This window comes from Motacilla alba, chromosome 1, assembly GCF_015832195.1.
Source record: "Motacilla alba alba isolate MOTALB_02 chromosome 1, Motacilla_alba_V1.0_pri, whole genome shotgun sequence".
In the NCBI taxonomy this organism is placed as follows: domain Eukaryota; kingdom Metazoa; phylum Chordata; class Aves; order Passeriformes; family Motacillidae; genus Motacilla; species Motacilla alba.
The window spans coordinates 75,998,202-76,273,642 of NC_052016.1; the positions used below are offsets into that span (position 1 = coordinate 75,998,202).

General features: G+C 38.3%; 3 protein-coding genes across 7 annotated transcripts; 2 read left to right on the top strand and 1 right to left on the bottom strand.

The window, feature by feature from the left end:
- Nucleotides 1-694: 694 nt before the first annotated feature.
- Nucleotides 695-71,252, top strand: SCEL (sciellin). 4 transcript variants are annotated; one of them, XM_038148667.1, is made up of 20 exons: nucleotides 695-933; nucleotides 15,803-15,943; nucleotides 22,507-22,811; nucleotides 28,870-28,948; nucleotides 32,144-32,261; nucleotides 32,889-32,951; nucleotides 33,262-33,333; nucleotides 37,505-37,573; nucleotides 39,310-39,375; nucleotides 40,575-40,640; nucleotides 42,618-42,650; nucleotides 43,823-43,894; nucleotides 55,107-55,166; nucleotides 58,151-58,207; nucleotides 59,211-59,270; nucleotides 60,738-60,827; nucleotides 64,182-64,256; nucleotides 65,513-65,621; nucleotides 67,672-67,774; nucleotides 68,814-71,252. In XM_038148667.1, exons 4-20 carry the CDS (start codon nucleotides 28,906-28,908, stop codon nucleotides 68,828-68,830), a joined length of 1,173 nt encoding a protein of 390 aa, XP_038004595.1. In that variant the 5' UTR covers nucleotides 695-933; nucleotides 15,803-15,943; nucleotides 22,507-22,811; nucleotides 28,870-28,905; the 3' UTR covers nucleotides 68,831-71,252. The 4 variants fall into 4 exon arrangements, with proteins under 4 accessions (XP_038004595.1, XP_038004585.1, XP_038004575.1 ...); XM_038148657.1 differs by lacking the exon at nucleotides 15,803-15,943 and having other exon boundaries at nucleotides 22,507-22,621; nucleotides 22,699-22,811; XM_038148647.1 differs by lacking the exon at nucleotides 15,803-15,943.
- Nucleotides 71,253-80,886: 9,634 nt separating this feature from the next.
- Nucleotides 80,887-130,392, top strand: SLAIN1 (SLAIN motif family member 1). 2 transcript variants are annotated; one of them, XM_038144519.1, is made up of 8 exons: nucleotides 80,887-81,417; nucleotides 84,540-84,679; nucleotides 108,748-108,897; nucleotides 110,775-110,924; nucleotides 112,988-113,326; nucleotides 122,913-123,077; nucleotides 125,021-125,312; nucleotides 129,283-130,392. In XM_038144519.1, the coding sequence occupies exons 1-8, from the start codon at nucleotides 80,969-80,971 to the stop codon at nucleotides 129,356-129,358; spliced, it is 1,761 nt and encodes a 586-aa protein (XP_038000447.1). In that variant the 5' UTR covers nucleotides 80,887-80,968; the 3' UTR covers nucleotides 129,359-130,392. The 2 variants fall into 2 exon arrangements, with proteins under 2 accessions (XP_038000447.1, XP_038000456.1); XM_038144528.1 differs by lacking the exon at nucleotides 112,988-113,326.
- Nucleotides 130,393-187,308: 56,916 nt separating this feature from the next.
- EDNRB (endothelin receptor type B) lies at nucleotides 187,309-205,309 on the bottom strand. The gene is made up of 8 exons (XM_038146666.1): nucleotides 205,028-205,309; nucleotides 204,344-204,832; nucleotides 194,758-194,870; nucleotides 194,385-194,589; nucleotides 193,912-194,061; nucleotides 192,861-192,994; nucleotides 192,186-192,294; nucleotides 187,309-190,669 (listed from the first exon to the last, which is right to left on the bottom strand). The coding sequence occupies exons 1-8, from the start codon at nucleotides 205,301-205,303 to the stop codon at nucleotides 190,538-190,540; spliced, it is 1,608 nt and encodes a 535-aa protein (XP_038002594.1). The 5' UTR covers nucleotides 205,304-205,309; the 3' UTR covers nucleotides 187,309-190,537.
- Nucleotides 205,310-275,441: the final 70,132 nt, after the last annotated feature.

The window sequence follows — 275,441 nt, forward strand, 5'->3', positions numbered from 1 at the left end:
GCTTTCCTCCTGATGTGTAGCATAAAGACATACTCTAAAGAACTCAGCTGAATGACTCTTGCTTTAACACAGCTACTCACCTAGGAAAAAAAAAATAGTGTGTAAATATTCCAGATAACAGTATTAGCTGGAATTTCACTTGATCAAAACAAACAAGAATACAAAAGCAGCCTGTTTGAGGAAACAGGACAGGAGAATTTGTCATGAGGGGTTTTCTGGTAGAAGATACTGGCTCCAGACAGAGAAGATTTAAAAAAGTGGTCAGAACAGTACAATGGAGAGGAAAAAAATGGGTTCTGTGGGAAGTCTCCTCCAAAGTGATCTGCAGTGTCTTGAGGCAATGCCATTATTCTATTGAGATCGATGGGATTTTTCTCTTGGCTTTACAGCAGCCAGGATCTCACTTTTGATGCTTATCATTCATGCTTGACCTTGCAGGCAAGGAAGTCATTGCAATTTTGAGTGCCTCAAAAAAGAACCTGTGCCACATGACTGTTGGGCTGAGTATGAAGCCAGTCTTTATGTGTCAGAATGGCAGAGAAACACTTAATGCATCTCAAGTGCTTTAAAGTCAGATTTCTGTATCAGATCACTGTGTTTACAGAGCAGGAGGAAAGCTGGGCATGTCTGGATTTATCCCACATGTTGACTCACAGCTCTCCTATTCAGAGCCAAAACCACTCCTAGTAACACTTCCAGTCACCCACAGCAACTGCCAGCCAGCAAAAGCAGATAACAGCAGAGGTAAACTTCCAGTCTGCTTTAGACTGAAAACTTGAATCTTGATGGAAAAGGGATTTTAGCTGTTGGAAGTAACTGGAAGCACATCAGGCACCTTCTATTCAGTGGTCAAGTCTTCAAAGGCTTTGTGAGCAGTGGAAGTTTTTGCATCTGGAAAGCTCTCCTGAGCTACAGTCTTCAGTGCCAAAATTGGTAAGTCCATGTTGTAGCAATAAGCTTACCTGAGGAACTTAAAATGGGAATTAATTTGAAATAAACAACATCTGTGCTTGACTTGCAGTGTTTTCCATATGATCTCTGTTTAATTTACAAGTAGAATTTCCCCTGTACTCCTGCCATCCTGTAATGTGGGTTCTGGCTGTCCTGAAAAGTACCTTTTTTCGTCTTATTTCAGGACCAATATGTGAATTCTTTAAGTTGCCATCATGAAACTGTTCAGTCGTGTAGCTAGACTACTAAAAAGTCCCATTGATACAAAATCCAGTCTCTAAATACTTAGCAGATTTGGGAAAATAGGACAAATTGAATGCATGCCAGTATCTTCTGACACAATTTCAAGCAGAGGTGTTAGTGAATGTACACAAGAACCTCTCAAAGATGTGTTTAACAATTCCTGTACTTTATTTAGGAATTCCTTACCTTTCAGTTGTAAGTGAAGGATGAGTGACACTGTTTTATTATATTGCAAGGAGATTTTCTTGCAATTTAATGTGTGTCTTCTCTAAAAGATAACCATAATTATGAGAATTGGGATGACCACCTCATGAGAGACAAAGAACTAAAGCTAGACAATATTTGTCCTATGGAATTTATCTATTTTTTTAAACTATTTTCAAAAATCTCTAAGGAAATATACAGTATCCCACTGGCCGGTTTAATTTAACAGCAACTGGCACTGAGTTCCTTAAAACCTTTTCACAACCTAAGGTTTTGCTTTATAATTGCACTTATATCTTGACCTATCTAACTTTCATTGTACACATCATGCGCAAACTTCCTTCAGGATTGTGGACAGTAGGTTTATACAGCTATCTGATATTAGCTCTTTGAGTTTGCTCCTACAGAGTTCAGAAAATGTGTTTGAAATCATTTAATCTAACTCACTGAATATATTTACCAGGTAGGTAGAAAATGATATTTTCTTGGATTTGGAACGAGTCTTAGTTACCCCCAAGCTTCAACAGGTTTCAAGTTCGGTTCAGATTTTGACTTGAATTCCATCAGTATGAGTACTTGCTCTGGCATCTGAGTGATTGACTAAGCCACCTCAGGCAGTTGAAATCTGCTCCAATTCGTAAAATTGGCTTGAGATATGAGTTGTCTGGCCTCTTCTTGGTTTACAGGTGGGCATAGATGCGGAACTTAGGCAAACATGCACGATGAAATTGAGCAGCTTATTGGTAATCACCAAAGTTTAGCTAAAGAAAAAAATAGAAGAATTTGGAAGAAGTGAAAATTGAACAGGGTAGCAGTCACAAATGAAAAAGCATGTCATGAACTCTGAATAAAACTGGAGATGTCCCTTGCCGTTGTACCAGCTTCTTAACCCAGACCTTTCAGGCTGTGCAGACAGAGCTGAAAGGGTGAAGGATGACTAGGTCAGGCTCTTTTGAAGCTGCATAAATCATGACTATATCCTTTCAAATGGATGGTCTTACACCATTGATCTTGGAAGTAACATGAGAAGGCCTGGATGTCCCATCCTGACCATGAATGCTTGGACCAGAACTGCTGTGGTGTGTCTCACTTCTGCTTTGTGGTTTCCAGTGTAATGCCACATCATTCCTCCTCATTTCTGTGGGCTTTTGCTGCAGTTGCATATGGACTTTTCTGTAGCCAAGTTTTCCACAGGCAACATAATATATATAATATGGCTGCCATCCAAAGCTAAATATTGTTCCAGTTCTCTTTCCTGAAATGAAAAGAAAACCCCAAAAAACATTGTGATAGAGTCTCCTAGAACAGTCTGATAAAAGGAACAAAATTATGGTAACTTTTCTGGCTCTGATTTTCTTGTTGCATAAGCAAGTGAAAGGAAATAATTACATTTCTATTTTCACTATTTTGTTTGTTCAGAATCTATAGCAAGGAAATGGGAGAAGAAAAAAGTAGCAGTATATGTTCAACATAAAATTTTGCAAAACTGCAATAGCAATAGAGGAAAGATTGCTATGTGTCTAATTTCCATGGAAATATTTGAATAGCCAATAGAAATGCATCTGAGCACTCTGAATAAAGATATCCCAAAATTTAAAGCAAGAAAATTAAAAACCAATTTTAAGAAGTCTAAGGATAATATTTTCTTTTATTCTTGTGTGAAAGAAGAGAGAATGACAGAAGCCCCCCAACAAAACGAAGTGGATTTTAGCTGCCATTCCTCCTTTCTGGGAACGGTCATGTTGAGAAAAGCTCTTCCATTTGTGGTGCTGAAGGGTTGATAATGGGTCCTATTTTCATTGCTCTGTTTCCACCTAGTGCTCAAAGTGCACATTGCACCAAGCTGTACGTACGTTCTAGAACCCAATTCGGCAATTCGGTGTCGCTCTCTGTTTTCAGGGTATCTGCAGTACAAATGAGCAAGTGTAAGATTAAATATCACTTTTATAAAAAGCACCTGTTCCCGGAATAGAGTCTGTCAAGTGTCTATATGGTCTTCGCTGCATGATCTGTGCAGAAACAGGAGTGTGAGTTATTTGGTTTAACTCTTAGAATCCCTCTTGTGGATGCATTTTTTGGTGGTAGTTCTCTTGTTAACTGAAGACAAACGAATGCATGAGAATAAAAAGGACCACAATAACTGAGAGGCATTCATTATGCTCACAGGCAAAAGTGCTGCTCAGGATGCAGACTAGAAAGACTAAGACACCTGGAAGCTCTGAGCTGGACTCATCTGGATAGTCTTTCCCCATTTGGTTCAGGGTACAAAGAACCTTCCACAATTTATAACAATCATAACTTCTTAGTAACACAACTGGAGGATTCAAAAACTTGATGGTGTTGCAGGATGAAAAAAGGAGAGATTTTGTGATGGACTATGAAATCTGTGGTTTTTTTCAGGAGGTTGAAAAGAGCTAAAGACACAACTCGTGGATTTACATTGTCAAATGTAGCAGGGGGCTTATGGACAGATGCAAGCATACACAAACAGGACAAGTGATGTTTTATATCATTTTCAGGTTCTAAGACAAAAGTTTTATGGTATATATGGTTATAAAAAGCAAAATAGCTAAATAACTCTTAGCTGTACCATCTGAAAAACACAGGATGGTTATTTCTCCTGCTGTCTGACATGTGGGAAGATGGAACCTCCGGTTCCACAATTTGTAGTTTGAACATTTTCTTTAGGAAAACGCCTTGAGCTCCTGCTTTCTCTTTCAGCGTGTGCAAAATATGGCCATGTTAATGCCTAGACTAAGAAAGTGCAATGTCCTTGGTTTAGGAGAGCATAGTAACCTCTGGTTTCACAGATAGGAGGCAGCACAGCTGTGGCCACCTTTTCTTGGGTAAAAGCAAGGTACCAATCACAAATGAAACAACGTCATAAACTCTGAATTAAACAAGGGAGGCCCCTTCATACTGCATCAGCTGTGATAACATTTGTTTTATAATAAAGCTTCTGCATCTCCTCTGGTGTATTATGTGCCCAGCACTGACTGCTGCATTAAGCCACCCTGAAAACCTGTAGTGCACTAAACTCATTTTAGGTTATCTGGATGAAGTTTAGATGTGAGGCAGACACCAAGCTATTTGCTTCAAGCCATGTATGTCAGTAGGGAACTCCAAATACAGTGATCTTCCTACAGAATTTACATTTTTCTGGGGAGAGGCAACAGGCGGGCTGAGGTTTTTTTATAGTTCCAGTTTTAGATTTAAATTTCATTTTACAGAACAACTTGTTTAATCTTTCAAAAGACTAAGTGCATAGGACTGTATAGGTCAGCATTTTTCTAGCAGAACCTACTTGTTAAAATACTGTATCTTTTTTACCACTGTGAACATTGTTATGTACTCTGAGCTACAGAATCATTCAAGTTTACACCAGTTGCTGTTATGCAACCTTCTTGCTTGAATAGCAAAATTTACTTACAGTCAAATTATCCTTATTTGTGAAGTAATATTAATTAAATAGTGCTTTTAATGGAGAATTCATGGGGAGGTGTAAGTGAACAGTACTAATGTATTATACTGTTGCTACCTGAGCTCTGCATTCCTGAAAGAAAGTTTCCTGCATTGAAGCATAAGTTTGCTTTGGTTTGAGTCCTTAAAGGATCTGGCAGGGAATGTAAACTAGGGAAGGGATTGCTGGGGATGTAACTGCAATATAGAAGGCAGCCCTTGAGGAGGGCAGGGTCTGTGTGTGGGGTCTGTGAGAAAGTCCCACCCCTCTGGAAGCAGCTGTTCTTGTCTTGGATCATAGTAAGGTGAGGGGCTGTTTTATTCTCCACAGTTGCCCAGTCAGGTGAAGACTATCTGAGTCTTGCATTATTTCAGAGAAAGCGTGTCTTTCCAAGGGGATGGAACATACGACTTTGTTACAGGAGAAAAACCTACTGCTTGTGTCATAAAGCAACTATCAACTGGTGTAAGCAGAATAAATTAATTTTTGAAAGAATGGGAAGCCTCAGTATCATCCAATATAATTAAAATTAGTACTTTTACTTCTAAATCATCTTTTGTAATAATATGTTTAGATTTTCTTGCCATATCATCCTTCAAGGAACTGCTCTTGGCAAAATAAAAGCTTATTTCCTTAGAGGACTGTATTTATGTAAATACTTAATAGATGATTAAATTAAATTAGCACTATGTCTCTTCTTCAGACTTGTCTATATAGTCCTGTCCTGTGATCTTTGCTCTAATGAGTATTTGGATGAAAATATGTTTTCTTTTTTTTTTTTTTTTGAGAGAGAGAGTGTAGAAAATTATATCAATTAAATAAATTATCACACTTAAAAATGAGGGGTAACCCTGCTTCAATATTTGTAACATTTCAATGGCAATATCTTGGTTTGAATCGCTCTTTTCTGTTGCAAAGGGTGGCAGGATGAAGCACACTTCTGCTTTTAATGTTTTCCTTTAGAGAGGCATAGACGCAGTAGATTAGACCTACTCACCATCCAGGACAGCAATTTGTTTCTGACGGAGCCTGGAGGGAGATGCTTCAGAGGAAGGTGCAAGGACTTGCAGTCAGAAGTAAGAGCACTGCTGTTCTTCTAATATTAAGGTCATACATCTGTCCATACAACTTGAGCAGCCTCCTGAAAATTCACCTTTTGGTGCCAGAAATAATGAATAAACCCTTCACAGATTTTTCTGTCTATTGCACTGAGTGATTCTGAGCTACGGCAGAAGCTCTCAAGTCTGATCCTTCTTTGAAGCTTCAGTGCAACAAAATGGAATGGCTGCTGTGACTTGAAGGCACTGCATGGGGCTGGGAGGCTGGGGAAACAATAGCTGGGGCACAGCTATTGTCCCAGCTTGGTCCCAGTCCAAGACCTGTAACAATTCACACCTGGACATGCCTAGGTATGTTTACTGAAAATCACTATCCACCGAGAGAGGTGAGCAGATATTTCCTCGTGTCTGTTACAAGGGAGTAATCTGATCCCTTGTGTTTGGTGCTGCTTTGTGACGATTTCAGAACTTGCACTTTTCTTGGCCTTAATCTCAACTTTCTCCCTGAATTTATGGGTAGAACTTTCAAAGGTCTCAACAATAAAATTAAAGAAGTTCGAGGGAGGTCAGACATAACCAGAGGATATGTGACCTCACCACACCAGTGACTTGTCTGCCACTTTACACTCAAACCTGAGTCAGGCCATCTCTGCCTGCCTTAAACAATGCATGGAGCCAGAGAGCCCTGATTATGAAGCCACCTGAAATTCCCTTTTCCTTTGTGCAGTCACCTAGGAGTGGTCAGTGCAGAACTGCTGAGAGCAGAGAATGCCTTACATCTGGCTTGCAGGAGCCTTATTCTGAACTCTACCCATCTGGAACTGGAGACAGGTGGGTGTTCACCACCATTTCCTCAAGGTATTGACTTAGGACCACTCCATTAACTACAAATTGATGAGAAAATAATACAAGGGACATGTGGCCACCTTGGGATCAGAGACTGCATGAACGGCCCAGGGGCCAGAATTGAGACTCCTCCCAATTGCACGGTGGCACACTTTTCAGGACAGCTGTAGAGAAAGCTTGTCATGTGGAACTTTAATTTTGTACATGACCATATTTAAGCTCAGTAAACTAATATTTATATTATACATACATTAAATTTACTGTGGAATTAAAACACAAAGTAGTGCTTTAAGTTTCATTCATCTGCATACTATCTGTGAGGTCTGCTTCTAGTGTGTGGTCATATATTTACCTGAATGCATATTCTGTACCTTGTTGATAAATCAAAGCAGTTGCTTATTTTACCTTCCATAGTACCACTGCTAATGAGATACAGTACATGTGTACTCAGATTAACTTGGATGTTCATCATGGAACAACTTCTCTAGTACTTACACAAAACTGCAAGTGATTAAATACCTCAGTGGAAATACTGCAATAAAACATGCCTATTTATTATGTTCATCTCCTTTACTTCTAATACAAATTTATGCTTACATTTAAACATCTTCCTGTGTGTGAAATTTGGATTTTGGGCTTTTAATATTCTTTCTTTTTGCAAACTTTTTAATAGGAATTTCTGTCACAACAGAAGAATGAAAATAAATCAGTACGTTTTAGTAATTACAAGAAATTATTAGAAGGCAGTAGTGAAGATGGTTTACATTTCATTGACTTTATAATTATAGAGTTGCCAATGTATGGGTGATTACCTCCTTCCTTCTTGTTTGTTATTAAATGAAGGGTTCAACCAAGCCCTGCATGGTTGTCAGAGATGGGATGTGGCAAGAATGGGACAAAATGAGGAAGGAAGCAGGGTTAATGTTGTCACATGAAAAGAAGATCTATATAATTAAAGAGAGAAAGCATGGGCTTCTTTTCAAAGTTAATAATCCTGGCTTGGTCTTCCCTCTAGGGTAGTAGCAATTTATGTGGTGTACATGCTGCTTAGGGAGAAGAGAAATTGGCTTTCATCAGAAGAAGCAGCATGGTCTGTGCTTTAGATGATTGAATCTAATCTGGTAAAGCCACTAGTGCTGTATGCCAGGGCTTAGTGCTGGGGCTGATACTGTTCTCCATATTTATGAGTGATCAGGACAAAGGAGCCCAGTGCATCTTCAGCAAATTCACAGCTGGTACAAACTGGGCAGACTGGCTGGTGTGCCAGTGGTTGTGCTGCCATTCAGAGGGACTGTGACAAGCTGGAGGACAGGGCAGAGAGGAATCTCAGCTTCAGCAATGGTAAAGGCAAGGCCTTATATCTGTGAAGGAATACCCCCAAGCACCAGTACATGCTGGGGACACACTGGCTGGAAAGTTGCTTTGCTTAAAAGGTCGTTGGAGTGAAAGTTTTCAGAAATTGGAAAACCAGATGACCATGAGCATGAAGGGTGCCAACACACCCTTCATGCAAAAAGGGCAGCAGCTTCCTGGCCTACATTAGTAAGAGCACTGCCAGCAGGATGAGGAAGAGGATCCTTTTTCTCTTCAACATTGGTGAGGCCCTATCTGGAATACTGTGTTCAGTTCTGGATTACTCAGTACAAAAATGATATGGAGTGAGTCCAGTGATTTTTGTACTGATTACTCAGTACAAAAATGATATGGAGTGAGTCCAGTGCAGTGATGATTAAATACTGGAGCACTTTTGACTACTTTGGAGGCCCGACAGCTTCTTTTAAACCTCAAGTGATAATAGTTCCTGTCATTCAAATCCCATCCTCAAATTTTACCCTTCCCAGAAGTGCCTGAAAGAAATCAAAGACCACCAATGAAAAAAAGTGTTGATATAAGACAAAGTTACTCTATATGAAAAAGGACATGAAATGGTAATAATGGGTAAACTACCCATATATACCAAATTATGTTTTTACTAGCCTTTCCCATATGTATGCATGTAAAGATCTGAACAAAGTGTGATTTGTAGATGAGAGTAGATGAGAGTACTGCTAATGCAGTCCTTCAAGAAACTTTGGACACCCTCAGAAAGGCCATAGATGGTTCCTTCTAAATGTTAGAAAATCCTTTCAATTGAAATCTTGTGGGACACCTCTTGTATTAAAAACACTGTAGCTGTTAGGGCAGGGAAATTACTAATAACAATCACTTATAACAATAAGACTGAATTTAGACAGAGGTTAAAATATTGGTTTTGAGGGGGTTTTTTTTGTTCCAATAGTTACTACATTAAGGTGCTAACTTGAAAGAGCTGGTTTCCTGACTGATGTAAACCACCCAAACACACTCTGGCAATTGAATGGACTTGTCCTACGTAGAATATTTTTTTCTCCACATGCTTTGCTTCAGTTCTTTTGATTATGAGATTTGCAGTGATTTAAATCTTGATGTTTGTTGATCTGACCGAGGCAATCTAAGGGACTAGTTGGAGAGCACAGGCAAAGGCAGGACAGGCCAGGCACAACTGTTACTTTCGGTGGGAATGTGGTACTAGATCAGTTTAAACTGATAAAGAAACCACACCCTTGCTGTTCACTGCAAAACCTATTGTCAACACCCATTTACTGGATCACTGCACTGTACAGTTAGATAAATGATAGAGATACTGGTTCATGTCAATCTTTGTGGTGTTTCCTGAACATGCAGTCCCTGCAGTGATACCTTTGGCTGTTTAGGAGGCTGACCTTGCAAAACCCTGAGAAAAAATTGTATTGAGAGGCTATAAATGCCCTTGCCCTCATGGCCAAACTTCTGTGTATTGCATGTTTGTGGCATTGTCTTCAAATCACTTGGTTCCCTTGTTTGCAACTCATCAACCCTCTTCCCTCATCCTCTGTGTTTGCCTTTATTTGCTCCTTCTGCAGTATAATTCAGATATTAATCTGTCCCAAACACGAGCCATGTGGATGGAATAGCTGACATACCGTGCATTGTTCATGATATAATTCTCATGCAACACCACTGCTCATTCTGTCTCTCTTCATTTGTTTGCAGTTTTCCTAAAGTGTACAATTTCCGGGCAAAGAATTTTCTATTTTTTACACAAACATCTCTACCATTGCTTGAAACAGAAGGATACATTAATCTTCCTTTACAAGGATACTGTTCTTGAAACCCTTCATGAACACTGCCATGGAGGATTTGCATTGTCAGTACATGAAATCAGACTGATCTTTGACCTTTGAGATCCCTTTTGCTTACTTCCATTTTTCCTTTGACATATTTTTCCTTCATTCTTATTTCAAATTCTCTTCAGTTACTTTGATACCTGCTTCCAAATTTCAATCTCCCTCTGCTCCGTGTCTTCCAAACAGTGGCACTTGCAAGTCACAGCTCCACTCTCCCCTTTTCATGGACAAAGTGTTGTTCTGGCAAACAGTGATTTGTGAGCATGTCATGGTGCTCCCTTATTACCTTTGGAAGGGGGAATTTAAAAGATGTATTTACTTGAGTAACTAAATACTGAACAGGTTTCCCGGGAAGAGGTCATGACACAAAGCCTGTCAGAGTTCAAGAGGTGTTTGGACAATGATCTCAGTCATGGGGTGTGGTTCTTGAGGATGTCCCATGCAGGGCCAGGAGTTGGACTCAATAACCCTGTGCATCCCTTCCAACTCAGGACATTCTATGATTCTCCTGGACCTTTTGGCATTGAATGTTTTTATTTTTATACAATTTTGAATAGCACTGTAAGTAATATAGCATAATGCCACAGGAGAGAGAAATGAAATAAAGAGATTTACCAGCTTTGGGAAGAAAAAGTGGTTTCAAAATGTTGCCTAGAGAATAGCATTGAATCCTTCCAAACAAAGACTTCAGTGTTGTTTGCAATAATGGCAAATGGTTTTTTGTAGGTACAGAATTTTGTGTATACACTCTGCTCAGCTTACTCTATTCTCCTACACTAAACAAGCTATTGAAATGGATATTCCAGTCATCTCTTGTGAAATCTGTTTAAGAAAATTTACTCTTATTTTCAATTGGAGTTATCCTTCCATCCAGTAGGATATCCAGAAGAAGGATATATCCACTAGGTCTCCAAGGCTCAAAATCAGTGCTATATGTATAAAAGATTTAAAATTATGTCCATTCTTCATGCAAAACTTCTGAGAAACAAAAAAGATTTAGGTTCAAAATCATGTGACTTTTCCAAGGTTCCTGGGAACTCGCAGCCCAGACTTTATACTGGGGAGTTTCAGACCTTGAAGTGGTGGCCCCAGCAACACTATCAAATAACTATTGTACAACTCTTAGCAGAGAAATTGTTTGATCCAGAAGCTGATTGTCCTCACCACAGCTATTTTTGCAGAAAACCACAAGATTTTACTGGCTGAACTCAATGGCATGTGTATTGAGCTCTCCAAGGAGTGCATAGAACAGCAATTCTGGCAGTTTCATTTCCCCACTGATGGCAAAAATAAAGAAAAAAAAAGGAGAGCAGCAGTGTGACACAAAACTGCTACACTGGATTTTGTGGTATTGCTTAAACAGAGAGTCAGTGTGCAGCTCAACTGTTTGTAACCACAGAAACAGAAAATGCTATTTGGAAGGAGGGAGGATGTACACCAAATCTACTATGTTTCAAACTTGACAGTGTTTCTTTAAAATGTTCTTAAACTTGTTTAACACACCCCTACTTTTCACCACTCCCTGGAAACATGCACCACTTATAGCAACTTGTAAATCAAGAAAAACCAAACCCAGCAATTTATTCTCCAGTGCGCACTGGATATTTTCACACACCCAGCTTGGCCATATAATTAAGTTACAACAAAGCTCACTAGCTTGGAGCTTTCTGCTTCAACCTAAAATGAGTTCTGCACTATGAGTTTAGAAGTATCAAATATTCTGGAGCAGAATTGTTTATTTCAAAATTATATTAAGAAAACTAAGAAAAAAAATTAGAATTCAAAGATTGTGGTTATGTACAGTGTTATGAGGTTCTATTTACAAATTCATAGAAAATGCCAAAACTCATTTATACTGTAGATCAGGGATCTGAACACAGTGACAGTAGACACCTACAAGAAAAGAAGTTGAACCCCAAAATTCAAGTCTTGCTGTTGCTGTAGCTAGAGGAGTCAAATGCAGAAAAATATGACATATTAAGAATAAAAATAATATTTCCTTAGTACACGTGAGTGAAAGGGAGGAAACTGTCAGGAAAGCACTTTTTTGTTTGTTTGTTTTTCTCTCTTCTCTATTCTCTCATCTTACAATTTCTTTGTGTATCAGACTCCTACATGGCCAGATTATAGTTTTCTAGGCACACTTTTTGTGACAAGGGCTACAGTGCAGTAGGGGAGCACATTTTTATCGATGCAGTACTGTTGAGGCTGCAGAATAAGCTTGAATTTTGTCCAGAGAGAGAGAAAAAAAAAAACCCCTGCATCCTTGTTTCCTTTTCCTTTTAATTTGACAAGAAGCCATTGATTTCTGCAAGAGAAAAAAAATGTATTTGAAATTCTGCCATTACATGGAATTCATCTGACATGTATAGGTATCTGCAGTGTAGGTGCCTAAATCTTACTTGTCATTTTTAGGCTTCCTTTCAAAACAGTGGAGAGAAATAGTAACTTTCACAGCCCAATCCTCTGACCTACTTTAATCTGCATTTGTGTGAGATTACATTAGGGGTGTCTTGAGTGATAAATTTAGAGATAGGAGCCTAGCTTTTGATGTAGCCTAGCTTTTTTTGCTAAACAGGGCCTGTGATGGAAAGTCTTGCCCAGCTCTGAGGAAACAAGTGTTTGAAAATCGCTGTCACTGGTCTGGCGTCTCCTTCATAGAGTAGAATTCTAATTCTTTACTTACATATTAATTGGCATTTAGCTCTCTCAGGCTAATAGCCTGAGAGATCCAGAGAAGATGAGCTAATGGAGAGAGAGATCCAGAGAAGCCTACACCTGAAATTACTGGGTTCTTCACATTATGCTCTTGCTGCACTGTGGCAGGATCTGGAACCTGGGGAACTTACCTGGGCCTCTGTGATTACATCCAGATAATTATAATGGTTCTGTTTTCATTCTTTCCCTTGTAATATCACCCAAATTATTTAAAAATCATCCTATTCCAAAGCCCAGCCTTGTTTTAATTTCATTTAACTACAGCAAGAAAAACAAAGTAAAAAAGCCTTCAATTCTTTTTCATGTCCTGAACATTAAAACTCATGTAAAAGTTCCTTTTTCTGCCACCATTCTTTCCAAAGTATTCACAATTTGGAAAACAGCTTTTAGAAGAACATAATTTACTCAAAACAAAAAGGAAGGAGAAGTTGATATTTAAAATGTACTGACTTTGATTCCAGTCTATTGGCCAGTTTATATCAAAGGACAAGTATTTTGAAAAGGCAGGAAGAAAGCTTCCAAGCTCATAAGGCCTTGTTTGCAGGTGTGTTGATTAAGAAAATGTATTTTCCTTTCCTTCACATAATTTGTGATTGACATCTGCACCTGAAGTTTATTCCTGGGAAGATGCTTGGAAATGCTACTAAATCTTCTAATTCTGTGGATAAGGGAGAACAACAAGCCAGCTGAATTCTTTTCCAGGGAAGGGGATTGTGGAGGGCTGATGCCACTTCTGTGATACTGTTTTCAGTTTTACTCCTGCAGATGAACTACATAAATCTGCTTTGCTATTTTTTCTGTTGTTTGAACAGGTGAAAAGTTTTACTGGATTGCAAAGGTATTTATTGGTAAGGAAAGGGTCTTAAACATGTACGAACAAAGTAAAATTCTCTCCATGTTTTCATATTTGCATACTTTCCACATTTGTCATCTAAACAGTGAAGAAGTCTGAAGAAATAAATTGACAATGCTCTATGACTCTCAGTTGAGGGGCTGAATGACAAGCCCTTCACTAAGATTTAATACCTGACAAATCAACATTCCACAGAAAAATGGTATCACTTTGATTGTACTGCTAATTGTTTGTATTATCATCAAAGAATTAGGAAAGAATTTTAATGCAATTTTAGTTATGTGCATTATACAAATTTTGATCATAGGGGCATAACATGACAGTGGCACTCCTTGGTCAGCCCCGTATTCTGTCTCCAACAGCTGCCAAAGCAAAATTCAGGAGTTCAGGAAAGAGTGGAAGAACAGGGAGAGCATTTAAGTTACTTTCCTTAAGTGTCCTTAGAGTCTCTATCAATTTGCTTCTCAGGCTCCTCTTTAGCCCAATGGAATTTCTGTTTATTTAGTAACCATCACTGTTTTCTCTTCCTCAAGCTTGTGTCTCAGTCAGCTGTTTAACATATGGGTACACACATATGCCTATATAAGTACATACCTGGATGCACACACACACATGCACAAGTACAGGCAGGCATGAGTATAAATGAACTTGCATTTCGTAAACTATTGGAGATACATCTTCCTGCAGCAAGGAGAGCTTACATCCTACATACAGAAAGAAACACCTATCTTTTTTTCCTTTTTCTCTTCTCTTCTCTTCTCTTCTCTTCTCTTCTCTTCTCTTCTCTTCTCTTCTCTTCTCTTCTCTTCTCTTCTCTTCTCTTCTCTCTTCTCTTCTCTTCTCTTCTCTTCTCTTCTCTTCTCTTCTCTTCTCTTCTCTTCTCTTCTCTTCTCTTCTCTTCTCTTCTCTCTTTCTCTTCTCTGTTGATGCCAAATAGCTCTTGTACTGGGGGAGAATTGAAATACACCCTTCTCATATTGTTTGTGGTCTTTTTACACTTACACCTCCTTTCACCACGCTAAGACAGTCTTAGCTGATGCATTTGTTCAGTGTGGGGAGAAGTAATTATGCATCATCAATCATCTTTTTTTCTTCTCTGAACCTTTTTAAGTTCAACTCCATCCTTTCTGATTCACATTTTTGGTCTGTGTCTTATTTTTGCAGTTATTGATTTTAGAACACATTTTCTAACAAGTCTTCTACAATCAGCTGTTCTGTGCTAACTATACCACAGCCAGCATCTTCAGGAACAGGGAAAACCCTTCCTTTCTTCCATGTCTATATTCAGCTTTCATGTGGATAGAGAACAGGATCACAGCCTGTAACATTTGGCTATCATGCACAGCAGTTAATTGAGCTGATAGCACCAGTATGGAATGTATCATCAAAGGAAGATTTCATTAAATAGGTGGGATATTGGTTCATTGGGTTGTTGTGATTGGTATGGAATTTCCATGTAGGCTCTCAAATGACAATCAAGTTCTCAGTCAACTAATTTGATCCAAATAATAAAAGAAGGAATTACAAGAGAAGGCTGCTTAGCCCTAGCAGAAAGTCAGAACACAATACCAGGGCAAGGAGAGGAGAACCAATCTGTCAGACAAGCGTAATGTGCACTTCCTCACATGGATATCATTCATTGGGGCAGATACATCTCCTTATCTGCACCACAAAAAAAAAGAAAAGCCTTTGGGGGTTGTCTCCTACATATTTACAGTGCCCATGACCAATTAAATGCTATAAGAAAATTTCAGAGAAGAAGCAGGAAAAAACTTTTCTACTTTTAACTGTGCCTCTTCTAACATATTTTAGAGATGGCTTTTCCTGAGATCAGCACTGTTTGTTCTTTCCCAGAGCTCTCTCAGTGGGGATTTGATAGAAATATTACAAAGTCACTTTTTAATTAAAAATACCATCTAATCCTAATTCTCACACTCCCTCTACTACTCTAGGTCACAATCTGATTCTTTAGCCACCTATGTGAATATTCTTTGTTAATTCAGAAACTGGTAACAAATTAACAAATAAGTTATTTATCAATGACATAAGCCACAAAACTGGTTACACCCATTCATCTGGTACCACACAGATGTCATTTGATTTAGCCAGATTTTCAGCACAATTTTCCTCAAATAACTGATCTTATCAGTAACTGATAAAACTAGGAACTACGTTCTTTAGCTAAGGCAGTAATGGCAGTGGTGCAAGATCAAAATACTCAAGTTTAGCATGCTATGGACCAGAACTTTTGGGGACTTCTGAAATATATTTTACTTATTTGCAGAGTCAGGAACTATTCAAATTGTGGGAAAATCAGGCCAAATAACATTGAAGACTATGTACCTCCATGAAATATATTGGCACCTGCTATGAACAGAAGACGCTGCTCAGACATTTTCCGGGACAACTAGAAGATGTGAAAAGTGTGAGACATTTTGCATAATATTTATGACATTTTTTCTTCCTCCTTTAGTTTATGAACTTTGCCACGCCCTTTGGGAGAACAATGGGCTGCAAATACCTTTGTGTTGTGACTAAGGTTTTCTTAGCATTCAAAAAATGCATATGAAAAAGGTCTGACAGTGCTCCTTCCTGTATTCAGAAAGGTGTGGTTAAAAAAAGATTGCATGCCTTAATTTAACCAGTTGAAAGGTCTTCCCCAGGAACAGCAACCTACAATAACTAAAGGAAATGACTTGGCTGGCAAAAGTTAATCCATAAAACGCAACATTATCTCTGGTGCATTATGGTATTTCATGCCAGACTTTGTCTGTAAATGTTGTTCTCACTTTGACAGTAACTTAATCTAGTGAAAGTGTTTATAAGTTCTTCTGCCTCTGCACAACAGCTGTTGCTACACCATATTAAAAAATAACTCTTATGCCTGCCTATTTTAATCATTCAAGTGATAAAGTGCTGAGAAATTACAACATAAAAAGAAAAATGAGAATTCAATACATATTATCTAAATATTCATTTTGACAGTAGTGAGGCCGATATTCGTATACCATAGTAAAAGAGCTGTAGCATTTTTCTTTCTCCAATGAATACTTAAAATTTCAGGAGGTAAAAAAACCACAGGTAATTGTGTTTCCTTACAGAAAAAATTATAACTCCGTGGTTAAGGTAGTCTGCTGGTAAAAATAAGCTGTTATCAAAAGGAGGAATGATTTGAACTTGGGTTTAGCCATATGCTAAGTGATCCTTCCAATTGGTGAGCTACTGCTTTCTTGTCCTTTTCTTTGAGAGAGTTAAGTGTGTGTCAAAGAGTTAAAGAGTACAGTTGCCTGTCTCACACACTGTTAAGCCACAGAAGGAACTTGCCATATAATAAGCCACCCCAGTGGTCAGAGAAGGGAGGAATCTGAGACAGGAAGGGCCTAATTCCAGGCCAGGTAAAGGCAAGATCTGGTCAGCACATTCTGTTTAATGGATCTGGACAAAAATTTTCACCCTGGCAAACTTTGTGAGAAGAAACAATGGCTCGTACGCATATCACTGGTCAAACAATTATCACCTGAATTATGGGACAGGTGGCATCTGCCGCCACCAATGGCCACCAAGGCCCCCCAAATATGTCTCCTTGGATACCTGGAACTTGGGGTGTATAAAGGTGGTACTGTTGTCAGTTTGTTGTAGGATAAATTACCTGTCTGTTGAACTTGCTAAAGTTTAGGGCTTGACACGCTTCAGTAATCTCAGGCCTAGGGGGAAGTTAGTAAAGCTTGGGAAGAAAAATGTATCACTGATTGTGGACAAAGAATGCAGAGTTTACAGGCTACAAGGACATTTGGCAGAACTCCCAAGATAAGAAAAAACTAATAAACACAATTCACAGGGGGAGATCATGACCATCAACTCATAACCCACTGACCCATGAAACCCACCAACTCAAAAGAAAAGAGAGATTGAGCATGCAGACTAATTAGCTTTAGAGTTGAGGGAATTGTTTAACCAATAGGGAAAGAATGCTAATTAATGAGATGTATAAATGGTGAAAAGTTTTGAACAAGCCTGAGACCCCCATCTGTCTCTCTCGTTCTTTCTCTTTTTTCCCCCCCATCCCTCTTGTCCCCCTCACCTCTTTTCTATTTATTTCTATCTCTCTTCCTCACACTCACTGTTCCAATAAATCTGTGTTATTGATTTGGGCATATGGTCTCATCTGCACCTAAACCTGGACAGAGGCATGTTTTAGTCATTGGATTGTCATAGCATGAGCCTTGCATGTTAATTAGGCAGCAGAATTCTAATTTTTGAGCATAAAGGAAAGAACAAAGTTGTGACAAAGTACTGCAGGTACTTGGCGCTGCCAGTAGTTGCCCTTCGCAAGGCAGACCAGGACATTTCTTATCTACCTGTAAAACCTATATCCTAGTAGGAGCAAGGATGCCCATGAAGAAAAGGGCTTTCCATCTCACATTAGATCATTAGTATATTTTATTTTAAGATGTCTATCAAGGGGCACAAGGACCATAATCTTCAGGGGAAATCTGTAATGTTAGAAAACCTGCCCACGGAAAAAAGTCATACTTATTTCTCCCTCTCCCCTGTGCTGCAGCCATGAATGCTGCCAGGATTCATAGAGCCATTCATAATCTGGTTCTGAGTCACACATACCTCTTGGTAAGGGTGTACCCATAGGCAATATATTCCCTTGATTAATTATTTTGACCAGGGTGAAAAGTAACTCTGTATAAAGACGTAGCACTAGTCCCAACCATCTGCTTATTTTATGTAGGGCTGGACTGGGAATTTAGGGAGGAGCAGGCCTTGTGTTTGTCACCTTCAAGAGGAAGGTGTCACGCTATGCATGAGCATCGCTTCCTTTTCTATTTGCTGCACTGCATTTTTTGCATAGGTGACCCCTTCCCTTTCGACTTGACCTGTTGGAACTGCTGTCTACATACATAGGTGAGCTTACACTAAGCTTAAACAAGAAAATGTGCAGATGGCACAGATGTGCAACCCACGTCCCTGATAAAGATTACATTAACCAGCTGTGTCAGTCTGCTAAATGCTGCCTTGCAGCTGGGCACCATCCCCTGCCTACATCTATCTATATGTTTCAGAGTGTTTAGTTTTAGTCATCTTAAATTTGGAGAAATCAGGGCAAATTAATAGGACCATACTAGTTAACTTAATAGGAATGGGATCTGGACCTGAGCAATTTCCTCTGTTTGTCCATGCTATTATCACACACAGTCCTTGACACAGTATTGTTCATGACAATTATCTGTCTCTGAGAAAAGACTTAGGCATGGACAGATCTCCCTGTTACAAGCTCTGGACTGCTTTCAGTAGGAGTGTGGATGAGGCCACAGAGCTCTTTTTGAAAAGCAACTTTAGTGATACAGGTACATAACATGCTGTGCTCCTTGTCCTCAGGCCAGATAATGGACATTGGTATGTTTCATTTAATAGCTTAAATGTAGCTGCTTTTCCCTGTCTTGAAACTAAAAAATTTGAACATTATTTGCTAGGCTGTCTTCAAATCTTTTGGAGATACCAGTTATAGAATCTTATAACTCACATTTAAGCTATCCTACTTGGAAAATCTGAAATATTGCAGGACTTCTCTTCTAGAGGACTGAGTATATGAAAAATACATTCAGTAAAGTATTCTTCCCTTTTTGGGAGGAGTCACAGCACCATATTTGTCTAAAATTTTTCTTCTGAGTCACTGCACATTCCCAACTCTGAGTTGTGAATCTACATAAAAGCTCAATGGAGCTAGGCTACACTCTGCTATTTTCATTATGCTATCTTATAAACCTTAACAAAGATGTGGAGGTAGCACAATATTTTGCAGTAGGTTTTATACTGAAAACTGGAAAACCAACAAAAATTGTCAAGAAAACCATGTAGAGAAAAACGCATTTTACTAGCCATCAAGGGACAAAGAATTTTTAGAAAAGTGAAACTAAGCTGAAACTAAGAACACTGAACACAATCATCTTGTCCAGAAAACTGTGAGAGCTGGGAAGTATGGTAATGTATTGCCACTGTAGGGTGCTATAAACATTTGACTTTAATGACACTGAATAAGCCATTCAAAACCAAATTATGGCACTTGTGAAGTACTTCTGTTCAGTTTTCTGCCAGTGCTACTCTGTTTTAAAAGTCAACATCCCCTACTGGCAGTTTCTTAGCAGGCATTGTGAGAATTCCTTGGATGGCAAATAAGCCTCCATTGTAGATGAGGTATTTAAAATGAGCCTGCTTAAAATGTCCTCCAAACTGTGTCAAAAATCTAAGCTGCAAGAGACAGTGGCCTCTCATCACTGATCACTAATGTGTCTCAATTGCTGGTTATTAATAAAGAATAAAGAGGATTTATTGTAGGGAGGAATTCTAAGATATTTCTTGGTTTCTATTATAAATTATGACAGACCACACACTCTGCTAAATCAAACTATCAGAATGATTTTGATGGGGCTATATAAGCGTAGGAGGTTGCCAGTTATGTTTATATCTATTTTTCAGAGAACTTCCTCTTTTCTTCTTGAGAGAATGACAAGCAAAAGCAGAGTATTTAATTAAGTTCCAGCTAGTAGATTATTGATAGATAGATATGAAACAAGTTACTGTTTGCACCAAAGCACCTCACTGGTTGAACTAAAAAGAAAAATGAAAAAATCCTCGAAATGTGAAATCAGTTGTAGTACATGCCCAGTGCAATGGTTAGGTAAATTACATACTCAGTTGACTGTCATCAGCTGTCAATACAAACTTGTTTGTATTTTTTGCATTACTCTTTTCTGACACTATGGAAAAATCTGTGGCTAGAATACTGTCTGTCTGTGTTTCAACTTGGATGTTTTCTTAAGAGTGAGAAAGGTAGTAAGGGAGATGTAATTCAAGTTCTGATAAAGTCTGAGAAATTACATTTTGCTGTATTTCAATTCTATCCTTCCTTCAATTTAATATGGACCTTATACTAGAGAATTAAAAGAAAAATGAAACCTGACTGCAGAACAGTTCTCACACTCTGGGCATGGCTGGATTTGTAAGTGTTGCATGATCCAAAGGCAAAGTTTGAGTTCCTCTGAATTTCTGAAAGTTGAATTTCTTCAGAGTATGGGAAGTTTTTTCATGGAAAATAGTTATGTGTCATTTTCACTGGTGAAACTGTTCAATTCCTGATATACAGCACTGCATCATATATTCTTTATTCACTAGGAACAATGCTTGCATGTGGTTACAACACAGAAAATGAGACAGACTGTTTATACCTAAGTCAGATTTACTTTAGTCTAAAAAAAGGTTGAATTACTATTTACAGCTTTGAAATACTAAGTAATTAGCATAACTAACACCAAAAATTCACCATCCAATGAATATACTGGTTGTCACTAAAAGACAGCTTGCCTGCTTCATTCCTAGGCTGAGGTCAGTACCATTGTTGGAAGTTCATATGTATGCATCTTCCTATAGACTGTCTACTCTGTCACACCAGACACCAAAGACTTAGCAAAGACTGCCTTAGAATAAGCCTTGGGCTTATTTGGGGTAGCAGAACTGGCCTGCTGTGCCCCAAAGTTTCTTCTCTGTGTTCAAAGGCCACACATACAGGAAAATATAAATTTAACTTCTCCAGACGGTATTGTTTGCATCTCTATTTGTGTTTCTCAAACACTTTGGCTAAAGAAGGTAGTGCTGTGAGACAGGTTAAGCATATCTCTGATTTACAAGTGGGGCTTGTCTGGTTGAATGGAAACTGATAACAAATTCATATCACGTAGCACCTGAATTTTGAAAGAAAAATGTTTCAAAAAAGAAGATATTCCCTGTCTCAGGTGTTACTATAAATAAAAGCTAGATGTCAATTTCAAATTAAAGTATATGTTGATTTTTTTAAAGCTAATTCCCATTTAATGCTAATTCCTCATTTCTTACAGGGAAAGACATCTGTTTCATATGGGATGCAACTAAATTCTCAATGTGTCTGTAAAGAGATGTATTCACAAAAGTTTCTTCTTGACTGTAAAAAGATAAACACGTAGTCCTTGAAAATTCCAGGACTGCTGTAAGAATTTTTGATTTTAAGAGACCCAGAACTTGAGATGTACAAAATTTAGAAATGTGTGCATGCTTGTAATCATTAATTCTGAGATTTGTGGTAGTTAATAGTTTATACTATTTGTAGAATATGTGGTATTTTCTTGTCTGCTGGTCTACTTCATCAGCTGTCTTTTATCAAATAGAACCAATGTTTGGAGAACAGCTTCATACAACTAAGTATCAAGCCTATGAAAAGGTAACCATGAACAAAAATACAGGCTATTACTAAGTTAATTCATGTCAGTTTGCTTTTTTGTGTTCAAAGAAATTCTTAATTTTCATAAAAGATAATAGGACTAAAGGTTGGCCAGCATCTTGCTTAATGACCTCTCACATATTTCATTACAAAAGTTGCTGAAATATAAAATAACGTGGGCTTGTATAAGATACATTAAAGCCAGCCTCTGCATCTTAAAGAGAAGCATGGAGTTGTACACATTATTCCTATAAGAATAGTACTGATTTCATACTGCAGTATTTACTAACAGTAAGGCAGTTCTTAGACTACAAACCTATTTGCAGCCATTTTAAAGAAAGAAAAAAACAAAGTGAACACAAGTTATTCCCTCCTTTGTTTATTGCTGGCAGTACTGAAGGAGAAATGCAAATGTGCAGAGATAAGAGAGACTTGCAACAAGATCTCATGTGGGAGGGATTTCCCCCCAGATCTTTTGCCTCTGCCCACATACCCAAACAGTGCAAATACTTAATGCAGATCAGATCCCAGCGTGTGATCCCCACGTAACACTTCTGCAGAACTTCTCTTTGGTGAAATACACTGTTACTTCATGTTCATCCCTGTAAATACCTGCAGCTCTGGCTGAGAGGCAGCCCTGTAGCTCTGCAACACGTATTTCTGTGGAAAATCCAAATTACTCTAGCATATTTTTCCAAATGGTAATTGCTTGGTTTTCTGTTTCCAAGGTCTGTGAAGGCAGTTCATTTTGTGAAACCCAACCCTACTGCACTTGAAAAGAACAGCAAGCACAGAAGGACAACAACTCACCCGTACTCTTAATTGATCTGGTATTTCTACAAGGTGCCACCCTTTTCCACACCTCCTACCTCCTCCTTAAGTGACTCAGCCTCTGAAGGAGAAATCTCTTGACTTTTCAGACAGCTGGATGGGGAAGAACAGTTCAGCTCTCAGTCTGCTTTGATTGTGCCCTCCTTCCAGGCTGACTAACCACACTGAGCCACGCTAGGACACTAACTTCTACCGCACCTAGGTAAGGATGTTAAATGTTCTGCTTTTGTACTGTTCCCTACCATGTAGGGAAATTCCTACATTTTCAGATGTTCTGTGATTGTGATTTCTTAATGTCCAGTTTAGGATGCCCTTGCAAAGGATCTGATTTTCAAGAAGTATGGAGAACTTGACCATGAAAATGCAGCTCCGAAAGTTATACAGTTTTGGTGTTCAGATTCCTGGGACCTTTCTGACTTCTTCTGTCCATACCATTTAAATTATTTCATTATTTATATTATATTGCTAATTGTATTTTATTCTAGTGATAATTCTCTGATAAATTCAAAGTTCAGACCACTTTTCATGAATGGCTGTTTTAATGTATTTTTTGCTCTTTGGTTCATTTTATTGGTGTTTTTTTTTCTTTATTTGGATTTTTTTGTCTAAAATAATGAGTATTTACTATTTTATAATTTTCTTGAATTATCTTTATTATTTTGGGGAAAAAAACCAAACAAACCAAAACAAACCCAAAACAACAGTTCCCTTTAATTTTCACCTTTGCAAAAATACCTATTCTACTTTAATGCAAGGACTTATCTGTACAATGACCAGAACACATGTATAAACAGGAAGGGTTCTTCATCAAATATCTAATGAATTGAATGCCAGAGCCGAATAAAGAAAATTAAAATTATCACCCCCTTTTCTACACTCTTAAAAAAAACAACTACATTTAAAACTGAATGAGTATTTCTAATTTGAAAATACATACAAATTTGAATTGTGATTTAGTTGATTTTACATTAGTGACAGTTCCACAGCTTCTTTCAAAACAGCATCTCCTCCGCCCACATCTTGAAAAACCAGTTTTGAGAGCTCTTTCAGCTACAAATACGTGAATGATTGCTGTCATACATTCACGTGGTCTCTAGTCCTATCTTGCCTGTTTTCTTTCTTACACAAATACACGTTATTTCTGTTTTCTGTGCAAACTCTTTTCTGTGTAATTAGTTCTGTGGACAAGGCGGTAGAGTAAAATATTTATTTAAACACAATGTGTTATTTTCAGAAGTTCACAAACGTATTATATGGCTATTGCTCTGATGTGTAACTCCTGAAAAAAAATCTGTTTAGGAACACATTTTTGTAATTGTTTAATGTCTGTAAAATAAATGTAGCAATTTTTAAATGTAGTTTTCAGCAAAAGGACAAAAAGACTAGTTAACTGCCAAACAAACAGAATCATGTTACTGCTGGCAATTGTGTGGGAAGAAATTAGAGCATCAGTTATACATAGAGATCTGCACCTGACAGAAGGGGCCTTTAAGGCTATTTGAAGAGATCATATTCTTGTGTGTAATAACAAGTTTGGATTTATGAAGGATTGTACAGCCTTGAATGGTTCTGGCTGTGATAGTGGTTTGCAAAATAGCCTTTATCTGCAATCAGGAAATTCTTATTTGAGTGTAAGTGTAGCTAGGCAGATCTGACAGCCCAGTCACAGCACTGTTATCTGGGGGGAGAAAGGATGGATATGGACAACAGCAAAACTGCTATTGACTTCCAGACCAGAAAGATTTCACCTCACACACTTACAGGTACCTGTCTAGAAGAAGAGCTGCAATTATGTGTATCCCCAATGTCTTAGCAGGGCTTGGAAATCTTTATCCTGTATCAAGTCATGATTACTTAATTCAATTGCTTGCTCACACTATATTCAAGAGAAATGATGGAGGAAATAATGAAGTTTGCTGACTTGAAAGTTGTTAACTGAAAGTAAGGAAACTCTGTTGTGTCTTTCATAACTGTGATTCAGAGCAAATGTGCTTTTCTTTAAACCATCATACTCTCTACATTCAGCTCACATAAATGAAAGATAAACCACATACTGTAGAATTAAGATTAAGAGTTACAAGGGAAAACAAAGGAAACCAAAAGGTAGAACTGAAGTAAGTCTTCAGTTCTAATGGAATGATTCTAAAAGTTTGAGCTCTGGTTGCTCACAGGATACTGAATGTTCTGCTTCGTATTTGGGATAAAGAAAGAAGGCAGTATAGGCCAATTTTCATTTTCACATGGCAAATATTAGATGCTTTCAAAAAGCTGGAACTTGAAGATCATGTAGCAAACAGCAGCCAGCAAGCTGTGGTTGTGTAGAGCCATACATGGAACCCGTTTATTCCAGCTGGTGTTTTATGTGGACGTGCCAATTTCAGCAACTTCTCTACAACTGAGGCTGGTTTAGCAATACAGCATGAGAAGTTGGATGACAGGCAAATTCTGAAATAATCTTTTTTTAAGTCATTTGTTCGGCTACCACTTTTTGTATCACCCAGTTCATTAATAATAGTGGGAAATTTGACATTTTAGTCATTTGAATTCGGCAATGCTTTAAATGAAAAACCTCAGTATAAAAACAAATATTTTGACTTTTAAAAGAAGAAGGTGTACCTCTCTTGACACTCCTTCAACATTTACTATGGTGAATTCCTTATTATACAGTGTGATGATAATGTAGAGGCCTCTTGCCTCCAAGCTGTGGAAACTAATAATGCTTTATTAGAAACAAAATACATATCAACTGACTTCTTATGAATAAGGTCTTAATGACTGTCATAGCTAGAAGCCAAAGAGCAAAGATTTTTTTGTTGGAACTAGTTCAGTCTGATGTAGAAAACATCTTACAGGAAATGCTTCTATTATTATGTATTTTTTAAAATACGGCAATGCATATGTGTGGAGCCTAATCACATAAAGAGCTACAGCCAAGAGCAGAAGGAAGGCAAAAGGATTCTGTGGTGGAGGAATGGGTGTGGTCAGATGATCTGAAAACTAGAAGGTCTGGCTTTCAGAATTTAAGGCAGGCCTGAGGTATTCTGCTGATCAGTCACTGCAGGAGATGAAAAGGAGATGTACAAGTGTAAATATAGGTATTTGTGATAAAAATAGTGTTAGAGACTTGTGCTGTTTTTGGAGGAATTTCTTGCCAGGACTTTGGATGGACTAGTTTCTTGCCAGGTTAGATGGACTTTCACTATCCCTGAAGGCACGTCTGAAGTTTTTCTGAATTTCTTTGGAATTATGTTTGGATTTCCCACCAAATGTTTGAGGGTCTAAATCTAGGACTGGCATGTCTTAAAACCATTTAGGAGCCGCTTACTGGACTGGCCAGGGCGGCTTTAATTTTCATTTAGAGTTTCCTGACGCTGTTTTTAAATTCAAATTACACTGGAGTTGCATTCCTGTTTGTTTTTGTTTTGCATTCCAGCTGAGTTGTTTTGCTTCGGTGGTTGAGATCTCATTAAAAATGTCTGAGCATAATTTACTAGTACAGCATAGTACAGAAAGCTGTAACTCTGCTTTCTCACAATCTCATTGACAAAGCTAAAAACTTTTTGTTTATCTCCCTATGGTCTGAAGATGAGCTGTTCACTGACCTGTGAATAATGTGACAGTTCCAGATCTTTATGAGCTGATATTTTTAAACTAATGGGACCCTCATAATCTCTAGTCCACTCACCTTTTCAAATACACAGATACGAACACACAGAGTTCAAAATAGTGAAGGCCAAGGAAAAATGCTTTGATGAGCTCTAGTCTGCCTCTTTAGGCAAGATTCTTTTCATTTCCAATCCCTAACATTTAAATCTTACCCTGATGATTCTTGATTGTCTGTGCTACAGATTAAAATAAGATTTTTTTTTAATTTGCATTTTAAATTTTAATGACTTAATCTTTGATATAGAACTTGAAAGCTCAGAGGCAAGAGGAAAGCCTTAAGGACAAAATGGCAGTATTTTGTAGGACTAAAATGCTTGGGTTTAAAATTTCAGACTACCTGGCACATTTTTAGTGCTGACTGTAAAAGGGAGTGTACCTGTTTCTTAGATTCATTTATGCATACTGCTTTTGGGTTGGGACACTATGCAGCAGCTTATTCTGGATGCTGTGCACATGTGAAACAGAAATATTGTTTTGCCCTAAAAAATATTAAAAAATTAATATAGGATGAGAAAAAAACCCAGTATTAATTAAATGTTTGAGGATGAAAGAAACACACTGGACTCTCATGGATACAAGAGGAGTTACAAACCTCTTTATAGTTGCTTTTCATTTGGTTTAATTTTCACAAAAGTAGTCTCCTTTTTCAAAGTCTTATGATTAATTTCCCTTAGCAAATGGCTTTAAAAGTACTTAATAGAAAATAAATCCAAAATCCTTCTATGCAAACTACTACTTCTTGAGATGAAGAAGTTCCAGTTCTCATTGCTTGAAAATATGCTGAAATATCAAACTTTCTGTCATACTGGGACTGACTACATCAGATGTCCAGCTATACCTAAGCTGTAAAAGTGGATCAGAGACCTCTCTACCATCTTGGGACAGTGCAGATAAAATTATAGTGAAAGTGGTAGCTATCTAAAAAAACTGATTGCTTGATAACCTACCTGAACAGTTTCTAGAAAATTCAGTTCACATATGCTTAAAACCTTACATAAATATTTTAAAAAGGTATTTTATAGCCTATTGCAAGATAAATAAGCCTCACCATAGCCCTGAGCATATTTTTATTGTGTGGGAACCAGATGCAGCAGTCACATGTTTTCTACACACACTGTGCCAATGCTTGCTTGACACCAACAACTAAGGTTAAAAAAAAATGGAATGCAGGTAGGAGCCTTTCAAAATGCCAGAATTTTAAACTCTAAGAAATATTTGGAATTTCACAACTGGTTAAGATACATGCAGACTTTGGACTCTAGTATTAGTTTTGTGTTTATATCTTTACTTTCTAGAAAGATCTCTAGTTGTTTAATGCTTCTTTTTGTTTGTTTGCTTGTTTGTTTATGCTGGGATATTTTTGGGAGTTTTTTTTTTTTTTTTTTTTGGGAGGTGGTTGCGATTCTTTTTGTGGCTTTTTTTTTTAACCATAAGCTTTTTTTTAGTAATTGTTGGGCAGCAAAAGCATAGAAAAGAAAAATCTGGTCTAAGTGCAATCCTTTGTGGCATCCACAATGTTTTATTGTCAGTGTAAGCATTATTTTTAAGCTTTTGCCAGAATCCGAAATCTTCACCTTCCATCAGTAAAGAAAGAGCCACAGGTCTCAGTGTCTCCCCTCTGTTTAGATTTGTGAGCAACACACTTTACTTCTGCAAAAATAAGAAAAGGATAGCTCTGTCACCCAGAGAACCAGGAGTGTTTCTGATTTTTAGGGAGTGCTTCTGTCAGTTTTCTGGTGCTTCTGTAAATTTTAGCAGCCTGACAGTGGAGCTGGTTGTGAGCTTTCCAGCACAAGACTGTTTTCTTGGAAAATGCTGCTTTACAAAAATTAATCCATTTGCTAGAGAGAGTCAGTTTTGCCCGAACTCCAAAGTCAATGTTAGCGTTTGGGGCTTTTTTAACTTAAGGGAGAATTTTCTGTCATCAAAATGTCATTATGTTCTGCTTGATGCTTTCTCTAGGAAACTTGGTATTCACAGACCACTCTCAAAGCAAAACATGAAATCTTTTGAGTGGCTCAACTCCCAAATGATTTTTTTTTTTTTTAATATCATGAGTCTTGGAGGCTTTTAACCTGATTTGACGTAAGGGAAGAAGTCAGTGACTGGAAAACTGTTGCAGAGCAGCAGAACTGCTTTCTGCCCTTGCCCTCTGCATCAGCTGCTGGCCACTGAGTCTGAAAACATCAGCAGGGCTGGATGGGCTCACCTGTGCTCCAGGTGCTGTGCCAGGGACTGATACCATCTTCCCCTTAAGCTCACCACCTCAACCCATTCTGCAGCACTCCTCTTGCCCCTGCAGGCTCTCAGCACACCAAGTGTTCCCAGGGCAGGAGCTCCCAACAGGGAAGGGGCAGGGTGACAGGCAGAGCGGCAGGGCAGGGATGCACATGGCTGTCACCAGGCAGGGAAAAGCCACCATATTCGCTGTGAGCAGGGCTGTGGCCAGCCCTCAGCCATTCCAGCCTGTCAGACTAAACTTGTGCAAGGAGAATGACCGAATTGGACAGCAAACCTGACCTGTCTTCGGGGCATTTGGATTCCTAATCTCGCTGACAACGCTCACTTCCTTTTTTTGTCACGTTTTCTTTTAGATTCCCGCAGAAGGACAAAACAATCCCACGGGACAAATGTCAGCTTTCAACATACGAAAACAGTCTCCTAATCAAGGCGGTAATACTGAGTCTCCTCCATTTCCTGCTCCAGGGGCCCTTGCAGGCCGAGGCGCAGCCTTGCTCCTGTCCAGGCCTCTCCATGCCCCTGGCGCAGCTCCCTCACGGGGCAGTGGCCGGAGGGCGATCAGGGCCGTCGTGACCCGCTTCAAGTGCCAAACTCTGGGTGTTGTGCATAAGCTGTGGCTGGCAGGGATTGAGGCCAGGACATCCCACTGGGCAGCGGAGTGCAGTGGAGCCGGATGGTGCAGGGCAAGGGGGTGTGGTTGTCATGGAAAACCCACAGGAGCAAAGTGGCTGCAAGGAGAGTGGGAAGATCCATAGGTCTCCCCACCATATCTTTGACTCGTACAGGGAAAAAGAGAAGAAATTGAGGGAAAATAGAATGGGGAAAGGGGAGAAAAAGGACATTTAATCATTGTCTGATGGGATTATTTATTCCTCTGGAGGAATAAAACTCAAGGAGGGCTGGAACTTGCTTTCTATGCAGAGAAATAACCAGATGCAAACTAGAAACATGATGAAATTTTCCATTTCCCTGAACCTCCAAAATATTTCTATAGATTGAAAGGTTTTGAGATGCACGAGCACCTGGTTCAGGTGCGATGTGCCAAGCTCAAGTGCACCAAAATTCACGTAGCCACAGCAGGGAGCTCCTTGGCTCTACTGTATTGAGGACATAAATTTTTATAGTCAAATAGAGACAGGGATGAGCTGCATCTGCCTGTGCTCATGTGACCTAATCTGTAGTATCAGATCGATGTTTGATTTTTTTGCTGAAGCTCGGGAGAAAATTCATTAGGCCAGAAAAGAGTACTGTTCTGCTAGCCCAGGATCTCAGGCATTAGCAGATTGGTTGCTAATCTGCTAAACACTTGTCAAGTGTTTCTTGACAAGAAAACAATATATATTCCTGGGCTACCAGCTTTACACAAGGTTTCATGAAACATTCATTGCATGTAGCTATTTAAAAAGCCACGATTTCTGAGAAATCCAAAGGATTTTTGACAACCTACTGGAGGTATTCAGGCAAGCCTGGGATGCCACCATTTTTTTGAATTCTTTCAAGTCAGATTTTAATAAATATTTTTAAGATAAAAACTAGCTCAATAGGCAGTGAACAGGCTGATGCAGAATTCATGCGGTGAGGATAGACTAGTTTTTGTTAATCTACCATGATTTTCAGCTCATTCTTACAAACAGCATTTTTCCTGTCCCTGGTCATTTGTCAGTTGGCTGGATCAATGTTGCTTAAAAAGGAGAAAGCCAAACCTGGGTATCAAGGCCAAGAGAGGGAAGCACACATCTGTGCTATCACAGCCATGGCTCCTAAAACACTGCCACTTCTCTAGCACCTCAGTCTTGGAGAGAGCAAGTCCAACACAGAACCAGTGAACATTCACAACTAGGCAACATCAGTGATGAGTCCAAACCTTTCATTCCTTCTCCTTCACTAGGCAGTATGGACATATCTATAGGGAATTGAAACAGGCACAGTTTGAATTACAGACATATATACATTTTCAGACTGAATTTTATCTTTTACAGATCTCTTTTTATTCTTTTTACAGAATTTTATCTCTTTTTTCATCTACTTTTAGAAAAAAAAGTATTTAAAAAAAAAGTAGAAAAATACTTTTTCTACTTTAGAAAATAGTAGAATAGAAAATAGTAGAATAGTAGAAAAAAAAGTATTTAGAAAAAAAAGTATTTAAAAATTCACTATTAGCCATTGTCACTAAAGATAAATGTTTTGGTGCTTTATTATACTTCAGTCTTCCACTCACCGTAGCTATTTGTCATTTTTTAATGTTATCATTACAGGTGTATTGAATGCAAGGAGTACATTTTCTTATAAATCAGAGCAGAATGCCAAAACACAGCTCTGATAAATTACATATTACTGACTGCATGTGTTCTCTCTGAAGCATGTTCTTTCTGCATACAATATTTACAGTCTAATTACTGAACACTAGATAGTGATGTCTCCTGAAATTTGAAAATCCTTTTGCATGAATGCTCAGAGTGAGGAATGAATGGAGAAAACCATGAGGGTCTTTAGAGGAAAACACAAGACACTCTGTACTTTTCATCTATTTTTTTTAATTAATTGGCTGTATTCACAAAAAAATTTGCATATTTAATATTTTATCCTCTCTTCTCTGGAAAAAATTTGGGGCAAATATAGCAATTAAAAAGATGGACTTTCTGTTTGATCTGAACTTCTATATTTTCATTTTAATAGGCCATGTTAAAATATCACAACAATATTTCCTCTTACCTCAAACAGGCTGATGATATGAAACTTAGGTGGACTGACAATACTAAACAATAGTCATTGCATATTTTTGCTTGCCAAAAGGGCCAAAACCCTCATGGAAAAACCAAAGGAGATAAACATCAGTTTTGTACTACAGGGAAGAATCCATATTCTCCCAAATCAAGTGAATATCATACTGTTACTTTCCCAATACACTAAATATCAGCCTTGTTGGACAAAGATATTTTAAGTTGTTTTCAAAAGTAAGTAAGGCTTCTATGTTTGTTCAGCATGTCAGTCTGTGTCTTCCAATAACCTTTGAAACCATACATCAATTTTAGTTAAATTTGATGTAAAGGTATTGCTTTGAATTAAATTCAGATTAAGATTAAGTAACTGACTAGTAAAGAAACTCTGTTCATTCAGCCTTTGAGGAAAAAGCTTCAGAGGGAGTCTGACTGTTTGAGAAACATGAAAATCCACATATTTTGAGCTGGGTGTAGTTGGAGTGCCACGTGGTCACCTCAAGTTTAGCTGTCATTCAAAGGTTGTATCCTGTCACACATCTGCAAATACAAAACCCACAGACAACACCCCAGGAAACAGGATTCATTAGTTTGACTTTCCTGGGATTACTGTGGTATGCAAATTTCATAATTCCTTTATCAGATCTGTGAAATGTATTTACATCAGAAACAGGCAAAGCAGTTTCATATTAAGGATGAAACTGAATTTAGTTTGCTAAGCTGAGCTTCTGCAGACCTTTCAAGGTGAAGCTACAAACTTTTCAAAAAGCAATCTGGGTGAAACAGGTGTGATAACTGAAAATTCAATCTGTACTAAACTTTCACCTATTTCAACCTATGTAATAGTACTGTAGGTTGACAAAGTTTTTCTGCATGTCCATTTTCAAGACATGTTTCTCTGCATTTGCAGATAAGAAGAGCCCCTCTGTTGCAATTAAAAGCAGACAACAAGCTACTCATGATATTAATAAACGACGGACCCTTTTGCAAGATAACAGCTGGATAAAGAAGAGGCCTGAGGAGGAAAGGTAAGAAAAATACAAAATGCATTTCTTCCAGATTTAGTTCAGTATGCCATATACCTTTGCATGCAGCATCTACTTTTGCATGGATGGTATCAACCAGAATTAGGGGAATTCAATCAAATAGCTCTTATTTATTTTTCTTGATGATGTACTGATTGCCTTTTGGAAGTATTAGTTTGCTGAATATTCACTGACTGTTTTTCATTGGGACTTTCGAGTGCTGAGTATTTAATGAACTTCTGCCCTGCAAGTAAAATCACACATTTCATATGTCTAGGTTGCAAGACTATGATCTTTTTCTTTTTGTAAGGAAGAGGATTATAAATCTCAGCAAGTTCTTTTAAGAAGCCTAAGTTAGAATCAGTTTAAATTTCCTCTAGTGTAAACTAGGACTTAAATTACAGCAGAAACAATGCCTTGGGACCATGTTATCATTATCTGGTCTGTGAACAGGTTGTAGGATGAGATCATTCTCACTCCAAAATGTATGGAGTTTTTTACTGCAGAGTTCTGCAGCTGGTGCGATTACAGTGGTAGTGGACAGCTGTGAAATCTGATTGAAGACAGAATACCTTTTGCCAACCAAAAGTTATCTATTTTTAATATTTATTGTTTTTCTTTTGCTTGAAGTGCTGATGAAAACTATGGAAGGGCGGTGCTTAACCAATACAAATCCCAAGAGAGCCTACACAGGTATGGTGGAGTATCTGAACATGTTTCTAATTATATTACCAAACAAAACTGAGTATCCTTTTACTATATCATGAACAGAGCAAAGAACTTGCTTTGTTCAGTTTTAGTCTATACATCTTTTCACTGTAAATCTGACTCCAGTGTCAATAATTGATCACTGCTGTGGATCTGGGGTTTGATCTGTTGAAACCTGGATGGTCTAAAACCCTGTATGATACTTTAATCTGAGACAAAGATACCCTTTCATTAATGATGAGTTGTTTAATAAAATCAGTGACCAAAGTGTCATTTCTAAATTTTTTTATTACAGCAGTAGCACAAATGAAAAGGAAGATCAGAAAGCTGTTCTTGGACGATACAGATCTGATACCACCTTGGACAGGTAGGGCTCTTTTTCTGGATGTATTGTATTTTGTGAATGTTATACCTGTGAGAGGTCTTAAAAAGGAAAGCATGAATGAAGTCAGTGCTTTTTTAAAGTTTTCTTATTTATTAAGCATCTAAGCAAAAGACTTTGAATGATTTTTGCACAAATTTTCAATGAGACAAATGAAAATGTGATTTTAGAAAAGGTTCTTTTGATATCTTCTTTTTATTTTGTACCTGTTTCTGTGTATTCTTTCCTCACAAATGTAAGTATCTTTCCACAGCTGATAACCACTCCTCCCCAATTTCCTCCTTTTCAAACTGAAAACCCAAGTCATATCTCCAATAGCTAAGCACAAGATGGCTAAACCCACAATTGTTTGCAAATACTCTGATCAGTACCAGTATGAGTCATGCCTGTCATATAGGTGCTTAATTTGAACGTTCAGTTCTGCCTTGACCTCTGCTGGGTGAAGACATGACCATGCTTGTGTTTGCAGATTCTTTCTGTGTTGCATCTTCAAAATCCAGCCACCTTTAACATCTGGTATACAGAACACGCTGAGGCTATGAGAACCAACACTTAAATGCACACTGTGAGGAAAGCACACTTTATTTAGTTGAGTTTTAGCACAGTGTTATTTTATTTCATGATCCTTGCTTCTCTTGTAAGAAACAATGCAAAATTGTTACATAAAATTTACCTTCTCCACAGGAATTTGAAAAAGAATAGGCTAGAGACCTGTGCAGTATCATCACCCTGCCTATTCTGGTTCTGAATCCTGGTTCACTGTATTGTTTCATTCATCATGAGGAAGCCATTCTATAACTTCAATTTATCTATTGCTCTTCTTTGTATCTTTTCTATTTCCATATTAGTTCTTTTGATTGGGGAATCCAAATCTCCATGTAGGTATTTAAGATTTGTGCACACCTGTTACGTACACAGAGGAGTAATAACAATGATTTCTATTTCATTTGTAATTCCTCCTGTTGTACTTCATAACACCGAGTTTGCTTTTTTGAGTGCTAGTAAGGATTGAGTTTTAATTTTGACAAGATTATCTATGTAATTCCAAGATTTCTTTTCTGAGTGATAATTGCTGGTTCAGAGATCAGTTGTTTCTCTTGGCAGGCATTACTTTGCATCCAAGCAAAGTGAATGTCATCTGCCATTTTAGAAATCTGACATGTTAGCAGATGACTTCTGAAAAGCTTTGCCAGTCACCATTTGTTTTGACTACCAGGAAGTAATGACATTGGCAAGCAACAGCATCCCACTCTCCTTTTTTTCCAGATAATTCATGAATGTATGGAAGAACACAGGTTTTTGTACAGATCTCTTCTTCCACTCTGGAAACTTTCCATTTTTTTCAAACCTTTGTTTCTAACATTTGAAGCAGTTTTTTCTCTATTACCCACGGGAACTTAGTTGACTTAAGAACACTTAAAACAGACTTCTATGAAGTTTTTTTGGAAATTCAAGTAGCATATATCACCTATGTCACATGTATCCACATGGCCACTCACTTCAAAACAATTTTTAAAGCTTGATTTTCATGCCTCAAACCCTTATTGCTAATTTAGAAGTCATAGGACAAATCCAGTTTCTACAGGGTCACTGAGGAGCACTGTGTTTTTATACTCTATATCTTTCTGGTTTATGCTGAGATATTAAAGTATCTGAATTATTTCAGGTTGTAAGCTGACTTAAGCTTACAACCTGACCTAAGCTGAATCTTTGTCTTTTCATACATACAAATATCCAACATAAAGTGTTCTTAATATGCAACTGATGACAAAGTATACCAAAAAAGTATTTTAGGTGTAAATAAGAATTGTACCAAGTGGAGAACATCCTTCCCAGAGGAAGCAGAAGTATTATTAGGAACTAACTATTTGACAAAAGATTAAACCTTAAAAGTCAGGTAGGGATGAAAATTACCACGCTATTTTTCCATGTACTTAGTGATCCTAAGTCCAGAATAGCTTCCAGCAACACTAAATCCCAACTGCATCTATAGCAATTAGATCTGGATAAATGAGACAGAAGCAAATGACATACTTTCATTGCTTGCTTTATTAATAATCTAATACTTTGGAATGATACAAGTTAGTAGTAAAAGATCAGAGAGCAAACCAGAGACCATTGCAGTGTGTGGTATGAACCTGCTCTCCACATCTTGATCACTGTGCGAAGCATTTCACTGATGTGAAGAAACTACAATAGAGCCAGGGAAAAAAATAAAGAGGAAAGTGAGAAAGGATGGAATAGCTCTCATAAGAAAAATGCCTGACAAGACAAAAAGTCCTGAGCTTGGAAAAGAATTATATAGGGAAACTGAGTAATGAAAGAATTTTTTTCTGTTTGTTGTACTGTAAGAATGGGGAGATACTCGGTAAATGTTTGGGTAATGAATTAAGAAACAAAAAAATGAAACATAAAGAAAGAAAGAGAGAAAGAAAGAGAGAGAGAAAGAGAGAAAGAGAGAAAGAAAGAGAGAAAGAAAGAAAGAAAGAAAGAAAGAAAGAAAGAAAGAAAGAAAGAAAGAAAGAAAGAAAGAAAGAAAGAAAGAAAGAAAGAAAGAAAGAAAGAAAGAAACGGAAAGAAAACAAAACAAAAAGAACATTTATTTTTCCTGTAATGCATATATGAATTGTAGGAGTCACCATCACAGGATACTGTGGAGGCCAGAAATTTAACTTGATTCAGATAAACATTACACGTGTAAATGGACCATTGATCCAGGGGTGTCTGTTGGAAACAGCGTCGTGGGGGAGAACAGAGGATATTCTTTGATTCCTTATCAGAAGCTCAAAAGTTATACAAGAAGTTAAAATAAGGCTTACCTTTCTTTCACTTTTTTTTTTTTTTAAGTAAAAAAAGTGCTGGATTTAAAGTGAGAAAATACGAAACTATGTAAAGCGTTGTGCTGGAATTTTGAAAATACGCGATGAAACGTGAAAGAAATGCTGGTTCGCTGGCGAATGGGGAATGAGAGGGAACGCTCGGGTTCGCATCCGCAGCAGAGCCAGCAGGGTTAGTGAGACCTCTAGTGACCTTGCCAGCAACTGTAGCTGCTGTCGCATCACATGCTGCCCTGACAGGAGAGGGTTCTTTGCAAAATTGGGTTTAAGATTTGCAAAAGACACAGAGCACACACTGGTGCAGATTGTGTCCCAGAACTCCCTGGAAGGCTTTTCATTACGTACAACGGTATGTAATGCGCTGCTTGAAGGCAGGATACAAAATATTTGATATGTAACATCAGATTATACATCTAGGATTAATTATTTTTCATCTATGGCTTCAGTTTATAGATGAGAATAAATAAGTTTTAAAAAAATATATAAGTTGTAGGTCAAGATGTGTTTCAGCTGATTTAATCGAATATTTAAGATCACACTGTCAACTTAGTATTTGTCCTTTATTTCAAAGTACATCACTTTAGCTTTTCAGAGTCCCTCAGTTCTTACTAAAAATATTCCATATATAGGAAGTAAGCTAGAATAAAATAAGAAGTTAATCCGCTTCAGCTATGATAGCTACATGGTGTTTTCTGTGAAAATTTTGAAGTGTTTTAGGCAGCAACTGTAGAATCCATAAAGGGCTTGAAAAATCAGGTGGTTGTGTCTTCATGTAAATTTCATGGCTTAATGAAATCAGTTCAAGCAGAAAGAATCCAACTGTGATAGAAGTTACTCCTGTAGGTCAATACCATGCTTTGCCAGGGATTTTGCACTAAATTATATTCACATCACATTGATCTATTAAATCTGTAAATAAAACAAGACTGTTGCATCTCTCTGGGAATGGTGAGGCAGAGAAAAAGGTAATAGTTCTGTGTGTACTGCTTGAATTAACATTGCTTTCTTTCTGGTATTTTGACCTAATTCAAAGGAGTTGTAATAAATTGTTAGCAACAGTGACGTTTAATACAGTATTATTGTTTGAACATCATCTTGGAAAACTTTTTCAGTGAGCTACTCAGAGTCTTCAGATAATAATGCATTAAATTTATATAATTTCAGCTTCTGTTCTCTACCTTTAGTGATACTTGGATATTTGTGATACTGGGATATCAGTACACAAGGCAAAATGATACTCCATCTTTTAATTTAATTGAAAATGGATTTTAAAAAAAAATTAGAGTGTGTATTATAAATAATTCCTCTGTTTCTGACAGAATTCCAGCTGGAAGTGATACTGATAAAATAAATCAGTCCCCAACTCTGAACCATAAGCAAAACAACAGGTATGAATTTCAGAAACATTATCATCTAAATATTATGCATTATAATTTATCATGTATCATTTATCATGCATTATCATCTAAGTGTTATATATTACCTTAACTTTAGAATTCATGTACACACCAAGATTATACAGAAAAATTATTTGTGTGGCTTATGGCCTGGTTTAGGCTACATTTGACCACCTGACCTCTGGAATGTAGGCATCTATATCTAAATGATCATAGACACTTTTTCTAGTTGTTGAGAAGAAAAAAAAAAAATCATTAAAACCAGAAGAATTTTCCTTAAAGAATCCTATTTCTCCACACAGTTTAAAAGGGACACCACCTCAGATTACACATTTACTCAGCATAATGATTATTTAATAATGATGGGGTTTTAAATTAAAAAAAAAAACAAAAAAGAATAAGAGAATTAGGAAAAATGTGAGTATGTTTTGGAACTCTAGAATTCTCTGCATAAAATCTACCAAAAAATACATAATTCTGAGGAAGAATAAAGAAAACATCTATTTAATGCTTTGTGTGGAAAATGCTGTTGTACACTCACAGTGGAAAACTTGAGAACCAAAACATAAAAAGCAGTTTTTTGATAACCTAGCTGATTTTTGCAAGAGAAACATTTTCTTTGGTCAGAAGGCCAGTCTTTTGATTAAAACAGTTTTAATTTAAAAGAATTTAATTTAAAAGAAGTCAGCACAACATTGTTGATATATTATTTTAAAAGTTGCTATGATTCAGAGGTGGCCACTCTATATATGTCATATAATTCCACAACACTGAAAATTTATTTTCTAAAAACTTCCACCTAGTACCTGATTGAAATTTTCATTTTAATTTAACAAAGTCAGAAGAGCTCAGCCACCATACTTGTAAATGCATCACTTTGTGTCTTCATCAATGTCAGCAGCGTTGTGTCAGTAATAAATTACACAGAACATAGTTGCTAGAGAGCACAGCAATTAAAAGTCATCTTGTGGAGAATTGAGATATTACTCTGAAAAGCAAATCAGTATCTCTGGCATTTAAAGGTCAACTGAGGTCACTCTTTCAAATTATAATTTTGCATGATTATGTTGTAAATCATGCTGATGATGACACATGAAGCATCACATAAATTGAATTTTATGGGGGTGTTTTTTGGAGAGGGTTTTTTGCAGAGCAACAATTAATTCTGAAGTGGGACTTAAGAGCGACTTAAATTGTATGTATTTTTTTTTCCTGCCAGAGAGCAAAATGATTTGTAAAGCACTATTCTTCAATTACTGTTATTATGAATTGCCAATTACTATCATTAAGAGTTGCAGAGGATAAGACAATAACTTTTAGATAAATGTTATGAGAAATCACTGGCTTGGATTTTATATAGGTTAGTTTTACAAACATATCATAACATAAAGCATTCTATGTGAACAAGAAACAATATTTAAAGAAAGAAAATGAAAGATAATATTATTATAGTGTTTAGAGACTAAAGTGTAGGTACAGAAGTCAAGATTTTAAGAAATCAGAAATCACTTTGGATATCAAGTAAAAATCCATTTGTGTAAACATCAGAATCCCTTAAGGTCTCCCACATCTTGTGTCCTTTGAGGTCTATAACCATAGTTATAGCATTTACCATACCTATTTGTATAATTCTGATAGCAGAAATATGATTTCTTTTTTTTTTCTTTTAATAATTTAAAAGGCTACTCTTTCTGAAGATTAACTCAGTATATATATTTCCTTAACAGACAATCTTGGACTCCTAATGCAGCATCCACAGCCACTGCAGTCACTTCTCCAATCAAGAAAAAGAGGTATTCATTACCACCACTGCTTGGTTGTCAGAGTGTCTATAGCACTGCGTTAAGCCTCAGTAATGTAACACAATTACATTAAAAAATTACCTACTTCCTCCTTCAGCTCACTCAAACTCCTCAGCAAGCTTCAAGAATTAAACTTTTACATCCTCTGTCTTTTTTCATGGGGTTTACAACTTTTTTCTCTGTAGAGCCGGTTTTGTGAGCCTGCTGGACATGGCACAATGAGTGCTAACTCTTGGCTGCAGCCCCTAACTCAGCTGGTGTACTTTATTTTCAGTGTCCAGTTTTAAAGCATTGTAGCTCACTGTAACTGTGAAATCTCGATGCCAAGCTTCACCCTATGCTGTTGCAGTGCATATGAATCACACAGTTTTCTTAATGATACACAGCTACCTTTAAAAATCTGGATTTCAGATAGCATTATCTAGGCAAGAATAAAAACAGGGTGTACAACTAAACACATTTTTAATTTAAAATGTACTGCTGGTGATAGCCATAATTTTCTGCATTCTTCCCAGCTGCAAATTCCGTTCATTCATGATTTTCTATTTAATGCATAAAAATGTGATCAGTAGACTGATGAATGTAGAAGTGAAAATGTCATTGTATTTATATTAACAGACCTGTTTAGTGGAAGTTTATGCTGTTTTCAGTCCAGTAGCTCTCTTCAGGTTCTTGGAAGATATGGAAGGCAATCAATGAATTGCACTGCTTCTGGTGTAATTGTTTTTTACCTCAAAAACAATTGCTGGATTGATAGTTACAAGGGTAAAAAAAAAACAAAAAACAAAAAAAACAAACAAAAAAGGAACTGAAAGTGCTTGTGCTATTTATGTGACCTCTAATAGCCTGATTGTGTTTCTTGTGTTGATACTCAACACTCTTTGTGCATTTTATCTGGTTGTCCTTTCCATGAATGATCCATTTATTTGTACCACTCAGATTGCAGAAAAGACCACCTAGAGTCACAGAACATTTTCCACAATAAATAAAATTACTGTACTATGTCCTATTCCTTTCAGTTTTCTGTAAATATGGTCTAAAAAGTATCAACATGCAGTCTTTGAAAATACTGATAATTTAAGAAAAGTTCCAGGTGTTTTTACATCACTTCTACTGTAAAATTCACAGTATGCTGTTCAGGCCCAGAGCATTAAACTAATACTGAAACAATTATTTATTAAAATTTACAGGCAATCTTGGATGCCTCCCCCAGTTTCGAGTAGTAAGACTCTGACAGAAAAAGCGGAAAGCAAACGGTGCGTATCAGTGATCGCTGCTTGTTTCCTAACTCTTGGCTAGAGCTCATTTTGGGAGCAAGAAAGCAGGGCAGTCCTTTGGTGGACTGAGCTTGATGCAGAAGATGCCATGCAAAGAGAAAGCATCCCATGCCTAAGTATTTGGGCTCTTGGCAGCCTGATGCCCAGCATTGACTGGGGCCTGAGCATATGAAGTGCCAGCAACCTGAGGTTACGTGAGTGATCCCAAAATTTTTCTGTCATCCTTGCAATTCTTTCTTCATGGTTTCACTTTGGACTATTCCAATTAATTATCCTCAAGGCAAACGTGTTGTAGAGAGAGCGGCCAGAAGGGCAGGTATCTGTTGGTGCCATTTGGATGCACAGTCAGAGGCTCACCCTTGGCCCTTTTGTGAACAAAACCTCAAAATCTACTAATCTACTGTCATCAAAGTATCCAAGAACAATCAGACTAAAGTTACTTACAGAAAAATGTTTGCTGTTTATTTCTGAAGTTGTGGTTGTCTTCTGACATAATAGAAAGAGAACAGGGAATGTTTCTTGTGCTTTTATCTAAAAGCGGAATTTGGATGGTTTAAATTATTAATAAAGAAACCTTCATTTTTTTTCTTGAGCCCACTATTTTCTGCAGCATGGCCTTCTGCTTCCCTAGTTTTAACCTGGGAAATTTCCAACATGAGTCTCATGTGCGGCAATGATGAAAATGAAATGAAACAAAAATGAATGGATGCACTGTGATGTTAGATATAAGCCTTGGTAGACTATTGCCCTGGGAGTTTATGGAATGTCTGGCACTGGAAGACTTAAAACCAAGTTTAGCAATTATTTTAAATCTTATGCTCTGTTTACTGCCCTCTATCTTTTTGGCCAAGATTCAGTCACTCTCCACCCGGAAGAAATATGGCTCAAAGATGTAAAAGTTTATTTTCTTTGAAGTCAGTCCTTACTAGATGTTCTCAATGTGCCAACTGAGAAGAATTTATCTGGCTTCATTTCAATATCTTGCTAACATCATGGTAATTTTGAAAGCATAGGATAATGTTCTATATGGCATCTACCCAGCTTCCAATAGCAAGCTGGAATTCCTGTGTTCTTCTCAACACTAATTATCCAGTTACTCCTCCAGTCACACAGTTCAGAAAAGACTGAAAACAGGCAAATTCTTTCTGAAGCTTTCATGACCCTTCCTAGATCCTCTAACAATGCTGCTATCACAAACAGCTGGTAAAAAAAAGTGATAGGCATTTAATGATTACTTGGTTTAGCTTTTAAAAATGCTTTGAAAATGTGAAAGCTATTTCAAGTTGTGAATATTATAATAACTAAAAATAGTTATCAAAGGAAAGCCTTTTACTTGCCTGTGAGTTTCAGGAAATAAAGTGCCATGCATAGATGCTAATAAGCAGAGTTTCTAAAGGTCACTATCAGTCTTAAAGACAGTCTTCACATTTGGGAATGGCTGACAGCTTCTGCTGTCCTCAGGAAGGGAGTCCAGCAATCATGGATATGTGGGTTTTCTTGGTCAGGGTTATTTATGTACTTTTGTGATTCTGAGATGTTCTAGACTTTTATAGTTAAATATGATATATAAACTTCCAGAGTTCTTTGCCTCAGTTCCAACTGATTAAACACACTTCACAGAACACTTGAAAGAAATTGCAGCTAGAGCTAAGACCATAAGCAGCTCGCTGTATTTGAGTTTTATGGTTGTGGATTGTGTGCTGAAAACAAACCACTGTCAAAGGGAATAACTGGAGAATGTTAATTGATGAATGATTGTTTTAGTGATATAAGGAATATGGCTTGAATTTAGCATTATGCTACTTGAGTTAAACATATATTCTACATTTTAAAAAATTATCATGGAAGGAAGGGAAAGTAAAAGTAATTGCTTGATTGATCTAAATCTTGCAAAGTGCTTCAATACTAGCATTTTGCTACTTGGTTTCTGAAATGCTTCCTCTTTTCTTTCTCTAGAACCACTTCAGAAAACTCAGAGGCTCCAACCACGTATGTCTTACTTTGCTTCTTAGTAGATTAAGAAATTTAACATGCTCCTTTGCATAAACCTCAATTATTATTTTACATTTATTTATAATACAAACACTGTATAATTTACCTGGGAGGGTTCCTCTGTAGCTGATGTTGCAGAAGTGCATGACGAAAACTTCCTTCCCTGCAGAAATGCAATTATTTGCATATAGCTTAAAATATTTCACTGGATATTTACTCAAATTGAAAAAAAAACCCATTAAAATGCATAAAACATTAAAACCTGCTTTGCAGTTTTAGTTCCACAGTCATATATGTTGCTAATGCAAATACATTTATATGCAACTGCTGCTCTAAAGTCAGTGAAAGAGAGTGTGAGCTATGCAAAGAAACTGTTAAAGAGCATGTAAGCAATGTGAATAAAAAGCAAGTTAAATCAAGAAGCTCTGCACATGCAAAGGCTTGTAATAGAAGGCATTAAGATGAATTGATGCAAAGTACTCTAAACTTGAGTGTCTTCAAAGATTGCTCTAATTTTAGAAAATAAATTTATTAAATTAATTCATTAATTAAACGTCCATTTCACATCATCTAAATCAAGAAAAGATTACTTAATCAGCCTGCAATTTCATGACTTATAATTAAGACAGCTATGCAACTTGTCATGGTTTAGTTTCCATACTAATAGAAAAAATACTCTAAAGAAGCAGGTAATCCTCATCAACTCTATCTGACACCTTCTCCTTTTCTTATAATTACTTATAATTTTAGGATCCCTGTGACCACTTTGATTGTTCACATAAAGAAAAATAGGAAAGTGTAAATGTTTATTTATTTAGCTTTTTTAAAATCGGTACTTTTCTAGTTAAATAAAAGTTTTGTCTTTACTAAATAAGATATATTAGGTAGGAGAAAAGGTTTTTCAAGTTTTTTTTCACTACTAAAATAACTTTTGAACAGTAAAGAAACTCCACTTTATTACTGTATCCATACTAGCCAAATAACTAGTCTAGGGATATTCGATTTTCAAAAGGCTTAGTGGATGTGGTACTCTAGTGAACTAAAGCAAATGCGAACTCATTGTAGTTACGCCTGAAAGAAGGTGTAGTATCTACAATGATAAACCATTTAAGTGATGCTTTCAAATATCTTCTTGTGCCTTAAGTATGTTTTCACCATTCCTGTTGCAGGGCTGCCCCTTCATCAGAACAGGTGACTCCTCAAAAATCAGAGACTGATGTGGATGATCAAGCTACAGCAAGGTAACATAAACAGTATAATCAAACCAATGTTTTCATAAGTATTGATTATTGGGATATTAAGTACTCAGTTTGCTTTATTTGTATAGTTGATAGCTTGTTTGGACATGGTGTGTGATTAATGCAGCATTTAAACAGTCCTAACCATTGGCCTAGAATTCCAAACTCTCAGTTCCCTCTCATTGACTTGCTAGGTTATCTCAGCTGTTTCATTTTTTCATCTTTCAGTTTGTCCAGCCTGCATCCTAAAAGCATCACTTGTTTTTTAAGTTGCTGCAAATGCTAGGAAACAGAAAAACCGGGGTAGTATGGATTATACATTGTATTTTCTTTGCACTTCAGACATTATGGGAGACATAGTAACTACATTTTACTATGCATATAAAAACACCCCAACTTGTGCACTGTGGTGTAAGCATTTTGAATAGTGAAAACCCAGCATATACCCTTTGGTGACAAAATTAGCATGTCTCAACAGATGGACTTGTTTCTGAGGCATGAGTTAGATGGATCAACTTATCTTTGAAAGTCTGCAGAATACCATAAAAATTGTTGGGTGAAAAGACACTGACTTTTTTTTAAAAAACATTTTAAAACTAAAATTTCAGCAAATTATAAGGTTCTGTACTGAAAGAGATGTTGTATTTTTCAAAGCAATCAGCAATAACTGCCCCATCTCTGGAAGTGTTACAGGCCAGATTGGATGGGGCTCTAAGCAACCTGGTCTAGTGGAAGATGCCCCTGTCCAAGGAAGGGGATTGGAATGGGATGATTTTTAAGGTTCCTTCCCTCAAGGACATTCTGTAATTCTATAAACATGTAAAAAAATTTTCTCTGTGACCTTGACCAGAGTAAAATGCCTGAATATGCAATTATAAAATGAATTAAATTAGAAAGAGATATCTAGATATGCACTGAGAATTACAGTAGCTCATTTGCAATTTTTATGTGGAAATATTAAACGGTGCAAACATTAAAATTAATTTAAATTAGTTAATTTTATTTAATTTGATTCATAAAGTTCAGTTTTATGAGATCTGAAGCTACGGTCTATACTATTTTGAATCCTGCTCTCCTCCCCCAGTACAAAATGACTAAGGAAGCATCCCAAAGATGTCTGACAGTGTAATCCCCAGGAAAAAAAAAAAAAAAAAGCAATGTTTCAGTGAAACATTTCCCTGTCAACAAACATGGGAGATCTTAGAGAATTAAATACGCCTAGTATTAACTAGGGAAGTCACAGCCATTCTTCACTGCTAAGGGCTTGTTAAGGTCTGACTTAATCCTCACCCTCAATCAGTTCACATTAATCATCCCCTGGTTGCTCTCATTACCATACCAAGCTCTGTATTCCTGTCCCTTCATTGGTGAAGAGCTGGAGGAATATTTTACTGGTCTACAAGTTTCTATGGCAACACTGCACTGCTATTTGTGTCAGTATATAAACTGTAAGTAGTCTGTAATCTTAGTGGGCAAAATTCAGCCCTCTCTACTGCTGCTATAATTCCTTTACATTTGGCTGGTGCTTCAGATGTCATCCATCTGCTGTTGATGGGTTAGCTTCACAAAACTACAGATTTTTGTTACATTTTTGCTAGACAAAAATTGCATTAATCAGCTGCCAGCAAAAGTTCCCATTTTTTAAAGATGTCACATAAATACTACATTTTTGGCAAAAATGGTTGTGTCACACAGGGCAAGTAAACAGTTACATGAAGAGTAGATATAGTAATATCAATTTGTATTAGAATATTGTTTTAATTTACATCCTTTAGGTACCTATATTTTTACTTAGAATAGAAAGATTTTTAGGTCATGCTTTTAACATCAGACTAAATCGATTAATTATCTGTCATTCAGGATTCTTATAGGGAATATTAAATGAATAAGGAATTAATTTCAAGATAAAATAAGTAGAAAATGGCAATTAGCTTTCGAACAAACTGTTCAGTGATACAAGGAAAATCTTTCAGAAGGCATTTACCTGAAAAGGATGTCAGATACTCTCTTCTGGCTAAAACTGTAAAAAAGAAAAAAGCAATTAATGCATTGTTTTTAAGGACAACAGTTAGACCTGGCATCCATCTTAAAACACAGAGAGAGTGTGTGTGTGTTTATGTACATATATATATATATATATATATATATATATATATATATTTATGGATCTTCACCTGTTGAATATGATTAAGAGAATCGGCATCTCATGATTAGCTAGGGCATCTATAGATACTCTAGGCAGCATAAGTAGGCTAGGACACAGAAGAAGAGAAGATTACTGCCAAAAAATTGTGCATATTTCAGAGCATAATAGGTCAAATCAGGTCTCTTGGTATCTCACAAATGCAGCAGATGAGCACTACACTGGATATGTACAGAGACATTTTTTTGATTTCCTCAATGGGCCTGTTATTCGTGGCTTATCAAGTCCTTTTTGTGTTTTTTCCACATCAGTGAAGATGCAAGGTTCTCACTCTGCCTTTTTCTGTTCCATAATTGTAGTAACCATTAAATGCAGTTGTTTAAAAACTGGCATTTTTTAAAGAACAATGTTCTGTAGGAAGTCATGTTAAACCACTTCAAATATTCTGAGGGTCTTTAACACAGCTTTAGTCAGTCCTTCAATAATGATTACTGCTAGGATACAAAAAAATCTGTGTTTCTATAAAAAGGCTTTTATAATGGGGTTCATATGTATTGAACTACACATAGTTACAGAAAGTAATAGTGTTTGGCACAGTGAACCACATTTACCAGGGCATACAAAATTACTACCACCCAAGAATGCAGAATAATCAAAAGGTTGTATTTCTATAAGTTCATAAACTGTAGAACTAATTGATTTATCTTTTATTTTTCATAGATATATCAGAATTAATTCATGTTGGACATACCTTAGGAAAAGCTTTGAGGTGACAGTAACAGGGGCTATACAAGAGATTAGAGAGAGATCTTGCTCAGCTCTTAAAGCACCTGTAGTGAGATTGTCTGCTAGCAGGAACAGACTGTTAGCCTGTGGGGGCAAAGGGCATATTGCATAAACTCTTACATAAAGATGTCTTTTTTGTATGGCAGCTACAGAAGTTGTGTTGAAGAAAATAGTTCAGCTGTTTATTTGTAAGTATGTAGGTGAGAGAGGCAATTTCGAGGGAACAGAAACAAGGGACTAGAATAAATTTTTCTGGCATAATTAAGAGAATCCTATATTCTTGCTCCTGCACAAGTTTTTTCCCTAGTGTACAGGATAACTCACTATTATTGCTCCTCTTAGGTAGTAGAAAATTCAGACAATGCTGTAAATCTGTGTGTCCTATGCTCCTTTTTAATAATATTCCTGTTTGACCCAAGATGTGTTCCCAGTCCTCACTGCAATAGATTGTGAAAGAAGAACACATTAATTACCTGTGCTTAAACTAACTCTTCTAATGACTCACATTGCTGTGGGAACTTTTAAAAGTAGAAAAAAAAAAGCTAAGTTACAGAGGTTCTATTAAAAAAAATAAATTAGGGACTTGTTATTGACTTGGAATTTTCCAAACCAATGGAATGAAAGCCATGATGTCAGGTCTCCTAAACAAACATTTATTGACAAAACCTTTCTTGTTCTAGAGCTGCGTAAAGCACAAAATTGAAAGAACATGTAGGTGCATTTTGAGACATTGGCTAATTATGTGTTCTCATTAGATTGCCATCCCTGGAAGTGTTCAAAGCCAGGTTGGATGGAGCACTGAGCAACCTGGTCTAGGGAAATGTGTCCCTGCCCATGGCATGGGGATTGGAGCTGGATGGTCTTTTAGGTCCAACCCAAACCATTCTATGAGTGTGTAAGAGATTCAATTCCAAAGAGCCACAAGAAATATTTAAAGGAATTATCTTAGGTTGGACTAAAGGTTAGATGGCCATAATTTAAAGGCATGGCTCCTACATGAGTAATTCCTGTATGACTTTTCCTTTGGGATGTCTTTTATTTGCTTTGACTTTTTAGCTAGACCATCTAGAAATCTCTAACATGTTCTAGAGGACACCTGTGTCCCTCAGAAGTTGTTGGAAGCAAGGATACTGAAACAGAACTCACATAAGCACACCCATAATTCACTAACTTGCTTTTGCTACAATGAAAGTTTTTTCTTTATGGCTAAGTGAAGTTGCTTTACACTTTCTAAATTGTTTTTGATAATACAAATCAATACAGTAAATTCACTTTTTTTTTTTTTTTTTTTTGTGCATTTCAGCAGAAGCCCCTTCCAAGTGACAAGCTCCTTGTCTCTCAATTCTGATAGATTTGGCATTCACAGTAGCACTGGTTTGCAGCTTTTCTGCATGTTGATACAAATGATTCACTGTTGCACAGCTTCTGTGAAGAGATCCAAGCCCCTTATTCCAAAATGAAATTTTAATACCGTGTTTACAGGGTGATACATAACCTTCCAGAAAAATGGAATAAGTTGTCTTCTTCCAGTGGTCTCTCCCAGTCTATCTCCTATAAAACATTCTGATCAACAGCTTCTTCCTCTGTATTTAACTCCAAAATCCTCTGGGCTAAGCATTACACTTGTTTTGGCACATTATAAATTGGTTTTCACAGTTGACTGCAGTCGTCTTCTGTGCCCTAACTCTCAGCTGTTATTGATGAAAGGTCTGAGTGAGGGCTCCTGGCACTGATTAGTGAGCATAGCAATGTGGAAGGAAATGCACCCTGCTCCAGGATAAATGCCAATCTTCTCTCAAAAAGTTCCTTTATTCATCCTCAGCTATACTGGACAAAAGCTGATGGACTGGGATTTACAGTGACAGTAAAGCAGCCGTAACAGAGGAGCAAAATTCAGCTGGGCCCATGATGCTAAACTTTTCCCAGTAATATGGCTGACTTCTTTAATATACTCTAGACCAACTCTTTTATTTCAGCATTGGAAGGCCCACTTGGCAATTGGTTGTTGTTTTTTTTTCTTCTCCTTTGCTGATATGACTAATTCAAAAATACCCTTATGGTTTTAGCCAGACTTTCTTATTGCATTCTTTTCATTATCCATCATGTCAGAAGAAGAAGCTGTTGACCAGAATGCTTTGTAGGTCAACAGGGAGAGATCACTGAAGAAGGGACATCAGATGCAACTTGTTTGGTATCACATTTAAGCATATTATATATATATTATTATATCACATATTAGTAATAGGGATTCATCTCAGTAGTTTTTATAATTCTGTTCAGGCCTTTTAATCAGAAAACAGATGCAGATCTATTAAAAATAGTGTGTATGATTCCTTTAATACAGCTGCCTCTGGATTGCCCATGATTATGTCAATGATGACAGAGTGACTAAATTCAAAACCTCACTGAGTATCCCTGGATTTCACATCAAGTGCCCCCGTCATTTCCAACAAGTCTGAATGGTCCTTTAGTTATCTAGTCCATAAAATAACAAAGTATTGGAGCTATTGGTGCTTGGGTATTATGTCAACTGTTGGTGTAGCAGCAAAGATGGATGATAAAATTCTAGGCAATAAGGCAAGAATGCCTTCAAGAAATAGAGAACATTTGGAACTAGATAGAGGTGCAGGACTTTTACAGGTTAGGTAAGTATTCACTAAATAATGAGAGAGTCGTGGGCTCATACTCTGCTTCCTGGTCCTTGAGGTTCAAGAGCTTAGCTGGGGTCTGTAGAAAATTTTGTTTTTCACTCCCACGTGTCTAGGATCAACTTCAATTTCACCTCAGCATTAGGGACAGTCTATTTGCATTGATGCTTTCTTCATTGCCTTCAGAATTTTCAAATACAAATATTAGAATTATTTTCATTGCTTTCACTAAAGAATAACATCACTCCATCTTTTTTGTAGGTGTGATTCATGTTTCCTGATTGAAACTTTATCTGCATGTTTTCAAGGTTAAAAAAACCCCAAGAAATCAGAAAGAACTAGGAGATGTTCTTGAATGTCTGGATCAGATTAATTTGTGGTTTTATTTTTGATGGTAATCTGACTTGTCACCAGATACACCAGAATTTCAGAACTACTATCTGAAATAAGTGAGATTCGCAAGCACAGATCACAGAGCAGAAGGACTGAAAAGTATTATATTATTGCTCTACCTCAAGTGAACTGAGTTAGAAATCAAATGCAGACTGAAAAGCATAACAAAATGTAGACAATTCAATTTCTGTAACTTTTTGATACAGAGCATAAAAGGGAAAAAAAAATCATTCTTTGTGATTACATATTACAATAATATTTCTACTTTTAAAGATTGCTTACAGAAGATGTACAAAGATCTTTCATACATTTAATCAAGGAAGGCATGAGATAGCTAACATTAATACAATCAGGTAATGCAAACCATGCTTGTTCAATAAAGAAGGAACATTTGCTGATATTGATATAAGATCAGAGATATTAAGCTTTTGGAATTTAGCTGATTTCTGTAGAGTTTGTCACACAAGCCTTATATAATTTCCTTTTCTGCTTGTGTCTGAGAGGCATAGGGATCCAAGATATGGCAGAACAGGAGTCCCTGGCTAAACTGAGCAATACATTTTGCATGTAGCCTGCCTTGACAGCTTTTTTTAAACCTACTTATACTTTTTGCTACTCTTTTATTCTGCTGGACTGTCTTCATTAGTTGTCAGATTTCTAATCCTATTTTACACAAGCAGCTAGAGGCAAAACAGCAGAGAGCAGCAGCAAATTTCACTGCTAACAAGTCTATAGCATGAGGCCCACAGCAGCCCAGCTGCACATGAGTTTTTCTATCCTTCAGGGTGGGGCTTTCTTTGGATTCACAGTGCTATTTGGTGCATTTATCTGCAAAGATGTTGTTCAAGACAGAATAGGCTTTTTTTTTTCCTTTTTTTTCAGGAGGTGGTCACTTACAAGCAGAAAAGTAAATTAATCAAGAGAATTGTCTTCCATACTTTAACAATAATGACAAGCATACCTAGGTCTTAATCCAAATTTTAATGTGTCTATTTTATAATACATTAATTTGTTTTCTTCAGTACTTGAGAGTATTTTGTACAATATGCAATACAAAATCTTCTGTACTGCCATTCCAAGTATTTTTATGTAGAATACAGAAAGGCATATTAGTTATCCTGAATTAGTTGCTCCTAAAAAACTTCCAGCCATGTCCTGAGTCTTTATTAAAATATTTCATCCTATTAAATTTGTGAGCAAACTATATATTCTCCTCCTGGCAGGCTGTCTGACCTACCTCATTCTGATCCATTTCAAAAATGCTCACCCCAGGCAAAATGTTCACAGGGATTTAATGGCTGTCTCAGAAAATACTATACTTTGAGGTGGCATCCTTTGGAATGACCTATGAAAAATGTCAACATCTATTACAAGCCACCTACCATATTTGAAATATATTCCCCCTAGTTTGTCTAAACTGCTTTGTATAGAAGTTTTATGCTGCTGCTTTCCATCATCATCTATGTTTTAAAAAGTTGTTGACAAATGTAAGAAGTATGAATTCAGCCAGCCTTGGACGCAAAAATAGTTTATTTTTTTCAAATGCAAATTTTACTTGCAACTGGAAATCCTTCTCCACAGAAGCCTTTCACTGCATCTGATACTCTGATATTCAAGGAGCTTTTTTAATGTATGAGTATAGTTTAGTCTTTTTCTACTTTAATACTTGTCCTCTCTTTTAGAAGTATTAAAAAAGATGTAAGTCATAGTGCTGATTTTTAACACAGTGACAACTCTCAGATGAAGCCTTACCTGAAATTCTGTTTAGGTTCTGTAATGGAGATCTACTCTAATTTTTAATGTGGGGCTGGATTATGTTCTAATATCAACAGTGGTTGATAGCGCTGTGTGCTAATGCTAAAGTAAATGTAGCTTTGAGAACAAAGAGATTTAAAAAGTCAGCAGAAGTATGTCCTGAGCACAATCAGATAAAATCTGAGTTATGCCCCATGTCCTGCAGCTTGTTCTACCTTACATTTTGTCCTTTTTATGAATAACAGCTCTTTAGTTTCAGTTCCTAATAACCTAAACTCTGCTTGAACCAGTAGCTCACAGTTTTGTATCCTGTGACCTCTGCTTTGCACTAAGCCAGCCATCTCAAGGCAAAGAACTTGCAGGACATCAGTCCTGGTTACTTGCTGCAGTCATGCCAAGATGTTTCCTGGGGCTGAAAGTTTGAGAAGTGTACAATAAATTAATATCTTCCAAGGTTCTCTTTTACAGAACTTCTCTTTCATAGAAGCCATAATAATGTGTAGCTGAACAGGTCAGTCTGCTTGTATTTTTGTGCTGCAATCTGCAGCAGCAACTGTTTCTGTTCATTTATTAGGATCCTTCAGGGTATGAATCAGGCTGTAGATGACAAGGAGTGCACATGTAGCCTCATCTAGACAGCAACTAAAATCTTTCTTGCAAGCCAGTCAGTACACCAAGATACCCAAAGCGCTGACAAGAACAGAATAATGTGAGAGGAAGTAACAAAATGCTGTTGGCTACAAAGTCATGATGATTTAAAGATTACAGAAGGGAACTAACTCATCTATCCTTTGAGTTGCAACAAGGATTAATGTGGGCTAGTGCATGCATTTCTGAAGGAATAAGTCTTAAATTATTGGAAATTTCTTTCCCCCCTTACTTCCAAACAGGCAGTAGGCCAAGTTTGAACTATTTTAGATATGTCATTCTTTTTTTGAAAATTCTGTGCAAAGTGAACAGAGCAATTTAAGGTAAAGAAATGTGAAATTATGTGGGAAGCGTATTAAAATACATGTGAAAACTTAAAAAGAACATGTCTTAGAGCCAGAATCTTTCCTGCTCATCTCAAAGGAATTTCTTGCACCCCTTTTGTCAGAAAGCTTCTACCTAGAAGAACAAATATATAGGTGATACAACTTCCCAGTGTTCTAAAATACATTTCTATAGCATTATTCATGCAGTTATGTAGTATTTGATACAATAATACTGAGATATTTTAACATTTCTTACAAAAATTAACACAGAAAGTTCTAGTATTTGGGCCTTGTTGTGGGAGCATATTTTATCTGCATTGTATTGGAATATTTTTATAGGAAGTCTTCTTCAGTTAAGGTATCTAATTCTTAAAGAAGAGAGCACAGGATTATTAAAACTATTAAACTGAAAATCATAAAAAAGTGAATAGAATATTTTATATCTACACCATGAGTAACAATTTCAAACATATCTGTATTACTAAGCTAAATCTCATTGGAAGCACATAGGGATTTGGTTCTGCAAATGCTTACAGGCCTTTGACAATCAGACACAGGAGGATGCAGACACAGTGGCCTGCAGGGCACAGCTTTGCTACTGTCACAGTTTTTCCATTGCTCCACGCTGGGAAAGGCAGCAGAAGTCAGCAGAAAGGTTACTGATAACTGTGCTGAGTAAACTACACATAATCCTGTGATTGCAAGCAGAATAAACAGGAGCCTCAAATCTGCTTGCTATGTTTTGGGTGAATGTACAATACTGAGGCTGGCTTATATGTGCAGGTTGCACAGCACATAAAGATCATAATTGAGATTGCTGCAACTTCAAACCTTCAGTGGACTTTAGAGAAGACTTGAAGTGAATATTTAAAATACCTCTAAGAACAGAAAGACATGGAGGATGCAAGAGATAAGAATAACAATACATATTTACTCAAGCCAGATATATGCACAGCTGGGTTTGGCTGGTTTTTTTTTAATAAAAGTTGCAAAAATATAAGTTAAGTAACTACCTGAGCTCTTATTTACACTTACTACAATTTTAGTGTTGCTACCTTCACATAGTGAGGAAGCAATTTGCCATCCAGTTCACCAAGAAAAGGATATTTTTGGATAATTGCAAGGCTTCAATTTCTGAAGGAATACTCTGAAAAGTGTCAAGTCTGTGATAATATAAAGAGATTTTCCACAAGTATATGTTTATTAATGACTGCTATAGAATTCTAGCTAAATGGCAGTTGACTCTCCTTGCACTGAACTGTTTAATTCCTTAAAAATATGGAGATCTTGATAATCTTATCAAAGAGAGCCCCAAATTTGATAAATATGAGCAAGAAGAAACCTGAAGGGCTACCTTTATGTTCCATGGAGATGTTGTTTCATGACAGAATCGGTAAGAATGAAAAGTCATTAAACAAACATGGAACATTGTGGACTGCCAGGTTATATAAAAGGTCCTAAAGGAGTTCATATCAAAAGCATCATTCTTTCTCTATTGCTTTCTTTTGAGGATTAAAATTATAATTTTTTTTTGTAGTGAGTTAATGTTACTAGATGGTAGCTTTTTAAGTAAAGCTGCTGGAAAATTTTCAAATAGAGGAGTTTGCCTTTTGAAAATGCATTTTCACAGAAATGAAGTATTTTAAAGAAATGTTAATACCAGTGCAATACTTTGAAGGAAAATAAAGATACTCAAAGCAACACTCTATGTTTTGCCATGATACTTCTAAAAATTTCATTCGAAAACTATAAAATACATTAATTTAGATTTCTGTTTTTAATAGTCTTGTTACATTAATATATGTTTAATATTAGTATATTGAAAAAGGGAAAATGATTAACCAACAGGATGTAATTCAAGGAAGATTTTTTTTTTCTTTATATCAGATAGAAATGATAAATGACATTCTACCCCTGTGTGGAAGGGAAAGTATCAGTGGGTGTAACCAGATCTCAGCAGCCCTCAGTTCAAATATGACATTTCTTCTGAGAAGTGAGAGCTTACTTGGGAAGGAGCTGGTCTAGATAGCCTACCAAATAGACAAAAGGACTTTGGGTTTTTTTATTTAGACAGAAAGACTTACTCCATAATCACTTTTTAGGTAAGATATGATTCACACACATATCAGGAGTACTTGGTTGATTGTGCTACTTGGTAAAGATTTTTTCTTGTATCATAGCATGTTTGAGGTCAGACACTCTTTGAAGTTGTCCACAATGCATGTTTAGCAGGAAATATCCTTTTTGACAATAGCACTAGATAAAACTTTTTGTTTCCAAAACATAATTTGGTCTTTTTATTGCAGGAAGAGTATGTGCTTAATGTGCATATGGTGGGCATATTGCTGTATCTTTGAATACGTTTGAATTACTAAAATTATTGTCATCAGTTAAATTTTTTCTTTCATAAAAAATGTGTCAATTATAACATTTTTTTAAATGAGTATTTAATTTGACTAATTGACAGCTGGCTATATTAGTTGTGATTTGGTCTGGATTTTGTTCTGTCTCTGAAGGAACCAAGACCTCAATAACCTCAGCAAAGCGATTCCAAGTTCTCTCACAAGTGACAAAGAGTAAGTGTTCGAAGTTCCTTAGGTCCTACTTTTCTAAGGCAGTGAGTAGTTTGCACCTGTGAGAATGTCAGGAAAGGTAATGTTGCTAACCTGTAAAACGTTAATAGATTAATAAGTAGCATTCCTGATACAGAAAGATGAATATAGAAATACAGATTAATTCACTGGCATGTGCACTGTCAGCTGAACCAGTACTACCTATGGCAAGCTTTCACACATGCCTCACATGTTTCCACAATTAAACTATCACTTAAATACTTTGATATAGTTAGAGAAGGGGCAGTAAGAAAAATATTGTAGAACTCAGGGATTATGTGTTGCCCAGCAAGGTACAAAGCATTTCAATCAGCAAGGAAAGTCATCCATAAAGAAAGAAAGCTTGAATTTTCTTTTTTGTACAGTGTGTCAGTTCAATGAGTTTCAAGCCAAGTTTCTGAAGGTCTGCAAGCAGCCCTTCAGCACAGAAAAAGGGAGGAACTAGTGGGGTACTGTGCTAGTGAGAGCTGTGTAATATTTGTCACATTGAGCACTGATACACCACAGATAAATTTCTAGAACCATGTCCTAAACGCTAACAGCAGATAAGTGTTGCCAACCTGTGATCATCTAATTTACAGTAGACCACCTTACATATATGCACACATAGGCATACATACAGATATACATTTAGCACTAAACTCCAAGTTGGTAATCTTTTTTTTTAATGTTAATTTACAGAGAATTTATTAGGATAGAGTCCAAGGCTTTGAGGCACTACTGAATTTGAGTAGTATCCAAAGTTTTATGCCTATCATGAATTGAAAAGACCAAATTAAGAGTTTCATAGAGCTAACTTGGCCTTCTGTTTTGCTCTCTACTTCTACCCAAAGCGAACAACGGGGTTTTTCTTACAGTATTTTCATAAGTCATTCCATTCTTGAATTCATTAAATCATTTTAAAATAGTAAAGAAAATAGAAGAAAATCTAGCCTCTAGTTCAACTGTATTTAGAAATCAAAGAAAAAAGTTTCCTTATGTGTAAAATATGTGAGTATTCAGATACTAAGATTTTCAATATAAATACAGACATGATCAGTGCTTTAATTGTTAACCATGATGACACAAAGAGGTAATTTCTTATCATTCCAGAAATGAAATTTTGGACATTTGGCCATATATTTGTTAGGTGTTATCTTCAGAAGCTGAAGTTTCTTAGTTTAAATAAAAATTCATTTTTGTGAATAAATGATGCAAACATGGATTAAGCTGCTTGGGATCTAGAAAATAATCCTAAATTCTTTGAAAGTTCATGTTTCATCTTCACTGTCTTGATGGGCAAAGAGCAATCTTAAACTATGGAATTAATACAGTTTAAAGAAGCATTTTTATTTTCTTCGATGTACTAGATAATATTTATAAATAAATATTACAGAACTTTCCCTTGCTAGGGGAAAATTACAAACGTATTTTCTTCCAGAACATTAGTTTTTGCAAATTTTGAATATAAATTAATTAAAAGTTTGTGCACAGATATATTTCTTTTTTTTTATGACAATGTCGTGGTTTGAGAGGAAATGAGTTTTTGGGAGGTGGTGGTGGTCAAACCAATAGGTGCTCAGATGTGGATATTGACACCTGGTTTGACCATTGAGGATATGGATACGCCTCTGAGAACACAGGGGTTAAAAGCGAAGAACTCCCAGGAGAACTTTCTTCTTGGTTCCGGTGGATGGAGGAGTCAGACCTCCCCTGCCCAGCTTTGGGCTGGGCGGGGGAGGGGAAAGCCATGCGGCCGAGGGAGGTGGGCCGGAGCCTTGGGCAGAGGACGGGAGGCGATGGTTTGGACAAGAGTGAGTTCCCCACAGAGATGGAAGGGTGGAAGAACTCAGAGAGACAGCGGGCAGCCCCCCTTCCTCAGGAGAGAGAGAGAAGGAGAGAGGTGCCAGTGCTATCTTAAACTTGATAAGCACCGGCCTGGCCGAGGAAGAGAAGGGGGGGGCGACAAGGGAAGAGTGCAGAGCGGTGTGGGAGTTCGAAATGAGCAGAGACTGTGATTTTAACCCTTCTGTGGGACGGTGGAAACCTGGCAAATGCTGATCCTCTGGGAGTCGAAGGAGGAGAGAGACGGATGAGAGGAAATATGGAAGTGTGATGGAAGCTGTGCAAGTGAAGAACGACTGAGAGAAGTTGAGGAAAAAAATCCTAGGTGGAGGAGATGATGGAGTGGCTTTTGGCTGGACTTTTCTTGTATAGCCATGGACAGAACCTTTTCCTGTAATACAGAGACTGCATTTTAGGGGGAGGCGGTGCCAAAAGAGCGATGTCAGCGGAGACGACAGGTGATGAGTGATGGTGAGACCCCTTGGCCCCAGGGGGTGAAATATTGGGGGGGACTGGTGTCCCGAAAAGAGGTGAGAGACTGTCGTTCTCTTCTGGAACTGGGCAAGGCATCCTTGAAAGGGGAAACCCTAAAAGCAGCTCTGGTCCATGTGCAGTGGTGAGAGCACTGAACATGGAAGGAAGAAGTCACGAAGGCGATGGCTGAGTGACGGGAAAACACAGCTGGATTCGGCCGTGTGTTTTTCCAGGGGAAACCTGTGGCACAAGGAGGGCTCCTTCTCTCCTTGATGAAATGAGAAGTGATTGTCGGAAGGGTGGAGATGGACTGAGTTGATTATCTGAAGGGTGATGGACTGGGAAGAGATCTAAGGTTTTGTGTCATTTTGTGGAAATTGAGTGGGGGGAGGAGAAATGTTTAAAAGGTTTCCATTCTGCTCTGTTTGTTAATTTTATTGTAGTTATGTGATAATAAAGTTTTTTTTTCTTGTTTACAAGTGGAGGCCTGCTTTGCTCTGTCTCTGATCACATCTCACAGCGGACACCAGGGGAAGATGGGTTTTCATGGGGGCACTGGCATAGGGCCAGCGTCAAACCATGACAGACACTTTATTCCTTCCTAGATAGAGGGAATATCTTAACCATTCTGTATGGTTTCTTTTTTTCAGACGAAAAGACCTTTCAGATTTGACTGAAAAAAATACTGCCGATCAGAAGAATAGGAGGTAAGCCTGACATAATCTGTCTCCTATATACTTGTAAAATATTTATGGTGAAATGGGTATTGGTATTAATAGGTTCTGTTCAGTAAAAACAATTAGATTTTTATTTGTTTTCAAATGAGGACCACAGTGACCTTTTTTCAAACTTAAACTATTTATCAATAGGTAATATTTTTATTATAGAGCATTTAATATCCAATATGAATGTAAAATTATATTTTACATACCTATGTTAATACATGAGATGTATTATATTAAATGAGCTTTTTCACAGCCACTGATTGGTGAGTTACTGGTATAAATGTGACCACATGGACTTAGAGATTGCACACAATCCTAGATAACGGGAGTTGGAAGAGAGATATGATAAAAAAGCAACAAAGCAGGGGACACACTTTGACAGCCATTTCCATAGCTTATGGTACTGATGCCTGAACTGAATGAAAGTCATTCACCAAGTTAAAGTGACAGAGCCATATTCAGTTTGGAAGATGTAGGCAGGACCTTCACCGGTAGGGTGGCACCACGATGTGACACAGTGGCCATGAGCTGAAACGCGAGACATTTGACTGGCTGTCTGGATGGCTGTCCAACACTGGAGCAGCTTGCTTGGAGAGGTTGTGCCATCTCTCTCCTAGCAGGTTTTCAAGACCCAACTAGACAAATACTTGAGAAGCCTGGTTTGGCCTCAGTGCTGCCCCTGCTTTGAGCAGAATGTTGAACCAAAGAGGTCCTGAAGTCCATGAATTCCAACCTGAATTATCCCAAAATACTATAATGGACTTGACATTTCTGAGCCATTTATAATTCTTTTGCAGTGTCACATTGGAATGAAACTGAAAAATATTGAAGCCTGAACAGATAGCTTACTTGTTGTAGTCAGGAGTCTTACCTGGGAAATGCATACAGGTTTTTTTTCTTCTTCAACGTAAATAATTTAGTCCATTTAATATGCTTAGATTAAAGAAAATACTTCTATTAATTCTGAGGTCTTTCTCACTTTCAGAGATGAGGACCTTGGGGATCACACTGAAGTAAAGTCTGCTGATGACCAAAGTAAAAAGCGGTGAGAATCAATGCATAATTCCCTCTAAAGTTTAATGATCAAATATCAAGACTTGTAGCTCTTTAGTGGAACCAGAAAATATGAATTCCTATTACAAGCAAACAGAATTTTCCCAGTGTAAGATATCTGTATTATTTCTAAAACGTGCCTGATAACCAAATATAACAATAAAGCTGCATGTATTTTGATAAGCAATGACTCAAATCTATAATCTCTTGTGGAGAATGAAAATGACTAGTGACAAGATGCTCCTAAGTATTTTTGTGCTTATCTAAGTGTTCTGTGAATTCAGCTGCTGGCATCTCAAACAAATATAAGAAAATGCATTCCCACTATAAAAGCTTTACTGCTACTAGATTTCATTATTTACAAAAGCTAGGATCCATTTTGGACAATTAAAGTGAGGTTAGTAGTATGTTTTTAGGTACCATTTTGATGGTGTCTTTTTTGAGTCTTCCATTTAGTTGTATATCCACATGAAGAGAACGTAGTTATCTGTATATATAGGCAGTTTTGCTGTTTTTGAATAAAAAAAACATTTATCCCAGCAGTTCCACTCACAGTCAGACCAGGGAAGCATATACTGAGCATCTCCAGTGAACGAGTGTCTCTTTCAGTTCTGGCAGGGGCCTGCCCATCAGGAGTCGGGCTCAAAGGAGGTGCTGCTTCCTGCAGCTCCGCTCTGCATATAAAGCACCACAAGCACTGAGTGAGGGTCGTTCAGCAGAGCCTCTGTCCTTGGCAAGCTCATTGAAATAATCAAGCTGCAGCCCACACATCCAGAGTTAAGGCAAATAATGATCACGTTGTTCCAGAATATAACCTCCAGCAGAACCAAACAAGAGCAGCCTTTGTCTGAGCTGCTTTGTAAAATCATCAGAAACATTATTAGCACTTATTCCTGATATCCCATAATTTGTATGACAAGGTCTATTTTTATGTTTGTTTGCCTGTCATGTTTTGTGGCAAGAGGAGGTTTCTCTTGCTTGAATCATAGTCCTGCTTTTTGAAATTAGTCTACGAATCTACATTTATTTGGTCATTTCTAATTAAAACATAACTACAGTATATCCAAAAAAGAAAATTTGGAAGTAAAAGCCTAAGAATACAACATTATGGAATACTGACAAGAAAATGTGGAATGCTATCAACAACTGAGAATTATTGCACAGCTGAAAACCCCAGTGGGCACCTTGAGGAAACTAGAGTTCAATTAAAGTTAGATGGAGTTTCCAATATGAATATATAAGAATATATCAGCATAAAGGAGGACTAAAAATTATAGGTCAGTGACTGTATCATTTTTCACCAGCAACGATTTAACCAAAATAAGCTAAGTTTATTTTACCTGCTTTTTCTAGTCCAAGCTTCTGCATTCATGTCTGTAAGTGTAAATTAAAACTGTGTAGCTGAAAAAGATTTCTAAAAACTGTTATTTTCTTGTTGTGTGGTTTCTTTTTATTTTAGGATAATTGAGAAATCATATGAAAATCCTCCAAGGGCTCCAAATAATCTCCCAGAAATAAACTACTCTCGTGACAGTGAAAGAAAGACCAGGTACTGTGGAAAATAAATTGGGTACTATAACGGCTCAAGTGCCATTTCTTGAAAAAAATTAATAAAAAGCTTTTTTTATGCAAGAAATTTCAGGAATGCTTAGAAAGCTCTCATTGGTCTCTGGAATCATGGCAGCCCCGTTCCAAATCTGCTTCTAGGATCCCAGGCACAGAAGGTCACAAATCCTAACTCTAGTGCACAGCGTGAGAAGAACAAGACACATCTGTGTCGCTCCAGAGAGACAGCTGAAACATAAAATTTAGGAGGGTAGCTAAGCCAGAATTCTTATCTAATCAATAGAGGAAAGGCATTTCCTGAATGCTCTTATTTCTTATGAACTTGTTTTTTTGAGACTGTATGGAAAACAATACTCTTCCCTTAAAGTGCCTTTTTAACTTCCTAAACCTATATGGGATTATGGAATCTGAACCCACATATCATCAATCTAATCACTGACACTGTGGCAGGGGATTCTGACTTTTTGACCAAGAACAAACTATTTTAAAAACCATTTCTCTTGCAGTATTCATGCTCTAGCTGGATTCTGCCTCTACAAACCCACATATTGCAAACCTGAGTGAAAAATGTGAAGCAGGGATTTTTAATAGAACTAGTTGTATACCATGTCTATTGGTATCAGGAAATATTTGAAATAAAAGGAAATGTTATCTTGTTCTTCATGGTCAAAATTATTTTCACCAAATATGACAACAAAAAGTATTATGTATAGTTCTTGAATGAAAGACCTTTATGGATTGAGAAAACCTCTTTTCAGTATCAAGCCACCCATCTATATGGATTAATTATTTATGTAGGAAGGACTGTTTAAAGACATAAGCTTTAGGTTTGTATTGCTGCATATTAGTTGCAAACTGCCTGAGCCGGGGTTAATGACTCAGCAGGGAGAGGAGAAATCTATTGAGCCTTACTGACCGGGAAAGTAAAGGTCACAGACTGATACTTAATAGGAATTATGGTCAATGTCCCCATCCTTAACCTTATGCACACCTGATCCTTGCTGTGGATATGAATGGGCACAGGATCTTTAATCGCTCATATTCTTACAGCTGCAGTTAGAATACAGTTGAAATCTGTGTATTCTGAAAACTCTGCATGACCTTGAAGGACAGACCCATAAACTGGCTGAGAATAAAAGCAAAGTCAAACAGCCTACAATTTAAGATTAAAAATGAATATTCAACAGAAAAATTAATTTCAGAATTTTGTGCACATACAGGCTCTGAGTTGTAATATTCTGATTATCTCTGAAAATTAAAATAGAGAACAGTAGTAGAAGAATGACAGGGCAAAGAATGTGCTGCAATATGCAAGGTTACCTTACACTTGATAGACTTTATACCCTCTACCTGAACCTCTAATCCCATTTTAATTCATGAAAACTTATTAAATGAATAGTCTTTGTATGTATTCTTTCAGGTTTTATGCAATAGGTTCTATAGAGTATTTTTGCTGAGTAGTTTGCTGTATGAACAAGTCACACCATAGCAAGTAAAGGAGTGACTGATATGAACTGAAAGAAGGGACGTGATCAGATGCACAATTCTCAGGCTACGCTGGGACTCAGTTTTCACTTGGTGTCTCGTCAAGCTGTCAGACTATGCATTTATTTAAATGTTCTGAGTTTCTTTACACTTTCAGTTGACAAGGTTAGAAACTGATGCTTTGGAAATATTTTTGCTGTAGCTTCAGTGTTTTTTGTTTTACACACTCCAGTTGTGGTTTTCTACCGAAGCTGTGATTATATATATTTTTGTGTATTTCAACCATAATACAGTTAGTAAAATTCAAGGGCTGCTGTTCTCTACACTAGGACACTTGATTTCCTGTAAGATAATGTTACTTTCAGGCATGCAGCATGTAAATACCCATATTATGTTGAGTGTCCAATGCACAGTACTCACTTTGCCCAAGATTCCACAGTTAAATACAAGTTGAATGGAAGATTTGGGATAAAATAAGCTTAACAACAAAAATAACAAGCACAGGCTCATACTTTACAGGAACAAAGAAATCATATTCCTTTGCTACTTTTCACTGTAGCAAGAAACTTTAGGCAACTGCATTACCCATATACTCCATGCTGTGACATGTGTTGTGCACATTCTTGGTCAAGAGAATTTCTCAGTCAGAGAAACTCTTTCAAAAGGTGATCACTTAAATTTAATTTGCATTCCTACTTAGTAAGCTTACTTTCATCTCACCTGAAATGTAAATGGAGCTCTAGGTGTTCACGTGAGGAGATAATTCCACTGCGGTGAGCAAACCCAGGTTTGTTACATTCTGATTAAATAACAAGCCCATTGTTATTTCTATGTTATGTTCTATGAAATACAAATAAAACATTTATCATTTCAGCTTATCAGTAACTGCAATTTAAATACATTTCTGGTGCTGCACAGAAATCAAATAAGACATATGTACTTTACAAAATACAGGTATGTAGAAAAGAGTATCTGAGCTTCACAACACCTTACACACACATATTATCAATCTGTTGTATTTCCTGGAAAAAAATCAACATTTGGTAAATACACATGATTATAAACAATCGTTCCTAACGTTGCAGAGCATTACTCAAGAGTGATATGAAACGTAATAATTACTACATACCTTAAGAATTTATGGAGAATTGGATAAAAAATAAATTCAAAAAATCTTCAAAACACATATGGCAAGATTACTTCTTCCACTGTTCATCTTCATCCCTTCCATGGAAAAAAAACCCTGATGTTTAAGTAACTTGGAAATGGGACTGTTAAAAATGGAAGATTTAATTTCCCTGATAATTAAATTCAGTATATTCCTTTCTACTCTGATATAAGGAACAATACAGTTACTGTAGAAAACACAAATCAAACACCAAAAAGCCTGTATTACAAAGACTCTTACTCAAATTCTAGGGACATATTGTAATTTTGTTTGGCTGTTTGACAGCTTTTTGAGGACAAGTGAAAGAAGAAGAGGAAAATGAAAAAATGTAGTCTGTCACCATTTTCTGATATGTATCATTTAGGCTGAGATATCAGCACAGGAAACCTAATACTGTTATGTAAATTTTGCTCAATGGGCTCATGGAGTTAATTTTGAAGTGCTGAAGAATCATTCAAAAATAGAACACAGTCTAAGGACACTATATTACAAATTTATTACTATATTACTAATTTAAACTTTTTATTTGATGGTTGTGAAAAAAAACAGAAAAAGAACTCATGACCAAGTATGTTTTTTTACAAGTTTGTTGTCATAGTTTATTTTGCATATTATCATCAGTGTAGTGAAGCCTTTAAAAATGTAGTACTGTTTAGTGATAGCTATGTACTCTTTGCTTCACAGCAAATCATCACTTGGTGCCTATGAAAAAAATATAACTGGAAATACTATCAAAACTGTTTATTCTACTTCTGATCGGTAAGTACACATTAATAACATTGTAGAGTACCAAAGGACACAGACATTTACATAAGCATTCAAGTCTTCAGACAAAAGAGAGCCCTGGAAGTCACCATCATGAGACAGCTTTTCATACAAAGCTCTCTTTCAGTGAGATCTTGCCATCAAATCATTACCACAGTTCAGCAGCCTAATATTATGTTAGGCTTGTCAGAGCTGACACTTGAAAATATCTATAGAAACAAGAGCCAATGCCTCAAGTGACAGAGTTGGCTTTGTGATTCTGTAGGTTTCTACCTCAGGCAGCCATTTACTCTGCAAAATTTCCTTCCTTTGTGAGAATGGTAATGACCAAATTTATGTACAAGCGTGGAGGAATACGTTCACGTGACAGTGCTGTTGAAAACTATAATTTCACACCAGCAAGACATTCCCAAATATAAGCAGGATATTTGCTCAATCTGTAATAACTTACCTCATGGGGAAAAAGAAGTTAAAAGTGCCCACAATTTTCAGTTCAATTTGGACAGCCCTACTACCTGGAAATACCTAATCAGAAAAACTTGTATTCTTTCCAACATAAGGATAAGGAACTCTGGGGATGATTAAATATCAGTACAGCAGTTTGTCACTGACAGGCAAGGAGCAAGAGCCATTGATTTAGTAATGCTAAAACAACACCAACAGTAGTATTTAGACAAAGTACGCATAGGAGTGCAGCAAGAACTGAGAAAATTTTTTAAAATGTTATTGCCACGAATACCTTGTAGGCTGTTCATACATTAATTTGCTATAATTGCCAAGAAAGTATGAGTTCTGCCCGCTGCGCAGAAAGCCAAAAAGGTTTTCAGGCACCTCTGCATCACAGAGAATTCTGTGAACCAGACTGATCAAATTATGGCAGTTTGAATTCAACTACCAGTTTACTTTTGAGATTGAAACATTAAAATCATTCCCCTCCACCCTATCCATGTTTAGTATACATGCTTCCAAACATTCAGCAGCTTAATTCAGTTCACCAGGGAAGACCATTCTATCTACCAAGGTATTTTTGCTACTTGACAATTAAGCTCAGCAATTTGCCCATCACAGGAGCACGTGTGTGACACCTGTCAACTGGAATGGAGAGAATACACAAATGACATTTTCCCATTATGGCCATTGTACAGTATACAAATGTCTTTCCCACGCAGTGTGCTACCCTTATCATTTTTCTCCTTGAGATTTCAATGGCAGCTCTTTTTCTGACAGCTGATGTTGTATTATATACACAGGAGTATAATTGGAAAAGATATATGTACATACTGCAGGAAGCCCTTGGGCATAGATGCCAAAATGATCTTAGATGCCTTGCAAATTCACTGTCATTCGACTTGCTTCAAGGTAAGAAGATTTCACCTGCTACCAAGAAATGAAATTTGATTGTAATACCTGCATTATAGTACACATATAATAAGAGATTATTTAGGCCTTAGGCCTTCTCCACCTGTGAGAATAAGAAGTCTTGAGACTGGAGGAGAAGATTAATGTAGGAAATACTAATCTCTCTGTTTCTTTCTCTTCCCTACATGTCATCTAAAAATTTTTAATTATTTAAAAGTAGGTAAATTTTTCCCTATTTCCATTGAGAATTTTCTCTTTTGTTTGTAATTCCAAACCCTAGGCCTCAGCCTAAAATTCACTCTTAAACTTTTCTCAGGGTATGCCTGGCAGTGCTCAGTCCCATAGTCTGTTTTCTTTCTGCCTCATTTGTCTCATTTCTGCTTGCATCTACACACAGAGTTTGTTGTTCTAACAAACAATACTCAGCAAAGTCACTGCATTAGCATAGCTCATATTTCTGCCCAGTCCTGCACAGATTTTACTTCTGCTTCTGACAACAGTTCTTGTCCCTATTTACTACATTAAAAGTAACACAAATCAGAATACACCAGTAAGCTTGCACTTCCCATGTATGAAGCTTCACGTGCTTTTTGTTTACTGTGGACTTTCTGAGCTCTCTGAGCACCAGAAAGGCATTTTCTTCAATGGGAAATATTATGTAACATGTCCTCAATACTGTTATTGCAAGTAAATATAAGTTCTAGTCTGCTTCCATTCTTTTTAGACGGATCAACCCACATAAAGAATAGGCTTTTCATCAGGAGTATTAGCATGTTGGTAGTGACTGAATTATCTGTTAAATACTTATGTTTATTTTTTAAACTATATTTTTTTTGTTGCCTACTATCAAATGGGGACCTGTCTGGCCAGGAATATTCAGCTTAATTTTTGTATAACTACAGACTTATGAAAGCATTGGCCAAAAAAAAATTAAACAATTGATGTAGGTCTGTGGTTCATGCTTGTAGGTATATATTTAGCTAAGCAGTGCAATTTCTTATAATTAATATTCATTTAGCTCCTAACTATTACCCTGTATCCATTAGAGATTTGCACATAGCTGACAGCAGTACACCATCTTCATTTCCTTGTAAAGGTATATACCAAAAGTACATTAATTAAATAACCCAAATTTTAGATTTTTTCCTCTGTGTAAAAATTCTAGCTAATATTAGTGATCAGAGCTTTGAACACATGGCCACCCTTTTGCTGATTTAAACAAAGAAATATAAAATCAGTGAAGACAGTGGATTGTTTTGGTAGGACCTTAATACTAATGCTGATTTTCACTTACCAGTGGATAAAATATCCAAAGAAACTGGAATTTACTATTCTTTAATCAGATTAAAATAAATAAGTAAAATTATCTGGGTATCAAGATCCTAGTTTCTGTATCCAATTACCATGCTTCTTGATCCACTGTAGGCTTTCCCTGTGTTCTTGGTAAACCAGCCTCTGTATCTGTGCATTTTCATATGTGAAACATGGGCAATGCTTCTCTATCTCAAAAAATTAACTTATTTGAACCATTAGTGAAAGCAGTGTCCAGATACTGCAAGAATGGGAAACATAGTTAACTTTTAAGATAAAGTGTGATATTTCGAAATAAGCAGATCTAGATTCTTTAAGATCTCCTCTGAGTTAGATGATTATGTGTGATCATTCTCCCTTTAGTCAGTGAAGAAGGAAAAGGATCTCAAAATGGTAATTCGTCTTATTGTAGGATAAACCCTAAGCTCCAACAGAGAGAGTTAAAGTATGCTTTGGAAATGTCTGGGGGAAGGACAGGGTTGTTGAGTGTAATGAGTACCTAGGCAACCAGTTGAGACACTGGTATCTGATTTTTAGATATCTAAAAGTGACATAGTCAGATATCTAACTTCTTGTTCTCTAAAACTACTCTTTCAGAGTTCATTTTTTATATTGCAGTATTAATAACTCCTATTCTGGTCTGGGGTTGCTTGTTTCCTAAAGGAAAGCATGCTGAGAAAGAGTATTAGAGAAATGTTTCATTTTAATTTTTCTTCATTCTTTGACCTGTGTGTTGAAGTGTGAAGTATGTAAGAGACCTCTGGAAGATCTAAAAGCAGGAGACAGCATTTGGATTTACCAACAAACTGTGCACTGTGAGCCTTGTTATTCCAAAGTTAAAGGTAAGGCACAAGATGTATAATACTGAAGGCGGGAAAAACCATTTAGTCATTTAGTGAACTTCATTCAAAAGACTTCAATATATGACAACACAGCTGTTGCTTTTGATCATTTGTGGGTACTTAAACCTTTCCAAAGTATCTACTTCAGTAAGTCTGGGCACTCAGGATGATATCCAACCCCAGGTTCTAGACACAATTATTCTGTATCTGTGAGGGAGATCTTGGTCACACTGCAAGTTTGCCTCTTCATGTCTCTCTGTAGAGTTGTACCTGTGCAATCAATAGAGACACCTAGAGGGGGACAATGGCACCTTGCCCTGGAAATGAAAATAAATTGCAAGGCCATCTAAGAATCAGATTGTTCTAATGAAACGAATAAGCCAGGGTGCAGAGGTTTTTTAACCTAGTGGAGTAATTGTGACAAGAGAAGATACAAAATCTATGAAATCATAATGAAGATATTACATGTGACTATGATTCCTTTGTGAGGAGCAAAGTGAGAAAAAAAATGTGCAAGGCAGGGACAAATAAACATTTTGTTTTATTAATTTTTCTAGAAGTTGCTAGATTTTAAGTCTTCTCTCTTCATGGCAATTATTATTTCACAATACTATAAATCAGCACCTCTGTACCAAATTAACACAAACAGACGTGTAGATGAAATACTCCCACAAGCTGGTCTTCAACTATGTAATTCTGAGATAAGATCATGTTAAGTAAAATTATATTAAAAATTTGTTTTCTTAAAATACTTTTGTTATTAATTCATTGCAAAATCTGACGGGAATAGGTAATTTTGCAAATAATCAGATTAGAAAATTAATAAAGCATAGTAAGTAACAATTATATAACTATAGAAAGACATACCAAGGATTAAGCACAATAAATTGGCATGTCCTATTTCATCAAGTTACAAGACAGACAGTTAGACTTCAGTGGACATTCTAAAAAAGAAAAAAAAAACCTGAAGTTTCTTTGTAGGACACTTAGAGCATACTGCTTTGCTTGGCATCTCTGACCAATCTTTTCTCTCTTGCAGAAAAATGGATCTTCTAATTTTGACATACAGAACGTATGATGAAGAAATTACTATTGTTTAGTTAACTGTATTGGCCTGTTAATTCAAAACACTGTGGGAAGTTATTAATTTTTACTGCTAGGAATTCTCTGAATGAAGTCCTACTGCATAGTTATTAAAAGAATTATTTTAATGGGAATTTAGATGCATTTTCATACATACATTGCAGGAAGCAAAACAAGACACTGGTCAGTATATTTATCAGATCTGTGAAACCATTAAATTTTACGTAAAATCAATGATAAGTTATTGAAATTTTCTGAATGCCAGGACATTCCTACATATTTGTTTAGAAGGGGCTGTATTCTCTTTTCCTCCAATATAAAGACCTGTTTGCTTAATATAGAATGAATGGGATTCTCCTCATCAAGATCAGCCATTTAGAAGTCAGTAATTCAGTTTAAATGACTGTTTTTCATGCAGAGGGAAAACAGTCTGCACCTTCAAGGGGAGACATCAAACTCCAGAGAAAGGTTCTTCCCAAATAACTTAAATGATAAGTTTGAGATGGAACAAATTATTTTTGGAAAATGCATCGCTACTACTGCAGAAGGAATCTGGACAAAAATTGCTAGAGGGTTTTAAGAACTACCCCATTCCATGTTTGCAATTCTGGTAACTATTTAACCACCATTTTTTTAAGAAGTGTCCACTTAATAGTTGCCATGAAATAATGAAACACCTACTTTGCATGACAGTATGTTGTTGTATTTATCATTCCTACTTTTATTAAACTGACTATTGAAACACTTTGGATGGATTCATCTTGACTAAATTTATACATCTACAGTGTAGATTTCTGTTTCTGAGTTACTTGATCTATTCTATCCTATATAGAGAAACAGACATTTGTAGGAAGCAATTCAATTGGTCAGATTGCAAACATCTATTTTACTGTGACATTAATCAATGTACATCTTTATTTCCACGGTTTGCAAAGGAACCTGGAATGAACAGCTCAGATTTCTAGACATCTACACTATGTCATTTACACTCCTTCCATTGAGACTACAGTGAAACCTTTTTTTTTCCTTTTGGAGAGAATATAAGTATTGAAACTGGAAGAAGAATTCATGCTTTTTTATAATATGTTGTCTAAAATAATCAATAGTTCAGTAGCTTACTGGACAGACAAAGGTATTGACCACTAGTCTTTATCATTAGATGCTTTAGATTATGGTTTATTCAGAACAAATTTTTCTTCCTTACATCTCAGTTTAAATGGACTTCCTGGACATGACAGAGTTAGTGTTTGAAGGCTGCTGGACCTAGGAAAGAGCTTAAAAGCATTCAAAGTATTAAAGCCATAGTTTAATAATAGACTGGTGAGTGGCTGTCCCAGTCAAACTCTCCCTCCTTGACTGCACATTTCATAGGGCAGGCAAGAGGTATGGATGTCTGAGTGATTTAAACCACTGGGCCTGCAGCTGAGTTAAGTATGTTGTCTGGCTTAAAGGATGTTCAGATTGATTATGCAATGGAGACATGAGACAGCAGATGTTTTGTTTTGTTAATTTTATGAATATCTTATTAATTAATGTCAGTAACTCTAATAAATCTTTAGTTATTGATAATTTTTCTGGTGTGTGTCTCTTGCTGATGACATGTCCTAGTTAAACTATAATTGTTAAAATTCCATGCTTTACCAGTAAACAATGGTACAATGGGGTGAAAAAAGTACTGGCAAAATTTTAATGTCACAAATTTGGTCCTGTTGAGAGACCAACACTTATTGCTAAAGCCCAGCTACAATGAAAGATGTTAGACATTCATTTGAGCCAGCACATTAGAACCTAGGACTTCCTAGTGTTTGAGGGGATGAGAGATTTCAGTTCACTCTCCCAGGGACCAGGAGCTCTGGATGAAAATATCTGCTACTTAAATGCTCACTGTCAGAGAATCAGCAATAAGAAACAACAAATAATAATTCTGTGCTCATTCAGTCATCCTCACTGAACAGCCCTGGTAATTTTGCCATGTGTTTTTTTGTTATTTTTTATTATATGTTGTAAGTTGGCTAAGAAGAAACACCAGGTTTGTGATTTACCGTATCTGGCAGAGCAGTACTCATTAAGAAAAATCATATTAACATCTCAATACCAATGTATCAAAACTTAAATGTTTTTTGTCCTTTTTGCATATCATTAGCCTGTGGTGTTTCATTTCCCTTTGACTAGTCCTTCCATGAAACAATCCAAATGAAGAGTTTGCTGGCAGCTGTTTTAATGAACGTGTTATCTTCAATAATGCATTAAATTAGACTGAAAAACTGTGTTGAGAAATGATGTATTGAATTATGTGGGAGTTTGTGATTCATCAGGCCCATTTTTTCAGTGTGTAATGGATACTTTATTTTACAAAGCTGGGGCATTGCTCTGTGGGGAGGGGAATTAAGCAATCAGAGGAAAGGAGTGAAATAATGCATATAATGCATATTGATACATTTAAATATGTAGATTGCTTCAAAACTACTGATACTTACAAGAACAAGGAATGTCATAAGAACATCTTTGCATGTTAATATATTCTGTTGTATCCTGTGTAGGGTCCCACAGAACGCTCAGTCTGAGCATCCCTTTCTATCAATACTTGACACAGAGTGATAAACATCTGTAACACTGTCCACTCATTCTCTTCCTCTTGAAATAAAGATCCGTGTCAGTTTGACAAGACTCTTTTACTTCCCAGAGTCTCCTTACCTAGGCTTGTAAAAAACATCAAATGGATCTCACATTTATTCCGTAGGTCACTTCTGTTCCTTGCTTCTTCGTATTGGGATGTGTGTACTTTTGAGATAGCTTCAGGTGTTCAGTTTATTTAGTCACAACAATAAGGTCAGAACTATGCTTGCCCTCCTTGATACTTGATGCTTTAACATAATCTCACTGTTTAGAATGAAAAGAACCCACTTTCTTGGTTGGTTTTGCTCTCTGATCATACTTGAATATTGCTCATTGTAGCTGCTCTATTACACCAGGAGGTGATTTCAGCTTTCAGACTAGTTGATGCCAGACTACAAGGGAGAAATGCCTCCTTTTCTTCCTTCTGCTGCACCACACCACCTCATTTTTCTTCACAGCAGCAGAGACAACCATCATTCCATAAAGACAAAGGATAAAGAGACTAAATACATAGGTAGGTTTGATGTGCTGAAGTCTGAAATTGTTGACCAAAATAGCTCTGTTTAGCTGCTTAATTGATGCAGAACTACTCAGTTCTTAAACTGATAAGGTCCTTCTTTGACTTCAAAGGCCTCCTCTTCTGTTTTGTGCTTTGCCTGGTCTGAGCAACTCAACTCTAATATCATCAGCAGAACTAGGACTTACAAACATCCCTTGCATTTCAGAGAGAAGAATCTGCAGGTATTCTCAAATATGTTTGGCACAATCTGCTAAAATGATACCTTCTTGAACACCTCAATAACAACCACCTTTTAAAACCATGGAGATTATGTTCTCTGAACAGAGGAAATGAGCACAGAAAATGGGAGTGGCAGGTTCAATGTCTCCCACAACATACCTAAGCACTGTAACACAGTGGAACAGCTGGGTGTGTGGAATAAACAAGATGTTGCTGGTAGTCTTTTTGCCACATTCCCTGCCCAGAGCAGGCTGGATCCTTATGGCCTATGTTCCACTGGATAGCCACACTGCTTGCACATTCATTACATGCTTATTGATAGATCAGGAATGACTCCTGAACAAAAAATACATAGTCTTGGGACCAAAGACCAAATCCTGGAATTTTCTCATCTCATCTCATCCAAGTGGTCTAATTAAGAATTAAAAGCAATGTCAATGATTAGAGGGGTTGTCTACATTTAGATTTGGCTTGAATAGACAGTGAGAGAATGAAATTTTGGGGCGTTTCATAAGAAAACTATTACAAATACATCTTTATATGATAATCTTTTCTAAGCCTTAGTGTTTTCTTTGCCTTTCCAGCCTCTGAGCCCTTTTGGACAGGAACTCTCTCCAGTTTGTGTAGTGTCCAGCACAGCAGTGGCCTCTGGGTGGTACTGCTGCACCTGTATGAATGACACAAGAAAAATTCAGTTTACCTACCTTTCCAAGAAAGCTGCTTGGAAATGGAATATTTTTTCATGGGGTTTTTATAACAGTGTCAGTTATAAATTGACAGCTACAGCATTGTAGGCTGTGCCAGGACTTAAAAGTGACTGGTTTGGTCCTGTTAGAATCAATATCTGAATATAATCATGCCAAAAGCGCTTGTCTGAATCTTGGCATTGCTGTGCAGTCATCAGACATCTGTTTAGGGAGCTTAGACAGCTATTGTGGTCAAAACAATTGGCAGCCAACATTTTAAAACTACTTACTCAGGAAAAAAAGAAGACACAATCAATTCTGGAAAGAAAGGACAAATTTCTGTCATTCAAGCCATTTTTGCATGTTTAAATACTAAAAGAAGCAGAAAATGGAGAAAACATTATGAAAAAGATGAAAGCATTATGCAAATAAGTCAATTAAGGAGTTTTAACAGTACTAGTGTTGTTGTAAATAATGGTGCCACTGAAATTAATAGTCAAAGTTGACTTTAAGATGAATACTCCAGAAAGCATTGGTCTGTCTTCGTATCTTCTGGTTCCTCCAGGGAGTTTCCACCCACGGAAATTTGAATTATATTATCCCTGTATGTAGTTCAAATCTTGGAATTAAGAATGAGAATACAGCTAACCATAGCTGTAGCACTGTAATTTCAAATAGCCAAATAGTTAAACAATATTTGGGAAATCTACAAAAGTATGTGAATGATAATGTATTTGAACACTGTTTTTAGCTGTTTTCACAACTGATAATGCATTTGAGCATTGACTTTATCCATTTGCCCAAGCAATATATGTGAAAGTAACAGAAAAGCCTTTTGAACAAAACACCAGTTTTCTCACAGCAAAATTCTGTCTGGGAGCAAGCATTCCAGTTCTGACATGACTGACATCTGTGGAAAGCTGAAGGACAAAAGCGGGGAAGGAGCAATGTTTTTTTCTGCCTCTTCCACTCTAGTGAGACACATCCCAAATACCCAGTCAGAGGAGGGCACATGCTTTGAGAACTGTGGTTTCTGAGTTTTACTTTGGAGATCACCAGGACTATTTAAAAATGCCGCTGCCTTCCAATTCAGAATCAGAATCTCCTCAGTAGAAACATCAATGAAACAGGGAGTGAAGATATCAGGGACTTTGCTTCTCATTATGAAATTGGAGCAAACACAAGGAAAAGATCTAGCTAAGAAGAATACACTCCTTTAGTAATACCACAATTCATACACCCTTCATCAGTCCAGTGAATGTACTCAAGAAATACCTTTGCTGTACTGCATTTCTTCTATTTCCAGATTGTCCCAGAAAGGGCTGGTTTTAGACCAGCTCTCCCCCAGCCCTGGAAGTGTGTCCAGCACTGATTGTACATCTCAAGGATGGACAAAAGGGACCCAGAGGGAGTAAGACTGATAAATCCATCACCGCCTGTGATAGACCCATCAATATCCAGACCCAGGAGTTCTGGCATGGCAGGAGGAAAGGCAAGGGGTTTTATGCCAGTCTAGTGATGCTACAGGAAAGAACTCAAGTACTCTGCAAGTTATATAGTTTGTGGAACAGTGGGTCCAGAAAAAAAAAAGTTTGGATGTAAGTTTTCTAACTATACCTAAATTACCCTCTAGGTATCCCTGCCATTGTAGTGTATCTTTTGTGATTCAAGGGGCTATAGATAGTGCAAGGGCAAGTTTTTACACACAAATTTTTACACACTATTTTTACAGGCTTTTTTTTCTATCCCACCTGACAGAAAAAAAAAAAAAAATACATGAGCTTTTCTGGATAGTCAGCAAAGAGTCTTGCTCGACCAAACTGAACCTGGATGAAAGTTCAGGTACTCATTTTTTTAAACCATTCCCTAGCTGAAAAGCTGACATGCCCACTTTGACACAAGAAAAGCCCTTCAAGCAACTGCAAATTTTCCTTTGACATGGTGCCACTCAGATGTTTCTTCTCAAACACAATTACTGCTGGACTGAGGGTTTTTTGTATGATTTAATTTTTATCCTACATACAACACATAACCAATGCTAAGCACATTGCTGTTTATTTTTTTAGGATGATAACTTCTAAACCACTTTGCAGCATCATAAAGTCTTGAGTCTATTGGCTTACACTTAGCTAACATTTTGCAAACTGTAAAAATCACTTATGTATCCACATGATGGACTTGCTAACATGGGTTGTAATTTTTTCCACTTTTTTGCAAAGTTGATGAATTTCTTCAATCTCTTTCCCCAACTATATGCAAACAGACAAAAAGTAAAGATGACAGAAGATGAATAAAAGGGAAAAAAATCATAACCAGGGTTAGATGATTCCACATAATCATGTTATCAGGAAATAAGGCATTTTTTCCTAAATCAACAGCCACCGTTCCCTGAAGGCAAGTCATGCGGAAATCTGGAATCTTGGCAGAAGGTGTGTCATAGATTTTTAGCCTCCTGGAGAGAAGGTGTATTTCTGTCATTGTGATCTTCAGCACTTCACACTCAAACAGTGTTTCAAAAACTTTTAGGTTATCACCTCATTTAACAATAACCTTGAACACAACATCTCCCCCTCAACCTTCTCTTTCTTATTCATCAGTGGTAAACCAAATTATACTCTCCAATATCTTTGTATACTGAAGACAATGTAAATATTCAAACTTCTTTGAAAGTCTAATTAGTCTTTGTTATCGATGAAGATCATTAGAAAGAAACCCATCCTGATTTGCAAGATTCAGCTTGATGCTTTCAGTTTATTATAAACAGAAGGGATGGGAGGGGGGGGAGGGAAGGGAAGGGAGTCTAAAGCATTTGAAAGTCAGAGTGATTTGATAACAATCAAATAACAACCCCTTGAACAAGAGTTGTCATGGATAATTCTGTCTAGATGGATCTACAAACTAGCAGACCCCAAGTTTAATTCACAGACAGTATCTCTGGATACCATAAGCACTGGAGCAATTTGAGCTCACTGAAATGATGCAATTTTGGATTTGTTCTTATAGTAAATCCATTCTAATGGTGATTACAATGTACTTCAATTGAATATTAATTAAATAAGGAAAAAGCCCAAAGGAACCATGGTAGTTCAGAGAAGAGACAGCAAATTAGCATGAAATTAGCAACAGCTAGGAAGTCAAAATGTTTGCAAGACACACTGAGAATGAAGAATCCATGCTGTAACTTCAGGAAAGTGATTAATTGCTCAAATAATGCAGCGTAAACATAAATTTAACAATAACAAACTGCTAGGTCTAGGTAGCATCTGTGCAAAACCTCTATGGCAGCTCAAGTGTGACAGTGCTGAACTTCTCACAAACATTCATCCTACCAATCAAAGCAGGCTTGGTGCCAAACAAATTGGAAGCATTAGCTGGAACATCAGCCTTGAAAAAACCACAAAAACTGCTCTGGGGAGCTACATTTCATTCAGTCTTTTTTTTTTTTTTTTTTATCAAGCCAATTTGTAAAAATTGGAATAAATAACAGAGTACAGAAGATACGGAGATTATGATATATTGGAGGAGAGTCTACACAGATTTTTTAAAGCAGGGCATGCTCATGAATATATGAGTGTTTCTGAAGAAGCCAATATGCTTTTGGTTAAGCTGATTTCTTTAACTGAGAACATTTGGCTTTACAAGAAAACATGAAGTGGGAATAGAAAGAAAACAATGGGTTAGAAAATTCCGGTTTTGTTATGGAGTGAGACAGGAAACAATGGGAGGTTTGGCCTGACTTCTGTGGGGATAAGGCTATATAAATTAGGGCTTGTCAGCTGGGAAGAGAAGTATCTACATTTCATATAGTCATGAATGACAAAGAGAAGCTGAATAGAGAATGATTAATCATTCTGTCTTTCTCAGAAAACCAGAACTAAGGGGCACCCAATCAAATTACTAAGCAGCAGATTTAAAGTAGATAATAAGAAGTAGTTTTTCTAACAATACATTATTAAATTGCAGCTCTAATTGCCACAGGGGGTTGTAGAGCCCTCATGTTTAAAATGGCTTAAAAATGGGACTCAGCAAATGGAATATTATTACACATTGGTTGCTATCAAAATTAAATGATCCAGATGTCCTGATTCAATGACTTCTGAAGAGGAAAATATCCCTCAATATTTTTCTTGTTTCTGAGATTTCTTCCTTACAAAGCTACTATCAGCCCTAGCTAAAGGCAGAATACTGGATAGGATGCACTTCTGCTGGCATGATAGTGGCTCTATTTTTATAAAAGTAATTTTTCAGACTGGAACTGCACTTTAAAATAATCTCACGAGACTTGGAGTTTACTGTTCGTGCTCTGACCTTATTGTTACAAATCTTTTGTATAGCCCAGACTGGATTACAGCAATTAATTCTTTACTGGCTTGCCTGAAAGGCAGATCCAGCCTGCAGCTATTGCAGCATAAAGCAACAAGCTTATTACCAGAAAAGAGCAGATGGGATTTGCGGACTTCCTGCTTCTTTGTTCTCTGCATCGACACCCTATTAGTGATCACACTAATTCAGAAATTCCTACCATAGGACACTGTATAAGTAGAATTCTATAGCAGATTTCTACTGATTTTTAGGACATATGATTTCTCAAGTCCAGGAGTAACAGGTTTCATGGGCACATTAGGATGGTTGGGGTTGGTGTTAGACACATTTTATCAATGCTGTAAAAAATAGAATGGAACCATCAAGCCTTCAGTGAGGTTTGTAAAGTGCTGATGAAGTTCTGGGTTTATCAAACCCATGATCTATTGCTGGCATACTGAATGGAACTCATTAACAATTTATTAGTAACGTAATTGGGAGGAGAGTAATTTATGTTTAAAAACCCAAACAATTAGGTTACCTATCTAAACAACTAAGATGTTCAAATCATCTCTGCAGTATTGAAACCGATCAACCTGAAAACCATGGGACAGTGTATTCATCAACATACATTTCACCTGCTAGCACTTCTGTGTGAAGCTATGTTATTAGTGGAATTATGTGTTAGTGAAATTACAAGTACACTTAAAATAGAGCAACACAGTGAAATGCATTTTTACCCTTTACTAAATCCACTTGTACAGGAAAGGCCTGAAAAAGACAGAGTATCTCACACTGACTGTGCGCATGGTAGCTGAAGTATGCACAACTTCAAGCTGCTTTCTAGCCATACAATGGCTAGACTGGGTACCCATACTGGTAGACTTATGAAGTCCCAGTCAAGGGGGAGCCAATCTCTGGACCATTTTCCTGGTGGTATGATGTCTGTGATCAATGCATCTGTCTGGAAAAGATGCATTTGTACCCATGCTAGGGCATGACACCGAGTCCTAAGCTTTTTCTCTTTGGCAACCGAGTTCTGAAATCAATGCCTGCAAGCAACTTCTGTGTAGGTGATACAAACAGCAGAGGGCATTTGAAAAGTTTCAACTGCTTGTAATCATAACTGAGGACAAGCATTCCCATGGTGACTCTTAAGATCCTCTGCTATGATGCTACATGCTCTACCCTGTTTCCAAATGTGTCTTCTGATGTATCTCCAAACTGGTGTCTGCATCAAGATATTATCTGATGCAATATCCAGATCACACTGTCATATTCCTGTTATGACTACTGAAAACTGCAGATACCCATTTAGTGGTTTTTTTTTTTGCTGGTCCACTAAAAGACTTTACATCTTTGGTTCAAATTAAAAAAAAAAATCCTCCATTTTTTATCTCTTTTGAGTATTTCACAGAATCATCAGGGTTGGAAGACACCTTCAAGAGCATCCATTCAAACCATCAGCCTGGCACCACCATTATCACTCCTAAACCCTATCCCAAACTGCCACATCCAGACATCTCTTGAATGCTTCCAGGGACAGTGGATCCACCACCTAAATGGGCAACTTATTGCAATGCCTAACTACGCTTTCAGTGAAAAAAAAAAAAGTTGGTATATAACTGCACCTCTACTGCCTCGTTGCATCCTCCAGCACTGATATTATAATAAGCTTCTTGGCTTTTTTTTTCATTGTACACTAGTGATGTATAATAAACTCAATATTACATATGCTGCCAATTGATCTTTTTATATCATTTTGCAATCTTACTGGATTAAGAATGCAGTTCCAAGAATTAAGGCTAGTACCATTATTAGTGATAACAAACAGAGAGATATACATTTTGCCTGGGACTAAACATGTCAATTCTCCTTTTACTGGTGGGAATAAAGATTACAGCTATCTGTAGTAGTGAAAACTGGACTCTGTCGCTCATTCTAATAAAACATGGCAGAATTGGGGCCAGATGGTTTTTACACTCAACATTTTCCCCTTCTTTCTTCCAAAGGGACAGAGAAGACACAACCAAAGTTTTGGGTTAAGTGCTATCTAGTTTTAAAGTAGTACACTGGGGGCAACTGGGGGTATTTACTCTCTCTCTCTCTCTTTACTCTGATAGAAGTTATATCATCTGGAAGTCAATGGTTTGTACTCCACTCTAGCTTCCTTTCCAGTCATTCTTATAGGACTGGTTGTTATTATCTATACTGCAAGAGCGTTTCAAAGACTGACAAACAATAGTGCTGTTGTCTTGTGCACATGCAGAAGAAAGTTTCCAGATTATAAACAAAACAGGCTGGATGATTTCAAAGTTGGCTTATGCCCTGAACAGAGAATCACTGTCTGTTCCTCCTTACACCAGAAACCTGAGACAGCAACAAAGTGGGGTGAAGGCAGCAGTGGCTGACTAAAGCTGATGTTCAAGAACTGGGTAGTGACTGACCAATAGCTATATTTAGTGGGTAGCTGAGCAAATTATAACCCTCAGACTCACAGAATCATTTTGGCTGGCAAAGACATCACAGATCACTGAGTCTGCTAACCCAGCACTGCCAACTCCTCGCTAAACCATCCCCAAGTGCCACATCTACACATCTTTCAAATACTTGCAGGATGGTGACTCAACCACTTCCCTGGGCACTCTGTTCTAATGCTTGATGACACTTCTGATGAAGAAATATTTCATAATATCTAATCTAAACCTGCCCTGACTTCATGAGATTTGCTCCTGATTTCATATCAGAGCCGTAGGAGACTTAGGACTGTGACTTAGAAGGCTGTCCCCTAAAGCTGCAACCAGAGGAAATGAACTTGAACGATGGTTGTGTGACGCCTGAGCTGTCTTGGGCAACACTGAATCCCTGCTCACCTTCTAGGTGACACAAGGGACACAAGCAATGGCTTCTTACAGTGCTGGGCAATGAAAGACAACGCAAAACCACTACCGTAAGAGAACACTACTCATACCTCTCTCTCAAAGATTTGCAAGATACAAGCCCACCTATGTATCTGGACTGTGTTAAGAAAGATATTTCGATACGAGGGCATCTTTCACCTCAGGAGCTCTCCTACACACAACCAATACATAGTTACGTAGTTTTCTGCAATGCTCGGTTCAGTGTTTGCTTCAGGAGCAACGCAACTTCAAAAACGCGTCGCTTTCCTCGCTTTGTGCCAAAACTCCCAGAATCAGCATGTTTCAAACCTACAAACGGCGGCTTTGGGCTGAATTAGTTCCTTTCAAGCCCAACAAAGCCTCTATTTGCGATTCCCATTCCCCTCACACTCTCAATCTGCATAATTACAGCCCTGACACCACCAGGCTCTAATTACACGGCTCTCGAGAGGCGCGGCGCCCTGGGCCGGATCCAGCCCGCGGGCGAGGCGGGGCGAGCGGCGGTGGGGTGCAGCGGGGGGAAGGTACTTTTCTTGAAACACCCGGGGCTCCCCTCGGAGGTGGTCCGTGCCGCCCTTCGCCGGGGCTGGATGGCGGGGGCGCCGGGCGGCTCTTTGTTCCTGCCGAGTGCGTGTGCGCGGCGCTCGGGCTGCCGGAGTGGGAGGGGATCCCGCCCGCGCCGCCGTTAACGGGAGGCGCAGGAGCGGCGGCGCGAGGCCGGCCGGCCGGGCGGCGGGCACAGCGGCGTAGGGCCGGACCCCGGCGCTGCGAGCGGCGCTGCCCGGCGCTCCCGCCTCCCCCGGGGGCCGGGCGCTGCCCTCCGGCGGCGCGGCGGAGCAGGTGCCGGCGGCGGCAGCGGGCCGGCAGGATGGAGGCTGCCTTGCTGAAGCCGGCGATGATGGCGGAGGTGAAGGGGAGCGGCGCCGGCTCAGCCGTTAGCGCCGAGCTGGAGGTGAAGAAGCTGCAGGAGCTGGTGCGGAAGCTGGAGAAGCAGAACGAGCAGCTCCGGAGCCGCGCCGCCGCCGCCGCGGTGGCCACCGGCCCGCCCAGCCCGCACCTGCTGCTGGCCCCGCCGCCGGCCCCGGGCGGGCTGCGCCCCGCCAGCCCCCCCGCCGCGGGCCCGCCGTGCATGCCCAGCCCGGTGCCCACCCTGCTGTGCCCGCCGGAGCCCCTCGCCTACTTCAAGCCCTCGCCCGGGCCGCCGGCTGCTGGCGGCGGGCAGGAAGGCGGCGGCGGTGCCGGGGCGGCGGCCACGGTGCTGGACGAGGTGGCGGTGCTGGAGCTGGAGGACGGCTGCGGAGAGGACGAGGATACATGGTACATGCGGCTCGGCCCTGCCCTGCTCCCCGGCCCGGCCCGGCTGTGCCCCTGGCCGGGCCTCCCGCAGCGGTCTCCCTGCTCTGATTAGCATTAGCCCCCAAATCCAGTTGATCTCCCCGCTTAGACTGAAATCTGCTTTTTTCTCTCCTTTTTTTCCCCCCCCTCCATCCCCCCTCCAAACCGTGCCGCCCAAGGGAAGGGCCCCGTGTAGGAGACGCGGCTCAGGTCGGGGCTTCACCGCTCGGCTCGCCCGGGGCGTCGCGCCCTCCGTGGGGAGCAGAGCTCGTTTTCCACCCCGAGGAATATCGCTCAGATCTCAGCCTAGTTTCAGCCCCGTGTTTACATAAGGAATTAAAAATAGCGGAATTTCGTTCTGGGAAAGCCTTGATCTGAGCAGCGCTGCCTGCTCATTCTAAAATCTCTGCCAAATTGACTCCCATCTTCAGGGATTTGGGAGGGCTTTTGTCTTTTAGACGTTGATCTAAATTGTGTATCTTACGCGCCCATGTAGCTTCAAAAGGCACGGCAGGGTGCTAGTAAATGGAATAAATCGGAAATGTATAGCGAATGGATGGAGCAGAAAATGAAGTCGACCTGGACTGGTTAACGTGCGTAACCTGGAATGGTTACACTCGCTTAAAAAGAAACAGAACGGGAGACTGCAAGGTAGAGGTATAAGTAGATCAGTAAAGCTGGGGCCTCAAAACCTGTTTCAGCAGCGTGGGCGAACATCGCAGGGGCAGTGCTGGAATACTGTCTTGGCCGTGTAACCATGTGGAACGTCATTGATCCTCAGTTTGTTTTCAAGTGTCAATAGCAATATATAGATTACCTTTATTTAAATAAGTTTTAGGGTATCTGTCTGAGCTTCCATGTAGCTTTCCTTTTTATGAGGTTAGTTTTTGAATCAAGCTATAAGTTAATGTCAGAGGAGAATAAAATGTAGTATAAAGAAGCTGAGATGTGTTAAAATATCCTTAATTTTGGTCGAAGATAAAATGTTCAAAAATTAATCTAAATATCATAAGTGTTTCTGATTGTTGTATGTGCTTCTTGGCACACAATACCGTGTTTCTGAAAATGGCTTTTGAGAATCATGTACAAATTGTGTGGAAATTTTTGTCAGTGTTGCTTCATTGTGTGTGTGGTTGGTGTGCAGGGCTGGTTTGGGCTTGTCAGTCCAGACTTAAAATTTACATCGGTTCTAACTTCTAGCTTTCATAGCATTAAGGAATATCACATTTGTTTGATAATGTCATGTTAAAATGCTTTCCTTGTTTACATTTTACGGTGGTAGTCAGTCATCCTTGCGTTATATGCCATAGTGAAATTTTCGATTTGATTTCTTCCCTGGGAGCAGTCCTAGATTTGGGTGCCAAAATTTACCTATATGTCACACATGTATGTGTCCACAGGCAGAATTTCATGACAGCGATTTGTTAACAAATTTATTGCACTAGGAGTAGTTGTTTTAGCTGTTGAATGTTTTTATTTCAAGGATAAATCTCCGTCATTGTCCATGAAAGGTCAGGCGTGTGATGCCAGTTGCTTGGGGCTTTTTTGTAATCTCAGTCTTTAAAGCAAACTGCTACCTGGAAAGCCAAAGCCTTCAGTGTATATCCTAGTTCTTGATTAGTAATTTTAGGCCTTAAATACCTTTGGGGTTTTGTTTTTTCCTTGGGTGTTTTTTTTGGTTTTTTTTTTTGACTGCAGTTACAAAAAAACCCAAAACCAACCAACCTTGTTGAACTGCAGACAAGTCAAACTACTACTTTGTAGTGTTTAGCTTTTTACAGGAAGATCATCAGTCAGATGTTTAGCTTTTGAAGCACCTTCTGCAGGTTAGCAGGAAACCTGAAAGCTTTTCATTCCTTTGCTTTTTGGCTTTCTCAGTATCATTTTTTAAATGTGTGGTCAGGCACTGCAGGAAGTCTGGGGAAATGAGTCCTCTCCTCAGAGCAATTCAACAGTTGATCTCTGCTGGGATTGCCAAGAGAGAGAGAGATAGCAATCGCAGTGAGGATATTTGTTCCCTTGTGAGCTGGATAGACAGTGCTGATTGACTTCAAAGGCAAAGAGCTCCATGGAGCAGACACTGGAGAAGGGGTGCTCTGGTGGGACTTTGGTAGCTCTTGAGCCAAAACTGTGATGGTGAAAAGCTGCTGCAACCTGTTAGTGACCCCTTGAGGGGCAAAATCCTGTTTAGTTTTTGGTCTTGCCTTTCTGGCCTTCCCCTTTGTACAGGCCAGATCCCTTTAAGGCATGTAAAGTGTTTTTCTGTGCCTTGAGAATTTGTCTCTGGGTGTCCCTAGCCCTGTGTCTCGGAGGTGATCAGGCCAGGGAGAAGTGAGTCGGAGTTTTGTCCAGCAGACAAGAATAGTTTGCTCCCTGGAAGATTTGCACTCTCCCAGGTGAGTCGGCATCTGCTGTGCCTGCTAATCTGCCAGGGCGACAGCAGCAACCCAGATCTCAGCCTCAAGAATTCTCCCATGAAATCTGCTTTGAAACCTGCTTTCCTGATGTGCAACTGATCAGTTGCCAGCTCTTGTCTGAGAATAATGCACGTACACTCCCTTTTTTTGCATGTGTGCTTTTTTTTTTCTTTTCTGCTGGTGTTGAATGTTGAAAATAGATTTTCAGTGTTTCTCATTGAATGTTTTTTCATCATTACAAATATGACTTGAACAACAGCTGGTTCATTTGTGTGAAGATAATTTCAGCATCTGAATTTATCTAAATCTCCAGTAAATATAAAGTATAGGGAAAAGCAAGAGCACCTTTGGTGTGTGTACAGCACCTAATACATTTGAACTTTGGGCAGTGCTGAAATTTAGACAATGGTAGTGATTAGATAGAAGATTTTATTGTGAAATCTACTTGAACTTTGTTTGGACATGTCAGACCTGTAGAGTTGATATTTTGCCACCTGTATTTCTGAGGAGGGAAGAAAGAAAACAAATGTAAACTCTTCTACTTCAGGATATATTTCTTTTTATTAGATATCCTCTTGCAGGGCTTTGCATGTTATAAATTATTAGCGATCTAATAGGAAAATGAGCATACAAAAGCAGACTGCAGTATTGTGTATCTTGCTGATACTTCTTTGTGTTTTGGTAAAGGTTGTACGTCTTGCCTACCAAGACTCGCGCTCCTCAAGAGAAATCTCTGAGTCCTCTGCAGTGGTGCAGACATGTTCTGGATCATCCAACTCCTGAGATAGAAGCTGCAAAACGTTCCTTATGCTTTAGATTGGAGCAAGGTAATCTTATTGTGTTAATTTCGTTATTAGGAGGTTGTCATTTCTGGTCTGGTGTTTCACTCCTCTTTGGTGTTTTCACAATTTAGCAGGCTTTACACATGGCACATGTGGAGTTTCTTCACATGTATGCAAGTCTTCCTTCATTACATAAATGCTAACAAATTATTGAATTTTTTCGTTTCTGATCATGCAGTTTTAAAAGTATTTGCCTCCTTTGTTATCCATTTTTTCTTCTGCACAACTTGTTGTTCTGACTTGTCAGCTTTCATCCAGGACTTTAAAGGCATATTTGTCAACATATGATGTAGTGTTGGAACTTTGCTAAGTTTAGCACCCACCAAGAAGAGCTGTCACTTGACTGTGGTGCTGTTTTGTTGGACTCTCGGTAATCTCAGGTACTGGAATCTGTCTGATGGCTGAGCAGTGCTGGTGAACTTGTAGAGTTCTTTGTGTGCTCTGACTTTTCTTTTAAATAAATAACCAGACAGCACTTTTCTTATTTTCTTACCATCTGGGGTCTCATTAAGATTGTATTAAGTGTTGTTGAAGAACGCAGTTAAGGGAGGATATTAAGGTTTATAACTCACTAGGAAAGAAGTGGAAAATGAGCAATACATGAACATGACAGAAGAAGGAATAAAGCTAATGACAGCATGAACATATGGCTGTATAAGTTAGCTATAGCCATCCTTAAGAGAGATTGAGCATGTTCCTGTATGCTTTGGAGGATGTGGGTAGCTGGATAAGTCTTATCCAAAATCAAGTATTTAAGTGAATCAGGCTCTGAAGGCATTGGCCTCTTTGCATTGACTATGACAGATGCTACAATGATTATTGATCTGGAAGTATTTAGTGGAGCCTGTTTGCCTCCAGTTACGTGGGCCAAACTGTGGTTCCTATAATGGTATTCATCCCATCTAGTTTTAGGGTGGACTTTGGCTTGTTAATTTGATATCTGAGTTCAGGTGTCTGTAGGGTGAGCTGAGTGTCATATTTGACTATGAATGGAAGATTTGTGTGTAGAGTCAGAGGAATCTGGGGAGCTAGTCAGGTGACAAGATTTAGGTGTTGACTGTAGAATGAATTCAGTAGCTTTCTCGAGTCCACTGACAGTAGTGGGTGCTGGCACTCAACCCCACATGCTTACCTGAAGGTGCATCTGTGTGGGGTTGGGCATCCAACAACGGGGTGCAATCTGGTGTAGAAGCTCTGCTCAGATTGCCCACATAGGTAACTAGTGCCCTTTGAGATGGCCTGTTACCCTGATTTCTGTTCAGAACAGATGCAGACCTTCCAAAAGTCCTGTGCTTTTACTGTCCTTTAATGTCACCTTGGCTTCCTCAAGGGTCTCTCAAGTGGGCAGGCTCCAAGTATGGACATTGAGTCAAGCCTGTAATGTCAGTGTAGAAATTGGCAAGAGGACTTCCTGACCTTTTTTTTTCCCTTAAAAAGATTTATTTAAATTGAATAGGCAATAAAGGTTTCAAATTAAAATCACTCTGGTTATCAGTTCAGTCTCTCTCTCTCTGCAGAAGTCACAGCAAATGGCATATGTCACCAAGTTATGTTGACAGTGAGTTACTCTGATCCATATGTTCTGCTTGTGGAAATTGGCTCATGAATTTCCTGAGCTCTGTAAAAAGTTTCTGAGAAATTATATGCCATAAATAAAACCTAATACGGGAGCAGTATGTTCAAGGAGTGAATAGACTTGTATTTATACTGCAGCAATTCTTTGGTAAAATTGCTTTAATTAATAATTCAGTAAAGACTTGATTACCACTAGTATTTCTAAATATTTTCTTTTAGCATCTGTACCTTTATAACTAATACATAATAAGAAAATGTCATCCTTCTTACTCTTAAATTTTTAGAAGTTGATTTCACCATATTTGTTTATTCCTTAGTTTTTCAACTGGATGTGAGTCTTTTGTAAGAATCTAATAATTTGGTTTTTGAAGTACAGCAAACTTTCTGTAACCCGACTTCCCCATGTTTTGTTTTTCAGGGCATTCAATCAGTATTATACATTTATAAATACGTACACATAATCCATCCTGATTTTATAAGTGACTCACTAAATATGGCATTCTTCTTTCTGGTACTGAAGTTTCAAACTTCGTGCTTGTAAGTTGAATGCTATTTTCCCCTTTTAGCCATATGCCTTGCAAGGGCATTTTCAAGGTGTTTTGAAATCTACTTGTGCCTCTTCTTCTTGGCTCTGAATTAATGGTGAACACTGAAGTACTTGAGAACTATTAAATGAGTAGTCAGAAAACATTTATAGTGTACCAGAGTGTGATTTCTGAAATGGCTTATTGGTAGAATTCGCTTAGTGCATGGTGCATTAGCCAAAAATGAAACCAGTTTAGTTGTTACAGCTCTTTAGACACCAGAGTGCAAATGGAAATAAAAAGCAATGAAAACTGATTTTTGACTGCAAAGTCAGCATATCTGAATAAGTTCATGCAGGGAGAAGAGGTGTGAGCCAAAAAAAAAAATTACCAGTCTTATTTTTGAGTTGTAATTAATTCTGATTTTCTTACTAAGATTTTTAATCCTGGCCTCATTTATTCCTGCTCCTGTGAATTTTTCTTACTGCATTACATCCTGATTTTCATAAAAGTTTTCATTTGTTTTTTGAAATATCCCAATATTGGGATATCTCATAACAAGGCTAAAAGTCTTGTAAGAAACTTCTGCCAGAGCAGTCCAAAGCAGTGAAATAGTCTAACAGTTACTTGGTCTTTCAGGCCGGAAAATCACTCGAATGGTGGTATTTTCTTTTCACTTTGCTGTGCTCACCAGCCTGTTTCTTTTCTAGTGAAAATGACTGTTTTGAATATTTCATGGTGGAAGTTAAGAATTCATTTTGGCATAAATCCTTAAGGTTTATTATAAGCACAGAGGTGGTCTCCAGCAGGTGGTTCTTCTGTGAGCCACTCTGAGAACTTGGACAAGCTTGTCAGCATTCCTCTGGTCTACCACTAAGTAGGTAAAGCTTTTATAATGTTTATAATGAACTAGGCTTATTACAAACCTGTTTCTGTGGATTAAGCATGCTAGCTTTAAGGAGGATGAAAGTTTAATGTAACCTCCTTTGATAGGATCTTTGCTTGGAATTATGCCTGTTTTCCATGAGCAGTTACAGTGTTGAGGTAACATTTGTTTGCTGTTTGTTTCAGTCATTTTATCTCTGTGGGCTGGACTGGGTCGCATCTTTCTTCTCACTCTGCATCAGTTATCTTTTGTTTGAAACCTTTCTGGTTTGTTATGCTTACAGCAGTTCTTTATATATTGTAGGGTCAGTTAGCTTGCTGCTTGGATTTTAGTTTTGCTGTCTTATTTTATTTTTTTAGGTTAATTGAAGTGAACAGGGCCACCTAACAGTCTTAATGGTGTGTAGAGCCTCTTCTGTGTTCTCTTAGCAGTAGTTGAAGATGTTGGGACGTGCATTAATTCAGTGAGCAGAGAGATCTGGCCTGTAAACTTCCTAGCTGATGCAGATGGGTATAAGCCCTCTGAAAGTGATGAGATGGTGATGACTGACACCCTGGCTGAAGATACCCTGCCTAACTTCACTTCTGAAAAAGCTCTGAAGCAGGCGGGTGGGTAAACTGAGGACTTAAGAGGCTTAGCAAGGAGTCAGTCTGTAGGAGCTCAGCTTTTATGCAAGGTCCCAAAGTATAACTCCTCCAATTCAGCCTTCCAGATAGGAAGCTCTTCTTTATTGGGGAATATGAAGTATTGGCTTGATTCAGAATTTGGCTTAGATGAGAAACCCCATTTCAGATGTTTAAGAACAATAGGCAGCTGGAGTCTGTAGGTTTTGCAGTTAGCTGTAATAGTTTATAGTTTAAGGAGGTAAACTCTGTTTTCTTTCTTAAATTATTCTTGTGCTTCAGGATGAACGCTGTTATGTCATCTGTGGATGATGAGATTTGTTGTGAAACAGATCCATTGCAGCTTCTCTCCTTTGCTTGAGATTGCACAAAACAAAGATTCTCATTAGTGGAATTTTATTCATTATTGTGCTGTGTCCCAGTGTTACATACTAGTTAAGGTTGATGTCCAAACATACAGTGTACCCAGAAGATAAACCATGAGGAGACCAAACAAAATTATTTATTTTGACAGTACTGTGTTCTTTTTACCTATTAAAAAAGGAAATCTGGTAGGGCACCAGGCAGAAGGTTTTACCTGGATGTGTAACTTGTGGCTTATTCAGGAAGAGGCAGTGTTCTGTCTCCTTATCCTAACTCTCTTCCACTTTCCACGGGTTCATAGTGAAATAATGAGTCTTCAAGATATGGAATACACTTCAACTGTTAAAAACCACTGTCATAGGGAATTTTTATGCTGTAGTTTATTAACACCAGAAACAAATAGAAAATACTGTGGGGGGAAAAAAAAGTGAACAAAAGTTTTTATCTGGTATGCTTGAGGTGTGTCCAGTGCTGAAACAAGGGCAAGGCGGATTTTGGTTTGTTTTTTTTCCTAAGGTAGATTTTTTAGGTTTACTTTTATTTGCTGTCCATTGATGGATCAGATATGTATGTTGTGATACTTAACTGGATTAATAAAATTTCATGTAGCTTTCTTGATCATATAAAATGCAGGTTAGTTCTATGTAAAATGCTTTTGAGACAGAAAGCAATAATGTGTAGAAGCTTACAGGTGATTGTTGTTTCCATCATAAATAAAGTGTTTAAAGCTCTAGAAAGAATGAAAAAAGTGGCATGAAGTTTTGATTCCTTTCTGTGCACGTTTTTGTTTATAAAAAATGATAAGCAGCCTTAGCTCTTATCCACATCTTAGTACCTTCTGAGGAATATGTCATATTGGAGGTCAGGGTGTTTAGGCATCTTCTGCTGCACTACAGGCTTAGTGTTTGGAGTGCACCTATACATGCACAGCACTTACTTTGTAATAGATTTCATTTATTTGAAGTAATTTCTTGTGAGAGCTGCATAATTCCAAGCACTTCTTAGAGGTTTTGCAAATGCTGATATCTCTGGATCTTGTACAAAACTGCTGAGGAGTTGTGTATTTTGATTGAGAAAAACTCAGGTTTGATACTCGACTTGCATTTCAAACAGAGTATTTCTCTCTGTCACTGTAACACTGCTGCGCTGCAAGTACACTTGAAGATGGAAGTGTTTGGTTTAAAACCCTTGTGGCAACAAATGCGTATAAGACACTTAACCTTTGATGAACTTCAGAGATATTTCTTGCCTTTTTACTACAGCTCTTCAATGAGATTCCTACTTTTTATTAAATTACAATATACATACCATGTAAGGGTTTTATTTCATATTTGGGGATTGATTGTTGTGCAGCTCATAATTACTTTCTTAGAATAGAGTACTGGCTATCATTTTACTTGCAAGGGGAAGCTGGATTCTGAAGTGTCTGTAAGGGTAGAGAGGTGATGTTAGATCATGCCTCAGTTGAGAAGACACCCATCCCATTTTAGAGTGTGTGTTTTTTAATCCATGGTGACTACTGAGCTGGGATTATCATCTCATCATGAGTGGTTAAACAGCTAGAAACACTGTTAAAATTCATGTGAGGATTTCAGTAGGCTTATTCTTATTTAAAATAATTTATACTCACACTGCATTACAGGCTTTGAACTTACATTGTATGTCTAAAAGCAATAAAAGTAGCATCAACACTGCTTTCTGCTAAAAGTACAGGCACATGTAGTGTTACCTAGTGGAGTTAGGAGTTAGCGGAGTACTAATCCCTGGATTGCCTTCTGAAGTGTGCAGCTACTTTCCTGTATAGAAATTAAAAAGAAACCTAGGTGTTAATAATTGACTTGAGGGTATTTGCAAGCCCATCCTCATGGAGATATTTTTTCTGTTGAAATGAGGATCTTTTCAAAACTGGATTGTTCTGGATGCTGTCATTTCATTATTGCTTCTGATAGTCCTATGTGCTCACTTACTGTTTGTCCCCAAATTATTGTTACAGCTTTTGTCTTCCATGTTGTCTTTCTTTCACAGTCTCTTTTTTTTCATTTCTGCAGAAGAGAGCTGGGAGTAACATTACAGAAGGCAGACAAGTGTGGTAGAGGTAGCACTGCTGCTTTACTAAAAGGTTTATTTCTGTATTTTCACTTTGGCTAATTTTTCAACTTAGCCAACCCTGTATGCCCCTCTAATGTAGAGAGGGGCATTGCACTTCTTGCAGTGTGATTTGGAACAAGTCTCCTACTTCTCCTACTATTTGGAAAGAAAGCTTCTTTGTATTCACTTGTCTTTTCGCATTAGGTAGTACCAATTACCACTGTTGATTTTGCTGCCTGCCCTGTATTAATTAATTCAGGGTGAGGAGACTTGTACCTTGAAGTGCAGAATTCTAAAATGGTTACTCAGAGTTCGAGGTGGATAACTTGGAAGATATCCTCATGCAGTCAGATAAATTCCTCTGTAAATGTTGATGAATTGCGTCCTCTGCTGCATAGGAGAGATCAGTTGTTCTTTCTTAGTTTTGTCTGTAGATGATGGAGGACAGATTGTTTCCGAGTTAAGTACAGTAAGGATTTGTAAGAGCTCTTTTTGATACTAAAAAGAGTATCTTGGGAGATACTGTCTGTCCATTAATGCTGAAGAAGCCAAAGGACCATCCACCCAGCTGTTCTTAAGCAGTTGGGTGAACTGAGTCTGGAGATAGTAATTTCTCCCCACTAATTAGAAAAAAAATCTTGGGGTGCTTAGCATCAGAAGGATTTGGATTTTTAACAAGTTTTGAATACCTTCTGCATTTTGCAACAATAGCTCTGGTGCCTTATGCAGAGATAGTTTCTCATGGTCTCCTATTTCTTCATTCATGATATTTCTTGACCTTTTTTGTAATCATTTGTTTAGAAGCTAAGCTCATTCTCCAAAATGAGGCTGGAGGATGCTTGCGGATTTTTTTGTGTTTTCACATACCAGTAGCCATCTGTATCTTTCTATGAAAGGCACAAAAGTTTTGTTCCACATTCCAGTCACTGGTGAAATGGTGTAAATTCTATTGTTTTGTCTGGTGGTCTTAAGTTAGATGCATGGGGTATTGCTTTGTGTTGTATCTGTATCACAGAGCAACATCTGTGTGATTGAATCTTCCTTGGACTTACATTTTGTGTCTCAATTTCCATCTCCAGACATGGAGCTTGTCCTCTTGTGTCTGGCTGTGAGGACCTTGTTGTTGGGTCTCAGGTATTTATGTGAATTCATAGAACATGTAATGGTCCAGGTTTGTTCCACCTAATTTTAGGTTTATGTCTAGTAAATACATAGTTTAAAGTTCAGTCACTTTTGACTGTGATCCATTGATCTTAGTGAGGGTGCCAAGAATAATCTGACGCTCTTTTGCATCCTTGGTGTATCTAGGTGGGCAGATGGTTATGATACAGGATCTGCACCACAGCCTTGCTGAACTAGACCAGCTGGAGCACCAAAATGTCATTACATTCTGGTTTTAGGTAACTGAATCATGCCCTTGCTGTTTATGCTGAAGGATTGGTTCTGCTCCAGATTGTAGGTGTTAAAGTGAGGCTGTCTACAAGTGGGCCCTTCTGTGCGCACGTATGCATTTTATTGTCTTTTGTGTTTAGAATTGCTTTCTACATATAAGAGAACACAATATGCACTTTATATTGATGCTGTCATTTCATAGAAAAATTATCAGCACTCAAGAAAGTAAGTGCAAGATCACTTGTGGTGAAAGTATGCCACTGCAAGTTGACTTTAAGTAGTATTAGCTGCTTGCCACTCCATTTAAAATCACTTGAAAATTATGTAAAGATTTGTGTCAGAATTTAAAGTGGCCTCTTAGGGCTAGAGGCTCTAATTTGTTTTATTCTTTAGGAGTGGTTCATATAATGTAATTCCAATTTCACTGGGCTCAAGGTCCTACTCCAGTGTAGACTTAATGAAAGAATAGGATTGAGTAGTAGGTCTTTAGAATTTGCGTCTCTCTGGAACCGTATATTTTTAAAGTTTTTGGTTTATTTTCGAGTTAGTTGGCACTTGATGTATTTGTGACTTTTGTCTTCAGGCAATTTTTTCTTCATAATATGTTTGGAGTCCTTTCAGGGCAGGGTTTTGTGGCCTACTGTTACCTGGGTGATAGCAACTGAGTCATCTGTTGTGTTGTTGCCTTCAGGTACAGAGGACTTGGCTCAGCATCCTAACATCCTAGTGTCCTTTCTTCCTAAAAGTCTACCATGTCCTTCAAGCAACTCTGTGAAATGCTTACAGACCTTTTCTATGTTCTTTGTTCCTTCTTCCTAAACCACGGAAAAGGCAGGATATAGAGTGATTTGCAGGCCAGCATGAAACAGGGCAGGGTGGAGTGGTAGAATCTTGGCTTCATCATGTTCCTCCATAGTGTCATCAGTTTTCTATTTTGTCATTTCTGCTTCATGTATTGTAGTTGTCTAGCCAGTATTCAGACTGCCTCATGGTTGTTTATTAATGTCTTTTGAAGCACTGGGTATGAAATACTTCACTATAATCACAAATGGATCATTATTTATAATGGAAAAAAATAATCTCAATTTGTAAGTAGGCACATATGTTCCTGTTGTGGTGGACATAGTCCAAAAAATATTTTACCTTTTTCTGGTTTATGTGGATACTGATAGATCTCTAATAATTATTTGGAAGAAATAAAATATTTCATTATAGAGAAGCTTGAAGGAACAGGTCAAATTATATTGTCCAAACCCATTTCTGCTTATTGTGGACATGACAGGTTCTGGTGATGGAAACACTTAAAAGATGCTGCTGGGTACTTTTTATCCTGAACAGTAAGACAGGGGCAGAAGGATGCTGCAGCAGTGTAGAAGTTGTGCTGATGGTGCTTCTGCAATTTGTGTGCTTTTGACTCCTGTCTGTGTGCCATTCTCATGCCTTCCCTGTTGTACCGTGTTCTTGGGTGATGTTACACTCCTCTCTCCTCTGCCAGCTGATACCTGTGTTGCTTGTTAGTGAGGAGCACAGAATGCCTCTTTGTTAAATGTTTGGGCAGTTCTTGGTGCTGTGTACATCTGGAAGGTACTCGCAAGGCAAAGTTTACCTAAGGAGTCTCCCTTGAGATACCTGAAATCACCCCAGGGAACCTTAAATGTAGGAATGTGCTCTGAGTTAGTGTCAGGAGACATTGTTCTTTCTTGAGGGAATCTGAAGAGGCTGGTCTGCTTAGCTTCAAAATTGTTGCAGAAGCCCTAACTCCCATGGCAGTAATGACAATGGTATTTTTGTGTCACTTTACCCATTTTCCTGGTAGCAATTTTTTTGGTTAGTGCTTCTTAATTTGACTCATGGTTGGTGTTGAACCTTAATTCTGTATGAGAATACATATTCTGAATATGTTATCATATTTAACAGTCAGTTAAATCTCTATTAGAACTTTTTTAATCATAAAATCTCACAAATTCCCCCCCCCCCCATGGTGTTTTAGAAGTATGAAAAATCTGTTTCACAGTAGCTTTTATTTTTGAAGTGTTTTGTATATTTTCTGAGCTTTTTGGTAATAGTGTTAACAGTTTCTCATGATAATCACATAACTGTGACACCTGCTATATTTATCCAAAAGCCACAGGGTTCCTGGAGGGTAAGTGCTGCTTTTGACCTCGATCCTCGATTTGAGCCTAAGATTTAGCTTTTTCAGTCTGCCTCATATAGACAGCAGATATACTTGAACAAAGAAGGGAGTGTGGCATCTTGGAACGGTATTGAAGTCAGAAACTGTAAATTGAGCTCTCTGGCAAAAGTCTCCTGCCAGAAATTTAACCTTTGAATACAGATGGCAGGCAGATATGGTTTTAGGGGGAGCTGTAGTGTTTGTATAGGTGTTGCTGGAATGCAGAGGAATTTCAGGACTAAACAGTAATGATAGGAAAAGTGCAATTTAGGTTAATCCTGGACTAATTGGACTATTTTTTTTTCCTGTCTTTTCATCTATCATAAATGATCAAGAGAGTTATATCCCAATAGACACATATATTTGAATTCTACCTGGTACATAACAAAGATCCTATGCTGTTAGGAGAAGAATAGGAAATTATCCTTCTTTGAGTCTGTTTTTAACAGAATGGATTCCTCACCCTTTATTCTTCTCTGTTTTGCTGACGGTATTGCAACAAAGAAAGAATTACTTAAGCTACCAGAAAATTTAAATATAGGAAATGTAATTATATATTTTTAACTGTATTTTTCCTCCAGCAACTTGTTCAGAGGAAAAATACACCTTTGATTAAACTTCTTGCTATTATGTCTGATTAGCAGTATAGCACATGTCCACTTAGGAGAAGTGTTGTGTATCCTATCCTGTGTGGCATGTGGAGATGAAGTTCTCTTTTATTAACTGGAGTTACTGTCTCTGAAGAGTCCACTAAACATAATAGCATTCATAATAGCATTTTTGTACTAGTGCAATGTATAGACTAAATGAATAGTACCTTTTCAGGATGTGAGTACCTTGTGTAGTAGCTGAGCTCTGATCTGCAAGGGAAGTTAACTAATACCTGTTCTTTAAATCACACAGAGAAGCCTTGCTCCTTATCCTAGAGGAACCCTCTAAGCGTGGACTTACAGAGTGAAAGGGCAGAGGCACCCTTCATCTTCGTGCATTTTGTCCGTAGCAGTTGAGCTCTTCTTGAAATATATGCAATGTTATTTAAAAATAAAAATTTTTATACTGTGATTGAATGTTTGTCCTGATTATTACATAGTAGTGATTTGGTCTTAATTTGTTTTTCTGCAATGGTACTGTTACTATTGTCTTCTCCTATCACCTACTCAGCTTTCAAAACCAAAGCTGCAGAAGGGGAATCTGTCCAATAGAGTTCTCTGGGATTGCTGTGATTGCAATGACTCAGCACCAACCAGTACAAAGTATTGAAATTACAAAGCAGCTGTTACTTTCCAAGGACATGAGAACATTTCTGAAAGAGTGGATGAATTGCTGTCAGTGGGGTTTTAAATCTGCTATTGACTGCATATTGTGGGGATGTCTTGTGGGAATGTCTGACATACAGTTTTCAGAGAGTGGGGAGATTTATTTCAGCACCAAAAAAAAGTCTGATTAGGTTAACTGGTCATGAAAACAGGCCTCCTTCTTAGGCTGAAGCTAAGAAAATACTGTAAGACTCATAATTTTTTTGCTATATAGAAAGTATTTTGCTGATGAGATAAAAGCTTCTGATGTTCTTCATAGCCTTGAAGGATACGGAGCATATCCAGGCACACAGAAGACCTCACACCTGATCCTGTCAATGCACACAGCCTGTCTACACCCTGCAGATCATGCCAGGCAGCCTAAGTCCAATATATCTACACAGCTCAGTGCTGCATGGATAATACACATTGGTATAGCTGTCACTGGTATTCAACATGAATGAAGGTCATGATAGCTCCCATATTTTGGCTTTCAGGTTTCTAGTTACCATATCTGCCTCTCTGTATGTTAAACATTGTTAAACATGATGTAAGAGCTTTCAAGATAAGGTTCATACTGCTTTATTTAAGCCATCTTAAACTTCAGGCTTGAAATCAGTTACTAGTTGAAAAAAGCAACATCTTTGGAACATGAGATCTATCTTCCTCCAGTGACAGAGAGTAGCATCATTGGTTAGGTAGGACTGGAGGTCACCTTTGAATATTGTACACTAGTTGAGCTGAATACAGATCACAATTTCTTAAAGACGCAGGATATGCTGCGTTTTGCCAAATATTCTTTTTCTAATTCTCTGTAATTCAGACTGAAATTCTGATTGGTTTACTGTAACTCTCATAAGAATTTTTAATCATCAAGCAAAATTAATTTCCAGCTTTTACTTACCCTGTGGTATACTGGAATTAGATCTGTTGAAAAAAGGCTTTCTACAACTTCAGGACTAACCTGATATAAGAAAAAAGTGTCTCCAGTTTTGTGATACAAAGGAAGGTAACTAAATAAATACCATTTAAAAAATCTTATGTGATTATGTCTCGCGTACTCAAGATAGAAGTAGTAGAAAACTTAAAATAGTAGAAATGTAAGAAAAAGACTGTTTTGATCCAAAGCCTACCGAAGTCACTGGAAGTCTTTAATTTGCCTGGGGTTTGTGCATTATCTTTGTGTTCCTTCAGGTATTTGCCAATGAATTGTATGCTTTTGGGGGTGAGTGTCAAATAACCTTGAAAAGATTATTCTGCTTTATATTTGAGGTTAAAAATGTGATAAGCTGAGATTCCACATGTATTGTTTCCTACATGACTGAAAAAAAAAGTAATTTTATGCTCTAAGTTTGACTGGCAGTGATCAGTACAAATTATTTCAAACTCTGGAGTTTGATGCCCTATATTTAGAGATTTTACTACAGGGGGATTTTGCAAAACTTGCATAGACACCATGGGGTTCTTCTGACTCAAATAACAGAGCTACATGTAGTATTCTTGCCATTTGTACAAGTGTTGGGAAGGTCAGGTCTGTGCTAAAGATGTGAATACTGTATAGTTTTGTTCATCAAGAATATGAAAAGATGCACATCCATGACCTGCTGTGGCCAAAGTCCTTGGTACACACATACTTTGTTCTGGGAAGTTTTTCTTGTATTGATATAACCTGTCTGGTTCATGGCAATGCTTGTAGAGTGTTTTATAAAAAGCAGCTTTGCTCAGTGGTGTAAAAGTCATTTGCAGATGTTATTCTACTGTATTGGCAAAATGCCCCTTCACCAACAGGCTTACTTGGTTCTCATAGTAAGGAATGCAAAACAATTGAGTGGATGTGTGGAGTGGACTGGTTAGGGGAAGCAAGTATCTGCTAGCTGCAAGGCAGATGCCCAAGAAAGCAAGCAGTAGTTCAGTGTGTAATCTGACAGAGAACTATCCAAAAATGAATTTACCAGCTTCTTCTGCAACTGAAAAAATTGTCGCTACGCATATGAGGGTGGATGAAGCCCTCTGACTTGGGGGCATCCTTCCTCTTGGATGGTGAGGCAAACTCCTCATATGAGGATAACCACAAGGGACAGAGCTGACTGGCTGGGGAGGAGGAGGACCTTTAACAAAGGTCACATAATCAGTGTATGTACCAGATCTATTGGGAGCTTGAAAGCCTACTTCTGAGTGATACATAAACATGTCCAAAGAAGCAGCAGGCCAGATTTCTCTCAGTCAACTTCACCACTGGATAAGTTTTAGGATGATGATGGGCTTATTTAAGTGCACAGATTTATGATCATGGGCCTGTATTAGAAGTAACTCCCACTCCAACATACATTATTAATTTTATATGTAATACTAGGTTTCTCTCTTCATTGATCCAGAATCTTAGCTATTGAGAGTTGTGAGTTAGAGGGCTCAGCCTGCCCCAGGGGATTGTGTCCAGGGAGGGTTGTAGAGCTACAGCTCTCCTGTTCCTTTTTGCTAAGTGGTTTGCAGTCTTGCAAAATAACAGCTCTGGTAACTTTTCCATCGCAAAGTGGGAGGAATATGTATTTTTATTTTTTAATTTTTTTAAACTACCTTGATCAAGGCCTGACTTTAAACTTTCTTTGTTTCTTTACACCAGACGTGAAAATCAGTGCCAAACCCTACAAACAACATGATTTCTGATGAGGTTGGCAAAATTGTGCCTCTTTCCTCTGTGAGGGTATGTCATTGATCCAGTCACAGTCAAGGCACCTCTCTGTGAGATGATGACAGTATGGCAGTTTTGAGACACAGAAAACAGGTTTACCTATGTCCTCATAATTCTGGGTAATGGCCATAAGCCACAGAACTGTGGTGGTGATAAATCTGGCACAGTGGCTATCAAACTACTAGTCACCAGTATTTTACCATGTGAGCTGTATCCTGGGCAGGCATCTCTGCTGAAGATGCTGCAAGTTTGGAATAATAGCAGCTGTGGAGGTGATGCCCACAGCCACATACTTCTTGCTGCTGCATATGTGCAGACATTCCCTCGACTGTTCCAGAGCTAGAAAGAATATGTCATACTGGTCTGCAAAGCAAATCTTCACTGGATTTAAAAGGTGTGAACTGTATGGCAGACAAAGTTTGCTTGTGCTCTGCAAGCAAGTAGGCAATGAAGAGATGTCCTGAGACCCAGACATGCTGGGAGATGCTACAGATCCGACCAGCATTTAAAGAAAAAGACAAAATGACTTTTTTTTGTTCAGAACATACCTGTTTTTATTTTTTGTGGAGTAGTGTGGCAAACAGAACAATTAAACCAGTTCTGAGTGATTGCAAAATACTCTTCCCACAGTACTCTGTGGGATTTTGCTGTATCACACTGTCACTGAAATACAAACAAGGCAGTTACCAAAGGTGACAAATTCAAGAGAGAAAACCAGGTTGGGATGAGCTTCACAATGTTTCTGTAAAATGAGTATGAGAGTTTGGATTTTGTCTATGATGTAGTAACGTGTGTGTGTGTAATCAATGAAAGGCCTGTGCTTTATTAAGGAAAATATACACTCTTTCACAAATTGTGCCAGCAGAAATGATTTCCCTTTGGATTAGTAGGCGGTGAGTAAAATCTGATTCATGATGATCACAATGCTCCAACAATGTTGAAGTGGTATATACTATATGACTTCTGACACAGCTCTGCCTAAATCTTAGTGCCACAGACTGCAATAGCAAAGTCTTTGTGAAGGTATCCTTTCCACATAAGAGGAGTAGGGCCACAACTCATAAATGAGTGTGTGTGGAGCTTTTGGCAAAGTTATTTCAACAGAATAATTTCCACTGGGGTGCAGCTGGCTTTGAAGGTATGCTGATTGTGGAAGAGACATTAGTGTCTTGCCACAGTCCCAATTTCCCTGGAGTAATGCACTAGCCTCCTCAGAGCTTCTTCAGAGCTCTTCATTTGTGCTTATAGGGATTGCTGCCCCTTCAGATCTACTAGCAGAGATGATTGGATGATAACTTCCCTTCCCACTTCAGTCAGTACCTGCTGGGTGAACCTAGCCAGAGACCTGGGAATTTACAGCCAGAACCAGCAGAGACAGGAGGTCTATCCAACTGGCCCAGAAAGAGTTGGGGGGGAAGATATTTAGTGGCCTGTGGTGCATTGTCTGCACGTCCTGATGGTAGATCTTTATCCAGTGAGTGACATCATGAGGTGGTTACGATTTTGTTCCCTTTTTTGTTGCAAATTGTTAAAATATGGTGAAAATGCTCTTGCTTTACTCTGCGCTGTGTGGGTGTGTGAATGAGTGGTGTCAGACATGGAGTTCATCTCGCCTGCCCTTACACACACCTTGGAGGCTGTTCTCTGACGCATTTCTTTTGGAGGCAGTGTTACTTCAGCTGTCCCACCTTCCTGCCGCTGTTCTTCACTTCTCCATCTCCCTTAAATGTGATGGTACAAGTGATCTTCATCTTCCTAGTAAAGGGGATTGAGAAACTCTTCCTTGTTTAAAAAAATTAATTAACCCAGAGGTCCCCTTCCAACTGGAACTGCTGCTGAGAAAGTTGTTCAGTGACTTCAGTTGGATACAAGCTGGTTTCAGGAGGATGTATGAAAGTATTGCAGTGCTCTAGTGCTGCAAGAGTTGTCTTTTTCAGTTGCTTAGGAAAAGTGAAAACTGAAGGCAGTCTTTGAACTCTGTTCTTAAGCTTTGTTTATTGTTCTCTGTAATGAATGCAGTCAGAGAGTTTCATCTGAATGTGTGCAGGGATCTGTATTGGAGCCAGTCACACTGGGCTGCCATTGTAGGGGGAGCAGACAAAGGGGTATAGCTCCCTTTGCAAGGGGTGCTATACCCCTTTGTCCTTTGCAAGCAGAGGTGAGATGAATCATGCCCTCTTGGAAATAAATAGTGTCCTGAGGTGACTAGGTCAGCCATCGATGTCTGTACGTAAGAGTATCTTCATTGTGGCTGGGACATGGGATCCAGCGTCCTAAAGCACCATCTATAGATACTGGAAGAGAGAGAATATGGGGAAGTAGAATATATGCCTGCCCTGACAGCATCCTAGCTGTATAGCCAGTTCAGTGACTGACAGAACCAGATGTGAACTCTGAATTAGATGTGATTTATTAACCTTTGGTAGATTCTTCTTTTGTGAGTCTGTGTATCTTCTTCCTGTGTTAATTTTTGCATTCACAGTGCCCTTTGGTAAGAATCCTTACCAAAATCCTGTTTTTGAAGGCTCTTAAGGCCTTACTTGAATACTTCTCAAATTAAGTGGGGTAAACACTCTTCTTAATGAATGAGATACTAATAGTTTGGTGGAAGAATCTGGGGCTGTATATTTTGTTCCAGGTTACCCTGTGTATTGGTACATGAGAATGAGTCTTCTGCTGAGAAAGGTCTGTCTTACTTCAAGCTAGCTGAAATTTGAGCTGGTCATGTATGCTCATGGGTTCTGGTCAATCCACCAAATAGAATGAAAATTTATCAGACTGACTTGTGTAAAAACTGGGAGCTGGGAAGGGAACAGGTATTTGGGCCCTAGGTCATGCCTAAGTCTTAATATTTCAGCATAGTAGTTGGCCAAGTTCTCAAAGGAGGGAAGCTGGGAAGCCAAGTTTGGCTCCTAGTTTTAATCAGAAAATTTGCTTTTGGGTGTGTGAATGCAGGTAGAGCTGTGCACCTAGGAGGAAAATGAATGCTGAGACAGTTGCATTTTTCACAAAGCCCCTGTGCTTGTCTGTTTACATAGCTGTACAGTAAAAGGTTTTCCTTTAAAAAAGAGCCAAGTTAAACACACAAAACAAGAAAAAACCAACATCCCTACCCTCCAAAGTGCGTAGCTAAAATGTAGTGTCCTTTTTTTGGGATTTGTACAAAGTAGCTTATACCTTGCAATTCCGTTTCCTTTCTGGAATTTTGAATCCTTTGAGATCATAAAATAATTTTTTTGACAAATTTGGGTCAGTGAATGGCGATTGGAGTTTCCATGCTCTTCAGTGTGCTGCAGCTGGACGGTGCTGTGGTTGTGTTTTCAGCATTCAGTGTGTACAAAAACAACTTCCAGGTCAGCCTTTCACTGGAATACATCGAACTAGAAGAGTAATTGTACATTTGCCTTTGAAACTTCCCTGCTCACACCGATAGGTAATCATTGGCACAACTAGATTATGTCATGCAAAGTATTAGTCCTGAATCTTAGATTTACATTTTTGTCACCAATAGCAGTATGCCAGACACCACAGCTGATTGCATTCCTTGCTGCCCTAGCTGAAAGTTACAGGGACTGCTGCAATTTAGACAGGCTTTCTGATTCCACGTTTAAAAGAGGTCTGTGCTATTTCATCTACGGCAGCTCTTGAGGTATATGCTGTAGCTCTGAATATCAAGCAGTTTTGTACTGATACATACCAATTGAACTGCTTTCTCATTCTGTGCTAATACTAGATCAGTTCATGTGAATGAGCTGGGAAACAAACTTCTCAGGTACTCCCAGTTTTCTCATATTTTTAAAACTGAAGTTCTCACAATACTCTTCAAGTTGATTTTCAGTTTCCTAGGCTTAGAGGCAAGTGGACCCTCTATTAATTTTCTCAGCTTCTCCTAATTTATCGCTGTTAGTCCATGTGGTGCTTTGCCCCTAGCTAGACACCAGCTGCCCACCAAAACTATGCTGTCATTCCCATCCTCACCTGCACAGGGGAGAGAGAATTTAATGAAAGGATTGTGGATCAAGATGAGAGCAGGGAGAGAGATCAGTCACCAGTTGGTGTCTCAGGCAAACCAGACTTGACTTAGGGAAAAATTAATTTTATTACCAATCAAATCAGAGTACAGTAATGAGAAATAAAACCAAATCTTAAAACATCTTCCCCCCCACCCTTCAATTCTTCTGACTCTTGAAAGGAGTCCCTTTGTGCAGTCTATATTTGGGAAGTTTCCGTTCTCATTGCAGTTGGGGATAAGGGGGTGCTCTCCCTCTTGTGATGGAAAAATCAGCAGACAGAAATGACAAACAAGCCTCAAGCATTTTGTGTTCTCTGTGTGACAGGGCAGGGAAATAGTTCTGGGCAATGACAGTTTCAGTGTGACTGCAAATGTGCATTAAGTATATGAGGTGTGACTGTGCCTGATAGCAAAGTTTCTGCCACTAGCAGGATGGCTGACTGAGCTACAGCTGTGGTTAGGAAATCAAACTGGAATAAGCTGATGGGATGACCAAAGCTGATGACTGTGGAAGGCTGGAACTAGGAGTGTGCTGCTTGAAAAATCAAGAAGTTTGCTGTGTAACATTCAACGAGATGGGAAAATGGACATTCCCCAAACTAACTTCCAGATATACAGGTACAACTCAATGCTCTTTACTCACAGTTATTAGAACTGACAACTGCTGTCTTAAGCCCAGATTTTACAATCTTGTAAATGATAAACCCATAATTTTTTTTTCAAAAAAGTGAATTTTTAGGACTTAAAATAGCAAAGGAAAGCTTTGAAACACTGTGTTTTGAAAAACTGTGGAAGGTATTACAGTCCTTCTGAGCCCAGAAGCTGAATGCCTCACCCTGTGAAACAGACCAAAGGATTGCACGTAGTTCGAAGGTTCATGTGTTCAGGAGCTACTGAGGTACCTGAAATACATATTCTGCTTTTTTGAAAGCTTGGCTCCCTGAAGTTCTCTTATTGGATAGGGGCAACACTGTTGGTTCCTGGTAAGTATCTAGCACCTGTCTCCTACCTTGTATTGCTTCAAGTTCTTACAGGAACTCTGGGTTTTCAAGTGACTCACGTAAATCTCTACAGGCTGCTGAGTAGTGGTAGCCCATGTTCCCTGCTTCTTGAGCCAGTGTCCCAGTAACAGCACTAATCAGTGAGTAGTGGGGAATACCTTCATGTTTTCCTCTGTCAGTCTTTTCAGGCATGTTAGACACATAGCAATTCCCAGAGGTATATCTGACTGCAGGAGTAGTTTTCAAACTCTGGATTGCTTTTTTATAGGGACCTAAAGTGGAGGTTAAATACCTTTCTTGGGAGGGAGATATTAGTTATGCCTCACTGAGGTGATACCTCTTAGTTGGCTTAGGCGTTCTTATCTGTGGTAAAGAGAGGGTTTTGAATTCCCTTCTAGTACTCTGGATTTTCTCCTGTGATCAGCTAAATGCTTCTGTTTTCCATGTAGGTCTCTGTATTTTACTCCCGTGAGAGAGATTTTTCTTTTAAGTGTGGCTGCTGTGCAACCACACATATGCAGAATACACCAGGAAAGTGGTTTGTGTTTTCTGCTATAAAGAAATTGTGTTGGTAGAAAATTATTTGCAGTACTGCGGATTGACAGTATTGTAAATGTTCCTCCAGTGCTGGCTCGAAAGAGGATTTTGTTCAGGCTTTGTAATTAGAGCCCGTATTCAAATATCTGCATGTATGCAATATAATTTGTTTAAGCTTGAGCTTAAAAAGTATTTTTGACTTTGCCTGGAGGCCTATACAAAAGTTAACTAATTGAGTAGATAAACAAGCCAGATGATGCCTCATATAATTTAGCATGTTTAGTCAGCAGTACAACACTGATATATATGATTTTATTGTTTTTTGTTTTATAGCAAAAAATATTATTTGTGTTGCTTAGAGTGAAAGTAAGTTCTTGTTGTGTCAAACTGAGCTCACTGAGTTTCATAATGGAGTTCTGAAAATGGGAAAGTGTTTAAAATGTGCCTGTACTTGGTTTGGTTTCTTGGAAACCCTTATACCCTTAACTAATGTGACAACAGAATCACAGAAGGGCTCGAGCTGGAAGGGACCATAGTGGGTCATCTGGTCCAACCTCCCTGCTCAGGCAGGGTTATCCTATAACACATTGCACAGGGTGGTGTCCATATGGCTTGCAAGTACCTCCGGTGAGGGAGACTCCACAATCTCCCTGGGCAACCTGCTCCAATGCTTGGTCACCCACATGTCCTAGATATGCCATGTATGATGTTCTAGGTGTATCTGATTCCTCAAGTAGAGGACCTGTTGTTGACCTGTCCCTGTTCACACCAGTGTAACCCCTCATAACTAAAACAACATAACGAGGATCTCTACCCGTTATTACCTTGTGTTCCAGCACAGTGAATGTTCCCATTAATTTAAATAGCAAATTTCATCTTCCCTTTCAAAAACATGCTTCTGTATACATTTAGGATTTTTTTACCTTATGTGGCTTAAATGAAGAATTAGTTTTAGGAAGGGAATTGCTTTAAAGATGGTACAGAATCCTGTGGTTTTGCAGAGTGTGTCGTTCCTTTTGAGTGCTGTGATTCTGTGGATGTTCACTTGTTCAGGCTTTCATGTGAAATTTTGCAACAGTTCTGATTAAATACTGATTATTCACAGGAGTCAGTATGGTGAATATTTTTATTTTTTAATTACTTGCTCATATTTTCCTATATGAGTTACTATTTTCATCTGTTTTAGCATTTTTGATACCTCTAGGGATGTTATAAAAATAAGGTTAATTAATTTTTAAACCTTCAGTTCTGTTAGTAAGTATTTAAAAGGTACAAGCAGTCTCACTTGTTGCTGATTTTATTTTTGGAAGGAAAGGTTACTTTCAAAATTGCTTACGTGCATGGTCAGTTTGAAAGTCCTTTTTTTATTAGAGTATGTACTGTGTAACATAGTGCATTTTCAGCAGTCTGGTTATTAAGAATTTATCAAAACCAAGGAAATAATACGCAAAAAGTTGGGCACTTCTAATAGCTGTAGACGTAAGATGGCTAGGACAATTTATGCTTGTTTTATTACAACATTCATTCCACCACCTTAAAGCTTCAAGAAGTGAAATTTAAAGCGTTTATGTCTTCAATGTCAAAAAATGAAATGGATTTTTTGGCTTCTTTTCTTTTGGTTGTTGTTTTAGATGCCCAGGCTTTTCTTTTCATGGCTGAATCTTTTCCTTCCTTCAGCGCATCTTCAGTATAAGTTACTCAGAGCAGAATTATCTATGTTTCTATTCAACTGCAAAGATTAGAAACTTACTTTGTTTTTAAAGGGTACCTGATCATCTTACTTCATCTGCAGGTAACTGTCATTGGGGCTTTAAGAAGAAGCTACAAATAGTGTAAAATTCAGAGCTGAACAGCTGGGATTTTAAAGTTAATATAAAGGTCTTAACAACATAGTCTTATCCATGCATAGCAGAGTGGTGCTTACCATGCTAACCAGGACCGTCTTGCATTCAATTTGGAGCAAAAAAAGTGTTCTAAAATGACTATTCATTGCACAGTTTGGAGATTTTACAAATTTTACATGAATTTACATATTTGCTTACATGTCTATAGCACTCACTTCCTATGTACCTTTTTATGGTTTTGGCATTAGCACAAGACTTCAGTAAGTCTAATTTTGCTGTCTTTGTTAGTACAGTAAAGTGCTCAATATGTATGTTGATATTTGAAACCTAATGAAAGCTGGTTTTTATATTTGATCCTAAACAATGGATTTATTCATATTCCTAAAAAGTATCCATCATTTCCTGATGTTTAAACTAGAAAGTTTTATTTTAGGCACAGTGGCAGAAGTTTCTAGAATTGGGAATATTTTACATTGGTAACCCTAGAGATTTAATATATATAGAGGTTATTGTAGATAGAGGTTCTTGGCCTCATCCATCCATCCATCCATCCATCCATCCATCCATCCATCCATCCGTCCGTCCATCCATCCATCTTTCCCTGGAAAGATCACATGCTGTTTGAAAGAGGAGTTTGAAATCTGGTTGGCCATAAATACTAATTAAATTCTCGGTGTGGATTCTTGCTTTCAGAGTCATGATAACTGTTGCCTTGTGCTCAGTGGGCCAGCTCACAGTGGTTATTGTAGAGGGTAATGAATGATGTTTATTTATGCTGTGTGCTTGACCACATCTGGGGGTGAGAACATGCTGGCAGCTAATTGGCCTGGCAAATGATCAGGCTGCTACAAAGCAGTAGCTTGTGTTGGGCAGGAAAATAAAATCTCAGACAACTGTCATCCCTTGCTTTTATTGATGGTTCCTGGTGGAAATGACAGACAGTAGCTGTGGATGTGATACTAAGATCTGCTCTTATTGTATGGATTTCTTTCAGTGAATGCCTTAGATCAATTTGCTGTTATAACACCTTGTGAATGAATCTCATCCTCAGGGACTCATGTTAATTGCTAATTTGTTATGTTCATCTGTGTTTGCTCTCTTTTTTGTCCTGAGACACTTTCATACTTCACTTTAGAACTGATCATGTTAGTGAATGTTGAGGACAAACAGTCCAGCTGGGTAGTCTGTGTTGTGTCCCTTGGTCGGCATCGAGTATGAAAGTGGTGCTGATGCTGCCTTTAAACATCTCAGAACTTTGGGTTTCTTTGAGCTTGAAGGAACTAGAATCACCAAAAATGAGAGAATTGCAATAATTCTTCAGTGAGGGGACAGCAAAGAACACAGTTTGAATTTTTGTATGTTACTATGTGTACTAAGCTACCTGCCTCAGAGCCTGAGCCCTGCAGGTAATCCCTGTCCCCAGCAGACTGCTTTGTGCCTGTGCTGGAACCTGGCAGTTGTCTTCATTCCAAGCTTAGTAGCACTTGTGGGAGGAGTTGAAGAGGCTTTTACTCCTTAAAAACCCAGGATACATTTAAGTAGGTCTGAGCAAAAGGAATAGGAGGAGAAATGGCACTGTTTGGATTGGTGACAAACTGATTACTCAAAAAGTTGTGAGGATGTGATTGACAGCCCTCCAAGACATCCTTTCCATGGCTACTTGAAGTTGATGTTAGCAAGAAGGAGGAATAAAGTTAGTATGTCCTGATAAATCATCCTGGTGGTAGGGAGGTTTGAAAACAGAAAACTTGAGTATTATTTGAATGGCTGTTAGCATGTAAAATGACCAGATGAACAAGTCCAAGTACACAGCAGATTGTGGTATCAAGTAGCCGTGCAATGGAGAATGGCTTGTGGGGGCTTTTGGACCCTTCTGGTTTTGAAAATCAGTTTGTAGCATCTGACACTGCAAAGAACAACTGCTGAACATTGAGGTAATGCCATTGATTTCAATGCTAGGTGTAAGTATTTTCATGGCTCCCCCTCATGTCTCACTATACATAGCATCTATGAGAAGAAAATGGATTCTATTAAAAAAAAAAAAGCAATCCCATCATATGTTTTTTATCTTTCCATGTATTTGTATGAGTTCTCTGAAATTTATATATTTTAAAATTTTCCTTTGTCTTAAAACAATTTTATTACTAATATTTATTTATTTTTTGGAAGAGCATGTGAATGTTGTTTATTTTACTTTTTCAAGGTATGTAAAATAGGCAAAACAAAGGACAATTAATACTTATATTGGGTGAATACTTTTAATTTTTATTAATTTTAATATTTTAAAATTAATACTTTTACTGGATGAATAAGAAAATGTAAATTAAATAAATGTGAATGAAATAAGCCTTTAGCTTTATTTTTGCTGACTCTGAGTGATTTGTGATATTGCTTAGAAGACCAGATGCCTTGCAAGCTTTTTGTAAACAATGTATCGGAAAAGGGATGCCTTGTTCTGTTGTTCCAGAAACAGTGAGAAAAAAAAAAAATCGTGCTTATGCAATCAGGAATTTGGTGGTGTAAAAAGAGAAGGGAAAATATGGTAGCTTAAAAGCTTGATATGGGATTACAGTTGTTTCTAGCACTTGATGGTTAAGCGTCTTTTACTGCTCTGTCTCTGAACTCCCATAACTGATAATTTAGCTGCTAATTCAATTGAGTGATGATTAATTGTCATGAGCAATTCCTTGAAGAGCACTATAAATTTCATTTTCATTTCTCTGCTAACTGTAGCAGTTTTTACTTCCTCTGTTATTTGTGTGTTGGTCACCCAGTCATGTATGTGATGTATATATTCCAAAAAGGTGTATATGTAAAATATAGTCAACAGGTATATTTGCTAGAAAACCTTTTAGAGCTCACTTTTACATGCAGAAGACTGTGCTGATCCTTTGATTTGCTGCTGAATTTTCACCATTTTTTTTCCTCTTGTAATAAGTAAAAAATGTATGATGAACAGATTAAGATGAGATGATTTTTCTCTCTACAGTACTGTTCTATTAATAACTGTAAATCTTGTTTTTTCCCCCTCCTCCCTCGCATCCATAACAGCTAGCCGATGGCGGAACCTCTTCTCTACACCTGTCTCCTTGGCTTTTCCCTATAGTCCTGTTGCAAGACTCACCCCATATACCAATGGCTGTAATAGTCCCAGCTTGTCTAAAACTTCCAGTAAAGCAATACTAACACCTGAACGGACAGGTAATGCTTATCTTTTTATTGATTTACGGTGCTTACAAAAGTGCTTGATTTTATCTAATCCTGATAAGCATTTAACAACAGTACTCTTTTTGGATGATTGTGTATGAACTCATATCTCAGAGGGAGATTGTAGTTTGGGATTTTTTTTTAATGGCCTAAAATTTGGCTGTTAACTACAAGTGTTATGCAGCATGTTATTGGGAGAGTGATGCTCGTAAATATCTCTAATGATTTACCCAGTAGTACAGTTGTGTCTGTGTCAGCTTAAACAGTCCCCAGCTTTGTTGCTCGTTTCTGCCCCATGGCGCCCCTTCTTGTGTCCACAGAAACATATGTGCAGCTGTGTAATGAAATTGGCAATGAGAATTTATAATAAGAAGAGCTGGCAGAATCAGGCCTGTTTTCAAGCTGGTATTGTTGCTAATTAATGTTCAAGATTTATTTTATGCTTTCCACTATTTTTCAGGGAACACTCAAGTTCTAGGAAAATAGAAAACTTTCTGTGGTCTGTAAATTGCAAGGATTTGCATTTTCCTTCTTCACTACAGATATCAGGAGTCAGTTTGTATCTGTGACTTCTCTTGAACTGCAGTGTCAGCGAAGAAAACAATCTTCTGAGCAAAAGGCATTAACATTTTATTGCTGGCAGGAGCAGGCATGGGCTGAGGGTGGGCTGATGATCAGTGTCATACCTGTCTATGTGCAGTGTTCCTTACAATGCTTGAAATCACTGCAGAAATCCCTATTTTAAGGGATATGGGCACTGTGAGTGAGAAACAGCTCCAGATGGAGTGCCTGCTGTAGCTGTCTGCATGTGAGTGAAACATCTTCCCTATTTAGTGGAATGAAGCCTAGTTCCTAAATGAACTCATGCTGTTTGAGATACCCTCAGGTACCTTGTCTAGCTTCCCTCTGCTGCTCCAAAAGAGCACAGCTGTTACTACCTCTGCAGAACCTGAGGGACTGCTGTAACTTGTACATTTAAGAAAGCAAACACATTTACTCCATACAGTCCTTCCAAAGCAAAGTAATCTCCTGCCTGTCCTTTTCTTTTGGAGATATTGTTAGAAAATATCTGAATTTAGGATGAATTTTAGGTGGCTGCTTTCAGCAGTGCTAGAGGATGCAAACACACCTGTGATACAAGCACAGCTGGTGAGTTGTAGTCACAGCAGTTCTTGCCCTGTCGGCTGTGGGTCTCTGGCAGTACAGAGGACATTAGAAAATTATTTACTGTTTTAGTTGATGGGATTTTTCTTCAAAGTTGGACAACAACTAGCTCATGCCACTAATTGCAGATTAGTTTATATTTTTCTATCACACTCAGGGAAAAATCCACACCCTTTCAAAAAGGTAGCTCTGTGAAGAAAGTAATGCTTTCTCTGTTGCATAATGTTCAACCTTAATTGTTACTGAGATTGATTTATATGATAATTATATATAGCTTGAAAAAAGAATAGTAAAATTTAGCTAAATGGCTCTGATGCAGCATTTGAGTACTGAGCAGAAGTCAGTGACACATATCCACTTGTTTTTCAAAACAGAGTAGGGAGAACCACAGTCCCATAAGAGAGATGCAAATGCAGATGTTATTTAGGCCACAATAATCTGAGCTGTATCAGAACAGTATTGGGTAAATTATTCATTGTCTGGGCTATGCAATGCTATTTTGGGAACAAGCCAAGGAATTCATGATCCATTCCTACACTTACTACTTCTCATGAATATCAAAGCTCTTTGCTAATTGTTAGTGAATTGAACTACACTTCTGAAAGTTTTTATGTGCTATTCAGAAAATGTTTTAAACTACTGTAATGTAAAGAGCAGATGATTCTGAATGAAGGTGGCCAGACATATGTGTTTGTTTTCTTACTTAGGGTACATTTCTAGGAGTTCCCCTTTGAGTCCACAGTCATCGATAGACAGTGAACTGAGCACTTCGGAGCTGGAAGATGATTCCATCTCCATGGGATACAAGCTGCAGGACCTCACTGATGTTCAGATCATGGCTCGTCTACAGGAGGAGAGTAGGTGGCACTTCTTTGATTTTCGTAACAGTCTGAGGAAGACTTCCCATAATAGTTAAAACTGCTCCAGTCTGGACTCAGTGAAGTAAATATGTTTTAAGTGGTATTGCTTCTTGAATGGCAGGTGGAAGTACTCTTCACCTGCATGGAGAAGGTGTGCATGTTGTTGGGTTAATGTTAATCTGAACTGGTACTGGATCTTTCAAAATTTGATGTTTATGTTTTTCTGAATATTAATCGAAATAATTTTATTTCTGGAGAGGGAAGATCATAAAGCATTTTTCTCATGCATGCATTTAATGAGAAAGGTGAAAATAAGCAAGTCTCTTAGCTTCTTTGCCTCCACTTCAATTTTCTTATATTTTCAGATGAGTTTTGAAATGAAATCCCACTTAAATACAGAATTGGGGATTTTAAATTCAATATCTTGGTTTAAAACTAGTGATTATGCACAAATCTGAGCCTAGAGTCTTCTTTGGCATAGATATAGTTTGTCTTAATAGTAATTTTTATAAAATGCCTTTATTAATGAATAAGGGGCATTTGACTTAGAGGTTACTGAGACAATAAGTGGAGTATTTCTCCTGTATCCTGTTAGTGCCAAGTGAGATATCAAGGAGGAAGTGGATGAGATTAAAAGCAAGAGAAATTCACAGATGGGGCCTGAATGAAAATGCCAAGTGATAAGTCATTATATAAAACAAAAATAATAAAATGAGCAGAAAAAATTAGAGCTGTGATCTGGCCAAAGCCACCAGACTGGGCAGGCAGTGTGATCACCTGCTGGCAGGAGAGCTTGCTGAGTATCTAGTGGCATGCATCATGTTCAGCAGAGAAATTAACAAGTGTTCTAATTTTAAAAAGAAAAAAGTTATGGCTGTCAAGGATACAAAGGATTACATTATTTAAATGACAGCTGTGCTCATCTCCTTCAGAGTGAGGTTTAAAAAATACTTCAGGTACTTAGCTCTTTAAGGAATCAGGGCATTGGCAGACTGGAAAGAAAAATGCTGGTTTCTCTTCAAATCTGTGTCGTGTGCAATTGATTGTATCTCATCCTTGTAGTAGCAGCTGGTGGAGAATGTTTGAGCATGTGACAGTTGTTGACCGCTTAATCCCGTGGAAAGTGGCAGTTCTATACGTGCACACAGGCACGCTCTCTTCACAGCCACAAATAGAAACTCCCACTTGAGAAGAGGGAGAGGAAGCATATTAAGAAGTTTCATTATGAAGCAAAGACATCTGTTAAAAATTAGGGCTTCTTGAAGGTCTAGGAAGGTTGTTATCTGCAGCTACTGTCAGAGTTACTTGACTCCTGAAATGCAATGTTTTTTCCTTGGTCGCTGTGCATCTGGAGAAAGGAGGGATGTGCAAGGGATGATGTGAATGTTTTCCTCTCACTTGACCTGGAGCAAACAGGCTCTTACAGGGTAGTGGTTATTGTAAGATGTTTTTCAAAACCTGGCATTCTGAGGAGAAGGTGGTAGGATTGTGTAGCTGTGTAAAATACAGTTGTGTACCGCTAAGCCTTGTCTGTGAGACTGGATGCTATCAGGAACTAATTCTTGTTCAGGGAGGTTGGAGAGCCAGAAGATTTAGATGGTTTGTAGGTGTAAGAAATGTCATTGTAAATATTTTTGTTGCACGAATACAAAAGTTCAGTTGCAGTAGCTTGGAAAACTAATGTGTGTGTAATTCCTCTAATGAAGAGTATTGAGAAGTTAAAAACTTAGTACTCATGTAGTCCTTATTGGCAGAGAAATATGTGCCTCCTGAGAGAATGGTTCCTCTTAAGAAAGGCATCTAAGACATCTTTTGGAGACTACTGTATTCTTTTTTAGTATTTTATTTTAAAAAAGATTTTGAAGGAGCGAATTCAGGCTTAGATGCCTGAAAGGTAGATCAGATGAATCCTACAGCAGATCCTCAGCCTGATTACATTTTAAATTCAATTCTTGATTTAAAATTCTGTCTACTTACCTGTGTAGTTTTCAAGATTGAAGTGCATATGTAGAGTTAATCATTTAGCAGAAGCTGAATCATCCTCCTCTTGGAATTTACAGGCCTTAGGCAAGATTATGCTTCAACTTCAGCATCTGTGTCAAGGCACACTTCCAGTGTTTCTCTGCATGCGGGAAAAAAAGGGACATGCAGTGACCAGGAATATGATCGCTATAGTCTTGAGGATGAGGAAGAGTTTGACCACCTTCCACCTCCGCAGCCACGTCTGACTCGCTGCTCCCCCTTCCAAAGAGGGATTCCTCACTCACAGACTTTCTCCAGTATCCGGGACTGCAGGAGGAGCCCTACTTCCCCTCAATTGCCAACAAATACCTATCAGCAGCCCTTCTACACCCCTCAAGCCCAAATTCCAGAGCAGCAACCAAATAGGATTAATGGAGGTGGGTTGCATGCTTTTCTGAGAAGTGGTCTTTTCTCTGCCAAGTGCAATTTTAAAGATGAATTGTACATAAATTGTGACCAGTAATTTAAGCCTGCGTAAATGATTGAAGGGATGTTATTGCTAATCAGTTTTCTTTCTACGAAATGTAATCTGTGACCTGGTCATGAAAATTATTGCTTTAGTCTGTTTTAAAATGCTGCAAAGATTGACCCCAAGTGAAGAAAGAAACAAAAAGTAGAGCATGTTTTAGCAGGCTAATAGTTGGCTAGAAGAACCTTTGGGGCTTTCAGGCTTGATGTACACATCTCCATTGCGGATGCAGTAAAATACAGATCCCGGTGTTGAGATTTTAATTTCCTTTCTTATTCCTGAGTTTGCTGTTAATGCAGCTGTGTGTAATGAGTGCTTATAGCATTTTGCTTTTGTCCCAGGTCTGATAGGGCTGATTGTTAATGTAGTTGGAGATAATGTCACTCCCAAACTATCCTGAGATATTGCTGCTTTTTTGCACTGCATTTGAGATACATTGCAGAATATTGAAGATTTGTATCTCAGTACTTACTCGCTATTTAAGTTTCCCTCCATTGTTGCTGTTAACTTCTTTTCTTTTTTTATTATGATCACAATTTTTCTTCTTTCGGCTGCATTTTACTTTCCTATACCTTCAATCTTTCCCCCAAGTTAATTCTAAACAATCCATTTCCAGCCAGGGTCTTGTTTGTAACATTGCAGGTTACAGCTCACCCTTGGGCAAGAAAATAAATATGTTGTTCAAAACAACATATAGTTGCTATTTATGGTGCTACAGGTATGCATGTTGCTTTCCTGACAAACAAGACATGACAGGTTGGTGCCCAAACCACTTCTATTCAAAGTAAGCCATGACATGGAAGTATAATTGACAAGTGACAATGTAGAAGGAGAGGTGATGTTAGCAGAGGGTAGAGCAGCGTGGGTGTCTGTTGGTACAGCATTTGTGCCATATTAATTTTAATGTTACTTCTCTTGTAGGGGAGCTACAAGAGTGGGACAGCATTGCTGGGCTTGCAGAAATGTTGGGAGTTCGAAAGGAAGGCTTTGGGGTATTTTTGCTCAGGAATAAGAGAATGATTTGTTGCTGCCGTGTTTTTATGTGGCTCTCAAATATGTTTTGAATGATTTTTTTTTTTTTTTTTTTATGTTCCATGTCAGTGGAACTTAAGTATTTCCTGCATGGAAAGGTGTGGAAACCTTTAAGGTATTAAAAACATTAGACTCCTAGTTTGTTAACTATGAAGTGTATAAATGCAAAAGACCACCAGTTTTATCACCTGGGTGACTTTTTCCTCAAGAACTTTGAGTTGTTGGATAATGTGTTTGGCATAACCCAGAAGCTGGGCATATGACTTCAGTTACGTGTTTGCAGGAATGACAGACAGTGCTGTAATAGTCAGTACCACTGTCTTTAGAAGGGAATGATCTCCTCAGCTTCTACACCTTCAACCTCTAACACATGCAGCTTTGATCCACCTAAGTGGCAAATACTGGTGGTGAGAAACATTTTGCTTTGACTGTGTTCTTTTGGCAGACAAGGAGATAAGGAGTCAAGTGTTCACTGTACTGAGGATGTCTGTGTAGTATTACCACATCTTATTATCAGCACTTACCATCTTGGCAACAATTGCATTGTCTCTCAAGAATTCCTGCACATGGAAATGGAGGTAGACTGCAAAACAAGAATTTGTCTGTACCTCTCTGTGATGGATGGTGTTTTCCATCCACACTGTTAGTTTATGAGGGCAATTGAGAAGAAAGGAAAGATGGAAAGGTGGAAGATGGAAAAACTGAACCTTCAGTTTCTGCCTTTAGTATATGTGGAAAGCATGATCCATAATAAATAATTAAGTCACCCATACCACATGCTGTGCTGCTCTCGGCCATTCCAACAGTCTTCCTAAATCTTTATTCCTTTGTCTTCCCCCAGAGAGATAACTTTGGTTCTTGTATGTGCAGTCAAAGGTACACCTCTAGCTTCATCTGGGCAATCACAGAGCTTTTCATAAAAGAACAAGCAACAAGTAACTGTTGAATTTTGACACTCAGACTGGGGTAAAAACCCCAGTATTTAGCTTTGACACAGTATTTCTGCTAAACTAGTCTACATATTTAGCTTAATTACAGTTTTTTGCCTTTAGGCAAATAGTTTGAGGGATGCTGCCCTACCTGCTTTGGTGATGTTTGTTTGGCATGGTCCTCTAGTTGAGGTACTTAATTACCCGCATGTGAAAAATATGGTGAAGGTGTGATAAACCTGGAAAGCTCTAATAATTCTTTTAGGAGTATAGTATTGTTTGCTTGATGAGAAGCACCTGCATTTAAATGCTGAGATATGAATGCCCACCTGTGTATAAAGGGCCTAATTCAGCTGCCAGGATAGAGCTGCATGAGGTACTTTGATGCACCCTGGCTGGCTTCACCATCACCCTGTGTCAGCACTGTTTAGCTTCCATAAACAACCCAGGATCTATGGGATGGCATGAGGTACCTTCACATAGGCACTGACTTGTGCACTTGTGATCACTGCAGCCAAAGGTCTAGTCTGCTTGTTCTCCATCCATTTGGGGTTGCATTTTAGGTAGCACATAAATAGTTTGCAGTTTCTGGTGCTCTAGTGATCTTCTGCCTTTTCTGGGGCTGAGAATAGTCTCTCAGATGTTTTCCAGCTGTGTCTGAAGCTATACTTTAGTGAGGTCATACACTGTTCTTGCTAATGTGTTGTAGCAAAGTGCTGCCCCTGCTGTAATATTGACACTCTGCCCTGTTTTAAATTGCTGTACATCTATTTGAAGATAAAATTACATACTTCTGGACCGCACCACACCATGTTACCCTTGCTGTCAGGTCCAGGTTCTTTATCTCACCTTATTCCACTCATGTCTGAATGAATGGTGTCAGTCACATTTACTGCCAGTCCCCAACAGCTTGCTGTACTGGAAGGCTCCTGGTAAACATTAACATCAAGTGGCAGGTGTGTGCCAATCTGAATATGTTTAGATGTGAAATCTGTTGCAATGTGTTTAAGGTGTTACAAGGGGCCACTTGTAGCATGAGCTGTAAGTGTACTTGTTGTTAGCTTTTAAACAGCGTTTTCACAGCCATTGTCTGTAGAGTGTGTATGTTATCTTAGCTTTCTAATAGGTTTTATTGCCAGTTCTGGCAAGAATATAGATAAGCTTTGTGTGAAATCTGCCTGGATTTGTTTTCCTTGTTGAATTACACCCTCTTCCTAAATCAGCTGAATTTTCTGTAATGATGAGTTACATCAGAAAAATTACGTTTGTAAACTTTTTAAGGTATCCTGATTTTTGGGGATTTTGTATTTGGTTGGTGGGTCAGAAAATAGATAATTTAAAGAAAATCTGAGAGAGATAGGATGTGAGCAGCTTTTAAAGTATCTGTTTCAAGTAACTGAAGTGAGTTTGTCTAGTTAGTGTATGTTATATGCTTTAATAAAGCTTTTAATATGTTCTCAGTGGAAAGATTTATGCTTATGTCCCTCTCCCCGTAGTCTAATTTGAAGAAGTTACTGGTTAGCAACTTAAAACACTGCTAACTATTAATATCAGAAATACTTTATATGTAATCATTTTCAGAGAAGAAATACCACCAAAATTCATAATTCTGCTTTATGTTGTCCATGAGCATACATTCTTTTTCATACTTTGATGCAAAAGTAACTGCTTTCCCTTCAACATTTTTAAAATATATTTTATTTCAGTTTAGTAATTTTAGTAATTAGCTGATAGTAGTTTTGCCCTTTGTACTTCTGATTTTCTGAAACCAGAAGTAATGGTTAACCATAGTGCTGTGAAGTCATCCAGAGTAATCAAGATCCAGGATAGACAAGATAATGAAAATGGTATTGATTTTCTTGTGTTCAGGCCAATTTTCCATCTCTTGAGATCAGCTTGCTCACGATCTTTTATCCTGGCACCGCTTATTTTATGTGCATTTTAAAGTGTCCATTTTTATAAAATGTGGAAATTGGAAACTTTGTATTTTGGACAAATTATTCCAGGCAAAAAAGGAGTTTATTATAATACAGTAAGAATTAAATACAGTAAGAAGGGATGGATGAAAAATACATGGTTCGTGGAGTTAGCAACGCATTCAATCTAGTTAATCCTAATGTATATTTTCTATTTCCTTTTCATGTTGCTTTTTAAGTTTTTGGCTTGGCATATACCTTCATAAACAAGCCACAGATACCATTCACTTGAAAAAATTTGCTTTTATTTTCCAGAAATTACTCGTTATGAGTAACTTTTTTGCCTACACTTCAAAAATATTATGGACATCAGTTGCCTCATTTTGAAAGCTGCAGTTGTGGTTTCTGTTTGTTGTTTGGGTTTTTTAAGCAAACTCCAGGCAGACATAGAAGAGCAGCAGTAAATTGTGTTTAGATATAAGTTTAGCATAGACTTACGAGGTGTTCTCTGCTCATAACCTCTCTTGTTTGGTAAGAAGGGAAAAATTCTTTCTGGGAAATTGTTGCAGACTTTATTACAGAAAAAAAGTAAAATAATATTACTTTGCTGCCTTTGGATTATATTGAGGACAGTGATCAGTGGAAGGCTAATGGAAAAATCTTTAATTGGCTCTGTCTGTGGCAGGAGACATATGCATGAGGAGCCAGGATGAGATGAAGTAATAATTCTGAATAAAATGTAGGTATTGACATTATTGAGAATGACATCACTCACTTAACTGAAGGACTTGCTTTAATCTGTATTTGTGCTTTTACACACTGATGTCTCTGTTGCATCAACTTGTGGATTCCACAGACCATTAAAAAGACTCTGGTGTATTTGGGATGTTAGAAATGTTATAACTGTGACAAATATAATGCAGAGACTGATCTCAAGTCTTCAGAGATGAAGACAAATTAATACCATAAAGTGAAGTTGTAATAGAGTCTACAAGAGAAGTTGTTATAGAGTCTACAAATTTGTTAGGGATTTCAGAACACACTCTGAATGTCTGTATAATATAGAACATAATATTTAAAATTGAGAAGCATTTGAAAACAAATTGAGTTTGTTTTTTTTCCTTATGGCTTTACTCTGACCTATTTGTACATACAGTGCAGATAAGGCAGAATGGAATTTGCAGGATTTCTGTGAAATACTTAAATATATGTGAGAAACTGCTAAGGTAGCTCAAAGAATGATACAGATTTCTCTGAGACACCAATAATTCTGATTCACTGTATTACATTTCTGTGCTTTTGGTGAGGTTTGAGAGTCCTTTTGTTCAAATAAAACATTGGCAACACTTGCAGAGAATAACTGTGAAGGAGTTTTAAGAGACTTCAATGTAAAGTCATCTTAAGCCCTCCCTGCAAGGAGGCCCTCATTGGATGAGGCATTTTGACAGATAGAAGATGATACTGACCAAGGACTGCTACAGAAGTCCCCATCTGGCAGCCCACCAAGAGTGCACCTCTTCTGGAGCAGCTTTGCTCCGAGGACACGGTCTGTTTGCGTGCTACATGGAATTAATTAATTTTGCCAGTGATAGTATTAGGTCAGGGAAGGGAAAAGAAAAGCAGCAGTGGAATGGGGACAGCCACCAGCGGTGCGAGGATCAGAAGACAGAAAGCAGGTGCTGCCTGTTTTGGTGTCCTGCCAGAAAGAAGCTGGGCCACTGATCCCGAGCTGACTTCAGAGAAGAAATAGCATCAGGGGAAGAACTTCCTGGCAAAAAATCAGAACTGAGACAGCTGGGTGAGAGGCAAACTGTTGTCTTCACTGTAATTTTGTGGAATGTTTGACAAAGAAGGGACACCTTTTCCTGCTTTTTGACCTGTTTATAGTGGTAGTGAATATGATCTGTGCTATGGGGTGGCCTTTCATGTACATTTTCAGTTGAGGGTATAGGATCTGTATTTCACAGTTCCCAGCTTTTCTTGTGCTCGAGAGGCAATGGGCTAATTCAGCATGGATGCCACATGTGGGGAAAAGTATAAATGTGCAGTAGGCAGTTCTATTGCAGACATGTGAAAGGGCAACGTATGGTGCCTAAAGAAAGCCCATGAAATGACAAGCATGTGTGTATATGCAGGAATTGTTCTTAGAAGGTGGTAAGAACCAGGAACTGATTATTAACTCCCCTTGCATGACCTATCCTTGAATTTTCTTCACACATATAAATACCTCAACAATACACTGTCTGTAGGTCATAATATTTTACCTCAAAGAAGGCTGGGAAAGGCTAAGATACACCTGTGATGCTTTATATGGCTGCATTCTACTTAAACATCATATTTTTTTCAGCCTAAGTTATAGCTGAGACTCACTAGTGGGTCACAGTAATAACTACGGATGCTATTGGAGATTATCAACTCCAGTCATTGACTGATAGCCATCTTGCCACCTAGACCATGGCACCAAGTACCACTTCCAGTCATTTCTTGAACAGGTATAGGTCCTTTGAAGTCCCTTATTGGGGTTACTATCCGCATCTTCCTAACAAAACCAACTGGAAGAACCTGATGATTTTTTTAGGTTTGTCACTGAACCAGATTAGTGCAGAAAAGATAGCAGAAACTGTAGCAAATTCCAGTGTTCATCACAAACAGGATGTTTGAGCAAATTAATTCTCAACTGAGAATACATCTCTACTCCTTCTCTCTGTTAATTTTCTCATCAGTCTTAGGACTGCAAAGAGGTCTGAAAAGGAAAGCAGCTTTGAAAAATATTTTTGTTTTCTTCTCATAAATTTTCAGCAAGTTCCTATCTATTCACATCTCAGTGGCCTGAAATAATATTAAAATCACATAATTCGCACCTTCTGCTTCCATATATTAAGCTCACAAGAGCCTTCATTTCATTTACAAACAAAACGTCTGTAAGACTACTTCCACTGTTCTTAAGGGAAGCAGGTGACAGAACAAACTTCAAGAAGGAGATGAAAGAGGATGCATCATCCACGGAGATGAAAGCTGCAAAATGCCATCAAGGCGAAGGATTCTGAGTTTTCTCCAAACACAAAACTGACCCGCTATTTTCATTGCTTTTCAGGGCCATTTATCTCAGCAGATACAAGGACCCATCAAAGAAGTAACACAGCTGCTTGATGGATGAGAATTTGCAGGTGCAGCAGGAATCTGCTGCCTGAGGAATGAATGAATCAGCAGCAGAGCAAACTGCTGGAACAAGAAGGGACTAATGAACAGGAGGCAAAAGACATGGCCACCCAAGACATGGAGGAAATCCAAGCTACTTGTGTACCTGTTTTTCTGCTATTGTAGCTGCATCCACTACACAGTTCAAGGCACAAATGATGCCTGGGGTGTCTGATGCAGTCTCTGAGTGGAAGAGCATGTAGAGTCCAAAGAATTCTGCTATACAACATGATACTTAAAAAGCTGTTTTATGCAGTGCCGTCTTCCCTACCACCATCCTGCTGCTCAAACCTTTCTTTGCCAAGTTCTGTAATGTTGAATTAGGATTTCAGGACCTAGGACTTTGAAAGGGTAGGCAGGGACTCCAGAATTAACTGCAGCTACTGACATCCCATACTCATGATTTTTTTGCCACTCTTGCCCAAGGATTGCATCATCATAGGGTGACAGTTCCCTCTTCAGTTTGCAGAATTCTTGAATATTTTAGAAATAGATACATACAGTAGCTGTCTGGGTGCTATTGTTTGCATCCTCAGGACAGTTTTGGAAGCCTGATGACTGTTCTATCATTGTTACATCATTGATATTAGTACTTACTACCTGGCTGCACCACAGTGGTAATCCCCTTGCTAGTGTTCATTGCTGTACCATTGACAGTTTCAGTCTGCCACTGTCAGTAGTGAGTCACTGGAGCACAATTCTGACTTGTTTGGTGAAAGATTGTCCATACTGTAGTTCTTTATTAGGATTTGACTATACTCTGGATTCCAGGGATTCAAGCCTTTCATTTCCTTTTCCTGCTGGAGATACAGCCTTTCTGTGACACAGGTTGCTGCAGCTGCATAGGCATCACATGTATTGAAGTTACTGTCAGTGACTCCTAATAACTTGTATAGATAGACCTGTACTGTCACGTCTTACTACTTTTCACTTATTAGCAGCTTTAAGGATTAGAGGAGCTAATGATGGTGCTAAATAGTTTGTATATTTACGTGGACTGATCAACAGAGATTCCTAAATAAATCTGCATTTTCTGTGAACTGAACTTGCCCTGTATGAGCCAGGAGATCGACCCTTCCAAGCAGTGTGCAGTGTTGTTCCTGAGTATAAAACCAAAGCATCAGTCTGGAAATGCCCTGCTCACTGTAGGAGAGAACAGTCGTAGCTGCTGTGACACGACAAGCACACCCCTGCTTTCTGTTGCAGTGTAAGAAGTGTAAGTCTTTCTGTCCTCTGCCAGCCTTTGGAACCGATGTGGAACAGGAGCTGGTGACCTCTGTGCTGGCCATGCTGTGATGGGGGACATAGCCACCTTGGCAGAGCACAGCACTTGTGCTTCTGAACCTGGCCAAGAGGCAAATCTCGGTGATGTTGTCAATGGCAATTGAATAAATGCCCATTGTTTTCCCGCAGCGATGCTTTACTGAAGTCTGTCATGTCACAAGACCAGGTCCTTCAGTCTGTGCCTTTCTTCCACTCCCTTCTGATTGCATATAACTGAGTCATCTCCCTTTGGCCTGATGGTAGAAGAGACCAGAAGAGTTTCCTTTAGATTACCTCATGGTGTTGTGGTTGGATTGGAAAGCTGCCTTGAGATGACAGGAAGGTTTTAGTTTCTCTCTTCAAATGAACTGGTGTGAATGGGACTGAAGATGTCTTCTGACCTCTAAGACACATGCCTTAGCTGTTGTACCTGCCCCAGAAACACTGGGGGCATTTGCAGCTTTCTTTTTGTGAAAAGCCCTACAGAAAAAACCTACTCTGAAAATGCCTACCAAATCAAGTACTACAAGTGAGGTAGGAGGGAGAAACACCAGATTTGAAAATTCTTGTATCGACCTAGGGCTCCAAGCAACTGAACAGCACCAAGACTTTGCAGTTTTTGCTTGTGGCTGCCTGCAGAAACTTAGCATGCTAACAAGGTTAGGTTCTGAATGGAGTTATTTAGCATCTTACTGGCACCTGAAAGCAAGACTTCAGTCTCTTAGGATGGATTTCTCACCTGTCTTTCGACATCCACAGAGTACATAGCTGTGTCTGACTGCCAGTGCAGCCTTGCTTTTGTATTCACTGCAAAGAAACAGGCACATTCAGGGCATGGTTCACCTGACCTACTTAACACATCTATGTGAAACTCGTCATTATTTCTTGTTTAAATCCTTGCAGTTCTGCAGTGTACTGCCTATTGGTGTCTTTAAAATTACTTGTGAATAATCATGCTGTTACAATAGCCATAATGGTTCAGTTTGAAGGCTGTCAATAACATACTCATATTCTTCTGGTCGAGCAAACCTCTCTTTTTGTTGAAATAGTTTGTTATAATTCTGATTTCCTGATTTTCTACAGGACTGATGCTGAGGCTGCTTGTGTTTGTTGGAAGTTCTGACCTGACTGTGGATGTTGTCTTCTTTTGCTGCAGACAAACTCCGCAGAAGCATGCCTAACCTCGCCCGGATGCCAAGCACCCCCACCATTAGCAGTACTGCTGGCTTTGCTGGCTCTCCTGTCACTGTGAGGAACAGTCAGAGCTTTGACTCCAATTTGCATGGAGCCAGTAATGGGATTTCAAGGATGCAGTCATGTAGTAAGTACCTGTGTTCTTTGGCTGAGCACACAAGATCGATAAAGTGGTAGAATACACGTCCTGATCACTGGTCCTTTGTTCCATGAAAAATTAAAAGCAAACTGTTCTTTTGCACAAGATTATAATATACCCCAGGATTTTCAAAGTTTCTGTTTTGGAAAGCAAATTCTGCCAGTCTTGTTATTGAAAGTTTCTTCTTTTTTTTTTTTCTTTGCCCATTTATCTTGTGCCAGCATTAAAACTGAAATTGTAATAAATAGTAATATTGTGGAAACACCAAAAATGCAATTAATTTATGTAAGCTCACATTTTTAGTTTTGATACTACAATTGAAAACCTCTTTTCTTGGTAATTTATACAATACTGGTTGTACTGTACCCTGTATAAACACTCTCTTAAAATACATGACCGCTCTCCTACTGAAGTTGTACCTCTTTCTTCTGAGGAAATGCAGTAAAAAGAGGGTTATATTCTCAAGTATAATATACTTGTTGAGTGGGAGAATTAAAATTTCTCTGTATTTGGTTTAATTTAGGTAACTTCTTGATGGGGAGATGAAGGGAGTATTGATCTAGTAGATGAATTATTAATGTAGAATGTGAGCAAGATAGATCAAGATCCAAACTCATCTTTTCTAGCACAGTGGTTGAGGTTCTTGAGTGGAAATGGGAAAAGTGGATTTCACTGGACACAGGCAGAAAGAAGCCTTTGGAAAAAGAGGAAAAAATAAGTAATTTGGGAAGATAAGATTTAACTTATGCTCTCCATTTCCTGTGAGATTTTGGAGGGAGAGATTGGCAAAAACTTCTCCTATGGGTGTTTTCTTTCAAATTTGAGCACAAGTTATAAATGAGTTCAAAACAATTAAATTGTTTCTTCTCTGGAAAATATTGTTGACCGATGAGTTATTTTGTTGTATTTTTTTCCTGCTTGAATATGAAAATGGAAATTGTTCAGGTTCCCACATGGATTTTCATGGTTGTGCACTGGGAGTTTAATTTTGTTTATTATTTTAGAAATACATACGTGTGTGTTCATGTGCTTATGTATGTGTGTGTATAAAATTCCATTTTTCTGAAATACTTTTTTAAAAAACCATTCATAGTAAGTGGCTGTGCCGGGGTATTTTAGGAGCTATGTTGTGATAAGAGTTCCATAACAATATATTGACAGTATAGTTGAATTGAATCACTCCCCTGCAATTTTTCCTGTGACTTTAAATGGTTTAAAGATGTCCTTTTTTCAAAGACTTGAAAAAGGATTGCTCTAAATGCACTATCCTAATTTATTTGCTTCAGGCTGTTGACAGTGGACTCGGAATGTGATGCCTGCTAAATGTACACCAGAGGGCAGGATTGGGTAGAAAACTCAATATATATAAAGCTTCTGGAGCTCATAGCCTTGATTTAAAATGATGGTTTACATAACATCAGCTGTGGACTGTGGTGTTACATTCAAGACCTTCTATAGCCTTTTTACTGTTTTTCTGCATAAAGCTTAAACTTCTGTGATGCTTCATAGTGCTTTAATTCAATGTTGCTTGAACAAGATGTGGTTGTTGCATGCCTCCTCACAGAAATCAAAATCATCTAACAGTGACTAATTTATACCTTCAGCAGTTTCTCCTGTTTAAAGCTCTAAGTGCGTAGGTGGACTTAGTGTGCTTATCATGGCTAATTTAATCTCTTTGAGGGGAGGAAGAAGGATGAATATGGACTGGGATTTTTTTTCAGGATGGGGGTGGAACAGGATATTTTAGTTCAGTGCAGTGTTACTGGATACAGTATTGGATTCAAGAGGTTTTTCAGCAGTTTGTAAGTAGCAAGTAAATTGTATAATGGTGTGTTTATCCTTATTCAGATCTTTCTAGAAATGATCATTACTACCTGGTCTCATTTGTTGCATACTGACCTTGTTGCTTTGTTTTCTGCCACTCTTCACAGTTCCATCACCAGGACAGCTTCAACACCGAGTTCATAGTGTGGGACATTTTCCAGTGTCTGTCAGACAGCCTCTCAAAGCTACTGCCTATGTAAGCCCAACTGTACAAGGGAGTAGTAACAGTAGCAGTATTCCAGTGTCCAGCAACTCACAGCTGTATTCCAACACTGGGATCCCAATGCCAAACAAGACTGCTGGTCAAGGCATCGTAGGGCGCAGTGCTCTTCCAAGACCATCGCTGGCCGTTAATGGGAGTGGCATTCCCAGAAGTAAAATTGCACAGCCAGTTCGAAGGTGAGAGTTAAACAGGCCTCAGTCTCTGTGTGAATGGCTTAGGCTTAGGTTTAGGCTTAAATTATGGAAATTTTTTACCTCCTGAATATGGAACTATAAAACATAAGCTTCTTTCTCCCAGTGCTGAGTCACTGAATGGGTGAGGATTGCTTGCCAGAAGTAGTGAAGGACAACACATGCTGGTAGCTCCTAGTAAACTCTGATAATGGGTAGTGTGTAATCACATGTGAATAGGAATGGATTGCCGCCTGTCAGTTGGAAATCCAAACAAACACAAACCTCATATCATTAACTGATGGGGCTTACCTTCTCCCTGACTTGTGCCTACTGCTATTTCTGTGTCACAGCATGAGCTAATCTTAGAGGGCTCACATAACAAGAGCTGCATCCCTCTTGTTGTAAATGGCAGTAGTCTGTAAAAATGCAAGTTGTACCATTGCAGCATTGTGAAGAAGGAAATACCCTGGATAGTACAGTCATGTGTTGAATCAGCATCTCTTCAATTCCCTCTGGGAGACAATAGACACACAGGGAATCCTGGAATATCACGTGGTTGCAATAAGCTGTACTGTTAAGCAAATGCAAATTTTTGCATGCAAAAAAAAATGAGAGAAATTCATCTTCAAGTTAATTATTTTTAGGTGAAACAATAAAATAGTCTTGATGAAAGATGTGTTTTAATCACCTTATCATAGCTGGGAGTTAAACTCTTAGCTGCATGTTCTGTAATTAATAGAAATTAAATCTTTTCAAGGAGAAACTTCTCTCAACTTGTGTTAACTCCTCCAGCTATTTCTTTGCATTGCACACATCCCTCGTCTTTTGAGGGGCTGCTGTGTGACCACTTCATTTTCTGTTGGATGAACTGTCACTGTTTAGCTCTCATAATTTTTGTACTTTTCACTATATCCAGAATAAGTTCAATTGTTCATATTCTCTCTTTGGTTGAGTTACTTGGGGATTACACTGATGTGACTAACAACAGATTTTGACCAACTGTGGTGAAACTTTGATAAAGAGCTGTCAGGTTTCTTCTTTGATGAAGACTGTACCATGAGATTTCTATTATAACCTCCTTTGCTCTCAGCAGGAAGCTCTCTCAGTTAGACTTCTTTATAGCTGAGGGTTTTCTTTCCTTTTTTCTTTTTCCTTTCCTCTACTTCATGTTCTTCTGCAGAGCTCTTAAATCTTTCATAGCAACATGTGAGGAAGCCTTTCTGGGTCATGAAGACCAGTCCCTTGCTATTTTGTACCTTCTCATACAACAGACAATATTAAAGAAAAACAAAATTAAGAGGTTTCAGTGGGAGACTGAGACACTGTACTCTCAACGCTGTTTTTATTAGAAGCTGATTCAAATCAGTAACAAAGCTATTTATAGTCCAGGAAGTCTGGGCTCCTCTCTGCTTTCCTTCAAATGTGCCTTAGCAGCATCCTGTGTTGCCATAGAGCCAAACCAGTGATCATTGAAGATGGATGGTCTTTGCACTGTGGGAGTATGGAGTTCACGGGACTCGAAACACCCAGGTAGACTGGAAGTCAGCCTGCAGTTCTTCAAAACCCTCATTCAATTATATAGATTCATTTGGAAAAACACGAGTGGTTTCAGTTCATACAGACTTTCCTTGGCAGAAATTCAGTTGTCAGTTTTTTTTCACTGTGGTATTTTCTGATTAATGGCATTTCTGATTATTAGTTTAAGAGTTTTCTTTCGAACTTAAATAGTGTTTGTAGTTATGACTTGATTAAAAATAGAACAGGTCTTTTGTTTTTTTAAATAAATCAGGTGTTTAGGGAGAAATGCACACTCAGAGCAAATCTGTCTTCCTACTTTTGGCCAGACTGTAAAGTAGCCAAGTTACTGGTATTTTAGATACTTAAAATGGGTTCTTAGACACATTATATTGGGTTGCATTGGGGTTGAACTTTAGTATTTACTGCATAGAATAAAACACTGGATGAGGGAGTGCTTTTAATAATTTGTAATAAAAAAATTATAATAGCTGAGATAAATAAGTAAATATTAACTGGTTTTCTCCTTACCATTAGCTATTCAAGGAGTGTAAAGAAATTGTGATAGTGTAATCCATTTCTTCTTAGCCTTAAAAGTCAGCTTTTTTTTTTGCTCCTATTGAGTGGATCCACACAACCCTCATCTCTTTCCACCTCCAGTTGCGGGGCTTCTTGCAGAGCCCACCTTCCAGTTCTCTGTGTTTTAACCTTATGCAGTGTGAAGAGCGGTGGGGGCAGCTGCCCTTAGGGCAGGGTGAACAGGGAGCTGAGTGGGACACTGGGCTGCCCTGCAGTACCCAGCCTGGAGCAGCACTGTTGGTGAGCAGCCAGCACAAGGCCACAGTGATGAAACAGGTTCCAGCTAAAGCCAGAACATCAGTCAGCAGCTCAGGGTCTGGATCATGCCAGATACCAGGCACAAGTGTGGCAGGAATGTAAGTATACCTGCGGAGCCAGGGCTTGCTTATTCCTGCTGCCTTGTACTGGAGCCAGTTGCTGCTATCCAGCTGGTGATGGAAAAGTAGAAATGTGCTATGGCCCCTCCAAAACTCTGTTGTCTCAAACAACGTGATGTCATTCCGACAGCTTGTGCTTGTTTGAAGTGGTTTTCATTGCTGGCATGTTTTTTCTGTCAGTGCCCTGTAGCAGAGATTCACCTCTAGATGCATAGCAGTATTCTTACAATTATTTTTTAGTTAGCTAATAATTCTTTTTTTTTTTTCCCTCTTTGGTTTGGGTTTTTTTTCAAGATTGTTAAACATACTTTCTTTTTTCTCTCGAGACGAAAGCAGCAGTTGCAGAAAACAGCAGAGGCAGATTATGTTCTTAGTCTCAAGTAACTGGATTTACATCAAAGATAAATGATGCTGCACCGAAGTGGAGCTGCACAAAAGCAGCTTGGCTGAATCTAACCAAGTGTTTTTACTTAGGTGCAATGTTTTTGCTAGTAGAAAAGCAGTTGTAGCAGAGAGTTGAAGCTGCTCTGTTGACTGACTTACCAACTGCCTGCTTTACAAGATATATGCCTTTTTACAGCAAAAAGCATTTGGAAGGGAGAGGAGGCATGAGTAACTTTTAACAAAAGCAGAGTAGTGTGAAAACAAGGTTCTTAGGTCTGCTTTTATATGAAATAGTTTCACAAAATTGAAACACATTTTTTTCAGCAAATTAGGGTGTGACAAAATTATAGTTGTGACAAATTACGTACAGAGCCTGCTGTGTTACCACTAGTTAGATCAAGTCAGATGGTTGTTTTTCCTTTTTTTAGTTTTACTTGAAATAGTTGCCTCAGTAGTACCTGGAGGGTTTGGAAGATGGTCAGGAAGTGTTTTAGAAGTCCTCATTGATGAGTGAGAGATGCAGCCCAGGTGTGAGGGTGGGGACCCAGGGGATGATGAGTTCCCATCAGGAGTTGCAGTGCTGGAACTGGTGGCTCTGGAGACACATCATCACATGTCTTGTGACAGATAAAAGAGGGTCTGGAGCAGAAATTGGTGGAGTTCTCCAGCCGATAGAATTCTTTGCTGCTTGCACAGTGTTTCTATAAACTGCTGGTTTTTCATGAGCATGCTGAGCACAATAGCTTTTTGGAAAGTGTTTCTCATTAGCTCTTTGCTGACATAGTGACAAAAATAGTGACAAAAATATGTCTTTACTATCTTTAGCCCTGAAAAACCAAATCTTGCCATTTAGAGGCATCTCATTCATGACTACATTTATTCACTTAATTCCTTTTTACAAATCTTTCATGCTCTTCTCATTGGAAGTGGCCTTAATTTCACCATAGATCTTTATATGTGCGTTAATATGTAGCCAGAAATGCACCAGAGGGATGTCTCTAAGCAAGCCCCAAAGCCATTGTCACTGCAGAAGTAAATGATGTCTTTTACCTTGATCTTTCACAGGAAATATGACCTCCTTTTCCTTTTTTTTCCCCCTTGTCATTTGGTTAATACAGTTTTCTTCAGCCTCCAAAGCCACTGTCATCACTGAGCACGATACGGGATGGGAACTGGAGAGACGGCTGCTATTGATGAAGGATGCCCCTCGACAGTGGAAAACACATAACGTGGATTTCATTACCCAGCTGGCTGGGTAACAATGATTTGGAAAAGGAGGGTCATACAGTATTATTTTCCCCAGGATCTTAATGTGTAACCATCTAAAATGCCATGTCATTTTTAAAAAATGAACATCTTATCAAATATTAAATATTGCACTTAATCAGTTACCTGAACAGCTGCATTGTTATCAGACTAACAATGGCAGTGTTGGCATTTGGAACTGAAGAAAGTATTATATGTGTGCAAAATACAACAACATTTCCTTGGAACAAACTAGGAGATTTTGCTTTTGGGCATCTTTGCCATACTGAAGTTCTGAGATAATTTATTCAGTGTAAAGGCATCACATGTTTTATTTTGAATTTCAGGGTACTTAAGTATGTGCTTGAATTTTTTTCTAGTGTTTTCAGTACATTTTATTTTGTATACCTAAGTTCATTTAAACTTGCCTGAACCTTGAACTACAGAGAGATAATTTAACTTTTTCTGTGCCATAAATAATATTTTTGGGGTAATGTACTTTTTTAGTGCTAGAAACATATCTTACAAAATCTTACCAATTGGCAATACAGAGCAGTATATTTATGTTGCAGAAGCACAAAAAAAAAAAAAAAGGTAGCATTCACTGGAAATTGCCATCCAGCTGGGTCAGCATGGTTTTGTTGGTCTATCACCATTTGTTGAATTGTTAATTTATTGTCATAGTGTTTTGTATTTAAATGGCAGCATAAATCACATTGCACTTACAAAGGTACAGTGATCTCTAAAACTACTGTTGATTTCCAGTACTTTATTACAAAGAATAAAATTGTAATGTTTTATTAACAGTTGCTTATGGAAAATGAGTTTTAATGCAAATAAATCTTTTTGATAGATCTTTTACAAAATCCAGTTGCACTAATCAATGCTTTCTTATAACTGCATATGACTTAATATTTGATTACAACTGTGTATACTGCTGTTTTGGAATGTTTCAGGAAATAAAGAATCTATTTCAGCAATAATGCTCTTCTTCAGTGTGCAGTGTAAACATTGTGAGAATTTAGCTACTCACATCTACTTAGCTCCGTAAGTTTTTACTTAACTTTTATAAGGATTATGCTGGATTTTTGCAAATAGTAACTGAGTTACCTGAAAAATTACTATTTTTAGTTGTGTTAGGAAACCATGGTATGACTAGAAGACAAATATGTGTTATTTTCAAATCAATCTTACTATGATCTTAAGAGATTTTTTTCAATTTAATGTTTAGAGCATGCAAGTATGACTTGCAATGGGAAACAGAGATTGTGTGCCTTTCACTGTGGCTATGAATTTGCTCTCAGTTTTGCTCCACAGTTGCTTGAAGACATGTTTTCCTGAAAAGGGCAAGCTAAAATAAAAAGCAGAGGGGAAATACTTAGTGGTGAGTAAAACTGTCATTACACTGAGAAGTGATGTATACTAGTGCAGTAGGATCTCTGCACAGCACAGCATTGTTTAACAGAAATAAACAGTTAATTTTTCACACTGAAGTTCTTTTAATACAGTTAAAATCGTTTTTTTTTTTCCTTTTCCAAAAGAACAGAACTGTTGAAGAAGGTATCAAGAATAATAAAAAAAAAGAAATTAACCTGGCACAGGTAAGTATTTAAGCAAGAATTTGCCAAACTCACATTGTTTGTTAGATGCTTTAGTTGGAAGAAACTACTTTTAGTTAAAGCAGTCATTTGTGTACTCTCTGTGATTGTAGTGGAGTTCAGAGGCAGCTTGGGGGTGCTTTGCCTTTTGCCTGTGAGGCGTTCTGCAGCTCTCATGGCTTCTGGTGCTAGGGATCCAGCATGATCTTCATAAAAGATGGATGAAGGCCCATGGCAGTGATCAGTTTCTCATTGATAACAGCCCTGGTCTGAACTGTCTCTTCAATTTGTTCCCTAGTGCCAGGATTTTACCACTGTTCCTACATTATCTGGGACATCACAGCACCACATTACTTCTAATTTTTGAAATAGGTTGCAGCTGTTGGGTTTAATACCAAGTTGTACACAGGAGGGCAGTATATACTTTGAAAATATTTTCTTTTTGGTAGCTAAAGCTGATCTGTTTTCCAGGCTCTGAATATTATGAGCTCTTTGAGAAGATCCATTTGATTACCCTGTTCCCTTCTAACACATGATGTCAGTATTTGGTAACTGTGCAGCTTTTCTGTTCCAAGGGTTTTTGTCAAGTATTTGTCACATTGGATGCCATCAAGCTCTAGAAGGAAACCCAAGGTGTGAGCAGCTGAATCTAAGAATCAAGAGAATCATGCTCGTTTCAACCACCTGCTGTGGTACTGCTGCTGTTTGCCTGTAGCTGGTGGAGCTGGCTGCTTCCCCTCAAATTTGCATCAGTGAGCCAGGGTACTACTGCATAGTGTCACAGACTTCACTGTGAGTCTCAGTGGGAGCAAACTGAGCGGAATATGCAGGACAGAGTCACTTCTGTCAGACTCAGTTTTGTGAGAGGCAGAATCTCCTCCAGGGCAATGGAAACTAGTTACCTTTAAAAATAAAGACTTAAACTTACTTTTTGCAAGGAAAAAAAATAATTTCTAAGTGTAAGGGAGCTTTTCTTTCTCTTTGATTCTTCTCTTTTGGTCCATGAATGCAAATCCTGCTCCTGCATGCTTGTTGCTGCATCCCAAAAATGGTGTATCTCCGTCAGTCCAAACTTGGGCTCACCTCTTGAGCTACTGGGTGAGTCATGACCTTTTTCCTAAAGGTCTTTTTCCCTCTCTCTTTAGTCAGCGGGAAGAAAACCCCCATGTTTCCAGTCTTCGAGCCTCATAATCTGGGGCATTGTCTTTGATTTTTCCCCAAGCTAATATTCTGGTTAAGTCTAAGTCCTGCATTGAAGATACGCATTTCTTTTTTTCACCCCTACATATGAAATTCATCCATTACCTCCTCAGCTGAAGTAATCTTTGGCCTTGTAGTGGCTTCAGTATGCAAAATCTGTCCAAAGTAAAACTGCTAAGATAATTTTTCTCTCTTTCTGCTTTGACAGTGTCACTGCTTTGACCATTTCATGTGTATTGCTGATTTTCCCCTCTCTGTTGAAAAGAACTGTTGTGATCTAGTTGTACTCTTCTGCAAAGCCATAGAAACTATCCTATCCCCACTATTAGTTTCTCATTGAGTGTTGAAGCAAATTCCCATGTCAAAGTCCATGATGCCAGCCTGCATTGTGCATGCTGCAAGCAAAGCACCTGCTAGCTCCTTCTTTGTTGTCCCTCACTGTAAGGGATTGCTGGGCATCTTCACTTTTTATTTCAAATCAAATCCTTCTTTAAAGAATTTTTTCTTTGCCATGGTACCACTCAAAGCAGGACAACAGTTAAATTATCAGTGTTGTCATCTTTTGCTTTTAAGCCCATCATTTTAAATTTGACTGGTGATTATAGGTATACCTGAACTACAGATTGTTGGAGACATAGACTGCTGTCTTTTTCCTTTAGGCTTTTAAGGCATGAAGCCCAGTAGGATTTCGGCCCATCATTACAATGCCTGTATACTAATACACATAGTAAAAACTAGCATTTTCATAATGAAAACACTATTTAAATAGCCACTGTGAAAGATGGGTGAGGTTTCATAATTAAAAGGATTTGGGGTAGTAGCACAGTCACTCTAGAAAGCAGATACATGGTGTTTAATTTTCAGACTTACTAATTCACAAATACTGGTTAAAAAAGGAGATGACTAAGCCTGGGTGACTTTCCCTGTCACTGTTGAGGTGAAAAGGGTATGTACGCTTTTCACCTCAACAGTGAATGCTTAGTCTGATTTAATTTTCTTTTTCCTCTTTGACCAGTCCATCTACTCAGCCCATCTTTCCCCCTCATCAATATTTCTACCTCTGGTGCTCCCCAGATTCAAACCTCATGATCTCTCTCAGTGATTACACATGCTCTTGTGGGTTGTGTGGCTGGTGCAGTTCTTGACCATCCACCTGCAGATTCCCACTCTGCTATTCTGCTCCTTACTCTGCAGCCTGGGGAGCAGTGAGTGCTCCGTGTGTCTTCTGTCTCCATGAGTGGGACTTTTAGCTCTTACCTGCCAAGGTAAGCAGTTATGCTTTATCTGAATGGATGTCTGTGAGTAGGGGTCATACCTCTGCACTTGGATGTGACCAAGGGGAATTCAAGGGATTATCTTTGACCTAAAGAGGCCCAAGAGGTGCTGTTTCTACATGTGCAGTTCAACAATAGTTTATATAAAGTATCTCATGGAAGGAAGGGAGTGATTAGATAAGCTTATTCTTGAAACCTCATTCCTCTTTTAAATAAGCCATTTTTTATAAGCCATAATTATTTAGGTGACTTAAGCATTATGAATCCCTTACCTATAAACAAACAAACAAGAATCCTTTGGTACTCAAATGTTGATGATGGCATAATCATGAATGGTTTTGGTTGGAGGGGAGTTCAAAGATAATCTAGTTTCAACACTCTCCACCACAGGCAAGGACATCTTCCACTAGGCCAGGGATCTCTGAACCTTGTCCAACCTGGCCTTAAACAGTTCCAGGGATGGGGCATCCACAACTCTGGGCAAGTGTTCCTGTTCCTTACCACCCTCAGAGTTTCTTCATAACATCTAATCTAAACCTACCCTTTTTCAGTTTGAAGCCATTCCCCCTTGTCCTATCCCTATATGCTCTAGAAAACAGTCTCCAGCTTTCTTTTAGGTTCCCTTCAGTTACTGGAAGGCCACAATTAGGTTACCCTGAAGCCTTATCTTCTGCAACCTGAACAACGGTAATTTTCTCAGCCTTTCCTCATAGGAGAGGTGCTCTAATCCCTCTAATCATCCTGGTGGCCCTCCTCTGGACTCATTCCCACAGGTCCATGTCCTTCCTGGGCTGGGACCCCAGAGCTGGATGCAGCACTGCAGGTGGGGTCAGAACAGAGCAGAGGGGCAGAATCCCCTCCCTGGCCCTGCTGGCCACACTGCTTTGGATGCACCCCAGGATATATGTTGCTTTCTGTTATTTGGCCAAAGGTTGGATTCAATCATCTTGGAGGACTTTTCCAACCTTAATGATTGTATGATTGCATGATTCTTGCTTAATTTTTTAAAGAAGTAAACACACTTCTTAATTTATGCATTACCTTGAGCAGGTATATGATATGTATAAGGGGCTGGTAGTCTTGTTTTTCACTGGTTCATGTGAACAATGGACAGATACATAGATTTGGCTGTCTGAACCATGGTAAGAAGTTTGGACAATGAATGGTGGTTGAACTTAAAACTTTTTGCAGAGAAATACTTCAAAAGTGAACCTATCTTGATTTTTTGGAAGTAGGGTGAAGTTTGGTATCTAACACAGTCAACAGGGGTGCACATTTCCCAGATGCAGATGTCAAAATTGTATGAAACTCTGGCTAGATAGGCAGTAGATAATGTTCACAGACTATTAAGTGACTTTTACTTGAAAAAAAATGTGACAAGTACACAAAAATGAAGGCAACTCTGTTAGGTATTCATTGCTTCTTTACTCAATTCAACCCTCTTTGAAGAGGGACTGAACATCTGAAAGAGGCTGAGCCGTGCAAGTTGTTTTTGTGGCTGGGCAGAAAAAAAAAGCCTTGTGGCTCCTAGCCATGGAGTAGATTTGGCCGTGCAGTGTGGATCAGAAGGACAGATCCATTGCTCTGCAGCAGCCTTGTTGTTTCCCAGGAGCACAGGTGCCCCTTGCACGCTTGGCACCCAGACGCAGCCGTGGCTGCCCACTGCTTTCTTTCTGTGAAGGTCCAGAGAGGAGACATTCCTTTCTTGCTAAGATTGAGTGCTTAAAAGAGTCTGATTTCTGGGGCAGAGTCCAATGAGACAGTGATACTTAAACATGTTATTTTTGTTCTGTGAGCATAGCTAAAAGATAATGTTTTCCCTTTTCAGAGATGATCTTTCTGCTCTGTAGACTTCTTTCACTATGCTTATTCATTTGTTGTTGTGGTTTTCTATTTTGACTAATTTTTTTTTTAGTTAGAAGAATTAAAATAATGTTTCTTCTGTGTTAAAAAAAATTGAAATAATATTTCTTCTTTGTTTCTGTTCACTTCTTGCCCCTGACATTTCTGTTGTTCCCCTAGAAAAACAAAATATTCCTTTGTCTTTGTGGCCAGACATATAGAAAGAATGAGCCTGTGGCCAAATTCCCAAACTGAGCTCTAGCAATCCAGCCAACCCTTAATACTTTGCAGTCTGCACGCAGATGTTACTAAACAAGGTATATTGTCTATATCCAAGACTGAAATTTTCAGTAATAGAAGCAGCAGATAACATGATGAGGATGTCAACTATATTACACCTAATCTGAAGTTTTTGGAAGCATTTTTTTGGCAATAATATAAAACAGAAAAGGTACTTCTGTTGTTTGTTTCTTTTGCTTTTCAACCCTTCCTGCAGGAGGTTATACTAACTTCATTTTTTGAACCATTGGTACATGGTATTTCTTTTCCTATGAATTTTATTGAGCCAATAAAAATGTGTTGAATTCAATTTTAGCAATATGTTTAATGAATACTGACCTCTTCTAAAGACTTACCTTGTTTCTAGAACTGAAATATTCCAATGCTAGCATCACGGTATAATACAGTTTCTTTACATAACGTTGCTAATATCCCATTCAGTTCCTTTAAAATGTAAATAACTGAAAGTTCAGGAACCCAGAAGAAAAAAATATTTAAAAGAACTGATTTTTTTTAAGCCAAAGAAAATCATAAAAATGTGTTTTGATTTAATCCATGTTTATCTAGGCAGTCACTGACTGCAGTAAATTATGCAGCTCTGAGTAGGTAATACATATTCAATGGAAAGGATTTTTCTATATATGAAAGAAGGAAAAAAGCATCAGACAAAAATGTCTAGCTTTATCAATGGCTCACTCTTCACTGGATCTCAATTCACATTGAACAACCTACTTCTGCCTTGTAAAAAGGAACACTTTTTAGCACCTGATCCTTTCAATCAATGAGAAACAGCATTGATGATATAAAATGGGTCCCATCCCACTTAATTTACAGATGTAGCTACTTGGGTTGGTGCAGCTGGGCTCAACTCCTTTAATTATGCTCTCATCTCATTGATAAGTGCAGTCTGATCCAGAAGCTGTGTGCGTGTTAGTGGAGCTTATCTTGCTTTTGAAGCCATCTTACTACTTTGGTTCATCTCTGTCCAGGGGAGATCTGTGGTTGGGTGGGTTGGGTGGAGGGAGAGCATGCATCTGCCTTACCATGTTCAGTACTATCAGCCTGGTAGCTGATAGCTGATAACAAATCTGTGGCTTTGTTATCCAGCCCTATGGTTTGTGTGTGAGCTGAGTGATTCTCTTTGATGAGGAGCCAAATGTAATTATGCACAGTCTGACAGCATGGGCATGCTTTTCTGAAGCACTGAGTACTTGCAGCCCCAGCTGCATCTAGTTCAAGTGGTTAGACTTTTAGCACCTCTGAAATTAGACACTGAGAAAAAATTATCTTCCTGGTAATTGTCTTACTAAGGTCCCATTTAAAATGAAGTTCATTACTGTATTTTCACAGGTCAGTATCTTAAAGTTTACTCAGAAAGCAGTTTATACACTCGCATTGAGTGAGAATGGCTTGGAATAAAATTCAGTGTCGGGGCATGGATATTTTGTACTTCTGTGGAATTCCAAACTCACTGCACAGAACATTCTGTTAAAAGTAGTGGTTTAGATTGTTTTGCATTGTCAGTGATCTGTTTTCCAAAGGAAACAGGAAGAAATGTGCTATTTATTCGGCAAGCTATTCCAGACAATTGGGATGATAATTTTCCCTGGCACACGTCTTTACACGGAATTTCAATCAATATTGATTGAAAAGTATCAGGTATTCATAAAAACCCATGTTAACTGGCAGAACAAAATGCAGCAGAACAAAAACTACCCTTAAGGGACATTAACATAATGGAGGACTCCATCATGGAAAGCCCAAGAGTAGAATTTCCATATGGATTAAAGCAACAGTTTGCTCAAGAAATTCATGTCCTGCTTCAAAATACAAATCACAGGTGCGTGTGGGGTTTACATAAGCATGTTTCCAAGAAAGATAGGGAGATGTGGAAATCTTGGAGTGTTTCAGCAGTGTTTCGGAACATAAACTGCTGAAAAGAGCCTTGTTTCCTGCTGCATCATTTCATAGCCTCGCTCGATATCCTGTCTACTTTATATCCTCAGTGTGAACAATATATGATAAGATGAAAGGCAGTTTACATAAAAGCAGGCCATCTCCTTGAAGAGAACTTATGAAGTACATCTCCTGTATATTCCTTTAATCCTTTGTGAAGCAGTAAACGGCGGCTTTGCCCTCTGTTTTGAAACTTTTCCATAATTCTACACAGTGGTTACGTTTGTTGTGAAATAGTTTGGGGTTTTTTTACCTTTTCCTCTGGGTGGAAAAAAAAGATACGGGAAAGTCTGTCTCATGGCATGTGTTAGCCTGCAGATAGAATCACAAAGCAGTAGAAATGAATGCATTTTCTTGAAACCTCAGTAGTACCAGAAAACCTGCCTGACATGCTCCCACTTGAGTAATGGGATTAAATGTTTGTGCTCTGGTAGTGTCTGTGGGCTGCAAGCAACTTGGATTTCATGGAATAAAGCCAAAAAGCCTTGTCCAAAGCAGCTGGCAGTCTAAGTGAGGGCATTGCCTAAGCTCTGTGTACCTTGTCATGTGAATAAAGCTCTTCCAGCTGCAAGTGAATTGCAGAACTGATTCCAAAACAGGAACAGTCAGTTCAGTAAACTGAAAATCTGAAAACCTGGATTGTCTTTCCTATAACATTTTCTTTAAGGCTGATCATTTTGTGTTCTTTCATAATTGAGTTTCTCCTTATACAGTTCTTGTTTAGCAAACTTACCATGTACACATAGAGTTGTTGTTTAGGTTTTATGGGAACTACAGTGAAGCAAAAAATTTTTGATTCTATTGAACACAGGTAGCAATGAAGAAGAGCAGTGGAATAACAGAACTTCATCATTCAAATTTGAAAATCTTGTACTATTCTGTATAATATTCAGGTATATTCTGTATAATATTCTTGTACTATTCTGTATAATATTCAGGTATATTCTGTGTAAATGGGATTATTTTGTGTTATCAATGCATTTAGTCAATGAGCAAAGTCTGGATGGCATGTTTAGGAATCCTTAAGGCAATAATTATGCACACCCTGTTGGGTTTTGGGATTTGTTCTGTGTGCTGATGAAGTTTCGTATTTTCATGTCATGCAAAAAATAGGACAAATGCAAGTGAAAGGAAAGGGGAGAAAGAAAGTCAGAAATAAAGGTAATTGAAGGAAACAGCACTTGTTTGAAGACAAGAAGACTTCCATAGGAGGTACTGATCTGTGTGCAACAACAGTTGAAAGGCCACAACAGGGAGCCACTTAATTGTCCCTATGCTGTTTCCTTTGAGCTGTAAACAGAGAGCTGGTCTAAAAAATCTCCAGAGGCATCAAAAGCACTGATAAGTGCTACTCATCCTTAATCTCACACATACTGGTTCTTATCCTGTAGGACAGTGGATTTTCCTGGGATGTGGGAGAGACAAGATGATAGTGGTTTGACCTGAATTCAGGTAGCAGAAAATGGAGGCAATATTAGTGTTCTCTTGTTTCCACTCTTACAGGTGCCAGCTACTAATCCAGCTGTCAAGACTGAGAAGAAGGAGAGAGGATGGTAGAAAATTGAGACAATTGTATTTCATCTGTATTTGTTATTGTATTACATTATATTGGGGAGGCTCACAAATGTAATAGTGAACCAGAGCATCTGGGGTAGTACACGTGGTGTTCTGATAGTATATATTAGTTATGCATTCACTGGCCTTTCCATCACAATCCAAACACTTTGGTGTTTTTTGTGTTAAAATAGCTAAATAAAAATACCATTCTGTTTTCTCATACTCAGGGCAGTCAGTGTTAGTGCAGAATTGGACCCGTTCAGCTGCTGTGCACATGGCGTTGGTCAGGAGGTAAAACTGGATCAAGTGAAGAACAGGTTCCTGCCTTGAAGAGTTTAAGAGTCTGAAAAGCAAGGGAAAAAAGTAATATAATACTAAACAAAACAAACCATGTGTACTTTATAGAGCAAATCAGATATGTTTTAGATTGTTTGTACTTGAAAGGCAAAGGTCTCTGGCAACTTTCTTTGGCATCCTCTTTTTTGGATTTGCCACAGGAGCTGGGCTTGAAGTATTAGTTCTGAGATCAAGGACTCTGAGCCAGCGACCACACGACTGTGGTTGTCCCTAAGCTGATGTTGACCCCTTAAAGGGGAAAGGAAGAGCAGGAATGATAAGATCTATGATGACTTGAAAACCAGCAGAGGAAAAATAACATGGTTCTGTTATTTGATGTTATAAAATCTTGTGATACACTTTTTTTCCCTAGTGTGTGAAGTTCTGTCCTGCCTGGGCTTTTAACCAATCCTAAGCAGTTCCAACCAGGAAGCTTCGGTTCTTCATTTAAATTTGCATCAGCAGAGGCTGAATGAGTGGAGATTAAGTCTAAGTCTGGTGAAAACCTGCAAAAGAATAATTCTTTGTGGAGGAGTTTAGGGGTGGATTGTGGAGGTGGGTTGCCTACATGGTACAAAATGTGATGTCTACCTTTGGCATTCCTGTCCTAGTTGGCAATCCAAAATACTAAGTAAAGTTAGGAAGCATCCTAATTGCTGAGGGAACGAGAAATACCTCAGAGGAGTGCTCCCATTAGGGCTAACTAATAAGAAATTCTAATTAAATCCTTCCTTTTTTCTAGACTGCAGGTGCTTGAATTAAGTCTTCAGCAGAGATGAGTCTGCTCACTTGGGATTCACAACCACAAATGCTCTAATGAGGGTTGACACCCACATATGTTCTTTGAAGAGATGTTTATGCTGCTAATTAAAAAGGGGCCATGAGCCAACCCCTGGCCTCAAAGCTGAATGGCACAAACTGGCTCATGGCTGCACAGCTGAGGCTTCTTCTGGAACTAAATTTATCTTGGAGAGAGTTGCCTGAAGCAGCCTGAAAAGGAACCAGGGTGTGAACTAGCATTTCAATATTGGCATTATTTGTAGGCCTGCTGCTTAACCCAAATTCTGTCTCATATTTAGCAGTAAAGATGTGCCTTGTGAGACCTGAACAGAACTACCAGCCTTAAAAGATCCTCCAAGACAACAGCCCTCTATGCAGCCATCAATTGTTGTAATGTTTCCTGAAGAAGTGGTAGACCTATTTTATAGGTTTCAAAGGAGTGACGCTGCCCTGAAGTTCCCTCAAACTCTCCTGTTAAACTGGACAGTAAAGACAACTGGAAACTTCAGGCCAGAGAGAGAGAATAACTTTGCATAACTTTGAATGCTCATAGTTAAGGGAAAAAAAACCACTGTGTTGGTTGGGTTTGGTTTGATCTGTTGCTTTTCACCTGCAACTATTTCTGTAGATTAAACAGGTCTTAAATAGAGGAATTACCATGCAGTTTAAATACCTACAGTCCCTTTTATTGGTTCTATTTCTTTAAAAAAAAAAAAAGCTTGGAAAAATCCCCAAAGATGTTACTGTAGAGAAGTCATGACAAATACATGTACAAGATGTAGATGCAGGCTGTGTATATTATCGCAGAAAGGATTGTGTTCAGCAGGAGAATCTGAAATGCATCTGTTGTAAATAGAGCCCTTTTTCATTGCTTTTTTCTGGAAGAGGCTGCAGCTGTTGGATGTACTCAGCATTGCAAACCTCTGTGCAGGTGGTAGTAACTACCATCAGCAGACAGAACCTGTGGTTTCTGCCTGTTTGGGTTTTATTCGTGGCCATGGTTTACAAGAGTTATAAATATTATTTCAAAATATGACCAGAAGAGGGGAGATCGTGGTGGGGAAAATTAGCAGTCTTAAAAACCTAATAATAGGATTATTAATTGCCTCAGTGTTTAGTTGGCATACTTAAAGCCATAAGCCAAACAAGCACACTTTTTTTTTTTAATTGCTCTGCAGATGCAAACTGGAACATAATAGCCAAAGGCAAATGTATCCATCCACAAATATTTTGCGAATAATTTTATGGAGTACCTCTTTAAAAAGGTTGTGCTCAGTTTTCGAAAGCTTTCAGTGTGCATTGGTTTTGAAAAGTTTCCAGAAAAGAAAAATGTCTGCAGTTTGTATGTCATGGAAGAAATCAAGGGACATTTTGCAGCCTAAAATGGTGTGGAGTCACCATCAAATCAAGCCTAATGCAGTCAAGCTGTTGCTGAGCACTGGTTTGTCATCTAGCATGATCCCTGTTCTCTCTTTTGACCAGAGCTCTGTGTCAGCCAAAATACTAGTTGAATGTTTCAATGGCTAAAAACCAATAGAGAACTGAAAAGCTTTCCTTTTTGTTCTCTATGGTCCTGACACCACCATAAGCACTGATAGGACACTGGGAAACTTCTTGTTTCTGAAAAGTAGAAGTTTCACAAGTAGAAGAAAATGGAATTAATGTTGCAACCAAAAATAGTATTGTGCAATATAATTATTTAGTTTCTAGGGGCCCCTATTTGAATTAAATGAATAGAAACTGGATCCATATTTCCCACCATCCTAGAGCATCTGGTGTCTGGGGTGTCTGTCATAACTGGCTTGATCTCCTCACTTGTGGGAGGAACTTTACATAGTGGGGTGAACATGAAACATTGCTGGGGTGGCAATTACAAAGGTACTTGTGGAAGATCATCTCTGCCCAGTAAAGTCCTCCAATTCAATTGTTAGAATTCAACAAAATGTTTAAGCTTATTTAATGCAGTACTACTCTTGCTTTTTTTTTTCTCTCTCATTTGGCCTGGCTTAGTATGCATTTCTTTGCTTTCATGACTCTATGTTGATTAAAATCTTTCCTGTTTTCTACAAGTTTATCCACTTATCTCACCATTGACCTCTGTGTTTAACTGAATCTCTCGGAAGTTACCTAGTAGTGATTTGAAGTGCTCAGGAGAGATAAAAATACAAGAATTTTTCCCTCATAAAGTTTTCTTTTGCTAACTGTCCTCCTCACTGGCAAAAATATGTGCCTTGTTTCTCACTTGAGTAATGGAAAAGTCATTGACTATCATTTTGATCATTTAGGAAAAATAGTTCAGGGAGTTTTATGTCATGTACTGTAACAAAGACTAGTTAATACAAATCCTTAGGCTTACCAAAAAAAGGTAGGGGGCAAAACTTCATGAATTAACTGTAAAATGCCACTATCTAGAAGGATGAAGAAAGTGAGCGTCCAGCTTAATGCATCTGATAGATTTTTTTTTTAAATTTTTTTTTTTAGTAGCAAGAACTGCCGTACTAGGAGAATCGTGAGTTGCTCTGAGCTTGTCCTATGGCATGTCCTAACATCATCAAACATTCTTTGCAGTATTAAACTTCCGTAGTTCAAACCATTTTATCAGACACACGCAAACTTGATTTGCCAGTAACAAGGGAAACTACCCTAAGGATATGTTTTTGAACATTTATTCAAGATGTGTTTTGAGTGCTGTTGCAGCTTTCATTCCAGGTATTGGCAGAAACATTATTGCTTTTGCTGCAGATGAGCAAGGCTCTTTAACCTCTCCAGACACCAGGGAAATGAACACTGTGAACACACAGTTGGAAAAAAGTTTAGCGAGCTTGTATTCTGTGAAATGAGCATTAAATAGATATTGTTTCACTACATACAGGGGACATGGAGTTCTGTTTTGAAGCTTGAGAAACAGCCCTATCTATCTATCTGATTGTTTTAATAACCGCAGCTAGAAGAAACTGAGTGAGAAAGCTCTTAAACAACACCGGTATTGCTTCTGTTCAGGAAAGCATGAAAATAGGTGCCTAATATTAATTGCAATGTCTATTTAATAAACACTTAATTGCAAAGTCTATATGGGCTGTTCTGAATCTGAAGAGCCAAAGCACTCACACATCAATTTCCAGTTCTCCAACATTTTTAAAATGCTACTTCCTAAAAACACTGGTCCATATGTTTTACTGAGCTGCATCCAGTAAGTTCAGCAGGCCTCAATAAAGCTGTCATTTTGAGGATCTCATTCTGTGTGTCTTAGTAGTCCTAAAATAAAATTTCATTTTCCAAGATGGAATTGCAACTCTGCATTGATAGCTTTTTTTTTAAAATTTTCTTCTGTCCCAGGGAACCAAATACTTGTGCTGTGAGAAAGCCTCAGTGTACTTTATTAACAGTGATTAGTTAGGCTTTTTAGCAACCATTCAAGAGAGAACAGTGGCAGTTCTTAGCATTTTACAAAAGAGGTCGAAGGTACAGATGGTAATGTCTGTGTCTCATGCAAGTCTCATGACTTTCGGGTTTGTGCCAAGCGCTCTGCCTCCTGGAAAAGCAGCATTCGCATCAGAGGTCACCATCAAACAGTCACAGTGTCTACCTGAGAGCCTCTGCATAAATCAAAACCCATGTTCAAGAAATGTTCAGTTGTCTCTTGCATGTGTGCTATACTATTGTGCGGCTTTTTCAACGCTAAAAATAATTGTAGAGCATTTTTTCTATAAGTCCCAAATTTCCTTTCACAGATTATGCTTTGCTTAGTCACATAGCTTCATTTTATGCTATGAAAATGAATTTTGGAGTGGAAGTGCTACAACAGTGTCATTAACTGAATTATCGTAGTGGAAGAAGGGATGCTACGGGCAGCAGCTCCTGTGGCTTCTGAGGATGTGAATGTGCATGGCTCTAAATTTTTATTCCACTTGGTGGCAAGATTGCAGATTTATGCAGGCTAGGTCCTCAAAATCATGCAGGCATGTAAAGAGCTGTAGAACCCCTTCTTTGTTGCTATTTTACAAAGCTTTACTTTGTACCATATTTGTTGCTTATTTGGGGGAGAGAAGCTCCCTGTGAGTGAGGAGAAAATCCATCCCTGTGAGTGTACAAGGCAGCACAGCTGAGTCGGTTTTGCTCCTCTTCGTTACAATTGCTGAATGCAAAAACCCCTAAATGGGGACATTTGCACAGCTGTCTAAAAGACTGGAATATCTTCCCCCTTCCCTGAAGGAAATTTAAGTGTATCAAAAGATACAGTCTAAAACCATTTTAAAACCCAGAACTGGAAACAAAACTTTTTTTTAACTTGAATGACAAGAACTTGCTTGAACTTACCAGAGTTTTTTTTTTTTTGTTGTTGTTGTTGTTTTGGGGGTTTTTTGTTTAGGTTTTATTTGGTTTTGGTTTGTTTTTTTTGTTTTCTTTTTTTTTTTTGGGGGGGGTGTTTGGTTTTGTGTGTGTGTGTTTTGGTTTTTTGTGGGCTTTTTTTTTCTGTTGTAAGCTATAGCAATTGGGTTTCAAAGTCATTATAGAAAATAAAGGAAAAAAGACAAGGTTGGATGTGGTTGTGAGCAATCTGGTCTAATGGAAGGTGTCTCTGCCCATGGAAAAAGGGTTGGAAATATATGATCTTCCGACCCAAGCCAGTTTATGTTTTTAAGATACACCACAAAATACTATGCATGCACAAAGTCACCTACAATCTTCTTGTTCATTTTATGGAACCTATTTCATTCTAAAAAAAATATTTTGGACCAAAAGAAGATTATTATGTTATATTTTTGAAAAAAAAAAGCTGGCATAAATTATTTCTATTAAGTATCAGAACCTGTGTATTCAGTAAATCATCATCCTCAATTTTAAATGGATTTTGAAAGAAACAGCAAGACTTTGCAAGTTATCTTTTCACAGCCCAAGGGGAAAGCTCCCTCCCTTCCTTTCACACCAGCTATTCTTGACCGCTAAATTGTCTTCCTGCTTCCTCCCTCTTAGATTTCATGTTTAAAGCTGCAGAAAGTTAAGATAAACAGGAGTTGTCACACTAACATATGACTCAGTAATACTGCACAGCTTTGTTGTTTGTTTTGTTTTGTTTGGGGTTTTTGGATTTTTTTTTTACTAGAGCTAGGACTGCCAGTGCTGCAGGGTAATAGCATTTAAAAAAAAAAAATATGAGCAGCTGTCTGTGGATGCTTTAATTAGAATGGATTTCCTCATAAGAGATCTTTATAGTCTCACTCTTAAGGTAGATGGCTGTCATAATTCCCAGTCTGACAAGCTACACATGATTCTCAAGTTTCACTACCTTCCTTGTAGCTTACATTTATGTGGTCTTTCAGATGATCCAAAAGCTGTTACATATGTATGTATGCTACCATGGAAGAGTGAACAGTCTGCTGCTGGCAAAATATAAAAGAAAAAAAAGGCCTAGTTTTATGATCTGTGTCCCAGGATCTCAAATGTCCACTCGGAATAAACAGGAACTTTTAAAGCTTTGTGCGTGGCACACCCCCCCAGAGCACTGGTAAACTGCACTGCATCTTGTTTGCCCAGAGGACAGGAGGGAGAGTGAGAATTCTCAAGTTTGAAAGCTCTTATTCTGAAATAATAGGATACTTTACCACCTAACATGTAAAATATATATCTCCTTCCCATTGAATAGGTAAATTCTTGTTGAAGGGAAAATAAAAACTATAGGGTTTTTATTTGTGGTATTCCCTTTACCTCAGTGATTTTGCAGATGGTGAAATTTGCCTCAATGTATGTCTGCAGATCTTTCATACCTGATGAAGTAAATCACATTTCCTTTAGGACAGGGAGTATCTTGTCAAACATCTGAGCAGAATGAACTGTATTGACCCACAATTATGTATACCCAAATGATACCCAAGTGGCTCTAATGAAACACAGTTAGTCCTGAGCAGTAATAGCCAAAGTACACATGGATTTTAAGGCATGTAAGGAACAATTCTCAATACTGAGTGCCACTAAGGCACACTCAAAAAGCAGAAACACTCTGGTGTGTGGTTCCTTAGTTTGGCTAAAGAGGTACTCTTATAAAAAAAAAGAAAAAGGAAAAGGGACTTGCATTGGTTTTCTGTTTTTGTTTAATAAAGTTGTCTGCCCTCCTGCTTACTCATTATTTTGGAGGGTTTTTTATTTACTATATTAAAGGGAGCTCATTTTTTTAATTTCAATTGCATCTTTCCCATTTACTGGCTATCAAGAAGAATTTTTCATTTACTCTAGAATTGTTTTTATACAAATTCTCTTGCATCCTTACATTTTTGCTTTACTGCAAAACAGTACAGTAGTGCATTCAGTGCACTTTCTTCCATTTCTTTAAGAAAGAGTTTTATTTAGAAAATTACTTACAGATTTCTCTTTTCTTCTTAATCCTGCTTTTCTTCCCTCTTGTCTTGTGCAAGTGACTTAGATTTGGAACAGCTGAGCACTGCTCTTCCAAGGCTGGAGAGAAGTTGTAGCACAGTGCAGGAAGAAGGACTGCAGGTGCCTGGGTCGTGTCTATGTTCCTCTTTCCCAAATTCTGTCAACATTTCTACCCCATGCAGTGGGGCTCTTCCACTGTCTCTGTTTCCATGGCATCTCCCCTGAACATTAAATAATTGTATCCCTGTGTTCATGTGGCTTCTGCTTATGTCCCTTCCTGACAAGCATTTCTCTGTGAGAACTACTGCATTTCAGGTTGAGGAAATCTATATTCAGGTGCAATCCTGAATTCAAGTATGGACGGGTGTGTTGCTTGTTGATCAAGAAAGACAACCCTGTCAGATGGAAAAAGTTCTTAAAATTAAAAGGTCGTTTGCATTGGCTTACTAAGGGTTTTATTTGGTCTCATTTGCCCTTGAAAATCTCTGAAACAATGGTAAATTGTTTTGGAACTGTTTTTGACTTTTGCGCCTCAGGTCTAATCTGAATGTATTCAGCCCACAAAATCAAAGGAGCTACTCTGATTTCAATGGATTGCTTGTGTGCTCAATTTTGGAGCAATGGTCTAGCCACAGCAATGTCCTTTTTTATTCTACTGGGCCATGGCATTGGAAAGCTCTCTCAATGGGCTTGCACTGAAAAGGCCACCTGGGAAACTCAGCTAGGGCAAAACACAGCTGCTCAGTTTGCTGAACAAGGATCCTCTAAAAGAAGACCTAACACAGTGTTCACACATCTCAGTTCTTTCAAGTTTCGTTAGAAGTGAAGAAGAAAGTACCTTACAATGAAGTGCCCATTGGTGTCTGGGATGTCTTTTGGATGGCCTGCTGCCTGCTCACGGTGGGCACTGTTCAAAATGCTTGAACTGCTCTACCTGTTCTGGACAGAGGCTTTGGACAAGGGAACTCACTGATGGATCTGTGTCTTGTGATTGTAATAGAAACATGATCAGGACTTATAGGTCTCCTATAACATAATGATGATGATTTTTGGTTTAACACGAGCAGTGTTCAGCATTTGCAATGCTTTCTATATACATTACTATTGGATGTGAATAGCCTAGAGTGCATGAGAAGCACAGGAAGAGAGGAAATTCATTGGTGGAGATAACTTAGTGCTTATTATCATTACTTCCATGTGTTCTAAGGTTTCTTGGGTACTATTTGTTTTCATTAGTTTTAAGGATTTTACATGAAACAGTAGCTAAATTATACAAAAGAAACTCCAAAGCCAATGAAGGCAATTGGCCAATTTTAAAACACAAAGTGTAGGAAGGAATACCCTTCCAGCTTTTAGAGGTTAGCTTGTCTGTACATGACTGCTAATATAGTGAGCAAACAGCACTGAAAGAACTAGACTCTTAGTCTAAATACAGTGAAGGTTTGCATCAGTATGTATTAGCCTGTCCAGATCTTCAGACCAGGTGTGAATTGCTTCCTCAGTGCTTTGACCTAAATCTGTCAATATGATCAGCTTGCTGGTGGAAATGCAAACCCATTTTAGCAGTTGCCAGCAGTAACATCTGAAAGGCACAACGGCATAATCTCTCCAGTCAGTATGAGAGAGAGTTTCCAGCAGCTGATCTGGCTGCATTAAAATGAAACTTGCTACTTCGAATACAAAAGGGGCCTTTCTCCTTTGTTTGATTTGTGTGTTTGCCCACCGTATATTCCTGCTTTTTCGTTGCTTTCATGTAGTCACAGTTCAGCACCAGTAAACGCATAAAACAGTACAAACAAGTAATAAAACAAGAAAGGCGGTTTTGTTATTTGATTTATTAATCTAAGTAGAGATAAAAACTGCCAAGTGGGGCAACTGATAGAGAACAACCCTGTTGTACACACCATTTGCTCCTGCTGGGCCCACTGCCTTCCCCCCTCCTTCAGTGCCATTGCAGGTGTATCGATATTGCTCTGTCATCTGTTCTTCTTTGTTTCTGAAATATAAAATATACAGAGCAAAAAATATAATTTCTGAAGGGATGTATTTAAATGAAATTTAGTCATCCCGAAGTAAGGGATCTCCTTCAAGCTGTCCCATACAGGATTTCCCCATATTCAACAAAGAAAGATAAGATTCTCTTTTGAGCAATTTTTCTTTCACCAAGACATTTATTCAGGTCGGCTTCTCCATGGAAGTGTCAGAGTCTCTTCATTAAAGCTGAGAGGACCAGAGAGGATCTAAGAACTAGATCACACTCTGTGATAAAAGGAATCCTGTCCCAAATCTAACACACCTGTATCATGTCTTAGAGCCCCTGGGATGCAAAGAGTGTTACCCAAGCTTTCAAGATTCCTGCCAGTGGAACATTAGGATTGATATTAAATGAATTAAAAGACTCTTACATTGACAAAACTAAGGTTCATTTCTTCCAAACGCTGCTTCTCTTCTCAGTGACAACTTGTGAGGCTGTGTTTGTATATTTAAAATAAGTGATTCGATGTAATTTGATACGTGCCCATGGTAAACTTCAGAAAGACTTAAATGGTGCTGGAAATGAACTTTCTCTTTCTTCTTTGTGCAGGTAATCACATACAATGTTTGTACCACTTGTATAGTAAAGAAGTTTGGGGGTTTTTTTGTCTAAAGCATTCTGATTGCTAAGTTACTCTAGACATTAAAGCAAATATGATGAACAGTAACTGCTCAAGTAACCACTGGAGTTTCTGGAGAAGTAAGGTGCTGATGGGCAACAGGGGAGGCACCCATCACACTAATTATGTAGCAATAAGACATTTCTCCTCAGTTTTTTTTTTAATCTCATCACTTTCTTACTTTCTCTCTATTATGTTTCTTATCCTTAAATGTCAATTTGTCATCACTTACAGCTGTTCTTATCCACTACACAAATATGCTTCTCTGTGGTTTCTGCTCACAAATTGTTTACTTCTGATTCCTGGAGTTATAGGAACCACTTGTTTCCCTGGTAGTTAGAGTCATTCACATTTAGTGCATTACTAAACAGATGTAAATGTTGAATAAATCATCTCATGCTGATGTGTTGTGGCTTTGCAAAGTAGGAGCTACGTAAAAGAAGCAGTACTCTCTTAATAGATAACAGAGAAGCAAATCAGTTTGCCTGTCTTTTGTCTTTATTACCAAAAAAAAAAAAAAAAAAAAAAAAAAAAAGTTTTCTGGAAACTGAGTTTTATTTTTACTAGACTCCAGTATGAAAAAGCTATTACCTATTTCAGAATTTTGTTGGGGGAGAGCCACAACAATAAAGAGGTGTAAATTTTGTATTGATGTTAGTAATACACTAGGAAATGACACAATTTAATATTCTATTTTTTACTAGAGGGAGTTTTTTCAAGATGTTACCTTGAAATTCAAGTCTTGACAGTATTCAAGCTAGGTAGCTCAGCCTGATAGCAGTACAATTTTTTTTTTTTTTTTTTACTGTAATATGTGTAAAATAAGTAGAGGTACATCCACGAGAGACTCCTGGCTTTAACTTCACCATTTTGCTCTATGTTAGAAGTATAATTTCTATAGTTTTTTTCTTGGAGGTATTCTCATGAAAGTCAGGCGTCTAACTACAGTATCTTAAATATGAATTTCATTTGCTATTTAGTCAATTGAGGGGAATACTTAGCAGGAAGGTAATTCAGTCTTTTTGAAATGCTTACTTCTCTCCATTGACTGCAGCATCAGATATTTACACTTCTGTCTCAGTTCCTCACCAAAATGTTAATAATTACAGGGAATTAATCCTGGCTCTATTATTGTACATTCAGATTTTATGTTAAATAATGATTTCTGACAAAGTGCTGGATCTAATTCAGGCATGCGATGTCCAGATGAGGAAATGGAAAGTGTAGCAGTTATCATATCCTTTGAAAACTCAGAGAATTCAATGCAACCAATAGCAGGTAGAATTTGAGAGAGCTTGCAGAAATACTCTGCGTTATCCATAATGCTGCTACAGAGGAAAAGCCATTGATTAAAAGACTTGAGAATCACACAGAATAGTTTTTAGGAAGCAGAGAAGTAAAATCAAAATAAATTCTCTGTCCAAAAATAGCTCCAAGATGGGAGAATGGCCCTTGAGATTTGACTGGGAGTAATTAAAAACAATAGATTTTTCAGTATGGTAGGAAAGAATGAGGACTGTGATTTTTAGAGCAAAGACAGTGCTGGAATTTTAGCTCTTCTCTAGGAGACTGGCTATGGCAATGGAAACTCTTAGCACTTAGGTAAAGGGAATTTAAAAAAAAAAAACTTAGCCTGGAAAAGGTGTCAAGATGCAAAAGAAAGGTCTAATACCATCTTTCCTGGAGATTAAAACCACATATTAATTATCCACTGGAAGAGTGATTTTTGCTCTGATTTTTTTTAACAAAATTGTGATCTTTACTGTGCAACCCACAATTTTCCAGTCCATTTACTTTGGTTTTCACAGTGTTTTTCCATGAAGGTGAAGAAGCTTTGAGCTTCTTTCAGTGTATGCAAACATACATTATTTCTCCATCCTTGTTTACCTTTCCTTTCTGATATAACACACCACAAGACTCATCTTAGTAAGAATGATTTCTTTACATGAAATTTCTTATGACACATATTGTTGTTTGTTGTTGTGGAGTTTTTGGGTGTGTTCTAACATTAATTCCCCAGAAAATTAATTTCCTTCTGAAATACATAATCTTTATTGATAGACTTGAACTTTGGAAACTGCAGGTTCCATCTTGCCCTGGCCCAAGACCAGGTTCTTTGGGATGAGATTATACCTGAAGAGTACCTACCTGATCCAGTCATGCTGTAAGGCTGAGGAAAAGATGAAGGGTAAACAGCAGTACAGGAGCTTTTGTGAGTTGGTAATCAATCACTACTGACACATGGAAGCACTGAAATGTAGCTGGAAACTGTTAACTTGGTATTAAAAGGAGATTTCTCTCTCCAAGACGAGACACAGATGAGAAATGATGTGGTTACTTTCCTTGTTTTCTCTTCAAGATGATATACTCAATGCATTTTTAAGATAGTTTATCTGTCTCCAGACACGCACAGAGACTGGGCTGAACTTTACATACTGAACTTCCCTTCAGGATTTTTCAAATGGGAAGAGTTCATTTTCCAGCTATTGTTAAGTCAACATCACATCACATTCACATCATTTGCTGTGGGATTCTTCCGCTCAGCTTTCATACCTGAGCTACCTGCTATTCTTTCTTTATACTCAGTAGAGAGAAGCAGGCATCTGTGCATGACATCTAGAAACTGAAATGTGGGAACCAATTCAATTTTCTAAACATACTTGCCTGCTCCATAAGGTACCTTGAGCCATCCACATGAGACTGGTAGATAAAGTACCAGAATTTGTGGGAGGCCTGTGCTCTGCCCTGATAGAAGGCAGGAGGCCCAGTGTGGTGCCCTGCTGTAGTTAAGCTTTTGAATCAAGTCCTGTAATCTCAAGTTTTCACCACCTAAAACATTTAGGAGTGGGATTTAGTACCAGACTGTAGATGCCTGAATGTAATGCTTGCAAATGAATTCGTATCTAAGCTCCCCTTATAACCAAAGCACATTTAATTTCTACTTTCAGTGCTGTCTGAAGAGCTAGACATTATATAGAATTTGACAGAATTTTTTCAGAAAAATAGATAGCTGATTATCATGGGTTTTGATCTGACTTGTAGAAGCCAAATTCTTCTATTTGCAGGCATATGGTGGCATTTTAGTTGAGAGCAGTGAAATTATTTGAGAGCTTTTCCAAAAAGTGTGCAGTTGCCTTGTGTTAAAGTACCAGTTAGATAAATGAGACTGTGTTAAAACTAAATAACAGTGGCTTGGGGTTTATTTAGCTCAGAGACCCTTTTTTTCATGCTCACTTCATTCTCATTTGTTTGAATTTTATGTGGTAGGTTTTAATGAGTACATGTCTACACATTTTAGGATGTTCATATTAAGTTATGCAGTACCTGAAGCAATTTTGCAGAACAGACATACTCCATATATCAATTTATTTTTACTGCTAGTCATATGATATTTTGTGACATGACAGTATATCTCATATGTGCTAAAATGTTGTAGAAAGATAACGCCTGAAGGTATGACAAAAATATTATTTAAAATTATCTCTAGATCGTGTTTGTAAGAGACTTTTGCTTGAGGAAAATTATTTTTATGTCACAGAGGGCTGTTAATAAAATCTGTAAGAAGTATGACTGGCACAGTAGAGTGATTTGGGTTTCATTTTTTAAATGGTTATCTTCCCACGTCCAAAAGAAAATACAACTGGATACAAACTGACAGCTGACCATTCATGTAACATAATACCTCTAGCAGCTCTGGTCCAGGAATATGCTTTGTCATAGGCTGGAAGTCCTTTGGATGTTCTATAGTTGCTGGAGCATTTTGTAAATCTGCATTAAACCTAAAGAGCATGAATATAGCACAGGCTTTGAGGTGACAGGTCAGTCCCTTCCTTGCCTTGGCAGAAGAGAGCAACTCTTAAAGAGGGATGACTCTTAAAGAGACATTTTCTGGATAAACAAACCATCCATCTGAAAGGGGATCTGAAAGACAAATGCAATGGGATGGCTTCAAACCACCTCTGGGCAGGGTAGCTGACGTCTTGAGATCCCTTATCATAAGGGATCCAAAGAACTGTCAGCACCATCTCTGCTGTCAGCCAGACTCAAGAACTTTTGTGTTTCTGTCAGCTTCTGGGAACTACTTGCAGGAGATTCCCTGTGACTTTATTGTATGTTCTGTGAATGGCACAACACACTGCATGCAGAGGAGTAAACTGTGGTGCAAGGCTGGTGTGACAACCACATCATAGCACAGCCACACCACATAATAGCACAGCTACACCACATAATAGCTTGGAATAACCAAAGCTTTCTGAGGAGCAATCCTCAAACACTTAGCAGAGATAACTCCTCTGTTCTGTCCTAGTTGATATACTTCTTGCTGCTGAAAAGAAGAGAGCTGAGGAAGAAGTTCAGGCCCTATACCCAACATGGTCTACATAGTTTAATTCCTAGTTCGTTCCCTGTCTTTCTTTTAGACTGTTTCAACCAGAAATCCCCAAGACATGTCTCTAGGAGTTAAGTCCTAAGCCAGTTTGAGGCAAGCATGCTGGTGCCAGCCGAAGTGGCGCGCTTTGTTGAGCAGTTTGTGGTCAACAGGCAAACCAGGTAACCTCAGGGTTTGTGGTAATGGAGAGAGATCCTTTATGATCAGTGACACACTTTCCAAGATGAACTCTTTAAAGGTAAGATTTCAAACACCACAGTTGATTTTCCAAGCTAAAACTTAACAACAGCAGTCTTTTTCTCAGGCCTTATTGGCAGCAAAACAAGGCTGCTAGAAGTTTCTTTACTAAAAAAGATGTGAATATTCACCTAGAAACCTGGGAAAATAAACATTTTTTCTGGAAAAACAGTTCTCCAGGTATTTATCATGAACCGGACAAATTAATAGATTAAACAGTGTTGAGCAGTGCGAAAAGGAGGGAAGGAGGAAGGGGAGGGGGCGAAGCAAAGAATCAGAAACAATGTACATCTTCTTCCCTGAAGTACACATCTTCTAGTTTGAGTCCAAGAACTTCAGAGCTCTGGTTACTTGATACTTACTTTTGGTTGTATCTCAGTCACTGTAGAACCATCCAGGTGTCAAGGCCAAATATCTCCCAGTTTAGAAAGAAGGATGAGGAAGCTTTTTACTGGAGTTGCAGTTACATAATACTTTTGTGTTTAGTATGAATTTTCAGATAGATATATAACAAGAAATGAACATAAAATATACCTAAGCATGCCCCTTTGTTCTTTCCTCCAGCTTCCTTACTTTTCCTTCTGTGTCAGCAAAGAGGCATAATCTAAGAGATCTTCCATGCATGCAGAGCATGATCTTTTTTGCTCAACATCCTGACCAAAACACTTAATATATTAATCCTTAAGCTACATGTATGGGGCTTGCTTCCAAATATTTGCAATGAATCTACTACATAAACTGGTTTTCATATGCTGAGGTATTTTGACTAGTCTCTGAGATGACAGGTCTCTCTGGAAATATGATAACTGTTGCTAATTGGAAATTGTAAGTTGTTTATTTAGGTAGTATTAGGAACCTGGGATTTAGATGTTTTATCTGCAGTAGCTTCTGCCTAAGCATGACTAGAAAAGAAAAAAAAAAAGAAAAAGCACTGGATGATTCTTACATCTTCTCCTGAAATTGGAGGCAGCAGCATCTGTCTACTGATGTCACTCTCATCAGCATGTGGAACAGCAGTATCGTAGCCCATCCCTGTCTAGCCACAGTGTAAGAGGGAAAAGGTGGGAAATTGAGGAAATTTGGTCAATCATCATATGAATAGAGTGCATGGCATGAGGCACTTTTCTTAGACTTTGTGCTCCTCCATCTCCTTAGTGTTCTGCTCACTAATTTCCATCGTGTGCATATACAGTGCTTTGAGTCAGGTGATTGATCATATTGCATATAGCTGTATTTATACTTCCACAAAACTCTGACATTGACTTCTGTCATCAGTAGAAGTGTTAGAATTCTCCCTGTCTGCTAAAACAAATACTTACAGGTGGCAACCTGCATTTAGTTGTCATATCCTGTAATTTATTTGTAGAAAATTTTTCAAAAAGTCCCTTGGATTACCACCAAGGGCATACTAGCAGTAACTTGTCTGTACTCAAACTTATGAAGTACAGCTTCTTAGTAAAGTTAGTCCAGAAAAAAAAGTGCATTTGTTTTCTTGGCCAATCTAAACAAATCTAAGCCTATGTTTCTCCAAGGAAACAATCTTTCTTGTGCCACCAATAGGGCTCTTTTGCTTGACTTGGCTTATTCTTCTGGCATATACAACACATCTTGAAAGTTTGCTCAATATCTCTGTTCAGCTGAGCCAATATAAAGCATTTCTGGTTTTCTTAGTTTTTTTCAGTCCTTAAATAACCTGTATGGTCTTTTATAAAAGCAGGAGTGCCAAAATGTTCCTTTTTCTGTCCAAAATTCCATCTGAGTCTGAAATTCCCTCTTACAGCACTGCAGCACTGGTGAGACCACCCTCTGCTAATTGCATTTGTTATTTTTTAAAAGGCTTATCCTCAGCTAGTACTCAGCCTTGCTATATACTCTGCATAGGCAAGTGATGCTTAAAGATTTCTGTAAAGCTGTATAACTTTCCAAACTGAGAAGTATGGACTAGGAATCACTAAGGCTATGTCTAGATGATTAGATTTAGAAGTGCATCCACAGCTGGGGTGATGGAGAGGCACAGCTTTCCTGGCTTACAGTGAAAGCTAGGAATGAAGACTGGGCAGAAGTTACTCTGCTTAAACAGCCCATCATGTGGACATCTGGGACTACATCACTGATGGTAAATTGGACACAGCTTAAGTGTTTCCTTTCTTCACCATACAGGTTTTAAAATCTACAAAAGAAGCAGCAGACCTGAGCCAGCCAAACAGTAAAGCTGACAGAGACAATGCAGAAACTGTGGAAGAGCTGTGATGACTTTAAAAGCTTATTTCTGCTGTCTTAATTCCATATAGCCTGTTGTCCATGCAGATCTGCCATTTGCTCTCACAGATTTACTCCTATCCTTTTGTTTTTCCACCTACCTAATTCCTCTCAGAACTCCACTGAAGAGATTTAAGCAACAAATAAAGCAAATAATAGCAATGCTAGCAGAGATAATATTTGCTACTGCCACATTGTTTGCTGCGCTTGTATGTTCATCCTTTCCTCTGTCCTTTCTCTAACTTGTGTATGTACTTTCTAAGTTCTGTGGTCCTGATATTTTCTCTGATTGTATATTTATACAAGTGTGGTAAATTGCATGTTTTTTAGTGGTTCTTAAGGCCCAGTATGAGCTTCTATGAGGTCTGCACAGTATATGCATACCAAATAGATGCATTTCAAAATCAAACTTTGAGGGAGAGAATGCAGAGTCAGAGATTGTGATGACAAAGGGAAACAGAATTTTTCTCTGTGTTGGATGAGACAAAATTGTTTTTTTGATATGTGTTCTTGTGTTTAGATACACAGTGTTACACTATTTAGTCTTGAAGACAGACTGCAAAACAGGGTTTCATGTTTAAGTCTACAGATAAGCGCATTCTCCTTTGAAATTCAGTCCAAGATGTAGACTGTCATTTAAAAATTCTGGTCTCATGCTGCACATATTATCTGTCATAATGTACCTTGTGTAGTGAATGATTTACTGGAAAGAAAAATGCTGTACATTAAAAGTAATTTGAAAATTACTCCATGCTAATTATTATATGTATTCTATTTTTCACATACGTAGTGAAGGCAGAGAGAAATGTAGTATGTTCAGCCTCTGAAGAACTTTCAAGGTTTATATTTTAGTATCACAATCACTAGCAATGATTTCATTTTGACTGCACATTGGTCTTCTAAGTTAGGTGATTATTTTTTCTCCTACATGTGACTCTAACGATATTCCAACATAGATGTATGTAAGAATCACTGAATCAAAGAGTAATTTAAGATGGAAGAGACCTCTTGATGTTCTTTGATATAACTCTCTGATTGAAGCAGTGTCACCTTAGATCAGGTTCCTCAGGATCTTGTCCACTTGGGTTTTAAATATCTCCAGTTCTCTGTATGACAGAGAGAGGCACTTAGCCTCTTAGTTGGACCTGTTAAGTAATTTGTCCATTGGTGTGGCTCTTGATTTCCTATTGACAGTGTTATGCTTTTGACTGGGAAGACTATTTCAGGTTCATTCACACCCCCTTTGCTGGTGGAAAGATGTCTGGCAGAGGATGAGCAGACCTTGGCAAGATGGAGCCCTCTTGTCTCCGATGCTCTCAGAAAAGGCTGTTTTGATGGTAACACAACCCTTTTTCTCGCTTTGTCAGGAGGGCAGCCACACACTTTGTTGCTGAGGAACAGTTCTTGATGAGAGGGATACTCTAACGGCAGCATTATATTTTGGACTTGGGATGCTCAAAGCACCTCCAAAACTTGAAGTTAGGAATGGGAACATATGAAGTTCTTACGGGGAAGTTAATTTGTGCCCTGCAGCAGCAACATGGCATCATCAGAACCTTTCTGTCATGGACAGGAAGTGGTCCTGGGGAGCTGTCCACCCCACAATGGTTTGGAGAAAGTCAACTCAGCGAACTCAGAGGAAAGATAAGGCAGGACTCTTCTCCTGTCCTCTCTGTTTTGGGCTTTTGGCCTTTCTGAAGCAATAAGTGCACCTTCCCACTGTGCATATACAACACTAAAGGGACTTTCCCGCAGATTTCCTCATGCTAAGACCTAAAACTGTGTGAATCAGTAGAGGCATCATTTCCTGATCCTGCAGAGTATTGATGATCAATGAGTTTCATGAATGTCCTGACTGTGTGCTTGTCCAGTTAATCCCGTGGTTACCACCGTCTGGAGGCTAATCCTTGGGGATGTTGCACAGCTAGGCCTTGGGTAGTCTGGAGATGCTGGGACACAGACCTATCTCTTGGAATCTAGTACCCCTGTGTAGGGTGTGGCCTGAGCACATGGTTTCATAGGCATGTTCCATAGCTAATTCTCCATCCAAGATGTGAATATTTCAGAAATACTGAAACTTCCCTCAAATTCCAGCTTCTTTTTTTGGCTTCAGATGGTGTTTTCTGAATTTGAAGTGGTGAAACCATGAGTGTTGATCTCCTCTTGGCTCCAGCTGCTGCTTCTTTTAAATGATGTTTGGCACCATTCTGTTCAGCAATGGACACAAACAAGACAAGTCCCTCACAATCTAACACAAGAATGTTTTGTAGCATGTTGCCAAGGTTAAGGCATGTTGTTTTGGTCTATAGCATGAGAATCAGGAAGGGCACACAAGGCCATGAAGCCTACAGGCTGAAGAAACCAGATCTGCCAGGATTTATTTTTATGTTTTATATAGGAACAAAACTCTGGCATTCACTGCTTTCCACCTCATGCCTGCACTTTTTTTTCCCAAGGAAACTCTTTAGGCTTCAGCCCTTCCAACACAACACAACCCCACAAGGAATATCGGATAGTAAACAGCATGCATGTGGCCAGGAAGATCAATAGACTGAGTCTGGAATGTGAAACATAGGATACAATAACATGACAGTAAAGATATGTGGGAGACTTTGTTCCCCATTGCTACAAAGATAGGACACTTTTTGGAATTAAGCAGTGGCCAGGACTCCTCTATATTCAGTGCTCTTCCAAAAAGACAGAAAACACAAGTTCTGTCCCAAAATTATCTGAGGAAAAAAACTGAGATAGTGGTATGAAAAGATATGAAAATAAGGTGGAGCTGTGACACAATATTATCCAAGCATAATATGCAAGCTATCTCCCTGATTATGTAAGAGACTGCAGAAAATTTCCCAGTTCTGGATTCAGTCTATGTACTTCAGAGAATATCCTTCTTTCAGGCAATCATGAGGCAGAAGAAGATAAGTAAGCATTTCAACCCACTATCAGTACAGAAGCACTGACCAGTAAATAAAAAATTTGAGAGTTTGTCTGCAGAAACATGATCTGTTATGGCAGAAAAAGAATGCTTCAAATGAAAAAGTAATAGTAGCAACACATGTCAGTGATAAATACAAGACAGAGAGAATATAGAAAGGCTAAGCTGTGAAGAATCAAGGAAATAAATGTTTGTGTTCATGCCATTAAAAAATTATTTAAAGGGGCTTGGAGAAGACAGAAGAAAAGTTACCTGATTTCAAGTGGTTAACTTCAACATTTAATGAATATCAGTCTAGGAAATCCTACCTCCCTTTACAAGAACCATTAGTAGAGTGAATTTCTGTCAAAATCCAGCATCTAATACCAAAAAGTGTTAACTTATCTACTTCAACCAACAAATAAATCAACCTACAAAAACATTTTCCAGCTACTGTTTTTTGGAATGACTCCCAAATATATTAATGGCATGAGTTCTTTCAACTAGAGTCTTTTGGAAGGGCTTCCAATAAAGTTAATGACACAAAGTTCTTTCAACTGGTGTCTTTTGGAATGTGTCCCCATAATATTATTGTAATTCCCTCAACTCATTCATCTTTGTAACATCACAGTAATTACACATTCATTTTCCTATATATTGAACTAACTACCTTTCTTTGTAATAAAGTAAAACTTTAGGTAATTAAACAGCATTTTGATTTAAACTATATTCAATACTAATATATGCAGTGTTTACAGCCAAACACAGAGAACTGAATTACTTAAACAAAAATTTCATTAAACTAAAAAAAATTGAAATTTTCAGACACGGTATGTGCTTTAATGAGCAACTCTATTATAGGAATTCAGGTATGCAGAATATGATGCAAAGACTTCTTTCATAATTTACCCAGTTGAGTTGTCAAGCTAATTCTCATAACAAAATAGTCTGGCTTTTTTGTGTGGCTACATGGAAAAGAGTCATAAAAGACAATATATCTTTTAACCATTTTAAAGTGCCTATCTCTGAAATGCCTAAATTGTTATGAGGTGAACTTATTCTTTGATGTTGATGAAGCTGAATCTTTTTGGACTCACCCAGACTGAGCAAGTTGTGATTTTCTGTGGACAATTGTAACTTGCCTCTTTATACTCCCTGTCTAAATTACACCTACTGAGAACAGACTGCTCACCTGTCTGGATCACACTTGGGACTTCAATGAAACACCAACAACTGACCTAGGCCAGGTTTTTCCTAAACATTTACTTGCTCTAATTGCTCTGTCCTGGTGTGGGGTCCTCCACAGGCCACTGTCCCTTGATGAGCATGTCCACCCCGGCACAGCCTTATGCATTAGCTCCGGTCCTCTGGCAAGTAGTGCCTCCTTCTAGTGCATCTCCCTCTGCGCCGTTCTAAATGTCCCCTTCTTTGTCCCTCCTCCTGTATCTTCATGTGTCCCCCTCCTGTGCCTCCTCTTGGGTCTCCTCACGTGCACTTTGGGTATCTGGCAGCTCCCATCCTTTCCTTTCCTAAATATGTCAGAGCAGAGGCACTGTGTGTTCCTCTGACCAGCTGAGGTTTTGGCACAGCTTGGATCGATTGTTGAGCTGGCCGGAACTGGCTGTGATGGTACAGGATTGTTCATGGCCGTCTCCCAGACAAGTCACTCCTGTAGCCTTCTGCTATCCAGCCCTTGCCAGTTATGCCCACTACACCTCCTCAGAACGGAATTTGGCCTCGCTCTGCCCACACGTATACATACATACATACATACAAATACATACGCACATACATACATACATATGCACCCACGTGTTCTTGGCAAAGCAATTCTTGTTCACACAGATCTCTGGTGTACCCTTGGGCTCTGAGGTCACCCAAAATGCACTGCCTTGGTCCTGCTGGCCACTCTATTTCTGAGACAGGCCAGGATGCCATGGACACCATGGATGCCTTCTTAGCCTCCTGGCACACTGCCAGCTGATGATCAGCTACTGTCAACTGGCATTCCCAAGTCCTTTTCTGCCAGACACCTTTCCAGCCACTCTGCCCTGAGCCTGTAGCTCTGCAAGGGATTGTTGTGACCCAAGTCAAAGTCCTGGTACTTGGCCTTTTTGAACCCCATGCAAGTGGCCTTGGCCCCTCAATCCAGCCTGTTCAGATTCCTCTGCAGAGCCTTCCTACTTTCCAGTAGATGAACATTCCCACCCAGCCTGGTGTCATTTGTGAACCTACTGAAAGTGCTCTCAATCCCCTCATTCATATCACATAATAAATGATAAATGATAATCACATTATAAATGATAAACATGATAAACATATTAAACAGGCCCTAGTACTGAACCCTGGAGAACACCATTTGTGACCAACTACCCGCTGGATTTAACATCATTTACTACAACCATCTGAGCTCATCCAGCAGGCAAGAATATCCATCCAATAAAAGATGAAGATTCTCCTTTTTTTGCTCACCTATTTATAGAAACCTTTTTAATTGTCTTTTATGGTAGTAACTGCGTTAAGTTCTAGTTAGGCTAAAAAAAATTAAAATCTTTTGCCTGCATAACCTCATAGCATCCTTATCTAGACTTAGTTGTTTTTACAAGCTGTATGTAATTCAGCCGTATGGACTTCCAAATAAGGTATTTTATTGGTAGGAAGGGTTAGATTGTTTAGAAACATGGAAAATACATGTAGGGATTTTAACCTTGAGGTCATTGGTTTGAGCTTTGTCCAGCCTGATAAGAAACCAAAAACATTAATTCTGTATGTTCTCATGCAACTCTTCCAAACAAGTATTTCCTAAAGTATAAGAGGGAGGTCATTGATATTGTTTTTCCTTCTTTTTCCTGCTTTCCATTCTGAGTTCAAACTTGAACACTGCCTGGTAAGATGATCTACTTCGGCTTTTGAAGAAATGCAGCAGTGAATGTTCTGTAGAAAGTAATGCTCATTCTCACATACATATTGTACATGAATAGTACTTTATGATTACCCCGTTGACTTCACTGAATAAGAGAGATACTTAAGTGGCCTTTCCACTAGATATTGTTCACTGTGAACATCCTTTTGTCCAGGCCATATGTTCTGGGTTCATTTCACATAAATTCAGGTATCTAGTCGAATCACATAATTTAAAGGAGGGTTTCTCTAAGCCCTACTATGTGGAAGAGAGAAAAGCACCAGGTGAGCATATCTGAAGTTTTATGTGTACCACCTTATCTGCAACAGCAACACATTTGTGCAATTTTGTTTAATACATTTTGAGAACTGGTATAGTTTGGGGTTGTTCTTAGGTCCAGAAAGGCACACACACAGCGTCGCATTAGAATGTTCACACTGAGTTTTGAGATGTATTCACCTGGATTCAGGCTGAGTTTTAATGCCACGATTCAAAAGAAAAATTAAGGATGAAACAGACAGCTGATGGCCCTTGCAAATCTCTAATTCTACTAGACTTGCAGTGCGAGGTTCCCTAAGAAGGAGCACTAATTTCACTTGACAACACAGAAAGGTGGTAGCCCTACATAAAGACTATTTGAGGCTGAAGATATCTTTGGCATTTGGGTCCTGTGTTACTGGCACTACTTCCAGCTTATGCTTTTGGTGGTTTCCTCCCCCTTCACTGTGCAATCCTGGGTTAAACACTTGTATTGGGATGAACTGCAGCTTTCTTATTCGCTACATGCACACTGTTCAGGCTGTCAGATTTTCTAGGATGACTGTAGAGTGAATGGCATCACAGAGCTAACTGTCCTTATCTTTACTACTGTTATTCTGGATCCTTCATTTTTGACACCTATTGCACTATGGATGTCGCTTTTCATTTACAGTGGGCCCATGTTTTTTAATAACACTTAAGGGAGTATTTCATTGTTACTGCCACAGTGATTGTTGTATATTCTCCTTGTTTCTGAAACAAATACTGTACAAAAGTCCCATTTCAGAAAACCCTATTCTCCCTGCTTCCACCAGTCAGACCAGTTAGACCTTCTTCCACCAGAGCTCAGCACGGCTTTGATCAAGGTCGTGCTTAATTTTGAACCCATTTTTCCCAGCTGATACCTGAAATACCAGTACTAGGGGTGACTAGCCACTCAAACTGCTTGTGAGCCCTAATCCAAATAAAATTTGAGGAAGAGACTGTCACCAATATCTAGGTTTTCAGCTCCATTTTTTTCATGGTCAGCAAGCAGCATAGACACAATGCTGATGGGAGTTGATGCTGATCTCTCTTAGTCCAACTTATATCTCCATATTGCTCAGTCTCTCAGAAGCAGCTGAGCGTGTCTTCACTACTGTTTTCCTAAGACCGTGTGAAGGCATTAGCTTTATACTCCATAAAAATGCCCACAGTGTTCAGCTGGCCTCCTTTTGTCATTTTAGCAGCTGAGTGGAGGGGAAGCAGAATGAGGAAGAGAATACCTCCCTTAGTGTCCGAGCAGTCAAGTGAATGGGGTGTGTGTTACTTGCGACTGCCACCAACAATAGGGTACTGTTCGTGTTACCACAGTCTGTGATATTTTCAGTGATCTGAAAATGACATTTTATTTTGGCATAGCAGCAGAAATTTATCATTTGAATTGCTTGTACTTTCCCACATCACAAATATTGCTGATACAAAGGGGGAATAATCAGTTCCTTGTGGGATTTGCAACCATTAATAGAGAATTCACATAAGTTTGCCTGTGAGATTTCCAGCATTGGTGGTGCCCTGTGTGCAGCTCTGGGAAAGATGGGGTGGGCTTGAACTGGACATGGGAGAATGGCATCAAAAGCCCTGTCTGTGCAGCAGCCTTTGGTTATTTTATAACCCCATTAGAGCATTGCTTTAGATGATTGTAATATGTGTCTATACCTGTCATGGCTTGATCACAGACAGTAAAGATTTTGAATTGTATTTTAATCCTGATCAGAGTACTGAGCAGCTACTGCATTCTGTAGCATTACTTATGTACTCATTACTTCTATTACTTCTATAGCATTACATTAAACGTGCATAAGCATTCAACTTTGCATCTGTATAGGTGGCATAGCAAGTTGTTTATCCTGATTGCTGATTATATGTGAGATGATGTCATATGTTTATGATGAGATGCTCCTTTTGTAATTGAGTCTTCTTCCCCTCCATCCCCGCATGGAAGCATGATGTTGAGTACACAACAGGTAAACCATTGCCAAATTGCATTTTTCAGCTGGAATTGGCTGCCCACACTCATTTTTCAGAACTGCAAGGTGTACCTCTAAGTCACAATGCAGTCTTTACATAAGGGTGTAGGAATGGTTCAGACAAAGAGTCTGTCCACCACAGTACCCTGCCCAACCAGTGTCCATGTCCATGTCAGGACATGAAAGGAAGGAAAAATTGGGCAAAATTTTGTCAGTTCCTAATACCCCTTCTACGATTAAGGCATCAAAGCTCTACACAATATTTATTCAATGTGTGAATGAATGATGGATTTAAACAAAGACATAAAGATTTTCCTGTTATGTCTAGTTATGCTTTCCTAATTTTTCTGGTATTCTGCTTGGTTTTTGAACACTGAGTTGCTGCTTTCACAGTGCTATCTAACCTAAGATTTTCCTTTCTGCAGAATCTTTCTGCAGAATACATGAGCTCATGTGATACAATTTTTTACATGTCATACCAGGTCTGTTTTTCCAAATGTTTTCCTCAGGACTTCACATTTATCTGCACTGAATTCCAACTGCCATTTTACTGCTCAGTCGCTCAGGATGCTTCTCTTTGCTTACACTACCATGAACGACTCAGTATCATCCACAGGCTCCACTAGGACACTGTTGGCTCTCTTTGCCAGGCTGTTTACAAAACATCTTGCATTGCACACATGACCAAACCTATGCTGGCTCTGAGACTGTCACATTCCTTGAATTAAGGAGGTTGCTCAGACCCATCCAATAGCTGGAAGACCTTTACTTGTAGGGAAGGAGTGTCCTCTAATTGCTGTGAACTAAACCAGTAGACCTGCACTGCACTGCTCTTGATATGGAAGATTTAGAGGCTCTAAGAAAAAGATAGCTTAAAAACTTTTTCCTGGATAAGCTGCACATAAGCAATCTCTTCTTTAAGCTTCAGCATTCAGATACTCTTAAAATATCTTAGGCTGAGACCTCTCGACTGTCAACAAGTTTTTAGTAGAGTTTTTAGTATGTCAGCATGACGTGTAGCACTAGCTTGATAGTTGTTGTGAACTCCCTTTTCATATTTGTGTGTCTTTAGTTTTCAATATCCCTTCATGAAATTCTGAACCAACAGAAATTTTCACAGAAGCCTAAATGACTCATTGGGCCAAGATGGAAAAAATCTACAACTTCCTGCCCTGAGCAGCAGTGCTGGAGAGTTGTGTATGATTCATACTGGACATGGTCCCAAATTCATTGAAAATATTGCTAAAATTCTAAAAGTGGCAAGTCATAATGGGGGCCTGGACCCTGCCAAAGGTTGAACTGGGGAAGCTGTGGCTCAGCTAGTGTTGAGTCAGCTCGACTTTGCTGTCAACAGTAAGGCATTCCCATTTTACACCATCTGACAGCCCCATCACAGCTATCAGTTGGCAGACCCAAATGTGATAGGATTGGAAGCAATCACCGTAAAATACTGCTTTGTGCAGAACAATCGGGAGGATCAGCAATGGATGTGCATAGGTAGCACGGAACGAATTAGGCAGCAGAGACAAAAAAGTAAAAACAATGGCAAAATGATGATCATATCAAATTATCAAGATAATATATCTTACTGGGGTTTACTTTTCTTTGTCAAACAACAGTTTGTTTTACAAAAATGTTGTCTGGCATGCAGGAATATTCACCATCTCGTTAGATGATTTGATTCTTTGCAGAGAGAGATTGTTCTGTCTGCCTTGTTTGAATTCATTTTCTGTTCAGTATGGAAACAGTCTCCCTGGATTTGGGTTAATCCATCTTCTGGTGGACATCATGAAATCTGAATGAACCTAAAAAAGAACAAATTGCAGCGGACATGTAACAAGCCCCTCTTCTTTCTGTTAAACCTCTGTTAATAACGTGTGAAGGAGTGACAACAAAGAGCTTCTGTCCTCTTTATAAAAGACCCTTAAGGGCACAGGCAGGCTGTAAGAAACTATTCTTTTGCTAATGATAGCTGAATTACTGAGAATGCTCAGTGTTAAAAACCCACGAAAAGGATCTTGTACATGGAAAGGAAGTATTTTCTTGGATGACTTTCTAATGACTGTCAAACATTTGCAGCCATCACACAAAAGGAAGCATTGTGAAGACAAGGCACAAGCAACCTACTGCGACTGCTGCATCTGCCAGTAGCTGTGAGCTGTAAGCTCTCAAGTAGTCCCACAAATTAAAAATTAACTCCTGATTCTCAATTTTCTTTACTTACTTCACTCTTGCTACTTGTTTCTTTTTCTTTTTTTTCTTTTTTTTTTTTTTTTTGTCTCAAGAGTGTCTTGGTTGATAATGATTTTATCAGAAAAATGTTAGGGACTTTCAACCACATACAAGTCTTTCTGAGTTTTATAAAAGACTTTTTCATATTAAGTTGTTCACTTGTTCAAGATCCTTACATTTCTGTGTCACCATAACTCTATCCTCAGCTGAAAACATACCCATTAATAGATGTGCTATATGTAAAAATTACATGTGACTTGAAGAACATTCTTGCTCATAGCTATACATCTTTTATGTGACTCAAAGGATAATAACTTTTCCTGTATTTTAACACGTCTTCCAGTGTATAGTTTATAAGGGCAGCTTAGTCCTAACCAGATATTTTTTATATTTTTAGAAAATTCAGGAAAAAAAAAAATTACCTCCCTCTATTAAATTCTAACTGGCATTTTGTTTTTTCCCTCAAATACAAGGCAGGAAAAGAACAAAAGAATTCATGGTTCGATAATTTCATCATGTATAACAAAGAAACTTCATCACAATGTCTGCAACTGAACTCTCATAATAGTAAGATTTTATAGCAGTTATATCTTGTCAAAAACACAGAGAATTAACAGTCGAATTGTGAGGAGGAAAGATCATTCCTGCAGCTCATGTTGCATGCTAGACTCAAACAGGTGTCCCACACTTTTTTCAGCACTGTGATAACATCAAGGGACAGATTTTTGGGTGGAACTTCTGTAGCAACGAAATACTTAGAAATGAGGCAATATTTTTAGACTGGTGTAAATACTAAAAGCTATATATACATTAAGTTTTCGTTTCGTTTGGTTGCTTTTTTTCCCTTAGAATAATTTTATTAGTAAAGCTCTGTGAGCAAAATTTTAGGTATGGATATGGATGATGGAAAGTTTTTCTGTCAGTATGAGGTCTCAGCTGAGCTGGGGGAAAAAAAAAAAAAATCACACACCCTAAACTCATTTATCTGTCCACACAATATGCAGCTCTAATCTTGGCTAAGTGAGCATCATTAAAGTAGGTGTGGTGGACACACTGGTAGAAAAGCACTTTCAGTATTTTGTTTTGCTGAAATAGCTCTGCTGGCAGAGCAAATTCACAGAGTCTCTTCAGTGGAGAGAAACAGATTTGTAGTACAGCTAATTATGAAGCATTTACTGCAGGAAAAGTGAATATAGATCATATTACTATTCAAAGATATATGCCCTAAAAAGCAACATGCCTAAAAGCACTTAAGAGTTTCAGTGAACAAATTATCTATGTGCTCCTCACATACTCCTGTGATTAAAAGGGTAAATGCAATCCCTGCATGTATGGACACCAGATTATTAGAGAGGATTTGCATCAAATACTAAAGAAATGACAAAGTTCTACCAGAGCTGGAATAATATGTTTAGTAGTAAGGATAATTAATCATGGCAATAACCTAACAAGATGTGATTTTATCTATTTAATTCAAGATATGAGTATAAAAAAAGTTGCTTTTCCCTAAAAGATGTATTTGAGTTTTAAGAAAATAGTTTTCAAAACCAGCATGTTATGCTCTTGCATCTAGCCTTAGAAATGTAAACTGAACGCCATCACAGTAGAGGTGGATTACCCACTTTCCAGGCTCTTATGGATTTAAATCCTCCCTTGTAAGGGGTGAGATATATCTCTCTTAGTTATAGACACCTAAACATGAGATAGTTGAGTTATCCATTCAACCAGTATGATCAATGGCAGGACATAAGCATCAGAAGAAAGCTGCTCATCTCAGCTGAAAACATACATGTAAGACAGAACAGATGACTTGCCCTCTGGAGGTGACTCTTTTGCACTGTAAAGGGAACTTGAAGGAGTAGATTCCAATATTCAGGCAAGTTCATTATTGCAGACAAATCCCTTCGGAGATGTAGATTTAGCAGAATGAAGGGCTCCAAAATTTTACAGCTTAAATATTTTCTTTTACATTTCTTAAAGTATACAAGTTAGTCTGCTCTCAATAGGAAAGAGACACAAAGGTATATTTTTTCACAGTATATTGCACTGATTGCTATCATTCACCTCCCATTGTAGCAATATCTACATCAGGAACACACATTCATAATTTTCTGTCTGTGAATGACACAAAGGACAGAGACACTGAGGATTAAAGGCTTGATTTAAATCCCATTAAAATGGGAGAGACTTGCATTGACTTTAATGGGATTTAGATTGAGTGCAGAGGAGGCTGAATGTTGAAGTGCTGTCAGGTTTGAAGTACAGGGGGTATTAAAGGGCAAACTAATAGTGCTTCTGTTAAATGTTAAGTACCTGTTCTTCAGAGAGACTTGCCAAACTAGTAATTCAGTCTCTTTCAGGATGACTCAAGTGACTCAGCAAGAAATAAACAAGATTATTAATGTAATTGCTACTTGTCCTCATGTCTTCCAACCTTTGTTACATTCTAATAAAGTAAGATAGTGTGTAAGACATGACGTGTTTGCTAGATACTACTATCAATTTATTTTATATAATAGCTTTTGCCATCTGATACATCAAGGAATCTCTGTCTTCTATTGATGCATTACTTGGTCAATTTACAGGCCAATGAGAACATGTAAGGCTACATTAAGCCTACCAGCTGAGGTGCCTGTGATTCCTGTGGATTGTAAGCCTTTCTATATCTGGAAAGTCCTTAGATACCTGTACAAAATGAAGATAAAGCCCTCTGCAGTTTATAGGTGCCTGTGCTCCACTGAGCCCATGGAAAACACTGCTCAATTTCGCTGTGTGAACGGAGACAGGACATGGAACTCATGAAATAGGAAATGGGAGCTTTGTTTTCTGAGTCCATCTTTTTAAGAAGAGCTTTGAATCCTTAGTTTCTATTTTATATAATCACTACCAAAGTAAAGATGCAGGGATGGTCCTCATTTGCTGTTAAAGCAGAATCTCTGTGCAGGGCTGAATGTATGAGGCAACGGGCACAAACTCAAACATCAGGAAACACTGCTCTCATCGTGAGGAAGACTGAGCACTGGAGCAGGCTTCCCACAGTGGTTATAGAGCCTCCCCCACTGGAAAAGCTGTCTGGTCATGGTCCTGAGCAACCAGCTGTAGGTGGTTCTGCTTGAGCAGGGGTGGTGGACCAGATGACCACCAGGGTCCCTGTGGTCCCTTAACTGTTCTGTGATTCTGTGATGAATGGCAGCTTCTGTGAGGTAGTGGGGGTGTCAGCCGGTTGCTGCTTCTGAATCCTTGGGAGAAGAGAAATTTGGGGAAGAAGGGCATCCTGGCTTTAGTTCTGCTGGGACTGCTCTACCACTTTTTCTTAATAAAGGGGTTACAGCAGAGCTTGATGCATGCACCATAACACAAACTCCTCCGGGGAGCATTTGCATCCCTGATCTGGGCAATGTCCTAGGAACGTGAGTGTTCCTTGTGTCCCAGGAATGGAGAAGGGGTGGAGGGGCAATCAACCTCTTCCAGTGCCTCACCATGCTCCGAGTAAACCCAATATCTAATCTAAATCTACCCTCTTTCAGTCTGAACTGTGAAAGTAAACATGAAACATGCTGCAAATGCGACATGTTCTCAATGAACCTCCTGTGCAGCTGATCTCTAGTCATGCTGTGAACAAATCCAGTTTATGTATACAGGAGATTGGGATATTATTCAGGATTTCCACACTGAATCTTAGATAGATATTAAAAATTCTCTTAAATCTATCTAATAGATATATTTTAATCTATCTAAATTAACTTTCCAGGCAGAAAATGAAGCTGTGTGAAGCAACATGGCCATTGATAACTATGCATATTTTCAGGAGTTCTGAGGAACAGTAAAGATCCTGCACACTTTGTTGGCTGGCTGGACCAGGCAAAAGCTGCGTGCAATGCATAGCCTGGGAAGTAATGGCCCCCTGTCCTGGAGTAGGAATGCTGCCTGCTTGCCTGTGGTCTGCTCTCTGTGACCTTAATGAAAGACCAGATGCCAACACAGATAGGGCTTTGCTGGTTTTAGAGGTGATAAGAGTGTAGTTTCCCTTGGTTGCTGAGGCTGGATCTCCCCAGACGTTTTGTGTGATGTTCTGCAGAAATGTGCGCACATATGGATTAGCTACATTTAGAATTTGGGACTGAAAACATCCATCATATCATACTCTCAAATTAAGTTAATTATTCTATTTAAAAGATCCCAAAGAACCTGTATGCCAAGAAGTCATAATGTTCTCCACCAATCTTGTTAAAATTTAAAACGTTGAATAAATGTGTTAAAAGAAAAAGAACCCACACACACAGTTCTAGGTTTGATATTTTAGACATGTTTCATTGTTTTGCTTTAGAGATAATATATGGTACTGGAAATGAAACTGAATTTAAATAGTTGTATTACATGCCCAAAATATCGCACACACCCTCCCCCTCAACACATTTTAGAAAATTTAGACCATTTTAGAAAATCTTCTAAGTACAGAAGAGAAAAAAAAAGCATAAATACATTGACAGAAATCCCAGATTTGCAAAGCAATCTTTCACATGACATTTAGGTAGACACTTATTTACAGTTTGTTTTAAGAAAAGTATAACACTTTTTCCATCAGCAATTTTAGGTTTGTGTGTATCTGTGTCAATGTTAACACTGATGTATTTTTGCTATCTATGCCACCTTTAAAAAATCTGAATTTAGAACTAATACCTAGCATGTCTCACAAGCCTCAGCTTAATGGGTTTCTTCTCTTTTTACATATAACAAGAAATACAAAGAGCAATCCAAAATAATTTGATTTCTGAATTAAATACTTTTACTGACTGACTTGCCATGACCTTACTGTCCTTGTTCTAAATAGAGACTTGAATAGATCCTATTTAGTCTCAGACAGCAAATCCAGCTTTTTTGTGATGACTTTTGAAATGTATTGATGAGGTATTCTTTCTGGTGAAGAAAGACGCCATTGGTTTTTTTTTTCTTTACATTCAGGGCTTTGCAAAATTTAGCAAGAAAAGAAAATCATGAATGCACTCAGTGCTCATGCTAGCTAGTGACTGTTTCATGTCAAATGTGAGACATTGGAGTAGGAATGAGAATCCCATATTTGTGAGTGAGTGTCCTAATTGCTGGACAAGAGTAATCAGCTTTCTGCTGTTTTCCAGACTAATCGATCGTGGCTGCACTTTTGATTTATGTAAAGTAGCACAGATGAACATCAGGGATGGATAAGCTTTGCTTCTTGACATAACAGCCTGCAGCCTGATGTTTTCTATATGTTTTGGAGGTGAGGAAAGGCAAACTGACATTTGAGAACAGTGTTGTCATCCACTGATTTTTAGAAGGTACTGTGTCTCTTGAGCTGCTCTATAAAGGGTTGAGAAGAAATAAGACAGTGAATAACTTTTTTCTTTTTTTTTTTTTTTTTTTTTTAATAATAAATAACACTTTTTTGCCTACCAAATGCCACGGTTTTGAATTTTAGAAGGAAGGTGGTCATGACTGGTGTATTCTTCATGGAATTTATGCCTTAGAAGTGTGTTATGTGTGCACAGAGTCTACCTGCCAGACTGGGTTTCTCGGAAAACAGGCATAATTTAAAATCCCAATTATGTATAAACATGAGATATGTGCTGACCTGCCCAGCTGTGCCAAAAACTGGTGTAGATGTCAGACTGTATCCAAAATGTCACTGTCCATGTAGAGTTGTTTTTTGGGTCAGTAACTGCCGGGGGGGGAAGGGTGGTTGGGGAGGGGATCTGTGGGAGATGACCCAGAGACCTCGGGGAGGTGTCTCACCAAGCATTACACTGAGCACATCAACTATGCCACACAAAAGGACACTGGGGAGGGCAGGCAGGACATCTCCAGGTGCTCTAGTCACTGGTGTTTAGGAAACTGCAGACCTCTACTCAGGCCTTAGCATGGCTGATTCCATTAAACTGCTCTTTGGCTCCTGGCTCCTAGCCCACCTCAATGTACCAAGTTATGCTATGGTTACAAAACCGTGGATCTAGCTTTGGCCCTTAGACCTTGGGCTTGCAACATATTTCCACAGCTTCTTAAAGCAAATGGGTTAAATCCCCCTGATTTTAATCCAATTATTCCTGTGTCTAGAATGATTTATGTTTTGAAGGCTTCCTGTGACAATGCATAGACCTAGTCTGACTCGTTCTTCCTCTTTCAATTTTTCTTTTAAGTATCCTAAATGATAGTTGTCACTAGAACCAGGAATCCAGACACATTGACATCAAAAGCAATTGTAATATGTATGTGGCAACAAGGGTGGGGGGAAGAGTGGAAGGAAGAGGAGCACTTTGAAGATGTCATGATAACTCAGGCATGTTTAGATTCAGTAAGTAGGTGTGCCTTTTTCTGTATCCTGCTCATCTGCGAGTAGGATGTTTGAGGAGAGGGAAAAATGAAATGTTATTTCCAGTAAAGGGGAGGAGATTTAACAATGGCAAAATCATTATGAAAAAAAACAAGTGGTGGAGGGAACATTAGAATTTTAGTCAGGAAATAACTGGGAAAAAAGGTGTACGTATCTGAAAGAGAAAAATTGCTGCATTTTTGTTTTTCCACAGCACTGATGTTTATAATTTATTTGTGACTGAATTTTTATAAAAGTGTTGCAATAAGTCTGGACCTGAATAATATTTTCTCCTATTAGTGTAGTTATTTGCCAGCAACCTGATTGAAATGTAAATGTACATGTACATGTAAATTCAACCTATATTTGTAACTAACAAAATTTGGTCGTTTAGTTGGGAACAGATAGATCGGTTCTGTCCATCTCTTGAGATTTTGGCAGAGGTATCACTTGGGACTCATGTGCTGAGGTGGCCTTTGGTGTATCCCACAACCAGGGGACCAGCCTCCCCCAACTTCTGCTTGCTGTGCTAGCCCTCATGGTCCCAATAAAATGAGAGCCATGCTGGGGGTGCACAGCAAGGCACTACATAATATCTGCTGAGAGTATGGGAAAAACCATTTCCCAAGTGGATATCAACCACAAAATTGGCATCTGTGAACAGTTGGACATGCCACTCGGCAAAACATTTGTAGCAACAGGGAAGTGGCACATTAAAGGCCAGGAGCTGTGATTTTGTACAATGTGCAAATGCCCATGTGTAACTGCAGAGAGTTTCTTCCAGCTCTACTATTCTTCAACCTTTCCAAGCCTGCTGGCAAGGTGAGGACGACCAGAAATCACCACAATCACTGCTGGAGTGCTTGTGCACTTGGCTCCAGGAGTACAGATATCCAGTGGGATTGAAAGGAGGGGATGTACTAATTCAAGAGCAGTTAGTAGCTACAAGAGTAATTTTTATTTTTCAGATGTTTTCAGGGCTTTATCCATCAAAAAAAAAAATTTAGACGTGCTTCTACTTTTCTACCAAATATTCTATGTTTGGAATATTATAAGAACCTTTCATTCTCACATGTGAATAACTGAAGTATTAAAGAGAAAATGAAACAGTGTTAGTAAAAGACAAGGAAAGAAAGTATCAAAATATCCCAGATATCTAGTGGCATATAAGGTATTTAGAATATCAAAACTAATTTAAAATTATTTGTTCAACAATTGCATATACATATATAATATATATATGAATATAAAGTCGTGTGCTGGGAGGTGGGAGTTCTGCCGCCTATCTTGAAAAACATTCACTTTGATTAGTGCCAGATCAACCTTTCCTAATTTTGCTCCAAGAATTGCCCATTTGAATTTGCTCTAAGTATTTCTGGCTGAAGACATAGACTCACCAAGTTCCATTGGTCTGTTTCCCTCCAGCTGTTTGTTACCACCTCTGTGCCATTTTACAGCCCTAAAGCAATTTGCGAATACTTAACTCATTTCAGGAATAATTGATTGGGTTAATTTCTTTAGTTTAAGCAGTTTACCTGGTTTGCTTTGTCTGAAGTGGATTAGGAAACCCTAATATAAACTGTTCTTCTAGCAGAATTGTAGAAAACCTGAACTCTTTGGCAGTGACTTCCGTAGCAAGACCTCTCTCAAAGGAGCAGGGCAGGGCAGTGATCTCCAGGGACAACTCCTCAAAGCACAAGAGGGACTATCCGGAGGTGCAGGAAACAGCAGGTGTGGCAGGCGGCCAACTCGGCTGAACAGGGAACTTGAGCTCCTGGCTGAGCTCAAACACAAAGTGGAAATACACAGAAAATGGAAGCAGGGATCAGCTAAGGAGTGTGGAAATTGTAGCTTGAGCTTGAAGGGGTGAAGTCATGAAAACCCAGTTTGGGCTGGAGTTTAAACTGGTGAGTGATAGGAAAGGCAATGAGAAGGACTTCTATGAGTACTTTGGGAGCAAAAGGAAAACCAACAAAAATACAAATCTGCCACTGAATAGGATGGATGACTTAATGATGAAGGATAAAGACAGACTGACAGAGTGACTTGGTTCTTACTGGCAAGGTCTATTTTGCAGCTTCTCAAATCTCTGTGGCAGAGTCCTGGGGGGACAGAACCCTGTGGTAGGGTGGGTTGGAATTAGAGACTGCTTAAACAAAGTGGGCATGTGAATTCTGTCTATGGAGCTGGACAGAATGACTTGAAGATTGCTGAGGGAGCTGGTTGATGGCATTGGGATACTCTTCAGCATGGTCTTTGAAAAGCAATAGAGAGTGCAGGAGGTTCTTGAAGATGTGAGAAAGACAAATGTAATGTACAGCTTCAGAAAGTGCAAGGAAGAGGATCTGGGAGACTACAGGCTGGTCAGTTTCATTTCAGTCTATGGAGAAGTTATAGAGCAAATCCTCCTGGAGACCATTTCCAGGCACATGAAGGAAAATAATGTAATTTACCAAGGGTAAGTCATGCCTAACCAAATCTGATTGCCTTCTATAATAGAATGGCTGGATGTGTTGTCAAAGGGAAAGCAGTGGGTGTCCATGAATGCTGAAAAAGTGGAAGGGATCTCTGGAGGTACTGGCAGGTAGACAAGAGACTTATAAGAAGGCAAAAGACAATATATTACATAACTTTTCTACAACATATTGCTTTTTATTTTTTAAATACATGAAATAATTTAATTGACAGATTTAATCTATGGAAAAACATGAAGAGTTTTAGTTTGCATAATTAATTATTTAGTGATGAGTAAGTGCTTATGTTTCAGTTTCTTCCTTTTCTTATCAGCTGATTGCCAAAGCATCATAGTAGACAGTAGCAGTTTTCACTGGAGGTATTCTGTTCTAAGGATCTCGGAGTTTCTGTATAGGCACATCCTTTTTGCCAAAATAAAACCTTTTACATCTAACAAAAGCTGGAGTTTTAGGTTAGGGGAGATTATTTCCACCTGGTCTCTGTCACTGTGCTGCTCTGCCATGAAGCTGGTGCTGAGAAAGCAAGTTGGCATGGAAGACTAATGGGAAAAACAGAGCCACACATCAAAAGAACAGCTGGGATTTGTAACCGTTGGATTCATTTTTGCAGAGGTGCTACAGGAAGTGTTTGTGCTGGCAGCCTAGATGTGTGGAGCCAAGAAAAAGAATGGAATGATACTCTGCCCTTTCCTGGGATCAGGCAACAGAGTAAGTTGTAACACGCACACTAAAGCTTCTACTTACCACAACCAGAGAAAAAAACCAAACCAAATACTGGATGAGGGATTTATCTTTTTATTTTGTTTCTTCATCTCATTGCCTCAAAGTAGGCAATAAATGTAAAAAAATCCCCAACAAACCCCCACATTTTAAGCATGCACAAATAGTACATATTATTACAAAGACTACCAAGGACTGCAACAAACTTTTTATTTTTTTTTTTTTTCATATCTGACACTGGTCTTGTGTATGTTGTTACAAAGATGTAGCTGTTGAGTGCTACATGAGTTTAGTTCTTCAGTGTCAGCAAAGCTTTCCTATATATCTTTTTCTGCTGACATGAGGGTGGTACTGCTTTCTGGTGATGGGAATACTCTTACTGCTTCCTGTAAAAAGCAAGGGTAACTAGATCCTTCTGAGGCTGTTTTCTCGTGCTAAACCTGTGCTGGTCCATTGACAGATAGCTGAAGTGGCAGGATGCCTGATTCGTCTGGGAGTTGCCACTCCCAGCCTTTGCAATTCAGTCTGCATCTCTTAGTTGTATGCACAGAACTAATCCTTATCACTCAATATGATATACATATCCAGTTAGAAGAAAAAATATTATAAGAAATATGAATAACTAGCACTTGCTTCTAAATATGTTACTAGCGGTTAAAAAAGCTACAGTATCCCAAAGAAAACAGTGTTGTATCTAAGAAAATAAGCAGTTTTGATGTACAAGAAATCAGAGCAGAACAAATAATAAAAAGAAGACATATTTATGAGTGATATCAGAGATATATTTATGAGTGGTGTCAGTGAACAGCATAAAAGCCAGCAAATAAAGAAAATTAATGAAAAAATATTATGGAATGGAAGAGTAACCATCTGGGTTAAAGTATTTTCTGACTAGATCCAAACAAAACCAATACTAACAATAATAAAGGCAGGATGATGACCCTAATAGAATTGCAATGACTGCCATAGAGAAGGCAGAAGCATTCCATAAGTGCTTCAGTTCTTTATTATGGACTGAGAAGAAAAATAAATTATGTCTTCCTGTTGGATGATGCTGATATTCTCCAGTGGTACTAAGCATAGCTAGCAGGTGCAGGACGTCACATGATTTTAAGTTAGCTGTTCCAATAATCTTGCAACCAAACCCTTGTCAAGATTAATGTTGAGAATAATGTAAAGAAGCTCTGGTTGCTTTTCAAGAAGCCTTGGAATTTCCAGAGGACTGCAGAGAAGATAACACTGTGCCATTATTTTAAAACAGAAAATGGATAAAAGCCCAGACCTGAATAATGCATGTCTGGCAGTCAGAGCACAGAGTTAGGACAAATAATGGAGCAGCATACATACACAGATGAAAAACATTAAGATATTTTAATATAATTAATTTCAGTCAATAAAATTGAGAGAAATATATCTTGGCAAAGGTACTGAATATTTTGAATGAAGATCCAAGTTTGGTTGGAGAACTGAGAAACTTCTGGTGGAGGTTTGATTTGGTACTGTGTGAGATTTTCACTAATATACTACAGAAAAACAGGACAATGCAGCACACATTACATGGATGCAAAACTGTTTATCTCCAAACATAATTGTAAATATGAGTGTATCTGTGTCTTGTTTGGTTAACTGTGTATTCCAAGAGGTCCCAGGGAAACAATTTTTGCTCTATGTAATTGAGCATTTTTACCAATAGCTGGGCAAAAGGACATCACATTTTGTCTGGAAAAATTTGGTGATGACACAGGATAACAGGAGTGAAAAATTAAGAAAAGATGGATCAGGAACAAAGAGTATCCAGGGACACTGTGTAAGCAAGAATAGGGGGAAAAAAAAGAGACAGTTCTGTGCAGCCAAATAGAGGGTCTATAATTTAGGAATGGAAAAGTAAGTCATAAAAACAAGAGAGAGGAATTTCCTGTGAAACAGAGATTCTGAAGAGGACATGTTATTTAGACCACATGGAAAAAAATTAGCTAATACTATCCTTAGGTATATCCACCAGACAGAAGGGGAAGGTTACAGGGTTGCCACACTTGGCAGAGAAGCAATCGCTACTGGAATAGAGCGTCCAGTTCTAGTGCTCAGAATTCATGATGGATGTGAATAATTTGGAGAAGGGTCAACAAAAAGCCATGGGAATATTAAGGACCTGGAAAGTCTCCAGCAGTGCAATCTGCGCAGTTTATCAACGTGATGACTTAAGGATAACTAGTCACGGTACACAAAACAGGACAAATAGCAAAGAGCTGTTCAGTCCTGCAGTCAGATGTCTGACAAGCTCCTCTGTCAAAAAGGTGAAGTTAAAACTTAAACACAAAATAAGGCACTTTTTTTTCCTTAGCAATCCATTAAATTAATGGCTATATTCACTCACTGAAGAAGTGCGGTATCACTGGCAGTTTTTAAATCTAGATTGGGAGTGTCTCAAAAGGCAAGTTTACTTATCCTGAAGCAAAAATAACCCTGTGAGACTCTGTGGACACTGTCATTGATGGGATCAGACTGGGTATTTGAGCCCTGCTGCTCTTTATCTCTGGCTGCATGGATATGTGCTCTGAGAGAGCTGTTTATCTGTATGTCATGACATGGGGATGATGCTACCTTAGATCTGATAAGCAGTACAGCAGTGCTAGTCCAGCGATGAGCTCTGGCTAATTAACCGTGTCACGCACAAGGGCCAGTCAATCATCTGTGATAATGTGAGTCTGCTGCTTCCCTTTGTGGAGCTGGCTCTACACAGTCCAGGGTTGTGCAGCTGTTTGATGTATGTATAGTTCAATATAGACCCTAAGCAAGTTTGTTTTCGTGTACTAAAAAAAATGGTCACAATAAAGTGCTTCTCTCTTTAATGAAGGTAGAGTCATTACTGTAACTTATATTGTGGTATTTTAAACTCTTTTATGTACCCAGATATAGCTGAGACATGACAGGGTGTCTGGTTCTCTCTGCATATTAGCCACATCATGACACATTATTCCTGGTTTTCTTTGCTGTTTTTTGGCTCTGGTATTCCTACTTGCATCATTCAATGAGGGACATGGAACAGAGGATTTATTGTGACATATTTCATACTGAGAAGAGGAAATAGATGATGAGGAAATGAATAATTCTGTGAAAAACTGTGAAATGACAAAAATCTAATGGAGACCTTCTCACAGTTGTTTGTAACTGTTTATCATATCAGTCAATAGGTGAGTCATTGCACCAGAACCTCTCTTACTCTTTATTTACTCCAGATAAATATTTGCAACATGTAAGTAATTATTTGCATTACTGTGTCTCATCTTTGGAATTTTCCAGAGATTTTCTCTGATTCCATGATACCTGTGTGGGCTAGGGATGTATATACTTATATACCTTGCTTTAACAAGGGTTTCCTACATGCTATAGTCACTTGGAACTTTACAACATCTTTCTAAAATGGTTTCCTTAAGCAATGCCAATACACAAATGTATGATGAAAACTCAAAATTAAAATCACAGCCTTCTCACTAAATACAAGCACAGAAACGCTTTAATAATTTCAAAAATAAATAGGAATTACACAAAAAATTAGGTGAGAAGGTTGAGGATGGGTGTAAAAGTAGTGAACACATTGGTAGGTTAACTGATGGTAGATTAAGGGAGTAATCTGTATTTAAATTTTAGATGTCTCCTGAATTATTCCTCCTGAAGTAAATGATTCTGTCTCCTGTCTACAGCAGTTTGTAAATAAGCCCTTAAATGTTCTTCCCTTGCTGGGATTTGGTTTGGTCCTTAGAATAATTTCAGTGGTTTCAAAGTAGATTAGTTTTGCAAGAAACAAAATCTATCTCCATTTGAAGTGTTCTGCAGTGTCTGATGGGGATATTGGTAATATTGGGGAACCTATGGAGTCCATGTCATGCTCAATGCATATCTGACAGACAAGTGACAATACAAGGCTGCTGAAAAATCCTGTGTCATCCCAGGGTGGGTTTTGTGCTATTTTAAGGGTCATGTGCTGTGACTGTGCGTTTTAAAACCTGAGGACCATGAGGTACAGAATATAATCTACAGAGCACCAAGTTGCACCAGAAAGTGTTCCCTCTGCCCTTGTCTTTTTTTTTTTCAAGAAGGTATTTCTGTTATAGTTGCACAAACTGAGTCAGCTGCTCATGTGGCAGACCTGAAAATAAATTTTTGACTTCCCTTCCCTTCCCTTCCCCTCCCACAGCTCCTTCGAATACTGTTCAGTTCAGCACTGAGAATCCTGCCCCCTTGCACACAGACATTTCTTCATGCCCAGAACCTCTAGCTGACTGTGCTCAAAGTAGTAGCCATGACAGGGACACCGATTTCGCTTGACTTCTGGTTCAGAAAAAGGGATATCCCAGAAAACAGCTCTTTAAAAGAGGTGTCGTGCTGGGATAGTCATGGTGGCCATAGGATTATTTCCAGTTATTCCTCACTGTGTCTCACAATTGGTGTTGTCCAAACTCAGAGTAGGAAAATAGTTTCAGCAGAAGGCACTGCAGAATCACTTGGATACAGCATGAACAGGAACAGAAAGAAGGGTCTGCTCAAGAGATCTGTATATTCAATGGTGGTTCAAGCAGTGATGTGTTTGATTTACGTGAGACAGAAATAAGGACTAGCTTAGAGGCTGGACTTCAACTTTCCTTGACCTTGTCTCATGTAATATCCTCGTGAACACCCCAAACAAGATTTATCAAAAAGTTAATCACTCTAAGGTTGTTCTGAACTCATAATGTTCTAAAAGCATCCTCAAGCAGGAGCTATCTCTGTCAAGCAAGTGGATCATTTCAAGCAAGACTTTGCAAGAATCGTTTGTGCTTGTGATTCTGTTCAGCACTTTCGCAGGTTTGGGCTGTTTATACGAAATTGAGTATGAAATAGACTCTGGAAGCAATCTGGGAGATAGTACTAGAATTCAAAACCGACTTGATGAATCAGAGACCACTAAGGCAGTCTGCAACCATCAATGCGAAACTTTGTAAAGGAAAGTAGTATACATTGCTATAAGAAGCAAAGATAAGACCAATGCATTAAGATAATTTGAAGTTTTTTATCATTGTAAAAAGAGAAAAATCTCATTCTGGAACATGCTGAAAGGAGAATCATAAGTATGATAAGTATTTTGTGAGATAACTTCAATTTTATTATCTTTTAAATATTGTGCAGTAGTTTGTCAGCGTCTATCATGTGCCTGTTACAGCAAAATGTCAGTGTTTTAAGTTCTTACCCTATAGTTGCAGCTGCAAATCTATAATCCCAGCTTACACAGAAGTCTGGTGGGTTTTTTTTTTTTTATGTGGTGTATATTTTCAAGAGTAAAGTAAAAATATATTGATATAAACGAGGTGAAGGAGCTGACAATCCTGGTCAAGTAGGGAGCCTTGAAGAGAAAATTCCTAATCCAAGGGCACTGTGTTTCCTCCTCCTGTTTAATTGTTGTTAAGGAATGCATCTGCTTCTCTTCATTAACTGTATTTGACATCTGTATATATGTGATATGTGTTTCACAACTTCCTTCCTGATTTTCAAGAAGTGCAAGAAAATCAAAGGTTTCTGGACAACAGAATTACTGCTTCAACGTCACTTGAAATGCATACAGTTGTTTATGGGACAAAATGGAGGAGAGTGTATATGCTATCACTAGTGTCACCTTACAAATAACATATGCCTTTGCTTCTCATCCTCCAAAAGATGCAGTAGGCATCAAGTTATAGAAAAATATATAAAGTTATATCAAGTTATAGAAAAAAAAAACTATTCAGAAAAAGAAATTCTTGAGAGATCAGAGCTTTGTATTTCCTTACAATGAAATAATAATGCAGTAAGAGGCACCATCATAACTTAACTCCTGTTGAAGGATATAATAGGGTAGACAAATCCCAGATAGTCCAGAGAAAGAAGACACACAGACTTTGAATATTTAAACTAAAAAATAAACAGACTTGCCTAGTATTGTTAGCACTACACCTGATATGCATTTGCCCACACTGAACTAAACTAAATTAAATTAAACAAAACTAAACTAAATCAAACTAAACTAAACTAAACTAAGCTAAACGAAACTAAAGAATGTTCAACACATCCTTGTCTTCTAAATGTCCATTGATTTCAGCTGTCCAGCTCTCTCAATAATGAAGTCAGTTTTGGTGTGTTATAAGAGAATCTTTCCAAAATATCCACTGAAGACTGCAGGTATTTATACACATCAGCTATATCCTCCCAAGCCCTCTTTTCTCCAGAGTATGGAGTCCCATTTCTCTCAATCTCTCCTCATCTGTCAAATCCTCCAAAAGTGCATTTAAGTAATTAGATACCTTAAAGAAAATATTGCCAGTTCTTTGTGATTGTTTCAAACAAAAGCAATAAAAATATTGGAGAGGCCCTGGAGAGGGACTATTTACAAGGGCACATAGTGATAGGAGCTAGGGGTACAGCTTTAAACTGAAACTACAGGTTCAGACTGGATATTAGGAAGAAATTCCTTTACAGTGAGGGAGGTAAGGCACTGGAACAGTTTGCTGAGAGAAACTGTGGATGTTCCATCCCTCAAAGTGTTCCAGGCCAGGTTGGATGGGGCTTTGAGCAACCAGGTCTAGTAGTTGCTGTTCCTACCCAGTACTGCGTCCTTCCAACCCAGATCAGTCTATAAAATTTCTGAGTATAAGTAAGCACCTTTTTTTTTTTTTTTTTTTTTTAATACAGGCAATAAATGATGAGAAACTCGTTATACTTGTACAGTCTAATGGTTCAAACACTTAGCCTTGCCTTTTTAATTTGTTAACCCTCCCTTAGGATCCACCTGAGCAACAGCAGACTGACACCAGCTCAGTCTACCTAAGATCTGAGTTGAATAGAAGTTAGTCTGGTTTGCTCTGGAAGCACTGCAACTACTTCAGGTCTGAGCTTGGAGAACACCGATCTCTGCAGCTCATGGCTTTCTACACTCAGCCTTGTAGACATCCTCAATGCCTTTTCAAATATTTGAGCACTATTAAGGAATTCCAGATCATAATAAATCTCTCCAATTATACAAATAAATGATACAAAATGTTTTTAAAGCCTTTTAAGACATGTTTATAAAACTTAACAAAGTCAGTAAAAAAGAGGCGATTTAGACCTACTTAACCTTAAATTGACATATGCTTAAAGAAACTCTGAGATACTGATTTTACATTTAAACTTCACTTTTCATTCTGAAACACTCCCAAATACTCTGCAAATTGTCGCCAGATTTGGGAGGCTCCCTCTTTCTAGCATGGAAATGTGGTCACCTCCAGCACACAACAGAGCAGATGTCTCCATGCAGAGTGTGAAACTGAAGAGTGGGGCAGGATGCTCTGCTAACCCACACTGCGATTGGCAGGAAGTGAGAGGAACAGAGGAAACAGACTGTAATTATATAATTTGGAATTTGGCCAAGACACCATGGCTGGCATTCTTTTAAGACTGCCATGAAATGTCATTCTACTGCAGGTTTTGCAACTCATTGGGAAGTCTGGAGTAAGGATGGTGAAACCTTGAGGATTGGAAAATTTGGTTACTTCTAGCTGGAAGCTGGAAACCCTTCAGTTCAGGCAAAAGCACAGAAGTCTCAGCAAATCACACATACTATATATTTCTCATATTTTCACCCCCAGCTATACCTTCTCCAGTTTTTTCAGTGTCTTTTGTATTGTGACCATTATCTTGACTTATGCAATTTATGTATATATAATTTATGTATAAGTCAGACAAATATACACAAATTTGTGTAGGTATTTACACACACACACAGAAGTAAAAATGCATATATGCATGGAGATGTTAATAGAGTAATTTAAAGGCATTTAACTTGCACATTATTACAATACCAATTTATTTTTTTTCAGTCAACTAAAAACAATTTGTTGAATTCTTGCATTAACTGAGTGCATATGTAAACAAATATTAAATGGCCTCACCTATTTTTGACATATTGTTTTTTCTCTGAAGACATTTGTAAGTGATATATTTCAGTATGAACACTGTTATAAAGATCAAATGCTTCCAAGATGCTAAATAATGAATTGAAAAATATCAAGAAGCTGGCACTATTCTTTGTCTATTTGTTCTTTAACATGAAATTTGGGCAAACAAACTTAACAAGAGAATTTTAGCAGTTAGTTTGACAGGAAGTGTCTTCACAACCTATGTGCAGAGCATTAATGTCATGGGTCATTTCACAACCTGTTTCCATCTCCTATAAAAATATAAAGTTCTGAGTTTTTTGGAAAAGTATATTTTCTGTTGTCATTTAATGGCTAAAAAAGTAACAAAATTTGATGCTCTGAATTATTTAAATCATAAATTATTAAAAAGACAAAATTATAAAAATATTCCTAACCAATTCTCTTTTGAATTTCTGAATACTACTTAATAAATGTTTATACGTATTTTCATTGCATTTCGTAGTTTAGCCATTCAGTGTGAGTAGTGCATGATTTGTCAACATTTCAAACTTTGATTAATATAAACTGATATCCACATCAGAAAAGAATAAAAATATTTCCATCAGTGCTCACCAGTCTTTATTATTTATGCTAATGAACACAAAGTTTTAAAATGCAATAGACAAGTCCAGTGGTTAGGCAGACATTCATAGCTTGCATGAGTGACACACATAGCTTACATTAGTCATATTATGGCATAAACAAATGTAAGATTGTCTCCAAACATATTAAAACCCCCTTAAAATTCAAAATATGAGATTAAAATGATAAAACACATTACAAGTGTTGTCTTTGTGGTTTTTTTAATGACAAAGGGCCATATTTTGTTCAGAGTGATATGTTTTTTTCAAAAATTCCTAATTTAATTGAAAAATTTTCAGATAAAACTAATGAAAAATATTCTGTATGCCACATAATTTATACTACATAATATGAAATATATTTTATTTGCATATGCACAGGTATAAATATATAAATACATATGTATTCTTATCTATGTACTCACATAAAATACACACTATAAGTGTATGTACCTGGTTACTGCATGTGTTGAGTATTTGACTACAGCAGATATAAACCTCTCATGCTGTATCTATGCTAGTTCCTCAAGATCAGTGGGGCCAGATTTGTAGGATGTGCTACCAGCTGTAGATGCTTTCCAGGAAGAAGCTTCCTGCACCTTTGGCAAGATCCACTCTGGTCCTGTGAACACCTGTTAGCAATTATGATGCTTGTTACAATTTAATTAAGAAAAAAAAGTCCAGTTTGCTTGAATTGCTTTGCCCTTTCACTCACAGCTCCAACTAAAACTTATCAAACCCACCAGTTTTGGTTTTATTAACTTGCCATGTTTCTCTCCTGCTCCTGTGAAGGCTGCATGTGTTGAACCCATTTACCTGGGGAAGATGTAAACTCTCTGGGGATTTGTTATTATTCTTTTCCCTGATAGCTTCAAATGAGAGCCATTTTCTGACTGCCTCAGTTTCACCATCGATCTTCAGGGCAATCTGGTGTATGAGTTACTCACACAACCTTTGGGAAACGAACATCATGAAAAGGTAAAAGGGCAACAAATGCTTCCCCTCACCCTGCTCACCCAAGAGCAAAAATAGAATAAGCAACCTCTGGAGGATGTGATTTCTGAAGAAGGTCTGGTTACCCTAATGCCTCATCAGTGCGCCCTTTCAGGTTTTACTGGGTTTCAGGATTTGATTCCCACTTTTTTTCCAAAGCACTCCTCTAGGGTGGCTACATAAGATGCAAAGTTTTATAGCAACACTGAAGTTGAAGATATCTACTGATGGGTATCATATAGATATTGATATATGATATCTGGCTACTTGCCACATTGTACTTTAAAATTCCTTCCAGATACTACCTCCCACAATCAGGACGTCCTTGGATTGTCACAATGATTGCATGAAGGTTAGGATACTGATCACTAAGGTAAAACTGTTATTTCTGAAGGTTTTACTTTTCATTATGGTAGATTTTTCTTATGGATAGTAAGAAAAGGGGAGGTGCCTCTTCACTGCCTGCACAGCTAAATGACAGCACATAGGAGGGCTGACAAGACCAAAGAGATGTCATGGTTTCATTTAATGACAGCACTTTTAAGTCCTTTTGTCTGCCTTGGTCTTCTGAAGTGTTCAGCAGCTTGGCTTAGAGACCTGAACACAAGAGCACATCATGTACATGGAGAACTCTGTTGCCTTCTTGAGCAGAATACAAGAACGTGGTGGTCAGAGAGCAGCAGGCTGCAGGACAGTGCAATAAAATGTGAATCACTCTGTGGACCAGACCCAGCCACAGGTTACCAGCTGGACCATCCTGCTCCACCCACACCAGAGTGCCAAATCTGCCCTGCTCAAGAGTGATTAGAATAAGTCAGTGTTTGAAGAACGTAAGATACCTGTACAAGCACACTGCTGGGAAAGTTCTAGCATGTTTAGAAAACTGACAACAAGCTGCAGTTATGGCCTACCTGTAGAAGGCTGTAGGATCTTTAAAAAAAAAGCGCAAAACATGCTTCCTCATAATGAGTGGTTGGTGAAAACCCTGGACCATAGCACAAGGTAAAGGGAAAGGAAGTGGAGAGGCCATGAGAGATACTATGTAGAACATTTGCTTACAAGGGATCTCATCTCCACAGGTGCTTCTGCTCCAGGCACAGGAAACTTAAAACTATGTGCTAAAGGTCCTGGGACCATGAAAAAAGACAAATCTATGTGGATGCAACAAGCCACCAAGTAAACAGAATGAAACTTAACTATTTGGAACAAAACAGCAGTAGCATCAAACACATTTTGAGATACAGATACCTTAGATACAGATACCACAAGCAAATAAAGTTATATATTTGACCAGTTACAGCATATTTGGTCTGATACAGTTTCCCACTTCTTTAAGAAAGGCAAATTAAGATATACACAAAATTATACTATCAGCATACAAAGGGATGATGGTTTTCATGCGGCATATTCCAGCACTGAATGCATAAACTTCTAAATTAACAAACGAAAAGCTTCTTGCCTTTTATTTGTGATGTCTCAAACACAAGAGAATTTGTGACTATATAAGGGTGTGTAGAGAACAGAGTGCAACTGACATTCTGAACAAAAACAAGCAGAGCAAAGATAGGCATGATTGTTCCAATAAACATCAGACAATTTTGCAACGCATATGCAAGTCTAAACTCTCTCCAATTTTCAAACAGCCATATAAAACCATAGCACCCAAAAGCTTTGATGTTTAGATTAGGATTGCTTACTTTTTACATCACTGTAACTGTTTAACTTAAATTAAATGGGACCCCCTTGGAGAAAAGAAGTCAGACGCCTTTTTGTAAAGAATCAAAATTACAAATATTTTATTGGTAATTTAGAATGTTTACACTGCTTGATCTACAGAAGTTGCTATTTTAAGTGATCACAGAAAATGAAATATAGAATTATTTTACACAGCTATACAGAACAATTTTTAAAAACCTCTTAAACATTATTTCAGTACATACAACATTCTCTTGCTAAGCCAGCTGTGTCTTGACTAAGAGCTGTTTGGGACACTGAAATGTCACAGCTCACAGCAGATGCTCCACAACCATCAACTTTTGCATTTGATTCTCTGAGGTGTAGTACCAGTGTTTCAGTTCCGTTTAGGCAGAATTCAGAGCAGATTCAGAACTAAAATCTAACTGCTATCTGAAGGCCAAAACACAGAGTTGTGATGTAGTTTCTTACAAGTCGTTTTTTCTACCTTGAGCCATTCTGTGTGATCTTTTCAGACCAGTGGGACAGATGACTCTTACTCTGTGACACCACTCTGGGCAAGCACATCGAACTCCTATAAAAACACCTGTGTCTCTGTGCTCTGCTACCTGTAACCCCTCCCGAGGATTAGAGAGCATTGGACTGGATGTCTTACCCCCTAAAGCTGATTTCACCCTATTTTTCTCTGTTTTCTAATGAATTCATTAAAAAAAAGTATTTAGCTTTTTCCCTGTTTTTGTTCCAAGTAGCAAATGTCAGATAGGTTTTTCAAAGAGCTATGTTGGGCCCTAGTTCTACTCAAAATTAATTGAATGGTTAAATGTTTACTGATTTCAGTGAATGAGTGAACAAACCTGTACTTAGGATTTCAGGAAACACCTGTGTGGAGTATTAAGAGATTTCATCTTAGAACTGTATAAGGACAGAAGTTTTGATTTTTTTTTTATTACAGGAAATGAAAGTTTCAATAAAAATACTGCTTTGAATAATACTGAAAAAATGACAAAGAGTGTACGAATATTTATATATGAACCCAAAAAGGGGGCAGTATATATGGTCTTTATTTGCAAAACCTAAATATCTGACTTAGCAGGACTTAACAAAGAATTAGTCCAGGAAAAATGAAAAGTATGTTACACAGTTGCCAATACAACAGCTATATTTTAAATAAAAATAACAATAATATGCATGTACAATATTGTAATGATATAACTTGATGAAAATAACACTGATCAGTATCAAATCCAAGATTTCACTTATTATCCATCCGTAACAGATGAAACGCATTTCACAGAAATAGATGCAGGTAGGGTGACGTGAAGTGATATTCATGGCTTACTGTGAGAAAGTTACCATGAAAATCAAGGTAAAAATGTAAAGAAGGAAACCTGAAATAGATTTATATGTATAAAAGTTCAGCATTATAGCAGCTGAGTGGATGTGCTGCAGCAAGATGGAAACAGCAACCTCGTGGTACACACCACACATGCTTGCACACACTCTCACACACAAACACACACGTGCCCATGCCCAAATGCATGTGCAGAAGTCCTCCTCAGCTTGATTACACAAGCATTCACTTACCAGCTTTTGCTGGGGGCAACACCAGGAATGGGGCTCACCACCCCGTTTTTAGCTGTCTGCAAGGTAGCTGTAGCTACCTAAAGTCAGAAACTCATATAAGGTAACATCAGCTGAACATTTTAATGGAAGCTGTTTTCATCCTGAGCACCTTTAAGGCACTTTAGTAAAAAATATGAAGTTAATCAAGACTGGAAAAAAAGATAAAAATCCTTACATGTAAGATCTTGAAATTTAAAAGAAAAAAATTCCTGAGTTTTGATAAATAATTTTATTATAATAAAATACCAAGCCTATTGAAAACATGTCTTTTATAAAAGCATGTTATATGACAATTTTTCTTGATAAACTCATGCCTTAGTGCACGAAATATGTTAAAAAGTCTTTGGGGACATCTGTAACAAATTAATAGGAAATGCAAAGTCAAAGAATGACCTGTCATGTACATACGAAACATGCATTGCTCCTGGCAACACACATCATGTTTACTACAGGCATCTGTATCTTTTTCTGCTCTTGCAGGGTCCTGCCCATATCTTAATACTTTACAATTAATTACATTTCACTACTATTTACAGAAGCAGAAACTAATCACCCATCTTCTTAGGCCCATAAATATGGAACTACAGAAGTAGAATATATTTTAAAACAGTATGAAGATAAGTATGCTACATAGTACTCTTCTCTAGAATACAGTTCATGAATTATTTTCTTTAGGAAGATTTAAATCCAAATGAAGACAGAAGTTCAAATTCTCTCTTTTTACCTTGGTTACATTTTTTTTTCCACCCACTACTTCTAAAAAATTTTGCCCCAAGACAGTATTTGGATTGCAAAAACAGTTTTAAATTGTCACAAAAGTATCTCCTGCAAAGAACCATCAGGCTCTGGAATGCCCACTTTTTACACAGGATACCATCCATTTGTTTTCAACTAAAAATAGCTGAAATAATAGCTGTGGTCTGTATGTTTCTACTAGTGTTAATTTTTTGCTTCTGGTGTGTTTTTCTCTCCATTGCTATCAGTAGATACAAATACTCATACCCAAAGTAATGGCAAATGCACCAAGACACACAGTGGCTACAGAAAGGAATTTATAGAGCCCTTGGGAGGTTCCTTCTGACAATAATAGGTAAAAACAATCATCAAAGTGAAATGCACTTTTGGCTTTACTGCATCCTTTAATATTTTCAGTAGCTACCTCTATAATATACCTGATAAAAATTCTACTTTTTAACATTTAGACTTCCATTACAAAGTATTTCATGTTTTATTTTAAAAAAATTCACAATAGTGATGTTGGTTAATTCACTTTATAAAAGATAATACATTGAGTTATATATAATAATGGCTTTGATCCAATTAACTTGATATTATGCTGCTTAATAATTACTGTGACTTCAGTTCCTACAAGTGTTACAGAGAATACAAACTTAATGTACAGGAAGTGGGGATCATTTGGAAGTGCTGATTCAGAAGTATTCAAGTGCTAACAATGACTTGTTCTTTCTATTCTTCTCTTCATGTTCCATAAATGATGATTTCATAAACGTCCACAATTTTCAATGTGACACAGTTTTAGGGCAATTGTTTTTAATGTTCTTTTTTTTGTGCAAATTCAAAACTAGATTTTTCTGGATGTTGCCATCTTGTTAAAAGTAATTGCCACTTTTACTTAAAAAGGCATCAGCATCAATGTAAGGGAATATACCTTTCATGCTTGTTTTATGAAGAGCTGTACTTGTTACTGGAGCGGAAATTATCATATCCGTGATCATTAGCTTTGAACTTTAAACAAGACTGCCTTTCCTCCAGGGACAACAGATCTTTGGATTGGCACCAGCAACACAAGCATGACTGTTAAAATAAAAGAAATAAACGTTTTACATCACTCTGTTTTTGCACACGTGGCAAAACGCACTGAAAAGCTGCTCTTTCTCAGGGGTAGAGTAGGAAATGCAAATGTGCAAGCTGCTGCTCTGGGATTAGAGCACAAAGCACAGAAATGGGGTTCAACTCTGAGCTGCTCAAATGGCTTCATTAGCAACCTTACTGCTGGAGTACAGGATGAGTCATACTGAGTAGTTATATACAGTAACAGCCACACACACACATACACCTTCAAATCTGGTCTGCAATTCTAAATGCATCTGAAAATAAAATTATGACTCCTTGTTGTCCTTCCTCTGATAATCTTTCTTGGGGGAAAAAAAAAAAGTATTCTTATCTACTCTTTCTAAGCAAGATGCTGCTATTTAGCTCATTGTTCCGAGATGGAAAAAAGAGAAGTTAGAAGATGGGTGAAAACCTACATACAATTCATACATTTACTAGATGTACTGCAGACCTTTTTTCATGGTTCTGTCTGGCCTTTGGGTGCTGGAAGTGCCTTCCTCACACCCACTTACTTCCATGCTCAGGATGCTGGAGATCTCTTATGTGCTTTCAGCTCCAGTGACTCTTTCAGGGAGCCAGCAGCATAAAAACCTCTGCAACCTGTGCTGTCACAATTATGTAGGAAATATAGTAACACTACTAGACGTAGAGCTGACTGAAAGATGTTCCCATCTTGCTAGTAAGGAATTTAAACAGCCAGGCAATAACCCTAGCTGTGGCCAGTGGTTAAATGCTTGGGAAGAAAAGAAAAATCTAACAATTTGCCATAGGCAATGTAAGGACTCCACTACAAAGTGTAAAGATAGTAAGGGTTCACAGAAAAAAGCCCAACTCTTCATATTTTCCAAGCAGACACAAAGGCTGAAGAACTGATGGGCTGCTATCAGTGCATCCAGATATGGGCTGCTATGCACATGCAATCCAGAACCTGAAATCCTGTGTGGAGAATTAGTGTCCAGCTCTATTTCTCAGACCAAGCCAGGACTACAAACAGGTCTGTCTCATAAAATGTTGGCACTGGCAAGGGACAAGTACAGACTTGCACCCTCTGCCTCACATGACTGATTGAAGTGCTCAGTCAGGATGAGGGAGCCCAGGGTCAGCACCCTCCCTGTCAGGATGCAGAGGATATGGCTACGTGAATCTCTGCAGCACAGACTGAGTCTGCTTCGTCAGTGCTCTGGAAGTAGCTGGGTGCCAGCTTCAGTCAGGAAGTGATGTAGCACTGATTAGCATGGCCCCCAGAAGGTTTGTACATTGTACTCTCTGCTCTTTTGCTTTCTCTTTTTGTTCCTATCAAACCTCAGTTTCTTCCTACAGAGCTTCAGCAGGAGATGGAGAGAACATTTACCATAACCCCATTAAAATTGAAAGTAAAGTTTAGTGACTGTTTAAAGCGCTTTGTGCATGTTAAGGAATGAATTTTACTACTGACATCATCTTTCAGCCAGAGGAGCAACTCCCAGCAGCCACTTACCTTAAAGCAGTTTTGGAATCTTTTGCTCACCAAATACAGAGCTATTGGATTGATGCAGGAGTTCAGTGAAGCCATGTTAATACCGATATAGTCCATCACAAGAAAAAAGCTGTGTGGAAATTAAAGTGAGACACTTCTCATTTGCTTTGAAAAGGCTTAGTAGAGGTTTACAACTACGGAAATTGGACTTGGTTCCACCGTCAAGACGAGCTATTAAATGTAATAGTAATGGGGCTTAAACCAACAGGATTAACTCATGCAGGTAACAGTTATACCCAACAATAAAGTCTGAATGGTCTGAAGACCATTCTCATGAAAGTAGTTTTAGGAGATCCAACCATCTCAACTTTTGGAAGATGTTCACAAGGTCTTTTTGCACAAATTGAATCCTAGCTGCTCTGTTGAAAGGGAAAACAGGGACAGAAATCCCCTTTCTATTCTCATAGCACCACATGACAGAAGAACAGTCCCAAAAAGTATCAGGAAAAAGATGGGGGAAAGTAAGGGAATTAATTCCTCATAATTTTTTTTCTCTGCTATTGGAGTGAAAGCAGAGGGTCCCAGATGAAGAAGCAGGGATAACTGACATACAGAGTAAGATAGTTCAATTGGAAATCTAAACATGCTTATGGAGAATGCCCACAATATACAGTCATTTTATTTTAGCATTCTCACCTTAGAAGTTCACATCTGTTGGGGTCCTTCTGGTCATAAATAGTGAGTTTCAAGATTCTGCTTAAGTGAAGTGGGAGCCAACACAAGGCAAAAACAAGTACTAGACAGAACACAGTTTTGGCCACCTCACGTCTCTGAGAAAGAAAATTGGACAAAACAGTGTTACAGTTCCTCTCTCTCCCTCTGGATTGGTGTTGTCTTCTAATATCCAAAAGTTTAACAAACAAGAAAAAAAAGCCTATGACAATAGGAGTTAGGAAAACATCAGATAGCTAATTTTCTTGGAATATGCGCTTGATCTTTTCTATTGTTCTAGATGTCTCACACTGATTCGATATATCTCTTATTTCAAGAAGTATGAGTAATAATATGAAAAACAGAGGTCATAAAAACACTAGTTTAAGCAATAATTTAAATTAAAATTAAGAACATATTTGTCTCCCAGATCACTTTCAAATACCAGCTTGTTTTCTATTGCATTTCCTTATGCTTTGATCTCATATCTTATTTTAAATGCCCCAAGAGAGTCCAATTACAGCTCTAACCAGGTAAGAGGAAAGGAGCACAAATACACATTATAGAACAATCATAGTTTAATTCTAGTGATGTCTGATGTTTGTGTCTGGGGCACTGGGTCTGCTGGAATAGGTTCTGCTAACATATACTGCTAACCTCACTAGAGTTCAGCAAGAACTTTCTTCAAAATAATTAACAGTTTATAGCACCACCTTCTAAACTAGAGCATGACTTCAGTTTGCATTACAAAATAGCCAACTCTCATTATAGCAAAGAAGAAAAAAAACCTATAAAAACTGAAATACTGAAACCAACAAGAATGAAACATTTTTTTGATTTTTAGTTAAAATCTTAGGTTCCTGAGGGCTCTGATATAGACATATGTACATGAGTTCAGCAGCACCACTGCTGGGAAAGTTCGCTTTGCTTCTAATGCTGCTAAGTCATAGAAGAACAGAATGATGTGACAGGAAAATCAATAAAGTTATTAGTTAGCCCATCTAGAGTTACAGAGTGGCCAGGGATATATTTTTACCTGTTTTAAGTGGTCATTTAAAGCAATCTGCATCCCACTTTTCTTTCGTAACATCTCACAAGTCATGAGAGTATAGAAAAATGCTGTGATAGCCAGTGGCAAACAGAAGTAAAAGCTGAACAACCACCAGTCTTTAGCTTGCTTGTAAAACTGTAAAGAAAAAGCAAAAACATGGTTAGGAATTAAATGCCAAGAATTTTGCTAAGTGTGCTGTAACTAATTGGTCGCCTGTCTTGAAAAGCATTTCTGTAAGGTGTACATTACAGGTGAGAAACCAGGACAAGACAGCAGTATGTTCAAAGCCCACAAAAAGTCAAAGATTTCTGAATGCTCTTTGAACCAGTATGCTTCAGAAATGTATTTCATTTGAATATTACATTCATGTCACATACACCTATGCACATTACAATCCACACAGCACTGTGAAGATCCAAGGAGCCCTCCCAGAAATTTTATGAATATTAGTGACTTACCATCATAAAGGATGTTTTCTGTGTGGGGTGAAGCAAGCAGATTCTAAGATACCTTCCTCTGTACTCCATTGTAATCATGTCAAATGCAATAGCTTCTGGAACAGCCAGTATCACTGATATGACCCAGATGAGGACAATTTCCACAGCAGTCCACTTCGGCACTCCAATTCCTTTAATGCGACTCCAAGAAGCAACTGCTCGGTACCTGAAGCAACAGCGCGCATTTACAAATCCAAAATATGAGAAAACTCACTCGGTTTAACAGGCTTAAATTAATTTTATTTGCATCGTATCAGCTGAGTGGAAAAGGTGAATTTGAGCCAACGCCCGTATAGGGAACAAATTAGAGACTTCAATGCCAAATGGGTCTCACCTGTCTATACTGAGGGCACACAAACTCAGCACTGTGATGCCCACTGATGCCTTTTGAATGAAGGGCACTAATTTGCACATTTCGACACCGAAGGGCCAGTCCTCTGCAAGTAGCTGTGAAAAGAAAACAACAATTATTTTTTTAAAAAAGTCATTTCCAGGGCTGAAACATGGAGTTCTGTCTTGAATGTTTTCCTTTTTCACCAGGTCTTGTCCTATGAAGACAGGCTGAATGGGGTTTGTTCTGACTGGAGAAGAGAAGGTGCCGGGGAGACCTTGTAGCAACTTTTCAGTACCTAAAGGGGGCTTAGAAGAAGGCTGGAGTGGGACTTTTTACAAGAGTGTTTAGTCATAGAACAAAGGGGGATTGGCTTTAAACTGAGATATCGTGAATGCCTGACCTCTGGAAGTGTTCCAGGCCAGGTTGGACAGGGCAACCCGGCAACACTGAGCAACCTGGTCCATTGAAAGGTGTCCCTGCCCATGACATGCTATGGAGGTTGGAAAAAGACAACCTCTAATGTTCAAGTTAACGTTCAAGTTTTATGATTCTGTGCAAAACTTAGTTAAGAAGAACCTTTTCACAAGGGAGCCCCTGAGGTGTGTGTCCTAAAAACTAGATAATAGCAGTGCAGTCACTCCCTGGTGGGACAAGGGTATCACTTAAGTCTTAGTCCTGCCTCTTTAAGCCCTGCAAACTCCACTCCTTTTGCTTCTAACTTCATCATCCCAGTGTTTATGGGAAAAAATTCCAGAGTAGGTGACGATCTTCCTCATCTTTGAATTGTCTTCATCTGCCTTGAGTGTTCACTGTTTTTCTTACATGTTCCAAATAACACATTTATTGATCAGAAATACAGAAAGTTGAGGCTGATCAAGAACAGGGACAAAGCCATAAGAGTATATCTGGGGTTTATTTGAAGCTTAGTGTCTAGGCTCCATCAGCTGAGAAGTCAGGCAACACTGCAGAGAAATGTACCTCCCCCAGTTTTCAGCCGACCACCTGATGACAAATGAAAGGACACTCAAGCAGCATAGACAGATAGTTTGATCTAAATGTTTTGCAGCAGGTAAAAACATCAGATGAATCCCTCACTAATGGTCTTTATTGACCAGTTCACCAACATTCTGTATAATAATACCAAAAGGACTATCTGCACATTCATCATACCTCTAAGTACTAAGAAACAGAGAAAACAGCACAATGCATTTCAGGATGGCTCACTTACACTTTGAATCATACACTTTAATGGAAATATTGTCACATTCCCAGCTGCACATTTTATCTGATTTAGGGGGAAAGATTTACTGGACACAGAAAGCACCTTACTCACAGCTGATTCTATGAACAGACAAACATCTGCAGCCTCAGTTTAGGAACATTTAGCCTTTGAACTCTGCTGTGAGCTTCTTTGATGATCAAATACACCAGAGCCAAATCTTCCAGTTTTCATTAAAACAACATTCTCCACAACAAGGGTAGTGCCAAGAAATAGACGCAATTGTTATATAGAAGAGTAAACTTTTGGAGTTTCTGTAATTAGTTAGATTGTCTAAGCCCATCTCTGTTTTTCATAACTTTCTTCAAATGAGGTCTTTGGAATCTGTTGCAGACACAGGGCTAGAAAATGGAAAAGGAGAAGGAAGAATGAGTACTACCCAAAAGAGGCTGGAAAATCTTTCCCTTGGCTTCAAACAAGGGTCTCTTCAAACAACTCATTTAAGAGGGTTGTAAGGACGGAAGAATAGCTCATCATACTGCGTGGACGTTTCTGGGAACCAGAGAGGCTACGAAGTCTCTAAGGAGGGTTCTGGACAGGCTGGATTGATGGGCCAAGGCCAAGCATATGAGGTTCAACAAGACTTGGGTCACAACAGCCCCATGCAGTGCTACAGGCAGGAAGAGTGGGGAGGAAGTGGCTGGAAAGATCTGTCAGAAAAGGACCTGGGAGCACTAGTAACACCTGGCTGAACATGAGCCATCAGTGTGCTCAGGTGGCCAAGAAGGCCAATGGCATCCTGGCCTGGATCAGAAGGACCAGGACAGTGGTTATCCTGGTATTTGGCACTGATGAGGCCACGCCTCAAGTGCTGTGTCCAGTTCTGGGCTCCTCACTACAAGAAAGCCATTGAGGTGCTAGAGTCTGTTCAGAGAAGAGCAACAAAGCTGGTGAAGGGTCTGGAGAATAAGTTGCATGAGGAGCAGCTGAGGGAGCTCGGATTATTTAGTCTGGAGAAGAAGGGACCTTGTTGTTCTCTACCACTGCCTGAAAGGAGGCTTTAATAAGGTGGGGATTGGCCTCTTCTCCAAGTAAGAAACCACAGGACAAGAGGAAATGGCCTCAAGTTGCACCAGGGAAGGTTTAGATTGGGTATTAGGTAAAATTTCATTGAAAGGGCTGTCAGGCATTGGAACAGGCTGCTCGGGACATAGTTTAGGGATGAACACAGTGGTGGCAAGGTTGATGGCTAGAATTGATGATCTTAAGAGATCTTTGCCAACCTTAACTATTCCATGATTCTGTAATTGAAGGCAGACACAGAGTTGCCTGCTCACATTAGTTTGGTTCAGCAAAGTCCTTATGCAAACATGCATGTCCATCTGATGGTAAACACTTACGAGGTCCATGAGAGTTTTTTGAAGAGTCCTGATGTAATTTAAATATAATTTACTTGAACACAAAAGAAGTTAAGAACATTTTATGGCCGTGGGCTTTTGGGAACCTCTATGAAGTGTCCACCAGTATTTTCCGATACCAGAATACCTCCAAATACTGCTTTAGCTATGTGCTGTAATGGAATCTTCAAAAGAACAGCAGTAGGCAAACTGCAACATGGCCCAGCTTTCTATTTCTTCAATGATCTACTTAAGTAAGACAATAAATGCAATGCCTCTGCAGAAATGAAGCAGAGAAATAAATTCTAATGATTGAAGTTTCTCGAGAATTTTATGGAAAGTAATGAAGCAGAGGAAGTAGGGATGAGGTTGTAATAACCATACATTATCTTTTTCTTATGTGATGTGGGAAAATAACACAGTCTGTAATTAAAGTATTTTCGGTAAAGCCTCTCCCTGAGACGACTTCTGAATTTCTGTAAGAGAGGGTGACAGTAACAATCTACTATTAAAACTGTAATGTGAATAATTACATATGTTCTAAATTTGCACCCTACAGAATTTAATGACACCTGGACTGATTTACGTCATTTAGGCAGTGAACCTCCAGCCTTTCACATTTATTTGCTACAGAAATCAAGGACTGGGTAGCAAGTACATTGTATACTTATTTATGGTACCTACTGTACATTGTACATGAGCGTATACTAGACTAGAGACAACTCATTAAAAAAGCACTTTGAAGTAAAATATTCTTTTCTTTGTAACTGAAATGCAGAAATTTGGTCAAATCTCTATTGGCAGGACTTGTTGAAAACTTTTATTTACATCTAGCTGGTGTGTAGACATTCCCTCTCTTCCCTAAAATCACAGCTGTTCAGTCACATGTTGTAGATTTTGCTGAACTAATACTTATCACTCAGGTGCAGACAGTCACACCTGTGCTCCAAACTGACTGAATTTGAGCCAGCTCCAGGGCTGGGATTATAGAGGTGTGGCACACGACTGAATGCAGTCTACTGAGAGAAAGGCTGCATTAGCTTCGGTTTATCATAACATAAAAACATTACTTTCATTCAGCCAGCTTATATCAGGGCAGAATGGACATGCAGCTGTCTGCACTGGATTGCAAAAGCATGTGCTTTATGTCTTGCAGCTGATGTATTGTGAAATTTGAGCATTTTAATGCATGAGTCACAAGTTTCTCTATCCTGGTATTGCAAGTGGTTAATGACACAAGTTTTACACCAAAAGCTTGAAAACATAAAGAAAGTAAAAGGAAAAAAAAAAGTTTTGATGTTTCCTTGATGTTTCTGTTTGTTCTCTGTATTGCTATCCCCCTCAAATACGGCCTTGGAATACAGTGAAGATCAACGTAAAGTATTTGGGAACATCTCCTTTATGGACCATGACTAATTCTTAGTAAATACAGATGTGGCCTATTGCAATTTTGTATGAGTAAAATTATTCTCTTATGCATCACAGTAGGGTAGCTGTAAAAAGATTGTCATTTTACAAATGACAAATGACTTGGAGCCATGAGAGGAGATACTGCCAAGTGGCAGCAAAGAGAAAAATAATGTTGTGTTTTCATAAGTAAGATGCCAAGAGTACTCTACCACTGGCTGTATTCCGAGTGGCCTTTCCAATGTTTTACAGTCACTTATTTTACACAGGCAAAGTTTTAATTGCTGAGCAGCAGAGATGTGTTTAAGATGAAATAGATCAAAAGGAAAGGGAAAACATTGCAATGAATGAAGTGAAATCTTACTTAAAAGAACCAATACATCTGATGCACACCTAGCCAATGCTTTCTCAGACCAGACAGATCTGACCCTAAACTGATGTGCAAGCTGCAGAGCTATGAAAGAAGCCCCAAGAGATGCTGTGACTCACAGACACACCTGTGAATCACAATTCCCACTCTGCTTTCTCAGTTGTGCAAGAACTGAGAGATGTTCTCAATATGCCACTGGAACGAGCCAATGTGCTGCTCTAGGGCACAGCTGCTGTGGTCCCAAGCCAGGAGGCTGATACCTGGCTCCAACCCACCACTGCTCACGGGCTGCAATGGGGCAGGAACAAGCAGCAAAACATGCAAATATTCCTGCCAGTGTTCCAGTCCCGAGCAGTGAATGCATATAGGAAACGCAGAGCAGGAATTCGCGCTTCCGCCAAGCCGTGAGTTCACAGCAAGTCTCGTTTGCAGGACACTGGACTTGATTTTCATCATTATAAACAGCAGGTACAAGAGAAACCAGACATGCAGCTCTAAACCTAATTCACATGCAACAGTTTTTCAATGTATCTCTGAAATGACTGGTAGATTTTCACCCTTTTTTTTCTTTTTTTTTTTTTTAACAGGGAGGTCATACAGGTATTTTACAGGAAAAAGCACTTTTTGAAACGGAAAGTTTGCCCAGGAAATTAAGGTTATGGTCAGGGATAAGTCAGACAACATTACAAACTTATTACTATTTAGTGATAATTATGTCAGGCTGAGGATCTCCCCTACAGACAAGAAAATATATTTCCTGCTTTCAAGCATAGCTTGGAATGCTTTACTGACCTATCCAATAAGCTATGTAAAATCTTAATATGAGCCATGCAATTATTTAATTTACTTGTATCTTTATTATAACTCCTCCTAGAAACTTAATAAAAAACTTTAGATAAATTAATTTTATAGAGTCAACTTGAAAATGACAGAAACCCTGTAATGTGCTGTTGAAGTAAAAAATTTCTGCAATTTCACAACTCCAGCGGAAAGACTGCATCAAAAATTAAACACTTAGAAAGCCATGCTGCTGTCAGATTGGGATGCATAAATACTGGGTAGAAGAAGAAGCCAAAACAGGTCAAACCTTGCTTTGAAATTTATCACATGCATATTTTATACATGTGAATGTACACACAACAAATGCATACATAATGAAAAAAACTACTTTCAATTTACAAATCTATACTAGCATCATCTAACTTACTTTAGTTTGGAGATCCACCATGAAAACTACATATGGGTACTTCTAACAGCACTCAGACATTTCCACTGCTCCATATACTTGACTTCAGAATGGACTGTTCCCATCTAAATCCAGAACAAAGTTACCCCTCCCTGCCACTGCCTGCAGAGTCCAGACAGGTCCCTCCACTGGACAAATCAGATCTTTCTTGTGTCTATAACCTGCACTCGTTCACCATAAAGGGGTCTTAAGCAAAAGAGACTTCTAGCTTAATATGGTTAGAAATCAATAAACTTTGTGTAAGAAATTCTGATATGAACTTTGCAAGACCTCAAGTAAGTGGTTCAGACCCTGAAAGAAAGGAAATAATGCACTTCTTCCAATAAAACAGCCTTTAACATTAGAAGAACTATCTTTAACATCAGAAGAACTAGCAACCAAGAGTTCTAATATGGAAGAGTGAGAATCTTTTCTAAAGAGAAGCACCTTGATTAGAAAGTTAGAAAAAGGTTGGCTTTATCATAATGCATGGCCTACAGGTAACTTGCACTACAAGAGTTAGTAAGTTCATCACAAATAAATTTCCATGGAAATCTTCTTCAGAGCCTTTTTCAGAGAACAGCTGGATTAAAAAAAGAGCCAATTTATGTCTGCATGGTAGAGTCCCTAATCTGGTCTTTCTTGTATTTCCAGTGCTTGATAATGCCATAATATGTTAACCATAATTTTTATGTAATCCCTAAATAAAGTTAATGAAAATAAATCAGTGCCTACAAAGCTGACTCTAGCCCTTGATTAGTGGCTTGGATGAAGACCAGATTTTTTTCCTTCCCTTGAAATTTTTTCTCCACTTTTCCATTGAGCTCTGAGAAAAAGGAACCTATGACAGTATTGCCAGGTAGACACTCTTCCTCAGACATTTGTTGGTAGTCAAGAGTTCAGAACACCCCACAATAATGTGCAGAGCTCCCCTTGTTAAAACTCTGCTGGGATATGACAATAAATTTGATTTAATATACAGGAATAAATATTACAAAATAAGAGAGAGAGATGTTGTTTGTGCATCACAAGAGAAAGCATATTAGTATGTGATTTTATTACGGTTTTTAAGCCTATGAGAGGCAAAGCTAGTGTAAGTTTGGAATTTCCAGTCCTGATATTTTGCTGTCTTAGACATGGGACTTAACATCTTTATCTACTTGGGAAATTCAGCATAAACTGTCCAGAACTGCAGACCTGTATTGTTAGGTGCACAAGCTGCCACTGTCTTATCTGCCAAATTTTAAGTGCAGAGAAGAACATAAAAGCTCACTGATCACCTGCTCTATCCCTCTGCTCCTTAATTGCTGTTTGCAGCCTCAAATTAACAAGGACTTACTGTGTTTAGTGGAACCACATAGGACCACCTGCACATCCAATTAGTAGCAATTTCGCAAATTTTCTACACTGCCAAAACATTACACACTGCAGAATGACTGTCTCAGACTTTCCTCTGCTTCCCGTTCTGCAGCTCAAGATCCAGGCAAAGCCAGACCATTTACCAGGACCCAGAATGCCAAAAAAAGATCTGCCAGATTCTACATGCTGGAACTGAATGTCCTTCAAGCCCTCATTTCATAGCCAGTTTCCTGACTGTGTGACAGATTCTGTTATTTTCCATTTTCCACTGAACATATTGCATTATATTCAAATTTAGGAATGCAACGGGCTAATTAGCATCCTATGCTTTGGAGTGCATTTGCCTCCCTATCCAGGTAACACCTGTTTTTCTTTAGATACCCTTAGTTTAGGAGACATCAATTTTCATTTGTGCACTTTTTCAGCTACTTTTGTGTTCACTAAATAGTCACAGGGGACATCTTTTGCAGTTATCCCTTTTAATAGCTAATAAAAACTTCTTCTAGTGCAACTTTTGAAATGTCTCCTACAGGTCTGTCTGGAAAGCATTCACAGCCACTTTTACAGTTTCTAGGGCAAGTGTTGAGGAAAGAACTGCTGGTATTTTATTAACATGAGAAATTCTCTCACACTGTTTCGTGCAGCTGCCTTACTGACAATGTGGCAGCCAATTCTGAATCTGGATCCGTTTCATGCAGTCTTAAATTGTTTCAAACTGCAAGTTATAATTGCTAAGTATACTTGATTTACTGAGGGAGCCTTTGCTTCTCGTACTGCTGAGTGATCAAAGCCAGTTTTTTATTGCATTACTGTATGCATTCTCCATGTTGCTCTAGAATGAAATGGGATGTAGAGTTGATAAAAAGTTAACAACTCAAACTGCCCTCAAAATTTTGATTAAATAAACATAGTATCTAATAGGTGTTTTTTCCTTGTTTTTTTTAACTTGCATTTATTCCAAAATTCTGTCTTAAAATAGCAAATATTTCACTCATTATTATAAGGGATAATATAAAGTGACTATGGGCTCTTCAGTAAGATGAGTAGCAGTGAGGGAGAATTTAGCACCTGAGAGGTATTACACAGCTCCTAGCATTATCAATAGCAAAATAAAAATCCCAGACTTGCCGCTGGTGTAATATTTACTGATTAGCAGTCTGAGCCTTTACTCCTCCTGCTCCAGCCTACTCATGATGATACACTTGGTGACATTCAATCAAGATAAGAACTGAGGTGTATTACTGCATGTTAACAATAATTTTCAAATTATCACTGACATTGCAAAGTCTCATACTGAACAGCTGTTATTGATTTAATATTTTTGATCTTTCTGAGAACAGACGAAAAGAATATTTTTGTTCAGTATATTTTTTTACAAAAACACATTTTTAAAGCAGTGATATTATTTCCTAAATTCCACCCTCATTCAAAAGAGCATACTCCTCTCAAAAGAATTAAGAGAGTGTATAGCATAAAAATCACTGAAACTTCAAATCTGAGAACTAACATGTAATCCAAATTAACTGGATCATTAATTTAACACAACGATGACATTCCCTGCTTTGTAATACTTAAATACTTTGAAAGGATAAGGAGAGAAGATTCTCTTATCTCAGCAGCTTCTGGGATAACTATTATGGATTCAAAATCCGTCCCCTCAACATGCCTTTCTAAAGGTACAAGTAACAACCTCTAGTGTACAATTATGCATACAAAGTGAAGAGAAGGTGATAGATGAAGGCTCTTCTGTTCACTATATGAAGTCACTGATGGGTGCTCAGGGATCCAGACTAAACTTGCAAAGCAGAAGGAGCTCTATTATTTCCAGTATACCTTCAAAGAGTGCTAGATTACAACTAGAGTGGATTCAACTGCCCAGTGAATTCCTTAGGACAAATGGATTGCACAAGCTGGGTAGAGAAGACAGGAGTTGTACCATGGCAAATCTTATCAAGTCAAAGCACAGACTACGAAGGTGCAAGAGGAGCAGGTGTGGCTCATTCCCTCTTGGCTGCCCATGCTGCAACATGGCAAAGGGCGAAAGGGTTCACAGCTCAGGAAAGCATCGTGCCCCCCAAGAGATGTACAAAACCGCTTAGCTGAACGATCTTGGTTCCTCCTAGAAAAGCCCCCGTGCCAAAAGGGACTGTACAGACTCATGTAAACTATCATGACCAAGCTTGCCACAGCTGAGCCCAAGGGACCAAGTGGTATCCACAGGAGAGGGTCTTCTGTGTCTCCCCTCCATTCCTCGACCAGCCCACTGAACTTTTATCTACTGCATTTACTTCCTTTATCCCTGCGACAACACCTGTTTCCAGGTGATTTTCAGACCTTGGCCATCTCCATTCTGCCCCATTCCCAGCCTGGAACGCTGAGAGGGATAGCACTGAGGCACAGAGAGTGTGCCACCTGCGACCTCATCTGATCAGAATACCACCCTCCGGCAGGGTTGTGTCGTGAGGTGAAGTCCGCGGGTGTCTCTCAGCCAGGAAGGGACGCGTCTCCCCGCGGCGGGGACAGGCATCTGCGGGGCCGGCAAGGAGCACCGAGCGGTGACCGCCGCACCCCCGCGCCCGCTCCCGAATCCATCCCCGGCCCCTCCTCACCTTGTAGACATTGATGGGGATGTCGATGATGATGTGGAGCAGGTCGCCCAAGGCCAAGCTGGCGATGAGAATGTTGGGGCCGTTCCTCATGCACTTGTTCTTGTAGATGATCCGCAGCAGCGTGGAGTTGCCGATGATGCCCAGGACGAAGACCAGGCAGGACACGACCGTGTTGATGTACTTGAAAGTCTCCTTGATCTCCGTCTGCCCCGTGCACATGGGGGGCGAGGCGGAGCGCGGCCGCCCTCCGGCCGCCCCCGCGCCCTTGGGCATCGCGGCCGGGCGGGACGCGTTGTGCTCGGCGCCGCGCAGCGCGGGGGTCGCGGCCGTCGGGGGCGCGGCGGCCGCGCTCTGCCGGCCCGGGCCCGGCCGGAGCAGGGAGCCGTCGTCCTCGGCGGCGGCGGCGCGGCAGCTGAAGAGCAGGAGGAGGAGGAGGAGGGCGGGCATGGCTGTGCGGCACAGATTGCCCCCGCCGCCGTCAGCGCCGACCTGCGCGGAGAGAGGGGACAGGGCGTCAGCGGCGGGGCCGGGGCCGGGGCGCTGCCTGTCCGCGGGCGGTGCTGGCGCTGCGGGCGGCTCAGCCGGCTGAGCAGCGCCGGGGCGGAAAGCTGCGCGGCGGCGGCCGCGGCCAGCAGCCCCTCCGGCCGGACCGGCTCGGCGTCGCCCCGCTCGTCTCCCCCTCACCTCGGCGAGAGGAGCCGAGCCGATCCTCCCCGCCCGCCGGCCCGGCAAGGCAAACGCGCTCCGCTGGCTGTCGCCGCGCTCCGCGCCCCGGCTGCGTGTCCCCGCCCGGGCCCGGCTGCCGCCGCTCGCCAGCGATGGGCGCTCCGCTCGGGACGGCGGCAGGGACGGGCGGCAGAGCCCGGTATCCGACAGCCGCTCACCAGACCCCGTGGCCAAAGTCGCGGCGGTGGTGCAGGGCCCCCCCTTTTCTAAAACATTCAACCGCATCTGGCCCATCAGTCACAGCCAGACCCCACCCGCGTCCTCCGCCCCCAGCGCAGCCCGGCCCAGCCCCCCCGCCCGCCGGCCCCGCGGAGCCTGCCATCACCGCTGTCAGGAGTCCCCCCCGGCCCTAAGGCTCCCGACCTCGATACCGACCAGGCAAAATGCCCTGCGACCTCCCCCTTGTCTTGTAGCAGGCTGACTCGGAGGGCTTTGAAACAGTTTTTCAGGAGGGTTGTTACAAGAGGTACGGACATTGCTGGAGGACAATTGGGAAGAGGAAGACACTTCCCCGCTGTCCTGTCCGAAGCTCACTCCCAGGAGCTGGGCACGGGGCTCTCCCCGCTGCAGGAACCCCCGTGCACAGCCCGAAGGGCGAGCACGCTGAAGAAGCTGCCTGCACAAGGTCTGCGAATTTAGTGCCACGTTTTAAAGGCCTTCACGAAACCTTTCTTACATCAGAAATAGTATTTTGGCTGCCCTGAAGTTGCAGTTCGATTATCTGGTTGGTTGCTGCTTTGGGCAGCCTTAGCAAGGCGTCTGATCTCAGCGAACTCGTTCCAGTGGTTGCACCCTTCAGTGAAGCGTAAGGAAAGGAGGAAAGAGATTTGTACAGGATTTTGTGGACACTAAGAACAGCCTCTGCAGGCTGGAGACAATTGCATGTCTAACTAAAGAGAGTTGAATTTAAAACTGTTTGTCAGCATCTCTGTTTTCATCTCCCTGATGTTCTTTTTTCTTAAATCATTCTGGATGCTAAATCTTGAATATATACATGCTTTGTAATACAAGCAACCTGCTCACCTGCATTATTGACAAACCCAATGGGAAAACACTGAAAACCACGTGTTTTTTTTCAAAAATTGGTGATCTGATTTATCTAATCTTTCTAGCATCTCTTTCTAATATACCCTTGCACTACTGGAGCAGACAGCCTTTTCTTGTCCTCATTTAGCTTTCTTTTCACGTCTCCATCTTTGTTTAAAAGACTTCTCTATTAATCACCTTTCCCATTAAATCATTCTTGATCAGTTTCCTCATTTATGTCACAGTGTTTTTTCCCCCCCATTTTAAATTACAATATTTGTGGAATAAGGCCATCAAAGTCACTTCTAAACTGTTCAAGGGTACCTGGAGGCTGATTGCACCCCAACTGGAAGACTCATCTTTCCAAGTTCACACTTTTCCAGACTGTGTTGAGCAACATGATTCATTTTTAAACACCATGGCTGATTCCTCTCCCAAAGATAAAAGCATAAACATTGAATTCAATACTACATTCTGAGCCCTGGGGATTTAAACAGTCTTTTCAGTTTTCAAGTTTGCATTTCTTCAATTTCCAATTCAGAAATCCATAAGAGAACAATGTTTTGCTAAATGCAATATTGATTCAGAAACTCTTGCCAATTAACACAGCATTAACTTTAATCTCAAAATGCTTTTTTACTTGCAAGGTTCCAGATAAGTCTCAAAGGCTTCTATGCTGATCCAGATGATCAAGAAATATACTATGACTACAGTGAGATATGTTTGCTAACATTTTTATTATCACAGCTCCATAAGATATTTGCTGTTAGTGGCATCTCCATTGCCACCACTTACTCCAGCTCCAGAAGTTTTAGTAACAGCAATTTAATTTCTGAAATGCTTGATGTTACTACATACAAACTTAGTATATACAGAACTTTGGGCAGATGCTGATACCCAAAGCAAATTAGTCTTTAATATTGCACAAAATGAGTCCACACGACAAAGCATCTAAGCCGCTTCTGGCTGCAACTAGCTAAATTTACCACCCTTTTTTGTTTCTAGTATTTTGTCAGATATTTGAGGAATTAAACCCAGCATATGCTGTGGAATAAGTCTGCTTTAATTAATGAAAATTAAAGGAAAACACATTTTCACATAAATTTATGTGAGGATTAAGATAATACTGTGTTAAATACCAAGACCATATCAGATATCTTGGCAAATTAACTGCAATTTGAATGAAGATCAACTACCAAGGTTAATTTAGACTGCAACAAGAGACAACATATGTAAATATAATAAACTTCTGCCCTTTAAGTGGCCTCTGCTAATTAAGCTATGAAAGAAATTCCTTACTGAACTGTATGGAATACATTATATTAGATTATGTAAGCTGCTGCTAATGTGTCTGGCCCTTTTTTTTTTTTTTTTTCTGGGTTGCAGAGATACTCCTTGTCCTATGGAAAGTTAACTTTTGTACAAAGCAGGAAAAGATGGATCCTCCAGACTGCCTGTTACTAATTTTATTGTATTTCATCCTAACAGATATTAAAAATTATATGAATTAACCAGTCACTGTTTTAATTATAAGTCAGATGCAACATTTCCATCAATGACTGATAATGTTCAGAATTTTTTTTTTCCTAATTTGGAATACCATTTACAAAGTAAAAATACTGGATAACTTGTAACCATCACCAGTATGATTTTTAACAACAGAAAGACTTTAAAGACTATTATGTCACATATAATATAAATCACAAGAAGTGGTCACAATTATGGCATCAAAAAGTCCTTTAATTAATAAGCTTATGAGACACACTGCAGGATTGTATGTTTTAATTCATATAATACTTTATTGAATCATTGAGAATTTTGTTATGAGTTTGCAGGACTTTTGCAAATCCCATTAACTTTCTGTTTGTGTTGGTCAGCAACTAAAGCAGCCTCAGAAGTCTGTCTCATCAGGCCTGCATTTCTTTTTATTGAGTCTGGTGGAAATTTGCCCACTAACTGGGGCAAGTCTGGGATGAATAGAAAGAATAGCTGTCTCAGTGTGAGCCACTCATTAGATGCATGAGTTCAATTAAAGTCAGAAAATAGTCCTCTGTGTTACAGAAGTTACCATAGAAACATTACCAATGGCAATTTTGAAAGAATAAAAGTGCTTTGAGAAATTAAGATATTATGATACTGCAGTTTTGTAACTGCATATGTTCATGTACTGGACATTATCTGTTTCATTTTTTTTTTAGTCTAAACTTACGCGAATACATGGAATTCTTTTCAGTATGATGTGTAGCTATGCTTTGTCTTTTTCAACAAAGCTAAGCAACTTCTATAAATAATAGTGTTGGCTGTCAATTGCAGTGTATTGACATAATACTTAATTATTGAAAAAATGAAACAAAATTTATCATAAAAAAGTTACAATAAAGCCTTACCAGTAGATAGCACCAATGAAACATGAAGTTTGGATGCAAATACCTGTTTTAATGTAGATTATATTGTATATAATTGCAAGATCAAAACAATGAAAGCCAATCAAATTTGTACTAAGAAGAAAACATCTGGTTTTTATAGTATTTTAATGAGAGTTTGGGGATCTTTTAAATGAAATTAAGTTCAAGCCTTTGAGTCAGACTGGTTGATAACTGAAATTTCTCTTCCCATCTAACTCTAAAATTAAAACCAATATGCCACTTATTAAATTTATTCCCCTCATTCTTCCTATTCAGCAGCAGCAAAGAACATCACAAGGTAAATTACTGTTCTGAAACTGATCTAGCAGCATGAAATTAAACTGAGGTATAAAACACATTGGATCATTGTCTGTTAAGGGAAAAGTTACTGAAATGGGTTTGGGGAAGTAGCTGCAGGTTTGAAAGAAGAAAATTTCTGAATTTTCTGAAAATGATTCAAACCTTTTTTGCTTGTTTGTTTGTTTTTTCCCACGATACTTCAATAGAATAAAGGTGAACAAGTTTACTTTTTAATTCCATCTGTAATATAAGTTTGGATCAGAATTGCCCAGTAAGCCTAGATAAAATCAGCTGTTAAAGAAAAGTACATGTTTCAGCTGCTGTGTAATGTATGTATGCATTTCTACAAGGGAGGTGATAACTGGCCATACATTGTTTATGTTGTACACAGAGATTACCCTAGGCAAGATTTTCAAGTCTGGATTAAATTCATTTCCAGACAAAATGCCTGACTTCAACAAGTGGTGCTGTTATTCACTCATCCATGCTTTTCTGCAAGCGTGGCCGTGTAATACAAACACTGTGTTCATCTGGATAGAGAAAATCTGCCACCATATTCTGGCTTTAAAATGTCCTGATGAGCTGCACACCAATAAAATAATTCAGTTAAGAATCCTCAGAACAAGGAAATCCATGCTGTGAATTAAAAGACAGGTTTCATGTGCCAGAGAGCTAGCTGTCCCCAGGCTTCTTGTTTTCTTCATGCTTGGCTCCGCACAGGATGGTTCCACCTAGCTACAAAATCAAATCTACCACTGTGGGGCCAGGCCTAAGTGGTGATGAAAGCTGGTTCTCGCCAAAAAGCCCTGGGGTTCCTTCCAAGCAGTAACGTGGCTGAACTTCCTAACAACTAAAATAGTCCCTGGGATCCTCTGCTTGCACTGGAGAGGGAGACACTTCCATTTCTAAGGAAGACCTGTTCCCTTGAGGGGGTCTTAATGATCTTTGTCGGAACTCAGAATGTCCCACAGACATTCTCGGACATTCCAGACCCAGGTCAAAAGCATTTGAGACCCTGGCATGCAGCCAGAGACCCCTGTGGCTTTGAATCTGACCCATGGAACAGTTTACCAACTTTGCAGGAAGAACAAGAAGTCACAAAAGTTTAGATATTGTAGTAGAAGTAGTCACGAAGTAAAGGGTAGGATTTCTGAGAGCTGTACAGGGGGGTTTTAAGCCTTGTACGCAGGGGTCCAAGTTTTGTACATGGGGGTCGGGAGATCTAAGATGGAGGGATTTGGGTGTGCCCTGTCCTCTTTCTTTCTCCTTCCTAGCCTCCATGTCTTTGGTGATGTTGGCACTCACAGATTGGTTTAGAGTAGAAAGTCACCATTCAATATAGATAGTAGGTATTGGAGAAAAGGTATAAACATGTAGTACGTAATATATGATATAAAAGATAGCACCAGCCCCCTGAGAGGGCAGAGTGCCTTTGTCTGAGCTGCTGAACGGGCCACAGCAGTTCAGGGAGAAGAATCTTGTAGATAACCAACAATAAACAACCTTGAGAACAGACAACAGAAGACTACTGAGTCTTTCTTTGAAGGCACGGGTTGGAGGAGGGACTTTTCCATCTTTCGGGGTCATCCCAATCCGGGGGTGAAACCCCACAATCTTAAGGGTCTTTTCCAACCTAAGTGATTCCATGATTCTGCGACTTTCACCAAACTGCACTGACAGACTCAGGGAAATAAGCAAGAGTTAGTGTTTAGATGCCATATATCCAAAAGGTAGAAATACTGTTTATGTGGTTGACTGGAAGCTACTCAAATGCTCAGAGATCTTGAAAAGTCTTTCTACAATTTCTGTCATGACCTTGGGCTCTAAGATTTTCTCTTATAGGACATAAAAACATCTCACATGTGTAAGTCCTTACTGATCACACCCTTGAAGAAGCTCTTCACTTTTATTTCAAACAAATGTTGGATTGAGAATGAAAATAGTGCTTGGACATTTTCTCAGTTTTGGTTGTTGGCCATGGAAATATCTTTGTAGCTCATCAGCTCTCAATTAGAAATCATCAGAGCACTGTCTTCTGCTGGTCAGCTAAGACTGAAGCTGGCTATTATCTTTTGGAAGCTCCTAACACTGCTGGTTCTACTGGAAACCACATTTTTGGCAGGAGGTGTTTGAGAGGCCCAGATCTAATGAATTGAAACCACACTCTTTCAAATCAGTGCAGCTGCTTGATGACATGGATACTTTAACTACTTTTTCCAAAGTATTTAGTGAAGGCTTTGTGTTCTACGTAGACATTCTGTATTTAGTACAGATGCATGTCTTCTCAGGACATTGACAAACACAGCCCTTAAAATATTGAAAACAGGCATGTATTATTGTTACCTTGCACATTTTGCAACAAAATCTAGCTTCTAGCATTTAAAAATGTTGTAATGGAGTGTAGGTTCTTCTCATTTTATATGGTAAAAGCTCAAATTTTTAATATCCAGTTTTACATAGATCTACATTTAGTGGTAGAAGATTGTATGCTGTCAGCCAAGGCAATACAGGAATTCTGTCTCCAGATGCTGTTTTGTTTGTAGAAGGTGGCCTCTGGAAGAAGCCTCAACATCTGACTTTTTATTGATCCTACCAAGATTTTCCGGTTTCAAAAACTTTCCTTCCCTTACAAAAGTGTGCCACATTATTTTAACAGACTGAGGAATCTGGGCTGAAAGACCTAAGAGGGTCCCTTTGTTTAGGTGTATGGTCACTATTAAAAGATTCCTTTAACATAACCCCTACAGGTATTGACTTGCAACCTCAAAGTCCTTATAAAAGACTGAACGCTGTTGCTACATGATGGACTCTTCTCTTAGTTTGCTGTTACTTTTTTCTCCCAGGTGCATTAGAGTTGTTTTGCACTTTTTTCTGGAATCCATTTTGATTTCAAAATAACTGTGGTTTTGTGTGACATTTTCTCCTGCTGTCTTTGGTCCTTCAGTTGAGTAGGTTCGGTAGCCACAGATACTATCATCCGAATCACATAAGGGTTGAGGTTGGAAAGGACTTGTGAAGGTCATCGTTTTTGTGTCTCTTTGCTGCTGTCTTTCAAGCCACACTGTATCTGTTTTGGGCTTAGAAGGCACAAATGTGAATTTGGTACAGTCAATCCACTTGCAGCCCTTAACAGAGCATTACCTTGCTTGTTTCTGAGTTCACAGATTTACAATAACATTGTGTAGATGCTCTAGAAGCCCGGTCATGCATTTGCTCTTACACCAAGCCACCATTCCCTGAAGTGGACTTCTTTGCTCCTAACAGCAATCTATTTTTTATCTCCAGGAAATGGAGTATTCTTGTTGCAAGAGGAACTCTCCAAAGCTACTTCCTGCTCAAAAATACATTTTGATTTCTCCAGGGAAATGTTCTCCCTAACCTGTTTTTAGCTCTCTCCCATCCTTGACCTTTAGGTACCATTTTGTTGCGGCCTCTCCTTCATGACCCTTCTTTCTCTGTTTTGCTAGAGAAGTGTACCTGTATCTATTTCTTTTAAGATTCCGGGCCAATGAAATCATATTCCCCCCAATGTCAGTCAGAAATTAACTCCTTAAACTCTTTCCATCATTTTTTTAAGCTGGTCACTTTCTGCTACTGCAATTCCTTTTTTTTTCAAGTGATATTCTACCCTATTACCGCAGAATATCAGTGCACACTTCATTTTCCCCTAGTTTTCGTGGGGTACAAATGTAGTCTTCAAGGTCCAGCTCTATTTCTGTTCCATTGTTTACTCTTCTCCACAGCTACTTTCTTCACTTTTCCCTGATCTTTTTGTTATTGTTTTTCGATTACTTTATTTTTTCAAATTATTATTATATTTTTATCACCCTGTCATTGAAATTCTGCTGCTGGCATATGTCTTCCTGTTTTACCTGATATACTTTCTGAAGCCTTGACCACATCTGTTGAAATCTTCCCATAGATGAACTTGAACTTTACTGGAGGACACAGCCACAGAATACAATTTCTTCTCAAGGCAATCTTCTGATTTCTTCTCTGACTCTCCTGCTTCAAATCTTCTGAATATGACATATATGTATTATCCTGAGGGACCTTCATATTACAGATTCTCAGCCAAACAGCATGACTCAGATATCTGTTCTGACAAAACTGATATTCAAATATTGTTGCTATTATCCTAACTTCCTTCATAGGTAAAATTTGCTGACTTTTTTTTTTTTTACTGTTTCATTTTTTACCTCTGGAAAATTGATCTTGCTCCCTTACTGTTTGCAGAACCTCCTCTCCTTCATAATGCCAGTATTTCCCTACACATGTATTTATAGTCTTTTTACTGTAAGTGAAAAAGGTTGTAATTCTGTAGTAGGTGGGCAGAATAAAATGTGTTTAATTCTGTGCTAAAATTTCAGCTTCAGGTTTCAGAAAGATTATTCAAACAGGTGAGGAGTTCTTAGAAAGCTTATTTCAAACTTAGCTGTGGTCCCCATGAATCTATCTTACTAAAGGCTCTTTGTAACCTGGGAATAAATTCTTCAGGGTTTTTTACCTGCAGATAATGATAATGTCCTTAAAATAAATAAATATTCAGCTTCTTGAAAATGACAAGTAGACATTGTGTTTTCCAAGATTCTTCTGCATCATTCTCACTATTCCAGGTCCTTAGTGTTCATTTCTCATCCTCCACCATGCCAGTCTCCTGGAGACCCAGAAATCTTACTCTGGCACATCTTTGTCTTCCTGTGCTCACTAATCTGCACAATGGATAAAATGATTTGGAGATTTACTCCCATGCCCTGTGTTCCTCTTTTCTGGTGTGGCTGATATTCGTATACAATTGTCTTTTAGAATGGGACCATGTAAAATGTGCAAAGAAACTGAACAGAAATTCACAGTACTGTATTACCTCATGTTAGCTGGCATGTGCAATCAGTTTGGGTTAGCACATGCAGCCGGGGGCACATTTTGGAAACAACTAACAACTTTAACCCTCTAGAACTCAGTCTATGTCCATGTCTATTTGGTTGGGGTTTTTTTGGGGGTTTTTTTGTTTTTTTTTTTTTTTTTTTTTTGGTGTGTTTTTTTTGGTAGTTTTTTTTTTTTGTTTCTAGTCAGGAACGAAATTGTGCAATAACTGTCTTGTACTTGGTTCTTAATAATTTCTTTTTATGGCCAGCAGTTAAGGAGGAAATTTAAATGACAGTGAAGAAAAGCAAGTGCAAATATTGCATCTTCCAAAAGGGTCATTCTAATTTGGGCAAGATGTCAAAGAGGATTTCAATATATCTTAGCCATTTCCCTTATTTCTGTTCATAGTCAGCAGAATGAGCTAGCTTCTATTATGTTAAAAATAAAGTACCAAAGTTGTATTTTTAGGTTAAATATAAAAGAATGATAACCCATTAGCCCATGTTCTCATACAGATTCCTTGCCTACCTACTCTAATGATGTGAACAAGCATCATTACTTTGTCTATCTTTAAACACAGAATGCTCTACAAATAAGACACTTTATTTTAGTGTGAATTTCCTGGTTAAATACAAATTAATCTTTAAGAAATGATTGCTGTGCATTTAGATTGATGCAAACCTTTCTTTGAGTTGCTTGACTGAAAACATTTCTTTCATAGAAATCTGTGTTATGCCAGAAGTCCAGATGCAAAGAGTGAAAAGCCATAAGAAAAGCCAAAAATAAGATGCCATAACATTTAAGAATGCAACTGTAATTTTCTCTGCTTTTGATAACTTTTGTAGTAACATCCAATTTGCCAAAAGCGTCTTATCAGTACAAATGTAAAAACATTAAAATTAATTCCTACTAAATTTGAATCCTTTTTTATGGGCTGATAATGCAGGTAGGCAGATTTACTGCTGCTTATTGATGGCATAAGGCAGTTGGGGTTAGTTAACGCTGTTACGCTTCAGACCAATAATGAGCCTGCCAATGTATCTCTGTGCTTGCCCTCAATATTAATAAAAGATATGTTCCACTCCCTTTCTCACCATTCCTTTTTCAGCTGCTATTTTAAGGGAACCTTTTGCCCCTTTTAATATTTTAAACCCCAGCAGGCTCAATAGGTGAAAGATGAAACTGGTATATATATTTCTTGCACCAGGAATAAAAGGGAAGGGAACAGCTAGAGAATCAGATTCCTTCCCTAATTTTCCATGTTAGCTGTAAATGTGTAATCAGTGGTTCCTACCCCATATCAGCAGCTGAGTAATCACAGAATCACGGAATATGCTGAGCTGGAAGGGACCCATGAGGATCATTGAGTCCAATCCTGGTCCTGCACAGGACCATTCCCAAGAGTCACACCATGTGCCTCAGAGCATTTTCCAAATGCTTCTTGAACTCAAACAGGTTTGGTGCTGTGACTATTTCTCTGGGAATCCTGTTCCAGTGCCCAAACACCCTCTGGGTGAAGAAACTTCTTCTAATATCCAAGCTAAACCACCCTTGACACAACTTCAAGCCATTCCCTTGGATCTTGATGAACATGTTGCTAAGAGTGTACATCAACCATCATTTCTGAGGGCTTAATGTCTCACTTATTGCTACACCTTGGTAGGTGACTTGCTTTGTGAGCATGCCAGCCCATGGAACACCATGAACAGTTATGGACCTAAACCTTACTGTTCAACAGCAAGTTTTGCAAAACAGGAAAGTGTATTTTCACATATTTCTAATTAGGTGATGGATGGGTGAGTTAAATTCACCATTCTTGAGAGAACCCCCACATAGCAGTGTGGTTATGGCTTGACCAGCTAGACACCTAGATGATCTCTGGGTGTGTTATAGATGGGATGATGCATGATTCAGACTGTTCCAGTAAAGAATCTGGACACAGCCTTTTTTTTTTTTTTTTTTGGTGAATGTGGGATGGGATGCATTGTGGAGAGGAGGGTTTAGATGCGTGCAAGTAAGTTGCAGCATGCCAACTGGCTGGGTTCCTGGCTAATCCTATTTACAGACATATCCTGCAATTTCCAGGGAAGCCTTGAAGACAGACTTACAGTGGATCTTGGAGTTGCCTTCTGCCAGCAAGGAATGACATGCAGCTCATGAGTCACTGCCCCAGTGTAAGCAGAGAAAGCTCTCACAGAGTCAGAGCAGGATCCACTTGCAACGTAGAAAGCCAAGAAGATGAGCAGCTGATGGAAAAGGGTCATCTGGCAAAACAATGGAGCATTGCAGTCTGAGCTGTAAGGGAATTGCAGCTGTGGAACAGGGGAAAAAAAGAACCCTTCCCTTTCTAAAGCTAGGTGGAGACCTAAGTAGCCTAATGAGTCTCTGCAGCTTGGCCATAGTATGTCTAAACAGCACTGTGTTAATTCTCCAAGAGTAGGAGGCAAATAAAACCTTCATCAATGACTAGACAATGGCAGATATTTTCTGGATAAAAGGAGCTCTATTTTTCCTGATCTCCTTGTTTACCCACAAAAAGTGTGCTGGAGGCTGTACTCTGTGTTAAAGTAATTTCCAAGCTAGGCATCTGCATGATGGATGCAAAATCTGAAGCAGCGTTTATGAGATTTCTTTGCATGAATAAAATCAGTTGTCTCTGGAGGTGATTAATTGCATCTGGACTTATAAGATTGCTCAGAGGATTTGTCTTCTGGGTAATCTATTATTTTCTCTCTCCTTTGGGTCTGGTGAGAATATAGTGACTAATTCAGATTTAATTTTCAATCTTTTAGCTGTTTAAAACTAGATAAGGTGAAGCTTAGTGTCAGAGTTTTAGCTCAAAGAAGGTTTAGAATCAGATAAATAAGTTAAAAATAAAAGGTGTTTCCTACATCTGTTGAGTTTATTGGGATTTCTTAAATTTGTTTGTGTCTTTTCACATAAATTTTAGATACACTCAAGGACAAATGATGTCATATTATTTCTTCTATCATTCATTCCTCATCTTAACATCTGTTTCCTAACCAATTATTTCTCCACATGTAACATTAGTCACCACTTCAGCCACCAGTAAATTTGGATCACCTTTTCTAGACAATGGCTGGGTGCATAATCCATACAGTTTCCATATTTAAAATCACAGTTAGGGTAACATATACTTTGATTCAAATGGATCACGATTAAACATTTCCTTTATCTCTATTTTTGGCTTAAGGAATTAGCCATAAGCTCAGACCAAAACAAACTTTTCCTTGGCATTGATTCAGATGTTTTTAACCTAATCCTTCTCTTTGGGAAATCAATAATAGCACTCCCATTGGTCTCCTGGAAGGACAGACGGGTTCATTAATAATAAATATGTTTTGTGAATTCAATTATCTTAAAAGCAGTGATACTAAAATAAATACATTCACATTAGTAGTTTATTTTTCTGGACAAAATCCAGGTGTAATAAATATGTCATGAGCAAAGGACATAGGATACTCTACATTACTGAAGAGACTTGCACATTCTAACTTTTTTATACTTGAAAATGAAAAACAATGTTTTCTGATAAATGGAATTTTTTTATATGAATCATCAGGATGATTAAATTTTTTGAGACTATCTGGAACTCTAAAAGCAATTTCTGTGCAAAAAATAGGTTGACTGAATTTGATGGCTTAGGCCTTGTTGACTATGTGCAAATAGCAATCGAATACAGGTTTTGACCTAAGAGCTTCATATTCTCATACAAGTTGTTTGATAAATGTGAGTGTCAAAATTTGAACTGGTTTATTTCCAACTAATGTATGTTCCAACTTAACTGAGTCTTTTTTTTTTTTGGAGTTTATTTTTCCCTGAACCCATATATTCGATGGGAGAAGATTGACACATGCAGACTGTGATTTGGATCTATTGACAAGCAAGGAAACTTAGAGTAATAATGCATTTGGTTTAGATGTCTCTTTCATCATATGTTACAAGAAAACTAAGAAGTATGAAAATGAGAGCTCATGCACTGTTCTGCCTTTGCCAGTCTTTTTGTTAGAAGAGTCCCTGACCTGATTTCACTAGAAATAGTTACATACGTAGGTCACACCAGTGAAGTTCAACAGGTAGAATTTGTCTGAGAAAAATAATTTTCCCTTCCCTTCCCTTCCCTTCCCTTCCCTTCCCTTCCCTTCCCTTCCCTTCCCTTCCCTTCCCTTCCCTTCCCTTCCCTTCCCCCTTCCCTTCCCTTCCCTTCCCTTCCCTTCCCTTCCCTTCCCTTCCCTTCCCTTCCCTTCCCTTCCCTTCCCTTCCCTTCCCTTCCCTTCCCTTCCCTTCCCTTCCCTCCCCTCCCCTTCCCCTTCCCCTTCTTCTTCCCCTTCCCCTTCCCTTTCCTCCTTTCCTGTGAATCCTGACAGAAAATTACCTGAGAGAAAATTACTGGCACATGCTAGAATAGGAAAAGAATTTGCTTAAGGTTTTGCTGTGATTAGTTCACTTTAACAGAGTAGTGGTAGAAAGGAGGGAAACATATCAGGAAGGAAATGATGAATAGGTGTTTTTGCAAAGCTTGACACATCACCACTTCAGATGGGCTGAAAATTAAAAAAAAAAAAGGCTGGTTATGATTATAACAGTACATGATGTTTATTTTTTAATTTTAAAAAAGAGTGGGATATGTTTCACTTTTCAACTGCAATTTCTGCTATCACATAGATTGTTGTTTATCTTGATTTATTACAAGTCTCTCTAACTGTGCTTTTCTAAAAAAAAAAAGAGAGAAAAAAAATTTTAAACTCTACATCAGTGCTTGTGAATGTCCCCAGATATGATAACCTTAGGCATATGTTGTAGGTTTTCATCTCAAGCAACCGATTCCCAAAGTACAATGACAGGAATTCAAGTTGGTAAGTAACAGGGCCTTTATTTCCCCAGAGATATAAGTGTGGAAGTCAAGGGAAATACAATGACGTTGTTAATGTTTTATTTATAACCGTTGGTAGTCCCACCCTTGGCTACATTGTCTGAGCTGCTCTGTTATTTTCATAAAAAGCACACAGGCAATTTCTATTTTATGCAGATGATTTATTTCTACACGTGTGAGGTGGAAAAACCCATTTTTATTGGCTGTTTGTGATCTATTAAAAGAATCTTGTCATAATAATTTATGCCTTAAAACACTGATTAGGTGACCTAGATTAATTGGATAAATTTGGAAGGTGTAAGATTCTGGGCATTCCTTTTCATGTCACAAAAGACTTAACCCATTAGTTCTATGCTGATAAATACTCTAAAGTTGCAAAGGTGTTAGGGACTTCAGGAAGCCATCACAGGATTTTGCTTGCTTTAGCATAACTGATTGACAATTGTTCAGTATAATTCCTGGTATTTTATAAAAGAACTTTTGTAAAAAAGAAGTGAGATTATAGAAAGCACAGTTAGACCCACAATTCATAATGCCTTTTCCAAAATCAAACCAATTAAATCTGTTTAACATCATTTTTAAATGGTTACAGGGCATCATTTGTGGAGAATAAGATGTGCATATGTCAGTATATTTTAGGAAATTCCAACATTCCTGTATTTTTGGCACCACCATAGTTAGGAAGTATTTGAGAGAAACTCATGCCACGAGGTTGTCATGAAACACAACTTATTAAGTTCAAACAACATTTAAATATTTGGACACGTGTTGGTTTATCCAAGCTTTTCAAAATTTGCCCATGATTTTCTGTATGAAAACACTTCATTAAGTACTTAGCCAGTTACCAAGTCTGAAGTGAATGCGACCTGACAGAAACATCACAGATCTTTGTAATGCGGTTTTAAATGTCCAACTGAAGTAATCTAAAGTCAATTAATTGCAAATTGTGTGAATCAGCTGCTAATCAAGTAAACTGTTTTTTGGAAAAGCAACAGAACAGGGTTTTGCTTTTAAGGTGGTTTGCAGATCAAGCAAGATATTTCACTTACAAGACTGCTTAAAATAAAGGAAGTCTTCAGGTTCTGTCTCAAAGGACTCCTGTGAACTCTGGTGAGATGAACTCATGCCAATATTATGAAAAATGGCTGTCTCCTGAACTGATATATGAATGAAGGCCTGGAAGACTTCTTTGAATGGTATCAGAGGATGAGTACTCAAAAAATAACTGGGGAGTTGAAAATAACTTAGTTGATATAAGTTATTTTAGATCATGCAGATAGAGACTTCAGACAGCCCTACTGATATCCAGGACTGAATCCAGGAAGATCCTGTCTGAAAAGCAGTTGAAGAACAACCTTAATTATGGAGCTTTTTGAGAGCTGTGGACCAAAAAGGAAGAGTATCTGCTACAGAGTGAAGAACTATTTGGGCTTTTCTTTTCCTCATGAGGTAATAAAGAACCCTGAAGGAAATAGAATTTGGCTTTACCAGAGAATGAAGTTATTAAGGAGAAAAGGGATTCTGAAAGAGCTGCTGCATCTGACAGTAGCACTGCTACAGAGACCTGATGTGGCCATATTTCAGATATATTTGTGGGGATCCACTCTTAGTGGCTTTGGTAAGGTTTCCAGGCTGTTTAATAGGGACCAATCACAAAGATAGAAGTGCAATATAAATGTGGCAGGTATTTCATATTTGATGTGAGTTTTGTTCCACATTATCACGCAGAAGTCCAAGAAGTGTTTTCTCCTGTGTCTTCATGCACTCTCAGCTATTAGAAAAAGCAAATATACAACTGAATTTTAGCAGAATCATTTAGCAAAATTTATGGTAAACAGGATAAGCCAAAAATCTATGCTAATATGTAGCCTTACATATCTTTTCATACTAAATATTTGAATGTAGGTGAATTTCCTATTGTCTCAGCTTTTTTTTTTTTTAATTAGCCAGTTTCATATCATCCTTCCTTTGAAAGTCTTACTTTCTATCCTCTGAAAGAATTTTTTTTTTTTTTTTTGCATTAAAGATTACACTACCATAGAATGACAGAAAAGCTGATGTTTGGAAGGGACCTCTGTACATCATCTGGTCCATTCCCTTGCTAAGCAGGACCACATACAGCTGGATGTCCAGGACCATGTCCAGGTGACTTAAATATCTCCAGGGTTAGAGATTCCACAATCTCCCTGAGCAACCTGAGCCATGGCCCAGTCACCCTTAGAGTAAAAAAGTGTGTCCTGATACTCAGATGGAACAGGTAAAGATGCAGGGAATGATCTGGATTGCATGCTTGCAATGTTTGGAGGCAGGTAAGGAGAAGATTAAGTGACATGATGCAATCTCATTAAATATGGTTGTGCAGTTTTTCCCCTGTGCCGAAGATAAGGCTGAGAATAAGATTTCTACCCTTCACCGAAACTAGAAAATGAAGGGCTTTTTTAGGTGGTTTAGCAGTAGGAAATTGCTGTCTGAACTAGAATTAAATTGAGTCTCAATTTATGCAGATGTGTCGACAGAGTGGAATAGATGGAAATTATACTGATCCTAGTAAAATACATTTATGCTGTCACTGCAGAGATAAAACATTAATAGGTACGTTTTGCCACATGTTGCTGGGCCTGTGCAGCAATAATCAATTTGCTGTCAGAGGAACAGTCATACAATGACAAATGGTATGCTTGGAAAACCTGATCTTTTTTAACCCTGTGAGATCACACTGCTTTTTGCCTAACACATTCATGGAAACCTTTTCTTGCATTACCAGTAGTGCCAGTGTTCCCTTACCTTTTTACTGTTAAAATCATGCTAAAATTGAACAATAGCTGTCTAAGGACCTTGATTATCCCCACATTACTGATGAGCTTTTAAGTGTAATATGTGATTAGTTTGTTATGAACACACTATGTGTCAGTAGTTTTTTCTGTTTCCATTTCTGAATTTCTAAATACATTTGATTCAGTTGTGCTTTCTTGTTGTACTAAGCCTTTTTTTTCCCTTGGCTGAGACTGAAATGCAGAAAATAACGGAAGAATTAGGAGCCCAAAAAAATTAGATACAGATAATTTCTGAAGCAAGAAGAGCATGTTAGAATATGTTCTATGTAAAATGCTGGTGATGCCCTGTGCTCCATACTTTACCTTTCAAAAGTGATTCGGGTTCTTTGTGAGACCCCCAGGCTCTTTAGACAATTTATCTTTGCCCAGGTGTAACCTTAAGAATATTTTCCTGTCTCTCCAATAACAGCAGAGAGAAAGTACTTCCTTTATCTTTCATAACAAATCCTGAATGCTTGCTTGTTCCAGAAGTGTGATGTGCATTAACTTTAGAGATTCCATATAAGTTTTTTTTTCCTATCAAAGCATCATACAGGCAGACTTGATCTGCCAATATGCTGATCGCTTTTCCTGACCCAGTAGGGTGGTTAAACAAATACTCCAGTGGATTCTGGCCTGAATTTCCCCTGACTAAGGACAGTCCTAGGGCAGAGCTAAATCCTCACTTTACTGATGAGCCCATATCAAGGCATATAAACAAGTGGTGCTGTCTTAGCCAAAGAACAATGAGACGAGCAAAAGAACAAATGAGCAGCCAGTAATCTGATCCAAACTGTCCCTCATCAGTGTGAAATACTGAGTACCCTAGTGTTTTTAATTATATATCACTTACTGTTTTGAATAAACAAGCCCTAAAAGATAGTGATAATCCAAAACCAGACCACACGAGTGTTTGGAACAATTTTTGTGACAAGCTGTAATTTGTTCCAGGAGAGAAAAAATAATAAATCATTCTTAATTTGTTTTCATTTGTCCCTCTTGACATCATTCCTTTTAAGATGCTTGAGTATAATCCTTCCTTGTTTTTTCTGCCCATACTAGTCTCACTTTCAAGGGACCACTAAGAGAAGATGAAGCTTCTGTAAGGGACTGATTGTCCGGTGAAAGTCAAGACCATGTCATAGGAGAGCAAAACAATGATGTTTTTATCCAACTTTCCTTCAAGACTTTAAAGAAGAATTGATAGGAACTTGCCAGGACAACCCTGAGCCAAACTGCTTGAGGTTTTTGTGCTTTTGCCTGTCATGCACATTGGTTTTATTATTGCACTGAAGGAGCAGAGTTTAGTGGCTACTGACTGCCCATAAACCAGGGCAAAACAGACAAATCTGGGGCTTGGTGAAACTGTTTGCTGTGTTTCTCAAAAAGGTAAAGCTGACTCATATGTCATACCCTAAGTTAAAAAAATCCTCATGTCCTGCTAGTGGGTAAAAGCAGTGAGGCATTTCTCAAGAAAGTGATTTTTATTAGAAAACTGCAGTCGAAATCAAAAATCTTCCAAGAAATGTGCAGCGTTAGATGAAGATTTTAAAGAAACCATTCCTCAAGGCAAAACAGAACCGTTTTTGGCATGGGTTTTGGCATGCAGCATGAACATTTTTGTTTTGTCCAAGATATTTAAACAAGGTCAATTCATCAGCATTTATCTTGCTCCTTTGAAATTACAACTTTGAAAGAACTCCTAACTTTGGGAGGCTGGGTCAGATAGGAGCTGTTTTCCTAGGCCTGTGTGACCAGTTCTATCCTTATTTTGTTGGTATCTGCCATAAAGAGAAATGAAATAAGGAAAAAGAGAAAACAGCTGGTGTAGGTACATTGAGAACTAGATCACAACTCAGGAATTATGTAAGTAATGGAGAGTTTAAGCTGAAATTAAATGAATACAAATAAAACCATACTCAGGTACCACACAACTTGACATAGTCAGATGCCATTAAAAATTCACTCTGTGACTTTCATGTCTCCAGTTACACTCAGGTTTGCTCTGCTTTGAGCTGAGCTGAGTGTCTGAGACTGAGTTGCAATCTGGATGGTGAATATTCCTCTGCCTGAGTTCCCTGATAGGCCCAGTACACCTAATGTATTCTGGGCATGTATAACACACACTGACAGGTTTGGCTGACACTTTTATTTGAAATGACAGCCAGGGCTTTATAATTATGCTTTTTACACAACAAATGGGCTTTGGCACCATCTGCCAGGACTTTTGCTGCGTTTAACTTCATGCAGTCACAGTAAACTGGAAACAGGGATGGGAAATTTTGCCTCTTCTTCTCACACTGTTTCTGACCATGTAACTAGACCATCATGCTCCTCAGCAGGCTTTTGCTTCTGGCCTGAATATTTGTCTGCACAGAGTAGAAGCATTTTTTAATGGATCACTTTTTTTTTTTTTGTAGGAGTCCAAGTAGCAGAAAGAAAACTTTAATCTTGGAAGAGCAGCACTCTGAATGCACACAGGCACAAGGACACAGCAGGTACCTTGATTCATTCTCTGCTTTGTTGAGTAGCTTAGAGCCCATTTTAATAATGACCAAAACACAAAACTGGAATGCCAATTCCAAAATGTATTTTCCCTGCCCAAAGCTGGGGAATTTTTGCAAGGAAATTTTAAGTCCCTGTCCAAAGAAGACAGCAACCAGTTGCCAAATGCTGAACTCTTTTAGCCAGTGCTTTTCAAAAGAAATGTCATCTTTCTAGTTTAAATAGGTCTTTTACATTTATTATTATAGTTCAGAGGATTTCAGATTGTTTTAGCCTGTCAGCTTAAGGTAATTATTCTTTTTTAATGCTAACTGCTGGGATAGCAATTTGAAAACAGTCACAAAAAAGAAATGTTTTGTACCTGTTAGAACTGCTGTGATTGTTTTTGTTTTGAGATTTTTTCTGTTTTGTTTTGTATTTTTCATTTCAAATTGTCACACAGTTTGCCAAGTCTTGCTTTAAGGTGCACTACACTATTATTACTATTATTACTATAATACACTACTATTACTATTATTAATATTATTCCAAACAAGCCTGGACCTCTCAGAGAAAACAAAGCTGGGCTTAAGTGGTTTTTTTCTTTTGTGTGTTTTGTAACTTTACAGCCTTGTGAATCTAAAAGCACTCTCAACAAAAGTATTAAAAAAAGGTTGTTGGAATGTTCTTTTCCATATTAAGGAGGATGTGATGTGTAGAGCAGGAAGGAATGAGAAAGAGAAAAAAGGGACATAGGCAGAGAAGGGTGAAAGCCCCAAGGGAGTGAAGGAACATAATATGGAGTATAGTTTTACATATGAGTACAATAGAGACATGTTCATTTGTGATGTGAAAGTCTAAAAAGGAACATCTGAAAGCTCTGCAGTGTTTGTGATGCCAAGTTTAAGTGAGAACTCTTCTGTATTACAAACACATACTGAATTGAATAACCTTTAAAAGCAATGTTACCACAAAAATTCTGTTCTCAGCTGCAGATGAGATGATTGTTCAGAACTCAAGAATCATCCAGTGGAAGGCCACCAGAATACTCAGGAGGACAAGCATGTTTGCACTTTGGGAAAAGCCTGAGGGACATGGGCTTCTTCAGCCTGCATAGGGGATAGCTTTTTGGGGATCTAAAAGGGCACTCATCAGGACACAGAGATGGGTTCTTTAAGGAGATGCATGGCAGATGAACAAGAAAATGCAGTGGTACATTGGAACAGAAGAGCTACCAAGCCACACAAAGCAAAAATAAACCAATACCCAGATACCCTGAGGACTGTCAAGCAGTGTAGCAGGTTGCCCAGAGAGGCTATGCTATCTCTGTCAGGTTTGCAAACCCCACAGTACCCAGCCCTGAGCAATCTGATCTGACCTCAGAGCTACCCCTGCACAGAGCAGCAGCTTGGACTGGAGACCTGCCAAGGTCCCTTTCCACCTGAATAACACTGTGATCATGTTACACTATGGCTGCCTCTCAAATGGCAATGCACTGATACAGGTGAAATGAAATATGGTGTATGTATATGTACATGTAATCAGAAAGTTGTCTGAGAGTGTGACTAACTGTTAAACTAAATGGAAACTGAGACACTGTGCCATGTATGATTTCTAGGACTTCCTCCTTTTCTCAGTAGGCATTTTCTAACTTGCAAGCAGACACATTCAGTGGCTGGAATCTACACATCACAGATTACAACTTCTCCTACAATAAACCCTCAGAAGAGCTTCACAGACAAAGGCAGTCGTACCACTTGACCTGAGGAGCAATCCCAGCTGTTCTATGATCTAGTATAGATTTAGCCTCTGGGCATCATCATTCACTGCATGGCAGCAGGCCCAGGGCAAGGGCATGCATGGGTGGGCTCTTCACCCACGTGGCAGGGTATTCTGAAAGTGAAGCATGTTCCCATGCTGCCTTTCAGATGCTTATTTTAAATACAGCTATTGAACCAAGGGTTGAAATCCTTGACAGCACTTTATTAGCTTTGTAGAAATCAGGAAAAAGTACAGGCTTACAGGGAAAAGATAGGATATGATGACCATACAGGATATGATGACCATATCCTCAGACCTTTGTGAAATCAAGCCATTGCGTTTTACCAATCTCTGGTTAGTTCTCTCTGAGACTACTCTGAGAAAGCATATGCTGCTAACACTTTGGAATACCTACACAGTATATTTTCTGTGGAAGAACAGAATATGCACAAAAGAAATCTGTAATTCTCAACATTTTTATGAGCAGGGCCCCCTTTATGGCCTCATTTGTCTTTATGTAACCTTTGATTGCCTAACTAACTTTAATTGCTGGCTCTATTTGAAGTCCTGCTGGGCTGGAGAGTTAAGGAACAAATGTAGTAGCTGTCTCCCAGTAAATAAATAGTCTCTCTCATGCCCTAGGTTACTTGAGTTGCTGCTGACTATATGTTGGCATATTTTATTTGATTTCTTGAGAATATTTTTTTTATCTATGTAGGTAATTTGATCCACTTATTTATGTAAAGCAACTAAAGCTGTTATGCATGATTTGAGACAAACAGAATTAGACTCTTGCTCTTTTCCATCACATTCAGCAAAACAATATAAGTGCCATAGTTTTAAGAGTCATATGTTTATAAGTCATTCCCTGGTAACAGAAGTGCTCATATCATCATAATGTCTCATGTATCATTTGTGTACTCTCAAGGTTTTCTGTGGAATAGAATGACACACAAAAGAAGCAATTTTAATTTTTTTTTCTTTTTTTTAAATAACAGCAGCATCCTTGTCAAATATAATGGATGAGCGATTACCATTTCATTTAGTCTGACTATGGAACCAGACATGGTTAGTCAGGAATGTGAGGTTAATGAGACTTTTATGTGTTTCCATGTCTTGCTAAAAAAAGGAAGTCTCTCTAGGTTCATCAGCCACTGTCTTTACATCTTCTACGTGGATTTTTGTATCCTGTAAACCCTGATTCAGATCTTAATTTAACTTTGGGTTAATAGTGCAACTTTATCTTCCTGACTCTTGCTTATGTTCTTCTGGTTTTCCTCTTAAAATGCAGCAGTAAAATATAGATGTAGCATTCTTCAAAATAAAAGGAAAGTAAAAAAGCAAAAAAAACCTATTCCTCCTAGAAAATGTTTTAGAAAATTTCCTTCCACTACAATTTCTAAATGCTCTGAAATATATTTATAAAACAAACAAACAAACAAAAAAAAGAAATTGAATGATTGAATCCTTGTTCACTTTTTTCAGAAACTACACTAGTAAATACTACTGTAGTAAACTCCATTTAACTACTCAGCTGAGCGGGGCTTATATTGCTTTGCTGAAACTGTGCCAAGCAGTCCAGAGAACTTCACAGAGAATCAGCAGAATAATTTCATCTACATGCTAGAAAGTCAGTGGATGTGCTGTAACTCTCTTCCCTGGGTGTCTTGGAATGTCATTGCTTGGCACAGCTTAAAAATACCACTCGAAAAAGAAAAAAAAAAAAGTGTGATTTAGGGCCAGATTCACTGACACATTCCAGTTGCTTTGTGCTTGTCTGGTGATAGAAAACAGCAGTAAACTAACAAGCTAAAGTGGATTTATGATTGCTTTGCATATCTGACATGGCATGGGGCTATTACAGCATACCAGAGGGTGTGCTCTCTTCCTTAGTGATGGGCTGGAGATAGAGGGAAAGGGTGTTTGTTCTTGCTTATAACAGAATTCCTGGTGATATGAACTAAAACCATAAATCCAGTCATATATTTATGGTATTTTATTTTTATTGATTAAATGGTCTTTGCCAGCTAATTGTTGGCAGATACTAAGACAGCAGAAGTGTCCCTTTAAGACTGAAATGGCAATGAACCCACTGATACAAGAAATATTTGAAATCTTTTTTTAAGCAAAGATTGTGCATGCATCACGTAGTAAACTGCACATGGTATGGGCTTCATACCCTTCCTGTTCACATAGCTCTAGCTCATCCAGCCTAAATGAGAAAGTCCATTGCTATAAAGAAGGAATGTCACCAATGTCATGCAGAGCAAATGCATCTGAGTATGTCTATCTGACTTGTGACATAAAAGGTTTTACTGAGCCCCAGCAGTGTGAATTGCCCAGTGCAGGGCCTTTGTCATCTCAGCTGAGGAATGCTTTAGACGTTCAATTGGCCTTGGCATCTCTGACACAGTGATAAGTGTGTGCAAATATTTCAGCAAGCACCAATTATTTAGAAAATGAAGTACTTCTATATTTTGCCCGGCAATGACTTTGGTGTGCATGCTCTAACAAATGCTGTTGGAATTCCCTCATTAATGTTTTTCTTCCGTGCATTTGTAGTGTTTTCCTTGAGACGGTGTCAGCACTTGAGAACCACAGATTTATATATTAAGAATTTTATACTCTGTAATATGGCTTTTGCATGATGCTAGCATAGTGCCCTATGAAACAATCAGGTTGTTGGGCTCTGTTGAGATGTGGGGAGCTATTCTTCTGGCAGCTGGATGGAGTGAATCTTTCAGCTGGGAAGGAATTACATGGAAATATTTCTCAGAGTAGAAGGGTCTGTAAGGAAAGACTAAGTCATTCTGTGAGGGGCCAAACTGAACTTGCCATGTAAGGAGCCATACGTAGCCAGGAAAGGTGTGAGCATGAATGACACCTGTGTAAGAATGATGCTGTGTAAGAGCTGCAATCACAGCAAGAAGGAGAAGAGGATGTGACTACAGGCTCAGGTGTATTTGCTTGGGTCACCCACTTCCTTCTGTGTCTGTATACTGGAAGACACAAGGATATATTTCTGACATTGGTGCAGGTCACATAATTCATGGCTGGATGGCATGCCCAGCTCTTCTCCCCTAACATGTTGTTCAAGCAAGTGCTATGCACATGAGCCAGTATCTCCAGATGAAGTGCAGAAAAGTTGTACTTTTCTGGTGGCTATCTCAACTAGTAACTAAAATCAAATCAACTTTAGACCCCGAGACTCCAGTGTGAGGACAGCTGTCCTTAGAAAGGCCTCAGTTGTCAGATTGTGGTTTTCCTGGCATTTTACAAGGAAGTCTAATTCAACATTTAAAAAGTTAATTCTCAGATTATTCCTTGAAAACAGTGTAAACTTAAAGTTTAGTTGACAAGTATTATTTAATCAACTGTTCTTAGAGGAAAATATAAATACCTCCTATCTCTAATAAAAATATAAATAGAAATATCTCAACATTGTGAAATAGCTGAATGGTATGATGTACATAAACATCCATGGCATTTTTTTGCCTGTTTTTCAAGACCTCCTCTGCTTGTCAGAATGCTCAGGGTGATATATCAGCAGTCTGAATGAGACTAGATTGCTGTTGCAGATAATAAAATTTCATCATGGTCGAACTTTAATCTGAGATAAACTTGAATGTCTCTGATGGGAAAGTCAGTGACCACCAAAGCAGCCTGGCCACCCAAGCCACAGTTGATGTGGTTACAGATACTTTGTTGAAAGCCAGATGTAATGAAATAAATTCTTAATTCTCCTTGTGTTAGATAAGCTTGTTGGGAAAAATATTTTCAGACTCAGATATTTAACAGATATTCTACACATTTTCCAGATACACTATCTATTGTGGCCTCTTTTTTCATCTTCCTCCCTCTTTACTCTTGTAAACACATGTAAACACATCGTTACACAGTTTCCATCAGTCTTATGCATCAGTCTTGCCTTTCCTGTTCACTGATTTGTCACCATATCAACTTTGTCAGTGTCCAAAATATGTAAGGGGCAACTGCCTGCAAAGTAGCTACTAAAGATGATATTGGTGGCCAATAGCATAATTCTGCCTGCAAGTGCAGCATGTGCTGGCTTTTATGAGAAATGTGTTCCAGTGCTGCATATAAGCAAGGGTTGCAAACAAAGCAGGGCTGCAGCTCAAAGCTAAGGCTATTTCAAATCTGGTCCTGAATCTGGGAAATCACATATTGCCTTGTTCCCATTAAACATATGATATTTCATTTGTAGTAGAAAAGCACAAGATAAATTGCAGTCTGAATCCTTGGAGGAGGAAGGACTAAGTGGATCATGAAAGCAGTTAATCTCTGCATGTCAAAACCTGGCTGGAATAGACTTCAGATTCCAAACATAATCAAATACCTGGAAGACCTATTGCTTTAAATTAAGAAGTTCAAAAGGAATGTGGCCAAGCCATGCATTAATGAGTTTTCCGGGTGAGATTTAGAATGTGGAACACTAGGGGCCAGTCATAGCTATCTCACCTGAAGTGGATAATCCTGACTAACTGAGGCTGTTCATGTGTGTGAGGATTACTGGAAAGAATAAAGGCTTCTAGGATCATGCTCAACTCTGGTTTCAAGTCAGCATTGACCATGCTGCATATTTTGACTGACAATCCAACCACCGTTTTGCTGAAACAAACATTACTTTAACATGGTGTGTTGGGGATTGAACATTTAAAAACTGTAAAATAGGATACATGAGACTGACTGGAAATCAAAGGCATAAAACCCCAAAATGTTAATTAAAAAAAAAAAATTCTCTGTTTCATATGGCTGCTTTATTTTGAGTTTAGAATGTGGCCAAAACACCAAAGTTTTCTATTCCTTCTTTTTGCTAGAGAAGGGCTAAACATTTCCTTGAGAATACCACCACAAGGCAAGCAACCAGCTCCTGATGAGCAGGACTAGGTTCTGTAAATGCAGTCACTGAAAGATGGTGTTGCAAGTTATGGCCTGGGTAAAGTGTGGGGAGAAGTGGCTTGAAATGGGACAGGTAATCTGCAGGACCAGGCTTCCCTCTTCCTTCTTCTCAATTTGGGGCACAGGATTGAGACTTGCTCAGCCCATATGTTCCAGGCCATAGAGATAAAGAAGTTTACCCAAGCTCTCATTGAGTAAACCACATCATTCTGGGAACTTTTTTTGTTCCCCTGAACCTCCCAGTACTCAGCCTGGAGCAAAATAACTCACACCACACATTGCTAGTGCTGCACTTAATCATGCAATTGAGACCATGGAGGAAGAGAACACAGGAAACCTTTATTTTTCCATAGAACTGATACAGTACAGGCAGAGTCTGCACAATAATGCTTCATTTACTGCCTTTCTCTTGTTATTTACCTCTTGGTGACCTAGCAGAAGCTGAGGTCACTTAGCTGTATGGTTGCTCTGAGTTCTGAAACAACTGTAGGGGACTGCCAGCTTTTCATTGTTTGCCCACAGTTTATCATGGCTCTGCAATATGAATCTCTGCAGTGTTCTGAGAGAGAAAGAGAGAAATTGTCTAGAGGAGCTGCCCTTGCCCTCCCTCATTATCATACAGATTGGCTCTTTTCATGTCTGTAACTACATAAGGGAAGACATAAATGATAAAAAAAAAATCTTCCAGGGCAGATTGACACTATGCAAAATAGTTACAGAGTTTCTGACGACCACAAAATCACTTTAATGCTGAATCATTAATCCTGATTGGAGGATTGTCATGATATCTGTGAGATGTATTGGTTCAGAACATTTTTATTTCATATTATCCTCTGAAAAGTGTACCTCAGAAAATTTTTGAAAGTTTTTTCTTCATAAAGTCTTTCAAGGAAGTTACTATCTTTTGTGGGTTTTTTGAGGGCATGGATAATTAAGTCAGGCTGACTAAGAAATCATATTAATGTTTCAGTTTTCTTCCTTTCCAGAGCGTGTTTAGGCTGAATGTTATCTGTGGTTGACATTTACTGGACATTATCAACCATCTCTATTTGTTCTGGCTGTTTCTCAAAGGGCACCTGATGAGTCAGACTGGTTTTTTTTTCTAGTGGGCCCTTCACCTGCTAGACACAAGAATCTTAAAAAAATTCAAAGAAAAATCTCTATTATTTGCTTTTGTTTATTTTTTTCCATACCATTCTGTGTTTTATTTTACATTTGTAACTCCTCCATTTGGATTTCTGTTTCAGAACACACTTTTGTGTTTTGCAGTCTCTATTTCCACGAAATAGCTACCACAGCCTTACACATGACGCAAGTGAAGTTTACATTGCCAAGAACACAACTTCCCAAGAACTCCTGGATCTTGGCCACAAAGCTGAGTATGTGCTTCTGCTTTGTGGGAACTAAGCAAGCATCTCCATGTAAGACCTAGGTGTAGTTTAGGAGATATTTGTCTCCAGGCATTGTTCCCTGTGTGGGGGTGCCATGCTTGACTCCCCACATGTCACAGGTCTTCACATGTTCCTCAGGAATCCCCCAGCTCAGAGGTTCTTTGCAGACACTTGTGCACTCCAGGACATGCAAAATGCACCCTCAATTCCCTGTTACCTGATGGTCATTGTGGCAGGCTGTGATTTGGGAATTGCATTGGGAGGAAAGAAGGGCAAAAGATAGCAATTCTCAGGATCTTCTGATGGTGAGCTCAGTAAAATACAGTGAAATATTTTTATTTATTCTCTTACAATACCACTATTTCACATTTTACAATACCATTAATTTCACACTGGTTGCTGCTGGACTCATGTCCCGTGCCAGCAAAATTATTAGACCCTAAATAGCCTCATTCATCATGCTCTTGTTAACCAAAGTCCTTTTCCAGGTTGACATGAAAACATCTGGTTCTCTGCATGGTTGACACATAAACATCTGGTCCTCTGCATGGCTGAACACTGAATTTGGCTGGAGCCTTTAACAGATCTCCACTGATTTAAATGTATGTAGGATTCAAAATCACCTTGGAATAATTTTCCTCATGATCCTTTTATTCAAATTCTCATATAAGTTCTTATTTAGTCTCAACAATCTCACTTGGAAGGTGATTCTTTTGAAAGTGCATATTTCTTAGATCTGTGTCCTGCTCATTTTAAATACATTGAGCTTGATTCCCTTCTCAGATATATAAATATATCATTAATGTAAATGCATTGCCTTCCCTAGTCCTTTTTTGGAACCATTCTGGGACAAGCAAGTGCAAAATCTGACCTTCTGATTGATTCTATGGTATTCACTCTCAAGCTTGCAAAAGTGAAAAAGAAAAGAATAAAAAATAATAAAGAGTTATAATGCTAGGTGTGAAAAATGACTCCAAATTAAAATCATCTTGCTTAAAGGCCTAAATGTTAATTAAGACATTTATTTTTATTTGGCATAAGGACAGATGTAAGACAGCTCAGTCTTTCAAAGTTTTGGCTGTGTTACGTGAGTACACAACAGTACAAAACACTGTGTAAACTAGTTATTTGCAACAGACCAAATATTTATTTGTCTGTCATGTAAGCATTTGTCTGGTTTTTGGGCACATTAGATAGAACAAATGAGAGATAAAGACTATTCATGATAGGAAAGAAATACAAATAATTTTTACATTTGCATTTTGCAAATTGTACACAATGCAACAAGGGCTCAAGAGTGTTTCTGTGTTTTTTGCATGTCTTTAAAGCTATTTTTCTCAGTACCATATTCTATGATTATGAAGCAGAGTGGGCTGACTTCCCTGATTTCCAAGTTTCACAGCATTGCAGAGGTGATACTCATGTCCAGCCTTCTGTCTACAATTCAGATGCACTGGAAATTGATACTAGTAATGAATTGGTTTAATTTCAACTCCATGTTCAATTGCCCAAATGTAGGCGCCTACATTATAAAAATCCACATGCAATCCGACTTCCCACTATAATCAGTGAAGTCCATAATGGCAGTATTGAGGTTTTCAGCACATCTAACATAAGAGGTGGTTGCTTGCTGATAGGGGATTAATGTAATTTAGACTCAGAGAGGTATAAAACTGCTGCCTCAGAGGAGCATAAGTCTCTCAGATGTCCTCACATACTTTTCCTGACTTGTGAAAGTTTCTGGAGTACCTGCAGGAGTCTCAAATGTAGTACTTATGTTTAGCCAAATTAATCTCCCTCAGGATGCTCACTCTAGGATGAGTCTATCAGCTCTCCAGACCACATCTGATACAATGCAGTTGCTTAAATACCTATATTTGATGCCATTTCAGACTGCCTAGGGTCAGTCTCCCATGTGGTCTCCAGCTGCTTTTATGGAAAATCACAGATCTCCCATCGGTCTCAAGCTACAGCTATCAGATGTGTACAGATATTTTAGCATCCTGGGAATGTTAAATAGGACTTGATGCTTTTGTTCATGGAAGGATATTATGTCTGTGTATTGGCCAAGGCCTTGGCAGAGTTGTTCAGAATATTCTACTTGTCCTTTTCCTGTTACTTAGAAGGGACTGTGTGCCATGTACATCCAGTCTCATATCTCTCAACCCTGTCATAGCTGGGATCTTAGCTATCCTTGGATGTTATAGAAGATCCCACCCTTTGTGTTCAGGCAATTAAGTGGAGCACCTTATCTATAATGTGAGATTAGATTCATAGTTCACAGTGCAGTGCGATATTCACCTTAGTTTGCATGCTTGAATATGCAACACAATCCTACCCAAAGACATGTTGATATCAATTGTATGTTGCCATGGGATGCACAAACATCTGTAAATCTCACAGCATTCAGCAGCAATGATACCTTCTGTGTATCTTTCCTGAAAGTTAGTCAAGGTGTTCTTGGTAAAGAATAATTTATATTGTGTTGTATATCATGTTTGTAACAGTATTGCTTAGCACTTCTTAGCTTCTTTATGTTATTATTAGCTGGTGGAGCAGAACAGGAAATTAATTATTAGAATCCTTAGTGTCTTGTCAGCCTGCTTTTCAATGACTCACCTCAGTACACTTTATTTTCTGCATTTTGCCTCGTGTCTCTTCTGCTGTTCCGCTGTGCGTTCTGTTTTGACTTGGCAATTTGCAAGAAACACTGTCCTCAGTAAAACAAGTACTGCAATAGGACTCACTGCTTACCCCGAAATGGTTTATAAAAAAAAAAAGTAATGAATCCAAATATTTACATAATGGGATTTGCATGACTAACTTGTTGAACTTCTGGCTGCACCTGAAGAACAAGTTTTTTTAATGCGATATGATTACAAATTTTAAGCCAAAGCATTTTCTCTGGTACATAAGAGTAGGTCCTAATGAAACCTGTGGGAGTAATGTACATGTATCCAAGTGTAAAATCTGACTCCAGAATTTGGTAATTAGTTTCTCATTTTAATGGCATGTCTGGAAATTTGATTCCATCATGGCAGTGGCTCCTAATTTTACTTTCCTCTTGCATCCTCTTTATGGACTTTCTCCTAGTTATATTGCTGTAAAAAAGATTCTGAAAACTGGTCAGTGATTCCTAAAATTGAAAATTGAGTCGATGGATTTGACTTTAGCATGAAGAGTTTGGAGAACACAGATTACAACAATTAAGGAGCAGGTGTAAGCATATGTAGGCAAAAAGAAAATTTTTCTATGAAAATACATGATTTCACTGGGCACCAGGCATAAATGAGACTTTATATCATTGCTGCTGGGTTGAAATCTAATGTTTTTTCTTACTCTTGTGGGGCATTATTTCTATTTCATGCTCTGATTGGTCTCAACATAAAGTGCCTGAATTATTAAGTACGCCTAATGTGTAACTACACAACTGAGAGATAAGAAAGGAAATATTCTTTGGTACACTAGCAAACTCTTGTCTAAAAGCTTTGGATTATTCATTATATAAAATAATTTATTTTGATTTTTAAAGAGAACTCAGTAATATATTTTTGTGTGCTCCAGCATACCTATAATAAATCTGTAAAGCAGTGAGGATGTACATACTCTGTAATTTGAGTTCACATGTGTACACTCATCTGCCCATATTCCCCCTTGTGTTCACATATATGGAAATGTACAAAGACTAAATATACACAGAAGTATATAATATATGTATCATGTATGTTATGTATTGAACTAATAAACATATTATATAGGTGATTTGACCTACCTTGCCAGCTTTGAACTGCACTGAAATTTAACATCTAATCTAAAGTGAGAATATAGGCATTTTTATAGTCAGTGGAAAAGTTATTTGCAGAAGATTAGTCCAAGATTACTTGCAAAAGTTGTCCTATTGATATTTTTTACTGATGATAGAGGGAGCTTTCTCCACGTCTAACACCTGCCATGTACCTAGATAGAGTGAGCTGAGAAGGATCCTGTTCAAATACACTTAACTAAAAAAAATAGACCATTTTATTATTTTAATTTTAAAAATGGTAAACATCCAACTCTATGCAATAGTATTTTTCTTTACAAAGATCATTCTGGTCTTAAATGGATTACTGCAGTTGTTTGGTGCTCAGCTTGACCGTGCCTCTCATTTCTTCATAAAATGAAGGATTAGCAGATGCACTGGTAGGAACAACTACCAGCTGCCAGAATTTCTCTCTGTTGGAGTAATTTAGTTAGTATTGGCTGCAGTATGAATTTTTTTTTCATTCTCTAGTTCAGTGACAGGCCAGATGTGCACCAGTTTCTGGAGTTAAGAATAAAAATTATCTCCATGGCACTGTCTGTTCTTTAAGAGATTGACACTGATGTGGGTAATTTGACCTTTTCATGATAAATGTCTCTTGGAAATTAGAGTTGGCAAAGGTGTCTCTAGACTCTTCTATGCTTGTGGAATAATATAAGCAAATTCATGTAAAGGAGAAGCCAGGTAATTTTGTCACCTTCCCAGACTAAAAGCAAAGACAAAACAATCCCTCCTGTTATGAAATCTCCTAGTTCAAGTGTGTTAGAGTTCCATTAGCATTCAGCACAGACACTGCTGAAGGAGTAAACCATTAAAATAATGTTTTTACTTGACATCAAAAATCGTTAATTTAAGAGCTGCAACATGTTATTTTTCCCTTCTTAGTCCCCAGATTTCCATGAAGTACAGGGAATTTATTAATGTCTCATTAGTAATTGCTTCAAAGGAGTAATAATATGTGTTGGGGGTATGCAATATTGAGTATCTAGTGAGATCCTCACTCTTTTCCATTGTGGGTACTTTAAAACATTTGTCTGAGAAGACTGACTGAATTATTACTCTTCATAAAGTAGCAACAGGAAAAAAATAGTCTGGCTTGATTTCATACATTCATTAATAGAGCAACAAATCACAGTCCATTTATTTGTTCCCATTTCTGCCAGAACTATTATGTAGTTATTTAAAATTTTCTGTATCCTAGTCCACTCTTCAAAGTAGAGGGATGATCTCTTATACTTCATGAATGCATAAACTTTAAAGAGCTGTTGACTTCTTTTGATATTTTTATCTATCTTTGCATTTCCTTTCATCAAGTAAAGCTTGAGCCCCCAAGTAATGGCTTCATTCCCTAAATTGTCTGTGAAAAGATAATCTTTCTGGTGCACATCATGCAAAGATGTGCAGAGTTTTTTGGGGTTTTGTGGTCCTCACAAACATTTGAACTTGCTAAGAGTTTCTCATTTTGATTTGTGATGTGTCAGCTCCAGCGTTGAAGATTTTGCTACCCAATATGGTTATAGTTTCTGGATTCCAAGAGGAACATTATAGACATATGAGTTGTTAGAGCAGAGGTTAGAGATATCTTGGAATTTTTCCAGTATTCTTTGCTGGGTTTTTAAATGTGAGAGAAAAAATTTCAATACTTTAAAACTGTAAATAGAAAGAGAGAAAACTGATAATGTTATGAAGGTGATATAGACACAGCTGGTCAGCAGACCTTTCCACCATCCTCTTATTTCATCATCTTGTAAGGCTCATTTTCAGGGAAAACATTGATGGCTAACATGAAAGAAATAATCATTAGTGCTGCATACATCAGTCATCTAAAAACACACATACAGTGTTCAAATACTCTTATTTGTGTGTGGTTGTATGTTCAGATATTTGTATACATATTTGTAGTCATCTCAGTGATGCAAACATGACTTAGGTAATTTAGGTTTTTTTGGTTATTTAGTTATTTAGTGCCTGTGCACACCAGGCTTTGACTTGAAGGAAGTTATCATGAAGCAGGTGGTTCTCCCTCTGGAGGTCTTTTAACTGGGATGGATTCTCTTCTCAAAAAATCTCAGCCCAGTCCTGGGGAGTGAAGGTGAACCAGCTCCATGCAAGCATCCTTGTGCAAGGATGACTCTTGGTAACTGCCATCCAGATGGATACAACTGGAGCAGGTGATGGAGGTTTGGAGCAGATGATCTCCGGAGTTCCTTTCTAACCTCAACCATTTGCTGATGCTGTGAAGTGACAGTTTACATTCTGCACTGACAATTACCAGCTAGAATACCTTTTACCTAGAAAACAGAGGATATTGATTATTACCCATATAGTACCTTCAGACTTATAAAGGAATTCTCAAGCAAAAGCTATATTTTGTCATATGATTTCATTTTAATTATATTACAGTGCTCTACAATCAATATTATATGATATGAAATGCTGAATTCTGTACTAAGTATTTCAGAGACTGATTTTAGCAAATCAAGTATAAAAATCTAGATTTTATCTCGAATCTAGTGGAGGAGATTCCCGAAGGCTCCTGAAGGGAGCTTGGAGGCTCTTTGAAACACTCATGAAGGGAAGAGTAAGCCTTCATCAAATGCTGGTTCTTCATTCATCCTAGATATCTCTGTGTTCCTAAACTCAGTTTAAGATCTCAGTGTGAAAATTGCAATTGTCATAGTACATTACTACTAATACCTGTAGACTTTGATACTTCTGTTTGAAACCAGTCAGGATTTAGCAGCAGTTCAGCAGAACAATGATAGGAATATCACTGGAAAAACTATGAATCACTTAGTGGGAAAGAGGAAATATGAAATTTAAAACCAATAGTTATCTCAGCAAAAGAGAAAAACACACTGGCATAGGAATTTGAGACTTAGTCTTTCAAAAGATATGTGAGTGTTTTTATGTCAAACTATGAAATATGTGTCTCATTTGAAATGACATCCTGCCCTGTTCAACCTTGACCTTGAATGTTTCCAGGGATGGGGAATCTACCACCTCTCTGGGCAACCTGTTCCAGTGTTTCACCACTCTGTTTTTACTTGTTAAAATTTTTCTTTCTTATAGTAATCTAAATTGACCCTCCTTCCATTTAAAACCATTATCCCTGCTCCTATTGCAGAGGCTCTGTTATGAAACATACAAAAAATTTAAAATGATACCTGCTTGAAGCCCAAAAAAACCAAACCAAACCAAAACAAAACAATCTAAGTTGAAACTTCAGTACTGCTGACAATTTGAGGCACGTCTAGACCACGAAATGATCACACAGGGGTTTCTGTTTTGGTTTTGAATGCTTTGGTAATTCTCCCTGACAGCCCAGTTCAAAAGGAAGCTGGTAGCTTAAGTCCTGGATGCAGAATGCATGATATTGTCCCCAGGCTAGCCAAAGCTGTGGACTCTGCGGTTAATTATCTCTGCAGATCATCTGGCTGGCATAGCCCATGGTGTTTTCAGTCCTGGCACTTCTTGGTCAGAGTTTGCACAATATAAAACTCTCCTTCGGGAATTTTTACTATCATTGCTACTCTCATTAGTAAGAGAATCTGGTGCTCTGAATTTTTTGCCAGATATTGTACAAAGTATGAAGCGCTTTATAGGCCAAAAATAATGCGTGTGAATTCTTTAAGTAAACTTAAAAGTACTTTTTTTTTTTTTTAGCATTACTGGAATGGGAATGTTTTACTTCACTACTTTCATTCCCTCAGAATTGAGGAAACTGATGAAATGTGGTCCAGAAATATGACTGATTATATTTTTTGTTCTTTTATGTGATGAATTAAGCTTGTACAACCTTTTACTTAGTCTTTCATTCTTGAAGTGTTTCAAGATAGTACTTTTGCCAGTTACCTGATAAGAACTTAGATTATTTAGTGGCTGAAGAAATTGATAAAAATGTGAACTATAGATTTATGTGCTTCAAACTCTTTGCAGTTACAAAGGCAACACTAATAAAAAAAATCTGAATTGAAAAACTTTTTCTTGTTTGTCCTTGATTTGCCAGCACTTAAATGAAGGTGCAGTGGTCGGGGTACACATAAAGGCCATAGACTGACTGAACACCCTGGCAAGAGAGTATGGAAAAGGAAATGCCAAAATAACGTCAGCACAGAAAAAAAGTGACAGGAGAATTGATATGTTTTCCTGAATTGCTTTCAGGTTTAGTAGTGGTTAGAAAATGTCAAAACACAGGAAGAAGAGCCTGTATAAACAAGTGTGTAGTCAATTATCAAGACATGACAGAAGCCTGAAATGAAAGGACAAGTTCCAATGAGCCACCAATATTTAAACATTTACCGAAAAGTTAAATGTTCAATAAATTATTAAATTTAAATTTAATAGACTTCTACTCAGGCAGGTCCAGGAATCACAGACACGCTTACACAACCAGATTTAACTATCTAGCAGGACAGTGTGGGACAGCATCATACAGACTTGACAGATGTGTACTGTTTGTTACTAGTTTGGATGTATTTTTCCTGTGGATAAATATATCTTGCATTTTATTAGTTCATTTCCAAACAGGAACAATAATATGTATTCAAAGGCCAGATGTTTCACGGGGAAAAAAATCCCCAAACCTCTCAAATTGTGAAAGCCACTGGAATGCAAAACAGCTGTAGATGGTATCTAGTTGGTTTAGCTAGAGATGGAGTACACAGTCACCTGATTTCCATTTCAGCTATAGTCAACAGCCTTTAAAAACTGATTCATTCTTTATATAACAAGGTGCCTCTCTATGAAGATGGAATATCTCTAAGATGCTTAAGGAAAGTCAGAGTTGACTGCTTAAAAGTTTTAAAGGATGGCCTTTAAACAGTGCCAACAAATGAATTGTGATCCAGCAATAGGTATACAGGTAACTGAACTCTGACAATGCTCTAAAGTGCTAGTACTCTATTATGGAAAGGTGTGTAATGATCCAGAAGTCTGAACAGTAATAAAGGATTTAGATAACCTTTGACTTGATTTAGTCTGAGCAGGGTATTGAATTCTCATCTCCAAAATGCTGGAGAATGTCCTGATTAACAGGCCATTAGGTATAGCAGGTGACCCCTTCTTGAAGCAGGATTAAGTAGCATCAGTAAATATACATTGTCATTTAGTAGCCTAGTGCTAAGAGGACAGAATGTTCTTATTGATGTTTCTTTGTTCCTTGGTATTTTGGGCATGACTTATAACATGGGGAATGTTTTTTCTCTCTAGATGGAGTTCCAGACATATCCACCACATTGAGAAAATATAGAAATTGCAGTCCTCTGACAGGCTGCTGTTATGAGGATGAGAAAGAGGCGCCTACATGGAATATTTCAGCTCTCTGACAGAAGCAGAGGCTTAATTGAAGTGGAGGCAATATCATCATGTAGAAGTGCCTGTGTTCAGGCAAAAGAAATACTTCTGTTGGGAAAGCAGCTTTGCTTTATGTTGGTCTTCATATGTACTTTAAAATCTCCAGCAACTACTGTAGGAAATTTGGACAGGTGTGTTAGGTGACCTGGATCATTCTCTGAAGCTATGCACCTGCAATTTCTGTTAGCTGTTATTAAACTGGGCAGGATGGTTTCCACATGCAATTTAACCTGCAGTAGACTGAGGAGTAGGCAAATGTCTAAGACATTTAAAAGAATTGGAATGGACTGCAGCACAGTAATTCTGATACACCTTATACCTACTGTCACCATAATGCTTCATCAAAATCCTCTTAAGAACACCAATCTGAACATATGTTTCTTTGCTTAGGTCTCAGCTCTGGATTTTCAGCCTCTGATTACAGCTTCCACAGAAAATCCTATTATTTGTGTGTCTTGATTTAGGCATTAAGGCTGCCAGGCTTTTCATGGTTAGAATGCAAAAGTATATGGTCCACCTATAGGAGCAAATCTGACCTTATTCCATACTACCTAAATAGGCAGCGCAGGTGGGGCGATGTGAGTTTTACTGTGTTATCACTTTCCAATGAAAGGGCTGGGGGAGTCTAAGTTTCTTCTAAAAATGACCTACTATCAGAACTTTAGTATCTTCTCAGACAAAGGCTTTGACAGTTATATGATCAGTTTTTGACTTGGTTGTTTAACTAAGTCATGAATTTGATCTCTTTAGAGAATGCTAGAAAACCCTCCAAATCCATCTCAACAGAATCCACTCCTGGAGGAGCAGCTACTAGATGGAAACCTAGCAAGTTTGATTTTCTTTTCTTACTAATCACAGTAAGAATTTTCTTACTAATGTATGTGTTTGTATATAGAATTTCTGTGCTATCCTAATAAAGGCACGCCTCTCAGTCTTACTACTTCTATGTTTAGGTTGAGTTTCATAACTAATTTCTTTTTCATAAGTACATTTCAGTGGGCAATATGACTTATGGATTGGATTTAATATAAAGCATTCTGCTATTAAAGGTCTTAATTTTGTATGTTTTTTGCAATGTTAAGCCATGTGTTTTCAGCAGCATTTCAAAAAGCGCTGCAGAATTTGTAAGTCTTCACGTATTAACACATTTGCAAGGTAAAAAGACAATGCAATAACAAGGATCAATAAACTTGTTATCTACCAGAAGAGAAACCTTCTGGCAGACTTTTTTTCTCATTTCTGAATACAAACAGAGTGAAACAAAACATTTCTAATAGAAACTGGTTTCTATTTCCAGGAAATATGAATTGCACTACTTCTTACAGAAAAGTTGTTCTTTTGGGTGACAAGGAGACCCTAAACCTTGTATCAAATTTAATATAAAACAAGAAAATTTGAACTCAAAAATTTGTGTCTGTTTTAGTAACAATGTAAAGATATAAATTAGACATTCAGAGGATTAACTGTACTGAAATAAATAAAAAATACCTTGACTTGAGTATGAGACAGCACTTAACCCGCTTATAATCTGGTCAAAAAATAGATACCTGTGATAAACTGCAGACAACCTTGGATTCATATTTCATTCAGCTGAGTGCAAAAAGAACATGATTTGCAAGAAAAATATATGTGAAGAAAGTAACAGTTAAGAGTGTGGAAGATAAGGAGACTTTCCATCTATGCAGACTTATTTTATTAGCCATTTTTTTTCTCCTCCCTTTCTTTATTTTCCAGTCTCTTAAATAATACTGAATTTTCCTGCTCAGTGCTTGCCAGGTTCACCACGAATCTGCTGATCAGTTTGTTCCTTAGCTGTACTACACATAGTTTACACCATTTATTATACTATTGCTGATAAGAAATGTTTTCTGAAAGAGATTACATGACAAGCACTTACCCAGAATTCGTTGCTATAGATCTATTTAATCATAAGTAGGAGCACCAGACTTTTATTAATAGTGCCATCTGAACTTTAACTTGCTTGACCAACATCTGTGTAATAAAGGTCAGAGTCAGGGCAGAAGCTACAATGTGGTATTGCAAATGCTATTTATGAGGTTTCTGGCTCTGAGTTCTGTTCTCTGCACTGCTGGAAGATTCCCTCACAGTTCTTCTGTTTGAAAGATTTTCAGGTGTGCAATGGCAAATTTAGCAACTAAATATGAAGACCATGCTAAATTCCTACTCAAGAGATTACATTCTCCCATCAGTCCATTATCTAGAAAGTATCCAAAGACAATGATTTAAAGAGCATACCTGGGAACTGGCAGGCAATGAATTAAAACCTAATTCTTTTGCTGACCTGGACATTTGGAGCTCTCAGTGTGCTAGAACAATACCAAGACACTGCATGGATGTTAAATTGGATTAAATGTATAATGATTTCATGGGGAGATAAAGCTGATTAAACCTTTTACTGAATCAGGGGAGTCAAATACCTCACTCTATTCCCATAATATTTGAGATTATCCTAACAGACTGTTAGAGCAAAAGCACTTTTCAAGATGTGAGTTAGATTTGGAGGGAGATTTTATAGCACAGCATGAATATTGGTTATTCCTGTGTGATATTTTGTGCCTCTGTGCTTGTGCACCAAGAAAAACTTGTTCTCTTATGGTAAATCTGGCAAGACTGAAACAATATGAAAAGAATATAAAATGGAAGAGCTTAAACTAGGATCTGGATAATGCATGACTTTTATGTCACAGTTACTGCAATTTACACTATTTGGACATTATGAATGCATTTATTTAGAGATTTATTTTTTTATTAAAGGGTTGGCATAGAAAATCCTGAGGAAAGCAACTTATTTCAGGGATATATTATGCATACATTTCAATATTTCAATTTATATAACTTTGAATTTCAATTAATTGTAAAATAATGGGGTTTTTTTCCAAGTTAAAAAAGGGACCCATTTTGATCATTGCTTCATCTGTTTGAAACATGTTGTTAAGAAAGTTTTCAACCAAAATATATCTGAGCAGAGATCATGCTTTTGAAACGTCTGCTTCAGGCTCCTCTTTGCATCCAAACTACCAGCCTGGTATGTGGTACTGGGGATTTGCTTGGTAAGTGTTTAACAATCATCAGCCATTATGTTTGCTTGGTGAACAGTGCGTTTGCTTTAAAACCCCACTGCTAAGTTTAACCCTTCTCTGGATCTTGGCTGGCCTGGGACCAGGTCTGCATAAAAAGATTGTTTTACAAGTTAATTTGAAGATTCAAATCTTTTTCCTTCAGCTTTTAAAAATAAATTCATTCCGTTCATTAAAGCAGATTAGAGTTTGTTAAAGTAATTGCATTAATTTCTCTATTTACCATTTCTCCCTTTGATAGCGGAATGATGGTATCTATCATCACCGTTGCATACTATTAACCTCAAAGCCTGAGGCAAAGTCAAAGAAATAAAATGCACTAGCATATTTGTCATTTGGCATTACAAACAGGGAGGAAACAGTAAAACATTACCTATTCTCAGTCACATGATAGTCACAATCCTTAGTTACACAGAAATTTGACCAACTGATTTTTACAAGATACCTTTTCACACATTCCCAATTATAACACAAAGATAACTTTAATACTTGGCATTTTTATTATTGTCTGAATAGTAGTTTTTATCTTCAAATATGCTGTAGTAGGAAATGACATCTAAGAGACAGCTTATGTGTTCTCCACTTTCATTAAAATATCAAATATTTCAAGTAATTATTTTTTAATAAATCGTTGTAAATGTAAATAAGAAGTTTTATCCAGATGTTTTCAAATATGCATGTTTCTTTCTTCAGAAGACTTCTGAGTCATGGCATCCAGTGTTTTGCATTTAGCACCTTTGACTTATATTCAATTAAACATGGCTTAAAAACAATCACTGTCATGAATGATCATAAACATGGTTTAATGAGAATCATATTTTCTTTAAAAGAAATCAGTTGTGAAAATAAAAGACAATTACATAACTGAATAAACTTCATGCACTTTATCATACATCTAAAAGTATTGACAAAGAAAATGTGATTCAAACAGGAAGAAGCAACAGAACTTCATGAGGAATCTTTTCCATTTAAAATTATAACCTCTCAAAATAAATAAAAAAACAGAAGCCTTATTTTTTATGAAAATGATGAAAATGTCTACCTGTAATGGAATTCTGGGGATTAGCTATCTTGTAGTCTGGTGTTCATGATATTCTACTGAAGGTGCTTGACTAGGACTTCATGCAAGATTTCCAAAAGAAGTTTTCTAACCACGAAACTGTAGATTCAGATTTTTTGTTTTATGTGACACAAGGGACTTTTAAAACTTGTGTAAACAGAGGGAGCAAAAACCAACAAAAGAAATCAAATGTTTTTATCTTAAGGAATGTATTTCAGAGGTAAGGTATCTAAACTGAAGCCACACCAACAAGTCAGTGAAAACAGGGCCTTATACCTACACTGGTGACATCCTAATCCATGGTTTATATTTGGATGGGTACAGTTTTTCTGCATCTTTCCTAGACTTTTTTCCGACATTTTTCTAAACCTCTCCATGACTGTGCAGGAGGGGAGAGCAAAAAGGTGTTCCAAGATCAAAGTTTTTGAATGACAAAACCTTTCATTTTTCAAAAGAACATTTAACATTGTACTAAGTGAAATATAATTAAAGGTAATTTGATATTTTTAAAATGCTATTATGTGAAAAACAGAATATGAAAAAACCCCCAAACCCAAATATGAGCAACATGTATGTTTCTTGGAATTGAAAGAATTTGCCTGAAAATACCAGGTTTAAAGCCTCAATATCTGGGTAGATCTTGGGCAGCATTAAATATATCCCCTTTTTTGGCTACAAGAAAACCTGTAGAATGTCACTGGCAAGAGTCACAGTTTCTTGAAACTGGCTGGAGGTAACAGGTTCTGTGCTCCTGTTTCTTTTGCTGTCAATCTCAATCAAATTTTTAGCACCTACAAAGGTGAACTCGGGCTTTGCTTTTTCCTGGAAAAAAAACCCTTTCTTTTATACTTAGAAAGAGTTATGGCAGAATTATTTGGTCTCTGCTATTATAATTAAATTCCAGCTTCCCATGCTTACGCTGGCCTGTGTCTGCAACTGATGGGGTTTCTATGGTTTTACAATTCTCTGGCTTTCATAGCTTGCTTACAGAAGTTTAAGACAGCAAATGTATAGCTTGGACTTGTCTCTGTTTTTTGAATAGGAAAATGTCTTTTAGGTACCTGTGCCTACAATTTGTATCTGGCAAGTATTATTAGTGTAGGCATGCTGCAAACTCTGCCACTGCTCATAGAACTGGTTAAGAAAACACATGTTATTGGACAGCTGTTACCAATACATCAGAAAAAATAGCTTAAATATTAGTTGTAATTTCTTGGCAAGCATGAAAGGACCGAAGTAAAGAAAATGGGTAACTTATTTTATGATGATGCTGTACAGGAGATGGTAGGCTTACTCAGACATTAACACTTATTAAAGAGACTATTAAATTGTAAGGAATCTAGGCCATTTTACATCTAAATAAAAATGCCTACAAAAAAACCCCATTGAATTCCCTTGAGTGCAGTATATTGTGCCTTTAAACTTTTTGATTTGAATTGATCTGCAAGTCTTCCTGTGACCAGCTAAAGAGATGAATTAATGACAAGTGAATTAATGAAATAGGCCCTGACAGGGTGGTTTGGTGCAGCCCTCTTTCGTACAGATTTGACCCAAATACATTTCAAGCTCCTGCTGATAAGAAAGCAGTTATTAAGCACTAAGTTTCAGGACAGTGCCTGGTAGTTAGGGAACCTTTCTGTGTGTTTCATTTTACTTATAAAGCTCACATTGTCTGTAGAACAGAGTGTCAAAAAGAGGGTTTGTCTCCTGACTCCTTGACATCTCTCGTTCCCTTCTGCCCTGTACCAGTTTCTGTGCTGTGTACGTTTAATCGAGCACTGTTCTCTGAACAGCAATTAAAGCCCAATTTGACTTGTTGCTGAGCAAGATGATAAGAGCTCTGGCCGTCAGCACGGTCAAAGATCAAACTTTACCCTGTACAGAGCTTACTGCTGCTTCATAATTTATTCTGCTGAAAGCTCCTCTGAGAACATGGCAGACTCTGCAGCTGTTGGTGGGCTTCCCCTCCCCAGTCATAACTGCTGGATGAAAAGACAAAAATGCTGTTATACTATAGCTATTCCTGGAGTTCTTAGTCCTACGTGACAAAACAAGTGTTTCATTTTTTAAATTTTTTTTTTTTTTTTAGGATTTAAGCTTGTGAAAAATATCATGTAAGGATGTTTAAAAGTTTTTATGTGCAGTCAAGGAAATAAAAGAAACATCATTTCTGCTAAACCCTACATTGGAAGATGCTGCTTTCTCTCAATTTCATATAAGTTAAATAGGGTCTGAAAGACCATTTACATGTGAAAATTCAATTAGTCTGTGGCACTTCTTTATGGCACTAAGAGAGAGCAAGGAATAAAGCATCTGTGTGCAAAGAATGTCTACAGTATAATGTGTGGTCAATAACTGTGAATTGTCTAGTCATTCCAAGCAAAATGCCTTGAGTCTAGAATTCTCCATAAATAAAGGAGCTATAGAAGCCATCACAGATGGAAAAACTGTATGAAGTCATCAGTGGCACATTCTGAAATTGCCTTTTGGTGCAGCTTTTCCAGAGCTTTGCCCTAACATATTCTGCTATGTTAGTCATAAAACTTTAGGCATTCTTCTCAAGACATGGTCCCAGAATATAAAATATTCACTCTAACTAAGAGTTAGTAACTTCCCACTAACAACCTGAATGTTTATTTTCATTGCCTTCCTGGGTTACTGAGCACTGGAAATATCCACTGATACAAATATGCCAAGCTTCCCTGGCTATGTTTGAGTCATTTTCTGTGGATGACTGAAGTTCAGGCCATGCCTTCTCAAGCTTTGCCCGTTTGTGTGTTATGTCTGAGGAACCTTGTGATACAACTCTGAGTAACTGCATCTGCACCAAAAGAAATACTAAACTAGAGAAACCAGAATGGTTACTCAAAGTTTGAGCTACTGCCCAAAAACAAAGGCTCAGAATTTGGTTTTGGCTGAGTCAAATCTTCCAATAAACACTTATAGATTGTTCAGTTTTTTGTTTGGTTTTCAGTCAAAACACCAACAGAGCATCAAAAATGAAGTAATCAGATTGATAATTTTTGCATTTAAGTATTCATAGCAGTTCACATTGCAATTTTTATTGGTTTCACCATTGATTTAAAGAAAAGTAAAATTATGTTACAGGTCAAGATTGCTATCTGACTTGGAGAACATAATTTTCTTATGAGAATTAAGTTTCAGTCTTTCAGTCAGCTTTAACATTTTGTTCGTGTACATATTTTAGTGCACATTAGTTCATGTTTTCCTTTTTATCCTTGACTGTTAAAATATTAGTGCCAGCAGCAGCAGAGCATTGCAAACTAAGTCTTTCCTTCCTTCCTTTTGGCCTGATGTAATTTATACTAGACAGTGCAGTGCCAAATAAATACAACTAAAGGAAGAAAGAATAGGAAGAAGTAGGTTTTCAGTTTCTGGCTAAACTTGTGTCCTTTTACATATGCTGGAACGATTGGTATGTACTACAAAGAAAAAAAAAGCCTATGGGCATTTTCATTGCAGTAAAAATAGGTACTACATAGTAGGAAAAAAAAAGTATTTCTACCTGGTTTTTGCATCTGGTATATAAAAGAAGTTCAATAAAGAGCCAACTGGAGCTTCAAAGCTGAAATTTCCAGAAAAACTAGCTTCCTGGTTTTACTATTAATTTGAAATAGAATGCTTGAATATAGAGGAGTGTTGTCCTTTATCCTTTAATATAGAAAATCTGAGCTTTCTGGAGTTTTTTATGTGTAACTGTTCAGAATAAAGTCTTAAAAATAGATTCTGCATCTTGCATAGTTTTGTTTGTTGTAATGCCTCATTTATACTTTTTTTCTTTTTTTTCTTTTTTTTCTTTTTTTTTTTTGGCATTGCCATTATGGGATTTCAAAGAAGACATATCATTTATTCTTCAATATCAACCTGTAAAAGTTTCAGGACAACTTTCCTGGAATAGGATTTTCACCCAGTACTTTGAGCCAGATTTTCCATTCCTGTGTGATTTGGTCAAATTACCTATGTCCTTGCTCTCTATCCCTTCATGTTATCTGCCACAGAATTCCATCATCCTCAAAGTCTGTGCTGCTTTTGTCAAGTGTTTAGTTTTGAACAACAATGTCAGCGTGAAAATTATTGTGCCTCACTCCAATTAAATGCTTTAGTCATAGAAACATATTTTATGACATATTTTTTATGTTTTCAGGTATGCTAATCAGCTCCCTGTGCCATTAGGATTCAATGCTGCGCACAGAGAAAAAGCTTTATTTCTTCTACTGAAAAGTAGTTATGAGATTCATAAAGCTGTTATTCACGGTCAAGCCCTGTGCAAATGGAGACAGAAGAGAAGAAACCTCTTTGTTGGGGCTATTCATCATGGGCAGGGGAATTTTCCCCCAAGCAGTCCTCTAATAATTTTGCTCAGATTGTGGGCATTTCTGTGTACCCAGGTTGCAGGCTACACAGTGAGTCTCTAATGCCTGAAACAATGTGAGGTCAGTCATGTCCCTGCACACAAAGTAGGCATGAGACAGTGAAGAGCATTCTAAAAACAACTGTGGGCTGTTTTTAGTGATTAACATGGAGAACATATAAAGAAATTATATTCTACATAGTGTTGTAAATATTGCTATGAATGGAAGATAATGGCCCCAGTATGACACGCTATTTGAACACGGGGACATATTTAATTCTAAACCAGAGGCTAATTGCTCTGTCACAATCGTTCTGTGGATTAAAGACCTCTTTAAATTGCTGTGCAGCTAAATATATAATTCAACTCTATTTTTAAGCAGTAAAGTTTTATAAAGACTTTCAAAAGTGATAATAAACTTAATATGAATTACTGGTTTTGGCATAGCAGAAAACATGGAACAGATTTTTTTCTTAATATGTAAATGATAGATAAGGTAAATGCACAGCTAGATTATACAGGTATTAAAATAGTAAAAAATTTGGATTTAAAATAATTTTTTCAATAAAAGAATCAAATTGATTTTGTATATTTACAATGGATTTTTTTTTAAAATTAAAAAATGTTCTTATAAAAAGTGATGCCTGTTTAAATACCACTGATTAGAGAACAGTCGCAAGTATTTGTTGTATTGGTCAAGATTTGGGTTTAAATTGTATTCCTGCTTTTCTCAATATGATGTGCAAAAATGATCCTGGTATTGAATCTTCAATATTATTACTGGATAATATTTCTTAAAATAATCCTAATAAGGAAGTAATAATTATTGTCTGCAAAGTCAGACATTATTTTTGTTACTATTTAACAAGTTCTTTCACTCCTCTAGAACTACACTGAGAATTTAATAAAGACCTCATGTTTATTTTTATTTTTCAGGATTTAAATATTAGAGGATGAAATTATGTCCCCTCTTCCTTTACTGTTTGGCATTTAGAAGATATCTATCTACTGGATTCTTATCTTGATGCTTTTCAGTAAATTATGATGAAATTCAGGAAGACTGACATTTAAAGAAAGCAGATGCAACAAAATATGTCATGTTTTCACATTGCCCATTCCTTCAGACTATTTACTCCTTAACATTACCAAAAATGCTGCCTGTAGTAGTTTTTGAATCTTCTATTATAATTTTATACCTGAAGCTGAACACATACCTGATGTGTTTTCTTTCTTGAACTGTTATAGAAAAACTTCTGTAATCGACCTCTTTCAAAGACAGGATATGAGAAAGGAATCAAATGAGATACACAAATTTTATTTTTTTTAATTATCTGGCCTCTACTGACATATGATAATACCTTCATTTTCATGTTGTTGTTTTATGAACATCAGATTTTGTGTGGAACCATGAACTCAGAAGGGTGTATGAGGTTTGCTTTTTTTTTTTTTTTTTTTTTTTTTTTTTTGTAAGGCTTCAGTTTTTCATGTGAAAAATTGGACTGTGAAAAGGAAACACCTGCCTTCGTCTTGAGCACTTGCACTCACGCTCACGCTTCTTCAGCTCTGCAACATTGTTCCACCATTTCCCATATTTCCAGCTTGCAGAACACCCAGCTGCACTCCAAGGTCAAGACTTTGCCTGGAATCAGAACACAGCTTGTTTAAAGTAATTATGACATGGATGGGCAGGCACACCAACATCTAGCATCACTTAAAAGGAAAATGACAGCATATGTGAAAATGTCACTTTAATAGGATGAAGAAAGAGCTGTAAGCAGCTATACTCAATTTTAAATGCACTATTTATAGACATGCAAACCAGAACGACCTGAGATATTTTCACAGTTAAACGATACAGAGTAAATAATTATCATCTGGTCAAAATTTCTCTGGAAAGTTAATACTGTAGATAAGACAATAACTCTATTATATGTGTTTCCACAAGCACTTTACTAAGGGAAGCTATTATTTTTCCTACATGTAAAAGAAGCTTGTCTTTGCACGCAGTAATTTACATTAAGTAAACAGGTGTCAAAAATTGCATGGAATTAGTAGAGAACAAATGTTGATATAATGTCAGAGAGAAAAAGAAAAAAAAAAACAAAACCAAAAACCACAACAACTGATCCAAAGTAAATATCTACTGTAGAGTTCTGTGCTGCTGCCCAGTTATCTGAATGCCTGAAACATAAAATCAACAAGAAAAGCAAAGTCCCTTGAAAGTTTCCTGGTGATCCTGTCACAACCACACAACCTGCTCAGGCAGGTTTGTTCTTTCTGTTTTCCTTTTCTGGGGCATTGATGTGAAAAACTTTCTTGAATATTGAAGAATGAAAGGGCTTTGTGCAGATTCCTGTATTAGTGGTTTACCCTTAAGCAAAATAATTCTGGTTTTTTGCAAAGTTTCATCACAATAAGCTAATCAGTCAGCCAATCAGAAACTTTAGGTTTTAGTCAATACATTTTCCATAGTAAAAAATATGGGTAAAATATTCTATGTAATAGTTGACCTCTGGTTCAGAATTATGCTACATACAACACAGAGGTTTTATGTACTTTTTAAATCACACTACTTCTCTTATGCTCTATGGCTCTCTATACTGGTTTAGGTTAAAAGCTCTTTAAAGCATTTTTATTATGAGTATTTCTTCAAGTTTCTTTACTCAGAGAAAGGTGAAAAATTTAAACGAGCTTATCAGTATGTGAGACCATACACTTACATATCTATATCATCTATATCTATCTATATCTATAGCTATATCTATATCTATCTATATCTATCTATAGATCTATAGATCTCTATCATGTTTTCAGTTTGAATTATTATCTTCTGTCTTAAATATATAAAAGCCTGACTTATGCTACTTGCAGTTATTCTGCAGGACCTGCAACTTTCAGTGTTAACTCATAAATTAAAAGAGTGACATAGCTGTGCTATTTTTAATAAAGGACTATTTATCAGAGGAAAACTATGAACTGAAGTTTTTGTAAACATTTTGTCCTATAAGATGTTCAATATGTTGCTGCTGTTAGGTTGCTTACACCTGTAATTTTCTACTGGGTTATGTTTCCCCATCCTTCGTGACTCCTTTTAAAGACCTGTTCACCATTAGACTGCACTGGATATAGAAGAATAATGAAAATAACAGCAATAAAGTATTTCCTATAAAATCTTAACTCCTGAGAGTAGTGCTAGCAGCTGACACAATATATTATAGTGGTATTTTCAAAACCACCTAGGGATCTTGTCAGAGACTTTGTTTCAGTGTCTAGCCTACATTATATTAGAAGGCTAGCCTACAGTAGCCCTCTGTGGACACTTTGGCTACAGAAGGACAACATGTGACCAAATGAGATATGTACAGTGGTGCCTTGAACAGTGCAGGTGAATCACACCTATGTATTTCTCTGGCTGTCTTTAGAAAAGCTTAATGTGACAAGCTCTGCTTCTCACTTAGGTGTCTAGCCCATGAGTGCTTTAGGTCAGATGAAACTAACCCTACTTCTAGTGACACCCAATGTCCTTGCTCTCCTCACAGACCCCAGAATTCGGTATTCTTGGTTCCTCAATCACTCTGAGTTTACAGGAAGAAGTGGACCCACCATTATGTTGTTATGTAATTAGCTACTACTGCTGTAACATTTACAAGCAAGAGAAGCATGTGTGAGTATTTTCCTCTCCAAGACAGGAGGATAGAAATGTACCTCCATTTCTTTCTTGAAGGTGAACACCTCAGACAGAAAAGTTTCTTATGAAAGTTTTTTTTTTCTTTAAGAAAAAAACCCCTCATCTAATTCCTTGGGCTTAAAAGGAGGAATACAGTGTCTAAACACAAGGAAGGGTTTCAAGGCTGTGGAAGCCCAGTTTCATGGTATTCTTTATACTGAGACATGATGTCTCTGGAAGAGATTTCTGATGCAGATCTACTTTGATATTTTCAACTGGATATTTTAGAACAAAGTTTATTGTGAAACCCATCCCAAAAGTTAACCTTTCTCTACTTGGGAGAAGCATTTAGGACAATCCATTTGGTGTGAGATCTTGTGCCTTATGTTTCTGTTGGATATTGTATGGTTCACCACAGGAAGGGTACCCAAAAACCACCAAGAACATGTATCTAAATGAAGATCTGATGTCACATTGGTTGCTTCCGAAGAAGCAGAAGGCCTAACTGATGAATTGCTGAGTCCCAGGCTACGATCTGAAATCTTTATTAAAAACAGAGAAACATAGAAATGTTTGGGTTGGAAGGGACTTTAGAGACCATCTAGCTCCAACCCCTGCTTAAAGTGGACCAGGTTGCTCAAAGCCCCATCCAACACAGCCTTGAACACAGCCAGGCATGGGCATTCACAGCTTCTCTGGGCAACCTGTTCCAGCACCTCACCACCCTCACGGTAAAGAATTTCTTCCCAATATCCCACCTAAATCTACTCCCTTCTTGTTTAAAGCCATTACCTTGTGTCCTAGCACTGTGTCTTTGTCTGAAGTCCCTCTCAAGCCTTCTTGTAGGCCCCCTTTATGTACTTTATTTTTCAAGTTTTTTCTTCCCTCAACAATATTGTTGCCAGAGTATCAGGGTGGTTGAAACACACCTATAATTTCTTAGGCAGAGTAGGAATTAGCATGTCCTTGTACAGTAAATAATTTAACTGTAACACAGCTCAGGGATATGTATTCAAAGGAAGTTTGAAATATTTGGCAGTCAGTGAATTTCTTTGCACAGGGATGGAAAAGGTTAATATTTCATCTCTAATATAAATACTTACAACCGGTAGCAGAGCTCTATTATGATAGTGTGCTACTTAATGTCATTCAGGTAAATAAGGAAATTTCAGACCAAATATTTATGTCAGAAATTATGGTGCCATTTCTAACTCTATTTTTAGCACACTGAAAACAATAATAAAAACCAGGATTTAATAGGCTTTAATAGGCAAAGTTAGAAGCAGGAAAGAGGGATTTTCATAAGAGGCCCTCATTTCCTTAAGGGAACCTTTTTTATCCATCTTCTCACTAGTATAACTTAAGTAGCAGTACAATATATGGACTTGCAGAAAGCTTGATCTTTGGGCTCTGCAACCAAAGGCTGCCCCACCTCATTTTGCAGCAACCACTACCCTGTGCCAGGTGAGCTACCCTGTTCACTGCTGTCTCCTTTACGGGTGGTTACAGAGACCTTTACAACAGAACTGCTATAGCCTAATTTTCAGAAAAGTTCTGACTTCAGTATCCACTTCTTTGGTCATCTCCAATGAGGATCTGCAACAATGAAGTCAATGCAACTGATTTAATTAGACACTGGCACAAATGAAAGTGTTACAGCTTCTTTTATACATAAAAAGGGGAAGGAAGTAGGTATTCTGTACATTAGGAAATTTACTTCAAGTAAGGAGAAAATTGCCTGTCCTTTTACAATACTCTGTGTGATAATGAAAGTCTTTTGTCTTTGTGATGTGGATGAAAAATATTTTGAAGTTGGTTCCTTTACATATGCTGTAATTAAATTCAAAACGAGCTATGATTCAAATTCACGCATTTGAAAACATCTAGCAAAAATGGGTGATTTCATTAGTTCAGAGAAGATGTGCAGGGGGAAGTGTCAGTTTAAAGTTAATTTCATATTAATTTGTGTACACACAGGAGAAGTTCAGAGAAGATTTTTATATACAAGGTAAAGCATCAATTTAAAATTAATTTTGCCTTTGAAGACATGTGCTTTTTTTTGAAGGAGTAGAAACTCTATTCTCAAAATAGCTTGAAATCCTTATCAAAAAAGGATATTAGCAGCCTTCAATTTTAGCAAGTCTTTCCTCTCTCTTCTCCAGGTTTCCTTTATCATCTAACATTTGACCCACACTTATCAATATGTATTGTAAACTCTTAAAGCTTGTCAACAGAGAAAATACAGTTCTAATGTAGGTAGAGATAAATATAACCTCACAACTTGTTTCCCATGATCCACCCATGAGCAACTTGTTTGAGGATTTTGGTTTCTTCCTCAGGGAAAGCTCCCTCATTGTCTTCAAAGAATGATTGATTCAGTAAGCTGAACTAAGGACAAGAAGTCACGGGAGAGGTCTCTGCCCCAGTATCATGGCCTGGAAGAATGATGATAGGTTATCATTTCCCTTTTGTTGCAATGAATTCAGTTCATGGATATGCTATGGATAAACATCTAACAGGAACCAATCCCTTTTAGAATTGCTCTCAGACCTGGCAGGCAGAGAAGTCGTTGAGATTGTTGTGAACCATACAACAGAAAGTCTGAGGTGCATTTTTGCATCTTAGGTAATATTTGAAGAATATGCTGACATGTCAATTAATCAGGGCATTGCAGAATAGATGAACATTTTAGTTTTGATCTAGACTTTGATTAGTGAGCATTAATTGCCAGGAAAACATATTCTATTTGGGGGCGGGGTTTGAATAAATATAAACCACAGTTTCCTTATCTCTTTTCTTTAAGTTCTTAGAAAGTATTGCCTTCTTCACTGAAAAAGTCTGTCAAACTTAGTGATTACCACAATACACATACAAATGCACAAAAAAGTATTAACATTGTTATGATGAAATTGCAATTTCTGAAATTTATGATCAGACAGACTTTCCCTTGTCCCTTTTCTGCTTATTTTGTTTTTCCTATTTGTTACCAGTCTGTAAAACTGATATTTCCTTCTGTTTGCCCCACAGTAAGCAGTTCAGAACTGATTTGCAGTTCAGTGCAGAGGTGTTTTAAACCCATCAAGAAATAGTGCTTTCTCAAACGTAGTTTAACATCTACATAAAGACTGGTAACTGAGCTACAAATGAAAAAAGTACATGACTTAATGCAGCCTCCTGATCTTTGCCTTTACAATGCCCTTTTGTTCTATAAGCTTCCATGTGGGAAGATTAGGGAGGGTCAGTAAACAAAAATGCCTTTGCATGTCTTAAGAGATCTAAGTGCTCTGCCTGTAGAGTCAGCAACTTCCCATTGAGTTTCAAGTAATCTGAAAGAGATGAGTTCCTTTCACAGCATGAAAATTCTGGCTGGGGCAATGGGTATTGTCTTCTGATTCCTTACAATCTCAGACTCACAGCAATGTAACTGGGCCACCTGGTTAGTGGGTGGTTTTGCCACTTTTGCTTCGTCAAAACCAATCATCAAGTGCATGTACTATATCTCCTCATTCCAGGAAACACATTTCCTTAATAATATATATTTCCTTTATAATTTATAAAACAAAGCAAACGCTTTGTAACAGATTCAATGGCAGAAGAACTGTGGAGCTGTGGAGAAATAAAGAAGAATTTGAAGGGTTGTGGAAGACACATAAGGTGTTGGGGATGCTACCTACAGACTGTAATTTGGCTTTAGTTACATGGCTCACCCATTTCTGTTCTGAGGAAACTGTTATGAAGCAGCTTCTGAAACATGAAACATTGTGCAGAAGCAAATTTTTAAGTCTGATGCGGCATCTTAGCCTTTGGCTGATGTGAGAACTTTTGGCCTTGAAAAGACAATTTTTGCTTATCATAGATTGATAAAAGCAAAGGGTTAATTTGCTACCTGTAAAGTCTCACGCTGTACACACTGCTAAGGCAAACAACTCTAAATAAAGCAGAAGTCCAAAACCCACAGGCTTTTAAGGTCACTGAGATGAGCTATAAGATACACAGTGATGTTCAGTTCATAACACAGAAGCTTCGTAAGGAATTTGGGTACTAATAACTGAGCTATTGATGTGACTGTTTATTCCAACCATTTACAAACATAGGGGATTATGCAATGCTCTGACATAATTTCTGCTAGCAGCTGGAAACCTCTGCTGAACATCTGTCTGAAGTGCTGTTCTCATAATTCATCTGCCAAAACTAGTTGAATAAATTGAAACAAAATTCCATTTTTTACTTCTTTATCAAAACTTTTGTTGCTTTTCAAGGCAAAACACTTCTGTGAAAACTCTTTCAACAATTCTTTGTGTCATTTCTCTAGCCTTTAGTTAGATTTTGTCTCATAAATATGTAGAACACTGGAACACGTGTCACTGCGTCAGAAGATTCATGAAATCCATTTGCACTAGCTGTTATTTATATGTTGGCAGCTTGCTTTGAAATGATTGTTTGCTCTTCTTGGAAGCATGGACAATTTTAACCAGGGCCTCAGTACTGAAAAGGCAGAAAAATGGTCTGGGGACTTTCTTAATTATAAGGGCAAAATGGGAAAGAAGTAGGAAAAATGTTTATCCCTTTCATTACACCTACAAGTGTAAGTAGAAAAGCAAGGTAACTAAATGAAGGAAAGATTCCCTTTCCCATAATGCGAATTTGCTCTGGCTAGGTGTCCTTTTTAGAGGATCTCCATTGATCTTGACCTGTATCCTGAATACAACATGAAACAACATGAGATGCAATTTAATTTTCCAGATGGAGAATGAAGACCTCTGGTCCTGAACCAATTTTAACTATGTCCTTAGCTCTTAGCTTTGGGTTTATTTCTTCTAACTTATGTCAAAATAGGTTAAAAGAGTTGAATTCTGGTACAGTCTGTTTCTGCTCACTGACTTGAGCAGCTTGGACTGACTGCTTTGGATCTACACATATTCCTTTCATGTGTGTTCCTAAACTTGAAGCATCATCTTCCCATGTTTAATCTCTTTATATTTTAGTTAAATTGTAAAATATGGATCATTAGGGTATCATATAAGTGCATTTTTGTGTGTGAAACTGGGTGTAAAAAAGTTACATTCAAGGGGTAGCAAGTCCCACAAGGAATCATTACCACTCAGATGTGAAGATGTAGTGGACAAAAGACTCAGGTCTTTACAACACTCACTTTTTTTTGAAGAAAATAATAATCAAGAAAACATCTATAAGGCTTTCTGTGGTGGGAATGATTAATTTTCTTATAACTAAATAAGGTTTTTCAGAATTTATTCTTTCCTCATCTACCACTAACACAGAAGATAGAGAAATTAAACTAATGGATATAAGTGAAAGCAGAACTGGGATTGTGATTAGCTCTGTGGTTCTGTGATTTGACATACACCTCTTCTTCCACTCGTGACAAATGACACTTTTGGTTATAGGAAAAGAGACATATTTGGTATATCAGAAGATAAAACTCCGTTCTTAACTGATAAGAGTGTCCAGCTCTATGCAATAGATTTTATATACATCCTGACCCAGTTGCTTTTTTAAGTCCTTAATTTATAGGTCTTGCAAAGTCTACTCTATCTCCCAAATAAGCCATTAGGTCATCAGGATCCATAATTTATTAAACTGCATTTTATGAACAGGGAGTTCATATGTGAGGATATTGCGTTTCCCACGGAAGTTAGGAAGAAATTTGCCAAAAAGGAACTAAGGTTAAAAATTCAACAGATCCGTCTGTTTCTCTTGAGTTCCTCTAATAGATATTTGTGAACAGATGTGAGATGGAAGCAAAAGGAGAGCTTCCAGTGAAATGCTGAAGTGAAGGGTACAAGTGCAGTGAGCTGCATCTCTAAAATGAAAACCACTTCAACTAGAATGAAATAAGCCCCAAATCCTAGTACCTAGTAGGCTTATGCACTAAAATGCAAAAGCCTAGATGTACAAGAGGATTCAGCCCTTACAACTATTTCGTGTTCAAGGTTCTCAATTTCCACACCTCAGCAGTTATCTCACTCTCCTGTTACACACAAGCCATTCTGAGTTTGCTGGAGTATTGTCTTGGGAATGCTAGGCATCCCAGAGAATGTCCTACAGCTATCTTTGATGGGTAGGTCTCTCCGGTTATCTGCTCATATTATACGTCATGCTTAGTACAGAAACTGGCTTGTGCAAAAGCCTTCAGTCTTCATTCTCTTCTTTACTCAATAACCGACTCATCGTAGTGTTTACCTGAGCTGTTAGAGGTGTTATTCCTTACAGCTTCTGCATGAGTCAGTTTGGACACAACATCTCTAAAATTTGGAATAAAAATGGCTTGTGAGTGCTGATGGGTGGGGAAGGAACAGGTTCTCTAGCTCTTCTGCTGGTTTTTCTTCACATGGCAGGGTTAAATGTGTGTTGGGCCAAAGAAACACTGAGAACTACTTTGGAACCTAATGACAAGAAACTCAGCTGGCAGTGGGAGGGCCTGTTTAAGAGTGCCTAATCCAGTGAGACAGTTTTACAAAGTGGAATATGTTCAACAGAGATGAACCTGAGTTCTGGGTCTATGACAGTACCAGGGTCAGATCTTCTGTGTGAAATATCAGAGCTGACAGGAAGAATAAAAGGCAGTTTCATTTTTATTTCTTCATGTATCACATTCTTCACACATATCTGTAGCAGTCTGAATTGCTGCTAGCACAGTCCAGGGTAAAGAAGCAAAAGGGCCTTTGCATAATATCCACAGATGTTTTATTCAGTCGTGCAGTAAGATGTTCAGGTCCCAGCACCCACACATGGAGGGTCCAGGGGCTGACCCTGGTCTCGGGGCAGTACAAAGATGAGGGCCAATCAGGGAATAGGGAAGGTGTGGCTCAGGAACATAGGAACAGACATAGGAACCTGGGAAGGAGCCAATGGGGTCTAACAGCTTTTTGACCAGGGAATGCCCCACCAGGGTCTCCACATATCTAGTGAACATTAGGCTTTTGGGAGAATTGGAGAAGGTACCATAATTTCTTTCTACAATGCTGAACAGTATTATTAGAGAGGGCCATATCATGCACATGTCTTGGAAGGACTTCACAACACAAAATCCCAAACACAAGAAATTGTTTAACTTAATGAGAGTCTTTTTGTAGAATCTGTTTTGCCTTTCATCCCAGTATTCATTATTAGCCAATATGATAGCTTATATTGTTGTCTTCTCTGGGAAAACATCTCGTGTTGCAGCCCAGGCAAGCATTAGAGCTGTGAGTCATGCTAAGCAGCAAGATGCCGGGAATATGGGGGCTGCAGTCCTTTTGGGGCATGGCTTCTGCGTCATTAAAAGCTGGGAAATGCTGTAGTTCCATTTTTCAGGGCTACCCGCAGAGAGGTTTTGAGCATACACTTTTAGGGCACCATGCTGTAAGCTCAAAGTGCTGTCTAGCTTGGTCAGTTGTAGGTACTCCTGCAATCTCACAGACAGTAGTTGTTAGTCAGCAAAAACCCCAGTATTAAAGCAACCACTAACAGCACCATAATAATTACATGTTTAAGGAGGTCTTAAATCCTCTATTGTATTACAGCTGGGGTGTTTTAATGGGAAATGGATAATGTCTCCAGCTGCCTCCAAGCAGCTGACTTTAGGGTGCAATTTTACAATTAGCCTAAGTTAAATCATGTCCCCACTGCAGCTATGATGACTAGCATTGCCTTCCCCTTAATGCTAGCCACATATTGTCACCCTTCTATGCCATCAACTGTGTGACTTCATGGACAGTTTGATAGCTCCCTGATTTGACTCTGGGTTAGCTTTCAATCAGACTAACTTCCTTATCCAGCTGCCAAAAGCTTGTTTAATCATTTTGGCAGTGCAGTGGAAGGGGATGGGATGCACATCTGGAGTGACAAGGTATGCAAAGGCTGGTTTCCCAGCAGACCTGTTCCCTTATGTAAAAGCTTTTGCTTCTGCAATGAGGATAAAATGATGATACAGCATAGATGATAATTGTCTATGGTAGAAAAAAATTCTTGTTTGGCTTATCTGTCCTTAGAGCCTATATCTGCAGGCACTCTCAATGTCAAACACTGACTCAGCAGAAATCTCATATGTGGCATCCAAAATCTGTACTTTTTGAGATGAGAATACTACATAAAGAAAACATCAAGGAATCTTAACCATTTATCAAAGCACTTGATATTATAGCCCTTGGAATAGAAGAAAAATCAGGTTTGGTTATCTTTCCACCTCAGTAAATTCAAACAAAAAGACAGAATATCAAACACGCTTTATCTTGTATACACAGTGGGACATGCCAGCTAATAGCAAGAAACAGATCATGACCCTAGAGTAACTCACCTCATTTAGAGATAATGGAATACAATCAAATATAAACAATTTGAAATGCAAGTGCAATGCAAACTTTGCCTGCGCTGTTTAAGAGCAGATTAGATTTATAAAAGCCATTTGGAGCAACCTTTGCTGCATATAATTTTGAACAGCTCAGCGGCATTAGAAATGTTTGATAGTGTAAGTACTAAAATATTATTGCTACTTGTAACCAAACACCTTGTCTGAATTTTACAGTAACTTCCTAGTTATCCAAATATTTATTAAGGTTGGATTTGACAACCATTCAGTATGAAGTTGCTAAGATAAGGTTAGTTCAAGAAATTACTGAGATTCTTTGCCTATCTTTCTTCCTCTGGCTACAGTGCAGTGCACTCATTGCTTGAAATTGATTCAATTTAAGATCACAGGATAGGACACACCAAATCTGTGAGGATTGTGTTGTAAGTAAAATTAGTGGCATTCTTTGGCACAGAGAGATTTGAATGGCAGAATGGTGGCAAGCGTGGGAAGTTCTGAAAGGTGAACTGTACTGCTGATGTACCTCCACAGTGCTGCAACCAGATTAGCTTGGAAATTGTTTTGAAAATAATGTAATGATAACCACTTGTTTGGAAAATAAATTCTCTATTCTTTAAGTGCCTTGTTTTCACTACATTGACATTTTCCCCACATGCTTTTCATGCTAACCTTATTTGTCCCCTGAGTGGTTCAATCTTGCTTTGGTTGCAAATGATTCAGGATGTGGAACAGAATCTATTTGACAGTTTATCAGAAACTAAATTAACTGATTATTGAAAAATCAGGTATTTGGACTACTGATTCTTCAGGGGAGATCAGTTGTATGACCAAGTATTTCTATAGTGCACTCTAAACTGCAGTCTTCATATTAATATATTAATAGCAAAGGCAGAAGTCATGTCTTTGTCGCAGGCTACTTCCTGTCCCCAGGTAAAGTTGACTCTGTAGTAGCAGTACCAAAGCAAAATCATTATTCAGAATTTTCTAGAGTGGGCAAGTCTCCTCACTGTATAAAGAGAGAATTGTATAGCTAGGAAGAGAATAAGTTGATCAAAATCATGTTTCCACCACTATACAACTTTTAAAATGATATAAATATAGTATAGACAAAGTTCTGTGTAAGAAATGATTGGTGGAAAATAAATAATTTGACACATTTTCAAAAAATGTGGAGAGTGTCAAAATATTGATGTAAATTCCAGCCTGACTTTAAAGATCAATAACCATGAAAAGGGAAAAGGAAAAGGAAGGACAACTTCCCAAAAATTGTGGAAGAATTTCTAACCACCTAGCAGCTACTGGCCTTCTGAGTACCTGCTGAAAGCAGTTATATTTATAAGCTATAATAGATACATATTATGTATATCTATCTATCTACCTATCTATCTATCTCTTGAGTCATTTTGAAAAACTGTGCATCTACTTTCCTGTGTTTATGCGTGTAAGAAAAAGGAAAACAAAAGAGAAAGAGAGACAAAAGATTGGGGAGAATTCTTCAACAAACTTATTAATTTGTCCTTCAAAACAAAGGGTGAACCATTCTATAAATGTTTTAGGTACATCTTTTGAATAGGTATTACCTAGCCTACCAGTTTCTCTAGGGCCATCCAGTTTATTCCATTTTTACTGATATGTTAGGTCATAAAAACACCAGTCTAACAAATAAGAATACTCTTGCAGTACCAGTTGAATCCCTCGACACAAATTTCCTTTGGCATGGTGGTTCTAACTGGCACATGAATGGTTTGGTCCCTCAGGGAAAGCAGATATGACCCCGGGCTTACACTGTACACAGCGTAGTGAAACCCATCCAAATAACTTGACATGGCGCAGAAGAAAAATTAAGTGATGAAAAGTCACTTTTTAAAGATGCTTTAAGAACATTGATTTTAATGTACAGGATTTCCAATACTTACTAAGCTTGCTCACATGCTCTGCTTCTGGAGCATTTGACTTTCAGAGGAATCTGAGTTGCTTCGGGGGAAGAGAGCCTGGGTTCCTGTATGGGGCCAGTGCTTTGGTCTGTATGGTAACACTGTCAACAAATGAAGCAAGTAAAGTCAATTAATGACTTCTGCTAAGAAGTGGAGACCAAGGCACTGCCTGCTTGTTTAAAAACTGTAAGAAAAACACATCTGGAAGTCTGAAACAAGAAAGGAACTAGACACTATTTGCTTTGAGGGCTGTCAGGCACTTTTCCTGTCTTTCCCCTCTCTTACGTATTTTTTGCCTGAGTTGCCAGTTGGATGAGCAGGGTAATTAGGAGTGACACACAGCCCGTGAATGCGGCCAAGTCCTAGAATCTGCTGCTGTTCGTGTCATGGAGAGAGGATACAGTCAGACAAGGAAAGTTATTTCCTGCACTTAATATCTGATCAGTCATTTGAAATGTACACGATTGGAGGAATAACAACTGCCAGAAATAAATGTACCAGAAGAGAATGGTCCTGCTTCTTGTTCAGTAACCAGCTGCTATTCTTAGAAGAATTAAAGGCTAAAAAAATCTTAATAATACATTTATAATACTTAACTTGGGGGTACATGAGGTTTGAAAATTCTCTATAAACAGTGAAAGTAATGTAAATTGTCAGGATTACTAGCACTTGTTCTATCCAGACCCTTGTCAATGGCTTGCTCTTTGATATATCATGAAACCATTTATATCAGCCACAACTTTTGGCATTCTCTGCTAAAGAATAAAGGTATGATTTATGTGAAGTGCCCTGGCAAGGCATCCAGAAAAATCCTCATTCAGCTCTTAATGAAATCTAATTGAAAATGTGGAAGGTTTCTTTCTAGTGAATTGTAAGAGTTCAGTCTAACTATGAGGCATTTTGAGCTGGTTGAGAGGAACCTGACTCAAATCAGTCTTGTCAGAAAAGGGAGCTAGGAATCAACATTCGCCATTCTTAAATCACACTTAAAATCCCTTTAAGTTATAGAATCACAATAACAGAGCTCACCATTTCAGTGGAGGAGCAATATCGGAAAATTCCGTTCTTCTCTCACCATGCACTCTTGCACTGTGTAATCCCTATCTTGAATTGATTAAACTTCTTAAACAAAGATGAAAGGGAAAAACAAGAAGATTCCCATACAAGGGAATCTCAGGAGGCTTAACAAGGACAACTGCAAGGTGCTGCAACCCCTGTTATCAACACAGCCTGGAGGATGAACAGATGGAGAGCAGCCCCGCCAAGAAGGCCTTGTCGATGCTGGTGGGTGAGGCTGGATGTGAATCCAATCTTAATCAGTTATGAATGTGTCTTAAAGATCCATGGAGAGAGAGTATTCTCAGTTTACTGCCTGCTCATTGGCACAAAGTTTGTAGACAAAATATGATCCTCTATTAACCCTGAGGAAAGACTTGTAGTCACAAGTCAAGCTAACAATCTGGCAGTATGCTATGAAGGGACAAGAAAGCCAGGATTTTAAAAGCTGACCTCAGGAATCAACACTGATACTTGGGGTTTTTTTTCTCTCTCTGTTTTCATTGAAGCCCAAGATTATATTTTGTCAGGGGCTGAGAAGAGAGCAAAAGAATTCTACGGTTAAACAGGACTCCTTATAAATGGAGGTTGGTTCAGTTAGTGTGCATTTTTTCCCCCTAGTAAAATCTGAATTCCCTGTGGTACTTTGAACATTCTTTATAGACAAATCTTATTAATTGTGTTTAGTGGTGATTATATAAAAGGATCTGTTTGCTTTAAATGTGAGTAAGGAAAGTCAATATTTGGGGACTTGCCAGAAGTACTAATCAAATAAAGGATTATTCTTTAATCAAGTACTATGAACAAGAGTGTCCAATTAATCCATGGAAGCAATGTTAACAACATAATTGAGTGCAATAAGACACAAAATCTGACAACACTCAGGTACATGGCAGCTGCACGGTGGTTTTAAATTATCCTAGCTCACTTTGCTGCTGATGCCACTCATTTGCTGGTGGAACTACTATGTAGGATTCTCATTCCATAAAAGACAAAATCAAAGAGCAAAATACAAATTGGTTATGAACTACTAGATTCTCCTTGATTCTGCTATTCATATTGACTCTACTTTTTCAGGATGTCTCACTGGGTGAGTTTTAAGGCTGTAGAAGAGTAAACCAGATGCACCTTTGACCACACAGACAGAACACCAAAAAGTCCGATTAGTCCTGTGGCTACCTGAGATAACCACTCAGAGCTCACAGGAGGTATTTTTTGCTTCATGGATGAGATGTAGTCAAGTTTATGATCAGACTCGTCATGTCTCGCCAGAAAGACCTGTCTATTTTTCTTTTCTTCTCTCTTTCTTGTTGGCCTTTATTAACTCCCTCTTTAAATTTTTTTACCAACGCTTTTCATCCATCACCTTCTATTTGGATGAGTCCCTTATAACACAGCAGTATGACATATTCTGCTTACTGAAATTTGTAGAAATCTGTGGAAAAGCACTTGGCTCTTTCAGATCTAATCTGATTTCTGCTGAAGCCTGAAGCAACAACTTTCATTGATTTGGTGTGGCTAGGTCAAGTACAGATTTAGATTACCTCATACCCTTGAAAAGGTCATGGGCAGTCACTGTAGAAGCAGTAGAAAACACAGGTTTCTCCATTGGATAGCAAATGGATGGTTGATTGCTACCATATTGGAGATCTCCTGCAATCAGGTGGAGAGAAGGGGAAAGAATTGACACTGACTCCAGAAAAGAGAAAGGTGGGCGTGGAAGAAGAGAGATAAAGAACAACACTGGTCAAAGTAGAGGGAAAATAAAGACAACAAGGATTGCAGGGAGGAATGAATAATATTGACAGCACTGCTAAGGTGCCCAGGACAGGTGGGAATTGTGCCAGTGAACTTCACACAATAAAACAGTGTAAAGAGGAAGTAGGCCCATTATGGATAATGAGAGACAGATCCACTGAGATCGTCCAGCTGCTTCTCACCATATCACTGATGCAAAGCAGATGGACCTTTATCTGGAGCAGCTGCTTATGGCAGGTTTAGAGCACCTTTGTGTCACTGGTGCAAATCAGCTCTTGGCTTCTCCTTTCTCTGTATGCCTTTTGGGGATGACATAAACCATCCAAGCTTTGATGTTATGATCCAAAAATAACCAAAATTAACTTCATAATATTGCAACTGGTAAATGCATGGTTTACTCTTTTTTTTTTTTTTTGTGTTTAATTTTTATCTGTCTTTCACCAAATGACCACTGATCTCAAGTGAGAAAGGTGGAGAAGGATGGACATATGAACAATTTAAGAAAAATTAGGGATGTATTATTTTATAAAGCAATAAAAGAGAGGGGAGCTTTGGGTGGAATTTTGTCTAAGAATTATCAACAGTGTATGGAGCGTGGAGCACTTAGAAGGAAGCAATACAAGTAACTGGCCTTTAGAAAGATTTGTTTCTGTTGTTTTATTGAATTACTGTTGCAAATATTCTAATTTAAATACTTGCTATTTATTTAACTGGATTTATTTTGAACTTCCAGTGCAGAATCAGATTCTCAAGCCAAGGTCCTTGTGAGGTAATTTTCCTGTCAGGACGTCCTGAGCTAATCCTAATACCAAACAAAACTGCAGTACTGAGAGCCCAGAGAAGAGACTTCAACTTTGGAAAATGTTTCCTCAAGCAATTAGCTGAGAAACTGCCATGGAAAGTTCTCATCTCTGTTAAGTTTCCTTGACCCCATCTTTTCATTCCAGATGTTCTGTCATGTTTGCTCTGACTGCATCTGCACTGTTAAGTACAAGAGGGCCAGGAAATGAGTTCAAGCACTTTACCCCACTGTGCATCTGCTAGGCTGCACTCTGCTCTGCACAAAGCAAGGCAGATCTTGCCAACTTTCCAAGATGAATCTGCTCTACCAGGATCTGCTCCTAAGCAGGGATGTGCGTCAATTGATGCCGCTTAGATCTGAACACAGGCTTGGTCTCTGAATTTTATTTATTTAGCTGTACAGCTATAACTTGGGGGATCAAGAGGCACCCAGAGAAGTATAATGGAGATAATATATCACAACAGAAAGACAGAACATGATCTTTTTGTGTATCATCTACTGTCCAAAGATAAGCATAAAACAACACATCCGACAGCACTTGTTTCAGACTCCTACTCTTGAAGCCCTTTCACCCCCACCTGGGCTGGAACCTTTTTGGAGAGAGAGAGATACAAAGACAATGAAAGAAATCATGTACTGTAACAGTGAAGTAATTGAAGCTAAAAGCAACAAGAAGGAAAAAGGACACTTTTTCAGAAATCATTGTTGATTTTTTGGCCCTGATCCAATTAACAGATAGCAAATTTTTTATTCTTTTGCCTTTACTTTTAAAAATGAATGGGTGCAAAAAAAGGCCTTGGGATTCTTACAGGATTCACCATCAAATTCCTTGAGTTATAACTGTAAGCCGTTCAATTCCACTAATACACCAAGGAGGCTGAGGGGTTTAACTGTCTAGTACATCCAGATTGTTTATTCTCTGTTTAAGGGAAATTTGGTGGATCAAAAATGTTTTAAACATTAACTCTTTTTATGGTATGGCCATTTACCAAAAGTTTACGTATCTAATGTGTCAAACCAGGGGTCATTTTGTGATAACACCATGCCACAGCCTCAGAAGGAAGGAGAGAAAAATAACTTCTCTACCTCGTTACCTTCATGCAGTAACTACCTCCATACTCGCTCTGCAGTTCAGTGGTGTCTTTGTTGCAGTCAGCAGGAACTGGTACTGATATTTCACTGAGAAGCAAGACTGTGAATCTGTGGGGATGCAGCTATATGAGACAGGCTGAGCCTGTGTAACAGCTTACTGCTGCTGAGAGGAGCTGTCCTGTTCCCTCTTCAACAGCTTTTTCACTTATTTCTTGTTCTCATCTGCTGACTCCTTCCCTCCTCTTTTAAGGACTCTCAGGCATGTCTGTCCCTTGGGCTTCATGTTTTCTAGCAAATTATATTTGCCCAGGACTGTACTTTGGTACAGAGACCAGCTGGAATAAAACAGCACCCTCTCCATCCATCACATTCTTGGAACTGCCAGCAGTTGGTGGCTGTATACAAGCTGCCTATGGGGAATGTTTGCTGGTCCATGATGGTTTTGCAGCTGTTCCTAGGAATTGTTGGAAGAGAGGTAGTTAACCTGGGCCAAAACCATACTGGAGTCATTAAAATTATTTACTGTAGACAGCATAAACAATCCAGTTCCAGTGCCTTGGAGTGGTACTGTTCACTATTTAATAAATTATTATTGCTGTAACTCAGGGACAATGCTCCTCTTAGTGGCTTAGTACGAAACCAGCTCAACCAAATTGGAAGAAAAACCTTTTTGCCATCAACACTTTAGGTATCAACCACAGAGATGGGACAGGGAACAAGGGTATAACTCCAGGTATAGAGGAGGAGAGATGGAAAGGAAAAGACAGACTTCTTCAGTGTCAATTTTATATGTCTTGTCTAACTCTACCCTGCTTAACAGTATCATTAGAAATGTATACATATAATTAGAGATGTGTGCATATAAATGTGTACAGAAGAGGGACTCTTTGTTCTGCAGGAATGCTGACTAAAGAGATTTGCAACAGAGTGCCAACAATCCACCATCATTTCTCCTGAGGTTTCTACCCCTTTGGATCTGCCATCTAATTTGAATTTGTGAGAAATTCCGGAAGTTTTCTTCCAACCGAGTCCCACTGTTAAGAAAGTAACCTAGTGCATTTTCTTTAAACGGACCAGTGAGAGCTCACACACAGAGTTTAAATTGCAGATTGGAAGAGGTGATAGCATTCACTAAGACAAGCAAAAGGAGATGACCCTCCTTTAACCTCTTACTGTGACATATCTGCATCCAAAAGAGAGTGGTACACAGCTTTCAGAAAGGTTTGTACTCTTCTCTCTGAGTCAACACTTCGGCATTCAGCAGCAGTGCCACTGCATTAGCACAGGCAGCCCCTGCCCTGGGACACAGATGTTCAGCTGGACAGAGGAAAGGCTGCAAAAAACAATCTTGCATACCTGCATAAAGCCAGTTGTTTGGGCTTTTTTAAATCTTTTTTTTCTTCCCCCTGCATCCTCAGTTTTTTAGTGTAGGTCACCATACGATCTCGTGAGAAAAACGATCTCAAGTCAAAACTTCTGAATCTGGCATTGCTTATGGGTTGGCATTATGGCATTGCTAATATTGCTTATTGCTTATCGAGAAGGTCTTTGTGCTGCAGGGTGATCCAAATGCCCCTTACAGAACTGTTCTCAATTATAGATATATTCCATGTGTTTTTAAATAAACTTTCTGTCCTCATACAAATATAACTAATAAGAAAAAACTAAAACCAAAACCATTGAGGTTGTCAGAGTTCTGGGGAAACACTTAAGGATTATTTTGTAGTATGTACTGTTTAAAATTTCTTGCCAGCTAAATTTTACCATAAGCTCTGTATTTAGTCATTCAATTTCATGTTTAACATTTCCTATAGCATGTGAATATGGAGATTTTCACTCCATATCTACTCTCTTTTTTTTTTCTCCTGTAGCAGATTTTATTTTTTTCCAAGGTTGCTGGGGAGTGTTTGGGGGTATTTTTTGGTTGTGGTTTTTTTCCCCCCTTTCATGAAAGATTGCAGATTTAAGGCTAGTAAATTTATTTCTGGAAGTCTAGAGTATAGAAGCCTCGAGATTTGACAGTTTGGAGTGAACCTGTGAAAAACATTTTGCTTAGCAGGGTAAGTCATGCAAGCCTTAACAGAATTAAAAGAACATTTCAGGCACACAGGCTCAAGTCTCATTAAAGCAACACCCTCATGCTATTTTAAAGCACTTCTTAATTTCCATTCATAAGATCTGACTGCTCTGCCCTTGCTTAAACAACAGTTCTAGTTCAAAGTTTACTTATAATTGTTATTGCAGTTAGAAGTTTTCCTGAGTTGCAAATTTGCATAATTTTGGGGGAACTCTGTTTTGTGTTGTGGCTTTACAATTTAAAAAAAAGCAGGAAGCTTCCTTTATGTGCATGTTTAAAATACAAAGAATACTTTTTGCTAATGGAAAATAATAAAAAAAATAAAAAAAATTAAGATTCAACATTGATAACATTTTTAAATTGTAAATACTAGAATCTATTTTAGGTTTATACTTTGCTGCTTTGGCAAAACATTGTGTTGGTTCTATCCATATGGGTCTGAATCTAGATTAATAGTCCTCATTTCATGTGAATTAATGGCAACCTGGTGTTTAAATAAAATAATTTCCTGAGATTGTCTCTGACTTTAGCCTTGGAACCCTTTCCTTGAAGTAATGTGTCTCAAAAAAGCAACCAGGCAGATGTACGGATCTTGTGGTCTGGGAGCATTCTGTTTTAGTGGCCTCAGTTGTGAATAAAGGAATAATCAGATGTTTTATGCTACTGTCATAAGTAGTGCATCTGTTGGGAGCTGGCACAGAAGTGCATCAGTGTTTAATGCATTTTGATTCCTTCCCAGCTCTCATAGATCCATCAGCTTCCTTCCTCCATTGGCTGGTGTTAACTCTGTCGCTTTTGCTATTTCACGGCTCTTTCTTCCTTTGGTAGCTGTGCAGGAAAATCCTCAGCTACAAAATGAGTGTGAATGTCTTTATCCTGGCAGTGAGTAGCCTGAGAGGAAGGCAATATTTTAGATGCTTTGATTATGCTAGTAACGTAACCACCCAAATATATTGGTAGATCCTCCCAGCTGCCTGCTGTCCCACTACACCCATGGCACCTGCAGCCAAGTATGGTGCAGCCCTGTCCCTGGGAGCCGGGGGGCACCTCAGCGTCCTGAGAAAAAGAAGGGAGGTACTGAGAAAGCAGTGGGGCATGTCAGCACCCTCTGGTGTCTCGTTTGCAGGAGCTTCTATCTGTAATGGACCAGTTAGCTCAGGTTTCGTGTAATGTTACCTTGCAGTGAGGCAATTTTGGATGTGCCTGGCAGGTGGATTTAAAAGGAGTCAACTGTAGAGCTGATGGTAAAAAAATAATTTCACTTTTTGAGAAAAGGGAGGGAGGGAAGGAGGGAAGGAAGGAAGGAAGGAAGGAAGGAAGGAAGGAAGGAAGGAAGGAAGGAAGGAAGGAAGGAAGGAAGGAAGGAAGGAAGGAAGGAAGGAAGGAAGGAAGGAAGTGTCGGAAGGAAGGAAGTGTCGGAAGGAAGGAAGAAGGAAGGAAGGAAGGAAGGAAGGAAGGAAGGAAGGAAGGAAGGAAGGAAGGAAGGAAGGAAGGAAGGAAGGAAGGAAGGAAGGAAGGAAGGAAGGAAGGAGGAAGGAAGGAAGGAAGTCCCCACCCTGCTCCAAATCAGATTCCAAAGTCATTGATGTTGCATTCCTAGTGGAACGTTATAGTTAATTGAATAATTTGAAATCTTCCCCTTAAAACATTTTTAATTCATTGAAGTGGAACGTTTTAGTAATTTTAAAGGCATTTTCCTTTTCAAATTGTAAGGGAAACCAGCATAACCATATAAAAAATTCTATTCTTACGGGAATGCTCTTCAAAGTTTTCCAGATCTCAGTGAAGCAAGCTTTTAATATACCATTTCTTCTGGTCTAGTAGAGCACCTGTTTCTCAGAAGATGCTAAGCAAACCAGAGTTCTCTTGGAGTGTGGTCCTAGGATCATTGTTTTCCTGATGGATTTGGCCAATAAAAGCTCTAAATGCTACCTGCTTAGCTTCCTGAATTAGCAAAAATGCATGTATACTGTTATGCAAAACAACCTCAGTGGACCACTTTGAATTGTTTGGATTAACTGATAAGAAAAAGCTGAGGGTCTTTAATTAAGGGAATAATTTCTGTGGACTTCAAGTGGCAACAAGAAAAGAGAGGAGTTAATAGTAGTTAATGGCATGAGAAGCTTAGAGCCACGGAGTCCCTCGGTGTGAAAAGCAAGGGAAAACACTCCCCCCAAATAGGGAATATCTTTAATAGGTGAACCTTAGAGGAACAGACTATTCAATTACCTACAAAAGAGACAGACAAGGCAATGACAGGAAGATTAGGTGGTGTCACCTGTGGGGTTTAGGGAAACAAGGCTGGAGGAAGTGGAAATGAATTTGAATTTGTGACTATGGAAGAGATGTGCAAATTTATGAGGATCTCTCTTTGTTATGCTGATGATGCAAAGAGAAGACATTTTATTAGTGTAAGACTCCTCAAAGAGAGTCTAAGTGATTTAAATAACTATTAGTCCACTGAGTTCCTATTTATATTCAAAAGGAAGCATCTCATCTAGCTTTATTTCAAAACAGAACATTTCACACTTCTTAATTATGCGTGAATTTTAAAGCACCCACTCCTCTTCCTCTACAAAATGCACAACAGGAGGTGTATTCCACCAGAATTAATAACATACTACTGAGTGAATGTCCTCCTTGCAAACATCTGCACAGGAAGAATGATACTTGATCAAGGGTTATTTGTATTAACTTTTGAGTTAAGCTTTTTATTAACTATTGAGTCTGAAGGGCATCTGTTACAATAACTCATGGATCAGCTTTAGTGGCTGGACTTTCATTTGCTGGAATAAGGCAGGCCAGATTTCAAATGTTGCTCATGTCTAAGGTCAAGGTTGTAAGAACTTGGTTCTAATTTCTAATAGTCTTGGCTAAATTTTGATTTGCATTTTTACATTGCCCCAATGGAGAATTTGATATATGAAAATCAGAATCTAACAAGGGAAAAATAAAGCATATATTGGTCCTTCTAAACCAAAATTTCAACACAAAACTACTTAAGAAATTGAACTAATTATCATTCCAACAGCTATTATGTAGCAAACAGAACATGTGTGGTGGTCAGCTAAAACATAAGTTTTTGAGCATGTACATGTTAACAGAACAACCTCCTATTTCTGAAATCAAGTTGTGATTTTTTCCTGCTCCCTCATGATCTGGCTGGTGGACATTCATCCCCCTGTTCAAGTATTTCAGTTTAAGGGGTTAATTTTTATCAGACAGGCAAGTCTGATTAAAATTGGAATTTGATTCCATTTTCAGCAGTCCATGCTTCTGGAAAATGAAGGCTTGGCAAGATGTGTTAATAGAAATCATCAGTTCATAAACAACATTGGAATTTTGGATATGTCAGACCCCTGGTTTGAAAACCAATGTGCTTTTGTAAATGCTGGAAAATACAGTTCAACAACCACAGGGACATGCTTAATTTTAGTGGAGGATTCTTATTGCTATGTTATCTTTCAGTCTAAACTAATGTTGAAATCCTGGAAGATATACTATCTTTAGAAAAAATGAAATTCAATTCCTGCATTCCATGACACAATGCAGAACATAAGCAGCTCAATTAAAATGCCAATTGTTTTTTAAAGGACTTTAACATAAAATGTAATGAGAGTTGCATTTCTTTTTTTCTAGCCCATTTTCTTCCTTGAAAAAACTGAACACATTTTTGTATCTTGCTTTATTTGCAGATGCTTTCATGGGGCCTTATATACATAATATTTCATAATCAAGAACTATACTAAATCTTGGGCAGAATTCTGAGCATGAGAATGGGGAATCATGATGAGATGCAAGAGACAAAAGCAGAGCAGCAGAAAATGGGAATATTTCAGTTGTGTTAGTCTACTTCATTCCTGGTCTGACAAAGTAAACAAGGATAATTTCTTTAAGTCTGTTTTCTAAGTGGTGAGGATGCTTGGGGAAAGAGGGTAATGTAGGTGAGAGATAAACTGAATTGAGAGGAGAAGGTAAAGGCAGGAAAGCTCAATGAAGAGAGGTTATATTTAGGGTCCATGACTGTGAACCTTGATCAGCAGTTTTCACCCTCCCTGATATCTTGTAGAAAGAGACTGATTTTGTTTAGGTTTTCTTTTCTCTTAGACCAAGATGAAATTTTGCATTTGTGGCAGATTAGCTGAGGCAGAAAGGATATTTTCTCTTCCCAGCTGAATGTCCATTTTGCAGAGAGGGAGTCTAGTTTAATGTTCTGACAATTTAGAAGTCGAAAATAGTGCAGTCAAATTCATAGAGTTTCACTGTACATCAACTTGGAATTGGAAAGGGGTTAAAGAAAAGCAGGCAGAAGACATCAGCTGTGAATCCCTATTGCAGAACTTTTCTTCCTGTGCTGTGATGAAAGAAATCTCTCCCAGGACTTCACCTGGACCATCACGGGGAAAAGGATGACTGGGTGCCAGGAACAGGCTGGGATCAACGTGGGAGAGGGATTTATTGGAGGAACAAGGGTGAGTAAGAGTAGTGATAAATTTTGTCTGATGTGCTGCCCAATGTTTCCAAGAGGGTTAATAAAATTGCAGGTTACTTAAATGATGATTTGTGCATCTTGTCTTTCCTAATGCAGGCCTGGGGCAGCACACTTCATTTCTCAAAGCCCATCCACAGACAGACTGTGCAGGACACTTGAGAGCAGTGAAGAAGCAGTCTGTGATGTTCTGTTGCTTTCAGAATAACACACTTAACCACTAGTGTAAAGTTTGGAGCACTGAGAATGACTTAATTTGGATAATGAAAGAAAGATCTTGGTCCCTGCTTTGCAGAATCAGCTTTTATAGTCAAGCCTTCGAAAATAAGACTGAAAGTGATGCAAGTTGTACATATCCATTATCTAAAAAAGGAGATATGCAAATAAAATGTGTATTAGGATTCTTAAAAATTTAATTAATGGCAGTAATTTTGAGTGGATATACAAAGCTAGACTTTTTTTTCTTCCTGTAAGAACTCTTAAATTTGGAACTTTGATGGATTTCTTTCCGAAGAAAAGCCAAATAAAAATCAACAAACTGCCCCCCTTTTTAGGGGGTGTTTGTGTGTGTTTCCCAGCAGTTTTCCTTCCATTTCCCCTTTTATCTATCATTTTCTTTGACTGAGGAGGAATGGGTAGCCT

What these genes read in the sequence shown, in the direction of transcription:
- SCEL (XM_038148667.1), top strand. Translation starts at nt 28,906, where the DNA reads ATGTCAGCTTTCAACATACGAAAACAGTCTCCTAATCAAGGCG. An exon ending in AACCATAAGCAAAACAACAG is followed by an intron (nt 37,574 to 39,309) that starts GTATGAATTTCA and finishes TTTCCTTAACAG; the next exon opens with ACAATCTTGGACTCCTAATG. An exon ending in TCTCCAATCAAGAAAAAGAG is followed by an intron (nt 39,376 to 40,574) that starts GTATTCATTACC and finishes TAAAATTTACAG; the next exon opens with GCAATCTTGGATGCCTCCCC.
- SLAIN1 (XM_038144519.1), top strand. Translation starts at nt 80,969, where the DNA reads ATGGAGGCTGCCTTGCTGAAGCCGGCGATGATGGCGGAGGTGAAGGGG. An exon ending in ACTAACACCTGAACGGACAG is followed by an intron (nt 108,898 to 110,774) that starts GTAATGCTTATC and finishes TTTCTTACTTAG; the next exon opens with GGTACATTTCTAGGAGTTCC. An exon ending in ATTGCACAGCCAGTTCGAAG is followed by an intron (nt 125,313 to 129,282) that starts GTGAGAGTTAAA and finishes TGGTTAATACAG; the next exon opens with TTTTCTTCAGCCTCCAAAGC.
- EDNRB (XM_038146666.1), bottom strand. Translation starts at nt 205,303, where the DNA reads ATGGGCCAGATGCGGTTGAATGTTTTAGAAAAGGGGGGGCCCTGCACC. An exon ending in GCTCGGCTCCTCTCGCCGAG is followed by an intron (nt 204,833 to 205,027) that starts GTGAGGGGGAGA and finishes CTCTCCGCGCAG; the next exon opens with GTCGGCGCTGACGGCGGCGG. An exon ending in TAAATGACCACTTAAAACAG is followed by an intron (nt 192,995 to 193,911) that starts GTAAAAATATAT and finishes TTTCTTTCTCAG; the next exon opens with AGACGTGAGGTGGCCAAAAC.